The 288,358-nt window shown below is 39.2% G+C and overlaps 5 protein-coding genes and 2 long non-coding RNA genes across 12 annotated transcripts; 3 read left to right on the top strand and 4 right to left on the bottom strand.

Moving 5' to 3' along the window:
* Nucleotides 1-28,612: 28,612 nt before the first annotated feature.
* Nucleotides 28,613-83,656, top strand: znf236 (zinc finger protein 236). The gene is made up of 32 exons (XM_088013568.1): nucleotides 28,613-29,003; nucleotides 31,471-31,577; nucleotides 32,554-32,718; nucleotides 32,811-32,989; nucleotides 35,161-35,291; nucleotides 37,561-37,733; nucleotides 42,397-42,519; nucleotides 44,224-44,397; nucleotides 44,918-45,095; nucleotides 45,731-46,003; nucleotides 47,031-47,234; nucleotides 47,340-47,472; nucleotides 49,637-49,897; nucleotides 50,003-50,235; nucleotides 50,888-50,989; nucleotides 55,048-55,190; nucleotides 55,454-55,557; nucleotides 56,333-56,484; nucleotides 56,663-56,839; nucleotides 59,158-59,467; nucleotides 60,886-60,989; nucleotides 61,657-62,094; nucleotides 63,278-63,414; nucleotides 67,237-67,465; nucleotides 67,556-67,747; nucleotides 68,772-68,930; nucleotides 70,721-70,878; nucleotides 72,287-72,415; nucleotides 72,656-72,850; nucleotides 74,339-74,468; nucleotides 77,023-77,196; nucleotides 82,755-83,656. Exons 1-32 carry the CDS (start codon nucleotides 28,889-28,891, stop codon nucleotides 82,883-82,885), a joined length of 5,613 nt encoding a protein of 1,870 aa, XP_087869694.1. The 5' UTR covers nucleotides 28,613-28,888; the 3' UTR covers nucleotides 82,886-83,656.
* A 2,887-nt stretch (nucleotides 83,657-86,543) lies between these two features.
* On the bottom strand, nucleotides 86,544-87,832 carry LOC148155102 (uncharacterized). 2 transcript variants are annotated; one of them, XR_015765679.1, is made up of 3 exons: nucleotides 87,666-87,832; nucleotides 87,172-87,346; nucleotides 86,544-86,648 (listed from the first exon to the last, which is right to left on the bottom strand). It is a non-coding gene; the product is annotated as an uncharacterized LOC148155102 (long non-coding RNA). The 2 variants fall into 2 exon arrangements; XR_015765678.1 differs by lacking the exon at nucleotides 87,666-87,832 and having other exon boundaries at nucleotides 87,172-87,456.
* A 9,723-nt stretch (nucleotides 87,833-97,555) lies between these two features.
* On the bottom strand, nucleotides 97,556-117,135 carry LOC106911074 (myelin basic protein-like). Of its 4 annotated transcripts, XM_014977806.2 has the most exons (7): nucleotides 117,001-117,135; nucleotides 107,526-107,630; nucleotides 107,328-107,354; nucleotides 106,016-106,045; nucleotides 103,593-103,664; nucleotides 103,373-103,391; nucleotides 97,556-98,919 (listed from the first exon to the last, which is right to left on the bottom strand). In XM_014977806.2, the coding sequence occupies exons 1-6, from the start codon at nucleotides 117,118-117,120 to the stop codon at nucleotides 103,389-103,391; spliced, it is 357 nt and encodes a 118-aa protein (XP_014833292.1). In that variant the 5' UTR covers nucleotides 117,121-117,135; the 3' UTR covers nucleotides 97,556-98,919; nucleotides 103,373-103,388. The 4 variants fall into 4 exon arrangements, with proteins under 4 accessions (XP_014833292.1, XP_014833291.1, XP_014833293.1 ...); XM_014977805.2 differs by lacking the exon at nucleotides 103,373-103,391; XM_014977807.2 differs by lacking the exons at nucleotides 103,373-103,391; nucleotides 106,016-106,045.
* LOC106908229 (myelin basic protein-like) lies at nucleotides 114,206-187,706 on the bottom strand. Of its 2 annotated transcripts, none has more exons than XM_088013781.1 (4): nucleotides 187,419-187,706; nucleotides 157,512-157,570; nucleotides 141,348-141,432; nucleotides 114,206-117,602 (listed from the first exon to the last, which is right to left on the bottom strand). In XM_088013781.1, the coding sequence occupies exons 2-4, from the start codon at nucleotides 157,554-157,556 to the stop codon at nucleotides 117,304-117,306; spliced, it is 429 nt and encodes a 142-aa protein (XP_087869907.1). In that variant the 5' UTR covers nucleotides 157,557-157,570; nucleotides 187,419-187,706; the 3' UTR covers nucleotides 114,206-117,303. The 2 variants fall into 2 exon arrangements, with proteins under 2 accessions (XP_087869907.1, XP_087869908.1); XM_088013782.1 differs by lacking the exon at nucleotides 187,419-187,706 and adding an exon at nucleotides 184,746-187,386.
* A 25,825-nt stretch (nucleotides 187,707-213,531) lies between these two features.
* galr1a (galanin receptor 1a) lies at nucleotides 213,532-229,101 on the top strand. Its single transcript, XM_015005794.2, has 3 exons — nucleotides 213,532-214,541; nucleotides 214,658-214,723; nucleotides 225,512-229,101. The coding sequence occupies exons 1-3, from the start codon at nucleotides 213,873-213,875 to the stop codon at nucleotides 225,830-225,832; spliced, it is 1,056 nt and encodes a 351-aa protein (XP_014861280.1). The 5' UTR covers nucleotides 213,532-213,872; the 3' UTR covers nucleotides 225,833-229,101.
* Nucleotides 229,102-242,536: 13,435 nt separating this feature from the next.
* Nucleotides 242,537-256,412, bottom strand: LOC106929114 (DEP domain-containing protein 1B). Its single transcript, XM_015005793.2, has 11 exons — nucleotides 256,275-256,412; nucleotides 254,078-254,343; nucleotides 253,670-253,814; nucleotides 253,236-253,363; nucleotides 252,980-253,110; nucleotides 252,837-252,884; nucleotides 252,515-252,655; nucleotides 252,264-252,430; nucleotides 250,885-251,061; nucleotides 247,232-247,414; nucleotides 242,537-244,925 (listed from the first exon to the last, which is right to left on the bottom strand). The coding sequence occupies exons 1-11, from the start codon at nucleotides 256,320-256,322 to the stop codon at nucleotides 244,761-244,763; spliced, it is 1,599 nt and encodes a 532-aa protein (XP_014861279.2). The 5' UTR covers nucleotides 256,323-256,412; the 3' UTR covers nucleotides 242,537-244,760.
* Nucleotides 256,413-266,401: 9,989 nt separating this feature from the next.
* LOC148155103 (uncharacterized) lies at nucleotides 266,402-274,082 on the top strand. The gene is made up of 2 exons (XR_015765610.1): nucleotides 266,402-266,604; nucleotides 273,291-274,082. It is a non-coding gene; the product is annotated as an uncharacterized LOC148155103 (long non-coding RNA).
* The last annotated feature ends 14,276 nt before the right edge of the window (nucleotides 274,083-288,358 follow it).

Consider the following 288,358-nt stretch of genomic DNA (forward strand, 5'->3'; position numbering starts at 1 on the left):
AAATATGGAGATGGTATTTTCAGGTTGTTGAGTGTTAGTATTTTCCGCCACTCACAGTGTGTTTGCACGGTGTTACAAGGAAATCTGTTGAAGTTTGTGGCTGTATTGTGTCAAAAAGTTGAAACGGTTCGAATACGTATCGGTGGGCTGTTGACCGTAGCATACATGACAAAATGCTAACTACACTCAGGTTCCAGTAAAAGAAGCATCAAAATGACCATGCCATTCACAGTGTTAGCACCCGGCTAATGTCTGTGTTACCCTAGAGATATTTTCACTGTTTTGTGAGCCACTTTCTTTTCCGAAGTTGATCCCTCACAGTCTTAAGATGGCACTCCTGCTCCGCGCTAGGATAAGCCGTTATCACCAACCTTCTCCACTGACTGACACCTTCAGCCCCCTTGTGCTCAATTAGCTAGCAGCGCATTAGCGACTGCATCCTAATTGTCAGCTGGCAAAAGGAGCACTAGGGGGAACCCTCAAGGAGATACCTCTGGGAGGTTGGGTGGGGGCAGCGGTGGTGTTGTTGATGGTGTTTGTGGTGAGGTTTGGAGTGTGTGTGTGTGTGTGTGTGCAAGTGAGAGAGAAAGAGAGGGGGGGTTCCTTTGTTGCCTCACCAGCCTATGAGCGCACATCTCCAAGCGGGATTGCCATACAACGTGAAATATTCATGGGGACGTATCACATTCCCTAGTTTGCATTAGACAAATACAGTAACAATAACAGGTTTCTTATTTTGGACTCTGAAGGCACGCCTTGCTCAGTCCTACAGACGATCACGGTTCACATCAAACGTTCTCCAATGACGTGCGTGAATTTAGAGCAGAGTCAGAAAATCATGCCACACTCCTTTAGCTTTTCACAACACGTCTTTTCTCCCCCTTCCGTCCCCCCCAGCAGGACGGAAAATGTTTCCTGAAAGGCCACGCTTTGAATTTAGGAAGACTCTGTTCTCTTACTTCTTCATTACTGTACTGTAGGAGGAAGTGCTGCTCCTCTCTCTCTCTCTCTCCCTCTCTCTCTCTCTCTTTTCTATCTTGTTGACTTGATCTCAAACAGCTTTTTGGATCTCATCTATTTCCTGGTTGCTCTCCTCCCCTCCCTTCCTCTCCCTCTTAGAACATTTCACATCTTTCTCATTTCAAACCTCACCCCCACTCCCTCCTCCCATCCGTCTCTCTTTCTCCCTTTTCTCTTATAGTCGACCACCTTTCCCTTCCCAACTTATCAAATTCCATAGGGTGGGGAGGGGAAGTGAGGGTGGATCCACCCACGGGTGATCATTCATTGCTATTTTAGCAGAGTTGTTCTCTGCTGGGGCCACAACATCCACCTGCGTAAAAAAAGAAAAAAAAAAGTAGGAAAAAAATACTCTTGATAAGACACTGATCTGTTTATATCGCTGGATAAATATCAGGGTTTACAAAATGGTAATTCATCGCAGCACACAAACACTGTCAAGCCGTACTTACAATGGCTAATCTGCCAGCAGCAGTGGCAGGGAGGATAAAGATAAAGGCTGACTACTGTTGTTGTTAGTCCTGGGTGTGTGAGCGTGTGTGTGGTGTGTGTGTGTGTGTGTGTGTGTGTGTGTGTGTGTGTGTGTGTGTCAGGCAGGGAGTGGCTACTGAAAAGGCCTCTTATTATTGTTATTATGAACACTGTTCTTAATATTAAGGGAAGGTGACTGATTGAGAAGTCCCAGGTTGTGTTCTGTTGCAAACAAAGTTACATGCTGGAATAAGAGCAATAATAGCATCATAATCCTATCTGGAATGAGAAACTGTGGATGGGGTTCTACTGTGATTGAGGCCATTTCCTGTGTGTGAGTATATGTGTGTGTGTGTGTGTGTGTGTGTGCGTGTGTGTGTATCAGTGTGACAGTGCATTTTAAGAAGCGGCGACTGCAGGAGGCTGCCTGATGGATACAGGATCATACTGCAGAGCTGACATTGTCTTCACTCTCCTCCTCCTCTTCCTCCTTCTTCTCCCTCTCCCCTCCCCTTCTGTCTGCCTACCTCTCAGCAGAATTATCACTCTAAAAACACACACACACACACGCACACGCACATATACACACATCAGTCCTGAATGCAAGCAAGCAGCTGCGAGATGCAAGAGCAAGTGCAGCCGTGGAAATAAACACGGCACAGCTGATTACAAGGGAGCTGGTGACCTGAAGTGCAGACTTTACATGCACTCTAAAGGTAGCTACATGTCCCCTTCAGCAAAACCGCTGCCCACCCCTCCCCGTGTGCGCAACACACACACACACACACACACACACACACACACACACACACACGTGCACACACACACACACACACACTCCCCTGGCTTCATTCAAAGGCAGCCAAGCATGTTGAGAGATGAGGTGCCCCCCCACCCCTCCTCCTACCCCCACCCACAAGAGAGCAAACAATACGGCTAAAGCAGCCATCAGGGTATACACAGAGTGGGTTTCATCATTAAGTCTTATGTCACCCTGCGAGTGCATTGCAGAGCCCACAGGAGGATCCCAGGTCTGACTTTTACACAACAAGGCAAAAGCAGGAAGTCAGACCGGGGTGTTGAGGGGTGAGGAGCTGGGGGGAGGAAAGGAGGGGGGAGTCACTGAAGCTACTGCCATCAACATGTGCGAGGGAGTTTGTTTCACGGACGACAGCGACGCCGTCACGTACAGACCCGACACGGACGAAAGGGAAGACTCCGCTCCTGTCGCGCGCACGGAGAGGGAAGAGGGGTGGAGGGGGGCACTTTAATCCGAACACAGAGACGGGTCTGTCTGTCGACGCCAAGTTCAAAAGAAACAGGGAGGAAAGGGAGCGTGTTGGTAGTGTCTGCGTGTGATGAGGGGAGAGGTGAATAAAGCTTGTATGCATTGGTAGAGCGCCTAAAAATTGTGTGTCCAGTAAGAGGAGCACTACTCCCAAAATGTTTTTTAGTCAAGTGAAAGTAAAAAGTAAATTACTCTAGAGTGAGGAAGGGTTTGGTGAAAAGGCTGCTCAAGTGCTGAGTCAGTCGTTTTAATATTTCAAAATTACACCGTTGGATGGAGCAAAAACAGAGTTATGTGAAAATTTTTGGTGTTTTATTATTTAACACCAATTTCATGTAAACAGCATAGTTACAAAATAACAAAATTAGGCAAGAGAATTTTTTTTTTCCAAATAAATTTATTTCAGTATAAAACTGGAAGTAACAATATGCGTTCTTTCAATATAAACGCTGTGAATTTTTAGCAAAAACTGCAGGTGTGTGTCTGTGTCCGGGTAAAACGAGCTTTTTCTTTCTTCAGTGAAGCGACTCACAGTGGACAACGAATCCAGAAATTTTACTCAAGTAAGAGTACCGACACTTTGTAAAAAAAAATCTACTCAAGTAAAAAGTACACATGCAAGATAATTACTCCAGTAAGAGTTAAAAAGTATTTGATTAAAAGGCTACTCACTGAGGAACTGATCAAATCATCAGTCATTTAATATTTAAAAAAATATATCACCAGATGGACCAAAATATAAGGACATTTTGGTATTTTAAAGACCAAAATCGAAATAATTCATGTTAACTAACATAGCTACAAAACTACAAAATCAGGAAAACTGAAGAATGTCTCCTGATGAATTTGTTTAAAAATAAAACTTGTAAAATTTTGGCAAAAACTGCAGGTGTGTGTGTCTGTGTCTGGTGAATTTTTGTTAAAACAAGTTTGTTCTTCATTCAGTGAAGTTACTCACAGTGGGAAGAGCATCCAGAAAGTTTACTCAAGTAAGGGTAACGATAGAAGTAAATGGACAGTGCAGTAAAAATATTCCTAAGAATGAATATATTTGATCCAAAATGTTACTTAAGTAAATCAGTTGCTATTCAACTCTAGAGGTCACCTAGCTTGAGCACTTAGGTGAAGAAAAACTGGAGACATTTTCTCTTAGAAGTAAAAAAATATTATCAATGCAGAACTCACACCTCTCATACTTTTTCACAATTGATCACAGTAAAACCATCCATCCATCCATCCATCCATCCATCCATCCATCCATCCATCCATCCATCCATCCATCCATCCATCCATCCATCCATCCATCCATCCATCCATCCATCCATCCATCCATCCATCCATCCATCCATCCATCCATCCATCCATCCATCCATCCATCCATCCATCCATCCATACCGCTTGTCCTTGCAGGGTCACAGGCTGGTGCCAGCCTCCTGCGGTCTCTGGGCAAGAGGCGAGGTACACCCTGGACAGGTTGGCCGCACATCACAGGACAACACCGAGACACACACAGGACAAACAACTGTGCACACACACCTCAAGCACCAAGGAAGGTTTTTAAAGTGACCAACTGACTTGCCAGACAGGTTTTTGGACTGTGGGAGGAATACACGCTCACACAGGGAGAACTCCCAAACTCCATGCAGCAAGGCAGCAGTGCAGCCACCACATTACACCCACAGACATGAATATATGTTCTTCTGAATTTATGTGCATAATAATGAAGTAGAAGTAAAAGGACATATGGTTTTAAATTTCTTTTTTTAATTATTATTTTCTCAAGCTAAACCATTCCATTGTAGCTCTGGTTGCATATTTAGGGTCATTGTCCTCTGGGTAGATTATCCTCCACCCGGTCTCAAAGTCTCAAAGTCTACTTTCTGGCCTCTGAAAAAAGTTTTCTTCCAGGATTGTCCTGCGTTTAATGGTTTCTTCTCTTTTCCTGTCAAAAACATAATAAGTATTCCCACTGAAGTCAGAATCCCAATAGCTGAGTAACTCTGAGCTCATCGAAAGTCCCCCCTCACCCCAGCCCTAACCCCAGCCTCTAACATCAGTATCCAATGCGGTTGCAAGAACATAGAGTTAAAGTTGCTGTTAAAGCTCATAATGATTAACACACTTCTCAGTGTTAAACCGGTGGCATACGCAGCACTGTAAAATATGTTTTAAACTTTCTGCCACACAAAGGGTTTTGCATGTAAGCCAAAAAGTTAAGTTTTGGTTTCATTTGGCCAGACCACATGTTTCCACATGTTTCCTGTCTGCTCTGCATGACTTTCTTTCTATAGTTACTTTGGTCTAATTACTCTTCCATGAATGCCAGACGTAATCTTTTAGTAATAGCTGTCCTGCCCTGTGGAGCTCCTCCAGAAGTACCTTTTTTTTATATAGTTGTAATAGTTGTTGGTTACAATCTAAACATACCCACAACCCCAGAGATGGGTAGAAAACCCAATATTGTATTCACGTAAGAGTTACACGACTTTACCTCAAGTAAAAGTAAAAAGTGGCTGCGTGAGAAATGACTCAAAAGTGCTAAAACGTCTACTGAAGTACAGAGTAACTGATCATGACCCCCAATTTAATATTTTATTTAATCAGACAGATTAAAAAAAAATCAAATCAAATCGATACTTACAGTAGGTAATGTGTGTATTTATGTTATAACAAGGTAAGTGTTTTAGTGTTAATGTTCACTGTTTTATATTCAGTTGCCGTCCAAATGTCACATCAGGATCATCAGCAGGTAGGGAAAAAATCAGTAAAACAACAAAGTTTGTGCACAAGTAAGAAGTCTCACTTCAACATAGGCTGTATTTACAGCTGTTTCTGCACCTCATATTTTTTGTTAAAAACATGTTTGTTCTTCATTCAGCGGAGTTACTCATTTTGGGTGGAGTATCCAGAAATGTTACTCATGTAAGAGTGAAAAAGTGAGGCGCAGTGAAACCACTTCTAAAAGTTTTTTTTTTTCTAAATAGTTACTCTAGTAAATGTAACTGAGTAAATGTATGTAGTTAGGATACCTCTGAATTTATTTTGATTTAATTTAGGGTTATCATGTAGGATTTGTGAGGGGAGTAAAAGCAAAAGCACACCACAACATTCTGAACTTCTATTTGTATAACAAAACAAACAAAAAAAAAAAAACAGAATCTATTCTGATGCGATAACAATAAAATAACAATAAAATACATTCAATTTTGTGGCTGTAACGAGACAGATTCTGAAAAAGAAGGTATGGTAGCAATGCTTTTTATAAGACACTGTATTTTTCTGGAAATCAGTTAAGGTCTTGAATCCCTTTATTTTGGCGGGGAGCTGAAGACGGTCAGGTGCCTCCCTGTTTATCTGCATGGTTATGTTGTAATTAACACATCGGCCCCAGACGTGCTGACTGTTTGACATTGTGTCTGACATTGAATCTAGTGGTAGACAACCGCTCTGAGGCATGTGATGGGTATGCCGGCGAGAGGCTGGAGTCTAGACTCCGGGCGACACACCATATGATATTGATTATCTTTTGTTTGCCTATCTCTGTAGCTCCTTGCCCTGAAGGACTTAACTCACGTTATTGTCCGACATGAGGCTCTGTTATTTCAATTCGGCGAGGCTTCAAGTGTGTCCATATGAAATCCCAAAAAGCAAAAAGAGAAAACCACCCATATTCCTCCTGTTTTGTTTTTTTTTGTAAAGATTTACAAAATGAACTTTTTTAAAGCAACTATTGCCTGCACTGTTTCCGCATCCATAATTATGTATATAAAACACAAAACCATGTCGAGTGAAGTTTTTCTCTCATCGTCAAATATGCCAGTGCTTTCACATACAGCTCTAGGCGGATTATTTTTAGTTTTACAGGCATTGATATGTGGTTCCCTGTCTGCAAGGCCCAAATATTTTTATCAGACACCCTTCATCATGTGTCACACAGCATGTGTGAATGTGGCTGGCGTTTTTTTTTGTTGTTTTTTTATGAGTCTGTTATGATTAATGTGAGACGGAAGCGTCGCTAAAAGCCGTTGTTTTTAGGTGACCCATTTTCTGTGAAATGCACTTCGCCGGGGACTGATAACTAGACAACATCTATTAGGAAGACGTTTCAAGAATGTTTCCACAACTCTACACCAAGTAGTAACAACTGTAGGGCTGTAGTAAAGTCGGCAACAGGGATTGTTTCTTCTACATAAATAACTTCAAAAGGAAGGGATGTAAAGTGTTGGTGAGCCACCATCTGTACTTGAATTTTCAAGTATTTTTAACAAATTCTCAAATTGATTTCGATCTGGAGCTTTGACTGGGCCATTTTTAGATTTGCATGGGCTTTGATCTGTACCGTTTCATTTTGGTTCTGGCCCTGTTGTCCTGGAGGAAGTTGAACTTCCACCCCAGTCTCAAGTCTTTTGCAGCCTAAAGCAGATTTTCTCCCAGGATGACCCTGTATTTAGTTCCCTTCATAATCCCGTCAACTTTGTCCCTGCTGAGCAAAACATCCCCATAAAATACATAAAATACCACCTAAATGTAGCACTGCATGAATTAAATGTTGGCTAGTTTTAAACCAAACATACGAAGCCAGGATTAGTAGCACAAAGAACTTCAAATAAAAGGAAAATCATTCCTTTTATTCCCAAAATGAATGATTTTCTCTGAGTTGAAAAAAAAAAGAAAAATATGAAGTTCAAGATATGGAGCAAAAATAGTCTGTTGTTAAGTGAATGGTCTGTATAACACTAGTATAAAGCTAACTAGCAGCGGCTTCAGTTCAATGGCGCGTTAATAGCTCTAATAGCACTCAACAGAGATGTAGCAATGCGGCTTCATAGAAAACTGAAGCGGATAAAACAGTTCATAACAAACGACAGTGGCACCTCAAAAAGAGGACAAACATAAGAACATGACGTCACTTCAGCTTCGCACACAAAAAATAATACAGTCCAGACATTAATTACCGAAAATCTGGATTCTTCACTTGTGTGGCCTTTAAGTCGGTCTCAGGTCAAAAAAATATCTCTTCTCTTCCGTTTTACCAGTAAACCATTTTGCCAGAGTACGTAAACAGGAGGCTTTTTCAACTTCCTGTAATTTTAGACCTCTCTGTTACAACAGCACCACCGGTTGACAAAAACAAGAATTACAACCGGCACGTAAAATAAAAGCAAAAATATATTTTTACAGGTACCCATTTTTCACCTGGTTACACATTCTCTGATGTTCATTTTAGCTCTGGACGATACATTGCAGTTGTGTCTTGTACTAATTTGGATTCAGTTCAATTCAATTTATTTATATAGCACCGTATAACAACAAATGTCTAAAAACTCTTTTCAAAAAAATAAAAAAAGTTAAAAAACCAATTCAGTCAGACACACTGAATGGATCCAAGTTACAAAAAAGTACATTTTGCTTAATTATTCAAGTTTGAAAAGACTGCATTGAGTCGATTGACTCTAATTACTAATGAGGTGAATTCTGAAGGCAACTATTTGCACCGCCTTTTATTTAGGAGTGCCAGGGTACATGGGGTGAATAAATAAACAAGCAAACCACATTTTAATTTTTTTTATTATTAAACAATTTTGGGAACCATTTTCTTTCCACTTCAAAATAACTGAATATGCTTAAAAGAAATTGTTGAAGCTTGTGGTCGTAGCAAAGAGAATGACATCTTTCGCAAGACCCTGTATGTAGGTGAAATATGGCAAGACAGCCCCACGAGGTTAAGCTCTTAAGTTTAGAACTATTTAAATCCATCGTTATTTTTATAGACAGCACAGTTATTGAAAATCAAAAGTTACGCGTCCACAAGCTCCCACTCTTTTTTTTTCTAATACATCCAGCAACTAATTTGTGTGAAAACAAATTGGACTGGAGCTAATTAATAAGAGCTTTCTCCAACTCCCCATTTACCTAAAGACTAATCTCCGCTTCAGTGTTTTATTATTACTCCCAAACAACACCAGGAACACTCCAGCCAAGCTACTGTTAACTTAGAGATTGGGCTGACAAATGCAAAACATCTTGAAGCACAAAAGAGAGCTCAACAAACCCCTCAAATTTATGGATTTTTTTTTTCTGGACTTATCGGTTTGTGATTCATGATCAAGAGCTGGTGATGGACAATCTGCCCCAGAAATGCAGCTAAAACGAGCTTCACCCAAACTTAATCCCACAACAGGATTAGAAAACGAGAGAGCGAGTGAGTTACTGACGTACTTGTTTTGTGGTTGAAGTGGTGTGTTGGGACACGAAATCCCAAACAGGCCACACAACAATCAGCTGGATGAGGAGCAGCTGATTGTTGTGTGGTTAGCTAACATGGTTAGCATCCAGAAATTGGAAGAGAACTGGAGGATAAATACTTTACAAACTTAGAAAAAAAACAAAAAACAAAAAGAACAATCTGATTTAGGTATTTTGTCAACCTTCAAACAGAAGCCTCTGCTGCCCTGGGTTGATGTAACACAGAGTTAGGTAATGGATTTGATCCAGTTAGGTTAGCTTTATTGATATTTGAGAAATCCTACAGCACTTTGAGGGATTTTGGGTTGTTTTCTGAGATTGTGACTGTGCTGTCTAATGACTGGCCAAACAGGACTGGGACCGAAGAAAACTGAGGTCATCAGCAGGGCATCCTGCTTACAGGAGCTCCTTTGTTTGTTCATCTGTTTGTGCTGTCCAAACCTTTCTAGTTTTCCTTCTTCCAGGGTTTTGCAGCAACTTTTGGAAACTTTTTGTATCAAAGATTACCTTTTCTGCAGACTCTTTCAAAATCTGAAGGACTGTAGCTGAAGTTCTATCTAAATTTTATTTTTTTAAATCTACTCACACCCACTCATCAAAACCCTCTCCTCATATATGCTCATGCACTCACCAGAGTTCCCGCCTCCAGACATTTCCATCATTGCTCTTGTTAAAACGTTAAAATATATATTTTTTGCCTATTCATATTCTGCACAGCATTTGTATTAGTTCACTGTACAATTACTTGTACATGCAATTGTGCCACACTGTTTCTCACATTTCAGCGTCAACTTTTAATGTATTTTATTGGGATTTTCTATGAGACGAACTAAAGTCCAGACTCTGCACCAGGTCCAGACCAACTGACAAGTTAATCTGACATCAAGTCAAGGTTGGGAAAATGTGTTAGCATTAATCTGATCTAACAAATCAGGGATTTTAAAACCATCTAAGTAGTATCAGTACAACTTGGGATCTATCTTGATTACTGCTAATCTTTGTCTCACCTATTTAGCTAAAAGTTAGCTCTCCTTACAACGACTAGGAAGGGATTTCACTGTAGAGGGCTCGTTGCAACAGAGTGAAGAGCCTAATGTCTGAAATTGGAAAAATACTTTTTATGAAAGTTTTGCCTACATACAGGTAGTTCAAACCAGAAAGTGCTGATGCTATGAGCCGAATCACCAACAAGTCATCTCAAAACAGAAAAGACAGGATCTATCGTTTGCCTGCCACTTCTGATTACTCATTCCTCAGCAAAGATTCTTAACAAATTGAGATTTGTGGGTTAACTGAAGACTTGTTGTACCTTTCTGAGTCAGATAGGTCTTTAAACATAAAGGTCAGAGGTACAGATTTTTCATATGTAGTTTTTTTGGAGGGTTGAAACTTGGAAGAGTGTTCAAAACATTTGTGGAAATAAAACCATTAAATAAATATCTTGCCTTACCCCGCAAAAACATCCTTAGCATCATTTTTAATTAGAAGATTCTCAAACTGTTGTAATCCCATAGATACCCATCAAATGCAGCGTTATTTTTAACTTTTATCCAAGCTAACTAAGATAAATATGGGATAGCATTAATGCTAATGGTCTGTGTCGTCAAGTATATCATATTCCAATTGGTCCCAACAGGAAAAATTTTGTTGGATGCCTGAAATTGTGAGGATGAACTTATGGCTTGGCAGGTGATTGGGCCATTTGCACTTTAGGCTGATAAATTTTTTTCCACCGTTAACAAACCAGTCCTTCAATGTCTCATCCGTACATCAGTGTGGCTGCCCATGTCCACTGCTAAGCTGGAATATTAAGGGATAAAGTGTGGCGCAGAAAAGTGACACACATATCTGCTGAGACTTTGAAAGAAGAAAGAGTCGACGACATCAAAAGTGGTAACATTTGCAAAACGGCGAAAGAGGCAGTGGCAGTGTGACTGAGCATTTTAGTCAGCATTAATATTAAGCCACATTTCTAACTTTGCTGTCATTGTTGGTGAAGATGTGCAAAATTTAAGCTACAACATTAAATGTAGCGCGGTAGGAAAGTCATTGTTAAAAGCAAGCTGAGAAGACACAGGCCAAACACAAAGTTGTATGCTTCAACCCTGTAAAAACCAGCTAAATTTATATTGTTAGTATTTCTTAAAAACAATTTTACGCCATTTAATTTAATACTTAGTAAATGTAAGTCAATATCTCTCTCAGTGAAGATTGTAATTGTAGTCGTGCTAAGCTTGCAGCTGAAATGGTTCCCTCAGCAGTATTAGATACACCAAACAAGGTCAAAATTCCTGTTTTACTGCATGTCACATACAGTCATAATCAATAACTTTGAATATTTTTGACAAGTTCATGTATTTCGGTAGCTTAATTCACTAGGTCAAACACATTACATAGATTGATTGGGTTTACCTTTATTTCTGTAAACTATGATTATTTAGATAATTAGAACATTACATAAGACCGATATTAGAACAATGCCTAACGCAAGCATAATAAAAAAATATGTGCTCAATAGCTGCTGAGTGGTCTTTATTTAATCTGACAAATGAGGCTTATTGTAACCCATATTCTAATTTATTGAATATCTTTGTCTCCTAACTAAAGACACTTAAAAAAAAAAGCCATTTTTAGAAAAGTCAAAACATAAAAGCCACACAGGCTTCTGTTCAAATTAAGTTCAAGTTGAGAATCTGCAAAATGAACCTAATTTACTTTCTGTTTTCAGTTCAGTAACGTTAAGTTTGTCTGTTTTTATTCACCTGCTTTTAAATAGCTCCTATTTTACCCCAGGATGTATTTTTCTTAGCATATTTTGACTGACAAATTTTCCTCTATCCAAAATAAATGTGCTTTTAAGTAATAACTTCATCCACGCTGCGCATATTTTGTACTTTTGTGTCATTGCACAAGTCAATTTGCCTGCTTTGTTCTCATCATCCATGTTTGCGTGGAACACAAAGCTACTGCGCATTAATCCGCATTCACCAAACTTTACAAAGGCTTATTTTGACACAAATGCTTTTGTGTCGCCCTACACTTATCATGATCTTGCTAATTATATCCAGTGTGTGTGTGTGTGTGTGTGTGTGTGTGTAGATGTGTGTCTGTTTGACTTTCCTACGTATGTCGCAGACAGCTGTTGTTTGTGCTGCCTCCAAGCGCTTTAGCTGACTTTGTAATTAGTCCTTTCTAGTTTTACTTTACTGAAGCGAAGAGTGGAGAAGGAGCTCCTACACAGAGAAAAAATAATAATAAAAAAAAAAAGAAAAACAACACAACCATCGGCAGCATCCAGCTTCACATCACCCCTCGCCCCTCTCACCCATTCTTCTCTGCAAGAAACAGACCCCGGGGTCAGCTCTCGCGGCCGGCGACAGTAGCTCACGTCCAACACATCCGACGCTCCCTCACGTCAGCCGCGAGAGGATTAAACGTGGAGCGCATTTGAGACGGATCTCATCAAAACGTCGTCTTTCTACATGGCACACAGCCTGTTTTTGGTGAGAAACCTGTTGCCAGCTGCGGGGAACTTGTCAACAACTTCACTAAAGCCACAGTGACATAAAAAAAATGCCGTGTTTCTTGCATTAGCTCAAAGATTTGCACGAGGAGAGTGGAAGTTGAGAAAATAGGACGGACCATGTAGGAAAGTGAGAGAGGAAATAATGGCAAAGCATACTCTTTTTTTTTTTAAACACAGAGGGGGGATGGGTAGTTTTTACATTGTCCCTCCTCCCTCTTCCTCTATCTTTTTTTTCTTTCTTCCCTCTCATCTTTGTTCAAGGGCTGCCTGGCTCGAACAAGCCGCCCCTGAACGCTGAACTATAAGAAATGAGTCAGAGTGGTGAGAAAAAAAATAAAGTCAGCACACCAGAGATACAGTATTATTGCATGGTTGTGGTATGACTGTCAATGTGTGTGTGTCTGGGTTTGTACATGGGAAAGAGTGGGTGTGGTTTCAGGGGAATTAAGGTAACGTGAATGTAATAAATAATAATTAAAAAACAGCTAGTTTCCTTTAAATTTCACAGATCCGTCACATTCATACCTACAGTATTTAAATCAATATCAAAAGAATCAATGAAAAGTACGATTTCAAAACTAGTGTTCCAGTGTTTCTGTTTTTATTTTATTACATCTTTTCTTTAGAAGTCTTTAGATTGTAAATCTTTAGCAAAAATTGTGTACAAGGATTAGCCTGAACTGTACGACTTTCTTTCTTTTCTTAAGTTGCCTTTCTTTTTTTAAGTTGCTTTTAAATTTTTTGTGGATTCTTGAATTTTTTGTTTTTCTCACAGCTGTTTTCCATCTATCTAATCATTTTCTTATTGTTTTTGGTGTATTTCAGCGACTAACATGTCGTTACAACATTTTTTACTCTTTTTTTTCTAGAAATCATCTCTCACTCATACAAAACATTTTTGGAACAATAAATACAAAAAGTTTGTTTTCAAAACAACAAGGACAGTCTTACAAGCTTAAATTGTGTTTCCATTGCTGTGGTCGATTTGCCTCTGAAGTTAGAGCTAGTAATAAGGTTACTCGTTGGTTGAGGACGTTATAGTTGCAAGTCTGTAAACAGTCGGATTTGTCATTTGCCTTGGTGCTAACTATAATTAGCAGCACATATTACATACACAAAACAAAATGTAGCATATTTTCTACATGTTATGCATGTCAACACAAGAAGAACACATTCACAAATATAATGCTTATATTTGAAATGAAACTCACGGCTGCTCGGTAAGCTCGGACTTTCCCGCTCAGATTTCAAGGGATGTTGTTTTTGTTTTCTGACTGGTGAACTTGGAAAATGCGACTTCTGGGTGAAAAGAACATGCACACACCCATCATGTGGTCATTTGCATGTATAGAAGAAATTTGTGGGGGAAGGGCACCAAAACTGGCTCATGCCCGGGGGCCCAGATCCTCATAAATCCAGCCCTGACATCTATGTATGAAAATCAACTTATGGCAAGCTAATTACGCTACAGATAAATGTAATGATCAACATCGCTACTTTAACGGCACCAGAAATAATTGTTGCTCGTCTGTTTTAAATAAAAGCTCTTGCTTTCCTCTGTTGTTCTACAATCGTTATTATTATTTTTTTCACCAACGCCACACTCCCCAACCTGATCCGGTGAATAATAAGGGAAACTCTCAAGAAAACATTTGTCATCTCCCTCATCATCTCCCTTTTCCTCTCCTCCTTCATCACCGCCACAGCTCTGCTGTGTGTCTCTCGGTCTAATGACCGCTGATGACACGCAAACACAATTTCCAACTCCATCTATATGCTGTGAGTAGGCAGGCTGACACACAAAGCTCCTCTCTGAAAGAAAAAAAACTCTCCCTCACAAAGCCCTCATGCCTCTCATTTGTAAATCACTTAAAAGCATGACAAATGTGCATTGGAAGTTTCAGAGCGTCCCTGCCGAAAGCATTCGTGGGTCTCATTCACACCCACGGCTCTGACACACAACAGCATTGTGCTGTCCAGACATATAGCTCAGAGCCATTGTGGCCTAAAACTGTTAGGGGCTTGGAAATGCGGCGGAATTATTTACTGTAGTAAAACAAAAACAAAAATGTGTGCATGAACCTTATCTTTGTTTGCGGAGAGTAATGAAATATGCGTAGGGAAAATAATGGAGGCAGGTCAGCGCCGTTTGCCTGATTGCATTTGCTGTGGCTAGTTCCTGAACAGAAAGCAGTTTTTGTAGTTGCGAAATGATTGGTGTGCGGAGAGAACGAAAAACGCCGGAATCCAAAAAAAAAACCCCCACAAAAAAACAAAGGAGTCTTGTCCCACAACGCTAATCCCACAGGAACATTTCAAGCATAGACTGAGAATTACTGTGTGTTTCAATCATGTGATGGGCCATCAAGCACGGGGTTTACAGCTTTTTGTGTGTGTGTGTGTGTGTGTGTGTGTGTGTGTGTGTGTGTGTGTGTGTGGCTGTTTCTGAACGCGATCCAAGCTGATGTTCTGCAAGTGGTTCCGATTGTCACAACGGTCATTTTCACAACTTAAGCTCTGTCTAAATTGTAATGCGTGTACGGCAGGACAACAGATCGGCTCTTTCACACAAGTGGTGAGGAAGGAGGAACATAACCTGGATCAGAAGACTGGAAATGGGTCAGTGAGAGGACAGTTGCAAAATAGAAATCAAACTACGTTTAAACAGATCACTGGATTACTTACAGTATCTCTGCAAAGTAAACAAATAAATCCAATATAAAAGTCATATTCTAAAACAAGGAATTGTGTGTACAGAATAGATTTACACGTATTATTATTTTTATTAATACTTTATGTACAAAAAAATACCCCCATCTAAAAGATCATGAAAAAGATACTTTCGATGATAAATGTTTGCAAGAGTCGGGTAATTTTTCTGTTTTTGATAGCTGACTTATTTCCAAATTTAAAAAAAAAAAATGTATACAATATAAAGTCAGACTAAGGTGAGAACATGGACAAAATGAAAATTTACCGTTGTTGGACTGTTTTCCTTGAAAAGATGCACCACAATAAATTTACCTCTATGATTATATGTATATTGGCTACTGTCCAATGACACGAAAAGTCGTCCAAATTGCAGTAATCAACTAATTATTAATAAAAAAAATGTTATAAGTGAAAGGATCAAAGGCGCATGTAAGTACTGTGCTAACTGTAAACATGTTGACTGGGTGTGTTGCTCATAGTGTCCAACCCTGTCACAAACCACAAGCAGCTAATCCTACTGGTTTTCTAACCTGTGGGGAGAACATGATTAATCCTTTGTTCTGCTTGTTTTTGACACGGCACCTTCACCACATCTTGGTGTTTCCTGGAAAGACAGAGGTTTCTTACCAGGCAAGTTTCTGAAAGCAGCCTAGTCATAACTACAGTGACATCCAGTGTTTTTTTTTGCACTCTACATTTTAAATCTAAGTGTTGACGCCACTCTCTCAGTTCTTCTGACCATCTTAAGTCACACTATAAAAGATCAGTATAAATGCAGGAATCAGGAACCTACCGGGCAACATTGCAGAATAAGCATTCCAAATCTGTGTCAACATGTTGACTGTTGGCCTCCAGCCATCGTAACTTAAACTGTACGTCTACTGGTTGGATGACGTGTAATTTCCATGGTATTTCCAATCTGTTCATAATTTTCTACATTTCATTTACAACCATAATTCTCAATGTGCTGCAGAGGGATTTCAAGCGATGGACAAACACAAACTGGAGTATAATTGTAAAAGAGGATACATGAGTTTTAGCATTTTTACCTAAACTCAATACAACTCAATACTTTTTTTTTAATTTTTACCTAAACTCAATACAATAGATCATGCAGTGTTGTTCAACTGGTCATTCGAACATGGAAAGAAAATTACAAACTTACTAATACATGACCGTTCCCTTAAACTGATCAGGTGAAAGGAGGACATCGTTGACAGAAACCCCAAGTACCATAATACTTTGAAGAAAAAACATTTCGCCACAAGAGGGAGGAAGGAAATATCAGCTTTGTACATCTGAAAGAAAAAAAAAAACACCTTTTAAAAGCAAAATCATCAAAGATCAGTCAGAAAGGGCAACGAGTGTCTCTATGTTTTCATTTTTAAGTCTCACCAAAATAGTCAATTGGATTTAGGTCTGGACTTTGGGCCATTTGGTGGTACTGATGGAAGGTGAGCCTCCTCCCAAGTCTCAAGTCTTCTACAGCTTCTGCCTTTTTTTTCCAAGATTGTCCTTTCATTAGCTTCATCCATCTTCACATCAACTCTGACTAACTTCCTGTCCCTGCTGAATAAACGCATCATGATGCCAAGTACATGGGGATGTTGCGTTCAGATTTAAGGTGAAGTGTTCTTAAGTCTGAGTTTGAAACTAAGTCTAAGATTGGCTGGCCTTGACATAAAATGTCACCGTTTGGCTTGTTAAAGCCACAAGCTATAACACTGTACACCAGTTTTAAAAGTTATCCCAGAACCAACACCATTGTTGCGTTTCTACAAGTATAGTGCTAAGAAAACAAAAGTGGTTCTGTCATGTGCATACTTACATTACACACACAAGCCCTGTTTCTTTGTAACCAACAGAGGGGCAACAATCCTTGACAAATTTAATCAATTCGCAACATATGATTAGAGCATATCTTGCGGTTTGAGAACAATGCCAGCTGTCAACAGTCCTTGGCTATCTGACCGTCGGCCCACAGACCAGACAGCTATTGTGATACTAGCTAGTGGCAAATCTTGTCACAGACGTAAAGACACGTCTGTCATAAACTACAAATGAGTGGGTACATCCTTTAACTTTCAAGTGGATCTCAAGCAAATTCTGAAATAACAAGAGGCCTCGTCTTACCCAACAAATGTGCTGCTGCTTAGCAATTGTTGCCACCCTAATATAGAAACCCTGACAAAAGTTTAACACCCTCTCCACAGAGGATTCATGTTGTAGTGCCGCTGTTTGCAACTCCCCCAGCACATCTATTGCTTATGAGGTGTGCGCCTTATTCTCATTTGCCACTGGAGTGTGAAGTCGCTTTCACATCACCTTTTTAGTGTTATCTCAGCCTTCATGTTACATTTTTCTTTTCTTTTTTTTTTTTTTACACAGGATATCAATAGTTTTTGTGTTTGCGCTGTGTGACAATGTCAATGAGAGCAGAATGAAAACAGACACGAGTAAGACGATTGAGCTGCACGACTGCTCGAAGAGGAAGGAGAGCTCTTTTCACGTCGCACCTGACAATTTCAATGGATCCCCCCCCCAACCCCCCCACCTCATATCTTCATGATTCACTCGCAAATATCCCTCGATGAAAAATTAATGAGGTATACTTTGTCAAGGAATAAATAATTTAACCGTGCACGGGGTTTCAACACCTCCATTAAGCGTCTGGTCACTCCCTGGAGCGCTGTGGAAGACTGTTATCAATTCCACTTCCCCGCGGCACACGTCGCAGGAGCATTTCGCGAGCACATCAAAGTTCGCAGCTCCCTTTCTCTCGGCTCTTATTGTCGAAACGCAACACGCGCAAATGCACACGAGCGCACCTCTGCTCCGCAGCTCTCCGCCGCACTTGTGTCTTTGTGCGAGACCCCTGCCTCGTCCCCATTGTCATGTTAATTATCTGTTTGCTCTGTTTTGCAGGAGCTCGCCATCCATCAAAGCGTCTCCCTGCTTTTCATCTCGCACAGAGCATCTCTACCTGTAATTAGGTTTTGGCGTGTGAGGGAGAAGATGGATTTTGTTAGCGCCACGCGGAGGGAAGGGGAAGACATTAGGTAGCCTCCGAGGCTGTTCTGGGACCAGCCTTTAATGGCGTCTAATTGATGCGGGCTGTCACGGGGCCCTGGGTTTGGTGCTGTGGGAAGCCGAACATCCTTATGTTCTTTCCACGGAGCGCTCTGACTTTTGCAGAGTCATAACGTCGGTTGTGTTCATACAGGTGGCCACGTGTGTCCGCATAGGCAAATGTAACTGAAATGCTTTTACTGCACAGGAACTGGGGGATGGGATTCTGTTTTTTTTTTTTTTTTGTCTACATGAACTCTGAAGACAGGAAATCACAGTGCTTGTCAGAATTATTCAACATCCCGATGTCAAGAACTTGACACAGATCATGCCTTTCCTGCGTCGTGTAATGAGCCTCATTGAAGTTATTGACACTAATAGCTCTATTAGTAGTTTAAGACAACTCAAGTCACATGGGACGAAACTCCTTGCTGTTTAAATCTGCCTGATCACGTCTGCACAGAGTGAGGTAAAACCCTTGGATCTTGGATCTTAGAAGAATCACAATTAGCCAATGAAGTGTGTCCTGATGCACTCGCTAAGAAGGAAGAGCTACAGGGGAGAATCTAAAAGTATTTTTGGCTTTTAAAAGGGTGGTTGAGTAAGAGCTCAGAGGTGATAGTTGATGAAAAAATTACAAAAACTTTTAAGAGGTAAAGTTATAATATACAATACAATACACTTGGTAAAACTCTTTTGCTCCCAACTGTTTAATATGGGATTTAATCCGGAGTGACAATAGATGTGTTTCCAGTGTTTCCACTGATCATTCCAGATTGTAATTACAAAAATGGAAACATGGTAAATTTGAAAAAAAAATGCTTTTTTAAAATAAGTTTTTGCGTTAAGATGAGGTGGTTTTTTTGGCTGTCTCGTGATAAGTGTATTTCGCCAAAACTACGATGGGAACACTTTTTTTTTTTTTTTTTGCATCACATGAGTCATGTGATCAACAGCCAGATGTTACTACTGGCGGGAAAAGACGAAGAAGATGACAGGAAGAGGTAAGAGGATGTTTTTTAATGACTCATCATGTGAACAAGCTTATTCACATTGCGTGACTTATGTAATAAAAGCTACGCAATTACTAAATAGTCTTTTTTTAATATTTGCGGAATGCCTACATAGTTTTGAGCTCATTTGTAGCGGAAATGTAGCTAATAACGGTTTAGCTACGTTTCCGCTACAAATTAAAAGAAGTGCAGTGAATGCTGTGCGCTTAAAGCGAAGGTAAAAAAAAAAAATAATAATAATTCAAAGGGATTACCTTCTAAATCCACTCAGGACATCTGGCGCCCAAATATAATCAACGCTTTCGAATACCACCGTCTGGGAAACCTTTCAACAAACCACCAGTGATATGACTGCTGCTTTGTAGGAACTATTGCTGATATTTTGAAAGAGTCTCTCTTCAATAATTAGTGCTATTCATATGGGAGAATAGGGATGAGTCAAAGGAGATTAATAGAGCAACAATTTTTAAGTGCCCTGACAAATTATGTCTTTACAAGTATAAATTCAAAATATTATGACAATAAAGTCATAATATGATGACTTTATTCTCTTAATACTACGACTTTATTCTTGTACGAGTTTATTCTTGTATCATCATGACTTTATTCTCGTAATTTTATCTAATACTTTGTCGTACAAGCAAATATTAAGTAAACCAAGAATATTTTTAAAAATTACTCCCACTAGTTATCATATGCTGTGTGAAAATCTGTAACGCACAGCTGGAGTCCGAGACATCTCCATCAGCTGAAGGGGAAAATAAAACGCAAAGCAAGCTGGAGGGTAATACAACTGACAACCGAAGCGCCACGTTTACGCCATTAACACTCCTCTGTCTCTCTCTGCTGTTGTGCGGGAGTGCAGTATAATTACAGGCAACACAAATGACAATTTTTTAATGTATGATATGTCAATGCGTCAAAACGGGTTTCATGCTTTTCAGATGTTCCTGAATGCTCAAATCCTTTGCATGCTTAACCGGAATATAATAAGTTCAAGTAAAGCCACAGTATAAAAGTTTATTATGTGAACTGAAGCACCACATATGGTGTGTCTTATGAGAATATAGGCTAGTCATAATGTATTCTGTTGTAATTATTTATTATGTGATGGATAATTGAAAATGACTTGCAGGCTAAGCCTCCCACCCCTACCTCCCACTAAATGCAAATATATTTTATCTTCATGTTTGCTGTGTTTATAATACCTTCTGGTATCCAGGGAGTATTTCTTTGGTTGCGTCGTGTGTGTGTGTGTGTGTGTGTGTGTGTGTGTGTGTGTGTGTGTGTGTGTGTGTGTGTGTGTATCATTGTATTGTTGTAACTCTCCAACTATTCTTCAGCCGTTTCTTTCATTTCACGGCAGTCTTTCAAATGATTTTTAGATTTCTTCCTGACCAGACTCATCGCAGTGCAGGTCATGTAAGAAAGAGGCACAATTAAAAGACGATGGGGACGTCCGAGCCGCACCGCTGACCTTCAGCTTGAAATGTAAAGTGTCTGATGCCTCTGGTCTGTTTGGAGGGGGCTTTTCTCTCTTCCAAAGATGGACAGCCATGCATTATTGATTACAAAACACTCCTGCAATGCTATTTCATCTTTCAAACCTCACATAAGAACTGAGCTTTATTTTAAAGTAGTTTAGTTTTTTTTTGTGTGTGCTCTTGCGTGCATCCTTTTTAGTGTTATTACTGTTTTTTTTTTGTTTGTTTGTTTGTTATACTGAAGCCCCCCACCCCCTCCTCCTCTGGAGCCATCACTCTTTCACCATCTTTACTGCATCATGTGGGATGCAGATAAGCAGGTGCATCTACTTTCTCCAGTTCTCCTCTGAAGCTGATATAATACACCCCCAAGCTTGCACAAGGCAATAGTTGCAGGTACGCAAACAGAAGTCACTCTACTTACGGCGCACAATTATTAGGTGAATTGTATGAGGATTTATTAACGGGTATAGAGGTCTCAGTTGGTCCAAAATATTACTAAAACTCTTCCCCAAAAATGTGTAAAAAGGTAAAAGTGATTTGGCTTCCCAATTGTCTCTGTGCACAATAATTGGGTTTCAGCCTTCTGCACCTTGAGCATGTCTCCGAGTGCTGAACTGCTTGTACTTCTGGGCACTCCAGGCATGTTACAGTTCTACATTATTGCAGCACTGAAGCAGAAATGGTACCTGGTAGCTTTTTTCAAAGACGCCTCTTGCAGACTATTTGCAAAAAAACGTATATTGCTCGTGTGATCATGAGCCAATATCTTTGCATCAGCCTCCCAGTTCTTGATTCATTCAGCGCAGCCCCGACGGGTGATTTTCAGTTTTTTTGTTTTCTCTTTGATGCAGATCATAATGATCACCATAGTCATCACAGTCACCGTGAAAAATAAAACGCATACAAACATTAAAATCCAAAACATAGGCTTGCGATGTAAACAACGAAACAAAAAACGTACCTCGCTGCTTCCACCGGGGGACGCTAAGCATTTGTTTGTTTCTTTATGCGCCAAACATTTGAATCTCGCTGACTGTTGTTTTCCAGACATTCAAAGTGCAACTGATAGCTGGTGCTGATCTTCTTAAGCCACACTCTATGTTGTTACACAAATACACAACATCTGATACCCTTCAATCCCATAAGCCTTCAGCCTGGAGTTGGAAAATTTGCAGAAAGATGTTACGCTCACATACTTAATAACAGTGCACACAGTGTAGTAATCACACTAATCGCAACCTCTTCTGCACTCATTGAAAAATATGCATAAGGATCCACACCGCTTGAACTTTTCCACATTTTGTCAATCGACAGGAATGAAGCTCTGTATCACGTTGGGAAGTTATGTGACAGACCAGTGGAAAATAGAGACTATCAGTCAAGTGGATAAGAAATCGTGGGTTTTTAAATTTTTTTTTAACAATTTTTTACAAAGACACCACCACAACCTTTGGTAAAGATCTGAAAATTGCTCTCCATCCAATTAAGTAGTCAAACTGGATGAGAGACTTTATGTTGTGGATGCGTAAAAATCCCAATGAAATGCAGCAAAGTTCTTGGTTTTCTGACATAATGTGAAAAAGACTTAATGGCATGTCTACTTCTGCAAGTGTCTTTTTGTGGCTCAGAGGCCACTAAATAAGTAGGGAGACACACCATGAATAAGAGTTCTTGAATTTAAATCAACTGAACACAAACTAAGGTAAAAATCAAAGTTTCTCACAGGGGCTGTGAAAATCAGTGGTGTGTGGTGTCGATGGGTGGAGGATCCATGTGGTAAATGTTATAATCTGCAGTCAAGATAATCTACAAGCTAAGCATGGAGGATAGCAGAAACAGGTTAGTTGTATTTTTTTAGGGTTTGGAAGTCTTTAGGTCTCCCATATCAGTAATCAAGCCACAAGGCACTTGGCGTTGTATACGTCGGCATACCACTGAAATGTTTATTTGCCAAACATCAGATAAAAGGCACATCTTTTTCCAAATGCCTCATCCATATGTAAATTCTTGCACATTTATCACTGTATTCAACATAAATTCTCCACCAATGAGGCTCAGAATCGTGTCATCTTGGTAGCATACACTGAGTGATGAGCCTTGCCTTCTCGGTCCCCTGTGAGCAGGGCCACTAGGGAGAATCGTCATGGTGACCACGGCTGTCAGATGGCGTTACCATGATGCCGAAGAATGATCAGCTTCATGGATCCCGACAGCGCTCCCTGACAGCACGGGGTGGGGGGACACCGGGCCACACCTGGGAGGAGAAATGCTGGCAGAATGTGAAATGTTATTGAACAAGGTCGCTCCGAGGGTCACGTCAAGGCCTGTCCGCTCCCGTCTCATCCATCACCGAGGACCACTCAGCCACATTCTGGAATAAATATTTACATACGATGCATGCAGAGAAGAACTGCGTTTATGTTTTCTCTCTGTCTGACATTAAATTACGCTAAACCCTTTTCCTGTTTTAGGTCAGATAGGATTTCCTAAGTTATTTGAATTTGCTAAGTTTTAGAATAATGACACATTTTTTCCCACAATTGAAGAAGTTTTCTAGAATTTTGGTGGAATTCCCTTTTACACTGTATGATTTAAGTCAAATGTGTTGGGTCTTGTACCGCATGGTTTTCGCTACAGTTCGTTGGAATTTTGGTCCATTCAGAAGTACATAACTGACGTACATGACTTCTGAATTCAGAAGTACCTACATGGACTGAGTCAAGTTCATGTAGGTCGCCTTGCTCACCTACAACTTTTCAGCTCTACTCACAAACTCTCTATTGAACAGAGATCAAGCCTTTGAGGTGGCTACTCCGAAACACTGATTTTTTTGTCTGTAAGCCAAGCGTAGAGTGACTCCTTCACTCTACGTTTAAGCTCAATATTAATTTGGAAGATCCATTTGTGCCAAAGCAATATTTCCACATGATGTTCTTGATCCAACCTTCACAGATGGGATGTTGTGATCAGACTTTGAAACTCCCCCCATTTTTCCTCCATGATGGTCATTGTGGTCGTTCACTTCACTTTCAGTTTCATCAGACCATTGGACATGTCTCCCAAAATTACCACCGTCTGTCCACTTGCAAACTGTATTCTGGCTTTTTATGTTACTTTTGAAGTGATGGGATTTTCCCATAGACTTACCTTGTATTACAGGTTAATTCAGGGTAACTAGTTTCACTAGTTGCGCTTTCATTGACCATTTAATTGTGCAGTTTGACATGTTGAAAGTAAATTTGATTAATGGAAGCATGCCAATTTCGGAAAAAAAACTTGTTTTTCCCAAAACAGGTTTTGCCGTTAGGGGTGAGGTGGTTGACTAGCCATATGGAAATTGATTTATTTCATAAAACTGCAATAGAAACACTTTTTTTTAAAACATCACTCAAGTCACATGAGCTACAACCGAATGTTACTGCTAGTGCAAACCATGAAGTAGACCACAGGAAGTAGTTTGAGGATCATGTTACGCCATGTTCGTGTGAAAACGCATCGGAAGCCACCATCTTTAGATGGTAGTCTGGTTTTATTCTGGGATTGAGACGCACATTTTGAACCAAAGATTGTTATCATGTTTATGCTTGCATTCCCATTTGAATAAGTGAAGGTAGTCTGTTTAGTTATCAGGAAGACCCAAGAATGAGCCAGACTCTGTTCCTCAGTTGCTTTTCTGATGTCTTGCCTGATTTCTTCTGATTGTTCCTTGATCTCAAACAAGCCAGCACTGGGTTTGAGGTGCTGCCTCTAGATTCACCCACAGATCCTCTATTTACCTTGTAAATGTAAAACAGCAAACTCAAACAAAACAATTTAATGTTCACATAGACTCAATAAGAGCTGCAATAAAAATTTATTTTTTAAAAATAAATTTCCATCTTTTCAGTCAAACAAAAGCAGACCCCAAACATAGATACATTGTCAAAAAAACCAACAAAACAAAACAGTGACACTACTCCCCCCCAAAAAAGAAATTATCCATCTTATTATTTAATAAATTACATGAATCAACCCCATTTTTAATTCGTTTTGACCTGGATGTTGTTTACAATCACCAAACCAAATGAGGGAGTCTCTGTCATGAGTTTCATTCATTCTTTTTGTCTGAGGCTTGTGGGGACTTTTCCAATTCCTCAGAATAAGTCTTCTAACCATGATACATCCAACCACTACAAACCTTTGCCAATAACAATAACAGAAAAACTTTCTAAAATTTCATTAACAAATGTTGTAATTTAACCAGAAGCTTACAAAGCTATAATATCACCATCTGGTCTTTCTCAAATGGTTTAAAGGCAAAGTTTATGTAATCTTCAAAGACTGAAGAAGCTAATAAAGGATTTCCTCTCTCAATATCACAGCATTTGGAAAAAAGAACTACTTTTGATACAGACCAAACGAACAGTTTAGTCTGATGTAATGTGACATATAAAAAGATTATGCATCCTTTTTTAATTGCAACTTATGAAAATATCAGGTTTCAATCATAGAATACTTGGTCTGGATTTTAGAAAATGATTACATTAGTGTCGACAAATCTGAAAAAAAAAAGAGTAAGGTGATCTTTCAGACAGGTAATGTTTCCTTGAACAGTCTAATGTCACCGAGGTACGAAATCAGATGATAAATCTTTAATTGTGTTGGCCTTTTTCACAGGACACCTCATCTGCAAAGTGTTGCAAGCAAGCACCCCATTTCTAAGTCTGACTCATGTCTAGCACCGGCCTTGTGGAAAAGACCCGACCGGTATCACTGATGTCAGGGCCAGCTGGTGACGCTCGTTAACATGAATGACAAGACGAGCAGAGGGACGGGGAGCAACATCTCGCTCGCTTGCTTTTTCCTCTCTCTCTGCGTGTTTTTCCCAACGTGAGACATCAACACATCTCCAGTTCCTGCCGGCCCCACTCCCAGAGCTCATGACAATTGCAATGATTGATCTCCCTCCTCTTGACTGCGGTGCAGAGGGAAGAAAAGAACACCACAGTGCCAAAAGAAAAGGGAAAGGGAGCAAAGAGGGGTGTGAGAAGTCCCCACAAGGTCAGAGGGATGTCCATTCCTTTTGTTTTGGTACGGGCAGATCGGTGGGCGCGCACAGGCGTGGAGGGGCGCGTTTGAATAACCTGTGGCCCAGCCAGAGGAACAGATGTGCTCCCAAAATGAGCGTGCTCTCCGGCTGGTTTACCTATTCACGAAGAGTGAAGCAGCTGACTTTACCTGTTTGGAAAATGAAGAAAAACACAGGCGAGAGTCACCTGTTGGGTCTTATCTCAGAGGAAAATGTTGCTGAGACAATCAGGCTCTAACAATGTGATTTATGTCCCGCAACATCCACATCCACACAACAGATGGGCATCTATTTATGGCCATGATAGCAGGCTCAAGTTACATTATTGTGTGGCTAAGCATTTTTTTTTTTATCTGCTCTTGCAATATAGGCTCATCTCTGATTGGCTGCTTCTTAAGCATATTGCTAAAATCCAAGAAGGGATTAAGCAAGCCTCACTTCAAAAACCAGATTTGTAGAACCTCTGAAGCTTTGAAATCTATTATTTCTCCGTCAACATCAAGAGAGTTAAGACCGAGGTGGGGATTCCACTTCCAGCAGAACAACCAACCCAACTATACAGACTGAGCTACGGTGGACCTTATATGTTTGATTGACTAGCAGAGTCAAAGCCTAGAACTAAATTCAAATGAGAATGAGTGACAAGGTTTGAAAATCAATATTTAGAGATGTAGTCAGTCTGCTCGAGCTGTTTTACAAAGGAAAAAACCATAGTGAGATAGGCTGGCAAGTGGTGCAGTTGTTGGTATGTTTTGCTGCTGTTTGCATAATCAACTTGTGCATTTGCAGGTTGCTGTCAGCTATTCTGGCTTCTTTCCACAGTCCAAAACCTTTATGGTAGACTGGCCTCTGGTGAATTATCCAGATTGTACCTTACCACTTTCAAAGTGACCACTGGAGATAGCCAGCAGCTCCGTTGGTGATCATGAGCAGATAAGCAGGCATAGACGATGGATAAGTGAATGGATAATAGCCACAACAAAGCCAATTCTAAAAACCATTGACCCTTTTCAGATTTGGATTTGTAATATAGATTTAAAACTTTGTATTTTCCCTCCACTTCAAAGGTATGCACAAAAATATGTTGAGGATCGTGATTATGTTGTGGCAAAATGTTGAAGAAAAAAACCCTCAAAGGTGTGAATACTTTTGAGAAGCACTGTAAGCAACTGTGTGATGTATTTTCCTGCATGCCTTTTCGTTTGCTCTCAGGTGTCTGAATGTGGAGTTCAGTTTGCACTGTAGCCTTGGAACAACAATATGTGTGGCACACACCCTTGGGATTTTCTATGTGGAGTTTGCATGGATTGTTCTGCCCATGAATGCTTTACAAGCACACAACACAACACTAGAGGAACCTTGTTAACCACTGGCAAAATCACCAGCAGCACACCCTTGTTCATGTTCCCTGCTGCCTGACATAAACCAGCCACAGCACCTCAGAGAACAGGATTCGTGAGCAGCAGGAAAATCCTATATCACAAGCAAAGTCGTCTCAGTGGCGTTTGCAGGATTGTTGTCAAGTAAATGACCTAACTCGTTTAAAACTCACTGCCTCCCTCTGCTGGCGATAAAAGATAGTGAAGTCAATTATGGATGTCTTAAAGTCAATTGGAGTTTGTCTAAAATTAGATAATACATAATTGCTATAATTTATTTTAAATTGGACAGAAATACACAAATAATACACTGAATCTATTATTATTAAAATATGTCTCTGAAACAATTTATTTGATGACAGGTTAAAATTTCCATCAGACCTACTCTTCAAAGTCATTTAGCAACACTACACATGCTCTACTCCTTATTACTTTTATTATATTTCAGAATTTAACATCTGATTATATTGTACTGACACAATATAATCAGATGTGTCAGTACACATCTGATTATATGTGTACATAAATTTTACAAGTTACATTTTACAATAAAATATAAAAAAAATATTTATTTATTTACATAGTATTAATTTATGAGCTACAAATGGGTTTGCATTTTAATTAATGGAATTAAATGTGACGTTATTTATCTGAAGCAGTTATTGGCATGGAAATAACCACTCATTTATTTATTTTTCAATAAATCTATTAAAAATATTTTTAGTAAACTTATTTATTAAAAATCGGTTGGAAATGGGATCCAACCGACCCCACACATGTAAAACTTGTATCATTTGCCACAGTCCTCTACGTCCTTGCACGCACAAGGTTTAACTATGACATATATAAATATTATTTTTAGAATTTATTTATTTTTTACGTTGTGGCACTTTTTCCTCACCCTATGTTCTACAGTACACAGAGATGAACAATCGTACACATAATTTGATGAAAACAGAATTGAATAAAAATATTTTTTTAAATATACATATTTTATGTTGATCTTTTTTCAGATAATGTATTTATTTTGCAATTTAATTGTATTACAACAAAAATATCTATAATGTATTATGTATCACTGTGGCACCCTCCTCATAGTATTTGTGAGTTGAAACACATCAGAAAATGTTAGTCTCATGCCGATAAAAACCCAGTTAAAGAACTCATGTCTCTCCCAATCAAATAAAATTTTTTTTTAGTTTTAAACATACAATTAAGACGATATTGTGCCTCAGCAAAAAGATGTAGAACATAAAAAAAATGCTTTCGTGAAATAAAGTTTTGAATAACATTTGTATTTACATAAAGTTCGTGTTAATTTTTTTTTCAGAATTTTCTTTTCAGTAGCCTATAAATATCTAAGACTTTAAGATAGCTTTCGTTTTTTTGACTGATCTTTGAAGTGATCCCATCCCACTATGAGACCATATTTGAAATTTGAACGTCATTCCCAAATATTTCAACAAGCACACTTATTTATAGTATAACTATATGCTCATCTCTACAAAGTTTAGCGTATTTCTGAAGCTGCATGTACATTGAGACAAACGGTAGATGTCTCTCTACTCCGTGTATTTGAGAGCCTTCATTGAGTCGCTACTGTCTACAGATGACCGAATCGCCATTTTGGAAGCGAATCGTTCACAGCACAACCGTCTTGAGCACAGGAACTATGCCGCGGGGCCGGCCTCGCAAACTGAACCTAGATAGAAAGGACGAAACAGGTAACAAGTACCAAAATGCAAGAAATAAATAGCACTTATTATGGGCTATCCAAAAAGCCGGGTATTATTTTGCCAAGTATCTCCGTAGCCTATTTATTAACACTTGAATGTAGTGTATATAGTCCCCGGATATAGTATTGCGTGTGGGCTTTGCTTTGTGCGGCGAAGGAGTGATTGAGGCGGAATGATATTAATAACGTTTCGGTGGCTCTTCTTATTGGCTTCCAGTGTAAATTGGTGTCCGCGAAGAGAGGAGCAAGCTGTGGTACCGCGTATTGTTAGTTAGAGTTAGCCTTTTTAAAGGTAATATTTGTTTATACGGAGTTCGTTGTTAGCTTAATGTTGCTAACTAGCTCGCTTTGCCACCATTAGCATTACAGTTAGCACGCTAAACTGTTTGCCCTGGTTAGTTTGTTGCTGTAGAGCGCCGTGGTGAAGCTTTCCAGGCTCTCATGGATTCAGCTCCTTACAAAAAAGTTGTATCAGCCTCAGTTGTCACAACGTGACAACATAAATGTAGAATTGCATTAGTTTAGTCGTCATTTAAGTGTTATATCTGACGACATGCATTGTTATGATACGTTCGGCTTTTCAATGTAAATGACATATTGGAGAGGTGATGCAAAATTTAAAGATATAGTCGAATATACATCCCACATTAGTGAATACATTAAGATGGAGTCGCTTTGCTCGACCAGCCTACTGTTAAAAAAGTGTCGGAAAGCAGCTAAAGTGGGCGTGTTGCACCCGGTTATGAACTGATACCAAGTTGAATGAGTTCCACACAAACAGATGATTTGAATAAAGTGATACGCAAAATTTGGAGTGCTATTCGTGCAGTTTTTGTGAGCAAGAACAACTATAGTAATAAACTTCATTCACACTTAAACTAAAAAATATTCATCCTATACATTTAAAGCAATCTTTTAATTTTGCCAACATGCTCTGAAAGAAAATATAAACCTTGTTGAGTAGCCTGGCTTGGGTCAGGAACTGAAGATTAGTGATAGCACTGAGTAGTTTTAGATAAGACATCTAAAAGGGTCTGTCACAACAAGCAAATGCTGCAACACCAATAAAGGCTTTTCTTTTGTTTATTTAGAGGGGTGTTTGAGATGCTGTGTTTGTTAAAATGTATTTTAACATGTTTTGTCATTTCCAACCATTTTTGGCTGAATCAAAATCGTATAAATGTAAATTTGCTTAACATTTTTGAGCCCAACTCCATATAGCATGTTAAAAATGTTAGAAAGTGCAATTTGTGGTTTAAAAGCAACTCAGTTAAAATGCAAAAATAGGATACATTTTAATACATGAATGAAATAAGATTTTTTTAAAAAACCCTTGAAATTCTAAAAGAAACATTTGGAGGCACAAAAAAAGCCTTCTTTCAACTTTATATGTTTCTGATTGTTTTTAAAGTTGAAAAAGGATATGCCAATCTGATTGTTTCAGACTGTTACAGATCATTTTTGGCCTAATTGAACGAGATTGCTTACGGTTAGTTTTTAGCTATTATTTGTGTTGTAGTTGTCGGAAAAGCTTTGGCCCTAGGACTTGACGCACATGAATGTGTGGTGTTGGCAAATCTAAGCTTTGACCAATGCCAGAACAGGCTTTCAAAGAATTGCAGAATCAATTTTGATATTCAGTGGTGGTCAATAAATCTACACAAAAATGGGTGCCACGTTTTCTATCTTTTTTAGTTTAAGTAAGAGGTCTAGCTGATGCATTTTGTATCATTTTAGAGGTGTGTTGTGAGGAGGAATACATAAATCTAGAGGAGAAAAAAACATAGCTTTCTCTCATTCTCTTTTAGCTAAAATTTACCAGACATTGCTGTGTGAAATGCAAGATAAACTGAATTGACAGACTTTCTTAAAGGTTAGATGATTTTATAAATTGTTAGAGGTTTCCATCGAAAAAACCTGAGATGTCCAAGGATGGGCTCCTGAGGCACCCCTTACACATCACCTTTATTGAGGATGACTAAAAGTTTTCTGTGGCCACACTAAAAGGTCTGTCCTGAAAATCAGAGTAAAATCAGATGAAAAATGTTCTGGGAATGCCAGCCCAGTTATTGAGATAAATTTGATCAAATCCAGTGATACACGCTTGATACTTTTCCCGCAGCAGACACTTGCTGTTTCTGTCCCTGTGCTGAGGTTTTCTCTAAAACCAGACTGGTATATTCCCAAGTCATTTCTAGTAAAGAATGTAGTTAATTGCTCAATAAAGATCTTCTCTTCATTCTTGAGAAGTAAAGGAAGTCTCGAGATGGGCACAAACTTTTCGAAGTAACTAGGGTCAGATCAAAACGTTGTATTTCTCTTTGGTAAAGTACGCATCTAGTTAATTATTTAACAAGTAATCACACTGTCTTTGCCGCATAGATTCATGCAAGATGCAAGAACTTTATGTGTTCTTCAAAAAGCCTCTTGACCCGCTGTTTCTGTTTCTCTTACAGGTTTCAGTGATGGGTCGCGGGAAAAGAAGTGCACCATCTGCTCCCAGACCTTCACCAAAGAGAGCAAGCTACAGAAACATCTCCGTGAACATGAGCTTAACGATAAGGTAATCTCATGAAGTGTGAGCTTTCAGTTACGGGTCGCTGCATAGGACCGGCCTTACCGTGGGAAAACCACATGTCTTCTTTACGTTTGCTCTAAATGTGCTGTATGATTATTTTGGTAAATATTCACCATAAATTCTTACTGGAAAATTGATTGATTTCAATTTGGATTTTTACACCTTGACTTTTGTAGTTAGCATTTGATCATACATTCGCTTGCTGAAGTACTTGTATCCAGTTGCGCCCCCAGGGGGGTTATGATGGGGCCACTCTTGAGTAATGTAGGCCACCCCAGAGAATCATGTTGTGCTTGTAGAACAACAGACAGAGTCATCTTCTTCATTTTAAATGTAAAATCTAATAAACAATCCTATAAAATTAAAAATAAATTTGTAGATGAATTCACACACACACACAGATTCTAATATAAATTTTTTTAGTTGTGCCCCCACATCCCTTACATGAACAGCAACAGCCCTCATTCTTTTCCTGAATGCTTGACATCAGGTCCTGCTCTCAGTGGCTCAGGAAAACCGCTTGATTGTCTGATTATTATTCATGTAAAAAGAAAGTAATAAAATCCACTCTCCCGCTTTGCTGCATGTGTGCTTAACTGCCTTTTCAAATGGAAGGACTCCATTTCATTTGAATTCTCTCCAGGCTGAAGAGCGGCAGCCTCGCCGTCTGTCCCCCTGACTGAGACGCAGGAGTCAGTTTAACTGACTGGATTTAGAAATGAAGTCAGCCGACCCCACAGACAGAAAGGAAAATTAGTTTTGGTGCCACTTTCACCTCATTGAAAATGCTGCCGCTCAGTATTACTGTACTTTTTTTATTGTTTTAGACACATTCACTCTATCAACTCTGTCTCTTCCACCTGTTAAGGCAACATGAACTGATTCAGGAAGGAAAACGGTCGAGTCTGCTATCGGTTTGCGTTATTGCTATCACATTACAACCTCTCCCTCCTCTCCGCAGCCCAACCGCTGCGACCAGTGCCCGCAGACGTTCAACGTGGAGTTCAACCTCACGTTGCACAAGTCCACACACAACACGGCCGACTTCACCTGCCCTGTCTGCAACAAGAAGTTCTCCCGCGTCGCAGGCCTCAAATCCCATGTCATGCTGCACAAGAAAGAGGAGGTGAGCTCACCTCCTCCGGTTTGCGTTCAACGGCAAACTTTACTGGCTATTGTTTCTGAGTCTTGCACCGCACTCTGCTCTGCTCTTTGCAGAACCTCATCTGCTCGGAGTGCGGCGACGAGTTCGTCCTCCAGAGCCAGCTCTCGCTGCACATGGAGGAGCACCGGAAGGAGCTTTCGGGCATTAAGGTGTACACCTGCAAAACCTGCAGCAAGGAGTTCAAGACGTTTGTGCAGCTGAGGGAGCACACAAAGAGTCACGTCAAGATGAGGTAAGCCGGGTTCAAAACTAAAGCGAGTTTAAAACTACAGATGCACCCGTTTGCTTTTTTCACTTCCGATACCGATACAGATACCTGAGGTTTACCGGTACGATCCGACACAGAAAAACAGCTGAATTGACTTAAAATGTTTATTCTTTTTTTAAACACAGACTAAATGTAGTGAAATACAAATGTATTTGATGTCTCTGGACCAGTACAGTACACTAGTACACTTAAATACAGCAATGGCTTCACAAGCTTGGTCAAACATGTAAAAACTGCACAACTTTAATTTGTTCAGTCAGTGCAATTAGGAGTATAAAAGCCAATGTAAAATAAAAAATAAAGAAAAATAAACGGAAAAAGAAAATAGGTTGACTACCTTGGTCAAAGATAAACTGTAGCAAACGTTCAAATGGTTCAGAAAGTGCAATAAGGAATTCAAAATATAACGTAAAATACATAAAAAAAAGCGTGACGGCGCTCAGAGCTAAAAGCATAGAATTAGACTCAATAGATCTTCCCCTTTGAATCAGACACATTTTCACTGATACATGATCTAGAATTTGTTTCAGCTTCGGGACCGATACAGATATCAATATCTGATTGGTGCATCTCTATTTAAAACTCCATTACTTTCAATCTGTCAAGTTTAATAACACTTGCCAATGTCTCTCTCCTGAGTTCAGGTGCATTCGTTAATTTTAGATATTTCCGAAAACATAACTTATTTCAGTAACTCAACTCACCAAGTGAGATACATTATATAAATTAATTGGTTTTATTTCTTTAATTGCCTTTATTTCTGTTCATCGCTCAGCGATGGTTCTCTGCCTATAGCTAATCAAAACATGACATTCAAGACTAGAATATCACATCAGACCAATGAAACATTTTGTAAGTGGGCCCTATGAAAAGTGTTTTATGCGGTTTCAAAGGTTCTCTTCCGAAGGTACTTCTAATCTCACAAATGAGACTCACTGTCATTCAAGTTATTGAATATGGCGGCACATTAATGTGTGATTTACTTCGCTCTTTTTAATGTTGGAATAAGCTGTAAACATCCTGAGAGCTGGAGGGCATCTGAGCCCATAGATACTTGTAATTCACCTTGAGCTTTTGACATATTACAGTCACAAAAGTTTGTATATCTTATACAAAAATATAAAAAGATGATGGGTAAATTATCTTCCTTGTGACATAGATGTTTGTAGAAAAATATTTCCAAAAGCCTATAAACATTTTCCTGGTGCTTTGAGTGTTTACCTGTTATAGAAATTCAATGGTTTTTGGAGTTTTTTCCATGGAAAAAAAATTGAAAACCTTCCAAAACTTCCATTTAATTCTAAAAAACAGGATAATAATCACGTTTTTCAGTTGTACAGTCAGTTGTATGCGGTTTTTAAAAGCATGTTTCTTCTTTCTTCAACTTTACAAATATGTGCTAGTGTGTTGGTGAATGATGTTTTGTTAAAACATCATTCACCAATCATGGTTTTAGGGGTGTGAATACTTTTGCAAGTCACTGTTTGTCGTCCAGCGAGAACAACATGTTTGCAGAGTAACCGCACTAAAATTAGTTCTGGCAGTAGTTCTGCTTGTTAGCTGTTAGAAATGAGACAGTAAAGCAGAGAATTGGATGGCGCTGAACTCTAGACTTTGCTGAGCATTTGTGTGGCAAGGGAAATACAATTCGTTGTGACTTGTACAGCTATTGTTGGACTGGCTATTACGTTAGTTCGGCCTTCTTATCGCCCCTGTGAATGCAAACAGAAGAAAAGTCCCCACAGGTATGTGTTCTTTTGGAAAGCAATTCTGGGTTGATATTCTCAGATTCCCCTCAACAACTGGGTCTAAAAAAGTGCCTGATATGGTGCTAATGAATTTAAACCGGCTACCGAGGTACCTCACAAAAAAACAAACTGTATTTTAACCATTTTTTTTTAGCTTGTGTTAGCATCTAGCATGTCAAGTCATGTAAATAATTAAATCCAAGCAAAAGACACTGCTTACCCAATTTTTTTAAAATATTAGAGCAAATCATGATTTGCTTTAAATGAACTTAAAATACTAATGACTGATTCAAAGTTAATGTTTTCTTTGTCAGTGACGCGTAAGGTTTTTCAAACTGAATGCCACCGAAAACCACCTACAAATCTTTGTACGCTTTTCCTTCAAAGGGCGCTGTCCTCTAGCTCCAGAAACTACAAGAAAAACATCGATCGCAGCGGGTTCACAAACAGCTGCCATCACTGCGGAAAGGCCTTCAAAAAGCCCAGCCAGCTTGTCAGGCACATACGAATACACACGGGTGAGTGAGAAAGCACAGAAACGCAGAAACCTCTGCGCTCACACATCTCTGATCATTCATTTTCAGGAAAAAAAAAAAAAAAGCTGCAGAAAAATAGGAGTATATTCATTCACCCACACATGGTGTTTCTCTGAAATGATGAGTTTTCAAGTGTGTTTTCTGTATTGAAAGAAGGATTTATTTCACTTTATTACAGTTGAATAAAATGTACTTTATTGATCCCCAAAGGGGAAATTGCTTTTTTTTTTGACAAGCTTTTCTGTTAAAGTATTAAATATTAGCAAATACAATATATAAAATGTATAAAAAGAAATATATACATAAGTGTGATGTTATAAGTCATTTAAGTATGACCTAAATATAAAATCAATAAAATAACAAGTATGCACATGGAAATATGTTAATGTATAAATAAATCTATAAATGAGCCCAGAGTAATCTTGGACTTCAGGACACTCTGGGCGTTGTATAATCAACAACAAATTAAGCAGTTTAACTCAATGTTCTGAGCAGTGGAAACTCTTAGAGTGCCTTGGGAGTGTGCATCAGCGAGACAGCTCCTGTGTGCCTCCTTGTTCACCGTGGTAACCGAGAACAATTGCTGGAGGCGGATTTGGAACAACATCTCAGGGATGAAGGGAGAAAACCGTGTGGGGATCTCCACAGACGGCTGCTTTAAAACGCTGTTGTATAAACTCCATCTTGACATCCAAGGACTAGTCTGAATGTAACCGGATATCTGGGCAAACATTTTTTTTACATGTTTTGACTTTTCATACACATTAAAAGCTCTGTTTATTATTACTAAAGACAATTATTTATGAAAACTCTGGTCAAATTGAAGATTTGAGAAAGCCCCACATTTGTTAGTGTATCAACATTAGAAAACAGATTTTCCCATGCATTACAATCTGTCTACATGTGTGTTTTAACACAATTCCCAAACGACATTGTCTTATAATTGAGCAACTTTATATTCTATTACGTTATTTAAAAGTAATTAAACCGACTGACAAAATGAACCTGCTGACGCCATGTTAAATTCCCAACAGGAAGTCTTGATTGTTTTGATGGATTCTGATTGGCTGACATTGGTTTTATCTTTGCACTACACTGCCCCCTATGGGTTTGGCATGTTTTAAACAACATTAGTGGTGTATTTGTACGAGTTCATGTGGATGAAGACTTTATAGTGTGTACTATATTTTTTTTACACAATGTGGCAGATATAATGGTTTTCAGAAAGACCTGGCTGCGTGCGTAACAAGGCCTGAGTCTGAAGTGAACGGATTACAAAACCATTCCATATGTTTTTACACCTCAAGGTCAACAAAGTGCTGCCAGAATCCCTTGTGCAGTTTGCTCAGTTTATCTGCTCATGGAGAAACACTCCCAAGCCCTGCTTGTAAATCTCCATCCCTTAACCACAAGTAGCTGCAGCAATGCATTATGGAGTATGTGGTTTTAATGATAAGAGCTGAATTACCTGATGGCAGGGCATTTATTATAGGTGGTTAAATCAGAGTTATACACTATTGTGTGTTGGTTCAGAGCAAGTTGAAAGGGTGTGTTAATACACTTTAACCAGCTGCATGTTTTAGAGCGTGGTCCAATCAACCAGGTTGTATTTTAGCTTCTGATTTCTTGCTTTAATTGAAAACTCCCCCAACATAAGCTCAACCTTCTGCCGTGTGGGGTGCAAGACGCTGACACAAATAGGAGATGTGGCAGTTTGTCTTCTTGATTGGAGTCTTTTATGTCCCCATTAATGCAAATCTGGGCAATATCCGACGGAGTAGTCCTGCTCCGGCATCAATGATATTACTCCCCGACAAAACATCTCAGAGTTGGCCAACTTTTCTTATCCACGGGTGAAAGATGGCGCATGTCTTTTCGCTCATCTGCGATGCAAAAAAGCAGGGCGGGCAGAATTTTTATGTGCTGCTTCAGTTGCTCTAAGGGTCCTTCATCTGTCTGAGTTGAGGATGATCCTGCCAGCAGCAGCTTTCATCCACATGTTGATCGCACATCATCCAGGTGTTAATGGGTTCGGCTCCATAAGCGGCGGCGGCTGAAGCTCGGAATCCATATCGGCCTGTCAGTCGATGAGGTCGGGAGCTGCTTTTGGGATTTCTGCAGAGGCTCGAGCTCTGATTTTTCTCCCATAAAGAGATGCTAGTTATGCCATCGTTGTTCCTTTTGGCATCAGAGATGATAATACTGGATGGAAATTATTTACTGTCTGAACAGATTGTCTTCTGATTTTCAGGTGAAAGACCCTACAAGTGCACCCATTGCAACAAGGCTTTCAACCAGAAGGTGGTGCTGCAGACCCACATGGTGAAACACACAGGAGAGAAACCTCACATGTGCATGTTCTGCCCAGCATCCTTCTCCCAGAAGGGCAACCTGCACTCTCACGTTCAGAGGGTTCATTCTGAGGTAACGCCACAGGACGAAACTGAACCTATTCACTTCATCCTTTTTTTCATCTGTTTTTGTCATGTAAAAAAAATATTTTAAATACTGGAAAAAGCTACCAATTTGAATCGTCAGGTTGAAGGACACCATCAAGCTGTGTACCAATGTTTTTGTGGTTTTATTTAGTGCAACGACGATATAAAAGATGCACCCTGGCTGAGTATCTGAAAATAATTTTTGTTATGACTTTTTAGGAAGATCTTCTAACACACAAAGTAGAGTGCCTGCCTTCAGGTCTGCAGCATTTTACTTTCGAGTGACTGCAGTGCAACACATTCTCTTTATTGTTAAGTTCAAAGAGTAAAAAGGAAGTTGTGCTTCTTTCTTCTGCATTTTTATTCTTTAATCCAAGCATGATAAAACGCAAGCTAGATTTGCCTGAACTTTGAAGATCTGTCAGCTTTTCCTTGGAAAGCGAAGCGGGGGTTAAGAGATCAAAAGAGGCGCTGATGTCAAAGTATATCCTAGACGCCCCTGAAGAGCAAAATCAGCCTGTGAGGATGTTTTCCCCACTTTGTCTGAGTGAAGATTCTCAGCGTTGTTAGTGGTCGATGCCACAATCTGCCTACGTTCAGTTTCATGTCAGTGTCAGTGTGAAGCACCACGATGGTCTCCATCTGTCGACCAGAAATAACATATTTTAGCTAAAAGGTAACACCGAGCTTCAGTCTTGTGCGATAGCTGATGTGGAAATTTGAAGTGCTTGTTGCAATTTCCTGCAAATGGATGATTTAGCTTGAATTGAACCGGTTCTATTTCCATGCTATGCTTTTTGCTCTTTAAACTTCTGCTTCATACATTTGAGGAAAAGCGAGAAATTTGAGAAGACAAATTTAAGGGCGCACAGCTTCACACCAACTTTCAAATTTCACTTTGTGTTTAGGCTTGTAGCTCAGACTAGTTATATCCACGAGTATGTCTGATGTTAAGAAATATGTTACAAAACATAAAAAAAAGAATCACAAGACATTTAAAAACAGCTTAATAACGTAACATAGAAAAAAATCAAACTCTGACATCAGCACATAAAACAATGGCCAGACTTGATCTGGTAGGTTTTACTTCTGCACAAGCTTATCTGTCATGCAGAGACCTGCTGCTTGTGCTACTACTACAGCGAGATCACATCCATCCATCCACCCATCCATCCATCCATCCATCCACCCATCCATCCAATCTACCTATCTATATAATGGACCAGTACCCTTCCCAGAGATTTTTTTTAAATTATTTTTTACCAACATTATGGACACCCAACAGACAGCATAAAGGCTCACTATTCTACATATTCAGTTTTGGTTTTACTTATGAGTTATACTTAGAAGAAGAAAAAAAAGACAATATCTGAGTGTTCCTCAGCAAGGTCAAAAACTGCATTCCTCTCTAAAAATACATCAGAACAAATTCAGGACTTATTTTCACCATTACTGCCATGAATGTATTTTTCCCATAGTAGCAGATAACAACAGGCCAAGGTGAGTGAATTATTTCAAGAAGGCAAAACAGCAGGGCCATTTAAATAACACATGCAATTTCCACAAGAGTGCTTCACCTCTCTTGTTTCAGAGAGAGTTTGCCGTTTATGATTTGCTGGCCTAATTGATAAATTGGATGCAGGTGTTTTTCTTGCCTTTGTAGCCATATTGAGAGCCCTGGAAACGGGTTCCTGTTTGCATTTGATTAAGTGCTGGTGGTTCTTCCAGGAATGTGGAGGCAGTAATATTTTCACACATGAAACAAGAGCTCAGAAGCTTTTCTGAGCTGCTCAGAACTGCAGGGGCTCCATCGATAAAGGAATAAGAAATCCATTATGCAGATAATGTGTTTCCTGTTTACTCTTCACCTGAGTCATCCTACCCTCAGAGAGGGATGTGATAGTGCTGTACTTTAACCAGAAATTACATCTGTTACATCTCTATTTAAGGGATTTCTTTACTGGTTTGACATGATGGTGAAATAAATTAGATCAGGTTTTTCTAAAAGATTTTAGGGCTGAGTTATTTAATTAATTTAGTAATTGATTTTTAGCTGCAGTTGCAACCTCTGGTACAAATGAGCATGGTACACTGAAGGGAAAGCCATACTGTTGCATTTTAGGCAATGAAATATTTATTGTCCTATTTCAAAAAGGAATTGAAGTATTTATTTGCATTTTCTTATGCATTTCCGTTTACGATTGCCAGGAAAAGCGATACAATAGTTGATTGCCAGCCCTACAAAATTTGGTTAACCACATTTAAAGAGGATCATATTTTCCATCCAGCCCAGTTGGTTCTTATAGCTTCTTCCTTTTAATAAGGGGAAATTATCACTGTTTTTTTGTATTTACTCCCTTATGAGTAAATACATATTTTTTTATTTTTTACAAAAAAGTAAAAATAAATCATAAATGTAGTGGGACACATTCATGGTGCTGTTGGCAGGGCTAATATTAATGAGCTTAAAACTATACAGCGGCTTGATGAAGTGAAGTCTTTTATGGCAAGCTCATCACCCCTCTAGTAATGAAGCAATATATCTGCCTCTGTAATGGCCATTCAGTATGTTTCTTATTGAACTATTACAGGGTGAAACCATGAATTTATTTAGCACAATTTTATCTCTTGCTTCTCAGAACAAAGCATTTCTTATGGAACATTTAGTTCATACTTAATCTATTGTTTTTTCAGCATCTGAATTCATTGGATTGCTGAAAATAGAAAAAAAACAAAAAAACATTTAAGCCATTGATAGCTGGTTATGTGATATGTTGCCTTCTGTCTTGTTTTTTTTTTTTTTTTAACCCTCTTTCTGACGTCACGGCAACCACCATATGTGACAAATGCTCTTCCTACACCCAGCCATGCTCGTTAAAAGTATTTGTTTTACATTTTTGCACAGTCTTAACCTAAAGCCGCAAACCTACAATCAAGTCGGTGATAACACCTTACCGAGTGCCTTTGCCCACTCATAGCTTCACACTCCAAACACTCTCCAACGTTTTCCTTTTGGTTTCCAGAGTGCAGCCACTTTACTTCAGAAAACTTTCCCGGCTTCTGAGAGAAGTCTGTCCGCTCTCACAGATGTTTTCCGTTGCGATCATCACAAAAAAGCAATCAACCCCTTTTCCAGAGTGGTGTGCTCCACAGTGTTTCCTTCAAAGCCCATCACTTACTCATCATTTCAGGTGTTGACGTCAAGTTTTGAAAAGTGCTTCCATTCAAAAGTAATTTTCTCTCTTATTTCAGCAGCGCACCTTACTTGCTGAGTTTGGATTTTACAGCTGGAAGGCAGAGCCTTAGAAACAGCTAAAGACACCAATAAAAAACCCAGTTTTTTGTTATTATTTTTTGTTTCTTTTTGCCTGAAGCAAATTTTTTAAAATTCAGTTTTGTTTCCCTCCTAGTGTAGATTTAGCGATCGACTGAGCTGTACTGTACACTGCTAACAATGCACATGAAAGAATTCTTGGCAAACTAAGAAAACTGAAGCAGATATGTTTGTCCTTGGAGAAATGTAGTCTTCCTTCTCTGTAAACATTAAACCTGACGCATCACAGTTGCTGTAGCTCGGGTACTTCCCTAGAGTATTTCCCTAGAGATGCCATAATGAATGGATTCTCACAGCAGCCTTCACTTTTGATGAACAGTTGACCAGAAGCCCTCCTCTAACTTATTAAAAAAAAAAAAGGAAACCCCTGGGTGAATGCACTGGTTGTGCTGCAAAAGCAAAATAAAAAAAGGAATTTAAGATTTATTGTCCTGGCAGAATTACCCATTAGTCAAACGTTGGCTATTGCCAGGGACTCGAAGATAAAATGCCACATAAAAAAAAAAAAAAAAAGAAACACCACAAACTTTGACCTGCTGATACAAATTTTGGACACTCATAATTTGTCTATAAGACTGATAATCTAAGAAGATATGGGAACAGCATTCTGATTGAGCAGCACCTTTGAAACCAACTTTTTCTGCTGGAATGCAAGCAAGGCAATGTTGTATTGCTGACTAGCATAGTTAGCACAGCTAGCACCAGAAGTAGAGCAGTCTCTGTGTATGTAAAATCAGAGATGAGAATGTTGATGTTTGCTGTACCTCTGTGTTGCTTATCCAGTTGAACAACTTTTGTGTATTCAATTTAGCTTTCCTAATATGTTTTAAGTCTTGCTCTCTCTCACTCTCTTGCAACCTGATTAAACCACAGACATATTTCATATTTGCATTCTCTTTGCTTTATCTGAATAAACCTTTTGCAGTAACAACTTCCATATTCTGTCGTTAGCACATGTTAGGAGTTATATATGGGGCATGCAATTGAATTTTCCTTTTTTTAAACAGAATGTGCAATTCTGGTGAAGTGCTGATTTCTGTGTTCGCCTGTGGCGCATAATATTAGTCTTCCTTCAGGATTAGAGTGTGAAAGCGGCAACATAAAACTAGCTCAGCTTCAAGATTTCAAATAATTTCCAGTTCACATTCCATCAATAGACCTAATTCCGTGTCTTCTTAGACTTCAGGTCTCCATTTAGAGCTCCTATAATCATACATTTCCCTTTGAAGTGCGTCGCAATAAGTCACAGAAAGGAATATTTAAAAGCCATTTGCAAGCAGTAACAGCGCGCATGTGCATTCCTTTTATCCCACAGACCAAAGGGGTACCTCTATTCCCGTGCATGGACTGCAGCTGTGTATTCAAGAAACTGGGGAGCCTGAATGCCCACATCAGCAAGATGCACATCTCTGTGATTGAGGTGCCGTCCAGCACTTCGGTAAGAGAGCCGTATGAAGAAAGCGCAAGCAAAAGCCTTGTCACACATGCTCAGTGTCTATCAGATAATAAGCACCGGCTGGAGGTCAAAATGTAGAGATACTTGCATTAGTCCAACACATAAGTCTATGTCTTCTCAGAGGGAGCGAGAGGTGGGTTTATTGTAGACTTAGCTATATGGGTCAGTTCCACTATATTTTTAGGAGTAAATGTACATCTTAGGTGAAGAATGGTCAGAATATTCAGAGCAGCTTTCCTAGACACAACCTTTTAGGACAAAAATAGGCGTCATATCAGGGTGCATTCATAGTAGCCCTTTTAACAGAGCTCTAGTTTGTTTGCCTATAAAGTTCAGTTCATTTGGGGAGGTGTGAATGCGCAGTCGAACTCTGATGCGGACCATACTGGTGTACCTAGAAACCTAGGCCTCTGGTTGAAGTGAACTGTGGTGTGGTTCAAATGTTTATGTTAATGCCAAGCGAACTGGAGACCGCTCCAAACGCAGGAAGTGGACAATAGTGCAGGGCATTCTGGGAAAATACAACCAAAACAAAAGCTCAAGACTAGTGCTAGCGGGAGAAATAACTCGTGATCTTTGAGCAAAGTTAAAAGAGAAATCCTGCAACAGCTCAAATGTGACTCCACTCCATTTTTGTTGGCATTTTATGAACAAGCAAGAAGTTGCACTCAGTGTCTTCTTCTGAGGTTTTGTGTTGTTTCCTTCAGTAGTTCTTGGTGCAGCGCCACCACAGGCGAGGAGATGAACAGGATTTTCATTTAGTTTGGTTCGTTTTACACAGCGCAGTATGAAAGCGAACCACACCAGCTGAAAATGGAACAAATGTTGCAGTTTTGGTCCTCAGTCAAACCGAGTCTACCGGACTATCAGGTGTGAAAGCACCCTTAGACTTAGACGTACTTTATTGTCATTGTTCAAGGACACAACAGTGAAAAACCAAATGTCATTGCTTGACTACTGGAGTACACAAAAAAACCCTCTGAAAACGCTAAACATAAATGTGAATATTTAGTGCTGTAGTGTCTGTTGCTCTGTAGAACGTAACTCTGTAATGTCATTGATTGTGTAAAAACTTTCACAATCTGATCTGAGCCCTCTAATGAAATGTGATGCTAGATTTGTCTTCAGTAGATACGTCTGTCCCATTCATTTTATTCAATTCACCACATTTTGGCTACTTATTGACAAATGCATTCATTTTAAAATGCTCGGATGGGTGATAGGAGTAAAAGAAAAAACATCCAGATTCGGACATCTGGATGGGTTAAAAAAAAAAAAAAAATCTAAATTGTGTCTCTGTAAAAACCGGCCTACTTAATTTGTGTGCTTATATTAATATTCTATTTGAATATGGTGAATCATTTCACACTGATTATTCAAACTGTTTTTATTTGCAGCTAAATGATGTCAGTTTAGCTGCCACAAATTAAATTTGTTTATTTAGATTTAACTACAGCCTGGTGTTTATTTTGTCACCTGTGTTTGCGCACCAGTGATTCAGACATTGGCATTCTGCTCAGTCATTCCCCGATCCTTGGCTCATTTTATGCTCCGGGGGTTCCCTAATAAAACTTAGTCAGCCATCAAACTCTGGCCTCTCTCGGTTCTTTCGTCATGTTGCTCATTCCTTTTTTTTTTCTCTCTCTCTTTTCACTCTTGTTCCCCCTCTACTTTATCTGACTGCAGGAGACCGAGACAACAGGTCAGACCGTGGGGGGGTCGGAGGGTGGCGAGGGGGTGACAGATGTCATCCAGCAGCTCTTGGAGCTGTCGGAGCAGGTCAGTGGGGAGACGGCTCAACCTCAGCCTCCGGAGCCAACTATTGCCATGGAAACTGCAATCAACCAGGACATCCTGCAGGTGAGTGAATGGCAGCCATACATTCAGGATAACAGTTAAGAAATGGAAGGGCCTGGTGTAAAACATATCATATATTTTATTATATGCTTTATCATAATGAAGCACACTGAATTATGATATAATTCAATGTGCTTTTCTGCAGTGATTGGACGTCAGGGTCTCTCTCACTGTAGGGGAAACTTCAATCAGGCAGTGGAGATGGGAAGCACATAATGAATTTCCTGCAGAAAGCTTCATCCGTGGCCGCGGCCGTAGAGTTAATAGAACCCATGCATGACAGTGTAAATGGATGCAATTATCGCTGAGCTTTGGATTGGGATCAGGGCTTCATTTTCATGCCTGGATATGTTCCACTTTTGCAAACCATGTCCAAAAACGAATGAAGAGATGATAAGAATTCTCCAATATCATTTTGTAGATAATAGCTTTTCCTCTTTGTTTCCTCAGTTTTTTTTTCTACTTTTTCCTTATGACTGCTTTTTGATCCGGGTTTGGCGGGATGGCTGTTCTGTGTTTGCAGCAAGCTTTGGAGAACAGTGGTCTGAGTGTCGTCCAGCCGCAGAGTGACGCCCCATCCGGAGAGTCTCAGAATCCGAGCACAGAGGGCACCGCTTCAGAGAGCAAGAAAGTGGAGTTCCCAGACAAATCACTAAGGGAGAAGAGGAGGAGCATTTTTAAGAAGCCTATACAAATGCCAGGTAGGCTGGAGGTGAAGATGTGGGGTGAGATGAGATTTATTAAATTGTGAGAGCTACTGTCAGAGGTCTTCAAAGCTTTCATAGCCAAGAATTCATCTCATGTCTGACATGAAACAGCTGGAAATACATGTGTAGTATGGTATTTAGGGTATTTAGTTGTTTTTGTTCTTCCAGGATGTCCTTGGATTTAGCTCCATTAATCTTAACGGGATAAATGACTTGTGGTCTTTTATTAAAGACAAAAAAGAAACCGTACAACCACTAAGGTGTCACACCATTTCATTTTTGCTTACATTTTGTGAAGAAGGACGTTGTGCTCAGTGTCTCCTTCAGATGTTTCCTTCAGTGGGTCTAGGTACAGCGCCATCACTGGTGAGGAGGTAAACAGGTTTTTCAAAGGGTTTGGCTCATTTCACACAGTGTGAAATTAACCGCTGCACCTGAAAATGTAACAAATGTTGAAAGTTTGGCCCCCAATTGAACTGAAACTACAAGCCTATCAGGTGAGAATGCACCCTTAAGATAGTAGACCAGTAAAACAGTGAAAGGTGTGGTTGTAACATGACAAGACGTGGAGCAGTTTGTTTAGCATGAATATCTTTGAAGAGCTGATTCAGTTGTTTGCTCTGCTACAGGCTCGATCAGGGAAGAGGACGGTGTGCGCTGGCACGGCTGCCCTTACTGCGCCAAAGAGTTCAAGAAGCCCAGCGACCTCGTCCGCCACATTCGCATCCACACCCACGAGAAACCCTTCAAGTGCAAACAGTGTTTCAGAGCTTTCGCAGTGAAGAGTACCCTCACAGCTCACATGAAGACACACACAGGCATCAAGGCCTTCGAGTGTCAGTGCTGTCTGAAGCGCTTCTCCACTTCAGGCAGCATGAAAGTGCACATGCGGCTGCACACAGGTGAAGTTGGCGGCCCGCCCCATGGAGTGGTTGCACTGAAAGCCAATGCTAAGGCTTTTATTTAACTGAATACCGTCTAAAGGCCACGTTGTAGATCATATTCAGTTCAAGCATCTGTGGAAACCTCTAGTATGAGTTGATAGAGCCAGGCTTTCAATGTCTGCCTTTGTGTTTGTTCTGTGGTTATTTATGTGCTTCCTTTCAAGTGTTTAATATTTTCTGGTGATGTAAACTATTTCCATTCGTCTCAGCAGACATTTATCAGATTTATTAATTTTTTCAGGGAGTCCGCGCATCATTAAAAAGTCTAAAATTCATGTATCTAAAATTCAGGAATTAAAATGTTTGAAAATCATAAAAAAAAAAAAAAAAAAAAAAAAAAAAGGTAAGTTGGCCTTAAAATATGTTAATCACAGGTTTTATATTTTATGGTGGCAGGACTATTTATATCCTTCATAGTCCTTCATATCCTTGTGGGACTGTTCTGTCATTCAAACGTTTGAGTTCTTCATTGCATTCTGTGACTCAAGGCAATTGACGTTACTGGCAGCTAGCTGCTAATAAACACATGCTAGCTAGCAAATGTGTAATAGTGGCTCTATTAGTAGGAACTTTTGGTTCTGGTTCCTGCAGTGAAAATGGAGGGAGGAGAAAAACTATCTAGCTAGCTAATAAAAAAACTAGTTATAACAAAGTAAGCTAGCTAGTTAGCAACTAGCTTGTTTGCATCTATTATGGTTTAAGTGTAAATCTCATGCAGTTTGACCAGACAACGTTCATCTTCACCATTAAATCACGTGTGTTGCCAACCCATACGATACTATGTTTCTATCATACATTTCTGATGTAATGCAGAACTTAATTTTCATCATAATAGTCTTAAAAAAGGTTTTAGAAAGCTTTAATTTGGACTGGGTGGACCCTGCAGAGACCCTGTGCTTATTATTGTTTTTGTTTCAGGTTAATAACTAGAGTTTGTCTGTGGGTTTTTACGTGACGTGGCTACTTTTGCGCTCCGTGTCCTCAGGCGTACGTCCTTTCCCCTGCCCTCACTGTGACAAGATCTTTCGCACGTCCGGTCACAGGAAGACGCACATTGCGTCACACTTCAAAAGCCTGCAGCAAAAGAAGAACAGATTTCAACGGAAAGCCAACAAAGCCAAAGCTTCCAAGAACATCTTACCTCTGCCCGACATCCCCTTGCAGGAACCCATCCTCATCACGGATTACGGTGCGAACACTTTGTGAATTTTGCTGGTCATAAATGTGTGCATGCTCACCATTGCGCCTTCACGTGGAAGACTTGAAGGTTTTGTGTTTTTGTTTGTTTGACCAGGCCTCGTCCCCTCCCAGAATCCCCGCCTTGCTTTTCAGCAGTTCCTGGAAGTTGTGGGCAACGACAGGCCGTACAAGTGCCAGTACTGCAGCAAGGCTTACAAGAAGTCAAGCCATCTAAAACAACATGTCAGGTATTGTTTTCCTCTTTGAGATTCTCTCAACATTGGCAGGATGATGCCATGAATTCCTGAACAAAACTGGAGGGGGAACCAGCGAGATAGAGCAGAGTGAAATGCGATGGTGGTGGAGGTGATAAATTTGGGTTGAACGGTATGACAGCACCGAGGGAAATGAGAATAAATTGATGTGGAAGGTGGAAACAGAATTGTCTGCTGGTAGGTGGTGGAGGAGCAGATAGGATTTACTTAACGTTTGGTAAAGAAAGTCTCCCCTCTGCTTTTCCCCAAAGAAAAAAAAACCCAAACGTCTTTGAAGTAAACTGGTGATTCTCTTCAATTTTTGTTTTTCTCTTTGTGTGTTCCAACTTCTTGAAATTAGTTTTAACTTAAAGCCTAAACACAGCGCCTTCCAAAAGTATGGATGCCCCGTTGAATTTTCTTTTTGTGTAACTGAGAACTGAAATACAAGCTATGCTTGGTTTTATTTTATTTTTTTTATAAATAAAAATCTTAAAGGGGGCTATTTTGTAAAATCAGCTTTTTTAATAGTTTTATATTATGTTATATTGTTATTCCTTCATCAAAAACATACCTGGAGTGTTGCTTTGATTATTTCATGCATGTTCACATACACAGCTCCTCCAGACTAGCAGCAGCAACAATTAGCAAACACCTGGTGGAACTGAGTCTACTGAGCTTGTCATAGAAACTATTTCTCAGTCCGTCGCTCCTAAGAACGGTTGTGAATGGCATCAGTGGACAAACGTTGCTGTGATGACGTTCTGAAGGCAGTGTCATAGAGAAAGTTTATGATTCTATGTGAAAAATGAAAAAGATATGACAGAAAGACATATCTATATGAAAAAGACCCAGACAAAGGTTTGTTTGGGTTGATTTTTATTTCCTTAGTAAATTAAAGCGTCTTTTAAAAACTCCTTTTTCTATTTACTCAGCGTACATTTCTCTTATATTAACACTTTTTAGAAGATCTGAACCATATAACCGAGACAAAAAAGTAAATTTTTAATTTTTTTTCACAGCTCTGTATTTCTTTGCAAGCTGTGAAAGATGCTAGAAGGATAATGACAAACATTTTTTCCTCTCGTTTCATAAAAAATGTCTCCCCCTGACACAGCAGTTTTTTTTTTTATGTTGTTCCCGTGGCAACATTATCTTGACAACACATCCGCTTTGATTTTAAGCAGAGCTTTTCATTATTCTACAGCTGTCAGTGTTGTGCTGATCTGCTCCCATTTGGGGTTTCCGAGTTTGTATGTGATCATTTTCATCTGATACGAGTCAGATCCTTCTGGAGGAGCTTAGACGTATCCGCAAGAATAAATCCCTGTTTGCCTGGATGCTTGATGGAAGACTTAAAAAAAAAAAAAAAGAAAAAAAAAGAAAAGATTTCTTACATCAGTCGTATCTGTTTCAACTAGAAAAGTGGCTACACAGAAACAAAATAAGAAGAAAAACTGTAGGCTCTTATCAGCTAGAGCCACCCATGTCAAACAATGTTGCTCTGAGCCGAATGGAACTTTGATTAATAATAGTAGATAAAGGCAGATGCTGTTAGTATTTTAAAATGACATATCTCACTCAGTATTATTTGTCCTCTATACCAAATCTAAGTAATTAAGATCAGACATTTTGCCAACAAAGTTCCAGGATGATAACTACATTAAAGTTAATAAATCTCAATGCGATGAATAATTCACAAACTCAATGGCAACTTTATCTTTAATGCACATTTTTAAAAAAATTAAGTTGTCCAGAAGTGTTTCACAAGGCCGACACAAAACTAATGAGCAAGATACCACAGCGAAACATTTTTCAAAAATCTACTCTGTAATGTAGAATGCCTAAAAGCAGGAGTGAATGAACACAAAGTAAAAGTTCTGTTAGGAGAAATGGATTCATGGGGTCTCTACACCAAGAGGCAATTCATTTCGGATCACAGATTAACTGGAAAAATTAATGGAATTTGATTAATGTCAGCCAAGTAGTACATGGTCTTGGGGGAGGCACTGGAGAGCAGTTTGCGCACAACTGATCCGGTTGTTTTCCAACATTTCATCCATTCACAACCTCTGTCTGGCCGAGTCCCACCACCGCGCACCGTGTAATTGGTGTGTGAAACTATAGTTGCGTTGACGTTTTGCTCTGTCTGTCCCAGATCTCACACAGGAGAAAGGCCGTACAAGTGCATCCAGTGCAGTCGAGGTTTCGCCTCCTCCGGAGTCCTCAAAGCTCACATCCGAACGCATTCGGGCCTAAAGGCGTACAAGTGTCTGGTGTGTGACACAACGTTCACCACCAGCGGGAGCCTGCGGCGCCACATGACCACTCACAGCGAACTCCGACCTTACATGTGCCCCTACTGCCAGAAGACGTTCAAGTCGTCACCCAACTGTAGGAAGCACATGAAGACGCACAGGTTTGTGGGTCCTCGCGGGTTTTTTGTTTGTTTGTGTGCAGTGATGTGACCTTTTTGAGGATTAGTGTTGTGCTCTGACTTTCTGCTGTCATGCTGGGAAATCAGGTATGAACTGGCCCAGCAGCTGCAACCACAGTCAGGAGAGGATCCGCTGGGAACAGGCGCCGTTACCCATGACATGCCGGTGGAAATGGAGGCGGAGTCTCTCCAGCAGGCTGCCACTACTGCAGCAGAGCAGCAAGGCATGCTGGGACTGGGCCAGGGAGAAGTTGTGAATGGAGGCCAGCAAGTGACACTCGATGCCCCTTTGGCTGACCAGCCACTAGTTCAAGGCGAAGGTAGCAGCATACGTAAAATGTGTTTTTGGAGAGAGAACAAAGAGATATGAAATAGATAACTACATTTAGACTTGTTCTCTCTTTACTAACAATATCAGTCTATTTAAACTTTCCTCTGTGCAATTGATAGAGATTAGAAAAAATATGTCTCTGAAGTGTTTTAGCATTTCACATGCTTAAGAAGAGTGACTGTTAAAACATGAACTGGTCTCTGACAATAACTTGTAGGGTCATCACTGTCACCCTGAATCAAACGAATCAACTTAACTCATTGGCTATTATTAGACAAGTTTTTCTTTTTCTCATCTCTTTCTGCTTCACTTCCTGCCTGGCTACTAATGAATAAATTGCATTAGTGCAACAAAAATCTTTATTTTTCTTTCTTTTATTTTTTTTTAAAAAACTGGCCGTATACTGAATATGAAAATATATGCAACAATTTACACATTTTCATTTATAAAAAATGTAGAAAATCATGTATTATTTCCAACAGGACTGAGACCCCTCCATGAAGTTTTTCATGGAGTTTAACAATAGAATTCAGTCATATCAACTGCTGTGTCAGCAAATGTTTATAGTCCAATATTTAAAGTGTAAATGTGCCCTGAAATCATTTCCTAACCAAATGTTTTGTGGATCTTTGCTCTTGCAGACTCGTATGTGACCACTCAACATGCTTTGCCGCAGAATATCGGTCAGTTTGAGACACAGACTCTACCTCAGCCTGCCTTTGACCAGCAAAGTCTAACACAAGGTAAAAAAAAAAACAGTCATTCAAGTTGACTCCGCTTTCATCCCGAAGGTTTTAAAATTTTTTAAAATTATTTATTTTACATATTGCGTGCTATAAACTTGAACACCATCAAACATGTGTCTCCACCGACGCACCTCAGTAGATTGAAATACCGTCAAAAAGTCAATTTATTACAATAATTCAGTTCAAAAAGTGAAATTCCTTTACAGATTAATTGCGGTGTGTTATTCTTCAAGCCTTCATTCTGTTATTTTTCATATTTACGACTTACAGTTAATAAAAGTCCAAACATAAGACTAATAAAACAGATTTTTAATACAGAAATGGTTATGTTGATCAACTACCAGCTTGACATTTGTCCAAGAAATGGTTAATGAAACCTTGAACAAGCCAGGTAAGTCTCAAAAGGACATCGCTCAAGAATCGTATCTGTTTAGAGCGCTGACTATAAGCTTATTATTGGAAAGTTAAGTAAAAAATGGGTAGACGTCATACGGTAATGTCAGCATAACAAGCTAATCGTGGTATGAACCGTGGCTACAGTGAGCTTATGTGATTCCTCTCTCCTGACAACCTTTACAGTTACAGATTTTACTTTTTTTTATTTTCAAACATGACTTGGCATCTGCCTACACTGCTGAGTAAATAACTATAATCACTAAACCACACACCTGATTTAATTAGAGTGGAACTGATTTCCTGGCCAGAAAAATTACCTAACATAACATTGATGTTGAAATATTGTTTTTGTAGCGTCACGATTTTTAGGAGAGATGTAGACATAACAATTTCTATAATAAATCTAAATTTTCCACTTTCAACTGGGAAAAGAGAGAAGTAGGAGAGTCTTTCTTCTCCTGCATAACTCAAAGATATATGATTTTCTTCCCACCACATTGTTGCCACCCTCCCTGCCAGCACTTCTTACTCCTGCCCGGTCTGAAAACACAGCTTGTTCTGATGCTACAAACAATTTAACATTCGCTCATCAAACATTTAGCAGATAGGTCCGTCTTTTTCCGTTCTCTCAGGATGTAGTGTGACCTTCACATCTAAGCAGAGCAGATGGGAGATCTAATTGGCTCAAGGAGAAAGACACGCGGACCGGTTTGCCATCAGATTTTGAAGGGCACGCGTCTCGTGTATCTGGATAAGTGGGGCTCGTGAACATCAAACCTTTAGCCTGTGGTGCCACACCGTCAGAGCTGGAGTGCTGTCATGTGCTGTGATTGAAGTGTTGCTATTGATGACATGCAGCCCTCTGGGTCCCTCGTGGAAACCCAGCATTATTTAGTCACTTACTGCAGAATCTCATTTGGTAAGCTGGTTTATATCCCCTGGTTTTATTGGTGCTGGGAGATGATGCAGCATTTGAAATTCACATGTGGCTTCAAAATGAGCAGCTCTTCAAAATGTAACAACCCCCAAAGAGACATGAAAGACCTTTTTTTTTTTTTTTTTTTAAAGCAAACACCTGATTCCTAGAAATAGAAATCTTTCAGTTATAGTAATAAGTAACAAAAATCATTTATTGTCATTTTATATCAAAAATTCATAATAAAACAACATTTTGTATCAGTATTGATAATGTAGCGTCTATGATGTCCACCGTCAAGTAAAAAATAAAATGTAGGATAAGGGGCATTGTTTACGGAGCTCCCACCATTTTTGGAAAACTTGGAACAATAAGATTAAGAAAATGAAATTACTGTATCCTTGGAGGTAAATATGAATTGAACGTGGATAAAAGATGAGAGATAACATCAAATTATTACTTTTTTTTTTTTTTTTTTACTTATTTTTCATTTTTCATTCCTACCTGTTTTTAGGTACAACAATTTACATTGCAATCATAAATAGAAACACTGCCACTAAAATAATCAGTGCAATAATCCAGACCCTAAACTACATGAAAATTAGGACCGATATCACTATCCAAAGTTAATATTGCTGTGGCCAATAGCCGATATTTACAACACTATTTATGTCATATATATATATATATATATATATATATATATATATATATATATATATATATATATATATATATATATATATATATATACAGGTGCTGGTCATAAAATTAGAATATTGTGATAAAGTTCATTATTTTCCATAATGTCATGATAAAAATTAAATTGTCATATATTTTAGATTCATTGCACACCAACTGAAATATTTCAGGTCTTTTATTGTTTTAATTTTGATGATTTTGGCAAACAGCTCATGAAAACCCAAAATCCCTGTCTCAAAAAATTAGAATATTATGAAAAGGTTCTCTGAACGAGCAATAAAAATAATCATCTGAATCAACAAAGTAACTCTAAACACCTGAAAAAGATTCCTGAGGCCTTTAAAAACTCCCAGCCTGGTTCATTACTCAAAACCACAATCATGGGTCAGATTGCTGACCTGACTGCTGTCCAGAAGGCCATCACTGACATCCTCAAGCAAGAGGGTGAGAAACGGAAAGAAATTTCTGAACGAATCGGCTGTTTGCAGAGTGTTATATCAAGGCACCTCAGTGGGAAGTCAGTAGGAAGGAAAAAGTGTGGCAGAAAACGCTACACAACGAGAAGAGGTGACCGGACCCTGAGGAAGATTGTGGAGAAGGGCCGATTCCAGACCTTGGGGGAAGCAGTGGACTGAGTCTGGAGTAGAAACATCCAGAGCCACTGTGCACAGGCGTGTGCAGGAAATGGGCTACAGGTGCCGCATTCCCCAGGTCAAAGGTCAAGCCACTTTTGAACCAGAAACAGCGGCAGAAGCGCCTGACCTGGGCTACAGAGAAGCAGCACTTTGGACCACTGTTGTTCAGTGGTCCAAAGTACTTTTTTCGGATGAAAGCAAACTTTGCATGTCATTCGGAAATCAAAGTGCCAGACTCTGGAGGAAGACTGGGGAGAAGGAAATGCCAAAATGCCAGAAGTCCAGTGTCAAGTACCCACAGTCAGTGATGGTCTGGGTGCCATGTCAGCTGCTGGTGTTGGTCCACTGGGTTTTATCAAGGGCAGGATCAATGCAGCAGCTATCAGAAGATTTTGGAGCACTTCATGCTTCCATCTGCTGAAAAGTTTTATGGAGATGAAAATTTAATTTGGTCTGGAATCGGCCCTTCTCCACAATCTTCCTCAGGGTCCGGTCACCTCTTCTCGTTGTGTAGCGTTTTCTGCCACACTTTTTCCTTCCTACTGACTTCCCACTGAGGTGCCTTGATATAACACTCTGCAAACAGCCAATTCGTTCAGAAATTTCTTTCCGTTTCTCACCCTCTTGCTTGAGGATGTCAGTGATGGCCTTCTGGACAGCAGTCAGGTCAGCAATCTGACCCATGATTGCGGTTTTGAGTAATGAACCAGGCTGGGAGTTTTTAAAGGTCTCAGGAATCTTTTTCAGGTGTTTAGAGTTACTTTGTTGATTCAGATGATTATTTTTATTGCTCGTTCAGAGAACCTTTTCATAATATTCTAATTTTTTGAGACAGGGATTTTGGGTTTTCATGAGCTGTTTGCCAAAATCATCAAAATTAAAACAATAAAAGACCTGAAATATTTCAGTTGGTGTGCAATGAATCTAAAATATATGACAATTTAATTTTTATCATGACATTATGGAAAATAATGAACTTTATCACAATATTCTAATTTTATGACCAGCACCTGTATATGTCCCTACAGTGAAAACATAACTATGCTGTTCCCATTGCCTCAGTTAAATTCAACACAATCCTCCACTATCACTGTCATATGCCCTAATACAAATAAACACAAATAGCAAGAAGATGGAAACACAGTGCATCGTTTTCTATTCAGTATTTTGTTCTATGGAAAGTAACTAAGTTATTTGTGAAAAACTCGCCTGTGTGTTAAGCAGCATTACTTAGGCCTGACATTTGCAAAGTAGCCAATCCAGTAGGAGCAATATTTAATTTCTTCGGTGAAGGCTGGCTGTATCATCAACAGCCGACATAAGGAAGACCGTAGATATTAGCTTCTGTGGTTGTGCTAAGAACACAATTATCCAGGAAATAAACAATCTCTACTTCCCACACCCAGGGTTCACCATACCGGAGCCGAGCTACAACCAGCCCCAGTTCTCCGCTGTCCAGCAGCTGCAGGATTCCAGCACACTGGAGTCCCAGGCTCTGTCTTCCAGCTATCATCCTCCAAACCTGCTCCATGTCCCCAGCTCAGAGGTTGTGAGTACTCAAATTTGTAAAAAACAAAACAAAAAAAACAATCATCTTTTGTGTTTTCAAAAGGTGATATACCCTTTACATTGTTTTGCTTCAGAAACAGTTGAGTAAAGCTAATTTTTTAATCTTAAGTCTCCCAGGAGACTTAAGAATCGATTAAACTGTTTCAAAAAGCATGCAGTGGAATTTTCCCGCAGCAGTGAAATATAATCTGGTATATTTTATAATTGGGTTGTTGATGTGTTGGTTTTTCTTTGCTAATGCAGACAAACGGACTTCTTCAGGAGAGCAGCCAGGCTGATCTCCAGCTGCCTACAGAAGCAGCAGACTACCAGGAAGACGGTGAAGACAACACCAAGAGAGCCTACAGGTTCGTTTCAAGGATCACGAGGAAATCCAAAAAGTTGATGATTCCAAATATCTGGGTGTTGTGTTAAATTTCCAACTCAAATTTGAAGCTTTGGGGAAATTTCTGAAACTGTAAAATCAACATTTAACTGTTTGTGTCTAATAAGATCATGTTTCTCTGCATATAGTAAATTATGTTTGCATGGTGTAATTTTGTCATAACTTGATGATCCCATAAAATTAGGCCTGACCATTCCATAGGCTTGAAAAGATACTTGAATAGGAATCAAAGCTGTGGAACCGGGCATGACATTGACTCGGTTTGCTTATTTTTCCTGACTGTAAAAAAAAAAAAAAAATCTCTCGATTTTACAATGTAGATTTAAATTTAGGAAAGTCTTATTACTGTTTAAATTTCTTTTTCACAGTGAATAAAATGAATAAAACATGAGAGAGACAGAAATCAGCGGATCTGATGTGTGAATAGCCTTGAATAGAAGAAACCTTCGAAAACAAAGAGCTATTGCCTCTGCAGTTTTCATTCTCACTTGTTCAATAGTTGCTCATTGTTCCAATAACTGGCTCCCTTCTTGCAAACATTTATTTCGGCTACAAAACAAACAAGAAACAAAGGCTTTGTTTTACCAGCCGGCTCCTCTGGAGACGGGAGATAATTCCTCCTGGCTGAATCCATCTTAAAATTACATCCCCGAACACTCTGTTCTCAACCATTTTGCATTAAGACGACCTGAAATGATAAATAAATCTTCCTAAACCTGACCCTCGCCTGTCTTCAGATGCAGCTGGTGCTCCAAAGCTTTCAAAAAGTCGAGCCATCTGAAGCAACACATCCGATCCCACACAGGGGAGAAACCGTACGCATGTCACCTCTGCGGACGAGGTTTTGTTTCGGCTGGAGTGCTGAAGTCCCATCTCAACACACACACAGGTGAGCTTTCTTTTCAGAGGTGGGAAAACGTTCTGAATCGTTTCTGTATCGAACAGAGAGTTCTAAAATCCCTCAATGTTGTCCGGAACCGCATCAGAGGAAATCTGCTTTCTAATTTAGGTTTCAAATACTTAGAAAACTTCAGACACTCAGCTTTGCTCTCACCTCTGCCTTACAGGGATGAAGCCGTATAAGTGTGACGTTTGTGAAGCTTCTTTCACTACTAATGGAAGTCTGAGTCGGCACGCGTTTATCCACAGCAAGTCATTCAAATGCTCCATGTGTAACGAGTGCTTCCGCACCAGTCTGTTTTGTAAAAAGCATATGAAGAAGGAGCACGGTGTGGAGGAAAAAGGTAAGGACGTCGACACCATATCTGGATTTCTCAGCACTTTATATGATTTTTGTCGTTACAATTTCTCACATGATGCTCCTTCTCAGTGATTTAGATTCATTTTCATGGGTTTTTTCACTTTTTTACATTTCGTTGTGTTACAGAGAAGAATATTATTATAGGATTTTATGTACTAGTGGAACATATGGACATAAGGCTAAAAATGTTATATCATTTATTAAATATAGATAACAGAGGGCTGGGACTTTAATGCATTCACGCAAATTCATTCCATAGATTTTTAATTGTTTAAAACTTTGCCGGAATTAATACGTTTGCGGCCGGAACCTTTGTATTTGCACGTTTCTGATACGCCTGTAAATTTTACTCACAAGTGACAACCGAGAACAACAGCGATGGACACCAAAGCCGCTTCTCTTGGCACACTAGATGGAAAAAAAAAACGATCTAATGGCACAATAGTCTTCTAAAGTCTACTGCGTGAAAGTTCTGCTAAAAGGAGTTAAATTGTCACCAAAGCTAATGAAGCCTAAAATAGCATCTCAGCACTAAACATGTTGCACAGACAATCCGAACGCTAATGTCATCGTCGACAGTCAACACTTCTAAAGAAATACTTTTTCAAAGGGGTCACATGAATGATCAGGGGTTCCTGAAAAACCTGGATGCTGAATGAACCTGATGATTGAATAACCTGATCAAAACCAATGAATACCTTGGTTGCGGTTGGCATATGTTCAGTATGTTCGGCTAGGATATTCCTTTAGAAGTGGTGTAAGGTAAATCATCAGTAAACAGAGTTGTTCAGCAAATGTCAGGATAAATTATTGGAGTACTTTAGAAAAATAAACATCACCATGAGACCAATCAGCATGTAAGGCAGGTCAGCAATACATACAGCTCTGCTCCTGAGTTGACAGCCAGAGTCAGTTTTCTATGTTTTATAAAATCCAAAGACGTGTCAACAAGATTACAACAGTTGGTCTAGTAGCCCATTATCAATCTCAGTTGCTTTGGTGCATTTCTCGAATCAACCTCGACATTTGCAAAGCATCCCTCGAAACAATTCATGCAGACAGCAGAGCAGCATGGATTACCTGCAAAAGCTGGTCTCTTTCTCAAAATCCTTACTTCTTCTCTCAAAAGTAAATATTTGTCCACGAACATCTCAGTGCATCAGAATGATAAGCCTTTGTTTCACTGAATACAGATCAGGCAATGAAAATAATAAGTCATGCTGTCAATATAGCAGGGTAGTCTGAAGGGATGTTCCGATATGATCTAAGGGTAAAGTTTTAATGACAAGTACTGTAAATTGTGTTTGTGGGAGATTAATGGCAAGAGACTGGACAAAATTCACATTTTACTGTAATTTGTTCACATACCTCGTCAATGTGACACAGAAAGGAAAAGACAGCACTAAGAAAAACATAAGACAATCTCCTTATGGACAACTGTTCATGCAGTGCTGTAAGAATTACAGTGCAGTTTTCCTTTACTTCCCATTTTCATGCAGAGGGGAAAACAAGATCTTCAATAAAGTAAAGGTTGGGGAGCAGGATGAGAGGAACTCCATGAGAATCTTTTTGTGGGTCACAAACTTATGCTTAAATGTTGTGGAGGTCCAGACCATTCAATGAAGACCCGTAACGCCACAAGCAGTTGAAAATGTTGGACATTCAAAAGCAAAAGTAAATGCTTTTGAACATCAGAAACAAGAAACTGCGTTCTCAATGTGCGCAAGGGGACACAATCATTTGAAGACTGAACAAGTGGTTTTGAGAATTACAAATCTGTTCTAAGAAATACTGAGAAAATCCGTAAGACTGCGTGGACTTTTCTGAGAAATGCACTGAGGGAATTATGCTCTCTGCGTGGCTCAGTGTGTGAGTCCACATCAGGTGTTTAAGCTTCAGCTGTGCGAGGTGTCAGACAAATGACCAAGACTGTCCTCCAGTGTAGGCAGCTGCACTGTGAGATAACACCCAACCTGACCACGTCACTCTGTCTTGACCCGTAGAAAAAAGTACCGGTGTGTCTGAAACTGTGGGATTGATAAACTTGATACTTGGAGTCATATTTGCAGCTACTTTTAACCCTTTTCATGCGGTTCTCAGCGGAGTCTGTTTGCCAGTCAACTTATTTAAGTTCAGCTCACGTGATTAAAGAGCTTCACATTGATGCTGCGCTCCATCCGTCTCTCATTTATTCTTTTTTTTGTGTTGTTCTGCACTGAAAAGAAACAAAGGTAAAATCTTGAAGTAAAGGGTAGGCATGTTCAAACTTCAGGTTGCGCTGACAGTTCGCTTGTCTGCCAGTTGTAGATCTCGAGCCTCAAGACGGGGATGACGACGACGATGACGATGACGATGACGACGGAGATCAAAAAACATCCAAAAGGAGGAGTTTGGAGATCATCACTTTCACCGAGGAGCAGGCAGCCGAGCTGGCCAAGGATCCCGGAGAGGAGGCCTCCGTGTCAGAGCGGATCCTCGCCCAGTCGGCGGCCGAGAGGGATCGCATCAGCGAGATCAAGGACAAAGCGGTGGAGCTGGAAACTGAACCCAAGTTTGCCAACTGCTGCAGTTACTGCCCCAAGAGCTTCAAGAAGCCCAGCGACCTCGTCAGGTAAAGGTCACACCTCTGTTTCTGGTCATTTTCCTGTCAAGTCAGAAGGACGGAAGCTTTTCTGGTCTTTCCAATGCTGCAGTGTAAAACTTATAAACCCTCAATCAAATTTAAGATATAAATAGCTTGAGAATTCCAGCAACCGCATCGATTGGGAGAAAGATGGATCCATCTCAGAGATGGACAGGTTTTGGTGTGAAATGTGAGTCTTGACCCCAAAACAGAAAGCAAAAGACCTTATCAAGATGCTCGCTGAAATTGCTAGCATCATTAGCCCCGTGGAAGCAAGCAGTGTTACTGATGCTAGCTAAAAGACTCCAATAGAAAGAAACTCTCTCTGCAAAAGCACAACATAGTTTGCACATGTACTCAGGAATAAATGCCACATCTTTTGGAGGCATTTCAGGCTGAATAAGTACAACTAAAATGAAAATGTTTGGTCATAACAAGCAGTTATGTTCAAAGGAAAAACATTAAACCCAACTGTCAGGTAAAGGATTGGCAGCTTCGTGATGCGTCGGTGTTTTGCTTCAGGAGGGACGGGTGCGCTTCAGGAAATAACGTCGTATGGAAATATTGAAGCATCAGTCTGGAATTTAAGCTGGAACATCAGCTTGAGTTTTCCAAATGAGCAACAATCAGCTCCATACATCCAAATTAGTTACATACAGGTTTAGGGAGAAGGTCAAAGTCCATCACAAAGTCTTGACCTCAATCTGGAATAAGCTGTGGACATGGCCAAAAAGAGGTTACAAGGTCTACCAAGTCCTTTTAAGAGAAATCACCTCTTTGAAATAAACCTCCTTTAAAGCTGATCAGCAGCTGTTTTGTTAAACTAGCATTTATTTATATGAATAAACAAACTAAATGGAATAAATTGTACCTCTACAACAAACTGTTGTTATCAGAGTTATTGTTACTGTTATTGTTTTGCAAAGATACCATCTAACGGTTATCTTTTACTTACTGTCACACCAGGGGATTTTTTGTTCTGTTTATTTTTTTCAAAGATTTTTTAGCTCTCTTTGATCAGTCGAGCTACTCTACCAATTATAGTTTTATAAGATGTCTCTCAGCAATTTTAGAAGTGGGTAAATAATCTTTAGTGCCACATTTTCTCTTTATCGCAAAATGTTTTGGTGCTAAAATGAAAAACTTTAAACTCCTGTTTCATGTTTTTGGACAAATCCCAAATTCCTCTGTCAAGCCTTCAGGCCGTTTTCCTTTTGAAAATGCTACAGTGAGCCGTATTTCTCCCTATATTTTAATATGACCCAGAGACTTAGCAGTAACTTTTTTCTTGTTTTTCATACCTGCTCTTTTTTTTTATATCTCTTTTTCTGTTTTCACAAATGTGAAACGTATCTGTCAGTGAGTTATTCTGCATGTGACTTTTCACAATCTGCTTTCCTATTTAGACACATCAGGATCCACACAGGTGAAAGACCTTACAAGTGTGACGAATGTGGGAAGAGTTTTACGGTGAAATCAACCCTCGACTGCCATGTGAAAACACACACAGGTAAAACACCAGTGTGGTGTACGAAGCAGGGGAACAATGCATTAAAAACAATGAGACATAATTATCCAGCATCGTTACATTGAAGCTGATTCTAGCCAGTCCTGAATTATCTTTAAAAACCGCAAATAGTAACAGAATGTTTTTTACTATGCCACACATAAATTTAAAAAAAATGCAAGTGTGTTATTTAAATAACCAACAATTTCTTGGTGCATCTCTAAAAGGCTTTTTACAGCTACAGAATAGCTTCACCAGTGACATTGTGAAAAATATATATTTTATTTTAAAAGAGTTGTTTTCAATGAAAGAAACGGCCCTGACTATCACAATGTGTTTTACTCACACTGTAATGTTAATCAATAGCTGAAGTTTGGCATTAATAGAAGGTGTATAACTTCATCCTTTGGGCAGTACTTGGTGTTTGGATTGAATTGGATTGGATTTAAAATTGAAATCAAAAGCAGAAATCCATCAAAGTGCTGAAGCTCTTGTCATCAGCAGACTCCCAAAACAAAGGTTGTTCTTGTAATTTTCAAGTTGTAAAATATTTTCAACTTTTACAGAAGGTGAGCTGCACAAAGGAGAAATGAAGTCTTTTCACAGACGTTTGATTTCAAAGAAGCAAACTCGATTTTGAGCAGCGATTTGATTTGCCTTATTTTTGCAGGTCAGAAACTGTTCAGCTGTCACATGTGCAACACCTCCTTCTCCACAAAGGGCAGCCTGAAGGTGCACATGCGCCTCCACACGGGCTCCAAGCCCTTCAAGTGTCCCTTCTGTGAACTGCGCTTCAGGACCTCGGGCCACCGCAAAACCCACATCCAGTGCCACTTCCGGCCCAACAGCGACAGCCGCAAATCCAAGCGCTCCTCCGCCGGCCACTCCAGACACAGCCAGGACTCAGGGACCGGGCAGACCGGGGCCTCCGGTCAGAGCCAGCAACCGGCGGCTTCAGAGCCGCTCCAGCCTGTGGGTCTGCTGCAGGCGCCCAGCTCTGACCCCAGCATCTACCTTCCGACCAGTCAGGTTTTGAGCGGGCAGTTCGACCAGAACCTGCTGCAGCCGGGCCTCGTAAGCCAGGCCATCCTGCCAGCCTCTATGTCAGGTGGGTGTTGTTGATGACAACTGAACAATGAAAGGCATTTTGTTGAAGGAAAATGGTTTGCAGAGCAGATATAAAGCACTTAATGTGGAATTTGTTACAAAGAATTGATTTTATCCACTTAAGCGTAGCATCTCAGCTCAGGGCGACATGTTGCATTATCCTGAAGAGTCACTTTTACATCACTACTCTGTGATATGCGGCTCATAATTAATGCTCTAAAGGCAGCGTGTGAACACACAAATCTTACCAAGTATTTCTGGTCTGATTTATAGTACACTTGAAAAACGAAAAAACTAATTTGCAAGTAACTTTTCAGCAAAATATAGAGGTTTGTTTTTAAGTCAATTATTCCTTAATATTGATTTACAAAAAAGATTTATTCCACATATAACACATCTTTGCCATATTATAAATGGACAAAATCTTTCAGTGGAACTAGTCCTTTTAATATTGATGTTGAGGAATTATTAACTTAAAACAGAGCTTCTATATCTTGATAAAAACTTGGAAGTTAGTTTTGTCTTAAATTAGCGCCATACTTAAAAAATAATAGTTCCACTAGCAGATTTTATTTCACTTATAACAAAACAATTCTGCCAGTGCAACAATGTTTGTTTTAGTCAATATTAAGGAATTATCGACTCAAACAAACTCCTAAATATTGACAAAAAGTTACTTGTAAGTCATGTTTGTCATTTTTGTCTTATTTGAATTGTAATAAGTTATTTGCACTAGAAACTGGACCAAAACTACTTGGTAAGGTTTTGTGTTTTTGCAGTGTAGGTGAAATCCTGAAAAAGACCATCACCATCATCATCTCTGTGTTGGTGGGACGTTTTATGGCAGCATCTGTGCTGTTACTCAGACCATATGATTCATGTCACGGCTTAACAAGTCAAACCCAGGAGGACGAAGCTGTTTTACCACCAAGCGCCACTTTCTTTGCCTTATCTCTTCAATTCACAGCACAGCTTTTGAATCTTTCCAGCCTAAATCTAATCAGAGAGCCTTCAAAGATCCCTTGTTATGTCTGTCCTCAGCTTAGATGCATTTCTGATCAAGCGAAAGCTCTTTGGATTGAAAGGAAAGCTTGAAGTCTGACATAACAGGCTTTCACAGTCTCAAGGAGGAACACTGTAAACCATTACAGCCTTGTAAAGTTGTGCCTGCGTACGTGTTTCAGCTGCGGGAGACCTCACCGTTTCCCTCCCGGACGGCCTGACCACGCTGGACGGCATCCACCTCCAGCTGACCCCGGCCAGCCTGGTGTGCCCCAACGTGCAGATTTCTGGCATCGACACGAGCAACATCACACTCCAGGTGACTCATCTCCCCGTGAAACCGCATGTGCTGTCCCACAGACCTACAGCGGGCAAACAAATGTTGCTCAGCAGCAATTTATTTTGTAGCTTCTGTGTAGAAAATAGGTTTTGTTTTGAAAAGTCTGGCTCTTCTACTGTGATTTTCATTATTTATGTTGGGTTTTTTTTTTGTGACAAGCGCATCATAAGAGTTTTGTTCAGTCAGTTTAGGAAAGTGATTAAAGTTTCTTTTTATTTACAGAATAAATACAGAATACACATCAGGAATGGGATCCATTCAGATTTATACACTGCAGGAAATTAGTATTTTTTACATTGATTCGCCTCAATGATAGTTGGGGAAATAAAAACCTCATGTACTAAATAGAAAGGATTTTTGAGACTGTGGATCATGGGGTTAGAGGTCACGACCGTCCTAAAATCCAATGACAGCATTTGTAGCAAAAAATACTTCTAACATCAACGTGTGAAAAGCTCAGCTGTTTCTGCTTAACTTGACATCAGTACAGCTTTGGGCTAATCTGCTGATTCTGTTTTGGATAAACCGATTAATATTTGCATGGCAAAAAGGTGCTTAATAGGAGATTTTTATGTATTTATTTGCAGAATTTGAACAGGTTGGAGCTAGACCTGCCACTTGAGTTCTGAGTAGAACATATTTATAGACACAGGTTTTTTTATTTTTTTATTTTAAATGCAAAATGTATATATTTTTTGTACAGTTATGACTTAATTAATGGTTTATTGATTTTTTGGGGGGGCTTCCTTTGAGTCTGTACACTCCAATTGATTGCTACACCAGTTGATGATTATTTCAACAATCTCGATTAATCTGATTCATCGTTTCAGCTCGAAAAATATATTTAAAAAAATGTCCTGTTTTGTGTGTGGTAGTTTAATGTATTGCATAAAACTTTCATTTTCTTTTACATTTAGTTAGCAAATTACATAATTTTTTATATATATATTATTTAATGTACCAGTTCTACATAATGTGTAGAAGAATGTAAAGCATCCCTCTTTACATTCTCACATTATCATCTGTAGAGCCTTTGAGGACACCGTCACTCAGAACGAGTTCAGGTTCGGCATCTCGCCGTCTGACTCTGATTATGTGTCATATCGGGGGGATTAGATCCCACCTTCAGCGATTCTGTGGATGTCGTAAAAGCAGCGAAACTGAGAAAATCAAGGATGGTGTTCACATTGCTGCCCCCCACGCAGGCGGCAAATGAGATTTTGTGCGAGAGACGTTGGTGCCAAATGTTTTACTCTTGAGGTTACGAGACATTTAGACACGAGCAAAGTTTTCATAATATGCCTCTAAATGCCACAATATGCCTACATGTGGGGGACATAAGACGATAAGGCAGACAAATAAAAGAGAGCAGACAGGAGGGACGTGTTTGTGAATGAATACGAGACTCGAGCAAACACGTCGGAAAAGTAAACTTTTTAGCTGCGTTCACCGGTTTAAAAGTGGAAACTTTGTCTCAAGACGGAAATAGGGACTCACCGATTCACTTTATTCACTTCTGATACCAATACAGATATCTGAGGTTTCGGCTGATACCGATCCGATACCGAAAAACAGAACCGGATTCACCTAAAAGGTTTCCTTTTTTTAAACACATAAAGTTTCAAATGTATTTGCTAAAGCCGCACCAGTAGAGCTGCACACTTAAATGCACCAACAGCTTCACAAGTTTTGGTCAAACATGTAAAAACAGATTTAAACTGTCCAGTCAGTGCAACAAGGAGGATAACAGCCAATGCAGAATAAATAAAGAATCTGAAACGGACAAAAACAGCAGGTTGACTACCTTGTTCAAATATGTAAAGAAAACCTTGAACAAACGATTCAGAAAGGAATTCTGGATATAATGTAAAATAAGTAATAGAGCATGACATCGCTCAGAGCACAAAGCATAGAATTAGACTGAATAGATTTTCCTTTATAGATCGGGCACGTTGTCACCAAAACCTGAGCTATCATTTTTTTTCTTTTTCAATATCAGGACAGATACAGATATTAATATATCGGGTCGATGGATCTCTACCTGGAAACAGACTCAAGATTGAAATCAAGAAAACTTTATTCACTTTGTTTTATGTTGTAATTCCAGCGAACGATCGTCTAATGCTTTGGTTTTTGAGACTGGTTTGTTTTGAGGCGGTGGTCATTCACCACCGTCTCATGCGACGGCGCCTTTCTGTTTCTCTAAAATAAAGCCTGTTCAGAAAGCAGGTAAAATACTGATTTCTGCAAACAGTTTAAAACATCTAAACCTACTACTGGATGTTTTCACAAGTAGGAAAGAAGATTTGCTTCACAGTGAAGATGTGAACCAGAAGCTTTACCCAAACAGATACTTAAAGTGTAAATACTTAATAAAAACAACTTCATACATACTCATGTTTTTTTTTTTTTAAGTTGTTGGCTTAGTCGTCTCAAATCACTTAAAACTTTCTTGGAGTTGTGACCTTTCAGGATGCTCTCTCACGTTATCGCTCGCTATTTCCTGTTATCGTAACCGACGTTGCGTAGCTTTTTATAGCTGCTTACAAATAATAGAAATTCTACATTGCAATATGTTTGCTTCTTTCTAAAGGGTGTTTTTTTAAAAAAAAACATATTATTCTCAATCCTCTCAAAAATCATTTAGCCTATTAAGAGTCCTAACGTAGCTTGGTGCGTCACAACCCCTTCCTGTACTTTATCTCCATTCAAAGGAGACAAAAAGCGCTGCGGTTTGTGGCCGCGTCATTGACGTAATTTTTGTTGATTCTTCACTTAGAATTCAAATGCTAAAAAAGACCATTAGGGATGACTCATTTCGAGCTCGAAATACACATTTTTAAAGCCGTGCACAAGAGGAGCAAGGTTATGCGTCTGACTGTCTCCGGCTGTTGTTAAAATCTAAAAAAAAAAAAAAAAAAGGGAGAAAACCTGAAAAAAGAAACATGTGTTCACGCTTTATTTACACACCCTGCAGCTGCATCGAACACTGCAGGTTACTGTTAATAGAACGTTCTATTTCCGATGTGTGATTTGTTTCTGGATATAAAACCCCCCAACTCTTAAGCTACATGTCACTTGTAGCTGTTATTCTTTGAAGACTCGCAGCTGTGAGTCTTCAAAGAATATATTCAGTGGCTTTGAAGGACAAAGCGCTTGGCTTTGATGGAAAAAGGCCTTGAGATTTAATTTTTTAGCTGTCTCAGATATTTGCTGATTTAATAAAACTGTCCCTGAATTGCAGCTTCTACAGAACAGGGGATGAAGACAAAGACTGTGTGTGATGACATGTTGCTATGGCACAACAGCGGGTCCGAGCATCAACTATCTGGATGGTTAAAGTTCATGCATATTTTCTGCTGTATGGACCAAATCTGGATTAAAATGTAGCAATTGTATAATAATATCTTAATTTTGTCACAGTTCAGAAGGTGATCAGAGTCAAAAAATGAGGCAGCAAAACGCCTATTACAAACTTCAATGTATTTTTACTCACATTTTTTGTAATGAGCGGGAAAGTTAATATAGATAAATTCTGATTAACTCTATCAATGACTGTTAAAACTTGTATATGTTGTTTTCCAGATGCTTAAAGGTGCTAAAGAATAACCCCAGAAACAAAAACATAACATTACTTAATTTTTTACAGAAATTAATCTTTTAGTGCTGAGAGCAACAGAAACAGGAACATTTCAAATCAAACTTTATGGGAAATTGCGAAATCGAAGTAGAATTTGAAAGGATGCGAAGGCTGCAGCAGCTGTTGCCCCCGGTAACGTGAGGTGCTGGTTTCCCACGCAGATCGACCCCGCCCTCCTCCAGCAGACCTTACAGCAGGGCCTGCTCTCTCAACCCCTGAGCGTCGACACCAGCCTGGTCTCTCACTCCGCCAACCAGCTCATGTCGACCTCCGACCCCTCGGTGTCTGCCAACGTCGTCATCCACCCTCTGACCAGCCTGTCCATGCAGCCGCCCACCATCTCCTCCCCCCAGGTCTCTATGGCCGGACTGCCTGAGCAGGACGTCACGGGTAAAAACTAGTAAAAAAAAAACAACTAAAAAAATCTAATGGTATGTCGTTTTCTTTCTTGAGCTGAGTGACAATCTGTGCTTCGCGTAGGCCCCCAGGACCTGAACCACGTCATGAGCAACGCTGGGCTCGTGGCGGGAAGCAACAGCAGCCAGGAGATCACTCTGACCATCAACAACTCCAGCCTCACGCAGGCTCTCGCTCAGGTCCAGGCTCAGGCCTCGGCGGCCGGTTCCAGTGCCGCGCCGGGAAACCCTCAGGAGATCACGCTCACCATATCAGGTATGAGCCGTCAGCTGTGGGGTCGCTGGAGTTCTCACAAGCTGGTTCTGCTCCAGACAAAAATAATAAGCAAGCCTTGACTAAAAGAAAAAAAAAATCCCATAAGGAGTTTTTTTTTTCTTCATTTCCTTTCTCAGCCAAAACACACTGGTGGGAAATGAGAGGACAAACCTCAGTCTTGTCTTTTCAATGGTCTTTGCTTCCCAGAATTGAATAAAAAGCAGCAGAAATGGAGTTTTGAGCTGTTTTTTTTCGCTCCTTCTCTAGTCATCTTTGATGTCCTTCACTGGCTTTCTCTTACCTGGAGGTATAAATCTTCTGTCAATGAAGTGAAAACATCTGTCTCCTGTCTCTACTCTCTCTTTGTGAAGATAGAATCTCCTTGAATGAGATGAATCATATCCTGTGGGCACTATTGAGCGTCTCTTATTCAGCCGTCTGATTTATTTTTGAGTGATTCTAATCTTTCAAACTAAGAATGTTTCATCTTCATCCTTTTTGCCGAGTGTTTCCTTTAATTTTCTCTAAAGAAGAGTTTAGAGAAAATTCTGTTTTCTGATTAGTCTGAACTATTGCTAAGAATAATGACTAAATACAAAACATCTTCCATTTTCTCTTTTTTTTGCACAGTGCATGTTTTTCCTGTGTTTTTGAAAATCATTTGAAATAGGCTTGTTTAAGACGTCACTCATATAAAAAGAAGTGCAGTTTGTATCACTAAACTCCACACAGAAACTGGATTTAATCACATTTTCAAATGAACTGATATTTGAAGATACTTTTTTGGAACAATCAACGGAGCAAATGGTAAAATCAGCGTTTCCGATCCGGTCCAGCAGGATGAAGCTGAAGGCCGCAGGGCAAGAAACAAAGTGTTGCCCCACCGTCTGGAATAAATATATTTACATGAAATGCTTTTAAATTGGACCTGGGCTTGCATGCAGAACAAACACCAAAACTGTCTTTATTCCGAATTATAAAGCAGTAATTTGTAATGGCTGTATTTTCCCAAATGCCTTGGCAGGTCAAGATCTGCTCCCCCAGCATGGCAGCTCCAACGGCGCAGAGCTAAACGGCACCATCAGGCTGGCCTCGCCACTCAGCAGCCAACCCACCAGCGCAACGATGACCATCACCAACGACCACCTTCTACCTCAGAGCCCAGCCAACACCGGGATGGCAGGTAAGATCTTTTTAATAATAATAATAATAAAAACTTTAGAGTACATTTCAAACTTTGTGCGAGGATATTCTTTGAGCAGTGCCACCTTATGAGAGATTCGATTCCCTCCAGATACGTTTTGAACAATCAGCATATACAATTCAGAGGAAAATATGAGTTACAGCAGCACTTGGTTAAAGTGTTTTTGAATTTGAATTAAACTGAATAAACTCAACGTTCAGGTATTGGAATGTGTGCAACTGAGTTCTATATTTGCATGTATAAATGTGATATTTTTCTGTAAAGGGCCTCAACACAACTTTTTATTTATTTTTTTATTATTTCAAGCTGAATTGACGGCTTTAATTAAATTTGAAAAGAAAATATAAAGTGGTGGCACTTGAAGTTCTACAGACATGAGTGTGAAGGGAGGAAGTAAAGGTTTTACGGGCTTTGCTGTACGGGAAATTGATTGAGATTGCCGCCTTACATTTGCCTGATTTGCTTGTCACCTAAAGATGTAATCAAATTTCTATGCTAATATCTCCCTTTTATCAATTACCTTCCTCTCTCAGCTCAAGTGGGGGAAAAAAAAAAATCTTCCCACAGACACTCAGAGTATCTCGTCTTTTGTTGATTAGACGGAAGCCGTGTTATCGCTCTGTATGCAAATACGGTTCTGGCAGCTCTGTGACCGGGGAGCGGTTCTGTGCCAGGCTTATTTATTCAGTTCAAATCACAGTGGAAAAATGACAGGGGCTCCTCTGACCAGAGCAATTTAGCACCTTTTGGTTAGAGACAAAAGCAGCAGAAGAGCCTGAATTATTGACAGGCTGGGGACATAAGAGCAAAATGGGCAGACATTTTCTGTCATTACAAAAAAAAAATAAAAAAAAAATAACAACAACAAAAAAAAAAACATGTTACCGCACAACATGTCAATCGCTCGGCCCACATTGTTGATCACATTTTGGAAATTTTGCAGTTTAACATGGAGGATTATGTTTGAAACCCTTCTGGTTGCATAAGCTGTTATCTATAATGGCCAAGTCAAGCAAAAGGAAGATTGGATGCTGTAAATTCAGAGCCTTATGAAGTCATTCACCCCCTTTGAACGGCACTTTGAATTGCCTTGCTGCTGAAAATGTCCTATATAAATAAAATTACCTTACCTTACCTTTGACGGTGTTCACATTGTAACCACACACATTCACTGTATCCCATTTGAATTTATGCGACAGAACAACATGAATTAGTACAAACCTGTAATGTAGAAGGAAAAGGTTAATAAATGCAGCGTAGCCCCTTTACTTTTGCCAGCTAGAAATGGTAAGAGTGGACGATGTGGCTAGCTGCCAACATAAAATGCTAGCTAGCAGTTCACGTCCATAAGGGTATGTTCAAACGACTTTCGTCTTTGACATTAGCTCACTTCTGTTACCATTCCATACGAAGCTGCTTTCATTCAACACCAGAAAGCTTTGACACTATGTTGAGACAGTAGAGAACCACACTGAGTGTGCTGCCAAGAGCTACAAACAGACCCCAGAAATGTCACATAGTTCAGGTCCCGCGCCGTAAAAAGATTTAAAAAAATAATCCTTACAGCTGCATTCAGTCTGACGGAGCTTAAGGTGTTTTACAAGAACTGTCAAAAAAAAATAGTCAGTCTCTAAATTTACAGAATTGGTCATCGTGCCTGAAACCACTTTGCAGTTGTTATTACAGTTCAACATTTGTCATCTGAACTCTGTTTTTACATGCGATGGTAATTGAGTTGCTCATTTTCCCCTCTGTGCCGTTCCTTCCAGTAACCAGTTTGGCTCCCAGCACCACTCTGTCCCACACTGCTGCGTCCAAGAGCTTAGTGATGTCACCAGGGGGTGTGGCCAGCGACGGCAGCGTCACCCTGACCCTCACGGACGCTCAGGGCATGCTGGACGGTGTCACTCTAAACCTCAGTGCACAGGTAAAGAGACCATGAACCGTACCTGTGTGTATTTATAGAGATGCTCTCTTCCAGGGTTTCTGGGTTCTGATTCAATCCAAATATCTGAATTTAAACATCTTCAGATGTCGGTATTTTCCGATCTAAAAGGATTTTTCTTGAAAGTTTAGTGTTGGTTTTGTTCTCGGTTTTATGACGTAATCAGAATAAGACAAACACTTTGTTATTCTGCTGTAATTTGTGTCTACATCTTCTCCTGCATCTCCATTTACAAATTGATAACATGATTTGCATCAGAATGATTAATTGGTGCATACACTTACATGCTTGCTTGCATTAGAGCTGCTGAATCTGAACTTGACCTCATGAATATAACGCCCGGTTCTCTGATTAGCCTGAGCGAGTGTCTCACTATGCATGATCTTCTCAGAAGCTTAGATGTGATTAACTCAGAAAGGACATGGATTTCTTCAACTCCCTTAGCTGATGGCAGAACGAGCAGCCAGGTTGTTTTGAAGGATCTAATCTAAGGTCAGCTTCCTTCAAAGGTTCAAAAGGAGAACAAGGTAGAACTTCTCAAACAGTAGCAAGGTCCCACACACAGCCTGTTTCCTGAATTTCATTTTGAACCAGTGTCGCGTGTTTCCTCCAGAAGAATCTCAAACGCCAAAACTGTTTTCCTTCGGGATGAAACCAAAGACAAAGAAACAGGAAGCAAGGCAGTGAATATGGGCCGCAGAGGCCTTCAAGGCTAGTAGCTTCTTCTTCCATGTTGTGTAACGCCCCTGTTGATGATGCTTGCTTGCTGCCTTGAACGGATGGAAACGGATGTCGGCTCTCACCAAAACACTGATATTCGGCGGGACAAGAACCAAACCTGTTCTGAAATGAGCGTTCTTTCTGGATAACCCTGTCACCTCCATGCAAGATGGTGTGAGAGTCTGCGCACCAGCTTTCAAACTCCTTCCTCTTTTTGCCCAGACAGGAGAGGATGTTGCTGTGATTTCTTCTGATAAAATGGCATCTGCCTTGAGCCATGAGACTCTGTCCTTAACAATCCAGCAGATAACTTTTCAGTCTCTCTTGCCTTTGGTAGCTTCTTCCTGTCAAACTGAGACTTTATAACCTCCAGCCGGTGAAGGAAATGCTCAACCTTGTTAGGGGCTTTTATTAGTGCTTATCGCTGTTAGTGGAGCTGCCAGTGCCAGTCGTCAGTAGGTAGGGTCTGCCTCGTTGGCCGAAGTATGATACCCGATCCAGAAATTACATCACTATCAGGTCCGATTGTGATTTTGGATTGAATTGATCCTGTATCTAATTGTTAGTGATTTTAAAATCTAAGCAAGATTCAACCATTTCTGTGAAGACATGTTTTTTTTTTTTTTTTTTTAAATTAGATGCTTTACAAGACTATCTTTTCCACATTTAGGGTCAGACGTTTCCTGCGGTGCTAAATGAGACTGGTATACCGGGGCAATCTGCCAGTTCAAGCCAGCAGGTCTTACTGGTCAGCCACCATTCCCAATCCACGAATGGAGCATCTGACAATGGATATTTTGTAAGTATTGTTGTCCTGCGCACAATATGAGGGAATACCTAAATGCATTCAGTTTCATTAATTGGATAACACTTGATTGAATTTAAGGAATTTAGCTCCAAACTGTAGAAAATCACAACATGAGTGTCATCAACATCAACAAAACCTTCGGCGACGATCAGATGAGAGCGGATCGTTTTGGAGAATTTCCCAAAGCAGGGATGAAATGTAAACTCTTAACAAACTCTGTTATGAATGCAGAATCCTGCTGACGGGGGGAAAGGTGGGAAAGACTCCCAGTTGGACATGGAAAGCAGGAACCAGTGTTATTACTGCAACCAGCTGTGCGAGAACGCCAACGCGCTGCGGCGGCACTGCAAACAGGCTCACGGCAAGGACCGCTGCCACGTCTGCGGCGTCTGCAAAAAGGCTTTCAAGCGAGCTACGCACCTCAAGGTCAGAACTGTGACGCACAACCGGCTGTTTACAGTCAAGTGCGTCTTTCATTGAACGGCGACGATAACGCCAAGACGCGGAAGGGAGTGTCGAAGAATTGTTCCGGCTCTGAAGATGATGAAACGTTGAGCGCCAGTGGCATTTTATTTCCTCTGCGGTGTGAAGCGCTGAAGGACATGTGAGGGTGGAAGGAGGAGGACGCAGCTTAAAGTTCAAGCCCTTTCCCTCCCACGTGTCACTTCTGCTACGCAAAGGCCACAGAGCAACAGGTTTTTTTTTGTTGTTGTTGTTTTTGTTTTTGTACATGCGCCCCAACAATTGGAGCTGCACTGATTTCTCACTATAACTAATGAAGCTGGGATTAGGTGAATGTCAGTCAGTGACTAAGCCCTTTTCCTCCTCTGCTCCCCTGGTTCCTCATTAGCCTCCATCTAAAACTTGGGTGTATACTTTAGATGGTGGGAAGGATAAAACGACGCTGCTGTTGTTTGTCATGTTGCGATACCAGGGGAAATTTATTCCTGTTTGATTTAGGGAAAATTGAAAACATGAACGGGATGTTTATTTTATTTTATTTTATTGTTTTTTTTACCTTGGTCGTTTTCTGTGCTGCAGGCGGCGGAAGATGGATTTTGGGAATATCAGGGGCCTGAAAAATGAGTAGCGCGTATTAAACCATTTCTCTGTGATAGATCATATCAGGCACTCAAATATCCCAAAGGCACAGATTCCAAGATATTGAATTTCTTTGGATGTAGAGTGAGGTTTTTGGAAATGGCTTCATTTTTCGAAGATCTTTTCTGCAAGATTGATGACGCTTCTGTCCCAGTGTGACAATTTTTTACAGTCCTCATATAGCAGCAGTAACAGCTAGCTCAATTTCACATTATGTTAGCTCAACTTCATGATATTTTGCTGCAGGGAGTCGTTCCATTCTTCCTAATTTTAAATTCTGGATGCGGTCTCTGATAAATCTTTCTCTTTTTGGGGCGAGGAATGAATAAAGTTCAGTCCCAAAAAACTATTTTTCTTCATTTTGTTCCAAGCGCCACTTTTTATCTCTATTTCTAGCTTAAAGACATAAACCAGTCACAATAAGCAATTACAATTTCAGTGTACAATTTCTATTCTGATGATTAATAGTTTTAATCAGAATCCATTTTATTTATGGTTTGGGTTCCAAATGGTTTTTATTTACATTTTATTTTTCATTTTATTTATTTTTGGAAATTTAAAGTATCTCCCAGTTCCAGGGTTATGTGTTGTTCACAAAATTAGAGTTCATTCATTATAATGTTTGAGTTCTTGCATTATAATGCCTCTATCAATATACTACTTGAAAATGATCTTAAAACAATTAAACGCAATAATTACTGGGACAGTTTAGATTTGCTATCATGACGCGCCTATAGAGACGCTTTAATTTTGACAGTTTAAACACAGTTTGTTGCAGGTACATGTATTATATATTCATAATTTGGTCTGCAGGAGCATGAGCGGGTGCACCAGCCGGGCCCTTCACCCAGCTCCCAGAAGCCCAGGGTCTTCAACTGTACGTCTTGTGCGAAGGCGTTTGCAAAGCGCAGCCAGCTGGAGAGACACAACCGAACACACACAGGTGGGAGGAAGCTGGAGGTTATTTTCATTATGTAGGTCTATAAAATTCACTGTAATGCCAAATGTATTTAAGCAGGGACCAGTGTACGAATTAAGTAAGGAGTGTAAAAAATCTGGACTGGTCTTCAGAGTTCAGCCTGATGGAACACCTTATGAGGTGTTTGTGGTCCAACATCAGTGTCTGACCTTATAAATGCACTTCTAGAAAAATGCTCATAAAGCTCCTGTATCTTTCCAGAAGGCTTCAGGCTTTTATGAGTACAGCATCATATTCACCTACATTTATTAAGAATGTGTGTGATAAAAAAGACATTCATTGTTGTTGTGGAGGAGGGGGAGTCAAAAGAAATCCAGTCCAGAAAACTATTCAGGCTTAAAAGATTGAAGTTTATAAACTTGAGCTTTTCTGCCAAACAGAACGGCCAATTAAAGTTTGGTTCAACTTCACAAAATGAGGGAAAAATTACTTATTTGAAATAATTAAAATCAATTGTTTAGTGTGAGAGATGTAACCAAGGAAACAATCCAGCTATGGTTTCATTTTTAGTCGCTGTGCTTGCAGTGTATTTATTGTGGCTCTAAATAAATATTTCAAACTTTCAATGCTGCCTTGTTGTTTAGGCAGGAAGTTAATTAGAGTGTGATTTATTTCAAATTAAAGATTAAGTGTCTGTAATAACAATTTGCTGCAGCAGCAGCTTTTGAAGTGACATTACTGTCCTGCTTATCAAAAGCTAAACAATTTATTAGCTAAATAGCCTATTTAATGAGCATTTCCACCTTTTCAATGGGGCTTATTGAATTCGAGGTAAGGACACAGTAAATGCTTTAATGAATCCAGGATTTAATGACAGGCATTTTAAAGTGATTACTTTTTTTTTTTCCGTTAAAATTTTAATGAAGCTCTAATTCCCGTGTTTTCCATAGCAAAAATCTTAATTACGTTTTGGTCTCTAACAAAATCCCAAACACCCCGGTTCAGTCTGCGCGTATTCTCACCAGGCAGATCCTGAGGCGCCGTTTTGTTCAGTTTCAATCATGCTCAACATAAATCATTTCTAGCCACTCCGAACCTGATGGAAGAGACTGAGAGGGAAACATGTAATTACAAATCAGAAGCAGACCTTCACATTGTTGTCTGAGGGTGCTTGAAAAGAGAGAGCGACTCAGGTGATCCTGGCTAATCATCTCATTTATTCTGTAGTTAATTTGTATTAAAAAAATTGCACTGAGCCATTTTGACACATGTAATAGAATACAAAAGTGCTTTAATTTGTGGGTGGATGATGACTGGGAGTTCAGACACTTATTAGCAGTGAAGTAAATATATTTAATAGTAACTGATAATAATGTTGCCATCATCTTTTTCTTTTGTACATGATTGAAAACTTGCCAGCTGCCTTTTAAATTAATATCACAGGTGAATTATTCAAGCTCATGTAAAATAAGACAGTTTGTGTCGTTACTTTCTAAGGCAGAGCAGCTAACTGGTTGAATTAGGAGCTGCTGGATAAACTGGAAAAGTGCAGTGTTGGTCAGCGCTAACTAAAAACTTCGCGCTAATCCTAAAGCACTAATTGTAAAGATTGTATCCGCTAACACTAAAGCGCTACACCAACAAGGTTTCTGGCGCAAACTAACGCTAAAGAGCTAACTTGAATTCAAATTATAGCCGCACTTGAGCACCAAATTAATTTTGACATAATTTACATGTCCCAGAATGGCCTTACATATTGTATTTACTAAGTTTGATAAATGTTTTCAAAGTTAGCAAAAGCGCTAAGCAAATTAGCTATTAGCGGATTAGCAGAGCTAATGTTTTGAGGGGAAGCTAGATTAGCCATAACGCGCTCACCACTGAAAAAGTGAAATAAAATTTCACATATTTCCAAACTCTGTCAGTAATCGTTGACACTTAAGTTGTGACTGTGTGTAAATAATCTTGCCTTTCAATTTCAGTTTGCTAAACTAAAACCCCTTTTTTTTCCCCCAATTACAAAAATGTATGCCAGACTGAAACATCATATTTTCATAAAAATACATAGAAGGAATTGGCTGGTGATGGGGGAAAAAAACAAACAACCAAACAAAACATGTTGAAACATTGCACATCAACACTATTTTGATGTTTATGGATCTTAAATGTGGAGCGGCGTGGCAGTCTTTATAAGAGAGACATCTGTGGGGAAGGAACTGCTGTCTCATTAAGCCTTAATGCTGGTGGCAAACATCTCAGTGACTTATTGTTGACTTAATTATCCACTGAGGTGGAGATCAGATTTACAAGTAAAGCACTTCTCAACAGCCTGTCACTTTTCAAAGTTCAGAAACAAGTTTTGCAATTAGAACATTATGAAAAGTTGGAATGAAAAGCGCTGACTGGCATCTCAAACCGTACAGTGAAATCGTTTCTTACACTGTGTCACATATTCAATATTTTCACGGCCGGCGACTTAAACGCAGCGTCTTAATTGGACCGACTTGCAAGTCCCCGTTAAAAACATGTTTGACGATGACGATGCGTATTGATCTGGTGTCTGCGTGTCCGTTTGCAGGCGAGCGGCCCTTTAAGTGCAGCCAGTGCGACAAGGCCTTTAACCAGAAGAGCGCTCTGCAGGTCCACATGGTCAAACACACGGGAAAGAAGCCCTTTAAGTGCGAGGTGTGCAGCATCAGCTTCACGCAGAAGAGCAACATGAAACACCACATGAAGAGATCCCACGGATACGGTGAGCAGCCCAACGAGCGACAGTGATGGAAAACGCAAATACTGTCCTTTTGTTTCCTCTTTGTCTGCCTGGTGTTTTTCTGTATCTGTTTGTTTGTCCTGTGGCCAAACAGTTCTCTAATATTCATCCCTGTTTACGCTGGAAACCAGATGGGTCCTTTGAGCCCTTTTAGATGACAGAGTGGGGGGAAAAAAAGCGAACCCTGCGAACCACCGCCTCCTCTTAGAAGTGATTTCAATGGCACTATCAAGAGGCTTCTATAAATCACAGAGCCGGGATGTTCTGCTGACAGACAGGTTCACCCACTGCTCCTCTTCTGCCAAGACATGATTTTTTTTTTTTTTTTAACCTTCTCCTGACAGCGTAACAATTAAGATTAAGGCTGCAGGTGACCTTTTGTTAACCCACATACGCATGATTATTGATCTCATTTGAGCATTCGGCCTGGGCGTCTAGCAGGCGCTTATTGAAGATGACTGGTGGCGCAGAGTGGAGCGGACAGATATACGTTCTGTTTCTAAAGTACCTTGACAAAGTGCTTTGCTCAGGGGCGCCGGGCGGAGTACGGTGTGGACGATTCAAAATGTCAAGCTAGAGCTGCAGTTGTTTGAAGTGACAGATAATAAGGGGCCAGACTCCTCAAGGACTAGAAGATGCTGTTTTCAATTTTCCCAGGTTTTTTCCATGGGTGTGGATGTCGCTCACACAGAGGACTTGCAGGGGGGTAAATAACGTTACCTTGAGGAAAGCTCTAGTCCCACTAACTCATTAAACCTTTAATGCATGAATTACTGTCTTCCTCCGTGTTTTTAATCGTTTTTTTAGGCCTGGAGGGAAAGTAGGAGCGTTTCACAGGGTCATGCAGGACGGCACGCATTTACCACTCGAAATGTTGGTGATAAACAATTTAGTAATATCAAAGTTGGGTAAAAACCATATAAAAATGTGTAATGACACCACATGTTTGAGCATTTTCTGAAAATGTTGTTTTAAAGAGTTAGAGACAAGACGTTTCATAAAAACATGCCGCATTTCGTTGGAGGAAATAGTTGTTTAACTTCAAAGCAAATGTAGTACGGTGTATCCAGAAGGTTTGTTAAATAATCAGCCATTAAGAAAATGAGTCGTATATCGACCCATCAAAATTAAACTGTCAGACTCAAAGCAGGCAGAGATCAGAAGTAAAGCAGCCAAAAGCATTAAGAAAATAAAAGTCCATTATTGGGCTGTTTTGGTTGATTAATAATTCATGGAGACCTAAATCTGTTAGTTGCTGTTTGGCTACAGAAATTTAGCATGATCCGTACAGCATGCTAGCTCTCCGTGAGCCCGTCTGCTACGCAGCAGCCGACATTTTTTCCAACAGACCCCATAAAACTTTTCATCCTCCTTCTGAAGCAGTGCTGTCATCCAAAATGAAACTTTCGCGAAAACCTTTTTGAGGCTGACAGTGAGCTAACGGCTCATATTTGTCACTTCATGTAAAAGGTCACGTTGCTGTCGTCCCACTAAGTCCTTAACCCACCTGGATTGGCAGATCAGATGTCATTCCTCTATTAAATTGCTGCCTCTGAACACAAAATAACTCTTGTCAGGCTGAACACTCAGGAGTTTTCCATATGGATGGAGGAGGATGCGACACCAGGCACGTAGCGAGTTAGATACATAGGAATAAATGCAGAGACGGTGACTTTAGATTTTTGTGATAATTTGCACATATTGTTTATGTTGCGCACCCTTAGTTAGGGGAAACATTTGTAACCAGACATTTGCGTGCACCTCATAAAAAATACATAACTCAAACCTTTACCGTTTAGTCAGTTTGAATCGATGAAATATTTTCAATTTGCTAAATTTCAGAATGAGAGAAATATTTGACTCTGAGAATTTTCATTACTTTCTTAAAATTCAGGAGTTTGTTCTGTTTTGGTGCGACCTGTACATTATCAAGCGATAATGTCCTGAAGTTACGGCAATAATTGTCAAACCTTTTGCTTTTTTCCCCCTTTTCATTTCACTTTGTGTTTAAAATTTTCCACACATTCTCCACTGATCCATTTCAAAGCGCTTAAAGTACCTTGAGTTGTGTCATTCTTACTGAGATTTGCACCGTTTCTCACTTGAAGCTTCTCACACCTTAACTCTGCTAGACTTCGACAGATCTTTCTTAGATCTTTCTGGCTGGCTTCTCTCTGCATCGACTTCCATCACTTTTACTTTAGCAAGTTGTTATTTCATTGGAAAGGAGATTGTTCACAAAAAAAAAACCAAAATATTGTTTCTTTGAGATTATTCACCAAATTAATTGAAAATTTACTCAAGATATGATACAAATGTTAAAAAAAAACAAAACAAAGGTGACTGCAATAATGCAAAGCACATCATCTAAAGAGCAGCTTAGCATTTTAGCAGATGCTACTGTCCTGTTAGCCTAAATGCAACAGTTGAGAAAGTTCATGGAAGAGATGTTGCTGTTCCTGCAACAACACTGAAACAGATCCTGGACAGAAAATGGAGACAAAAGCCACAGCGCAACAACAATAAGCCAGATTGTCTTGATTGGCCCTAATCGGTGATATCCAGTTTATACTGGAGTCTGCTACTGCAAACAAACAGCACCTTCAGAAGCTCACAGGAAGACTGAAGTCATTCTTGGCATGCTTAAAATGACTTCAGCCCTTCTCAATGGGAAAATCTACTTTGGCATCACAGCAATAAGAAGCTGCTTGCATGTTTCCTCTCGTATTTTGGATTATCTGTCTTTGAGCCACCACTCCACTCTTCAGATTCTCTATCAGATTCGGCTCAGAGACGCTGGCTGGGCCTTCAGAATGTCAAAATAACTTCCAGTTGGAAGAGCCGTGTTCCCTACGTGGGGTTGTGGGTAATTTAGGGCTTAACAAAAGCAGCTCGTTGATTACAATCTTTTGTTTTCATGTCGTCCTTTAATCACGGTCCATCTTGTTCATTCACTTTGTTGGAAGAGTTGCAGACGGAGGAGCTCTGTCGCTGCTGATGTTTCATGCCACACCACCTTGATTCCCATTGATCTTTTTCTTTGGCTCTTTTTGATTCCTGTTTGGATTTAAGGCGTCTGATGAAGCAACACAGCCCCCTAACGCACCTTACTCTTCTCCCAGTTTCCCAGAGGGAGTGGTGGCTTTATTCTTTCAAAGGCCTTTTCTTTTTTCCTTATTTTTTTTTTTTTTTTGCTGTGAAGAGAAGCCGATGTGACCTCACTTGGAACTTTAATTTTGTTTCTTCTCTGCAAAGCGTGGCGTATGGCTCACACATTGCGACTCGTCAGAATACACACGGGAGACTCTGCCACTACCTCAGCCCGTCTCCGTCTCTGTCGGTTTCTCCTGATAGTACTTCCACGAAGCATTTTCACTCTTGTCGAAACTTTTTTCTTTCGACTACCCTTAGTGTTTGCTTTGTTTTCCTTGGACAGCTTCCCGGGTCGCCTGGACACTTAAGGAAACTAGAACAATTGGCATTTCCTGTGAAAATGCCAATTGCGAATGCTGTGAGCTGAATTTGAAAACTGCAGAAGCATTTTGAAGCATATAGTTGCCTTTTCTGTTTGGAGGATCTCAATGCCCCAATATAGTCCATCAACGACAAACACGACAAGTTACAAATGAAAGTTATTTTGAACTTTGACTTCTGTCAAACTACTTTCCCCCCCGATAAGTTTATGGATTTGTAGGTTAAAGTAAAATCTTAGGATTTAAACAAATTAAAAAAAAAAAAAAGCTAAAGCACAAAGGCAGTTAAATCCAAAACATCTTTAGCTGAGTTTTTTTGTTGTTGTTGTTTTTAAGAAAACTACTTATTTTAACTTCACTTTCACAGGAGGAACAATAAAGACATTGTTTCTCCACGTGTTTCGTTGGGATTAAAGCAAAATGCTTTGGCTCTAGCTGAGCTTTGGATGGATGCATTTAGAGCGAAGTTCCTGCTGAATAATTTTCTTGTTAAAAAAAAGAAAACAAAAACAAAACATGAGTTCGCTGTAGTTGTTTTCTGAGGCTTGGAGCGTCCAGCACCCCACTGCTTTCAGTAACGGCTCTCCGGGAGTCGCTGCAGAAATACAGTTCAGAACTTTCCATGCTGGGCTCTCTGAGGCCGTTCTCTGTAGAAACTGGAGTGTCTTGTGTTTTGGTTAGAAAACTGAAGGGTCTTACTAAAAGACAATCAATGTGACTGTTTTATTTCATACAGAATCCGCTTTATGCACTGTAAAAGTACCGGTGTTAATTTAACTCCAACAGCTAGTGTATGTTCACACTGGTCATTTTAAAGCTTTGCGGTGTGAAAACAACACTTTGTATTTAACACTACACCTAAGATTATATCACCGGCATTTTTACTGTGCACAAAAACTTAATTTGACTATGGTTTCATGCATCTACAGAACTGGGTAGAACACAGTAAAGCAAATGTAAAATATTTGATTCAGCTCACACACGCGTTTCAAGGCTGTGTGCAGCAGGAACAGGAAGGTGCATAAGCACTTCATGTACACTGATCGAAATCATAGAGGCATAAGTGTTTGTCGTCTGCAAAGGGAATTAACGTGCAAGTGCTTCAAATTCCCAACCCTCGCTGTATCTCACTGCATGTTGAAGGAGATGATTTTGTTTGCGCTCAGGTTAAACTAACCGAGCGCGAGAGCCGATTGTGCATAGGGTGTCCAAACCGTTTCAACGGTTTGAGCGAATCGACAAAAAGGTTGTTGTTTGGACAAAGATAAGTACGTCAGAAACATAGTTTTCAATCTGTGCTGTAGTTACAATGTAGTTTAGTTTCCTTTTGTATTAAACCAGGAAAAGAAAATCGACCAAAACGAATAGATTTTTATTTTTTAAATTGGACATTCATTGACGTGGTTGAACAAAGCAGACAAGAAAACCTTGGAAAGGCTTTGAAAAACCACAGGACTCTTTCGCAATCGTGTATCTGTCTTTTCCTCATAACTCGTGTTTTTCTGATTGTTTCTGTTACTCTCTCTCTCTTGCTCCAGAAACATTGCCAAATTGTGAGTTTTGACAGAGATGACAAAAGCGACTCCCGCTGTGAGGCTCAATCCAGAGTGTGGCCCCCGCATTATCACAGAGCGCCGACTGAACCTCTCAACCCCGAGCCAAACTGTCGGTTTATCCTAAATTGATTTTAAGTCGAACGGTTCCCGCCATTTTTACAACTTCCAAATGAGACCGTTTCGCATCCCTCAGCTGGTTGGAATGGTTTGCTCTGCATACATTATGTTTTCATAGGGAGAATAAGCTTAGAAAAAAGGAGGAAGAATGCGAAATATTAAAACAAATGTTTCAGGAAGGAGAGGAAGATTGCTTTTTGACAGATTGTCTCATTTGCATGACGCCTCGAGCAAATGGCTTTCAGACTGAGAGCTGCCGGCGCTCCTCTGCCGATGAGTGTTAACCGGCTTCTCTTCCGCTTTACAGAGCTCTTTTTTTCCCCTAGGGAACTATTTACTGGAACTGTCATGCAAATGTACGCTGATTTTTTTTTTCTTCTTCTTCTTCTTCCAGCCGCTACAGGTCAACTACAAGACGTGTCCCTTGGCCAGGACGAGCCGGCGCCTCAGGTGGAGGTATCACCCGAGCTGGACCTGGAAGTGGTTCCGGAACCCACCGGAGACTGGCACAACGTGTTCCCCTGACTGCACTCGCAGAGTTTCGCAGCAAAAGTTTGCCGAATGTCTAAATGGGGAGAGAAAAAAAAAGAAAGCTTTCTGACTTTTTAAATAAGTTAGAAGGGAGGCTTCGTCCGCCGCCTTGCTGCTTTGTCACAATTAGCGGTGAAGTGAAGGGAGCGCGCGCCTCTCCCGCGCCGCAGGAAAGGCTTAGTGACTTTTATCTGTTTGGCTGCTCTCTGATTATCATCGGCCTCCGGAGAGGCGTGGCTCAATCAGCCAGAGCTTCCCAGAGAGAGCTGGGCGCTCAGCAGCCCCACAGAGAAACGGAGTCTGTTACATACCGATGTAACAGAGAGACAGGAGGCAAACCACATTCGCCGTCACGGCCGACCGGTTACCACCGGTTTATGAAATATTTGTCACTTTTGTTGACATGTTTATACTGTAAAGACCACGCCTGGAAGTGATGTCATTTTCAGCTCGCTCGACGAAGGAGGTCGATCTCTCGGCGATGTCATGATTGAGTTTGCGGCTGCGTCGTTTGGACCGACATCGGCAGCTCGTTTACTGTAGTTACAGCAGCGTTGTAAATACTGCAGCTAGAAGGCGTATATTTTCTGAAAAACACTGGGAAAAAACAGATTGTTTGCATAAATGTAATTTTAGCACATTGTTATCAAGTAAAGCCAAGATGGTACTTCTTTGTTTTTGCTTTTTTGTTTGTTTCTTTTTTTTGTAGTTTTATTTTCTATTGGTGACTTTAAAAAAAACTAATTAAAGAACATTTTCTATAAATTTAACTTGTTGTTTTTGCAGTAAAGGAAAGAAAAATATGGCAAGATTTCAGACAAGAACACAAGCCAGCTCCATAATGATTGTGCTGAGTCATTACAAACCGAAGTGAAACTCAGCCATTAGTTCAACCCAGCTCTGTATAAATGCAGCTGTTCAATAAAGGTTTTAGAGCTGTGGCAAAGAACATTAGAGAACAAGCAGCAGCACGAAGACTGAGCGTAGCAGATAAGACAGGGAGAAAGTTTAAAGCAGGGTTGGGTCATAAAACAATAAAATTCATGTATCTAACATTGAGGCCTTAAAATGTTTTAATTTTAAGCAAGTTGCCCTTAAACAGTTTAGTCACAAGTCTCAAATTTCTATTTAATCTCATATATTCCATGTATTTTTTTTTTGTATGTCCCATGACAATAATCACAGGGACTTCACTATTTAGGGTAATGAAGTTATCTTTGAAGCTGCCAGTAAATCCCTGCTAACACACCTTTGTTAGCTAGCCAGCTAGCTTTTTTGGATGAAGTTTGTACACTTTTGTGGCGATGTAGGTCTTTTATACCATTCATGATGGTCTTAGAAAGGTCTTAAATTTGAACATGCAGAAACTCTGTACCGGGACACGGGCGACCATCGTAACCTGCCGGCCGGGTAAGAAGAATCAAAGAATCAAAGCTGCTGCTCCAACTTTTTTAATAGGGTCAGATTTGTGATCCTTCTGGGTGAGTGGCATGAAGAAAACATTGCTGAAAAAAATCCTTAAGAAGTGTTGTTTTGTAGTTCTACACAAGCCATTTTGGGAACAGAGTAAAGAAGAAGGTGATCTGGACAGACGCCAAGCATAACATTTTGACCTACATTCGAAACCAGCGTTACTTATTGCCCTGAACAATAAGTCTGCCCTAACCACACTTAGCTCAAGAACCCCACCACCACCTCAAAGGCCTACAACAACATGCTAACTATCAGCTGCCTGATGCTAAAGTTAAAGTCTTAGCTCCCTTTGCTCATCTCCTGTTTAAAATAAAAACTACTTGGGATATTTATACCAAGACCAGGTAATTCTACACCAAAATATAAATTATTTAGAACATACATTTGAAAATTCTGATTTACTTTCTGAAAACAAAGATTGTCGATGTTTTCTGGGGGCTCTTTCCATCCATCCATCCATCCATCCATCCATCCATCCATCCATCCATCCATCCATCCATCCATCCATCCATCCATCCATCCATCCATTTTCTTACACCCTTGTCCCTTAGTGGGGTCTGGAGGGTTGCTGGTGCCTATCTCCAGCTAACGTTACGGACGAGACTCTGGTGGCGCTTAACCACCTTATTTTGTGAAAATAAAACACAAAATTCATCAATTATTTCTAATAATTTTGTAAACAAAACAAAAAAACATAAAGTGAGCAGATTTTGTACTTGATTTCTGATTACAAGGAGAACTTTAGGTAACGCTTTATTTGAAGGGGGTTGAATAAGACTGTCATGACACTGTCATAAACATGACATAACACCTGTCATGAACATCAATAAGTCTTCATGAATAGTTATGACTGTTGTCATAAAGCGTCATTCAGTAAATAATGACACTTTTAATACAAAGTTGACATTATTCGAAATGTCTTCGTTATGACAGCTTGACATTATTCTAGACAAAAATGTCTTTGTAATGACAACTTGTCATTAACCTCGCCAAAAATGTCTTCGTTATGACAATTTGTCATTAACCAAGAAATCATGATCTAACATAAATTTGTCATAATAGTAGTCATAATGATTTAATTATTACACTAGCAATAGCTTTAACAAAACAATGATTAATATTTCCACTCACTGAAATAAAGCAAAACAAGTAGGACAAGCAATAAAGATTTCACTAAGCTTTATTACACGGTCAAATGATTTAATAACAGACTCATTAACAATTTCTTTTGCATCAACTAAAGTGGAACAAGTAGCACCAGTTACGAATATGTCATTAAGTGTTATTACAGTGCCATTAATATTAACTATTACCTCAAGTAAAGTGAAACAAGTAACAACAGTTATGAAGACGTCATTAAGTGTCATTAAATATCATTAATATTAACTATTACCTCAAGTAAAGTGAAACAAGTAACAACAGTTATGACAAAGTCATTAAGTGTCATTAAGTGTCATTACAGTGTCCTTAATATTAACTATTACCTCAAGTAAAGTGAAACAAGTAACAACAGTTATGACAAAGTCATTAAGTGTTATTACAGTGTCCTTAATATTAACTATTACCTCAAGTAAAGTGAAACAAGTAACAACAGTTATGAAGACGTCATTAAGTGTCATTAAATATCATTAATATTAACTATTACCTCAAGTAAAGTGAAACAAGTAACAACAGTTATGACAAAGTCATTAAGTGTCATTACAGTGTCCTTAATATTAACTTTTACCTCAACTAAATTGAAACTAGTAGCAACAATTACAAAGATGTAATTTAGTATTACAGTGTCAAATGCAATGCTAACAGAGTTATTGATATTAAGTCTTACCTCAAATGAAGTGAAACACACTGGACTACTTATAACTACCATCATAGCTGTAGAACAAACCCTTTGTACATTGGAATAAAACAAAAGATAACTTGTTCTAAGACCAGGGTTTAACGTCTGGTCAGTATATTGTTACTCTAAAATGCTGATTGAAAATCTAAAACAGAATTACTTATTCTTTAACTTAAGAAAATAGGTTCTTTCAACGGTAACATTTTTTGCTTTGATTATGTCAGCCATCTCCTTCGTAATAGTCTTCCTGTAATGCTCTGAAAACAGGAGATCTTCTTCTTGTCTTCATTTCCTGGAAGCAGGTCTTTGAAGGTGTCCAGAAATGCTCAGAAATTACAGCTGTTCTTGCAATAGTTAATCATGGCGAAAGCCTTTTCATGAATTCAAACTTGGTGAATCTCTTCTGGACATTCTCATAGTCGGTGATGACTCAATTCATTGTGGTCACTTACAAAAAGAACAAAAACAAAAAACAATGTCATCATATTCCAGCATTTATTTAAATACCATTTCAAAAATGTCCCTTGCTGCACACTGTCAGAATGGTAGACTGACAGACAAATGCCTAGTTAACATGACTGGTTGTTATAAAGTGCAATACAATTATTTCTTAATACAAGTGGAATAATAACTGGAGCTGAACAAAATTATTCTGATCAAATATTTGTCTGGCAGAAGTTCAGACAGACTGCCACTGTTATTCAAATGCATCATTTAACATATAGTTTTAGGCACATGAATGCATCTTTTTACTTAATGAGCATTCTAAATTATTTCTAACCAGATACTCTAACTTAGGGTTTTTTGCAAGAAGCTTATTAATAAAGAAATAGATTTAACATCAGTTTTAGTTGTCTAAAACGTAACTTAACTCAGCTGGTGAATGTTGATTCCTGCTCCCCATTCCCCTCTTACCTGGCTGTCCCACCCCACTTCACATGGGGAAAATATTAACACAAAAATGACTTACCTAATTTTCTTGGGGAATATTTCATCTGCTTCTTTCTCTTTGGTCAAATAGGAACTTCTTTCTCTGGTGGCTGGTCCTTATTATCATCCTCCACACTCGTAGCATGTCTTCATTAGCCAACTTTGTCCTCCCCACCATGTGTCCTTAGGCTAGCCTGGGTCTTCATGTGGCTAAACTTGCCAAAGCAAAGAACACAAGCACTATGTCACATCAGCCAAGTCACTAAATAATGCACATGAAGGATAATTTTGACTAATATATTAGCTTTTAATTTGTTAGATTAAACTTGGAGGGGGGAAAACAATTTGCCTGTCTTTAAAATATATTTAATATTAAGGGCTAACGTTACAGTAATTGTGTTTAATAACTTTAGCTAACATTAACTTACAGCAAGGTAGGATTGGCTTGAATTGCTTATAGCTAACATTACAGAGAAAGAGAACATAGTCAATGTTATTTTCTCAAAGAAAATGTAAAGTTAATAAGACACATACCTCATATGTATTAGGTATCAAACTTCGGCTTCTTTTTAAACAAGAGGTCTGGCCGTTATAACCATAGACATAATATAAGGATAGACGCCTCACGGACCGCTCTCGCCTATTGTCGCTGACGAGATTTAGGGCGGCCATCTTGGAGCGGTACGCCACTCCACTCAGCGTTATGTGTTTAGCAGGCACAATGACGTATCATCGGATTTAATCGATCATAACACGCTTTTTTGTTACTGGAAACCATATTCAAACATCTATCAAAGCAACATTTATAAACAAATTGTATTTTTTAAGTATACTGCTCAAAAATATTAAAGGGAACATTTCACTTTAATTTTGTTAAATTTATTAACCAATAAATAAAAATTTATTGGTTAATAAATTTGATTTCCATTGATGATTTTTGTGTGATTTTGTTGTCAGCACATTCAACTTTGTACAGAACAAAGTATTCAATGAGAATATTTCATTCATTCAGATCTAGGATGTGTTATTTGAGTGTTCCCTTTATTTTTTTGAGCAGTGTATGTTTTTAATACATAGTTCAGCATATTTAAATATACTTAGTGGCTATAACAATAGAATAGGAATGGAATATTCTGATATCGATGTATGAAGAGCATATTACAAAGCACACAGCCGTTCATAATTTATTTAATAAATTATTTAGTAATATCAATACATATTTATATAACTATACAAACACAAATAAATAAATGATTAATACTGAATAATATATATTGGATACATGTTTATATGTACACATATATATATATATATATATATATGTTTTTCACCCAACGAGTTCTAGCTTCAGAGTGATTCAGCAGCTGATGAAGCTGAAGTTGGTTTCCATTTCTATCTTCCAATAAGCTAAAGGGCGATTCCACTTAATTTTTCACTACCTTCCGTATCTTTCATCGACTCTAGTTTAAAAACTACTACACCTAGAGACTTGAAACTTGGACTGGATTATTCTCCGCTTCAAGCTGAATGAATACCATGTTTGGGATTTGTGAAACTTCAATAAAGTTTGATTATCACCATTTTTTGCATCTCTTTCATACTAGAACTGCCCTAATTAAAAAAACACCTAGACACTTGAAACTTGTACTAAATTATTCTGCTCTAACAGCAGAATATTTACAACCATGATTGTGATTTGTGAAACCTTTTTCTGATTTGTGAAAACTTAATAAAGTTCGATTATTACCTTTTTTGTTGAACTCTTTCATACTAGAACTTCTCTACTTAAAAAACTACAACATCTAGACACTTCAAACTTGGGCTAGATTACTCTCTTCAAGAAGAATCTCTATAACCATGTTTGGGATTTGTGAAACATTTTTCTGATGTGTGAAAACTCAAAAAATGTCAATTTTCACAATTTTTTTGCATCTGGATCACCATAGATCTGCTCTAATTAAAAAACGACAACTCCTAGACACTTCAAACCTGCACTGGATTTTTCTGCTCTAATAGCAGAATAATTGAAACCATGTTTGTGATTTGTGAAGCTTTTTTCTGATTTCTGAAACTTCAAAAAAGGGCGACATCACCCCTTTTACTTATCTTTTATCACACGAGAACGGCTCTAATTCCAACGCTACAACACCTAGACACTTCAAACCTGAATCAGATTATTATCAATTAATAGCAGAATATTTAAAACCATGTTTGGGATTCGTGAAACCTTTTTCTGATTTGTGAAACTTCAATAAAAGTTGATTTCAGACGTTTTCTGAATCTTGGTCACATGAGAGCTTCTCCTGCTCTAAAACTACAACACCTAGAGTCTTCAAACCTGAACTATATTATTCTGCCCCAATAGTAGAATATTTTAATCCAGGTTTGGGATTTGTGAAACCTTTGTGATTTGTGAAACTTCACTAAAAATCAGATTACTATTCATACATGTTCCATGCGGTTTTTTTCAAATTCAATTATAATTCAAAACCACTTTAATGAACCACTTTAACCACTTTAACCAATGGGAAATTAAATGTTGTTGTAACTCATTAATTCTTCAACGAGTTATTGTCGATCATGCTGGCTGTTGGAAGGAAAGAACCTTTGCAGGGGTCTGTTAAGTGAAGTGAAGTTTCACAAATCAGAAAAGAGCTTCAGAAATCCCAAACATGGTTATAAATATTCTGCTATTAGAGGAGAATAATCTGGTACAGGTTTGAAGTGTCTAGGAGTTGTATTTTTTAAATCAGAGCAGTTCTAGTTTGAAAGAGATGCCAAAAAATGGTGAAAATCGAACTTTATTGAGTTTTCACAAATCAGAAAAAGGTTTCACAAATCCCAAACACGGTTTTAAATATTCTGCTATTAGAGCAGAATAATCTAGTCCAGGTTTGAAGTGTCTAGGTATAATAGATTTTAAACTACAGTCGATTATTGATGCGGAAGGTAGTGAAAAATTAAGTGGAATTGCCCTTTAGCTATTGGAAGCTAGAAATGGAAACCAACTTCAGCGAGCGACATAAACATCATACGCTGTGACGTCAGCTCCAAAGCTCTATTGAGATCCTAGCAGTGTCTGAACTGGTAACTTATTTACATATTGTAAATAAATCATATGTGGGTATTTATTGACCACAGCTTTATTTTTATAATACTATCATGAAAGATAAGAGTACCGTCTTTGTGCTGACAAGAAAACAACCTGCTGAATACTATTAATCAATCACTAATCATTTTTGTCTAGATTAATGTCAAGTTGTCAAAACAAAGACATTTTCAATAATGTCAACTTTGTATTAAAAGTGTCATGATTTACCGAATGACGCTTTATGACAACATTCATAAATATTCATGAAGACTTATTCATGTTCATGACAGGTGTTTATGATGGTGTCATGTCAGTCTTATTCACCCGCCTTGAAATAAAGTGTTATCGGCTGGGTTTATGTAGCATTTGATTTTTAACAAAATATTTATACCTGTATTTCATAAAAATAATCGTTGACTTTCGGCATTTATTTTGAATTATGTTGGTCCTGTTTACAACTATGATTTTCATGTTCAAAAGCAATTTTTTATGTTCCATCTTATAGTATAATAACTGGACAAAATTGTTTATTTGACTTCAAAGATTAGAGTCAAGACTGCTTTACATTTAATTTATATGTTGAAAATTTGTATAGTAAAATGCAATAAATTAGTTGTGATGTACAGAAGATAAACATTAGCAAACTCAAGAATATGTTGAGTTCTTAATATATAATAGTAAAGGTTAGTTATAAAAACTAGATGACATGTCAATTTATGGTCTTAAATTGCAAAATAAAGTCTGCAAATTGATTGTAGAATGGTTTCATTTTTACATCACTTTGCATGAGCTACTTTCAAACTAAGTGTTTTATGTTCTACAACTACATTTCCTGTGGACTTAGAATTAAATTTTGTTTGAAAATATGAATATATTAAATACATTAACTTCAATATATTTTACACTATAATTAACATATGGTATAGAATACAGACTTCAATGGTTTCGAGGATAAAAGTATTTGGAAAAGTCCAAGGTTTTTTAAAAAAAGTTTGTGAATAAATCACAAAAGACAGAGTAAATAGAGAGAGAATTTCAGTTTTGGGTTAACAAAATATTGGTAAATTTGACATAAAAACTGTTAAATTATGGAAAACATTTTGATGGAAATTCTGAAAAAAAAGTATATAAAAATACAGTAAATGTCCTGGTAATTCTCTGCCAGGATATTTTCAATGTTTTTTACAGAATTTCCGTCAGAAGTTTCCTGTAATTTAACAGTATTTTATTTCAATTTTTTCCATTAAAAAAACAAGGAAATGTCCTGGTAATTTTCTGCCAATACATTTTCTTGTTTTTTACGGAATTTCAACTGAATTATTCCATAATTTAACAGTTTTTTCCCCCTTAATTTAAAATATACAAACTTTTAAATTATGGCCCACCACCACCACCACCACTTCAGGCGACATTTCCCATATTCTCAAACTCAAAGCTTGATATGTATGGGGCAACGTGACAGTTCATCTGACTGACTACATAAACTAAAAGCTGGATCATAGACATGTTTAATAAGCATATTTGTGAACCTGCCTCTTTTTATTAAATTGAAATTAATTTTAGATTTTTGTATAAATTTTTTCAGGTTAACTTAGAAAGCGAGTTGTTATTATTACAGGTTAGTTTTCTAAACTACAAAAAAGTAGCTGTTAGGGTAGCTCAAAAATGAAAAATTGGACTGATATTGATATCCGATAGTAACACTGCTGTTATACCAGTACTTTATTTTGTCAATTTTTTTTATATGATTAACCGATTAAGTGTAAGAATAATCGATAGATTATGCTATTACTAAAATATTTGTTTACAATAGCCCTAATTATATAAATAAAATAGCATTTATAGGGGGATCGGGATCGCCCCCACCCTCTTCGACCCCTCACATCTACCTCTACATTGAGGGGGGGCTAGTGTACCATGAGAGGTACACTAGCCCCCCCTCAATGTCTCTCCTTCGCCCCCCTGCTTCTACAGCCAGACCTCCTTCCCATTCTTGCAATACGCCCCCCCCACCACTCAACGGTACGCTAGATCGCCCCCCACCTCTTTGCCCCCCCCTCTACATTGAGGGGGGGCTAGTGTACCTCTCATGGTACACTGGCCCCCCCTCAATGTCTCTCCTTTGCCCCCCTCCTTCTACAGCTGACCTCCTCCCCCTTCTTGCAATACGCCGTCCGTCCGCCCCCCGCCACCACTCAACGGTACGCTAGATCGCCCCCACCCTCTTCGCACCCCCCCTCTACAATGAGGGGGGGCTAGTGTACTAGCCCCCCCTCATTGTAGAGGGGGGGTGCGAAGAGGGTCTCTCCTTCGTTCCCTCCTTCTTCACTTCCTCCACCTCTCTAAGGATACGTCAGTCCCGCACCTTCTCTCCTTCTTCGAACCTCTTCTAGCCTTCCAGTCCGCCACCGTTCCCTCGGCCTCCCATTCTGACTCTTTGGTACATCCTACCCACCTTGCTCTAACAATGGATGACTAAAGGTTTCCGGTATTCTCAGATTGAAAACTTGTACGCACTCTAAAGGCCATAATCATCCGCTCTGGTACGTTGCGAAGTTCTGCTGAGGAAACGCATCCAGTTTTGACACTTCTGACACGGTGTCACTCTGTTGATGATAAAAATCCTGAAAACACCATTAGACATGAGGACTCAGAGGTCTGTCGTGAGTCAGAGACAGGTCCTGACTCAGAGATCTGTCCAGACTCGAGGCAGGTCCTGACTCTCAGACAGGTCCTGACTATGAGACAGGTCCTAACTCTGAGACAGGTCCTGACTGAGACTGGTCCTGACTTGGAGACAGGTCCTGACTCGGAGACAGGTCCTGACTCGGACACATGTCCTGACTCGAGGCAGGTCCTGACTCTGAGACAGGTCCTGACTTTGAGACAGGTCCTGACTCAGACATCTGTCCTGACTCTCAGACAGGTCCTGACTCTGAGACAGGTCGTAACTCTGAGACAGGTCCTGACTCGGAGACTGGTCCTGACTCGGAGGCGGGTCCTGACTCGGAGACTGGTCCTGACTCGGAGACTAGTCCTGACTCTGAGACAGGTCCTGACTCGGACGCGGGTCCTGAGGCAGGTCCTGTCTCGGAGACGGGTCCTGACTCGGTGACGGGTCCTGATTCGGAGGCGGGTCCTGACTCGGAGGCGGGTCCTGACTCGGAGACTGGTCCTGACTCGGAGACTGGTCCTGACTCTGAGACAGGTCCTGACTCGGATGCGGGTCCTGAGGCGGGTCCTGTCTCGGAGACGGGTCCTGACTCGGACACGGGTCCTGAGGCGGGTCCTGACTCGGAGATGGGTCCTGACTCTGAGGCGGGTCCTGACTCGGAGGCGGGACCTGACTCGGACGTGGGTCCTGACTCGGAGGCGGGTCCTGACTCGGACACGGGTCCTGAGGCGGGTCCTGACTCAGAGATGGGTCCTGACTCTGAGGCGGGTCCTGACTCGGAGGCGGGACCTGACTCGGATGCGGGTCCTGAGGCGGGTCCTGACTCGGAGACAGGTCCTGACTCGATGACAGGTCCTGACTCTGAGGCAGGTCCATCTACAGATGGTCCTGACTCGGAGACAGGTCCTGACTCGATGACAGGTCCTGACTCTGAGGCAGGACCATCTACAGATGGTCCTGACTCGGAGGCGGGTCCTGACTCGGAGACGGGTCCTGACTCGGTGACAGGTCCTGACTCGGTAACAAGTCCTGTCTCAGAGGTCTGTCCTAACTCTGAAGCAGGTCCTGACTCTGAGACGGGTCCCGACTCTGAGACGGGACCTGACTCTGGGACTGGACCTGACTCGGAGATGGGTCCTGTCTCAGAGGTCTGTCCTAACTCTGAAGCAGGTCCTGACTCTGAAACGGGATCTGACTCTGAGACAGGTCCTGACTCTGAGGTAGGTCCTGACTCTGAGACAGGTCCTGACTCTGAGGTAGGTCCTGACTCTGAGGTAGGTCCTGACTCTGAGGCAGGTCCTGACTCTGAGGTAGGTCCTGATTCTGAGGCAGGTCCTGTCTCCGAGGTGTGTCCTGACTCGGAGACCGGCCCCGACTCCTCCGAGTCAGTACCGATCTCTGAGTTGACCAAATTTACAGGCCCGGCTAAGCGTGGACCAAACTCAACGTTTGGTCCACTCTTGGTGGGTTCTTGCCTCTCTTCTTCGTCAGAATCGTCTCCACCACACGCAGCCTTTTTGATGAGCCCCCATGCCTTCTGAAGAAAGGTGTCTCGGAGATTGATTATCCGCGGTCGTGCCAGGGTTCTTTTGAAGCACTCCACAACCTTGTGAATCACAATTGGGTTGTCGCTTTTGATCATTTTGAAGAGCAGTTCTCTAACTACATCTTCATTGCCACAGAGAAGCTGTAAAATGTCTCTGCAGACTTTTTTTTTGCATTTTCTCAAAAAACACAAAATCAATGTCTTTGAGTTCTTTCCATATTTCTGGAGCAAGCTTTCTCTGGACCGGTTCAGTGTCCTTCTGTTTGTAAGCCCCATAGCTAGATCTATTACTGGACTTGTAAATCAATCTCCATAGGATCTTTTGCACCATAACTCTCCTTTCGTCTTCTGTTCCTCGCCTGAAGCCCATCCTGTTTGCGTCCCTCAAAAATTGTTCAGGGTCCATGGTTGCCTGAGTATAATCTTCACTCAGGCAGTTTTCATCTGCGTACAAGTCCTCGGTAGGAAAAAACGTCTTTCGGAGCTTTCTTTTTGTGGACGTTAACATCTTCTTTGGACGAACGGGATTCTCCAGGTGCTTTTTGAATTTTTCCACGATGACTTCGTGTCCTTCTGGATAATCCAGCAGTGCGATTAAATGCAGTCCACTGGCAAAGTGGAATGCATCTCTCGCAACACTTTGGAAAATCCTTTCAGCGAGTTCTTCTGACACCTCAGAGAGTACGTCCACATTTATGTCTCCAGTTTTTCTCAATAGCAAAATCAAAATTTTGCTGTGTTGTTCTTCAAATGTGGGTCGGACAAGATGCAGAGTTGGTTCATCTGCAGCCTTCTCAATTACCTCCCACAGAAGTTCGCCGAGAAACTTTCTCTTCTTATAATCTGGGCTTCTTTGGCCAGGATGGACTTTGTTGGACAATGTCTTTTTGACTTTTGTCCAAAAAGAGACCTTAGGCCTCACATCCATTTGCCTCTGTTGGCTTTCGTCAGTCATTTTTATTGTGGCGAGCTAAAACGTTCAAATGAATCTTGTGTCGACTGATTTGTGGTAACTGATCAGAGAATTAACTGATCAGTTGGTTATGTCATGGACTCTATGACATCATAAAGTCATCCTCAGAAGGGCCTCATGACACAGACATCATTTGAAGTCATGCTGATGACATCATTGTCAGAAGCATGGCAACTGTTGCTAAGGGTAAAAATAGCACGCAGTGAGCATGCGCTATGGAAAAAAAAAAATCTGTGGGCACTAAATGCATTATTCCCGCAAGTCTGAACTGGCAGTGATTTGCGCAGCTTAACAGGAGGGGTCAGGGAACCATTGGACCCTCCACTTTACCGCCCTACCCATTTTTATTTGTTATTTGGGTTCCATCTCCTAACAGGCATAGAGCAAAGTGTCAATGGAACCACAACATGACCTGGTGGGCCGGTCTATCAGTCTTGTGATGCCCACTGGTGTGTGCCCACAAAAGTGAAAAAAGAGCATGCTTTTCTTTAAATGTTTATGGGGTTATGATAAGAAGATATTTTATTTGTTAACCGGGGTTAAACACAATGGGTGCAGTAACGGTGTTTCTGTACTGCAGAACTGCAGTACAGAAACACCGTTGCAGTACAGTTATCGATCCTTACAGGGTTGCACTTCTTTACCTGCAGGGAGTGTTGGAAACCTGGTCCCTTAAGGTCAAGTCTTAGAGTCAAGTTACGTTCCTCAGTCTACAGATGTGACCCAGTGTCCGTTGAACTTGCAAGGTTTTGTATTCCGATGAAAACATTCAGGATTTTGCACACCTCTTTTGGAGAATTCAACCAATCTTTGAGCTGTAACACCGTCCTGACATTTCTCACTGGAAAAGACGACTAATTACATTTGTGGTGACATGACTTCCCTCTTTTATTCAAGGTCAAAGGTGCAGTTCGGAGCTCCTCTTTCTTCATCCTTTCTCATGGGTCATGATTACTTCTACGTATCCGGAGAGAGAAATTCACTTGCTAACTATGCACCACGAAGAGTGCTGGTCTTGGAAGATGGCATGCTATTTGCTTTGTGGGCACAGTCGACCAACCAAATCTCCATTTGGCTTTTGTGAAACAGCTGTCTGTTTCAGCTTTCTTCATAAAGCTCCAATCGACACAGTGCTCAATTGAAATTGTCAGTTATAGATATTTTCCATCTGGAGGAGAGATGGATCTTCGCAGCTCCAGAGGTACCATGGATCTCCTCACTGCGTCTCTGATTAATGCTCTCCCTACCCGTCCCTGTCGGCGGACTGAAATGTGAGGGTTGGTTTGAGATGCAACACCATTTCCACTTTCACATCGTGGACTGACGAGAGCTCTTTGAGAGTTTTAAAGTTTTAAAGCTTGCTTCTCCACAGCTTCTTCTCTGGCTCTGTCTGCAGCTCGTCTAGATACTATTTGGTTCTATTTTACCAGAAAGTTGACATCGTCTGAAGGGAACTGGTTCATATGTGGCTATCCAGGGAAGAAGAAGCGTGAAAGCAAATGCACTCCACACTTTTCCACACTAAATCTTTATTAATTTTTATTCATTTTAATTCTGTATCACTTCAGTACTACATAAAATCCCATCAAAACACATTTGTGGTTTTAAGCTACTTCAATGTAGTTGAATATTGAGGCTTTTATTTATGAAACCAAGATAAAAACTCCTTTTTTGGAACTCTGTGTAATACTTAAGATAATTTAGTCTGAATCGTCTCGAGCGTAGAAAACTAAACTCTCGTCGAGACGTATCCTGTGATTAATTTGAACTGGAGTGGTTAATGTTTTTGACAGTAGATCTGAAATGAAAGGGATTTCAGTTTCGGCTGCCACTTCCACTGGGAGCCTTTGTACAAGACGACATGAAAATGCATATCCTCTGATTACTCTTTAGCCAGAATAGCGAGCGCTCCTCTCCATCTGCTACAGCTGAGGAAGCTTGGCATGAATAATTACCTCATGAGTGACGCACTCTGGTTCCACGAAAGGAAATGTGTCGTGCCTTTGACCCGACCCAAAAATGTCACTTCCTGTCGCTTGCTATTTCCGCTTTTCGTCTTTATTTCAAAGCTCTGGCATTTTCTGCCAGTCATGTTGGGAGAGAAAAAAAAAAAAAAGAAAAACTCTGAAAACAAAGATGGTAGGGTTGGTTTATGTGTGTTTTTTTATTTTTTTTTATGTTCAGTTAACAGGCCAGTCATGTTTTTATTACACGTACAGTAATAAGGAGAGTTGTTTACATTCATTCCTGGGATCCATTCAGCAACAGAAAAGAAAAAAAAACACAGATGGAGCTTTTTTTTAATAATTGGTCTTTGTTTTTTTAACACAAAACTTAACACATTCGTAAGGAAAACACTTTATATTGTGTTAATCACAGAGCACCTTTGTGAAAACTGTGTGTTGCTTTCTTTATTTATTCATTCACCAAAAAGGAAACACAGCTAATTGTTTTTTGTTTCTTTGTTTTTGTTCTTTTTTTTGGCATTCAGGAGGAAAAGTACATTTCGGGAACTGAATTTAGCTCTAAGTGTGCGATAGAAACAGCAGACGACACGGAAGCATTAAGTACGTCTCCGACATTAGCGTTCAAACTATCGAGTGACGCGGTTACGGACGTGGGAGGAAAAAGTCAGTAGTTCGTGAAAACTAAAGAGGAAATTATACGTCTGAGTTTCTTTAATTCTGCGCAAAACTACCAGCTAGCTTAAAGTTACAAACACTACATTCACAACAGGACGCTTCACACGAGGGGGTGAGGGAAGGAAACGCGTGAAAAGACAACTCTAGTAAAATAATAACAATAAACTATTAAACTGTTCACAACGCGATGCTTAGAGGAAATGTTCGAGGTGATGACGCGGACAGAGAGACGAGACAGAAAACGACTCTTTTTTTTTAGGAAGAAAAAAAAAAGATTATTTTTATTATTATTTCTAACCCAAAAGCGACCTGGTTCTAATCAACCAATCAACAAGCGGCATTAACGGCGAAGTCAGCGGTACTTGCACCGGCCTGGACCCTCAGCTGATCCCAGGACCGCTTCCGGGTCTTAGCCACCTTTCTGTTAGACACCCGACAAAGACAAGACTGGGAAATAAAATAAAATAAAATAAAATAAAACTTAACCCGTACACACAGGAAGAAATAAGATCATTCAGGCTGGCACACGTTGAGCGGCTTCAGGATCTCAGATATTTCACACTGGTTCACACTTTGCACGACGCTTGGCGGTAGGGAGGAAGAGGAGGGCGAAGAAAAGATTGTGTTGCTGTCTTATCAGCCGAATGAGCGTTTGTTTTTGGGGAAAAGAGGGGTAATAGCAAACATTAGGGTGTTAAAAAATAAAGGCAGCTCAGTTTGAGGGGATGACGAGACTTCCTCCTTTTTTCATTTTTTTGGTTTGCACCCTCCATGATGTGCTCTCAAACATCGACCCCCTTGGTGTTGGAAGGGTTGTTTTGGGGGGACTTCAGCGTTTGGCTGGGGAGGCACTCCTGCTACCCTGTGAACCAAACAACACAGAGATCAGCACACATGAGCAAGAGATGATCTCTAATCTGATGTTAGTGGTCTGCTCCATTTTCTCCAGCTCTGTGGTCAGTTTCCAGAAAGGTCTGCCATGGCATGCGAAAGGAAATGCAGGTGATTATTGCGAGCAAATGATTCCTGCTGATGGGGAATGTTGTTTAGAGTCATCCCCCCCAACAAAAGAAGAAGAAGAAGAAGAAGAAGAAAAAATGCTGAGTCTATAATTGCTTCCCGAAGAACACGTTTCTCTCTGGTTCATTAGTTCACTCATCAAGCCTGAGAGCTGAGCTCAAATGTCATTGAGTTGCTCTCTCATCTTTTCGGCTGTTATCTGCTCCCCTTGTAAATGAGATTATGGGATCACTGCGCAGTCGGAGCAGAAACCAGATATTTACATACGCTGCATGTTAAACCGTAGCTTTACTGTCTGATGTTAAATCGAGCAGATTTGTTGTTCCAAGACAAGACTTATGATTTTTTTTTTCCTTCTGAGTTGAGTCAAATGTTTTTTTATTTCCTCCTTCCAGCTTCTTGCATTAGTTTGCTGTAAGTTTTTATTTATTTTTTTGCTTTTCTGCACTTACACATCAGCTTTGTTGTCCTTTAGCCACTTCGTAACAAATATGGTGGCATGCTTTGTGTCGTTGCACATCTGGAAGCCTCAGTTGTGCCCAACCCAAAACTTTTCTGCATAATATTGCTTCCTTGTGATGCAGTCTATTTTGGGAAGTGCACCAGTCCCTCGCTCTACTCGTTTCAGGCCCTTTTCTTTCCTCTAAACCACTTTTTAATTCTTTATTTTTCTGGGAATAATTTTAATGATCTTAATTCTCCAGAAGTTGATTTCTTCTGATTGAATGTCAGACAGTGTATGTAAATGAAAGTGTTTCCAGCTGAAAACAGGAACAGTTAGCTAGACGTTTTGCAGTTTTCAGAAACTTTCAACCACGTAGACTACGTTTTGAAAGAGAAAAATATCAGTATATCGTGCAACTGCGAAAGATAAAAATGAGTAATATCTAAACCACGGACTGAAGTTTGTTTGATTGATTTTTAAGATCTCACAGAGAGAGTGATACATATCAGAGATTTACTTCTCAAAGCCTCAAGATAAAGTTTCTCTTTTTACGTTAGATGTAGCCCAGAGTCACGGCAACACTGCATGCTCAGTAAATAAAAAAAAAATCATTTAAAGGATTCAAGGATAACTGTTCCATTACTCAGCCAAAAAGTTTTAAAGAGAGGGCTTTAAATTCCCCCGAGGGAATAAAACGCTGGAGCTGAGGAGGATCTTGCATCGTGTTTCACAATTAAGCTGCTGCATCAGGATATCTGCTGCATATGCCCAAGATTAATGACACTGAAACCTAATACAAGCTGCTTACCATTCAAGGAAAAACAATGCAGCAACTATTACCCGAGCTGATGCAGAAACCACTGCCAGTTACATTTCAATATTTGATCGCGTACTCCATCTGTGTGTGGACTGCAAACAAAAGCCCCCGTCAAACGGGGACCGGTCCAAAATGAGAGCGTCTGCATTATTTGGGGCCACAAATCAAACCCCTTTTGTCAGGCCAGATGTCCGAGGAGAGACGATATTATCTGTCGTAATTATATTCCAAAAACAAAGAGAAAGAATGAATTTATTAATTGGATTAGCGGAGTTGTTTAGACTGTGAAAAAGACTTCTGGAGCCGTTTGCCTGCGGATGAGACATTTTGGTTTAGCAACATTATATGGAATTAGAAAAAAAAAACAAGCTCTAATTCAGCTTTTGGTGCATCATTATGTAGGAAAGATTTAAAGGTGTGCGCTCCTAAATGAATAGATTAGAGCGCTGTACTGAAAATACAAAGCTAAAAGATAAACAAAGTTATCACTTATTACTTTTAATTTAAAAAAAAACTGAATTAAAACAAAGACACTGTTCTATTGAAGCTGTTTTAAAATTACTAAGAAGTTTTTCCTAATTATGAGGAAGACCCAGGAAATCTTCTTAAGACTGAAAAATGATGTCTAACTAGGCAACATTCATGCAAAGATTATTAATTCAAAGGAGAAATCTAACAGAAAGAGCGATAGCGTTTGTGTGAAGTGGATCAACGTATTTGGTTTTATATCGTTTTCAGTCAATAAAAACTTCTCAGCTTCCCTGTTGGTGTCCTTCAGAGTTTCATTTTTCTCATTTTGTGTTTCTTATTCCCTCAAGGCTTTTTTGTTTCCCACGCTCTCACAAAGACGCAAAAGCAACAGCAAGATGCAAGACAGAAAGGTTACACAAATGACACAAATCTTTACTGATTTCTTAAGAACTCGATCCACTTAATGGGACGCTCGCTAACTTCTCGCATTAGACCAAAGGGTGAAGGCGCAGCTTTCATTTTAGTCATTTCATCTGGACTCCATTATCTGTCCTGAAGTGGGGTAAAAAAAAAGGAAAGGATTGAAAAGCTACAGAACTTTGGAGTTAAACCTGCCGCCGAAAAGCTTCAATGAATAGTAATTGAGTGTGAAGCAACAGTCAGGGCTGGAGTGGACTGCATCCTGATTTGTGTTTTGGATTATGTGGCAGAAAAGGAATAAATGACTCAAACGCCTCGGAGTCCACATCAATTAGCCGAACTGGAGAGATTTAGAAGACAAAAAATAAAAAATAAAAAAGTCACCCCACTCATCCTTCATCTTCCAGATTTATTTCATACGTTTCGGCTCAGATGCTCAGAGTTTAGCCCCTGATATAAAGATGGAGCCCTTGGGAAATTTGGATTTCTCCCTCCACCCACGACTTGCTAAACCGACGGAGTCGGCGCGGCTTTAAAACCGCAGCTTATAAGGAGATTCTCTGGAGTGCAGAGAAACAGGCGCTCATGAACTCGACAGGATGACGCAAATGGTAATGATATGAAAAATAGTTTGAATGTTGGAAGACATCGGAGCTGAAGCGTACGCTTTCCCGGTTTGCATTGGTACGTCATTCCAGACTTTAAATCATCCACCTGTGCAAAGTGTCTTTTGGACCTGTCTGCTTTTTTACTCTTGTGAAATGTAAAACATAAAGGCACGATTTAAGAAAGAAAAGCCTCTCTTTATTTGACAAATAAATATATTTCATCGTTTGGCACACTGTAATTATTGGCTGACTTGTCCAGGATCAACCCAAACCTTTATGTGAAGCTAACCGTTGCCAGTTAGCTTTACACTCTTGTGTTGATATAGAGCAATTAACAGCAAACGGCTTTTAAGCTTTTAGATGCTTTGTGTTAACAATGGAAATCACTGAGCATCAGATCAAAGTGGTTTTCAGTGGACAAAAGCAAAGTTTGTATTTATTTTGTTTTGTGTGATTAATTAGCCATGTTGATACTTATTAACAGGTTTCTCTATATTTGCCATTGCCTTGACAACCGACTGGATTGGAGTCCATGGACCGAATTGACCAAAATTTTTACGCAGTGCCTGCATGAAATAAATTTGTCTCACAAATTTAGAATAATTAGGATCAAACTATGGCTCACAAATGAAAATCTTTTCACAAAAATGGTAGATAAATGCAAAACATGTATCTTTTAACTAAGCTTTCTGCTTTCTATCCATTGACTTGTACAGTAAAGCAGAAACCTGCTTTTAATTACATTATTAAAACCTATCTCAATACAGCAAGTGCTTTCAGAAGAATAGTGACCTAAATTTCCTTTGTATTGCTGAGAATAGACCAATTATTTTAGTTTTCCTTTTCCAATGGAGCTCAAATTATGAAATTATTAGTAGTAGTATGAAAGTGGTTGCCTTTCTTTCAATAGCGAAAGAAAGGCAACCACTTGAAATGCTAGCCACACTAGCCATGCTAACTTTTATTTTCACCGAAACTACTCTTTCACACACATTGTTTGAAATTGTTTCTGGTGCTTATAAAAACACTCAGCTGAAGACTTGGGGAAACAAAAACTGGACACAAATGTCTGAAAGGTTCATTTTCAAAACTTTCCCCTTTGTGTTTTGCAAACCGAAAGCCAAAACTTAAACGTAAGAAAAGTGAAACAATGAAATACGTCAAGCATCCTAGCAGCTATTGTAAAAAACAATGAGTACCCGTGCATATCAATACTAGATCATGCACACACATCAACAATGCACAAGCTGCCCCCCCCCCTCCTTCACAGTGAAGCAGCAGTGTGTTAGCTGCAGCCAGCCTATATCCTCCTCACCAGAACTGGAAACCCACGTCGTTCGGCGTGATTATATCAACGACGCCATAAAGCTTAGAAGATGCCCAGCGATCAATTGCGTGTCTAAAAGCCTCTCATTATTATGCTTCTGGTTGCTGTAGCGATGACATTATGATGTTTTCCAAGCGAATCAATGCTGAACAAATGCGCAGTGAGTTAAGCGCGAGGAACCCCCTCCATCACACGGTATTTACTCACTTTGCTGCTGATATCATCACTGAGGCAGAAAACGAAAATGGAAAGACAGAGGCAGGAGCGTCATTAGGGGAGAAATATATACTCTTGATGCTTTTATAACCAGGAAAAGAAAAGCAGTGAAAGGAAATCATAACTTGGATTTATTAAGCAGTAAAAAAAAAAAAAAAAAAAGACAGAAGCCAGGAGAAAGAAACAAAAAGATTTCTCTTCTTCTTCTTACCATTTTGAAGATCCTAGTCAGGGTGCCTTTGCCGTCCCCAGCGCTGGCCTTCTTGCTTGACTTCTGTTGGCCCTGGAAAAGAAGAGGAATTCAAGTGTGTTAAATAATAATAATATAAAGAAAAAAATAGTATTTCACACATTGTTAAAGGACTGAGATGTGGCTGACCTTTTTCTTTCTTCCTTTTTTTAAAGAGAGCAGCGGATTGATTCATAATTCAACCCAGAGTTTCAGCATTAAGCAGCGAGAAGGCAGAAACGACTGATCCTTCACTAGAATGTTCTGAAGAGTGACGGATTCGCGTGTTCTCCAGCCACTCTGGTTATTGATTAGGGTGAAATCCAACTGTGCCCCGACTTTACAGAATGATTGCATCGCACCCCCCTTTTAACATTTCTGGTGTTTGAATTATTCATGAGTCTGAAGACTGCGAAGGAGCAACAAAAGTATAAAAGACTCATGGAGACATAATTAGCTGAGAACTTTTGTGTCCCATGAAAGATGATAATGGCTATCAGAACCTATTCTCACCAAATTCAACTTTCTGTAATTCCATTATTTGTATTTATTTACTTTTTAGGTGTTCTAATTTATGCAAGGCCATCTGTGATTCCATCAAGGAATCACTTTTTATTGTCAACGAGAGCATGAGTGCATCTCGAGAAATCTGATTATCGTCAAAAACCAAATTTATTTCAGTAATTCAAATCAAAAAGTCAAACTTGTGGAATAATTGTACATGGAGTGATTTAGTCAAAAGGTTTATGGCTTACATGTAATGAAAACCTCAGAATTTGGTCTCTTGGAAAATGTGAATATCACATAAGATCAATATATACTTATATATATTAATCCAGAAATGTTGTTAATAAACCAAACAACTGCTAACTTGAGTTTTCCAGCAAATAGCCAGTGACATCGGACACAGGGAGGGTAAGCCACAAAGAAGCAGATGGAGCTGTTTCCAACTACAATAATGGAAAGTTTAGTGGAAGGACAAAGAGGAGGCATGTTTTCTTTGAACATATCAGATCTTGTTCTTGCGATACAGCCATTCTTTTGAGAAATAAGGATATTTATAAGAGTTTTTGGTAACACTTTATTTGAATGGGGGTGAATAAGACTGTCATGACACTGTCATAAACATGACATAACATCTGTCATGAACATGAATAAGTCTTCATGAATATTTATGACTATTTATGAATATTTATTTTTTATGATTATTCAAAATGTCTTTGTTATGACAACTTGACATTAACCAGGAAATCATTACTGTTTAAACTTTACCTTTAATAACATAAAGTTACCTAATTTTTAAAGTGCAATCAGTAATACTTTTATAACAAATTTATATCAGTAATGATTTCTTGGTTAATGTCAAGTTGTCATAACAAAGACATTTTGAAATAATGTCAACTTTGTATTAAAAGTGTCATAATTTACCGAATGACGCTTTATGACAACAGTCATAAATATTCATGAAAGCTTATTCATGTTCATGACAGGTGTTATGTCATGTTTATGACAGTGTCATGACAGTCTTATTCAATCCCCTTCAAATAAAGTGTTACCGAGTTTTTTAACTGATTTACTGATTTTTTAATCTGCAGATGAATATAAAAAAAACATTTTTTTAGCCCTGTTTAGGAGTTTGTTTTGGCAGATAACAACTAAGCGACTGTGAATAAAATAGGTGATGGATAACACAGGGTTAAACTAATTTAAATGTGAGCAATAAAGAAACATTTTCCTTTAAAGATGCCAAACATAACCTTCCAGTAGGCAAAAAATAATTATTGCTGGTGATTTCTGAGTAATTCTGTGCCAGACAAGCAAAAAATGTTCAATGAGGCAGTGCAAGCAAAATTTAACTGTACATAAAAAATTTAAATCCGTTAATAGATTTATGTATTAATATTATTATTATTATTATTAGGATGTAAAATAACCAGGTAACAAGTGCCAATAAATTTTGGACAGCCCCTTAGCAACGTCTCCATTCTTCGTTTAATCCACATCTATCAGTCCGGGGCCACATTCACAATCACAACGGTGTTAAAAGACGTGATGCTGTAGGTGGAGGCCACAGAGGAACCTTTAGAAGGACATAAGTACCATGAAGAAGCGAGTAATGCTGGTATTATCGTCAGAGTCGTAATGTGGAAACGTGAGACTGCACCAGTCACAGGGTGACAGTGATATAGTTTCACCAAAGTCTGGGATTAAGATTTTTATCTGTGATGTATGGGAAGATTAGGAAGACTTAGTGGGGAATGGAAGGCAAACGTAAGAACAGACACTGGCGTCGCGCTCGAAGGTTAATTAAGGAGATGAAGTGATTTGATGTTGAAGGAATGACTCTTTTATTTAAAGACAAAAAAAATTCTGTCTGATCTTTCGGCCATTTTCAAACCACCTACCAGGCCTATCTTGGCAGCTAGTCCCCTCCACTGGGAGTGCGGAGAAAGAAGAGACAGAAGGGAGGAAGGGAAAATACAGAAACAGTGTGTTTTAGTGCAAAGGCGGGATGGGGAGGGGAGGGGTTGAGTGGTAGAGGAAGGCAGAGTTCAGGTGGGACATGGAGGAGCAGGAAAAAAAAAACAATGCAGGTGTTCACATCGAAACGTGGTGCATCAGATCACATTGGGAGGGTTTGTATGGATGGTAATAATGATAAAACTTTCTTGCAAGGTCTTTTAAACTGATTTTGATCACAAATATGTGATGGATGCTCTCGAAAACTGACGTAGACCCTAAATGTTTTGTCTCTGTTTGTTCTTTCCTGATTAAAAAAAAGTCAGTTCTCAAGATCAAGACTTTAGATCGAACCATTAAAAAAACCAAAAAAAACATGGTAAAATCTTCCCTCCACTTTTTTCACATTACAATCAAAAACCTCAAATGCATTTTTGTAAAATGCCAACATAAAGCCTTCTTTTGTTCCTACAAATGTCAGTCAAATCCAGAACAACCAACTGGAAATAAATCCAGTCGCACTGTGAAAGTTTTAGAAGTTTATTCCAAAAAATAGCAATATGAAGACATCTGGGAGGTTTCAAATGGTGGCAATTACAGTTTGAGAGCAAGAGAAAGTCAGCAAGCTATTATAGGTTTGATGTTTAATCAAACATCCTAATAAAGAAAAGGTATGGCACGACTGGAAAACCACCCAAACATGGCCATCCACCAAAATGTAACTGGGCATTTTACAACCCAGAATCAGACAAGAGGCCTGTGGATACTCTGGAGGAGCTGCAGAGACCCATGGCTCAATAGGGAGAGCCAGAAGAAAACCTGTTAGTCTGTGAAACAGACTCGCCTCCCGTGAGGGTAATAACCCTAACCTATCTTAGAATTATGTCCCATTATGGCCTCAGTCAATGTGCAGACGTAAATCTGTGGCCAGGTTTGATATTTTCTGTTCCCAAATGGTCCCTGTCCAATCTGACAGCAGGCGAGTTTTACTGCTCGTCATAAGTTGGGTCTAGGAGGTCTTGAATACAAATGGACTCCGTGGTTATCTGATTTTTATTTGTGGAAGAGATGTGAAAGCCTCGTCGTTTGTCTTGAACCGGTCCGTCAAAAATACCTTGAGCTGTGTGGTCGTAATGTGGGAACATCATTACTTTTGCAAAGCACTGTGTACCTTACCTTTCAGGAAAATACCAGACATTTTCTTATTTTATTTCTATGTGAATGCTCGTAGTGTAATAAAAAGTAAAGCAGACTCACCCTAGATTTAGGAGGGGCGGGGGACACCTGAGGAATAGTTAAGAGCAGACAATAAAGAAAAGAAGGTTTGAGTTGGTGGGAGGCAAAGAAGACAAACGAAGACAAACAGCAGAGGCAAAGCGTGGTCGGGTCACTGTGCTGGGGCTCTCTGAACCTGGGAGTCTCTGAGGGTTGCTAGAGGTTGAGCTCAGTACTCACGATCGTGCGGAAGAAGTGGACCACGGCGTTCTCAGCTCCGCGTTTGCGTGGCGAGGTGGCAGACGCTTTCTGAGGGGCAGGAGAGAGAGCACCTCGGAAAGAACCCTGCGGAGACAAGCAGAGGAGCGGCCTTGAACTCGCCTGGGGTGACATGTTGGCTGAGTAAAGGCACAGGCACCGATTCCGGAGCGCCCAGGTGTGCCAGGCAACCCTCACTCATCATTTGTTTGCCAATGACCACGGCAACGACTCAAAGCACACGACAGCAGAAACATAATTTGGCACACATGGATACAGATGCAATAGGCAGATCTCTCACCTGAAAACTTGAGAATACATGAAATACAACATGAGAATGTTGCTTGTGTTGCATTTCTAGCTTGTCCTGTAGCTGAATACAAATTGCACGACAGACGTGTGTAAAGGGTTACGTACCCTGAATTGGTTTGAAAGAAAATCGTAAAGATTAATAAACTGCTCGATATTAAGTGAGGAAGGTACAGAACGGTGGACTTAACTATCATCCGTTCCCTTTCTGATTGCACTGGGTCAACAGGTGGTCCAACAGGTGCAAAGGTCACTTAAAAATGAAGAACTTCCACAATGAAGTATTCAGGTTTTTGTGTTTTCTTCTGCTAAATGTGGAACTATTTGGTTTTTACTTCTTTAGACGGCTTTGAGACTTCATATCAGTCTACTTAGAATGGTTCTGAATGTCTTCTCTGTTTAAACTCAATTGAATTTACATCAAGACACACGGGATCAAGCAATGCAATCATACAGATGGACTGAGTATATTTACAATTTGATGCTTATTATAACACAAGGCAGTCAGATTCAGGTTGTAATGATCAAGATCTTCATTTGTCTACTTTCACTAAGTTCGCAAACTGATATCAATTTTAAGGACTGCAAGAAACTCTGAATCTGGACATCAAAACTCAAACAAAAAAATGTTTTGAAGCTTTACTTTTCTCTTTGAAATTACACTTTTACACCCTTGCTTCCTCAATGCTCTAAAAATATAAACATTTATGACACAATATATTTTTCCTCCTCAAGAATGTAAATATAAACTTCAGCCTTCACCTTGTGTAACATTTCTGTGTGTGTGTAAGGAAATGTCAAGAATCTGCTGCAATACTCATTCTGACAATTCTATATTTATTTTATGGAACTGCCAGAGCTGAAAAATAAATTTAGGAGTGTGGGAATGACAATCTTTCTCCTTACAGCAAAATATGAAAATATGTTTCTCTGACAGATTATGAATTCCTAAAAAGGCATAAAGGATCTTGGTCTGACTCAGTCTTCTCTCTGTCTTTCTTCTGGACGGGACACAAACGTCCCCGTGAGGCGTTGGCGTTTTACTGTTACGACCTTTCCTGTTTAAACAACATCATTTTATTTGGGTTTTGGTGAGATGTAAATCTTGTTATAGCGAGAAAGTTTCTCATGATCAAGAAATACTGCTGCTGAATTTATGTCCAAGCTCTCCATACAGTCTAAGTGATAGGGGAACAAAAAGTGGAAAACAAAAGATACTGAAGGAAAGCGAATGAGGGAGCGAATTTAACATCAGGAAGTGAAAATAAATGAAAGTTGAAATCAAATTGCAATAGTTGGCTATTAAGAAAATTGAATTTCATTGGGTAAACGCCCAACGGATGCAGATCGCTCTATCTGGTCTAAAGAGAAAGGTGGAAAATATTATGAAAAACAACAAACTCCCCACAAAATACATGATCTGACCAATTTTTATGTAAAAAGGATCAACATAGTCAAAGGTTTGAGTCAAGTGAGTAAGTGGGGGTTGACCTCTAACCTGTTCTTTAGCATTGTGTATTGAACAGGCATATGAATACCCATAATTACACATTTCTAATCATTCTTGAGTCGCTAAATAATAAATTTCATTAAATTGAGATAAGGAGTAGGATTAAATAAGTGTTCACTTCTTCCTACTTGTTTTCAAACAGAAAAGTAGAGGTAAGCCAATTATTTTTGTATGCACATTTTCTCTTGTCCTAATGATCATTTGTTTTCTTGTTTTTCAAAAAACTGTTTGAAATAAGTAGAAATGAAATAAACCTACAGGTTACTAGATGAGACAAACAGAAAGCTGCTCTTTGACTGTGGAAATTTACTCTGACGTGTTCTGTTAAGAAAATAAATTTAGAATATGCTAGTTATAAAACCTAACATGTCTTGATCGAAATAGCCTAATTATAGTTTTAAAATTAGTAACTTATTCTGGCCTATTGACCTTTATGTTACCTGTAGTTACAGCAGATAGTTTGCTAAGATCTTTTGATCTGCCCTTTGTCTGTTCGTGTCCGTTGTCTCGGTCACGACAGAGGGACGTAAAACAAAATTACTTTTAATACCTTGATAATGCTGAAAGCTGGTGGCCACGGTGGCTCTGAATAGAATTTATTTCCATTCATTCATTGAAATCAGTAAGATTAATGACAGAGGAGTTCCACCCAGCTTACTGTCCAATATTTGGCCAGAACAGAAATGAATCAAATTAGTACCAGTGAACATGTTGAGAAGCCGCTCTCTTCCTGCTGATGGGTTGAACTTAACAAAGAGACCAATTATCATCAAGCGCCGACCCAAGAGCTTCACACAAGTCGAAAGAAGAATTAAGCTTTCTGGTTGTCTGACTTTTATGTTTGGGTAAAAAAACAATGATGCATGGATGAGGGGGAAAAAAACTTTTTAACTCATGCAAACTTTACAGAAACATCAGATGTAACACACCGAAACCTTTCACCTCTTGTTACCTCGTGTATTTCTGTTTCCGACCGTCCTAATGGAGCAGGAAGGAACACGCGTGTGGATTTTCCCATAAATTCGTCCCAATGAGGTTTCAGCCGGACGGACCTTTCTTTTCACGGACAAAAGCGAGTCTGCTCTATCTCCGGGTATTTTTGGACACCAGGGGAGGGTGAGGCCGGATTTAGTTTTTTGTGCGAGCTGTAGGTGAGTGCACAGCAAAATCAATGGAGTGTCCTCTGAAGTCCCGGATACCGGGAGCTTATTTGTAGCGAGTGTGTTTGTATGTGTGTGTTGAGGGTGGGTTATGATTCCCATCCATTACCTCACTGCTGGCTGACATCAAAGATGTTTAAGGTAGTAGAAAAAAAGTGAGGAACTTTAACCGCCATCACTGCTATACACATTATGACACGCGCACTCTGAAACCCGGTCTGCCTTTTATGGCTGTTTTGAATTTGGATCTAAGAGGATAGGAAATATAAAAGAGAAAGATGGAGAGGGGGGGAAAAACACCGTCATTCCTTGTTATTAGAACCATTTCAAATATTTCTTTGCCTTTGACGTTAGCGAGCGAATTCCGGCTCTGTTCCGCAGAGACCCCTTGATGATGCCATTTTTCCGTAAGTGCTCTTCTGCGTGTGTCTGCGTGAGTCTTCGCCTGGCTAGGTCCGCACAAGCAGAAAATGATGTGGAATGGGAGACGTGAGGAGGAAGATCTCTGAGGAAACAGTGCCCGTCGCGCTTGGTTTTTAAGAAAGCGGAGAGAAGAAAGAAACAAGACATCAAATAGTCCCGGAGGAGGGACACCCCCCCCCCCCCCGCCGCCTCGTTTGAAAATCAGTCGTGTACCTTTGAAGTGAATAGCCGCGTGCTGCCTGCGAAGCAAAAACAACAGTTTGTTTTGGCCTCGAGCGCGTTCAGAAATTTAGATGGAAGCAAACAGAGAGTGACAGCAAGATGCGCCGTGGTATTTACAATGGTACAATATTTGGTGAAGGTTTAATAAGTCACATAAAAGCGGAACTTCAAATCAAACAGGAAATGGCCGTCCGCCCAAACTGAAAGGCCGGACAAGTTGTCCGTATTGTATTTTTCGGATGATCTAAGGTTCTATTGTGCCTCAGCAGAATTTACTTGAGGACCCAGTCTGTCATTATAAGACTTTTATGTTTTCTTTACAAAAAGATCAAACAAAAATGTTATTTCCTGGGTTACCTACTTAGAATCTGCTAAGTGTTTCCATACAATGCTAACTTCGCATTGTACATGCAGCAAAAATTTGCAGATTGACATTAAAATGACTAGTAATGTAACTGTGTGAACTTCTTCTTAGTGTATATGTACATATTTTTTCAACTAGTTTTTATAAATATCAGGCAGTACCAATAGTGCATATGCTCTTTTTAAATTTTTGCTTGGGAATACGTTTTCCTGCTTTTTTTCCCTTCAGATACTAAGCGAAGGGAAATGAGTTTCGACCCTCATTTAGTTCTAACCTTCCTGTGTTTATACACCCACAACTTTATTTTTATTAAACTTATCTATGCAGAATTTTGTGGATATTGGTACGTTTATTAAAGGGATATGTTTGTTTTTGTTTTTTTTATTGTGATTTGCATTGCATACTGTTAGCATTTAGCAACTTTTGTTGTTATGGTCTTTTTAGTAATCTAAAATGCTAAAATTCTCTTTTGGCCTCCTTTTACATCATTCATTTTCTTTGCAGCAACTATTTAATTTAACTTAATTTTTTTTTAGAAAAAGTTTGACCACACCCATCCCAATTAGTTGTCAGATCCAATTGTTTCACTCACATCTTGTTAGCCACGTCTGCACAGTGAGTTTGGAAGGACATGAATCAGAATCCAGAATGGGGCATCCTGGCTATTTAATGATCTCCAAGCATCCGCAGTGAAGCTACAGGTCACTACCTGACTACGAGTCTGCTTTTTTATGGATGATTTTTTTAAATATTAAATCCAAAGAATAGATGATGACATTTTGCTTCATACCAGTTCTCTCTGCTAGCTTCACTTCCTGAATACCTGCCAGGTTGGGATGTAATATTTAGCTAACGTTCCAAAACTTTGTGTGTAACCCTGAAATGCCAAATAGAAGACTTCATTGTTTTCAGACTTCAATTATTCACTCCCATCCTAACTTTCCCTTGTGGCTGTTTACTCTGGAGGAATAATACAACCGGGACGACTTGTCTACTCCGACTCCTAATTGTGGGGCATTTAACATTTATCACAAGCTGCCTTCTGAAAGAGGAAAGAAGAATAAATTCTACTTGAGCTAGACTTTTTGTGCAATCCACCCACCCACCCACCCACACACACACACACACACACACACACACACACACACAGAAATCTGCTGCAAAAACAACAATAAAGAAGTCATCCACAAATTTTGCAGATACATCTGTGTTTTAAAGGTTCAGTAATAAAGTTAAAATAGAACTGGACCTATAAACTTTTACATGCAAAGTAAACATAATTTTAAACCCTGATGACAGAACTTTTAATAGTTGCATTAATAACATCAATGAAGTTCAAAGTTATTGTACCAAAAAGAATGTGAGAATTTTGCTGCGTACCATCAGTCAGCTTAATCATTTTAATAAAATCTGCAGAAAAGGCAAACTAAAATAAAATGAAAAATAAAACTTAAAAAAAATGTTTTTCAGACATTGGGGAGAAAATGTTTTCATGCTGTTCATTGAATTTGCTTTAGTTTGCTTGTCTGATTAGTTAGACAAGTAAAAAGTCTCTCATTGTTTCAAAAAAATAAAGTTTCGAAACTGCAAAATATTTGCATTATAGCATTTCCGTGGCTTAAATGTGTTAATATAACAATACGATAAAGATAAGGCAGTCGTATTTTACCTCATAGACATCATACTGGGAGAATCTCATGCCAGCCCACGCACATCATGCGTTCAATAATGGAGGACTCTCTTTTTGATTCATGCTACGTTAAATCACAGTCCCTCTCTCTCTCTCTCTCTCTCTCTCTCAAAAAAAAAAAAAAGATTTACATTTTATTATATGGCATATAACTGAAACTCAGACAAAAAAAACACACTGCAGCCATAACAACACTTTTGTTGGAAACTTGGACACTTCTGCTCTTTTCAAGTGTGACTGATAAAGCCGAGCAGGGATGGCAATTATTCAGCAGTATGAGTCTTTTTTTTTTTTTTTTTTTTGCAGTTTGCATTTAATTTGCATTAAAATAGATTTGAAATTCTTGCCTTTTTTTGTCATTATGCAACAATAATTTCTTCTACCATGATTGAGAGAATATGGATGTTTCTTGGTTCATTCCATATGTACGAAATACTGAAGTGACCAAATGACTTTTCATATGGGCAGACTTGCAGACTGCACCCATCTTAAAACCGATTGAACGTTGATTTGAAGTCTGTAAAAACTAATTTCTGGTCCCCGACGGAATTTTTTTTGCCCTCTTTTGGCACACGAGCTCCGACTGCTTTCTCTCGTTTCCTGGCAATTTCATCTTTAGGCTCACACAAACAAGCCGAGGCAATCGCCCATTACAGAGCTCTATCAGAGTGAAGATAAACAGTATCTCGGCTTTCCATTACGCCCACTTTGATAACTCCTTTTATTTTGTGTGTGTGTGCTGTGAGGGACAGAATATATTTACACTCATAAAATCTCAACTACAGGGATAGCAAAAGGCAAAAATTTGTCTCCAAACCAAAAGAAAAACAACAGCAGCAAATGGAAATTAGAGTTGTTTTTTTTTCTGACAAGTTGTTAGGGGGGCTGTTAATGATTCTTATCGTTCCTTTGCGATAAGAGAAAACAAAACACATCCAGGCGAATGACAAAGAAAGCAAAAATAAAACAAAGAGAGGCGCCAGGGGTTGTTAAAGAATTTTAATTAAGCAATTTTATCCAAACAGGAAAAACAACAAAAAAAAAAAACAAGATTATATCAGGAACAGATCATCGATCGCCACAGATACACACAGTTACATGACCCCAGAGCAGAGTTAGAAAGCGTTACAAAACAAAACAAAAAAAAAAAAGCAGCTCACAGATTGGGTCGAAGACATTTTAACCTGAGGTGAACAAAGTGATGATGAGGGGTCGGTGGGGGGTCGTCCCCTCCCTCACCCAAGACACTGGGGTTAGATTACAGCATCACAGAACTGCGGGAGAGCCAAAAACAGCCTGACGGATGCAGGAATCAATCCTGGATTTCACTCTGTACCGTTCAACAAACTATGAATTGGGTTATTCAAAAGAAAAAAAAAATCCAGTTATTTCTCAGTCTTTCCTTTCTGCTTCAGTAGCTTTAAAGTCCCGAACCCGTCGGCGTTTAGCGTCAGATGTCCCTGGAGATGCTTTACGTCCTGAAACTGGCTGTCTTCACTCATCTCGAGTGAAATATCTCTTAATAAAATAACTAAAAGTGGTGAAAAACACACACAAAAAAAATAGGAGAAGAAACCCCATGTATCCACGTGCAGAGGAATTAAATATCACTAAAAATCAACATGCAGATTTGTCATTTTGGTGACAAACACTGGTGCAACTTTCCTCACTAATACTGCAGCCTATAATGTCAAAGTGTGTGGTTAAGGATGTGTTTGTGGTTCCACAAGAGAAAGTGCCTGTCTTCTTGATTAAAACTTGTTGGAGAAGTAAATGTTTGCAGCAGGAAGACAGCGTGGCTATTTATTCCGTTTGCTAGAGGCAGCAGAAGTGGGCGAATCTGTCAGTGACTGAAGATTTAAGAACTTGAAGGCAAAACCTTGGTGAACGCAGCGCCGCCGATATGGATCAGTTTATTTGAAAAACTTTTATCGTTACAAACAGCAGCACGGCAAAAAGTAAGAACGTTTCCACAGCGGTACTGATGAGCTTTTTTCCCCTGAACGTCTCGAACCACAGCTGTCTCTTAAAATCTAAAAAAGAGCTATTTCCTGATTCTTACACAGCGAGGCGGTTCACAGCTAGCATAAGGCGTAGGAGGAATGCATATTTTCAAGCTGGTTTATCTGCAGCGCTCTGATTTGCCAGGTGAGGAAGCAGTTAGGCATGGGCCGGTCAAGCTGCCACTCCGCCGGTTGGAATAAAACAATAAATAAATTAAAAAAAAACGAATGAAGGCTACTTTTATGGTCACAATTACAGAAATGAAGAGAAATTCAGTTGTTTTGGGAGCAAAAAATCAAGGTCTGTGGGCGGAAAACGAAGGAGCCCCACCCATTTCTCCTGTAGGAGTAATGGGTTTAACTGTTTGGAGATTCACTTGGTTCATGACTTAAAAAAAAATCTCAAAATGACAAGCTACGAGGGACTGATCTAAAGCAGGTGACAGCAAATATTCACTTCTTATACTCTTATTTCACTCTTTAAAAAAACAAAATGTATATTATTTTTCGGCGTAACCGTGAAAACTTCTACAAGTGACATTTTAGAGGGTTTCGGCGCTCTATTTTTGTTCAAATCCATGAATTAAACTCAAAATGTAAACATTTTCATTATTCTTACTGTAATAATGACAAAAATATATTTTAAAGTAGATATTTTTATTTGACTTAATGCTGTCCTGCAGTGAGAACCTCAAACCCGGCCCATGCCTAGAAGACGGTGCGTGATCAGAGAGAATATTTCTGCTAGCAGGATGTAACCTCCAGAGGGCACTGCTGAGCGCCCGGCCCACAGAGGGGGGCGGAGCCAGCAGGGCTGAGCAGACCTTTCGTAATGCCAAGCAGTCCATCATGTCTGGAAGCAGAACTGGCAGGGCGCTCCGTGTCAGGAGCCCACAAAGCATTTTTCTGTTTTAGCTCAACTTTTTGTTTTGATAAACTGTCTAAAAAAAAAAGAAAAAAAGATTTGCATTTTTATTTTACTAGTCATTTAAGAAATAATCACAGACTCAAACACCCCGCGATTAGCTTGTTTGGGAAAAATAAGTTGATCTTTTTTCCCCTCTTACTTTAAAGAATAATCTTTCAATATAATTTCACACACAAAAAAAGAAAAACACAGAGGGGTGATAAAAACTAACCGGCATAAATCACAATATAAATATATTTTTTGTTCATCATTTTTCAAGCATAATGTAAGGACTAACTGAGAAAAAGACATAAACAGCAGCAGCAGCAGAGGACCTCCCCAAAGCAAAGTGATGAAATAATCCGACGGTAATCCGCTCGCGTCGCGTCTCAGCGACAAACATCCACTCCCAAGATTTAGGATTAACAAGCGAGGTACCTGAAGCAAAACCCAGCTGTGTGACAAATACTCTAATTTCACCTTAAAACCTCACAATTTCACAACAAGAAAATTGCTACAAGTGTCAGTACCATTTATGTAAAAGAAAAACTTTAAATGACACAAATCATATGGACTACATGGAATGTTAAAAGAAGGCAAAGCCCCTCTGGTAAAGTCACTGCCCAGTGTCTGGTCAGCACACAACCGCAGGATAACCCCACGCTTTGCTTCACTGACAGTAAAACCAACACAACAAAAGCATGTCGCGAGAAATTCTTACAGAAAGTGTCACACAGTCCAAAGTAAAATAATTAAAAAGAGAATAAAAGAAAAACGTGGTTCTGGAAGTAAAATCAGCAAAAATAACCAACATACACAGGAGGGGGTCCCCCCCCCGGGAGGTTGGGACCCCTGCCTCCTTTCCTCACCTTGCCCTTCCTTTTCTTGTCCCCTCCAAAGAACTTTCCTATCTGATCCAGGAGCCCGGGGTTCTTCTTTCTCCGGCCCAGCCCGAAGGCGGCCTGCGCGGAGCTGCTTGCAGATGCCATGGTTGTAGAAGCGCTTGACGGTTTATTCGTATTAGTCGAATCTATTTTTTGTTTTCGTCACTCTCTATAATAAGAGAGCAAAGCTCAAAAGAGTGTGGGGGAAGAAAAAAAAAAGAACCGAGAAAAAAGAAAGTAGAAGGAATGAGCAACCAAAATTAAAAAAAAAAAAAAAAAAAAGTCAGCCTATTCTAAGTCCTGCTCGGGGCTCTCCGACCCGCACTCCGACGCCGCTCCGCTGTGCTCCTGGATGGTCTGCAGCTCGTCCGACTCCGAGGGTCGCTCTTTGAAGGTGTTGTCCTCGCGGCCCGGGGCATCTCGGGAGAAGAGGCGGACCAGGTGGGGGCGTGGCGTGGCGGCGTCAGGGTCAGCTGTGCTGGCCGGGCTCCAGGGCTGGCGGGGGCCCTCAGCGCCCGTGGAGTCAGTCACCGCCGGCTTCTCCGAGATGCAGCCATTGTTCTGCTTCGCATCTGCCTCGACCAGGCCTGCGCAGAAACAACAAGGGTCATCTATGGGCTCGGGCCCGCATGGCACACAACAAAACCCGGAGCGGCACAAAGGGACCCTTATTTTATTTGATTTTTTTAACATTGCCGGGCCCTTCCTGCTGCAGTGGAGACCAGAAGAGCTGATATTTGATTTTTTTTTTTTTTATCAGGAAAGACGCTCATCTTCTCAGCTGGTCAGACATGTTGCTACAATATGTTGCCTAGGCAACATATTGACAACCAGGGTTACATCTACTTAAGTAATTTTTTTTGGAAGAAATTATACATTTAGGAGTACCTTTTACTTTTATTAGAGTAATATTAATATGAAGTATTCCTACTTTCACTTGTGTAAAATTTCTGGATTCTCTGCCCACAAATTTGTTTTAACCAAAAATTCACTCGACACACGCCTGCAGTGTTGTTCAAGTTTCAAAACTGTTATGTTGAAAGAAATTAATTTAGAATGAAAAAAAAATTGTATTGTCTGATTTTGTTATTTTGTATTTATGTGATTTATATGAATTATTTTCAATTTGGTCCTTAAAAAGCAGAATTTCCAAATATTTTGTTCTGTCTGATGACGTAACTTTAAAATATTAAACGGTTGATGTTTTGATCATTTACTCAGGACTTGAACAACCTTTTTACCAAATACATTTTCTTACTCCTACTTGAGTAATTTCCTGGACGGCTACTTTGTACTTGTAAAAGTATATTGAAGTAGTGATGCACTTACATGAGAAAATCTTTTGGGGTTTCTGCCCACCACTAACACATCTGCTCAAATTAAAACCACAAACTTGAATATAGGTTTGTAATAGAAATACAAAAGATTATAGAGCAGAAGTAAAAAGATATGTAGTTTTGACAGTTTTTTTCTCTAAAAAAAAGCTCAAAAGTGTGGCATCCATTTGCTTTCACCCCTCTGTACTCTGATATCCCTAAAAACAGATGGACCTAAACTAAACTGAGGTCATTTAGTTGTCACTAGAGCTGTCCTCCAAAGATGGTCATGATGAAATATAAATTAACATAACTCATTAAAACAGTATTTGCCATGCTCATCTTTCTGATTGGCTGATTGTCAAATCCATCAAGCTGCTTTCCTCCAAAGCTAGCATAGCAAGTGCTAAACAAACACGTTTCTGTCAAGAAAAGACCGAAGGATTCATCCAGCAGCCCTGCAAAAAAAAAAAAAACCCTAAGAACTCATGGCAAACTAAAATCAGAAGGAATGAAGCAGCATTTTTGCTATCCGAATGTTATAAATATTGAATAGTGGATGAAAGTGAGAAAGAAAAACACTGTTTGGGAGGAAAAGTTTGTTAGTGTTTCAGGTCAAAGTGTATTCATAAGTTATTCATTCAGCCCACTCAATGTCGATACCTAAGGGGACTCTGGATCCAATATGACTGAACCCGAGCTACTTTGCAAAGAAGAATGTCGAAACTTTCAGCCTGTAGAGTCACGACCTGATAGAGACACATGGCTAAAGACTGGGACCTGAAATTGCAGCAAAATGTGGTTCTGCAAATTCTGACTCATTGGGCTGAATACAAATGAATGCCACACAGTTCCGGATATTTATTTGTAAATTTTATTAAATAGTAAATTATTTCCCTCCAACTTAACCCCCCCCAGCATATCTAGTGGTTTCCGTAGCACTTTAAAAAAGGAAGCAGTCATTCCTGAAATGTCCACTTTTGACAGCCATCGGTCAATCTAGGGCAGCTCCCACAGCAGAGGACATCCAGTGCATGCCCATCCCTCCCCTCCAGCTCTGAGACAATGCACACACTGTACTGACAAGATATGGTGTAGCGCTACACGGGAAAATCTGCATGCTAATAGCGGCTGGGACACTGGTCTTTTGTCAGGGCTGCATAGTTATTGCAGAGAAACAAAGGCCCCAGTGTCACTAAAATAACTCCTATAAGTATGGATTTTCAGCCCGATGCACGGTGACACTTATCTGATTTGGGAGCAGAGAGCTCAGAGGCTGCTGCCCGCGAGCAGAGGAAGGATTTAGTTCTACAGTGCATGGGATGTTACAATAGGATATTAGCTCATTTACATGGAATAACGTCTAAAATCGTGTGTCAAGTGAAATGTAATCCCTGAGTCACATCTGAAGGCTGATCCAGATTATTAAGAAGGAGACTGGAATTTGGTGTTAGAGGAGATAAACCCTGAGGAGACGCCATTTTTCACCTCCATGCCTCATTTACAATGACAGTTTATAGAAGAAGTTCAAGGTGCTCTTTTAATATGTCTGCTAGGAAAAAAAATAGGGAAGGATAAGCCAGTGGGGCTTTTTATCTGAATAATGTTGCTTTTTAGCAGGTCACAAGGTCACAATGTTTCTTGTTAAAGTCAAGCGTGTCTCACAAAGTGGTATCTACTTGATGCTAGCATGCAACCTCTTATTTTGAAGTAAGAAAGGAGGTAGTTTTTGTGTTGGCTGAATGGAAAGAGTTGGAAAAGTGTTGAAGATGCTTCTACCACTTATTAAACTCAGAGATAATTTTGGATGCTCGGTAAAAAGAGAGAAACGCTAAAAACAATGGCTAACCGTTAGCTGCTAACAATACTAAAGTTGGCTAGCTTGCTCATCTGTGCTCAGGGGCTTTCACACTATTTTTAATGAGACTGGGCTGCATTTAATAATCTCTAGATGAAAAAGTAAAACCTTTAGAAAGGGTGAATTTTCGCATTATGCTGCCGCCCTTAAAATAAAAATATGGCTAGTTAAATTTAAACTGGAATATTTTTTTGTTTGTGAAACTTATTTGCTTGCTTTCCCACAAGAGTTTCTAAAATCTCAGTTTGTTTCTGTACCTAAACTCCTGTATCGTTTCATCTGATGAGCCGAATGCAAACACCAAAAATACCTTTCTTTATGTGCATTAATTAGAAGAGTATAAACAATCTTAGCTCCACCACAGAGGCAAACATTAAAAGTTTTCCTTATCGCTGCTTTTGGGGGTACAGCTAATCAGCACCAAACAAAATGAATGGTGCTCCTGTTTGGCCAATACCAGTCAGCTGAATTTTCTTCAGATCATTATAGATATGCGCAACAAAAAAAAAAGTTTGTGAATAATTTGGATAAAAATATGCGAATCCTCGTGTGAAAACGTCACGTCGTCTTTTCATCAACATTCTTCTCATCGCTTTGGTCAAACTGCATTTTGTCTGACCAGAAAATTAGATTTCTAAGCACCTGGCTTGTCCGTGTGAGGAGTCGAGCTTAATGATACTACTTTACACCTCCAAAGAAAATTATAATCGATACTATCGAGGAACTCGGGATAATTCTTCCCTTAAATGTTCTCCTCTAAGGAGTTGATGCTCCCAATGCCTGAGTCACTAGTGACTAATCACTCAAAAAAACACACACACACGCACGCACACAAAGAAAAAAAAAACAAACAAAAAAAAGCTCAACAAGGTGGTGATGTGTTTTCCAATATCTCTCTCAGGAGTTTGTTAGCAGCCAACATTACCTGCCAATCACTTTAGGGAAATCTGGGCTGGTGATTTCAAAGAGGCTCATTAAACAGAACTGATTGTTAGCAGTGTTGAATGCATCAGTGACATTTACTCTGGGACGACCGCGGAATCAGCCAAACAGACCGCATCGATTGTTTGACGTGCTTTTAAATAGAGCTTTCTGAAAACTTTAAAGAGTTCTTTGATGATCCTTTTTCTGCTCATCGGGGACGAAGCGGAGGAACGTCGGAGAAACATCACAGCTCGTATCGGTGTCTGTCTGAAACACATAATGATTTTGTTCTGGATCTTTCTGAACAAAACCCTCATGAGCTCCAGAGGAAAAAGTAAAAAGTAAAAAAAAAACAAACACTAACCCACAAAATTATTCACCTGAAATTATCGGCGTAGATGAACATAGAGGTTCTGTTCCCAAGCTGTTCTCACAGCGACTCTTATTCTAACCTGACTAGAGGAATAAATAAGAGAGCTCTTGTTTTTCTAGCCTTCAGTGGCCTGCCCATGAGGCCTCTTAAATTTCCATCATCCATCATGTTGTTGCTCTCTTTCGTCAGCCCGCTGGTGCTGCCATCCACCTCTGGAATACCAATAAAACACAAGCCGAAGACGGAGAAACGTCCCGCCGAGGAATCAGTCTGTAATGGTTCGGCCTGGCGCTGAACAGGTGAGAACAGGTTGCGTTTAGCCACACAAAAGGTCACGTTCATAACCTTTACAGACTGGTTACGAACCAGTCTGGTTACGATGCGTGCAATTGATTAAAGGTGCGCTCGCATCCGAACAAGTTACCTTTACACGTGTCGGGGAGTGACATAAAGGTTGATCCCTGCCTCGGTAATGGCTGAGCGAATTAGATTGCCATTTTAGGTAACAAAATATTTCTTTACGAAACCACAAGATTACCGTCTGCCGAGCACTGATGGAGGACAGCAGATTAAAAAGTGAAAAATAGCCGTTATTAAGGCACTTGGATTGATTGTTTTGCCGAGTGTCTCCCAAGGCTCCTGGCATTATTTTCCACATTCTGTCATGTGAATCCTTCAACAGCTTGAGTACATTATTCTCAGTGCTTACCCGGAGGATTTAGCCTGGCGAGTGGGGTGGACAAAGACAAACGCTTAAACGAGTCATTTTTCCCCCCGTTGCTTTCAATTTAATAACAGCAATCACTCTGTGGAGCAATTGGTTGCCACAGTCAATGTAGCAACCATTAATGCAAACAAAACATGTTTAATAGCTGGTGAAGAACTACTTGTACATGTCTACATTATTCAACAGAACACTCCTAAGGAAAAAAATAATTTGAAAATGTTCTGTACCATGTATGCATTTCCTTACCAAGGTCAGTCCTATAAGGGTAGTAATTTCCCCCTGACAGACAAGATAGGAGAAAATCTTTTATTCAGCGATGACTGGAGTTCTGCGGGGCATCAGGTGAAGGGCTGGAGGCACTCGGGCTATTTTGCATACTAATTCCTTTAACACACTAACCGACACGATGCCGCTACAGTCAATTCCCTGTGAAAACCTAATTCTGTTTTAATGGGCACTTTCTTCTTTGATTTCCAATTTTGACTTCCAATGATTCACTTCCTGCTAAAGAGCCTCCGGGCGGTTGAAGAAAAATCCGCACCGGGCTATGAGCCGCAAGGTTCAAAGCTTAGGAAAAAAGTAGCGGCTTATAGTCCGGAAAATACGGTATATGCAAAAAAATCTAAATGCTCTCTGGTATTGTTCAGGGGGCCGGACCAAATGTGGAGGCGGGCCGGATGCGGCCCGCGGGCCGTAGTTTGGGGACCACTGTTCTAGAGTGTCCTCCTTACTTACACAATGTCGACATAAAGCATTAATCATATTAACTTATTTATACCTCAATTATGCATTAAGTATAAAGACAATGCTCATAGTGTGATAATGCTAAATTGCTTTAGATGGTTGGCTTCAAGGGAGTAGCGATGTCATAGATGTATAAAACCTCCTAACTGTGAATTTATCCATGTGTAAAAGACAAACTCCTCTATGACAACTTGTCCACAGAAATGAAATTAATGTATGTCATCATATAGCTCTTTATTCCACTCAATGATCGTTGAAGGACAAGATGTCCAAGGAAGCAAAATCTTATAGGAGTTTCTACAATATGCTCCATTGATCACATTTAAGTCATTTGGCAGCGTTGACCTACAGATGTGGACTTTCTTTCTCCCACCATACAAACTTTTAATACAGCAATTAGAATGACAAAGACTGACGGCGAAGAGAAAACCGCATGCTGCACGTCCCTTCAGGATGAGCAGGGTCATTGGTTAGAGTTGATCTGAAGTTTAAGGTTCAACTTCCTGCAGAAAGAACTACAATAAAATGGTTTATGTATTAAAATTGCCCAGTCTAAATTCAAAAGAAAATCTGAAAATAAATGTCAACACAGACAGGAACTGATTCAGTTCACAGTCTTTTTGTAGGATTAAGGCGATTTATGGTGTTTTTATCCATGTGCTGTTTTTTTTTTTAAAGGAAAGACGTGGCAATGGAAGAAGAAGTCGGCCTGCTGAGAAAGCGATGAAGTGAAAACATATGGCATGTCTGACCCGCTAATGGCAGCATTTAAAAGGATTAACAAATCTCAAAAGTCACTTCTGATGAGGGAGTTAAGAAGGTCAGATATTCCCCATCTCAACATCCAGCATTCTCTTGGTCAACAAAACGTAGGGGGAAATAATCACATTGTAAAACAGGCTACTGATTCAGAGAGGCTGAACACACGACCCGTTTTCCATATTTATATAACTGAATTTGAGGATACGTCACATAAAATCTCAAGACAAGTCAGTAAAGGTTAGCTTAAGGTGGCGACTTCAGACAGACAACTTCCAAACTAATAGACTGTTCATGATAGGAATCTCACTTGAAATGTTGAGTTATTAGTTGCTTTAGTTCGTATTAGTTTGAGTTGTGTTTGTACTAAATATGACTGAAGGGAATGGTTTTGAATTGTAGGTCAGTGGACATCCAAAGACTACAGTAGTTTATCCTCTGTTCAAATTGGTTTTTGTTTCTGCAAATCTGTATACCTTCAATAATGACAACCAATGATTTGGTTGGTGTCAATTCCACATATTTTGTCTCTCAAGCGGCACCCCGTGAAAGTTCACTCTTTTGGTCATTATAGCAAGACTCCGACTGTAGATGAGTGACAATTTGGACAATTTGCGTCCTGCAGTTAAACGTCGCAGAACCTTCGAGGGAACCGTCCTCGTGTTCTGTTTTTAACGCCAGTTTCTACTCATGAAAGAAGGAAACAGAAACAGTAAACAAAACTAAGGACCAATTATTCGGCACATCTCCGCGTAGCGCAGCTGAGGCGAGCAGGAATCCCCGTGAGAGTTTGCCTGCTGCACTTGGTAGGTTTCTGTGTAAAGTATCTGATTTATTCATGGAGCTTCTCAAGGACTTTTTCCTCACTGGATGAGCAGGGGATTTGGTCCACAGACGAGGCAGGAAGGTCTGAAATTTATGACGAAACCCTGGAAAAAAATACGAAAAAGCTTTTTCACATTGTGTAATGTGACAGCCACAAATTTGAATGTACTGGTATTACAGGAGTAGGAGAAGTGCACAGTGCACTTCACTCCGAGGAAGCCATCCCCACGGCGACGCATAGATGTGGCTGAACTTGAAGACTTGACAGCCAGACTTTCTCCTTCAAGTGTTTTTTTGCAAGAGAAAAAAAAAATTCCTTTAATGATGAAAAGTTTAAAAAGTCTTGAAACTAACCAGTGCCCGATTATCCTGGCTTGGCTGCTGTTCGTTCTACTGCAGATGCAACAGGTTGCACATCTTACCTAAAACGTTTCACTTTTCACTTGTGCTCATTTTGTGATATTTTAGCCTCCTTCACGTTGCCAGACAGGTTATATCAAAAGCCGCAGTATGTAACTTTTATTAAAAAAACTATTTTTTTACACATTTCTTAAAATTATCATGTTGTGACATTTTAATATAAGACAAATAACCGATGGAAAAAAAAAATCAAGCTCCTCTGCCTTCTTCGAGTGCTGACTGCAGAAATACATTGCTCTGTCAGAAACAACCAATCAGAGCAAGGGGGAGGGTCTTAGTGCTGTCAGTCACCTCGTGCTCACACCTTACCTCTTCCTCCACTACATAGCCTGCCACGAATGCTAAGGCTAGTTAACATAGCCACAAATGACGGCAGGTAAACAGTTTTCCTGTGACCAAAAGTTGTTTTTCTGCCATTAGCAAATTTAGTAGCGTGTACCCGAGGATGACTGACAGCACTAAGACCCTCCTACTGGTAGTAGCGTTAGAAGGTGGAGGAGAGAGATTTTTTATTAAACAGTCACAACATGGTGACAGTTTTAATAAATATTAGAAAAAAAACATTTTTGTAAAAGTTACATTCTGCAGCTTTAAAGAAATTGCTTGATTTTAGTAATTAACCTTGTGTGGCTTGTTAAACTGATCAAAAACACATTTAATTCCTGATTTACAATTGAAAAGAATTATATTTTCACCGTCTGCCATTCAGAGGAGGTTCTTCAAATAAAATAATTGATTTTATTTCAATCCTATAGAAAGCATTGCGAAATATTTCAGGAGAAACACTCCAGCTGACCGTCCTCTTGACGAACCCATCATTATTTCCAACGTTCGCTGACAAGAACTGCCGCATGCGAGCACAAGCAGCCCGTTTGATCTGATCAGAGTAAAGACAAAGGAGAAAAATCCGCATGCAGAAGGAAGGTGGTATGCAGAAAGTGGGCCTCAAGCTGCTCATTTTCCCTCCTCTCCCTGGATGTGGAGCCAAGCATCTGGAACAACAACAAGGACTGTGAGGAGACAGAGGCGCGGGAAGCAGTCCTCTGAAAAAACCCTCCATAGCTATGTGGCCCGATACCAAGCCTCCCACCTGAGGGCAAGCATCCCCCTGCCGCTGCATTCATGGCCAATCTGAAGCAACCCACAAGCTCCGGGGTGGTAAAATAGACGCTCTCTGTCTCTGACACCCCGACTGGCATTCAGGATGTTTGTCCCCCAGAGATTTTACAAGAAGAGATAAGGACGACAGCAGAAGCTGTGTGCAGCCGCCAGAGAATGATCATGACCTGTGAACTTTACTTCATGAGGCGAGACTGAACGCTGAGAAGTTATAAAGCAGCTCTCCTTCAGGCCACGTGTTTTTAGAGTGTGTTGCAGGCAGCTGTATCATTAAAGTGAAGGTAGCTCCCCGGAACACAATGAAATCCCAAGCCAGGCATTATGCAGAGCCGATGAAATGGATGTGTTGTCCCTACAGACGGCAGTGAATTCTTTACTGTTTACACCTTTCTACCCACAAACTTTTGGTTTCTGCATCAAGATTTTGTTTTTTTTTACTCCCCACTTTGTGGGAATTATAATCAAGATTGTAAAAGTCGGCTTACTTGTGTCTAACTTATGATTCGATAACCGAGTTTCCATTTTTTATGTCAGAGTGCTGCATCACTCTGACGGACTTTTTATTATTTTTGACTTTTCAGAGAGAGATTTGTTTCTTTTTTGTCCCATTTTGCCTCAGGAATATATCCATATTAGTGTTTCTTATTAGCTGCATGCACAATTAATAAGCAACATGTTGAGGATTTATTCCATCATTACTCATATTGAGCAACTACAGTATTCTCAGTTAACCCCAAATGTTAATGAACCGCCAACTTAAAGATTTAAAATAGTAGAAGTGGCGTCAATATCTTTGTTATCGGGAAGTTATTAGTAAGCAGAAACTATATGGAAGTAAATGAGTAAATAAATAAATAAAAAAACTTAAAAACCTACAAAACATGTAAATAGCAATCACAACTTTCTTTCTGTGTAGAAGAAAGTTATTTAATAAATTTTTTTTATACTTTGTCTTTCATTTTATTACTGCCTGAGTCTCTGGAGAATGATGTTTTGTCCTCAACTCTTTCATTGTGAATGGCGTCCAACTGAGGTTAACTATTTGTAGAAAGACATGATTCTGCTTCCAGATTCCTGAATCACTCTGATAAATTATTTTTTAACCGTTCTTCTCTTTTCAGAGAGTTTAATTTCTTTTTCTTCCAATTTTGCCACAGGAATAAAAACCTGTGTGCCTAATGTTGATCTTGTCAGGCCACATCTACCCTAGATCCAAAATCCAAAATGCCTGTCCTTATGAGGATAGGGTCAATATGCTTACCTGCCACACAACTGTGAGAATAATTTTCAAAAGACTCAGACAAACAAATCTGAGATGGGCAGACATCAAGGAAAAAGAGCGAAAAAGCTTTCCTGCAGTAATTGCTGTGATGCGACCAGCAATGCTTCTGTCCGATTGAGCAATTATCTAATCAGACAATCACACCGACGCCGCGCACCAAATAACCCACATTCAGACAAAACAATCAATGTAAGCGTCAGCATAACAATTCACAGCTTCTAACCTACAGAATGTTTTTCAATCTATAAAAGGTTCTCTACCGAGGGCGAAGAACGCACAGAGTTTGTAATTGCAGAGCGATTTTAGAGTAGCTCTGAGGTAAAGGGCTTTGACCCGTCAGAGCTGGAGATCAGGAATCAGCAGAAAAACTTACTGCAAGTTAATGCATCTGCACAGAGAGTCCTGCAATCTGCTTAAAAACTCTGACCTCTGTTAAGGAACTAGATACACAATATAACAATTTCTATTATGTCTATTTAACTTGGTGTTTTATACAATTTTTTATTTTTTTATTTTTTTTTATGTGTTTGGCCAAAACGACAAATCAGAAGGTCAGACTGAAAAAGCAACCAAAGAAAGAAGAATTTTGAAAGTGGGCAGAGAGAGTCTGATCGGTGGATCTCCAGGTTTTTGAGTTCAGATTGAACAATTTCATGTGTTTTGAAAAACATTAAAGGGGGAGATGTTTCTCACTCTGTTGCATCACCGTATTTTTCAAAGTAACATGTAGCCCAATGCGGTCGGTTGAAACTGGAGGCAGATCCATGTAGAGCCTGTTGGTTTTCTACTGGTCCTCCTCTATCAATAAAGCTTCGCTCGCACAGGAGTCAAATGCCAACCAAAGTCACTTTTCCTTGCCCAGATGTGACTTTTATCTGATTCTTTCACCACAGTCTGAACGGCCCAATTCCGATCTTTTCATCCCCAAAAAAGAAAAAAACATCCGATCTGTGCCTCTTCCGTAACGTCACCTTCCTTAAATTTTTTAAGGCCAAAAGTGATTTTATTTTATTTTTTTTACCGAAATTATCTTTTAGCGAAAAAGAAGCGGTGAGTTAGCTATAAAAAAAATTACTCCAGGACATTATTTTAGGAATGTGATTATATGTGAAACTAATTCAAATGCATATCTGATTGATTTCAAAGCGTCTGAAGTTATGTTGCATTTTATCCAGTTTTTAATGTCATTGTTGGAAGACATGCGTCATACTTGGCACGCGGGAGGCTTTGGGGACATAAAACGTTCACAGAAGTCTCAATGCGGTTGTGGTTAATTAGCAGTATGAAAGACGGGACCAAAAACCAAAATGAAAATAATGGAACTGAGCATCAAAACCTGTTGTTTCAGCTCTAGTTCCCATCTAGTTTTGAACTAGATCAAAATAAAACTTTCATGTCAGAATGGAAATCAAAAGACATATATTTATGTCTATAGCAAACTGAATGTTTAGTCAGAAAATTTTCCATGACTGGACATGATGGTGAAGCATGAAAAGTTGACTGGCAGTTGGCACGGCAACAGGACAGCAGGACGTTGCCAGTCCATGTCAGGGGTGTAATGCTCAACGATTTTTTTTTTTTTCCCACCCCGGGAGACGTGAGCGGTCTAAACACATTCCAACACACATTTCAACATGACTAATGTCCCGGAGCGCAGCGGCTGTTGGACGGTTGGTTGCGTCAAAGGCTTCAACCGAGAGATGAAACTCTGACGTTTCCTGACTGAGACGCGGCACAAAAAACGGGTCATTCTGATACTCGCTCCCTTACTGCGTCTGCTAAATCGAGAAATGACAGGATGTTAGGGAAGCAAGAAACTGCGACACTGTCGTAGTGCGGTACCGCAATTTCCTGTGATTTTCATGATCACCGTTCTCCTTGATGGACGACGTCTAGGTCAGTAAAATAGTGAATCATGTCTGGGCTAGCAAGACGGTGACAGTCCAATCAACTGGAAAATTAATTCCCGGAAAACAGAGCTTGAGTCCCTCACAGCTGAAATATAATGCGTCTATGAACAATCGCTACCAGGAAGTTGTTCATCATTGTGCGATTGGATATTTTGTGCTTGTGTTGCGCCAAAATAAATGAAACCATATCTTTTAATTGGCTGAAGTGACCCCGGATGGTGAAAGTCAAGGTTGTTGTCGTGTCGAGTCTGACCTGTAATTGGTGAAGCACATAATTTGACTATTCATTTATATAGAATATGATTGAAAGAAAAACCCCTGGGGGAGCTCTCGGTGTAACAGTAGCAGCCCAGTATGTTGCCTTTTTCCCTCTGTTTTGCTAAAATCACCACCAGCACTTTCCAACTCAGCAGCACAATCTACTTATGTACATTTATGCTTTTGATTGGCATAAATATACATAAATATGAGAAGTTTTCTTTCCCTATCTTCTTTAAATGTAGGCAAACCTCCATCTGCGCACAGCGAAACACCTTTTGTCTGAGAGAGCTGCTTTCAGAGCCAGAATGATTCCAGAATGATTGACTCAGGTTGGCAAGCATTTATCTGCTTTGTATTGAAAAATACAGCAATCATCCAGTGGTGTAATTAACATATAATACAATGTTACTCAGTCAGATATTTCTATTAAAAGCTGACGTAAAGGGTTTCAGAATGAGCTCCGGGGTTCGGCCCGGGTGTCTTCTTTGGGAACCGGTCTGCCGTGACCAGCAGCACGAAAAGTAAGAGCCGAATGAACCGCAGCTCCTCCGTTGGCTCACGTTGAATAAAATACACAGACTGCTCCTTTAAACGGACGGAGATTTAACTAGAAAAAAGGAGAAAAAAAAGTCCAGCTGTGAGTGATTAGATTCATTTGATCCCTTGATGCTGCGATTAACGAAGGGAGAACAAACGAAGCGGAAAACTCAACTTGTCAAATTATTTAAAGGCCTAATAATGAAAGCATGATCTGGATGTGTGTTTTAGACAAACAGAAAACCTCCAGGGCTCCATGAAATAAGCTACATTTCACAGGTAAGATGTCTTACCAAATAAAATCCATCCATCTGTTACCATCTGTTACCAGGAGTGTGTAAAAGTTAGTGGAGAGAAGCAAGACTGCAGTTTGCATTGCTTTTTTATTTTTATTTTTATTAAATCATAAGCTGGGAACATCTGTGGTTGTGCACGTACAGAGATCTACTAAAGCTGCGCACGTGGATTTTATGTGACAAATCAAACTCAAAGAACAAACTATGCAAGAGTTTTGAAAAAGAAATACAAGTAAAAACATAACAAATGTGGGATTTAGCAGAATAACCTCTTTTTTTTGCTAGAATTACTGCTTCACATCTCATTGTTACAAGCTTTGCACATTTGGAGACTGAAATATTTGGATTTTTTCAATGAGCAAAATAAACTCTACCTTAGAGTCAGACTGAGTGGAGACTGTGAACATTTTGTTTCCAAAGTATTTAGTTGAGTTTTTTGCCCGTATGTACGAGAGAGAAAACAAATTAGAGCGTGTTGATTTTGCACAAATTCTTCCATTTCAAGATGCTCTGTTTTCCGATCAGAAGAGAAGCTCTCCAGGACATCTTGCCCAACATATGGGCTGTATCAGCTCTGCACAGGCTCTCTTGGCTACTCACTGTCCCCTCCCCTCGGACTCTTGCTGCAACAGACCCAGCTGCTAACTCACACACCACGATTGTCCTCCCAGATGGTCAAGACCGGATGACGTGCTCTCCTGAGCTCAGGGCCACACACTGAAGCACCCCTCTCTCTTCCACAGGGCCGCACAAACACTAAGAAAACCCCGATACGTACGGAGGCCCGGCGATACGGCTCTGTCGCGCTTCTCAGTTTGTTCATTTGTCTCTGAGAAAAAAAACTAAAGTCTGGGAGAAAAATCGAAAGACAAGCATTGATCACAGACGGAGGGAAAGCAAGATGAGAGAGGGGACAGACAAAAAAAAAACAGCCAGAGGATCTGAACAATGGTGTCAAAGCAAAGAACACTGCTCCAGTGATGGATGCTTCCCTTCAACAATCAGAGCTTTTGAATTGGGGGGCGGCGGAGGGGGAGACGCTTGTTGTTGGCAGTGCCAGGGGCCGGTACCGGCTCGAGTCAGTCTCCGCCACGGAGACAAATAACTGAGCCACTGCACTTCTGTATGAATGATTAAACTCATACAGTCCCTCCCCCTGACCCCTCAATCCTGGGCTCTGCGCACAGTTCCTGGGGTTCAATCCCATTCACAAAAATACATTTGGATAAAAATAAAGTTGCCCGCGATTGGAATTGGCCTGGTCAATCCGAGAACCGATCGGGTCAGTCGGAAAGTAGAGAAATCCAATCTATTTTCTGACTGCTAACACGTTGCTTTGCTCTTTGGTGGAAAAGTTGTCACAGAAAGACTATCGGGATGCAGCTAACGATTATTTTAGTTATCAATTAATCTATTGATTGTTATGACAATTAATCAGATAAAAAAAGCATAGTCAAATCCTTCTGATTTTTCATTTAAGCCTTTTTTATACAATATTAGAAATACATGTCGACTTTTTTTGGATTAACTAATTAATAATTAGATAGCAGGGGGTACCTAAAAATATGTTTGTTCTATTTTTTGTCTTACAGCATTTGAAGTGGGTGAAGCTAAAATTATCCCACTTGAGGAGGTTTGGGTAGAACATATCTACAAACATTTTTTTTATATCTTAAATGCAAAATGTACACATTGTTTTTGCACAGTTTTGGCTTAATTACGGCTCTGAGTTTATTGTACTTTCAGCAAACAACCTTTTTTAAGTCTGTATTCTCCAATCCGATTCATCACGATTGATCGTTTCAGGTTGCTGAAAGATCTCTAATGCAAACATCTCTAATGCTAACATTCCTAATGCTAACATCTGTAATGCTATCATCTCTAATGCAAACATCTCTAATGCTAACATTCCTAATGCTAACATCTGTAATGCTATCATCTCTAATGCAAACATCTCTAATGCTAAGATCTCTAATGGTAACATCTGTAATGCTATCATCTCAAATGCTAACATCTGTAATGCTATCATCTCAAATGCTAACATCTCTAATGCAAACATCTCTAATGCTAACATTCCTAATGCTATCATCTCTAATGCTATCATCTCTAATGCTAACATCTCTAATGCTATCATCTCTAATGCAAACATCTGTAATGCTAACATCTGTAATGCTAACATCTGTAATGCTAACATCTCTAATGTTATCATCTCTAATATTAACATCTGTAATGCTAACATCTGTAATGCTAACATCTCTAATGTTATCATCTCTAATGCTAACATCTCTAATCTGTACTCATTTTGTCCTCATTTCTGAAATGTAAGCGATATCCTGCAGATGTGTGTATCACTGTGTAATGTCATTAGTACCAATACTACTACATATATGTCCAAAAATTGAGAACATTTTACTATATTAAGAAATTTCTAGAAATTACAGAGAGAGCTCTCTAGCTAAAGAAAAAATATGTTCCACTGTATTTTCCAATATATTACACTCTACTGCGAATTCCTGCATGATGCAGAATGCAGAGTGCAAGAACAAAGTGACACCTAATCAGAAAAAAAGAAAAGTAAGATATTTGACTTTTTTTATATGAAGTTACTGTATTGTTTTGCTGATGAGGCCAAAACTAACCAAGCAAAAGAAAAAACAACAACACCTCCTTTTTAAGACTATTTTTAATCACATTGTTAAATAAATAAGTAAAAAAAGGAGAACAAAGAGAGTCAGAATGATGGCTGAAGAAAACAACAGCAGCTTCAAGTCGGTGAAAGAAAAGCCGTCTCACAGAATTCAGCTCCAACTCCATATGCTCCAAGGGATCACTGGGGGGAAATTACATTTCCAAAGAATAGGTTCTCAATCTGCACTCATTATGGCTTGATCTCTTTCACAGACTCCTCTACAGTGTAACTAACAAGCAAACATGGAAGTGGGTGAGCACAGGAGGAGCCCCCGCCCCGCTCCCCATCGGCCCGTGGAGAGAAGCCCTCCGACTGAACCGACCAGGCCGGGAGCGGATCGATGGGATCTGCAGCAGCTTGTTCAATCCCTAATATTTCAAGAGTAGCCAGTAGCGCCCAAATGCAATTATGGGGGGAACGCATTGAGCTTAAAATAAGTGATTACGGGCCAATTTCCACTCGTTTCACTGATAGGAGGTGAAGTTGGTCTGGAGTGAGCTCAGCTGAGGCTTGGGAGATGGGTGAGGCGGGAGGGGGGATGATCTTATTAAGTTATGTTTGTGGCCACATCAGCAACTGGCTGGCCGTCATCGGCTGCTCTGATGTCACTGAATCTAAGCTTGGAAAAAAAAAAAAGGAAGAGAATTACCTTCGTCATTTGTGCCTGACTAAAAGTATGCCAGTGGTAAAAAAAGAAAGACATAACTTGATATCGACTAATGTATATATTCTGGATATGGGAGGATATGTTTACAAGAACATTTCTACATTTCATTATGCAAAATATAACCAATGTTGAATCTATGGTGTATAGCTTTAATCAGAGTTTAAATAACTGTATGTGTTTTCCAGCCACATACTGGCACCTTATAGCACAATCAAATATCTATGTTACCTTCAGTTGTTATAAAAATTCTGTATATGTCAAATATGACTTAAAAGAAATTTGACTTTGTAATTCAATATCTTGAAATTGGGCCTCTGTGTTTTTAAAAACTCATTCTGAAACTCTGCCTTTGGGAAGTCAGGACAACATCGCGCCACTATTAACCCTTTAACAATGTTTCTACCAGTGTTGCATTGTGAAGTAGATCGTGTAATGAGCTCAGGTGATGCGCAGTTCCACTAGGTGTTTGCTAATTGATGCTGGCTAGTCTGAAGGGGCTGAGCAGCGGTTCTCCACTTCAGACTTAGCAGCTTTGTGCTTGACCAAAACGAATCAATAAAAATAAGCTGCATGTTTCTATACATCTCAATATATTTAACTATGCAACAAATGCTTTAGGGAGTCTAAGGCAGGATTAAGACAGTGAAGTCTTAATGTAGTAAAGATCAGTTTTCATAGCAGCTTATCTTAGGTTTAACTAAACTCCTTCTCACTTTTTAAATCAAAATTTTTTTTTTTTTTTACAAGCATTATAAACATCCAATTTACTGTAAATATAACCAGTGAAGACAGCAGAAGGAAACTTCAAAAACCAAGAACAATATGGTTTGAGGCTGGATAAAAAGGTAATTTAGGCGATCTTATCTTGCATCACAGCTAAACGTAGATCTAAAATCATTCCCTGACACAGGCTCACAAACTAAGGCAGAGAGTAAAAGATGTGCATCTGTTCTGTGCCTCCTCATCGACTTACAGTACAATAAATCCATCTCTACAGTGTCAAGTCATCTTTACTTCATAAAAAAAAGCAATTTGATGCTTTTAGCTTTTCGCAGTCTAAGATCCATATCAGCACAGAAGATTCATCTTGAAACATCGGCGCTGTGTTGCAGCATCATTTCCTTCTGATTTCAAAAACATCACAAAGATGTGCATTTGAATATCCAATCTTTAGTTTAGCATGGCTCAAAGAAAAACACAGACTCAGTCTTCCACTCAATACATTGTTGTTTAACAGTTTGCTTGAGAGAGCAACTTTAAATGGATGGCAGGTAAGATGAAGCCGATCCAGTAAAGGGTCTAAAACATGTACAATTTGAGAAAAACGCTGTGGTTTGAAGCAAGAAAACTGGTTTTAGAAACAGTGTTCAGGCCTCGGAGATGAGAACTGTGAAACTTCTTTGTGAACATGTTTATATCCGTGTGTTTCATTTAGGATTGGAGCTGTTGTCGATTTTTTTTCTCCCCCTTTTGTATGCAGGGGTATTAAAATTAGACTGAAGATAAAAATGAAATTAACTGCAAAGTAACTACTCTTAAAGATAAAGGCTTCAGGAAAAAAAAAACAATCATGTTACACATAATACTCAACAGCTGAAAGCTCCTTACTGAATACAAATCTTGTAAGTGGCAGAGAAAATTTGATTTTTAAAAGGTTTGGACTTCTCAAAATCCTAACAAGCGTTCAGGATTTATAGCAGCCCTTCCAATCTTAAACACAATTTTTATGTCATAAACACAATTGTGAATGGACTTTATTGGATTGGACAGACAAATACAATGTAGAAGGAAAACAATGCACAGTTTTCAACATTTTCTTAATAAATAAATATCTAACAGAGTTTTATCCACCAATTAAAATGTAGCATGAATCACTGCAGACCAATCAAGCTAAGGGCTTGACAAGGCAGGAAAGGAGAGTGCCATTAAAAGGAGCCAAGCAGACATACGCAGGTGAAAAGTCTGGGACAAGAAACCATTTGGTAGTGCGCCAACGGGGCTAAAACGGCAGAAGAAAAAGTCTTTGTAGAACAAATGACAACCTAAAGTCATGTTTGAAAAACGCAAACCGAATGTTGGAAGCCCTCAACAAACAAACAGCATGTAAAACAGAAAACTAATACTGCACATCATTCTGCAACATCTGGCCGTTACAGTGAAACACCATGCTGTGGGAACGCGTTTCTTCAGCAGGGGCAAGGAAGTTTTGAAGAGTTGATGAAGCTGTAGACGGAGACATTATGGAAGAAAATGTGCCAGATGTGGGAAGGCTTTCACATTATAATTACGCGATAGTTTTGCTGCACAAGCATGTACAATCCTAGTGAAATGCATCGACCGCTGACGTTGTGATGAACACTATGAGAAGTTTCAAGGGGTATGAAACCAGGTAAAAAAATAAAAAAATAAAAAAACCCGGTATACTTAGTAGCTGGGAGCGGCAAGTTGAAAAGGACCAACTAAAAATAGCCATTGACCTTTGAAGATTAAAAATATAGACTCTACAACAACTTATATCCATCTGTCTTTCATATTTAGGTCAAAGTCAGTATCACATGCCTGTCTAAGGTTCTTCAGTGTTCTCAAACACATTCTGCTTTGCAGTAGGGGCCCATGCTCAGTTTAAAGTCAATAAAATGTATCAAAAAGTACTTAACTCCACTCGTCAATTCTGAGGATGAAAAAATACACAAAAAAGTGTGCCGATGCGATATTAAAAAATCTGGTGATGGCCATATCAGGTAGAACACATGCCTGTTTTATTTCCTTTTTATTCTAACCTGTGCTTCCTGTTAGATGCATTTTTAGTATTTTTGGTAATGTCATTAGTGTCCGGTCAGAGCATCTGGTGTGTTGAGACTCTGTCCAACTAGCTAAATACTGCAAAAGCATGAAAAGTACAACTCCATCATACTTAAAATAAACTGTTATTGTACTCCAAACAGTCTTTTGCAATATAGATATTACAGTTACACACACTGATACTGCATTCGATATATATTGTGCATCTCTATAAAAAAACAACATAGAAATATCTCAGTAGTGTTATGTTGGAAAAGAAACACTACACAAGGTTAGCAGTATTGGTGGAATTGTGAAAATCTTAAAATAAGTTATTTTCTTGCTTACACTCTATATCAGTGTGTATGACTCTATCATGGACACGAACAGGCTGCATATGTCCATGCCTGCCAACATTTCACACCATCCTCCAGAGAGATATGCCCAGGAAATGTGATCTAAACGTAAAATGATCTTTGTGGCAATGCGACTCTTGGCGAGACAACCGAACCAAAATCTGCTCCACTGTTTTCTGTCCATCCGAGGTTTGCTTCTCCATCTGTGATCGGTCTCTTCCCACTGCAGCCAGCAATGATGGCAGAGCAGACCGAGCCAGGACCAGAAAAGGCAGAGGTCTGGGTTTGTGGCGGTGGGCCCGTTGCGGCCCGTGCAAGGTAATGGATTCATAATAGGCTTTTAACAGTCGCCCAGCAGAAGGAGGCGTTTGCCCTTCGCTGAACGAGCACAGCAAACAGGACGTGCGCCGTGGAGACATCCAGAAATGCTGGATATGCTTAGATGAGTTATGTTTCCTTCTGATGACAAGCAAAGACGCTCCAATAAAGGCAGCTATCCCAGTAGTTATAAAGAACTGGAAATGGACTGGTGGTAATAGCGCCCTGTGAATCGAGTCGACATAATGAAACAAAACTATTAACGGATCCTAATAAATGATATGTAAGAACAAACAAAAGAATCGCAATGAGGCTAACGTTGTGACTTCGGTTTCACTTTGCTCTCAGCATTGACTGGTGCAGGTTTTGTTAAAAGAACTGTCAAACATTTAGCATAAACTCTGATTAAGGTCAGTCAAGAGTGCATCCAACCAGTCAATTACTTATACATGACACCAATTCTGTAATACTAAGGAAAAAAGTTGGTTTTTGAATGGATGGAACAAAAAATGACTGGAAGATTACAGCTAGTAAACCTAACTGAGCTAATCATGCTAATCAGTGAGAAAACATGGCATTCAAATTCATATTGTCATTTTATGTGCATAAACCCTGCTTACCAGAGTGATCTCTCACACAGTGTGACATCACCTCTGCTCCTGATATATTGATTACCCCTCAGAGAGGTAAGAAATCTACCAGAGACATTTGATTTATGCATCTTTTGAAAACGGCCCTCAATAAACATGGAGCCTATTTTGAACATCTGCCAGTAACAAGCTGCTTTTCAACTCCAGCTCAGGAAAATCAGTTTAAAAAACAAACAGGTTTGTCCCTAAGGAGCAGGTAAAGCTTGGTAAAAGTCACTTTTTAAAAGCCGAATGTTGAGGAGCTTCGACTGGGTCACATTTGTTTGCCAACTTTAAAGATACCACCTACTAAAACGCCATGCTATTTCGTTCAGGTTTTTATCCTGAGCTGCTAGAAGCACAGCTGTGAAAATCCCCCCCAACAAAAAACAAAGACTAAGCAAGAAACCTGGATAAAATAAATCAGAACGTTTTGATTACGTTCACGCCGATGTATCCGGGAGCCACGTTATTTCATGCCTTCACCAGGACGATGCTTTTTTTTACGCCTAACGCCTCCGTTTTGAACGATCACCCGCGTCTGTTTGAGTCTGTTCCTCGCTGATCAAACCCCACCGTTCACCAAGGAGGGGTCCATGGGGACAGAGCGGATCAATCAGACACAATCTCTGCATTGTAGAACCTCTCTGCTAATAATGACTGAGCGCAACAAGACAGCGTGGTGACGACTCATTACTTTGCACAGAGCCATGTTCGCTTATTTCGACGCCGCTGTGATTTAGCGCGCAAAGCTCACAACACATAAACACAATCCAATTAGCCAGATTAATTGCCGCTGCATATTGGTTATTAATCTAAAAGGGCTCCATTGGGAACACAATTAATGACTTTAACAGTGTAAATAATCTGTTATTGTATTTGCTGCGTAACAGCTTAACCCGTAGAGGATTTAGGCCCCTAAATCCTATTAGGTAACTCATACCGAAAATAAAATAAAAAAAATTACGTGGCACTTTCTTATCTCTCTTCTAATGATAACATCAGTGCCTCTGAGGCTTCCTGTTAGAGCTTGTTAACTCTGATGATGAAGTCTGAGTCTAGTCTCTGTTTTCAAACACCACCAAGGGTGAAGGAAATTACTTTTTTCCCTCCTTTTATTTTTTTATTTTTAGTTCACATGCACGAGCCGGAAGCCGACCAGAATTTATGAAATCGCAACGCTACGTTGTGATTGTATTATCTAAGCAAGTTCACCTGAAAGAAAGAAAACCTTCAAGACATGAATTACCTGCAAAGGTCAAGAGCCTGGGAATTAGAGGATCATTCTCACATCCACCGTCTGCCTCAGATGAATATTGTCATGACTTTCCGCTGTGATAAAAAGTCAAGTATTCATCAAACACACTTGATTAACCGTTAACCTGTTAGCAGGGGGTTTTAGGCTAGTCGCTGTGCTGATTACGCAACTCCAAGAAGGAGAGACATCAGCAACGGAGGTGTGTGAGAAACACTTAAAACTAAAGCACAGCTGACTCATCGTGAACTTCCTGGTGACTCCACTGACCTCGCTTGAGGCAAATGGTAATGACAGCAAATCACGAGAGGTACGGTTATGTTCCAACGCAACAGAATTAGAGACTTTACACTAATTTCTCTCTCGACTGTTGAGATTTAGCTTAAAAAAAAGTGCAGATAAAAATATTTCAACAAATTTGTGCAAGTAATTTTTACCCAATTTTAGACATTTATGCAAAACATAAAACTATTTTGCTTCTAAAATGAATTAACTAGGTGTCAAACTGCAGATGTCTTCTTTCTGCCTCATCAAACTCTGCCCTCATCTGCTGAGCTGGAGTATTACAAAGGCCCTTTTTAACCTCTGTCCACAACCATGCATCATCTTTCTGTGGCTCGAGCAGGAAACCTGTTAAAACTGGCTAAAGTCTGCTCACCAGACACCCAGATGATTTTTGTTTTCTCATCTCAGGCTTGAAAAACTGATTGAGCTTCATTCCCCACTGAAATAAAGTAGCTCTTCACTCCATGTGGACTAATGTCACAGTGTCTGATTAGCAGTCTCTGAGTCAGTGTGGGGAAACAGAAACCAGGTACCGCTAAAAGATGCTGTGTCAGGGTGAATTTGCAGCTGGATTTTCAGCTTTCTCTCTATCTTAGCAACAGGCTTCAGTCCTTCATCATTTCTAGAAATGCAGCGTAATCAGCTGCCAAACAATTTTTTTAAAGCCTGATTGGCCCTGACAGTTTGCCCCATTCAAATAGGGCTGCATATCAGGAAATGATGTAATTCTAATTACATTACTGACAACTCTGATAATGATTGGAGCATCATTCCAGTTTCTGTCATCTCTCTAAGACATTAAACAACATCCCAGTAACTCATCTTTGGCTTCACCACCAAAGCCAGTACAAAAAAGGTGAAAAAAGAAATTGCTTGCATTAAGGTCAGTCAAGAGTACATCCAACCAATCAACTATTTATACATGACACTTGACATATGGTGATGTGATGTGTTTCAGAATAAATTCATAGGAAGCCAAAATAAGTACAACACTGTCAAAAAGAAAACTATTTTCTAAATAAACTCTACTAAACACATGATGGTTAATAAAAAGTGAGAGAGAGTGAAAGAGAGAGAAGAGAGTGAAAGAGAGTGACACTTCAGCAGCTGGATGATAAATGCTAATAGCAACAGTTCACTTAAATGTGATAGAAAGATTTTATATGAATGTAAACTTGAAGAAAAGTACATAAATCCTTGTAAGCTAACAAGTGTCCAAGCTAGCAAGCTAGTCAGACGTACAGTGGTGCTTTTCGCTAATGGTTAGCCATTTAAGATCATTGGAGACTGTTGTATAGTTTGGCGCTGTTCCATCTACCAGTACGAGGAGTTACATGCTTTTCCCAACATGCTCACGGGGTTATGACATCACTCTACAACAGGTAAGGGAACTTTTACTGAAAAAAAAAAATATTTCACAGAAACTAACAAGTACTAACAAGCTCTTTAAAGGGAAGGCTTGAATGTATGACAGCACCGTTTATTTCTGGGTGGGTTTCCCTCTTTTGTCTGATACGGAACATGATTGATAGGGAAATGTTGCCAACCTTTGGGGAAAAGTTAAGAACCGTTATTCTCAAGGATTTAGACGGGGAGTCCATGACTCGAGTAACACTAGCCATGGTAACTGTGCTGATTGCTTGTATAACATGCCAGTTTAAAATGTCAACTTGTTTTAAATAGAAATCCCTTATCTACAACAACTGCTCTTTCACACATGCAAATGAACCTTCCTGTGCTCCTTGTGCAACTAATTGCTGACTGCTGATGGCAGGAAGCCTGGAAGACCAGATTTTGAGTAACGTTTCCTCATCTTACATTGTGACTGTTTGATCGAAATCGCAATGAGCCAAATTGATAAAAGCATGTCAAAGCTATCCTTCTAAAAGTACATTTAAAATCAACCACAAAACTCCTATTCATGCCATTGATGCAGATTATTTTTTTATTTTTTTATCTGCATGTAAATTCCTATCGATGGCGTGTTTTTAATACCCTTACCAAAAACTTCATCCGGTGATTCGGGCTCGGCTGCTTCCTTTGGTGTTTCTGCTGCTGCTGTCGCTTTGGGTTCAGGTGATGAAGCCTTTAATAGGAGCACAAAAACAGATTGGAGAGGTGAGCTGAGATGCCATGGCAACAGAGCAAAGACAGAGAGCAACAGACAGGGAGAGAGGAGAGGAGAAATCACAGAGATACATACAGTACAGCTCCACCGATCTGGGCTTTTAAACCTCATTAGCTCGCAATTATGCCAGCATCCGTTCATTTAACACTCAGGAGGCTGCGCGTTACTCCTAATCAACCTTGAGATCAGCTGATTTTGATTGCAGCAACAGTTTTATTTCATTTTCGTTTGGGATGGTTGGAGATTTCTGCTGCCTGGCCTTTTGCTTATGAATGCCGTTTCACTTTTGTACAGTTTCAAAGCTTTAAAAGCAACAATATGGCTTTGATATGATACCTGCATAAACAATATATACCATAAACATAGTATATATACTATACCATAAACATAGTGAAGCAATTACAGGCTAACTTCCTGTACAATGCTAACACACTTTTTAGATTTAGGACTGAAATAGCACAAAGCTGATATTTATACCTGGTGTAAACTCATCACCAAGTAAAAGGAAAAAAAAAAAAAGCAAAGTCGGTATTTTTCCATAGTTGTGTTCTGTTTTATGAAGATCAACACGTATAAACGTCCTACTTAATGCTTTGATCAGTTTAAAAAAAAAGAAGAAAAAAGAAACGTAAAATAAAATGTAAAAATAAATAGAAATGGCTTTTGTTGTATTCCTAGGAAGCATGAGGGATAATTACTTTTTCGTAACCACATTTTTTCGTACCACTATATTTTTTAGAACCACCTAATAATTTAATAAATACCTATGAATTAAAGGGTGGATTTTTATACATTTCTGATTGCCAGATGCTAATGCAGCGATACTTATTATATTGTATTGAAATCATAAAGCAAACCTTTATGAAATACAGCTGCCCTGTGTAGGTCAAGTTAATAGGTTTCTATGAACATGTCTTGCTAATCAGAAGTATCGAAAGGATGTGAGGACTTTAATCACATTTTGTAGCGTACATCAAACATCAGTAAAGATTATTTAATTATTAATTGCTTATAATCAGATTGTTGGAACTGCAGACTATGTCCAGTACATGACTGGTGATTGGTAGAAAGAGGCAGAGGAGATTTAAGCTTTCCAGACAACAGTAGAAAACCTGATTTTTTCTTTCTTTCTAACATCTCATTAAAGCCACTTTAACCCAGAGCAACTGAATGACAGGAAAGTTAGCAGTTTAAAACCTCGATATAAGTATGTAGGTGTTATTGGCAACACTGGGAAGAACAGTACAATGTAAAAAAAAAAGAACAATCAAAATCCTGCTGTAAGATCTGAGGACTGGCAGACATTACTAATGGCATGTTTTCATTGTTAAAACAGCATAAATAATTTGCATAAAGATTCCCCCACACCCCATCACAACAACAAACACTATAACTCCCCTAAACCCCCTGGAAAGGCAGATCCTGTGACTAAGCAGTATTAAGAGTGATAATCTAGTTTCAGATCGTGACTGGTAGTTGAACAGTAAAATCCCACAAATCTCTTAATCCTTGCATAAAATTGAATTTGTTTGCTCCGGATCACAACATCATCTGTTGGAAATTATAACCGAAGATAACGCTGACGCACTCCGTCGCTTCGGCCGTCACAACTGACTCCTGCAGGGAATGAAGTGGTGGTGTGGGGGGAAGTAACTAGTGTCAAACGGAACAAAAATAAAATCTAAAAAAAAAAAAAAGGAAAAGAAACTAAGCTTCACACACATTGTGTCACTTTTCCCTCTGCGAGGTGGCAGTTTTGACTGCGTTGTGACAGCAAGCAGGAAGCACAGGAAGCATGTCAGGAAAAGCCTGACATGTCCGTCTTGACTGGGGTTTGAATTGGCTTTAAATAACCATAATCATAACTTAACCAGCAGTGCCAGGTGTGTCATTATACCCACCTGAGCTGGAGCTAAGAGAATGAGTGAAAACAAAAGTAATTAGCCACTGGAACAAAACCACTCCATGTCCTGAAAAGACAACCAGCTTGTTTATCCTTCAAGCAAAGAAAGCTTTTTTGTTCTCCTTTCAGTCATTCTAATCTCTTAAGTTTTGTAAATGGTTTTTTTTAATTTTTTATTTTTTTGAACCCCCTCGCGCCCTGCGGAGACACGGATGACAAAAGAGGACCGACGTCATCGTTTGCAGATCCGGTTTCAACTCCTGAGTGGGCTCAGCCAAAAAGTGAGAGTCGACGCGAACAAAAGCTGCCGGCACGTGGCTCCGTTCAGCGCCGAACAGGTGCGGCGAAGCGCGGCGGTGACGCAGCCTCATCGTCTGAGGGGAGACGGAGGTCTGATGAGCGAGTGCTTACTAATGCAGATCACATAAAGGTCGATTAAGTGCCTTGCCTTTTAAATTCTCCCTTCCGATTTCCATCTAAGCTGAGCGCGAACATTTAAAATAATTCAGATTTAATTAGTGGCCCCTACTAATAAATATCAAAGGAATTCCACTTGAAAGACATCTTTAAGAGAGAACCACGGAATCTGAGATATAGCGCGCCTTGACTCATGCTAATCTTTTTTTTTCTTACATATATATATATATAAAGATGAGTTTCTTCTCTGCCTGACTTAGCGGATGCCAAAGGGAGCCTGATTAAGTTTCTCCTGCCGACAGTGAACAATTTAGGCGAGACAGACTGTTGCTACTTTTTCACTTTAATTCAGTCAACACAAACACACGCGAGACTTGCCCAGAGGCATTTATCTGTATTAGACTCAGACAAAGAGATAAACAACAGAAATCCCGCCCCAACCCCACCAAAAACCAAGACACTTATCTCTGACACATGAGAGTATTTATTTTTTATCTCCTCTTCAAAAGTGGAGCAATATGTCTTCCCTTCTGTTCACAGCCGACAATTAAAGCATGAAGGCAAAGAGACAGATTTTTTGGAAGGCATATAAACATAAATATGACTCTCATGTGTCACGTGGTTTAATGATTCAATAGCATATGTGAGATCATATGAAATCAGTTAAAATTGATTAAAGTGTCACGTAATTGGCCATTCAGCAGCTAAATATCTATTTATTTCTCAGATCACACGTCATCAACATGCCTAACCGATAATGTCACATTGGCAAAAAACACTCTTCAGTGTGGAAGTCGTCACTATGGGAAGACTCCATTAGCCATTTTCAGTATTGGTGAGGAAGATATTGTATTTTTCCTTGGAGTCATATCAGCGGTTCCTGCAGGCTGCTACGTTTGCATAGAGAGGGAGAGTTTGACTTTTCACCAAACCTGGAGAAGCAACATTCAGTTTTTATTTTCCTCTTGTCTGGAACAAACTTCCAGAAAACACCAAAACAGGAAACAGGTGGTTTTTATGAAGGCTAAAAATCCACCTGTTTAGGGTTGTCTTTGATTAGTAATAACTGGAACACCGATCAATATATTTGATGTATATTTCATGGTGGTTATTTTTAATGGTGGCATTTGGCAAAATGTAACGTCTACTGCTGTTTGGTTACTGTATTATGTTTTTATGGTGTGAATATTTACAGGTATTTTTCTTGGACTGACATAGTGGAAAGAAAACGCAACCTGAGGGCGCCTCAAGGCGCAATTCTACTCGAAACTCTACTAACAAAGCAAACACTGCAGAAGAACAATTCATCCTTCGTTTTCCTTGGCACTGATTGGCTGTGCCCCACGACTGAAGATTAGGAACACTGTAGCTGTTAGCTTCTTGCTGTGTTGTGGGTACTAATGCATATTAACACATATTGAGGGTTTTAGCCATTAAAACAGGCATTTACAATTTTTTTTTAGAAAGTATTCATGAATCACGGCTCTTTGGGGTTAGTCGTGTTTGATTACCGCCAAGGCAACTGGTGGTCAACTGCAACTCTGTCCAACTCACTCCCTTTGGCATTTCAATGTATTACCACATTTTCAGTAATATACACAGAGATAAATGTATAAACTTTGGAACTATTTTAAGAACATTTCAATGTTTTATGACAGCTAAATTTATGCATGAAGGACTAATTAAAAGTTTGTCATTTACGGTTCTTACATAGAAGCGTTTCCCAAACGTAGTAATCAGAAATTGGCAACACAAATCTCCAACCGGTCTCTGCTTCATATTATGTTCATCCCAGGTGTGTGTGTACAGCATGCTCATGCTTCAGTTAATTCAATCTCTATTTCCATACCAATAAAATGAATGCAAAGAAAATCCAAATTCAGACTTATCTGAATCAAATCTTCAATGTAAATTCAAACTGTATAGTATAGCTACCAAGGTAAAGACGACAAACAAATTTATTTATTTTTGACCAATTTTACATGTAATTATTAATGAGCATCGAGTTATACCAGATGGGCATCACTGTGAAACAGCATTTCCACCACATTCCTCCGATGCATTTTATGTGTTTCTTTTTCCCATCATGAAAGCGTTCAGTATTCATCCTTTGTTGGATTTGGCTCATGCATGCCCACGCACAAAAGGGGGCAGCTTTCTTATCTGTCTTGGCAGCCCTGCGCTTCTTGAAATTAGCAGAGCAGACATCGGCAAGAGCCGAGCCACGGATGGCTGGACGCTTCCGGCTAATGACAACATTAGCTGGCAAAGAGAGCGATAGGTCATGATCCGCACTTAAGCTGCTCACGGCACGCAGGAAAACAAACCAAAGTCGGACCGTAGCGTGAGCGAAAGACGGTGCTGTTGCGCTTAGAGTTTTAGGCTGGTGTAGTCCTGTTCAGTAGAACACAGTGATGGAGGACAAAAAGACACAAAAAAAGAGAGAAAACTTAACGCTTCCCCTTCACTGACCACTTTATTAAAACAAGACAAAACCAGAATTAGGAGTCAATGCCAGATATCGTGGAGCATTATTTGTCTGAGTGGCCGGTCTGATTAGATGACATTTAATAACTGTTGAGATTTCTCCTGTTTAGCCGCCTCTCCTCCCTCTGCAACCTTTATCTGAGCGATTCGTCACTTGCTAATGTGAAACACGACACCACATGGGGGCTGCTTCCCAACAGCTATTAGAACTTCCTCAGGACTGGGCAACTTTCAGGCCCACCGCAGTGGTAAGCATTACCGCACCAAGCTGAGAGAGAATAATGGCGCTGGCTTTTACAGGACACCTGGCAGAGCAAAAAGATTGAGAGGACAGTGACTTGCAAAGTTATTCTGGCCCCTTCAATTGTATCTACATTACAAGCATACACGTCGTTGAACAAAACGGGAACTTTATGCGATGGATTCGACATCAGGTGGCCTTTCTTAACTGCAGCTCTGGCTCGTATCCTAAGGGTGGTCATTCTGCTCAAAGATGGATCTCTGTCTCAATCTCAAGCCTTCGGCAGCCTCTAATAAGTTTTCTTGCAGCTCCATCCATCATCACAAACCTTGTTTCCCTGTTTCTGCAAAAAAAAAGAAACAAAAAAAAAAAGAAAGAATCCCACCAGCATGATTATCCAGTACCATGGGTCATGTTGGTGAGGGTTTGTTGTGATGTGCTCCATTAGTTTTCTACCCATAGATAGCATTTTGCATGTAGACCAAAAGGTTCAGTATTGGGTCCAACCAGGGCAGCGGTTCCACTGAGTACGATGTGGTTCTTATATGGATTATTCCATAAAGACCAGATTTATAGAGTGCCAAAAAGTAAAAAAAAAAAAAATGCAAGCGATGCAACTTCTGAATAGTTTAGTGACCTTGTCGATTATGATTGCCATACACTTTTCTTGCTCCTTTCTTAATTTGACATCAATACAATGTTCCAACCACTCTGTGTGATTTGTCATTAAAAATTATCATCAAGTGAAGGCACCACAAAGTCTGACCAGATAATATATTACTGGGATCGGGATTTGCATGCGTCGTACTCAATATTCTACCAAATCCTGTTTCCGGGGCGACCTTGGTGATAGAGAAATTCGTTACGATGACATTGTGATGGCGGCTGGGAATACATATGCATGCCACACTTATTTGTAAAAACCATGATTAATTTCCTTTTATGTTGATTTTTCACATAGGTTTTGAGGCTGGAAACATTTTTCAACAAACACTTTAGATGTTTAAATAATAGATGTAGTCATTGTCATTTAGCTTGATGAGTGTGGCTCACCGGACTTTACCAGAAGTTTCATTAAAGCTCGAGTATGTAACTTTAAAAAAAAAAAAATTGTTAAAACTGTGACCATGTTGTGACAGTATGATGTGACACAGATAATCAGTGAAAAAGATCGATTTCCACCATCTCCTAGTGCTACTGCTGCCATCTGCAGAAACGCACCGCTCCCTGCCAAAAACAACCAATCAGATCCAGGAGGAGGGCCTTAGCGCTGTCAACCAATGACGAGTATGCATTGCTCAATGAGCTAAAGGCAGAGAAACAACATTGTGTTTCAGGAGAATCGTCATCAGCTCAACTGGCGGGAATAAACGCACAAGCTTGATTGACACCACTAAGACCCTCCTCCTAGCTCTAATTGGTTGTTTCTGACAAAGCTGAACATTTCCGTAGTTAGCACGGGGCAAAGGTAGAGGAACTAAGTTTTTTCAGATATTTTGCCTGATACAGTACTGTCATACTGACAGTTTTAATAAATACTAAAAATATTTTTCTATAAAAGTTACAAACCCCAGCTTTAAGAAACAAGAAGGGGGTGCTTTTGTCTATGACAAACTGAAAAAAAAAACTTTAATGCATCAATATAATGTGATATGTCTGAGATTACATTTCCTAAAAAATTGCAGCACAAACAAAGAGCGAACATTTGCTGCACTTCAGCTGGAGTGCCATGTCTGTTCCATTTCTCCCACTGGAAACACGCAGAGGGGGAATGCCTTGCTCGGGCGCCTGATGGCTGTCGGCGACACTCAGCCGTGATGGCTGCCACCTGGGCTCCACTCAGCCCTCAGATCCCCATTGAACGCCAGAGCACGAGAAGGGGGTTCAGTGTTCCTGAGTACTCCGGAGATAGAGATGAAGGAGGGGGACGGGGTGATTGAAACACCCTTTTATGGCCTGTCCGATCTCACACTTTCAAAGGGTTCCAAGTTCATATTGCTGCCTTGTGTTTTTAGTGAGAGTTTCAGAGCTTCATCCTGTCCTCTCTTTGAAAGATGTAGGATGTGGAGAGCAAGGCTTTTTTTGCAGGTGAGGTCACTTTTATCACTGTGAAGTAAAAAGGGTGATGAACCAGAACCTTGGAAAATAAGCAGGGTTAATACTTCTAAGAAAGTATTTCATTCACCTGCAGATATCAAGGCCAGTCACGATAACAGATTTTGCTGGATGATAAATTGTCCCAGTAATTTTATTGCGATAATTACTGCAATCTTAATACTGTCGTTTTGAGATGGTTTTCAGGTAATATAATATAACATAATAACGCAAATTTGAGCTCTCAAAGACCAATAAACTTAGCACTAAACTGGAAGATATTTCAATAGGGCTGCACCGATTTCCTTCGTTTTGGGAGATCAGTGACCAACCGATAATTACATGTGAAGTTGATCTTATCCCCCAATCTCATCTGCCTCAGCAAACCTCTAAAAATCAACCACTTTCCTCTTTTCCTTTCCCATGACAGAGGTTTGATTGACAGACCGGCCCAGCAGGTCATGTCTGCATGTCTACATCTAGCAATCTTCACCCCACTGTTGCCAACTCGGCGATTTTCTTGTTATATTTATCGACATTTAAGTCAAAAATGAAAAATTCAAAATCAGAATCGGCAGGTCAGGCTTTTTAAAGATCGCTAATCGGTGATCGGCCTAAAAACTGCGATCGGTGCACCCCTAAATTTTAAATATTTAAAATAAAACACGCCAAACAAAAACAATAAATAAAATGAAATAAAATAAATCAACTAAAACCATAATTAAAATGGATTATTGTGTCTCTGAACAAAAAATATGAATGGAAATTGAACTCATTTGAACTAAAAATGCGATCAATTGAATCATCGCTTATTGCAGCAGGCTCAGATACGGTATTCAGAAACACTTAGAGATGTACCATTTAGTAACAAACTTTCTTAAAAGAAAAAAAAAACACTAAAAGTAACATTTACGGTCTATTTCTAGACGTCCAATCGTCTCAGCGGCGGCGGCGGCGGCAGAGCTCATCAGTAATGCCGCGGTCGCAGAAGCGTTGCTGTGACTCAGATGAGGATGCCTCTCCTGACAGGCCTCACACCGAGGCACAGCGGACACAGAAAGTGACCAGCTGAGCGAGTCATTATGTCCACGCTGCTCTAATTGCTGCGGGCTGATGGCTGGTGAAGGCTGGAGGCCCGCTGAACGAGCTCTGAGCTCGCTCCTTCTGGGGCTTCCATTCAACTGTTTCAGTGGTAAAACTGGATCAGGACAAAGCAGCTGCTGGGTGAAGAAATGTCATCTGAAGATTTACTTTTAAGATAATTATCGGCGGGGAACCAATTCAGAGTGGATAACAAGCAGCTTGCCTCTTACAGTTTTTGTCCTTTTTGTCCAGCTGCATGCAGAGGCTTGAACTTTGTGATTGTTGTATGGAGACCGAAGAGTGACAAATAACTTCCTAAACAAGTATTTGAATGTCATTCATTTATTAAAAGTGGAAATATAGAAATAACTTAATAAATGTAGAATTATTTGTGTGTGCCTCAATTGATTTCATTTTAAAAGCTAGATCTAGTTATTTTACAGTTTAATATTTTATCATTTATTTTATGCTCCTGTGCAGAAAAACATTATGAATTAATTTAAAATTTAAACTTCAGCTGTCAAACTCAGTGGGCGGGATCAGGACAGCTCCTACAGAGACCCTGACGTCTGATTGGCTGCTTCAAACAGCAAGTCAAGACAACGTCTTCCACGTTTGCTGCGACTCCGAGTTCAATATCTTCCCTAAGGAGAACATAAATAGCTTCCATAGTATAACTAAATTGTTGCTATTTATTTGCCACAAACTCTGGGTGAGCAACCTTAGCCTCTGTATCTTTAGCGTGGTCTGAAATGTCTCCGATAAGTTCACAAGAGCGCATGAGCCGGTGTTAGCTAGCGGGCAGGGCTAACACTGATCCTGTCTGAAGTCTGTGACTGCTTCCTCCACACAGGATGAGGTAAGACAAAGCTAGAGATACAGAGGCTGGAGTTGCTCATCCAAAGACTGTAGCAAATGAATTACAACAACTGAAAATATTGACCCAGAGTGAGAGCGAACTTGGAAGAAGTTGTTTTGACTTGCTGTTTGAACCATGTCAAAGGGTTTCTATTGACACTTTCCAACTATGTCACGCGAGGCACCTTGACGGACGTCAGAAGACGAGAAGGATGAGTGTATCTGGTTTGTATCTTTTGTCTGTTTGTGCAGCTGATCACTCATCACCCTACGCCCACTTTTACAGTGAAACCAGCTAAATAAAATCAATTTTAGGCTACCAACTGTCTGTTCTTTGAAAAACTTTACAGGAGTTAACGCGTGCATCGGCTGCTCTGATGTCCATCATGGTGGACTGAGCCTCTTTTTGAAGTTCTGAGTTGACAGTTTAATTTAATTCATGATGAGCTTCAGTACAGAGACAAGAAATAATTTATTAAATCACGAAATAATTATATCTAGCTTTTCATATGAAGTCAAAGCATTTCATCGAGTTGCATACAATAGATTTTATACTTAATAAGACATTCCTGTATTTATTTCCACTTTTAAATAAATTGTTGACACATTTAAATCATAATTTCACACGTTACTCATTTGTTGGAACTTGGCACTCCACACCCTCCGTACATCAGCACCCTGAGCTGACCCCGTGTTTGATCCAGCGCCGCACACCGCCACTAAGTAATAACAACGTCCAGGCCTTTTACACCACGTCAAGATGTTGATTGCTGATCTTTGAAATAAGCAAGAAATCAATTCAACTCTCAGCAGCCGAGCAGAAAATGTATGCAATGGGCAGAACGCAGTGGCCTTCAGAGCCTTATCAACGGGACAGCAGCTGCCACACACACACAAGCTGCAAACCCCCCCCAAAAAAACAACAAAAGATACCATTGACACCCTGAATTTATGTCACATCAGCCATCATCCAGTCTACTGTTCTGCCATCTGTTTACTTTATCAGCCAACAAATGATCATGAAAGAACCTATGTTCATTTGGGTTAAAACGCTGCGGACAGCTTGATTCTGTCTGAACATGGCATGAGAGTAACACTTTATGTAATTACTTGGTAATAAGATGCAAAAGAGAAGCAGAAGCCAATTAAAAAAAACGTAGGATTCTAAAGGAATGTCACAATGTTGTCTGAAATCTTCCCTGCTTTCAGGATTCCTGTTAGTCTTTATCCGTAGCAGAGACTATTCTTACAAGGACACATGTAGCATTAAACTTTTCTTATTCATAAAATCTCCACTCAGTTCCACACTGGGAACTCTTTTGCTAAAAGTTAAATTTTTGACAGAAAATCTTCACTTTCTTTGTTCACTTTTGAATGCTTAAGAAATGTAACATTTTCCTTGTTTCTCTGGTTTGAAATGTAATGCAGAAGCATCGAACCGTGACTTGACCGCGGTCTTATTAGTCCGAGTTTGACTTTTTATTTTGCTCTCCAACAACAAAATCACATGTAACCAATAACCCATGTGACTGACAGACTGGCTAGGATCATCCTGAGCCATCGCTGTAGTTATGCAGCTTTAAAGGTTAGGCTGCTTGTACATGAACTGACTGACATGAACGCCGTAGTATGATGGCATTAGCATGCTAACATTTGAATAATGTCCTCCAATTGCACTTGTTCTAGTATTAAAAAAATGACTGACAAAATATATATAAATGATAAAGATGCACTTGTCTGTTATGGGACAAAATTTAGACAACGCAATTTAGTACTATTTGATTCCAGAGCATAAATTTGATTACTTTTTGGTTCCATTTTTGCAGAATTTGGACAAAATAAAAGGACTTAATTTTTCATCTTAATTACGCTGTGGCACTTAATACAAATACAAGTGTCGATAACACAATTTCCAAATTTCTCACACAGGCTTTAAAGCGTCTACAGTGGGAGCAGTAAAAATTAAGATAAAGGCTAAAAAAAAATGAACTTCTCCATTAAATTGTTCAAATATTCAATAGGCTACTTCAGCTCACCAGTGGAATTTGCATATACTAATCGTATATACTACTATTCATTGATGCACTAATGGATGAAACTGCAAGTTTTTCTAGTTCAAAACATTATCATTTAGAATGCATTATTAAGTTATCCATCCAATTCAAACTTTATCACAGATGCAATATCCTGGTTCATAGTAGAAATAAAAAATAGAAACAATAAGAAAGAAGATAGAATTTTTTTTAATACATATTCTATGATTATAGAACAATTCACTGAAGTACAAAATTATTCAGCAACTCCTCACGTCTCCGTTTCACAGCCTGTCTGGATGGTTTATGTTGCCTTTCATGCAATTTCATGCAAAAGAAAATGAAGACAAAGTATATTCCCTCTAACATCTTACAAGTTTTAGAAATAAATAAGCCACTGGTTTTGTTTGCTGGGATTAAATATGTTTTCGTGAGAGTTCAGATGCTCTGGGATGCCACAAAGAATGTTCTAAAGTCAACCTTCAGCCTCTTCATAACCATTTTATCAATAATTCACAGAAACATAAAATGTTTCTGGGGGGTGGAGGGGGGGGCATTCAAGTCGAGGCCCATTGTCAGGATCTTGTTATACAAAATGTGATTCGTAGCTGCCAGATATCACCGCCGTTAACATTTCAGATGGATGAAAGGAAGCGTTTGACAGCCGAGGCGCGGCGCAAGAGGCCGGGACGGAGAGCGCCTTTTCTGAAAAGAGAGCGAGATCATGACTCTGACAACAACATCTGAAACACGACCTGTTTTACTCTGTCATGCTCTGTTCCCGTTTGCGTGTCACTATGACAACGGACTCTTTGCGAAGACGACTTACGGGGTCTGCGAAACAATCGGGAGATACACAAATAAAAACGCAAAACAACGTAGCAAAAAATAAAAATAAAAAAAACACAGAAAAAAGAATGTTCCTACAGTGCAGCATGCTGACCTAACGGCTCTCCTTCCAGCTCCACACTTGACAAATTAATCCACTTCTCTCTGATCTGCTCCTCTCCCTCTGGAGTGTGTTTGGCAGGCGAAGGAAACAAATCATATAAGCTGAGCCATCAGGCTCCCCGCTGGTCTGGGCTCCCCTCTTCCCCACATGATCAATGCGCCAGCCGGACAGCGAGTCGTAAACCAAACCGCCCAGCCAGTTATGCAGCTTACTCCACGATTACAAGAGCGACTGCAGCTGCTTTACCAACTATATATCTATGTATATATTTTTTTTCTCTTCTTGTTTTGCAGCCCTTGCTGGCTCAGATGGCTAAGCAAGGCCTTCCAACCTATTAAAGTAGATTGGAGTCTCAGCCGTAACAACAGAAAGTAATTACATCTAATGTAATTTTGAAAAGGTGTTACAAAGAGAACTTCAACAAAGTGGTTGGGAAAAAAAAAAGAAATAGAAGTATTTGTTTTACATAATTGCAGAGCTGACATTTTCAGTCGAGTGCAACCTCTAAGGGCCGACAACTTTGCTACTTCCAGGGTTCCCACACAGTCTTAGAAGTTTGGAGTTTGTTATGTTGAAGTATTTTTTCATAAGAAAAAAGATTTGGATTTCACTCAGACATTTTTTTTTTTTTTTTTTTTTGTGGCCAACGTTGGTTTCTTGTGTGTGTTTTGAATGCAGAAGTACAGGCACGTTCGTTTCAAGTTCGAGTAAAGGTGAAAATCAGGTCTGGATCAGGGTTTTGGGCTGAACCTGCCGTTGTTTGACTGAGTCTGGGATAGATCTTACGCAAACCCTTGACAATCAACTATTTTTTGAATTTTTACAAAACACAGCAAAGATAACTGTACATGAACGAATCTGAAAAAAAAAAATCAAGTGTTTACATTTAACAACTTAAAATACATATTTAAAATCTTACGGTTCTGTTAAAGTACCTCACCACACTTGAATCAGAAGCTTTTATGTCGTTTCGCAATATGAAAATCAACAAAGACGAGAGAAAAATGCAGTCAGGCTGGTGCTGACTTTAACGGACATGTTGAAAAACACTTCACCACGAGCACAACAGCTTTTACACACACCGCATGTAGACCGCTGCTGCAGAAAATTACTAAAATATTGCAGCAATGACGCAGTAACAACATTACATAATGACATACCTCTAGATAATGCAGTGCAATCAACAAGGATTGTGTTTCTGTCATGTCAACATGCTGGAGACTTGAAAGTGAAACTGACAGCATGATCTACTTTCTGATGAACTCGGCTAACAGCTGTGTGACCACAGAGAGGGATTAAGCACATTAAAATTTCCTTCTAAGATGGATAAACCTCATACACGAGATAATAATCAAGATGGCAAAAATGAATGCAGCAGACACCAAATTTCATATGTGGGGGGATTTTAAAAGTGGCTCATATGCTTCAAACACATGACAGGATGTGATGCTAAACTCCTTCATTTCTTTATCATCTGTTAATAATCCAGCATACATCCAGAAATAATTCATAGTGTTTCATCTTTTCCACATTTTATCTTCCGAAATGGATTAAATTATTTCCCCCACTTCACAACCTTTTCCTTAAATGTTTGATATTTTAAGAACAAATGAGAGATAAAATTTTTTAAAACAGTTCTTTGGTCGTCTCCTTCTCCAATAGCTCAGTTTATTCAGCCTGCCAGCGCAGACCTTCAAAGCAGCAGAACTGCTTTTGTACGCTTCCACAGATTAATGCTTTAAGACAGACCTGTCTGGAAAGTCTGCAAACAATTCCTTTCACTTCATACTTCCTTCATACTTTGTTCATATGCTCTGTCAATTATGGGAGCTCATGTAGACAAATGTTTCCCTTTCTAAAATCTGTCCAATTAACCAAATTTAATTGGACTCAGATGGAGTCCAATTAACATCAGTGGAGAGAGGACGCACCTGATCTTAATTTTGAGCTTTAAAGTCTGGGAATACTTCTGTTAACGGTATTTCTTACAATTTTTTTAAATTAATGTTAACTCTACAAATCCCTGTTGTCACGATGGGGTGACATGTGTTGAGTCTTCTTCAGGGGTTTTCATGTCGTTTCCTTTGGTGGCTCTTGGTGCAGCGCCACCACAGGCAACAAGGGAAACAGGTTTTTTTTTATTTAGGGTTTGGTTCTTTTGGCACAGTGCAGTGTCATATTGAACAAATGTCGCCATTTTTGCCCCCAATCAAACCAGACTGTCAGGTCTGAACCCCCTACCCCCAACAGTCATTTCCTTTGGTTTCAACGTTTTTTTCAACTTGCTGACCGCTTATGAAGCTCATTGCCATGTTAGACGTTAGTCCAGTTTATCATTTCTCAAAAACACCACATTAGCCGAGATAAATACATGTTAACAGATAACAGAGTAGCAGAGTTTTGTCCCAGCTGTAGAGAGCGCGGTGTCAGTCCTGGTCAGAGCATCGTTTATTCACTCTGTCCAATTAAAAGACGTTCTGCAGCGGGCTGGTGCTGGAGAGAGAATTTCCCTGGTTTATTACCGGGGGGCACACACACCACGGCTCAGCATGGAGACACACTGCACTTCAGGCGTCGCCATGACGACTGGCTTCAATTAAGAGTGCATTGACTGCTTAAACTTCATTAAGTCCAATGTTTTCCCAGAAAAGTTTGCAGCAGCTCAGTTGAAGTGGCAGAACTTGAAAAAAGCTGATTCGTCAGAGCGTGTCAGCGAGTCGGTTTCTCACCTTAAAAGCCCCCTGCATATCTGTGCAGGAAGGGAAATATTCACACCCTCCGAGTTCAACGTCGCATATGCAAACTTCTTTTGAAACTTATGGAAAAGCTCCTGGCATTTCACAGTGAAAAACTCCTACTTTGTGGTTATCGGTCGTACACATTAATTGAAACGTGGCAAAATGTGGAATACCTCGAGGGGGGGATGAAATTTCTAGACGTTCAGCTAAAACCTGGTCAGTGTTTACTCCAGTACCACGCTGTATGGACTTTTTAAACCTAAAGTCGTTCAAATTCGTGATGCAGTTTCCCCATTACCCCCCTTGTGTCCTCCCCACATTAATACCCAGAAAAATGAAGAATGAGTGAACGTATTATTCATGGATTACTGCCTATTAAGGCAGTTGTGAGAGGAGGGGAAAATGCTGCCTGTGGTTGTGCGATTACCACAAAACCAAGAATTTGTGTTTAGATCCCTGCGGGGGAGAGTTTGTACTGAGGAAACATATGGCTCAGAAAGGACCCGCACGCCCATTAAAGCACGGCAAACACTCTGTGCATCGGGCTCTGCGCACAAACACAACCCACGTGAAACGCTGCTGCCTTTTCCTATGTGGATTCCTGTCACATAGTCTGAAAAGGGTGAACTGTCCCACTGAAAGCCTGGTAACAGTAATAAATCAGCAGGGAGCGAAGGAGACTGACAGCAAGGCTGCAACTTGGTTCAAAGTCCTGCAGATAAAAGCCAGCGCTCACACTGATAAAGCCTTCACGCACATACAAACACACAAACACACACACGTTCTCACACATTACTATCATCGCAATCACGCTCACACAACAGGAGGACGCAGGAAGCAGTTCACTATTCCTTCTCATAGGTAGCTGCGTTTCCTTTAACCAAACTCAACGTACGAAAATAAGTTCACTAACTGGAGACACAGCAATTTCAGAAAAAGTTTTTCGTTTTCTGATAAAAAAATATTTTGTGGGGTTTTTTTTTTGGCCGCAACAAAATACATGTATTTCACAAAACTTCAACGGAAACACTTTTTTCTCATCACACAACCGGCCATGTGATCAACAGCCGGTTGTTACTACAGGCAAAAACTAAGAAGGAGGCAAGAAGTTGAAGAAGTATTGCAAAATTATGTTTTGTTCGACATTAGCTGAACATAGACAAAGACTTGTGCACTTTTCTAATGCAAATGCATCTACAGAAAGTGGATGCAGAGGGTTTTATCTTCGTACCTTGCTGTCTGCGGGCGTCTCCCTCTTTACTAGATGCTGTCCCATGCTGCTGACAGAGGCTGGGGGGGAAACAGAGGAAACACCACATTACAAAGACATCACATGTTTTCTTATCAAATACAAGGAGGCCATCTCCAAAGCCAAAGTAATTTTGTATTCCTGCAGGAACCCAGCCACATTAGGGTGACTAAATTTTCTAAATATGCTCATTATAGATAAGAAGAGTGACCTTTGCTCTTTTATAAATCAGTAATAAGCAATGTAATCTACTTTCATGAAGTTTATTCAGCACATTTTGTCCTGAAGTGTATCGCCCAGCATTTCTCACTCGGCCAAAGCAGAGGTTAGTGATCTTCCCCTCATTTCTAAACCCAACCCTCTGTTTCAGGCTGAAAAACACTCCGTCTCATTACTGGATGGTTGAGGAAAACGTTTGATTTATGAATCGGTTTAAATTACCAGACTGCGAATCATGTCCAGCACAGGAAGCGAGATTAAGATTGATTTTAATCATTTTGTTTTAATGAATCACCTGAAATTTGCTTTAATGAGCTCATTTGATAAAAGACGGTTTATCTGGTTGTCAGAGGAAGACATTTATTGGAAAATTAGTCGGGCGCTTTGCATGATTTTATCATAAATATTCAGTTTTGATAGCGATGATCCTTCGATCGTGCAACATAGCAGTACATCGCACTAGACGCAGACGAGGTCAGCCTTGGTTTGGACGTTTTCTCTCACTGGCAAGAAGGCGGTGTAACGGTTTCTTAAAATCTCTTGTTTGTCAGAGACTGCTCAGAGTAATTGGCTGATCGGAAACTAAAAACAGAGGAGGAAGAAAAAAAAACATATTTCAGAGTCAGCACTAACAGATAGTGATTGTGTAAATATATTGATCTTCATGATGGAAGCTCACACAGGGACAGGGGTCGCTAATTAACTATGGCTAGAAACTTGAACTTGTATGCATAGCATCTACCTCTTTTCAAGAGGCAATGCTGAAAGTATTTGTCCAAGTTGAACAAAAAAAAAATACACATATGAAGGGGCTGCACAGTGGCGCAGTTGGTAGAGCTGTTGCCTTGCAGTAAGAAGGTTCTGGGTTCAATTCAGCCTGGGGTCCTTCTGCATGGAGTTTGCATGTTCTCCAGGTGTTATGTTTTCCCTGGGTACTCCAGTTTCCTCCCACAATCCAAAAACGTGACTGTCAGGTTAATTGTCCTCTCCAAATTGTCCCTAGGTGTGTGTGCATGGTTGTTTGTCTCTGTGTTGCCCTGCGACAGACTGGTGACCTGTCCAGGGTGACCCCGCCTCTCGCCCAGAACGTTAGCTGGAGATAGGCACCAGCAACCCTCCCGACCCCACTAAGGGACAAGGGTGTAAAGAAAATGGATGGATGGAGATATATATATATATATATATTTTTTTTTTTTTTTACTTTGTCAACCTCATCCTAAACAGTTGTACATGTGAGTGGACCACTGGCATTGTCATGACTTAGGGACCAGAGCCATACGTGAATAATTAAAAATTACTGAAAACTTAAAAACCCTGCTTATAACTGCCTTATTTAAATGTCTCAGACATCAAATATACCTTAATATGCACTAATACACACAGCAGCTAACATCCTCAGTCTGCCTATTTTGGGAGTACAGCCAGTAAACACAAAGGAAAATGAATGGCGCCCCTTGATTGGCTACTTTGCATATGCCAGACAATAGTGTGTTACTATAGGATTTCTAAAATCCCATAGTAACAACTTCATTAACCTTCAGTAACAACTTCTTTGGTGTAGAGGTTGTTACTGAAGGAAGAAAACACAAATTTAGCTAGCATTTGGATCACATTAGATGTGTTTAAAAACAATGGCAAGTACAAAAGGTAAAAAGATACTTAAAAGTATGATATCTTTTAATGGAAACATGTTTAAAACCATTTGTTGACTTCAACACACATTAGACCAGTTGAGCTTTGCTGTGCTGAAACAGCTTACTGGACATTAATGACAGATAATTTAATTAGTCTTCTGAGTAGCAATAGGCTGAAACAAATTAGCTGTCACTACGTCTTTAAATATCTGAGTGTCAACCAGATCCTACAAAAATCAGCATGTGGAAAACAACTGAGGAGTATTTATTTACTTTATTTTTTACACTGCCAATATCTGCTGTCCTTTAGACAGAAAGCGGAATCAATCAGAGTTGACAAGTCAAACTCTTTAGAAACAGGACAGTGGATATTGGCCACGAAATATCTAATTGGGCTATCTGACACTAACCTGAACACTGACTTTTTACTAATTTTTACGTTTACTCCTTTTTTTTAAATTTTGGATAAAAAAAAATAAAAATAAACAAAAATCTGCACTCAGGCTGTAAATCAATAATCCTTTTTGTCTAGATCACATCCTCCAACTCTGTAGTCGTCATTTGAACTGAAACAGGAAACTGGTGTTCGCTGAGCTCCGCTGCCCGTTTGTTCATTACAGTATTTCATGGCACGTTTTGCCTGGCGGTGCTTCCTTTTCTTCTTCAGGGCACAGGCAGCTCTTGATTAGCAACCACTTCATTAGAGTCATCCTCCAAATCCGATTTGGTCCCCCAGCAACTTATTAGGTTTCTGTGAGGTGGCACAGATTTAACACTTCCAATCATTATGTGCTGATCTGCCGTTTGACTGCAGGTGTACTTGTCGTGGCACGGTGACAAAAAAAAGAGAAAAAAAGGGAGAGTACGGATTCCTCCGACATACAGAACAGAGCTTAATTATCAGCACCAATCGAGTGCCTTGATAATGAAAATCCATCCTAATGAAAAAGGGGAGAGTGTCAGTGGTTCTGACATAAATAGATACAGTAATGACAGAGTTCAGCCAACATTTAGTACAGGAAGTCCATCTAATTAACTTCCCATATGTTGAAAAAAAAAAAAAAAAAACATCCAAAACTTCGTCCAGATATGGATAGTTAATACTGACGATATTTAAAAGTTTAAGTTATATAAATTTACAATGTAGACAAAGAGTGAAGAAATCTTCAATTTTTCTGTGAATAATAAAAAAACGAAAGAAATGTCTGTTGAAGGATCAATTATACCTGCCAAAGTTCAACACGGCCGTTTTTGCATTTTGAAGGAGGCTTGTCCGGTAGTGAGCTCCAGGCCGCTGAAGTGGGAGTGAAAACCCATGATGGGATTGAGAGCGCTGTCTGACTCCTCCATTAAATAATAGAAAACACAGCGAGGCAGCTGATCTGGTGATTACTTTCAAATAATCGCACCATGTACTTTATTTAAATTTTTTTTTTAAGCTTTCAGGGGATTTCTGAAGACTCTCTTAAAAAAGGCCTTTCATCATCTTTGACACTCTTCTATTTTTTTACCATAACCTTTCTCCCTTTCCTGTGTGACTGCATCTGCAGGCGAATATTTTAACTCACACGTCGACTTAAAAAAATGTTTGCTGAAGCACATCTCCATTGATAATTCACACATGTGAAATGGGCTTCTGACATTTGACAGGAATCACGCAGGAGAATCCAATGAAACTGAAACGTCAAGATTTGAAGAGTGCAATAAAAACATTCAGACTTTCCGCCGACGTCAGCTCAAGGAGGAAGAAGATGGGCTCATTACGTATGCAGACACACAATTATTCACCTGGCTGCTTGACGCAACCATCAACTGAGTGAAGACAATATTGAAGTACGTTGCTAAGTCTACCAAACCTCCTACACTGTAGGCAGAGATTGTGAGGTAATAAGCTCACAAAGTTCAGGATCATAAATATCACTCGGGTAACAACAGAAAAACAGGGAAATATTTCATCTGAATGAGAATACTTTGAGTAATTAGGGTTTCCAAGTAACTGAAAACATTTTTTTTTCTCAAAGAAGTAAACGCTAAATGACTAAAATCTCTCCAACAATAACAACAAAAAACTATTATACGTACAGTTTGTGTTTTGAAACTCAGTTTTTGGTTTGGATTTAACATGTTGGCAGCAAAACATGATGTAAACTGGGATTATCAAACTTGCTTGAATTTTGTTTTCTTATTAATTCAATCGGCAGGAAACAAGGCATATTTTTTTAATTCAGAAAAAAACCAAGAAAAAAAAAAGGAGATTTGGTTGGATTTTTTCACTAATTGGATCCTACGGGTGGCCATTTGGACGATAGCTGATTTTTCTGCGGTAGCAGTGATTTTAAAGTTCAGCTTCATGTTGTTTCAAGTGAGTAATTTAAGTACATACTGACTTAAACACCTTGAGTCAATATTTCTTTCTTAACCGTATCTGCATGAAAAATCTTAATGTTCCCAGTTTACTGAGAATCGCAGCATGGTTCAATGACCTTTACGAGAGTTGCATAATCTTAGAAAAACACAAAACTGCACGTCTTCGCACTGTATCTGTGATTCTGAATGCAACTGGCTCATATTTTTCTCACTCCTTTGTTTTCCCTCATCACAAAACCCAACAATTCTCCTTAACCCTAAGGTTAAGGGTCATGAATATCTGTACCAGGTCCGGACATAGAAAACTAGTCCCTTGAAAATTAATTCAATTAGCCAAATATATTTTGAAAATCAGAGTATAAATGCATGCAAGTATTACTCGTTTTTAATCGGGCTACACGATACGCTAAAACTATGGTCGTAGTTGATATTCTGTGATATTATGAATATTGTTCAGATCTAATTTTTACTGATCAAATGCCCTGCAGGTTCGCCAGTCTTAAACTTCAGTGCAGAAAACCGAGGAAGCAGATGGGAAAGAGTCAAAAACCATGTCAATTTACATGATAAAGTCAGAAATGAACAGGCAGCGTAAGGTGCGACACAACAGCGAAGTGGCTACCAGAGGGAAGATATTCCATCACTTTCAGTGATTAAAGCTTCTGAAGAGCCACTGTGGTTTCCGGGACAAAAATTGATACATCGCCAAAAAGAATCCCAGCAAAGCAATGATGAGGAGATTAATATATCTAATTAGATTAAAGTTTTCAGCCGCCCATTATATTTACTTGTTATTCAGAGCTTTAGTTGGCTTTCAACTAAAGGATGCTGAAAAGCAAAGGCGGTTTGCTCAAATAGTTTCTTTTGCTTGCCAAGGTCCACGCCTGGTAAAAAATGATCCAAGGCCTAAAAGCTATTATAAGAGCTCATTAAAATCTTAACACTTCCTTTCACGCCTTTAAAAAAAAAAAAAAAAAAGATAATTTTGTTTCACTATTCCCCTCAGTTATCGTTTTCATACAGCCATAATAATGGACATTTATGAGGAAAGGAGTAGTGGTACGGAGCAAATGTAAGAAGTCTTCGACAATGTCTTTCAGTTTATGGCAGCTTTTTTCCCCCTATTTTACAGTAATTACCCTGATCATGAAGTAAAATTACTAATGCCGAACTGCCAAAGAAAGGTTAAGCCTGACATTTGTTAAGGCAAACTGGTGAGAGAATCCTACTAGAGAGGCACTGCTGTGGTCATTATGACGCAGGTCAAAGTTTATGTGCTCTAACTCAGCCGTTACCCTCACCGGTGTGAGGGCCTGAGATCCTCAAGAGAAAACTGCCTAAAAATCATAAACAGCAATGAGAACGCATCAATATGTTTGCTTTTGATGCTGACTATGATGCCGTTGCCCCATTTTTTTAACGTACTCTGTGAAAAATGCTAGCAGACTCAACCAAGAGTTTGGCTCATGTGGATCTTTGATTTTTATTTTGCAGGTCAGAAGCTGAAAATTTTAGAAACCATCTCTGAGAGTGGTTTCCTGTGACAGGAGACTAACGTCTGGCTGCAGTTTTTAGCGGTTCTGTACTTTGGCTTGAGTAACACTGTCATCGAGCAGCTCTATATTTTTAATTTGACTTAGTCGTTGTGCAGATAAGTTGAAGTTGGTATGTTTGCTCTTACATGAGAAAAGTGGCCGTTTTGTCGACTCTTCGGCTGCTGGTCAGCTCAGCAGTGACACCCTGTGGTCAGGAGAGTCACTGCACTCAGTTCTATAAAAGCTCTAACCTGGTTGCTAAATTCGCCGAAGCAAAACTACGTCTAATGCTAACTTTTTTTTTGTCTGCCTTCAATTACAGAACTTATGCAAAAATCATGTGAACAAAGTTTCTGCAAATGAAAATATGCTTTTTTTTTTAACAACAATTTTAGCACAGCAGAGACTACAGTGAAACACAAATAATAATCATCTGGATATCTGGAGATTATGTTATGGACAGAGATTATGTAAATAAAACACCTGTTTTCCTTTGTTACAAACACATATGTGTTTGGTATATTTAATTGTGAATCTTGCAGCCTGCTGCATCCCCTCCTCAGATCTGATGAGTTTATTATCTTAACACAGGCTGATTGATAACAGAGGGATGAGAACAACTGAGGAGTCAAGACTCTGTTGTCGCCTGGTGCACCTTTTTTTATTTAAATCTGAAAAAGTAAGTAGGTAGGTGGCAGTTGTAATCCTTTGTTCGACTTGCCTGTAAAGTCTGAGCTCAGATCTGGGAATTGCATAACATCTGAATTAAGCTAGTTCTTTTCCTACCTAGGAACCACAGGGATTTGTTGGCTAATTGTTAGGATGTGAGCTACAGCACAGAACAAGCAGAGAAAAATGCATTTCTCTCTGTGTCATGCATTAAACAATAAAAAGACATTCACAAAAAGAGACTGCAGTGCATGTGTCACTGGTCCAGTCAGAAATAAAACCCAACGTGATATTTTTCATTCACCTTAACCATGACTTAGGGGAACGGTTGTTCAAGCTGATCTAAAATAAGAACCTGCAACCGTCTGTCTGCATAAAGTGTAAATTCAATTTGATTGCCATTAGAGCACGTGTCAAACTCAAGGCCCAGGGGCCAAATCTGGCCCACCATAACTTGTTATGTGGCCCTCCAGACTCCAGATTACATCAATAACTCCCTCCAGTTTTTCACAAATCCTCAAAATTCACATAAAATCGGTAGATCTCCACATTTCTTCTTATTTTACTGAATTTTTTTCTCAAACAAAAACAAACAAACAAACAAACAATGGGTTTAATTGATTGCTGCCTCAGCCTGATACCTGATATCAAGTTATAGTACATGATCGATACGGCGAGTAATAATAAGTCACATTTAACATCATATATTAGCGCAAATATTGTAAAAAGTACCTAAAGTATTTCTAAATTAGTATCACAAAGTATGTAATTTTGGATACAAAAGAAAAAAAAACATAAAACAATCATAAAATCCCAAAGGAACAGCTACTGATTCATATTTTATCAATTCATTCTGGTACAACCGGCCCTTTAAGAACATTCAGATTTTTGATATGGCCCAAAAATAAAACTGAGTTTGACAGCCCTAGCTTAGAGCAAAAGAACTGATGGACAGTAAAACCCATGACAACTGCAGCTCTGCAGCTAACTAGCAGGATTTCCATTTCTTCAGTCTTCATGTAGTCTTAGTCACTTGACATTTTTTAAAGGTCGAGGTTACAAAAATATAAGGTATTTGCCTTTTTTCCCCACTTTTAAAAATGTCAGTGAGGCTTTTATCATACAAGTTTGCGTATGAGTTGGGAATTTGTTCTTAGAATTGATGGTTGACTCATTTCCACTTCTCCTCTTTCTGCTTTATCCATCTTGTAAACTTAATTTCCCATCAGTAAAATGTTTCATGGCTAACCAACCCTGCAGGAGCGTAAATCCAGTGGGCAGGAAGGCAAGCTGCAAGCAGCACTGCACTGCGACAAGGTCGTGCTCCTCAGCCGCAGAGACACTTTTCTTTGCTCTCACTCATGTCGGTCAGCAGCACCACAGAGAGAAGCGAGGATCATCTTTCCTGACTCAACCAAGTCAGCCGGTTAAAGTGTTGCTGTCGTGGTAGAGATGAAACAAGTTCGCACAAAGATTCCTTGAAGATTTTGGTCCATATTGATTTGAAAGCTGATGAGTTTCTCCTGCTGAACAATATCCCAAAGATCCGCTATTGTCTGAGTTTGGTACGTTGTGGTCATAAAGGCGTAACTGTGGTCAGCAGTGGTACTTATGAGGGCCGTTGTGTTTGAATGGTGTGCAGTTCAAGCTAAGGAGAACAAAGTTTGCTAGAAAATTATTCTCCACCCTCTTACGCCACCACCAGAAGCCAGAGCTGTTCCATACAGGGAACAATGGAGCGTTGCTTTCATGTTGCTTACACCAAATTCTCACTTTGCAATCTTTAGATTTATTTTTTTCCAATGAGAGGCAGCTATTTGGATAACAATGACTTGTTGAGGTCAGGCTGGTTTGAATTGATAGAAAAACAACAGTATCTGAAATAACCGCTTGTTACGTTTAAGATATCCAGGAAAATATCTCAGAAACCTTGAAGTAAATGAGTAAAAAAGTAAAGGCCAATGAGCCAAGGCTGCAGCTCATAAAGGCTAACCAAAATTAGCCAACAGCAGATTGGAAAGTTGAAACAAAAGTTGCTGGGTCTGATGAGTCTCAATTACAGCTGCAACATTGAGATTGCAAAGTGAGAACATGAAAGCAACGCTCCATTGTTCCCTGTATGGAACAGCTCTGGCTTCTGGTGGTGGTGTAAGAGGGTGGAGGTCTACAGGGTAAATGCATAGAGTCATTGAAGAGATTGAACTTCGGGATCATTGTACCCCATCAAGCAGCCTGTGAGAGGCTGTTTGGATGCTACAGACAGCTGGGCTTTCACTTCAGTTTCACCTTTTCCTTCCGATGAGCTCTGGTTATTTCAGTCGAGTAGCTCTGGCATAGAGGAGGATACAAATCAATTCCAATGTGCATTGGAGAAGGAGCACAATGGATAGACCGAATGTATTGTCACTCTTAAGCACGGCCAACGTAGAGCTGCGTCTTGTTTTCCATCCACTTTTCTTTCCCAATCATCATGGCAGTTGATGGAGAAACCCCAACGCTCTCAACCAGAAAACCTTAGTGATGGTTTGTGAACTGGCTAAGCTCTTAGACTGTGTCTAGGTAACTCTGGCTGTGAACAGGTTGAAAACAATGTGAATGTTCAACTGAAAGGCTCAGAGCAAAAACTTTTGTTCAGAGCCCAGACATACACCTCGCCTAGATGCTTAAAAAATACTGGCCAGTGTTCATTAAGAGACACCAGAAGACTACGAGTCATGGTCCAATTTCTATCCTACAATCGAATGAAGCTTAGGAACTGCTGACTCCTGACTGGCAAGCGGGTTTGCCGATGAAAAACTGGAAAAATTGTCATCTTGATGAAAGAGACGTTATAAAAACGTAACTGGTTTGACTAAATACAACCAGAATAATCAGCATGGAAACCTTGCTTTTGGTTGTATGTGTTTCAATACTGTATTGGTTATAAAACAAAGAAAAAGGAGTGTAAACAGTGGCATTTCTCCACTATTAATATGTCTTACAGAACACAGAGGTACGCATCACTTAATGTTCCATCAAAGCAAATAAAATTAAAAAAATGTTCTCAGTCACTTTCACAGGCCTTTCTTAATGCAGCCATAAAACCATAAGCGTAAAAGTGATCAGTGTGACGAATGCTGTTTTGACAGATTAATGAGGCTATTTAATGTGATACGTCTCACTTCTGAAAAGGGCAGACGAAATGATGAACACAACCTCACCGTAAATACGACAGACGCTCTGATGTAACCGGTAAGGCTGGAGGGCATTGGCCAAGACGCCGACCACCTCATGGTGTTAACTGCTCAAATCACAGCCTGATCCAACCAAAGGAGGACGGTTCTAGATAAAGCTTTGTTAGCTCCAAATGTTTGCAATGGTAGACTAGAAACAAGTTTTCCTGAATTGTGAGCATCTAAATAACGTCTAATGTTTGTTTTAAACAATGAATGGAAAGGAGCTGTATAAATTCAGTCCATTTACCATTTAATGTGCCGTAATTGACAACTTGTCAACTTGCCAAACATCCGCTTTTTTTAGTTGACGTAACGCTATTTTCCTTAAAGGTCGTCCGGGTTTCATCGTATTTATTTAACTGCACTCAGGTGGTAATCATCTTGGATCTGGCAACCAATCATCTTTGCTTCATACCTCACTTGTGTTGCTACATGATTTGAAAACTGTTATCTTATAAGTGCTCCATTTATCTATTTTTTTCCACATATAAAAGAGCTTTTCTTCTCACTTGCATTTTTACCCGTCTTTGGTATGTTTGACTCCTGCTTAACTTCAAATTAACATTTCAGCATTTTGTTCGAATACTTTCAAGAGATAAAATGCATTTCCTGACGAGAAGCGGTTATGTGCACGTACAAATTAAAAAATTCTTTCACATTCTTCACATTTGTTTGCCAAGTTAGAGGCCACAAAAACAATCTATTAACCTGAACTGTCAGGGTGTAGAGAGACAAAGGGAAAAGCCAAGGCTCATGAACATTCCTGCATCAAAGAACGCTCACATCGAATGTGAACTTTAACCCTGACAACTGTCATTCTGCGGATCACTTCAAATGGCCGTGCAGGACCATAAATTTAGTCAAAGTAAAGTTCGTTTGACACAGGTGCCGGCCCGGTATCTCTAAACACAAAGTGATCATGAGGTTTCTGAGTTTTTGTTGTTCGGCTGTTTATCTAATCACATGACAGCAAGACGTGATAATAACTCCTTAATGTGATAGATCGGAGAGCTTTACTATGGTAGACAATATTAATTTAGATATTCACAAAGGATTTCAATTTTAAAATGTTTGATTCAATAAAGTTACAAGCTTCATAAGAAAGGAAGATGAATGAATGTGTTTGTAATGGTACAGGAAGTGTGACTAAAGTGATGTGTTTTCTAGAGTTTTAGATCTGGCAACACAAGCTAACCTTCTTTAGCCTTTACTGTGCATCTGAACCGACCTGAATCTGTTCCCTGATCTCAGATCTGATTGGCTGACCAACTTCCAGCTGTCCAATCAAATGCAGAGGTAAAATATTCTGTGTTTGTGCACCCAGGGGTCCATCAAGCTGCGGCAGAAGAGCTCTGCCAGCTTTCCTCCTTAGAGCGCCCCCTAGTCTGTTCAAACAGACATGATGCTGAGACAGTCTTCTACACATGGACTCTGAGACAGTTCAAACATGAATGACACAGACCTGCAGAAAGGTGTCATGTAATTTCTATGGTGCTGGTGAATTTGAGGGGTCGAAAAGTAGTTTTTTTTTTTTTTTCCCCAATTCCATTTTCTTACATTTCCCTTCCAAGACCAAGGTTAGAAATTAGGATTTAGAATTAGGACATGAAAACTTTATATTTAAGGCCAATTAAATTATATGATAACCTTCTAGGAATTCTTAGATTTAATTCAGTTTTTAAATTACTACAATTTTAAGTGTTTTTTTTTTTACAAGTTATTCTTTCTTTTACTAATAAATACAAGGTTTTAATTTTTGCTCTTTTTTCTGCCTGTTATTTTTTTTTCTGTTTTACTTTGTCTCTTTGTTTAAGTTCATCAGTATCAACTAAATATTTGCCAGTTATCTGGTTATTACTGTTTGCATTTGAATTAAAGTTTCAAATTGTGTGTTGTGTTTCTGGAATTAATTCTGTTTCTGGATAATATACAATATGGAGTCCCAAAAGAGACAAAAATAAATAAATACATCATGAGTTTAATGTACCACAAAACAAATAAATTATTAAATGTTTAAATAGTTTACGCAATAGACAATTCGTCTTGCTAAATGTCATCAAATTATTAAAAAACAAACTTATAACACCAGATCCAGATAAGTGTATTTAATCATTTCATGCTTCCTGTTCCGGCATCAAGGAATACTAAAGAGTAGCACATGTTGTTTTTGTGTACTTTGACATATTTATCCACATGTTGGCCTTTTGTAATTCAGCCTTCGTAGTCCTCTGGCAAAATATGAGGCGATTTTATAAAACAGTAATCACATACTGAATTTTACAAGCTGTTTTGATTGAAAGGAGTCCGTTAAAAAACGCCGCTGCGCAGACAGAAATTAGTCTAAAAAAGCCCAAGTGATTTGACACAATGAGCCAATCATAATTTGTGGCGGCGGCTGCGAGTTCAGCTCGACAAAACATGGGGGGGGCCCTCGTTCGGGCTCCGCGTGGCGGCGGAACTCTGTTTGGCTGAATGCGAGTTCTTTACAGGCCGTTTCCCTCCTGTTACACAATCGAAGCCGTCGAGATCCTGCAAAGACTCGCAAGAAGCGGCTGTTGCATAATACGATGTGAGAAAAAGGAGAGGCAGACACACACACACACACACACACAGACAGATAGAGAGGAGAGAGGCGGGGAGTAACGCTGAACTACAATTACATCCCTGCTGCAGTACTTTACAGACTAAAACACATGGAATAATATACGGCCTTTAAATTTCAGACAACATAACCTTTCATTTAAAAAGAGACAGAATGCAACAGGACAGAATGAAACGGTGCAACAAAATGTCAATTTTAATTACCGCTTTGCTGGTTGAAGGTATATAAGCTCCTGTTGCTTGCCAGCTGCATCTAAAAACACTTATCTCTGGTTATATTAAATAATCGAGATAGAAAAAGCTTTTATGATATGGCGGCTATATATGCAGGCCAGCACCTGGAAGAATCCATTACCTCTCGAAGCAGAGACAGCAGCACATATGAGCAATTATATCTCTCTGAGCCATCCATTACTCAAGGCTATTTCAAATCATTACACTTATAAGCCCATAATGCTGTTTCTTTTTTTTTATTTATTTTTTTTACCTGGCGGTGATGTGGAAAACAAATGGGACTCATTAGATTGAAAAAACCCAGTATGTTGACATAAAAAAAAAATCCACCATATGGTTTCTCTTCACGACTCCTAAGGGTGTGACTCCAACCTTCTGTTCTTTCTGAGTATTGCAGGTATTATCTATGAAGATGACAGATCATCACAGACAGATTTCCCTTTCTGAGGTAATGTCCAATCCAGTTTTGAGAAAAAAAAAAAAAACATAAATGTGTCGGTGAGGTTGTCAGCCAGACCGATCACTCTGCAGATGGGAGAAGCCGACCCACAATGAAAATCTTCTCGGGGCCACCAGCCGAAAATTTGGTTCGGCCTTCGTCTTTATTAACTGATAAAAAAGACAATCTTCCAATTTTGGAGGCGATACCTGAAGCTCGGATTTTCATCTCGCTGACTAACATATTTCAAGGCGAGGAGCAATATGATCTTCTTCTTGCACATAAACATTTTCCCACCTAAGCAGTGAATTTGTTTACGTGTATCATAACATTGCCTAGATTTTCTAGTCTATGTGTTGGAGAAACAGTGGAAATAACAAAAAGTTATGTTCTATATTCTTAAAAGTAACTAAAATTAAAAACTTATTTATAGAAGAGTTGGGGGAGGAAAAAAATCTATGTTTTAACGTAGTTGACAATCATTTATTGCCATAGGTTGGTGTACTGAATAAATAAGACAACTTTCAAACAGAACCATTGTTAACTCTATTACTCATTTTCATTAGCTCGTTCTGTGGTGTACCTCAGGGATCACTCCTTAGTCCTCTGGTATTCTCCTTTTAAATGCTTCCTTATTCAAAAAGATTTTCTACACTGTCCCTGAAGATGACTGAAATGTGATACTGTAATCTGGAATTGGCTTTTAAGGAAAAAACCAAATCACGCATGGTAAACAATATTAGCACACTATGTCTCGACTACTGCATTTCTGCATTAATGCATGTGGAAATGCAACCTTTGCATACCTTCCTACTTTTACTTCCAGTTGGATTCTGTAGCAACATTTACTAGGTCACAATATGTGACAAAGATTAGATCTTTAAACTCAGAGTATCACTGTTTTCTAACTGATTACATCTCTGTACATTAGAACCACACTTTGGACTTTGGTATATGTGACCGCCTTTGGAAGTGTCATCATTTCAATGTTGTGGTCAAAGACAGAATTTACTCGTCCTCTCTTTAAAAGTTATATCCTTTAAAAGAAACAGTATATTACAAAAAATAGGAATACCATTATTAATATTTCTTAAAATTGGATGAATACAAAAAAAATAACAATAGGCCTTCGCAGCGCTTTGCTGCTCGGGCCTAATAAATAAGAATGACCAAGAAACCTAAACCTGAAATTGACTATATGAGCAAAGCACAGTTATTCATATGCGAGGGGATTTCACAACACTAGTACAGCTCCGTTTAACCCCTGAAAGACTTCTTCAATTACGGGTTCTGTTTAGAGTGCAGTGACTAATAAAAAAAAGTGGATGTGAGGAGTCAAGTAAACAGTGTGGCTCAGTTTACTTCTCTTTTTACTGCAGCATCTCGATGCATCTAGATTTTATTGGCTAATTCCTTCCACAAAGGTAAACAATGAATTCAAAATCCGACAGTGAAGCAGATAACATGAGAGTATTTTCTTTATAAGGATTTTACACATGCAGATCCCGATTTCTCTCAGGTGGCTGTATAATACTTAGCTTAGCCGTATTGCAATGCAACTGTTCTTTGAGCTGCCTTTAATTTTCCCTATTCTTGACTTGTCAATCTTTGGAAATGGAAATTTGAGAGACTAGACAGAGCATTAAGTGAGGATGGAACATAATTGTCAGAGCTAATTGAATAGTTGCATAACACTACCTAGCATAACTAGGATTATGAACGTAACAATAACAGCCTTGATATTTTTCCCGTATACACAGATTGTCTCTTAATGTTTGAGTTAAAGCTGTTAAGGGTAGGACTGTCATGGAAAAGAGAGTCAAATCACAAACATTGTATTTTTCAATGGTTCGATGCTCCATTGTTGCTCTAGAACAGATAAGTAATGCAGGACATTTGAAAAGTAGCAATTTTAAACTCCCATGATCCATTGCCACAAAGGGATGGGTGTTTGATTTTTGACATCGAGGCCATTTAGGGAGACAAATGTTATAAAGTGATTTTCCAAACTTTATGACATTTCTGGGTAGGATAGCTGTGATGTCAGCATCCCATCATTTTATTTCTACGTCTACAGATCAACTCGCTATCCACCAATGAAGTTGAAAAACTATTTGCCTGACCCACTGTTATTGTGAATAACCAAGGTCAAGTTGGAATGCAAGGTCAAGCACCCTGCATGCTGACGTGAGTGACTCTTAATAAGCACAGACAGTAACACAGTGGTGCTCTGTAGATAATAAATCTCATGCGAAAGCAGCAGTGACCATGATTAAGAATTTTTCAACATATCCAAAAGTCTGACAGCCTGACTTAGCTGGTAACAACTACAGCACCAAATGAGGAGAAAGGATGTGCCGGTCTACGGCTTTCAATGCCACCGAGTTAAAAACATAAGATATGTAACCTACGTAAGAATCCAAACTTGACAATGGCTGCCTTATTTACAAGCATCAACTTAACAAACCCTTTTATTGAACAGAAGAAAATGGGCTGTTTAATCAGATCTTAAACAATGCAGTGGCAAAAACAAAATGAAAAACTGAATACAAAGGTATAGCTACTACAATTGTTCAATCATGCTGGTGAAACTTTGATAACAGAAACAGGCGCAATCATTACATTTCGTGTAAAAACACAAAAACCTCAACAATTTTTTTAAACGGGGAAACAGCTACTTAGGAGATTAGATACGTAACAGGTTGTTTTCAGCAAGCGCCCTCATCTCTGAGAATAAGTTAAGATCAGCAGGCCATTTGAAAACAAATATGGCCGACCATTCATTTCTATTGTTCACTTTTTAAAATAACGTTTATATACATATATAGATCTGGTTCTCTCTTTGTCAGTTGCTGTTTGAGCTCCTTGTATCACATCCTCTCTTTGCATCTTCTGCATATCTGTGTGAGAACACACACAGTAAATCTCTGCTGTGCAGCACAGTTTGCACAGTTCTCCCAGAATTTTACATCGAGCTTCTGTAACCGTGGCAAATATGTTCGATTTGATAAAGCCCCTCCGCAGCATATCGCTGCAAAACACGCAGACGTGCCCAGTTATCTGACTGGAACACGTGACGCCCCCCCTGCCATTGTGTGGCTCCTTTGTTTTGCTCGAGGTTTGCTCTTGTGCCCTTCAAACAACAGCTTATTTTAACCCTCCGACTGCCTGCAGTTACAGCACCATGTTAAGAGCTACTGTGGAAGTCGGTTACGTAATGAAAGCGGGGCATGTTTGCATGCACGTCTGGGGGAAGACGGGAGCCGGGGAGGAACGAGGAGAGGAGAAACAACCACGTATTTACACCCAGCAATCTGCAAGTGAAAGTATGTTGTTGGTCTGAGGAGATATGAGGCCAAATGTCAGCAGGTGTTACAATGGAAAGCAATACAGCATAAACAAACTGGGACGTCAAACCTTAAGGACAGTATTTATTTTTTTTCGCTTTTTTATTCTTTCAGTTCTATTTTCTATATATTTTTTATAACTTGCTTTAAATGTTTCAAGGTGCAGTTTTTAAACTCTTCATGCTTCAACATTTTGTGTTGTTTTCCACAGAGGCCATCAGCACTTCATGCATGCTAGTCATGCACATGGACATGCATACATGTTTTGGTCTTTTTGCAATCCATTTGTATGTTCTGGCCATTTTAAAATACATATGATATTTGTGAATGTAGTTCATAGCACAAAATTGAATTCACAGTGAATTTTCTCTTATCCTAATATTTGGATAAATGTCCAAATTTCCATGTTTGACACTTTTCTGCTACAAATTTCACTTATTCATGAAGGTGTTGATGTTTTGGGAGAGCTTCTTTATCAACGGGTATCCTCCCAGGCCGCTCTGATGTCAGATTAACTTCACTGTGTTTCGACATCTTCCAGTTTCTGATAAACTTGAGCCTCAGTGATTGTTGCATTGTTCCTAAACAGTGTAATCAAATACAGTTCGAGTCCGACGGTCACATGAGGTGTTCCAATTAGACGAAGGCCTTAAACAACCATCAGACTAGTTTTGGAGTACTTCTTTGATGGCCTCCATCAAGCCTCAATCGCATAGAAATGAATGGAAAACAGGATTATTTTGTAGGATTCTGTGCACAGAAAGCAACAAATTTAAATTAGTTCTATCGTCTCTGATAAGAGTTGCAGACAAATATCCAGCCGAAATCGAACCTAAATGTTGCTTGTGACTAAGTTTACAGCTTGCTAAGTAAACTTATATAATACATATTTGAGCTTGTATGTTATTAAAATCAAAAATCGCAACAGAATTCAAATTTGTGCATAAGCCTGTCGCAATAAACAATTTATCAATTCACGACATTTAACTGAAGTCCTCAAAGGGGTGCGGGTTTTAATGTTTTTATCTTTTTTAATCTGTTTCAAAATGTCTTCCTCTTTCTCACTGTTTCGGTGATTTTAATGTTTTTATCTTATGTTTTTTAAATCTCTTTCTCTGTCTCACATGCTGTTTTTATTTTAATTATGTAAAGCACTTTGAAATGCCTTGCTGCTGAAATGTGCTATACAAATAAAATTTGATTGATTGATTGATTGATTGATCAATTAATTGCGTAACAAACTAAAACGAGTTTGATCATTTCTTCTCTGATGATTAATATTTTTTGAATGGCAGTTTTATTTGCACCATAATCCGTTTTATTTATTGATTTTGGTTCTTTCTATACTTTGGATAGTCAAAATGTCTTCCAGGTCCAGTGTTAAGTGTTCTGCACTAAATTAAAGATAGTTTAGTCTTTGAAAGGGCGAACTTGCCTTATCGGGCGATTATCAATATATTACTTGAAAATTGTATTGAAACGATAATACTATACTGTATTGCAGTAACTACAATGACAATTTATCGCCCAGCAAAATGAGTTTTTGTGACCAGCCTGCTTGTGCGAATCATTTTTGTTTTGAAGTTGCACGATAAGCGAACACTGGATGTTGCTAAGGGAAACTTTGGGTTTCTGTACAGCAGCTTTAACAAACAAACTGGTCTGGGTTTCACAACACTTGTATTATTTTTCAGGTTCTATCAATGGATGTAATCCAGAGCATAAAGATACAGATTCCAAGAAAAGCCCAGAGCTCATTTCACAGGTGGCTGAACAACGACACCAATGTGACGGGTCCAGCACAGAGAACAGTGAGCATTAATCAGCAGGAGCTTATCTACCTAACGAAAGAAGTCCTCCTTGCATTTTAACAATGTTTCCTCTGTGAGTTATTGATCCGTAAAGTTTGACCCCCGAGGAGAAGATGTGGAGCTCTTAATGATTTTCAGAGAAGGATGTCTCTCTCGTGCCAACTCGTATTTGTGTGTGCAAGAATAAGCTAAAAGTTTAAGACATTTTACAAGCTACATCTTCGTTAAGGAACCTCCATTGAGATAATAATTTCAGCCTTTCTGTTTACATATCACCAATTATCAGAACAATTGGAGCTGATTCAGCTGATGCTGCAGGTTAGGAAGATAACTGGATGAACAGCATGGTTTAACTGCTTTTAGAAAAACATTTAATATTTAGCGATAACATTTCATTATAATAGGTATAATAAGGCCATCAATAATAGGGAACTAAAGTGTGGTCAGATAGTAGTTATCAAAGATTTATTGATTACCATAAAAGTCCTCTAAATTAGAATAGATCTTAATTTAGCATCAGAGGTTAACCACAATAAAATTGTCATAAAAGACATCTGATATTTGGCCAATTGTTATTCCAATAGGAGCTCTCGTTTTTTTTTTCTTTCTTTTTTTTCTTCCTTTTTGAGAGTCAGAATTGATTCCGGTTATTTAAAACCAGACACATATATACACTGAACTGACCTCAGAATATCTATCTATCTATCTATCTATCTATCTATCTATCTATCTATCTATCTATCTATTTTTATTTATTTATTTTTTATCAAGGTTTATATTTGCGTTCTAGACTTTGCTGTTGTGAAGGGTGGAGATTTTTTTATGGGGTTTTTTCGGCAGCAGGAGAGGGAGCTGCTCAGCGTCAAGGGATGTAATCTACCTAAGCAGCCAAGATGGAAACACACACACACACACACACACACACACACACACACACACACACACACACACACACACACACACACACACACACACACAGTCAAAATGAGCCTTAAGAGAAAAAGACATCTTTACATTGAGTATTCCTAATAATCTCTGCTTTATGACAAGTTAGTAATAAATATTGCGCTGTTACTGCCGCCTACACCATTAGTTTTTTTTTATTTATATTTTTTTTATTTTTGATGCATAAGCAAAAAGCACCAGCTGCGTTTTGCATCAGTTTTCGAGGAAACATGCTTATTTTGCAAAAAAAAAAAAAAGCCTTTTAACTATTTTGCTTCAACAGAGTAACAGTGGTGAAACTAGAGCTGCTTAATGAGGCATAGCAAGCCTGCAGTTTGGTTCATGACATATATGCAGCTCACAGCTTGTTAGCCATAGTTTCAAAACAGAATTATTCTAACAAGAGTGATGGGTGGCACCTACTTAAATTCAGTGCCATGAACTTATGTTGTTTTTTTTTTTTGAAAGCAGATGAATTTGCCTTTCTTGTAGACGAGGGATTGATGTAGAAATGGCTGCGCTACGTACAGCCAGAGAAACTGCCTGTCACTCCAGGACTTTTTGCACTTCTCAACAAAGAAAAAACAAAACAAAACAACTATAGGAAAATAATATGTTAGCAATTATAAAATTGAAACTCTTGAGACCAGAAAATTCCTCTCCTTTACAACAGCTCAATAGAGAAGCTGCAAACGTCATCAAATGTCAGGCTCTGAACTTCGGGATATGTTATACGAGCAAGCATTTTAAGTAGCTTCGGGTCGATTTCTGGTTTCTTGGCACCCCGACATTTTACAACGTTGGTTTCAAAACAATATCTGTCGTAACGTTCTTTACAGCGAGAGCTCGGAAAGTTCCAGAAGAGCCAGAGATTTTTCCAGATGTGCGGAAAAGAATAACGCTGCTCTTCCCTTCCCCTATTTGTTCCTGCCCACAGCTGGTCAGCTGGCTGAAAGAAGGCCACCACACTGTTCCTTTGCTTACAATAAAGGCAAATCTGGAATGACAGAAAATTGTCCTAGTGGTGAAAAACATGTTAAGTCTTCAGACAGAAACTCAATGAATACAACCCATCACTGTCAGGGCAAATCAACCAATCACAGACCAGTTTCAAGCAGATAGATGCGCTAATTATGTTAGATAAAACCAGTTTATGTTGCACTATGAGGATCAGAGCAGCAAGAAAGGATAATATTCCGAGAAATAGGTACTTTTAGATAGCTGTGATTATAGTCTGTATTTTTGTCTCCAGGCTATTATTCAAAATAATACAACATCCAAGTATCCATTGTCTATAACCATCTGTGTTTTTAAATGAAAACAATTATATCAAATTATATTTCTTTTTTATTCTGTAATTTATTAATATTTTTAACCTTTATTTTACCAGGATAAAAACCCACTGAGATTAAAAACCTCTTTTTCAGAGGAGTCCCTGCCAAGAGGCAGCAACAACGATGGCACACCAAATAATTAATAAATAAGAAATCAAAAAATACCCTGCACTGCGATGGACCGGTGACCTGTCCAGGGCGTAGACAGCTGGAGGTAGGCACCAGCACCCCACATGACTCCAATGGGTAAAGAAAATGGATGGATGGATGGATGGAATATACCCTGAAATTGTTATTTTTACATAAGATGACAATCTCTCACCACTTCATGCCTACTTTCCTCTGGCTTTTATAAATAGGTAGGATTTCTTGCTAGGAACTAAAAAAAAAAAAAAACAGTTCTAGAAAAGCAAGTCAAACAAAAGTAATTGTAGCCACTATATTCGGTTAAAATAGCTTAAAATAGCTTTACTTTACTAAAGCAACCAACAAGCCGACTGTAGCAGAGCCACTGTGGCTGCAGTTTAATTACAGACACATATTCTCTGGCAGGCTGCAATCCAAAGTGTTTAAATAGTCTTAAGTGTGGTGGCGTTTCTCTATTGTCTTCTTGAAGCCACAAACACACATGATGCACAATTTATGTGTTATGTCAGTCACTGCCCAGCATTCCTTCTGAAACGCACGAGCCACAAAACAACCGGATTTATCGTACAATACAATAAGTTTAATCACGACAGGAACAACCACAGTGGGGTTATATTCACACTTCTTGAAAGCTTTTCCCATGTCATTATCTTCATGAGTTTAATACTTATGATATTTAACATGTAAAGTCATTTACGGACTAATTTGCTTCGAATTATTCATGTGGATTAAATGGGGCAGAATCAACTTCAGCATTAACATTAATTATATCACCAATCTCACTAGTGCAATACTTAAATCTAAATGTTTTTGGTGCAACCGCAAAAATGTTCAACTGCATCACTTGAACGAAGTTACAGCTCAAGCACGTGCTAGCAATCCTACTTTTTTTTTTTTTTTTTAGACTTTCTTTAGCATATTGTGTGGAAAAACTCAGACAATCATGACCCTGTGAGGAATACGGCAGAAAATGTGACAGTTTTTGGAATCACATCTGCAGGTTTAGCAGCCAGACCAAACGCCATGTGATAAGACGTCTAAAATCAGCTGCTGCCTCTACGCTCGTCGTGCCAGAATCACTTAATCATCATGGCCGTCGTCACTACTCCTCACGGGTAGCGGCGGTAGTCTGGTTGGAGTGAGTAAGCGAGGACAGCTGTACGTGGGACCGGGCTGGGGGATGAGTTTCCGTTTCTGTCAGTTTTGTACACTCAGGCGTGACTGACTGCAGCAGCTTCTGTGTGCAGATAAACAATGTTTGGCCCGCGGGCCAAAGCAGTCTGTCTGGAACATTAAAGTGTCTTTGCTCTCTAACCGTAAGGAGATGAGGTTCGCTCTCGTCCAAATCGGTGACGTCGAGCAGACCGCGGTGCTTCCTGGCTCTCGTTCTCGCTCACAGCTGGACGTCTGCAGGAGGAATGTAACGCTGCCGCTGTTTACTCTGCACACATTTTTTGCTCTGGGATATTTTTCTGAGCCCCACAAAGGCTCGAGAGGAAATAAAAACCTCGAAGGTTCGATGATGTGTATAGATATTGCTCTGTTATTTCAAACCGATGTTTGCTGTGATGTGTTACTCGCCGGCTCGCCTTTCAAAGTCTTACTGAGACAGCCTGGGTGCCTCCTGAGGGCATGGACGCAATTCTCTGCGGTGGAGATTTACAGCCACATCATTCTAGGCTTGCGCTCTGAAAATTCAAACTGTGGCCTCTTTATTTAGATCTGGAAGAAAAATAAAGAAAATATAATACTCCTGTAGGATTTCTGTTACCCTTACTCCATGCCAAAGAGAGCTGTTAACTCCCACAGTAAACAGTCCTTTGTTTCTGCCTCCCACTCCACAATTACTGCTAAAGCTTTTACACCTTTTCAGAACACCATGACTGTGAAACATCTCCTAATTACAGCTCTACAACACACTCGCTAGTTTGGCACGTCACACATGAATGTAAAATGCCTACATGCTAAAATTCAATCAGTTTTGGACCAGTCAAAACAGACGGGGCGTTCTGAGAGTAGTAGATTTTAAAAGACAAGAAAGAAGAGGCCCAGTTCAAACCCGGCATCACTTGACTAGGTGTGTAACAGCACACAAACATCAAAACTCGGTTAGTACGTATCCTTTAAAGTCATGGATCGTTCATATTCTATTTGCTTCAGTGACGAGAAACAAATATTGTAGAGGGGTGAAAAACAAGTCAATAGTATATTAAAAGAATAAGTAAGAAAATAGGCACCCCAACATAATTTTTACTTTTGTATCTTTAATTTCTTATTGGAATAAGTTCTTTAGTGTCGTTTTAGTTAGTCCTATGCAATTCCACACACAACCGCTAGGGGCGCTGTCCCGTTGGTGGCATAGAGAAGATTGAGCACACAAGAAGAATAAATCGTCCTGTTGAATGTCAAGAAAGCTCAACGTGTGTCTCGTCTTTCTCATACCACAGGTCAGTAGTTTTCTTGGAAGAGTTGAAAAGGTTATTAAATCGAATCTCAACTAATGAGTCGCGTAGTTCCTTTTGTGATTGTTGTACGAAAACGGGACTTGTTATGAAGGCTAAAGCTAGCGGGCCTCTACACGTGTGTGAGCTAGCTGAAGAACTGCAGAGTTCATTTGAACTTGTGTTTTGCACTTTTTGAGAGAGTTCTCACTCAAAATACATTATTTTGGTTTCTTTATTGTATTTTATGTGATTCTTTTTCAATCAATCAATCAAATTTTATTTATTTTTTATGGGTTTGTTGCAAAAACCAGATAAACTAGGTATTTAGAACGTATGTGAAGCTGAGTACCGAGACACAATATGAAAGGAGCATTGCGGGGACAAGGTATTGAATTTAAAGCACTAACCACAAAATTAATATAGTTTGGATAAGTAACATCTATTTGTGAATTAATTGTGTAATTTGATAGAATTCATAATGCATGTTAAAAGAATGATTGTTTGGTTTAAAAGTATATTACAGTCATTTCTGATGTAACGAAGCTAATGGTTCTCTACCTGAAGTATGTTGTATGAAGTGTGTTTATAACACAAGAAGAATAAATCTTCCAGTTGAATTTGAAGGAAGCTCAACGTGTGTGTCTCATCTTTCTCATACCACAGCACCACACTTTGAAGGAACATCATTCTGTACATTACCCTCAGCCATCCAAGGTTTCAGGGTAACACACACACACACATAAATAATTTTTTATATTTTATTCACAAATTAATGTTTGTACTTATGCCTAAGAAGAATTTAGAGACCAATTAACTAAACAGTGGTGATTTCAGACTGTGGCAGGAAGCCGGACCAGCCGGAGAGAAACCTGCAAACAGAAAACTACCTTTTGATAAATATAAAATCTAATTACAAAATGTATTTTTGACATTTGCTTAAAGTAGAAGCCGAAACTACTTTAAGCAAAAGAAGGGAGAAGACATGGGGCATAGGTCAGCTATCTTTTTGGACTATGGGAGGAAGTCAGAGAACCCGCTGAAGCACTCGGAGAACATGCAAACCCATGAAGACAGACGAACCCAGGCAGGGATTCAAACCCAGGGAACGGTTCTCTTCACAAAAATAAATGTTTTAATCACACTAACAGAATTTAGAGACCAATTGACTAAACAGTGGTGATTTCAGACTGTGGCAGGAAGCTGGAGCGCCCGGAGAGAAACCTGCAAACAGGAAACCTGTCAAATCTTTTTACCCTTCTCTCCCATAAATTTAAGTCAGACACATGTTTGGTCCCAGTCAGATTTCTCCAGCCTCAAAACGGTTACTAATTAGGTCTTCTAGGATTTTTTTCTTCTTCTGAATTTATTATATTTAGCTCCTCTCCAAAGGCACCTTTAACATCTTTCAGAGGAGGGGTTGGAGAAACTGAAACATCAGGTGTCCGATCATTCCATCATTTCTTCACTTCTTCACTTGTATATGCAGATCAATCCATTTTGGGACATGTCTTTACTGCTGTCGCTGTCTGCAATGAAGACATGTTCATTGTCAGCCTTAGTGGTTTGTTCTCCTTTTATTAAATAACAGTAGAAATTGGTAAGCTTTGAATCCCCACAGATGACGGAGGACAGGTGGTACCTCTCCGTTCCACCTTCACATTCTGCAGGCACGCCCACGGTCTGATTGAAAACTACTTGGTGTTTCCTGGTCAACCTATGCAGAAAAACACCAGCAAGTTGTTATCGGTCAGGCAATATTTTTTCTGCAAGGCTGACCCACAGCCTGAAGAGCGATGTTTGCACCCCAAATCCAACCACATGTTAAAAAGGGAAACTATGTTGGTTGGAAACGTTGCCGGTGGAAGGGCAACCAGGGGGCTGTTGTTCAGGAGCTCAAGGAAAGTAGTTCCACAGTTTGAGCAAGAGTTTTTGGTGTATAGCTCTCTCTGCGTCACCACTAAAAGAATCCAACCAGACCAGCACAGACTCCATCAAATATTTGATGTCATAGCCCTTTCCCACGTCTTCTCCCTCAGCTCCTTCAGAACTGGGGATAGGTCTTTCTGACAAAAAGTTTGCCGGGCTGACGGAGAGCTGAGAGGATGAGACTCCCACAGCATTGGATGGACGATGCCTCCAGAAAAACCCTTTCCTGAGCGAGACACCGTCTGGTGACGCTCAGGTTTAGGACACTCTGGAATGTAGCATTCACCCAGCTGTTGTGGAGTTCATTGGAGAACTTAAGGAAGTTCAGTTCTCCTCCGCTTGTCCTTGTTCTGCAGCTGCTGTCCTCCCTACATCTGGGATATCCAACTTTATCTACTGAATTAATGTCAGGGGAACAGAAAACCGCGAATCCAACGGTAATCTTAGCATTTAGAGATGTTCTTTGGGACAAATTAACTTCCATTTCCATCTGAAATACGTTCCCCATCCAGGGAACTTGGGATTTGAAAGACGCTAGTAAAAGTGCTCTTCAGAGAAATTTTGTCTATAGTAAAGGAAAGAGATGGAACCAACGAAACCAAAGCTTGTGCTGTCACTTCAGCCACAGCTTTGGCTGCGAGGTCAGCCACAGACAAATCTTCCCCAGCCGGGTTAGATTTTTCTGCGATTGTACTCTCAAACTCACGGTGTACCGTAGTCTTCGAACAAACTTCCCCAGCCAGGTCAGTTTGTTCAAAGACAATACGATTCTTACTATCTTGTACACTCTCAGTCGGTTGTTGAGAGCAAACCTCCCCAGCCGACTCAGTTTGTCCAGAGACAGTACCGTTGTCCTCTGTACTGTCTCGTACAGACGACGAGATAGAGTCTGAGGCATAGACATCACAGACATCCGTCGTCTTTTCAGAACAAACCTCCCCAGCCGGGTCGGTTTGTTCTTTGGTATTGGATGGAAGACCTTTCCAAAACAAATCGTCCTTGTCATCCTGATGGTTACCTTCGTTAAAATCCTTTCCTGGAAAGTACCAATTGTACGCTTTCTTCAACCCCGTGGTTACAGCATAACCAATGCCCCAACCAAGTGGGATAAACAAGGGAACGAGCACCTTCGAAAAACTAAACATCATTGCTCCACCCAAATCTGAATCTCCAAGAACTGTCTGGATCCTGACTGATGCTTTGAGATTCGAACTCACTGGACTTCTGGTGCGCAATGTCTTGCTTCTGATTGTTGCTATGGATTATTCATGTATTAGTCATTACACAGTGCTAGGAACAGTCTGTGACTTATTAAATTTATTTTTTAAATTTTCACAGACAATTTAATGCTGTGACTATTTTGTCAAACATAACAAACAAAAATCACCGGAGATTCCAAATACAGATAATTTGTCTTAATCAAGAGTCACTTTTTAAAACGGTCTCCAAAGCAGATTCAATCAGCTCTCAACAAAAAGAGAAATACCCAACACAGAAAAGAACCATACCGATACCCAGTGGTGAATAAAACGCCGACTGCTGAAAGAATGTCTTTTCTACTTTTTTTTCCAATAAGTAAAACTATTTCATCAGCTGCAAAACATCTTTTGAAGTAATCCAGATAACTGTTTAAGCAGTTCAAAGCACCTGCCAGCAGTGGTTAATTTATTTTTTTTACTCTTCGTAGGCAAAATTCTGAAAATCCCACTGTGTGAGGGGATGTTAAAATCCAGTTCAAATTGGGCTTTGACTGGGCCACTGTAACACATATATCTAATCTAAACAATTTTCCTGTAGGGTCTTTGTCCCCCTGAGAGTTGAACCTCTAACCTAATCTAAAGTGCTTTGCCCCCTCTTGACAGGTTTCGCTCTCTGATGAAGAAGAGCACCCATACATGATACTGCCACCACCATGTTTCACCTTGGGAGTCGTGTTACTTTTACAGAGAATATCTCTGTAGGTGTCAGAGTAAAAAGGAACTTCCTTTCACTTCACATTTATAACCATATTGAAATTTGAATTTACAAACTTCAAACTGTCAAACAAGATCATTTTTACCACCAAATATATATAAAAAATAAAAATAATCATGAATCAGTAGAGACATTTTAACTCTACAACGCCAATACTTCACAACACGACACAACCAGCGATGGCAAAAAATGCTCCACAGAGCACCACACCTTGGGCAAATCCAAACAAAGCCTCTGTGGCGATACACAGGTGGAGTTCCTGCAGCGCGTAATGCAACTCAACCTGTCTGCCAAGAACAAGAACAGACGCAGACAAGGCGGGAAGTGAGCAAGAAGAGGAAGAGTACGAGCGTGAGAGCACGGAAGTGAACTAACCTCAGTTTGTCACCTGTAAACGGCAGATGTACCATGTGGATGTGGTGCACTCGGCGGGCAGGAGGAAAACAAACATCTCTCAGCACAGAAAGCTGAGAACGGGGAGGCGAAAGGTTTCAACACGACCGCGCAGCAGAGGAATGCCGAGCAAGGCATGTGATTGTGTAAGCACACACCTCTTGACATTCTTCCCGCTGGCTGAGGCAAATCCTGTGAAATTTAATGGAGAGCGTTCCTTCCCCGCTCCGCTCAGGTAGCTGTGGGCAAACTATGATGTTCTCCCCCCCTCCCAACTATATGGAAGTAAGTCATGGCAAATGTTGAACGCTTTCAATCATTAAGCTCCCCGATGTGCCACTAAGACGAACAAGATATCTCTATCTGCAAAGAAATGGAAAGTGCTGTAAGTTTTCAGCTTGGCCCTAAATCTGTGTAGCTCGACCAAGAAGTCACTCGTGTGTGAGTGCGTTATTTAAAGCACATGAAAAGCAACCGCAATAAGCAAATAGGAAACAGCTATTGCCACCGCTGTTGTTTACCGTATTAAAATTTCAAACGTGATTTTCAGGCTTCGCTGCAAGAGACTCGGCTGATTTGTCCGCTATCAGTGTCATCGCCAGACTGAATTTTAGGTGAATCAAAAGAGCCGGTGTAGGTTCTACTGGTGAGTGTTTGTCTTTTGTGTATTGTTGCGTAACAGTGTTATTCAAAGGTTAGTTTCTCAAAGGTTTTATGTTGAACGGACAAGCCTCCTGATTGACAGCAAGCCAGTTTGTCCACCGCTTGCCGCAAACCTGCACCACTACGCAACAACAATAACAACAATAACAGGTTAGCAACTTTCTAGAAAAACACAAAAAGTAAAAGTAACAATTTACAAATCGAACAGATCGGATCAGAGTGTCAATTTTTCCCTTCATCGACTCAGACTGGAGAGCAGCTGATAAAAACACTGAAAAATCAGATTTTTTTTTTTTTGTAATTTATTATAATCTTTAAAATTATCAACTACTTTAAATTCCCGTCTATAAACACAACAATCAACAGAATCTTAGAATTTTAGATATATAGATAGATCATCAGTTTATAATCTCATGCTTGATAAATACCCCGCAAGAATCCATTCATAATACTTATAAAATACAGAATACATAGTCATGTTAATATTTCCTGAATCGACTAATATCCCACTGATTCAAGCTGTACATGTCTGTGCATACTCAAATGTACACACAGAAATGGGTTGTAATTCTTGAAGAAATACTATGAATTTCAATGCTTTAAGGGTCTAATGCATGGCAGATTTAAGAAAACAGTATTTATTAAGAACAAAAGCTAAAGTACTCTTATTAATGAGGCAGAAAGAAACTGGCAACAGACTGGAATCAGACATTTTTTGCTCGAGCGCCTCCAATCTGGCAGTCAGCAGGTCAAACTGCGAAAACATGGGGTTTTTTTCTCGTCTTACCAGCACATGTAAAATCAGACTATTTGCTGTCTAAAACCATCAAACATCTCCTTTGATGCATGTGTTTTGAGTTTATTAAAATCAATCAGACATAGGTTAGAGGCATCCATTAGAAACACGTCACACTTCTATGTATGAAATATGGATTATGTTAAAATTAGAATGGCAAGACCAAAGAAATACAGAAATTGGTATCAGCTGGGATCAGCCTGATCAGAACATCGCTAGTTCAAATGACAGATCAATGAGTATTGCATATCATTCTGATTATAAGTAGTAACACACTCAGAATAACCCATTACAAACTGCTTTTGAGAATAAAGCTGACAATGTGTGCATATTGTTTCGGGATAGCAAATAGCACATGACCAAAATGTGGGCACCATTGGTTAGAAGCAAAACCAGAAACAACCACCTGAAACACCACCACCAGAGTCAGTTTTAAATTTTTCAAATTTAGAGGTAGTGAAACTTCACAATATTATGTCATGTCTCATGTTGGAGGATTAATACCCTGCATGACTGGACTCATAATAATAAAAACATCGGCACAAATAATGCTCAAAGAAACGTCATTATATTTAATACTGCTTGTATTGTTACAGCTGATTGTTGGCCCACTTATTCCAGCTTTGCACACATTTCCGGTAGCAGCGAGTCAGAATTCTATAACAAAACAAGAAAAATCCCCGAATGAAGTCGTACTTCGACGGTTTAAGGTAAGCCGAATTGAAGAAATATAAAATATGTCCTCAACAGTTTCTTAGTCTTTCTAAATACTTTGAAGCTCAACGGCAGAGCTTAAACAATCGCTAAATTGTGCGATTTGTTAAGGAGGTTCGGAGCGGAAGTTAAAGCTGGGAGGACCACAGTGGCACATGACAGACCAAGCGTTGTGACAGTTCTGTGAGATGCTTAAAGACACTTTACACTGAGCTTGTTACGATTTAAAAAATAAATACATTAGCACATAAAAAAATTAAAAATCCCATTTCGCCTCAGAGTTTTAAACGTCTTTTACGCTATACGTAAACAAGTCGACGTGGATAACATGTTTACTATGGTTACACCACGTAACCTCCGGTCGTAAAGATGTAGATCTACAACCAAACAGCACTAACATCACCGTGGCATGCTTGCATGTGTTTGTCTACAACAACTGCTTTCTCACAACAGTGAATGTTATCAGTTTGTGTGCAACATACCCTTCTCCGGTTAGTCTGTGTCAAATACATCCACAGTTGAGTCTTGCACTGGATGTAGACCAAACTGTAAGTCTTCTTTCAGCAGAGGTTCACAGTGGAGTTATTATTATTGTTTATATATATATATATATATATATATATATTCCCTTTCACAGCATTGTTCAGAAGAGCGCCTTCCTCCCCCTCCTATCTGATTTAAAAGCGGTTACAGCTCTCACCCTCCTCCCCAAAAGTGTCTCCGTTAGTTAAAAAACAGAAAGAAAAACAGCGTATCCGTGCTTCCTGATTGAGGTGAAGCGGTGATGATGATGTTTTGCAAGGGGTGGGGCGGAATGCAGCGTCGAGTCCGCCAAGAAATGAAGCCTTCAGAGGCGCGTTGGTGCACGTCTGTGCATGACTATTATGACTACAGTCAGGGTTGCGTGTGCTGCTGATATACATTTTCTTTTTTGCAACATATTTTCTGTGTAATGTGTAGCAATGTTTTAACAGGATCTTACACACAAACAGCGCAATCAGCAGCACAGCTTGTACAGTCGCTCTATACCAAGAAGTGTAAGAAGTTGCGCAATACTTCCAAAATCACAAAGACCTTGCCCGTGGGCGCCGTCAGGTTAGATGGGAGGGGGCGGGGGCAAAGGGTTCTCAAACATGCGGACATGCATTCTTTTGTATCATTCTACATACTGGCTTACAGTTAATGATTAAAATAAATGAAACTGTTAGGCTCTGTTTGAGGGCAGGAGTCATTTTGCATGTGATTCACTTCACTTTAATAGAAAGAACTGCAGATTTTATCATGATGAAACATGCATTTTATTGGTGTATCATGTAATAGTCTAACAATCGTCATACAACTGGGAGAGCGTGGTCTTCTCTTTTATCGTCTCTTTTTTAGCGAATAAAATCTGATAAGTGTGGCGTGCATTTGTATTCAGCCCCATTGGTAAAAGGGGCAGTATTATGTAAAATTGACTGTTTTGAGCTCTAACATCATGCTATTCCTTCCTCAAAAACATACCTGGATAGTTGCCTTAATTTTTTTCATGCATGGTTGAGAAATCCTTTATTCTCCATGGTAACCATTATCCTGGGTGGACCTAGCTCCACCTTCGAGGCGCAGCTCCTCCTCTTAATTGCAGTTTCCAAGCTTCTGAGCTTCCGCTTCACAGAGCAGCCCTCCCACTCAGCTCCTTCAGACTAGCCAGCAGCAATTAGCAAACACCTGGTGGAACTGCTCATATAGTGGTAAATGTTGAAAGGCTTCATTTCAACATTTACCAGAGTTCCTAGTGCAACTCTGGTAAAAACGTTGCTGAAGAGTTAACAGTGGAGCGATGTTGTGATGACCACCTGAAGGCAGAGTTTCAGAAAGAGCAGAAGTTTTTAAAGAGACAGTCCCAATTTCAAGGCTTTAAATTACAAAGTTAAATTTTTTAAGCCATATTTAAAACAATTGAAACATAGTTACTTTATTGTGGGAAATACATATTACTGTCCCTCTAAGCATTATGTACTGCGATCTTTTGGAAGATATGTCTACCAACTTTGCACGTCAAGAAGCAAAAATCTTTTTGCCAATCCTTTTTTGTAAAACAGGTCAAGCTCAACCAGAGCGTCTGTGGACAGAAATATCAAACCATGCCTCAAATTACCAATTGGATTTGGGTCTGGACTTTAAATGGGTCATGCTAGCACATGGATACTTGATCTCAACCTCCCCATAGCAGCTGTGTGTGTTCAGTGAGGTTTGTTGCTGAAAGGGGAACATCCACCCTGGTTTTAAGCTTCCCACAGATTTCCTTACAGAATTTTCATTTTGTTTAACTCCCTTCATCTCTTCTGTGTAAAACTACTAAACATCAACAGAGTGTCTTCCTTCAGAGGCTTCTTCATAATTGCTTAAAAACTGACCACTACAGGAAATCCCTTCTGTCCACAGTCATCAGTATCAACAAGACTTTGAAGAAACTTGATAAATATGGTGTAACATTTAATTTCCCTTTGGGGCCAATATTTTTTTATATATTTTTTTAATTTGAACTAACTTGAATTGTGTTGTCTTTCCAATATTCCTGCATCTGCTGAAGAAACACATCCCCATAGCATTATGCTACCACCACTATGTGTTACCATGGAGATGTTGTGTTTAGGGAGATGATCAGTGTTAGTTTTACCCAAAAAGAGCAGCTATCTACTCCTTTTCACCATGTCTTTTACCCAGTTTGTGGAACTGTAAATAGGAATAGTAATATAAACCCCCATGTTTAAAGGCTACTGGTGAAGAGCACAAATAAAACCTGAATCGTTTTCAGGTTCTCCCACTTAAGTCTTACTGAGTTTTACTGAGTAATTCTCTCCTTGTTCAGCCTCGGAAGATGGAGAAGTGGCAGACGTCCGCAGCTCAGGCGGTAGAATCTGTTGACGAGACATATCTTTGCCCCCCACCTCACAAACACGGCTTATTTTGGAAGTGTAGCAAAAAAAAAAAAAAAAAAAAAAAAGGTACTACTGAAAGAAAGATGCGAGACTGTGTGTGCAGTTTTTTTTTTTTTTTTTTTTTTTTTTTTTTTACAAATAGTGCAGGGATCACATTTGATGCATTTTTATAACCTTCAAAACAATCTATGTGGCAGAAAACCATCGCTGCACCATCACCCTGAACACACCATCCCACGGTGCTGGCAGCCTCGCGCCTCGGACACGTTTCTCTTCAGCACGGACGAAAGACACTGGTCGGAAGTAAGAGGGGAATGGATGGAGGTGAAACAGGACAATCCTGGAAGAACGTTTATTAGTGGCGGTGAAACATGAGACTGGACGGAGGCTCACCTTCCGTAAACGTTGAGCACACAGGGAGTTTAGAGAAGTAGGTTTTAACGCAGGTTTTAAATGTCCACAACACTTAGTCAGAATTGCCTTGCCGTTGTTTTTAGGGGGGGGTTTAACAGCAGAATAGCAAAACTACAACATAAACCCAAGACCTTCCACAGATAACAAGCATGGCTAACGAGCAAGAGAATGGATGTTAATTAATATGAAATTATGACCCTATGACCCTTCTGACCTTCACTTCTAAAAATATTGTGGCGCCAGCCGTTTCCACAGAAACCTTTTGTAATATGTGGCAGCAGGAAAGAGACAGCTGTGGATAATTTGTGTTAATGACAGATGATTAACAATTAGATGCTCCACTTTCTGGTTCACGGTGGCTCAGCGAGCTGATATTGATGTTATGAGGGAGATCTCCAAAATGTACATAGGGGAAAAAAATACCTACAACATTTTTTGCATAAGCTAAATTATGCTATTAAATTAATTTGATGATTAATTAATGATGGCGACTCACAACTGAAGAAAATCCAAATTTTCACCAATGAGAAAATTAAGAACCTATTTTAAAAACAGAAATGCTGGATTTAAAACAATGCGAGTTGGAAAGATGCATTTTAGTTAAATGTGTCAGTTTAGGCAACAATCTTGCCTAAGATGTTTAGGGGGGGGGTTTAACAGCAGAATAGCAAAATGCAGAAAGAAACTATCTAAGTCTCTTTCTGCATTTGGAAAAATTTGAGTCGTTATGTTATTGTATTGAAACGATGTGGCATTGAATGACCCCATGCTTTGTTGTGTACTTTTTCATTTATATATTTTTGTATGTGTTTTTTTTTTTTTTGCGTAATTGAAGCCTTTAACAGCCGTCTAAGTTGAATAGCAAATGTTCTCTTCATGCGAACGGGAGCAGATACAAGTTTGTACGTCTTTCTGCTCCTTTTCATTCACGATTTCTTTCAGTTGTTACATGAATTATTCAGGTTTGTTATTGAGTGAATGAAATATAAAACATGAAATGAAAAACCGTACGCTACAAAAGCTCAATGCTAAAGAGCCGAGTGTTTACAGCGCGCCGTGTCTGATCACAATAACGGGAATTTGAGTGGAAGAAAAAAAACGGTGATGGCATAAAAACAAACAAACAAACAAACAAACAAACAAACAAACAAACAAACAAACAAACAAACAAACAAACAAACAAACAAACAAACAAACAAAATCTAGAAACTTTACCACCACAGCAGACCCAATTAAAAAAGCAACTCTTCAAATCCGGACCAGGTTTTAACTGCTTTTACTGGACAGTACATGGACATACATTTTACTGTATTTATCTACATTTAAATCCATTTCTGGCCTTAGGTTATTTTCAAATTTGAAGAGAAACTGAATGTAGGCCATAATCACTAATCTGATCAGAAATACATGCTTGAACATGTCACTCTTTATGTCCATTAATATAATTTACTAGGTTTACTTTACGAAATAAATTCATTTGTTGACGGTATTCTAATTTATTGAGATGGAACTGTAAGGGTTATGATTTTTCCAGGTGCATCTCGGCATATTTCAGATATTCATCTTTTAAACACTCAAGATGAGGCAGCCTCATCCTGAACCGCCCTGTGTGTGTGTGTGTGTGTGTGTGTGTGTGTGTGTGTGTGTGTGTGTGTGATGACACACTGTTCAGAGGTGACAGATTGGCCATCGTTGCTCTTTCAGCTGCGGCCTCGGCTGGGCGGACGGGACATCCCGGGGCAGCGATGGTAATCTGAAGCTGTCCTAAGTCACCGTCTATCTTGTGAATCTTCTCTTTGGAAACTTTTCCTTGAACTTCGCCGGCGAGAGCTGCTCCATCTTCAAGGCCAAAGCAAACAACCTTGGGCTCGGCAGATAAGCAACTATTCCAAGAATTCAGAAATAAAACTGTTTTCTTTGCACTTTTCCCCACTTCTTTCAAATTGTTAGAGTAAGACCTGGAAGGTGTGTTTCGGAAAACAACAGTTTTACTTGTTATGCTAAATTCTATGAAAAAAAAAAACCTCAGTAACATTAAAGTTTGAACAAGTCTTTTGTTGTTGAAATAGACAATTAAGCACAACAAATCCAGAGTTTATTTGTTTATAACCATTATTAGTGATTGTCAAGCTCATATGCAGTATTCCTAATAGATACGGTTTAATGTAACATTTTATTTCATTTTGAATGATTTATATTGGTTACTGGTTGCATCAAACGAGATTAGGAGCTCATCAAGTAGTTCATTTATTTCAGTAATTCAGTAATAATCATGACACATCTTATTTAGAAGCGCCTTACGGAGCGCTCAGTGACTGTGAACAAATCAATAACAGCAAAATCAAGAGGCAGTCAATCATTTAAGTCAAACAGGAAACCTCTAAGATACATTACAAACATAATTGTGTTTCTTTTAGCTGTTAAATCAAATATTTGAGGTTTGTAAATAACTTAGATTAGGCAGTTATACTCAAGATGGTAAAAATAATAATAATGAGAAGAAACAGCAGCTATTTGTCATTTAGTTCCAAATTCACAAATGTTAAACTCGTCTCTCTGTGTGTCACTCTTTACAGTCACTGCATCTTATTGGAAACTGAATTTTCAAATCCTCCACATGTAGAGTGTTTTCTTAGCCCCTCATCCCTCGGCCTAAACCGAAATGTAACAAATAAAACAGAAAAAACAAACTTTCTGGGTTAAATGAGGACCGACCGCATTGACTCCAGGTAGTGATGTGTTCCAAGCTTTTATTTTAGCTAATTGGGATGAAAACACCTCCAATAACAGGTCTTCAAATCACTGCATCACATTACACCAGTAACACAACTTTTTGTCAGCTTAAAAATGCCTTTTTAAAAATGACATTGAAGCAACTTTTAAAAATACTTTTTTTTTTTCTCTCAAGCCCGTGTTTCTGTGTTATTATTTATCAGTCTGGTGTTACAGTCTGACCTTCAAGATAAATGAAATGCATTTATGTCGGCTGTGGATAGAAAACATCTTTCTGTGTAATTAATCTATGCAGTGCGTTTCACTTTGTGAATTACTCTAATAAGATAAAGTCCGCATTAACATTCTGATTTACTGAAATGCACTTGAACTGATCACAACAACGTTTCTGGACAAGTAGTTCTGTGTCAGGTAAAGTTTCCTGAAGTCCTGTTCTCTCCAGGACGATTTGAATTACAACTCGGGGTAATTCTGGTTTCATTTTCTCTGTTGATTAATGAACCGAGTCCTCCGGGAGCAGACGGCGCTGCCAGAGGGAAAGCACTTAATACACAGACACTTGAATTAAAAGGTTAATTTTCCGTCTTCTTCCTCGGCCCCTGGAAGTCGTCTTCAGGTGGAACGCGTTGCGTCGTCTCTCTTTCCGTTTGTGTTTGTCCTTAATAAATCCCAGTAAAACAACACTGCTGCTCTCTAGACTCCGATGCGTCTGGTTTCCATCAACTTTCAAAAGTCACGGTTGACAACTTGAATTCAGACGTTTGTTTTCATGTGAGATGGGCTCAGTGGATCGGATCAGCGTTTTAAAGTGATTCACCTGACGTGTCTGTGATGATGTTCGCACTCAGCATTTCTTCATCACCCACTTCACAACAGACAGTCCTACTTTTGTACGCATCTTGTGTCAGTGTTCACTCTTTTCTGTCTTCCTATCGTCATTTTTTTGGGTCTCTGTTAATTATTAGGAATCGTTAGCTATTAATAAAAGACTTTATTAACTTGATTTTACAGAATAGCTGCATACAAAATCTAATTTTGAAAGCAAATTCTGTAAAAAAGAGCACAAAGCAAAGATATGTTGCTGTAGTGCAGGTTCAGGTTCACATTGGTACAGTAAAACTCACAGCCTTTTTCTTTAGAGCAGTAAAAAAAAACAGTTTGTACTCGAGAATGTTGTATAAGCGCAAGATATTCCACAGTTGACAAAACTAAGTATTTGCAAAAGTGAACAAATGAATCCTGTTGCAAATTAGTTTTCTTTTTCACGTAGAAATTCTTTAAACTGTAAATGTGGTGCCTGTAATTGTTTTCAACTCAATTCCATCAGCCGTGACGGATGCCGTCAGCCGTGTTTCCTCTGACGGCTGACGGATGCTGAGCAGCCAGCGCCGTGACTGAATCGTGAATATATCTCATGAATATTTCCCTCCAACCATGTAAATGTCCATCATTGCCATGATTTTTAACAACTTATCACGTGATGAAGCTTATTCACATGTGATTTTAATTTAATTTCTTATTTAATGGAAACACCTCAATTGCAAATTTGTGTTTTCTTTTTTGTTTTTTTGGTAGAATATCGCCAAAGAATAGCGCACATATGCAGTGGAAACACAGTTATCATTTCTAGAAATGTAGCTTCTCTTCACGGGGTTCTTGTTAAATCCAGAATAGACTTTAAAATACTTTTTCTTACACTTAAACCCTTTGATGATAAAGTGTGTGTGCAGGTCTGTCGTTCCTAGAGCCTCGTAGATCACAGATCTTTCAGTTATAACTTTTATTTTATGTCAGAATTATTTTCAAGGCTTTTCTTCGTAATTTGACTTATGCTGAGCCATCTCAATCGCTATACGGCTGCTGGGCCACGTTTCCTCGCTTGGATACTTTCCCCCCTTTCTTCTCTCAATTTATGCATCTCCTGCAGTTACTGCTGCCATTAAATCTTAGTCAGATTTTGCAGGAGGTTCTCTGCGAAGGAGTTATAAAGGAATTCAGTGGCAACAAAGTACGCTGAGATTAGTGGTTGTGTAACATGAAATACGAAAGAAGTAAACGTTTCTGTAGCACGGATACTTTTGCAGGGCACTGTGAAATGGTTTTAGAGTCTGAGTGGGTCACAGGGTGTGGTGGAATTTCTCATCCGGCGCCAACATGGCCGCAACAAGGAGATGGAGCCCTTCCTGACCCGGCGCCACAGTGCAATCCTCACATCTCCGGCCCACTTTGTGAACGGATCCAATAACAGTTTACCTTCTGAACCTGATAAATTAGTGTCTACTATCAAAAACCGGCATGGTTTAAAGAATGTTTAGGGGTGTTCTGCGCTCTTTACCCAGCTGTATCAACTCCAGATGTTTCCCTTCCTCAAAGCACTCGTATGAAAAGCAAAACACGTTTCAACACTGAATCTGGGTGTTTCAGTGAAAGGCCTCGGACTTTCACAACTTAGAGGTCGAACGTCTTCTACCTTTACGTATTCTGCGCTCTCTGCCTTATCTTTTCGTCCTTAGGCATGATTCCAGCCCTCTCCATCCAAATCCCAGTTCATGTTCATCTCCCATCCTCCTCTGCCTGCCTCCTCTCTCCCCAACCTGACCAGTTTTATACAAACAAACCAGCATGAATGCATCACAATATCCATCCAGCACCGCAGTAGACTAAAAAGGAGAGCCAAAAAAGAAGAAGAAAAAAAAAAAGAAAAATGCCCCCAAAGATTCAAAAACACAATTTTCCTATCTTCACACTTGAAGTTATATTGTTAGAAATGGCTCCCAGAGGCACACTCTCACATCTATCCTTTCTTATACTCATGCAGAACCCCCACACTGTCCCCAGTAATATCATCAGACGAATCACCTTGAAGTGTGGTACAGGCTTTTTAGGGGCTTAAAGCTCCTCCTGATTATGCAGACTGCTTGCAAAAAGCAAACAAAAAAAAGAGTAAGATTTATGGTGCGAATGTTGGTGGCTGCACAATACTCCTTTTGTTATGCAAATCGACATCTACATTTTATGCAAAAATATCACAAAAGTTTCTAGTGACCTCACGCCACGCGGTCCGTATCATTTAGATGTAATTTTTTTCCTGGTTTAAGACTAAAGTGCTCGTAATCATCGGCCACGGCACTTTACGCTTTTGTAAACCGGGTGGAGGCCCAACTGCTGGAGAACGAGTCAAGAACCTCAAATTAGATCCTCGTGCGGCTCGAATAAGTCTTCTTGTTTTTGATATGACAAAGAGGGAAAATCTGATTAAAGCTTTAAGATTTTGATCTGAAGTTCCCTCCCTTTTTTTTAAGGCATGCCTCTTTTTTTTTTTAAACTCAGATTGATAAACCCAATATTTCCTGACTCTAGCAATAATCATTACACGGTTTTTTTTTGTTGCAAATTCCAATTATCTTGAGAGCAATTAACTATTTAATAATTTTTAAAAAAGCACTTTTAAAATAAAAGATTTAAGACAACTAAGATACCATCAATTTCATCCTGCAGATAAAAAGCAAAATTACATTTTCTCTCAGTTATACATTTTTGCGTACCTGTGCTCCTTAAAGTGATTTTTAAATTATGTACGTTTTATAATTTTGTATATAGTTGTTGTTTTTCTTTAATGTAACAAATAATTGTTTTAATTGTACTTTCTCAAATATCAACCAACACTTGGCTAAGCAGACACAGTTACCTAAAAACAAGACAAAACAATTCTTCATTTAGTACCGTCTTTCCACCTCCCTGCACACGAGATTTCCATGGTAACCAGCTGATGCCAAAAAGCAATCACATCCAGTTGGATACTTAAAAAAACAAATGCATTTAGTCTGTTTCTTTTTTTGTATGTGTGTGCGTTTAAGATTATCCAGCACATGTTTATCCCATGAGATTACTTTACATTGCAGTGTTCAAAATATGAATGCACTTTTTTAAAGGATCTAAAACCATCCGAACTAACCTGATCTGTCAAACGGTCGATAAAATTTCAGCTGAATTACTCAGAATCATCTCATCCGGCCAGTTCAAACAGCGCTCATGCCAAGTTGGACGAGCTTGTGGCGGTGCTGCTGACACAGCATCTCAATAACGAGATTTAACAAAGGCGTTATCGGATTGTGCGTAAATCTCATGGCAGCGGTGCATTTGTGTGACATTTCCTGATTGTAATTCGTGTAGTGCAAATCTTTTTCTGACACGCGAAAGGACGGTGGCAGCTGTGGCCCAGCTGGACATCCTGGCAGATGATGCTGAAATACCTTTGAACTAGTGCAACAATCTGACATAGAAATAAACATTAATATGACGTGGGTCAATATACATAAACTGGATGAGTGTAATTGCAGTCCCATTAAATTAGCATGTATATTAATGATAATGTGTTGCTGCAGTCAGAAGAGAAGTAAGTGTATTGGAAGTTATACACTTACAACATGCCGAAAGAAACAAATAAATATTACATGCCAGCACATTAAAAGAAGGTTTTTGCTTTCATTTTAATGAAACTTTCACCATTTTTAAAAGGCATATTAATCCATTCTCATGTTTTCATCCTGTCCGGGGATTGGATCAAAAACACAGAAGCAACAATGGAAGGCTTAATAAAAGATTGATGACAGGGAAGCATCATAGAGAAACACACAATGCTGCAGCAGGGGGAGCAGCAGGGCATGTGGAATGGGTGTAATGAAGGGGATGAGGAAAGCAGGACGCAAAAACTGCAAAGGAGAGAGAGACGTAAATCTAAGGGAACGAGTCGAAAGCACAAACGACGGGAATGCATTCACTAAGCCGAGTACGAAACCGAAATGAAAAGATATAAACCAAGAAATGATTAAAAAAAGAGGAACAGAAACGTAAATGAAAAGCAAAACTTTAACACCAAAATCTAGGGGAATGCACAACAACAACAACAACAACAACAACAATAAACTTAGAACCGAACTTAAGGAGGACTAAATACTGTAAATAATTAAATGGTCGACACCGGAAGCAGAGATGCAGCACCCATTGGTCATGACACAGCAAGTCTGTCTATGACTGTAGCTCCAGCCACAGGAAGAAACAAACAGCTCATTAAAATCATTTCATTTAAACAGTGATGTCAGGAGGACTGTAGGAAGTCGTGCATTAAACTGATAAGTGTCTCTCTTCCTCTGTCAGTAACATTGTGTTACTATGATGCATGTTGTGAAGATTTTCCTTGTAATTCCAGAAAAAAGTGAAGCTCATTTGAGAAACTTTATCATTTAAGATAAAATTAGTTACTGCACCATTACTTGAATAGATTATTTTAATGCATTTAGAGGAGAGACCTTATAAATGAATCTAATGTTTGTAAAAATGTTTTTTATCCACAGGGAAAAAAAAACAAAAACCGGACCCCCACCTATTCATACTTTGGTATGATCACAGATAGATTTTTCTGTGGAACTTTATGCAACATTATTTGTGGAATAATTTGCCAACTCGCTTATCTATTATACACAAGATAAATCCACAGGTACAATGGTACTTGACACACTATTGGCTGGCGTTTGCCATACAGCCAATCCTGGAGTGGCATTCGTTTTCCTTGGCTCTGATTGGCTGTATCTCCAAAACAGGAGATAACAGTAAAGTTGATTTCCACTGTGTGTACTAATGCATGTTAAAGTATATTCTGAGTTTTAATTATAATCTTTTTCTCTGACCTCCTCAGATATTGTGGATCCATTGTACTTTGAAACTTCTTCACGTTTCGTCACACTGCAACACCAATCAATATTTTGCATAGCCATCTTTTCCCGCAGCACCTTTGGAGTGTTTCACCAGCAGCTTTGCATCAACAAACTGAAAGTTTTGACAGATTTTTTTTTTTTTTTTTTTTTTTTTTAGCAAAATAGCTCGAGGACGCAATCCAGATTGCATTCATGGCATTTTCTTAACGGTGATTTTCATGTTTTTATTTTCCCCTTAGATTGTAAATTGTCAATTTCAGAACCACTCCGCTGCAGCGCCGCTTGCCTCACTGTCTTGCTGGAAGGTGAACTTCTGCCTCCGTCTCAAATCTGTTGCAGCCTCTAACAGGTTTTCTTGCTCTGTTTTTAGCTGCATCTTTCCAACGACTCTGACCAGATTTGCTGTCCCTGGTGGAACAGAAAGCTGCCCCATCACGTGACGCTAACCCTAGCATGTTTTGAGCAGGGATTGTGTGATTGAGGTGAAATGTAATGCCACGAGGCTGCTTCTCTGATTAATGTTTTGCACTTTGTCAGTTTAGATTAGAGCTCCTTCCTTTATCAGATAATTGGCTGAGCAGAGCTCCATGAGATATTCAGAGCTCAAAATATTGCTCTGCACCCAGAAACTCCTCTAGACTTCTCGCCAGCCCGTTTTCGATGTTCCTCGGTCGTCATGATGCTGTTTGTTCACTAATGTTCCCTGATAAACCTCTGAGGCCTTCAACGGACACCTGGATTTGGAATTATAAGTTGATTTAGATATGCACAGGAGGACTTACAAATGCGTTTGTTTTAGAAAAAACAGAGTAATGTGGGCTAGATACAAAAACACGCTATGCAGTAAAACAACTTAGGTTGCCATCTCTACGTTTTTGTCACTTGACAAATGTGTGGATGCCTCTGTTGATGACAAATCAATAAGCATAAGCAAGGTAGAACAAATAGAAGTTGTTGTTTTTTTTATTGTAGACAAATGAAAATCTGTTGTTTTTTTAACGAGGCACTTTGGACATTATGCTAAACGAAGACGGTTCGTGATTCCATGATTTCTGATTTTATTCTGGAACTCCTCTCTGGAGAAAAATCCTTTGGGGATTTCTAAATACCAAGTTCAAAAGTTTTTCCACTGGCTCCCTGTGGCTCAGAGAGCAGACTTTGAAATTGCTTTTGTTGGTTTACAAATCACTGAAAGGTTTAGCATCAAAAAACAATACAGACCTGCTGTATTCTTATCAACGTTTCAGACATATCATCACTCAGGTCTCCTCCTGGTTCTGGTTCTGGTTCTGCCTCCCCAGATCCAGAACCAAACATGGAGAAGCAGCATTCATCAGAAATCTGGAGCAAACTTCCAGAAAACTGCAAAACAGCCAAAACACTGATAAGTCAAGGCTGTTTAGAGCTGCCTTTGATTCATCATAACTGGAACATTGATCAATATATTTGACATATATTTGCTTGATGATTTTGACAAAATGTAATGCTTATTGCTTTTTTGATAATTGGCTACTGGATGATGTTTTGATGATGTGAGCCACTTTGAACTGCCTTGTTGTTGCAATGTGCCATCCAAATAAACCCGACTAAATCAATTTATTATTATGTGCATGACAATGACTTAATAGCTCAAAATGACATTTTTTTTGAAACTCAGCAGCTGCCCAACTCCCACATTAAGATCTTGTGTTCTGGATCTGTGTACGAGCTGCAGACGACAGCCTGATATCGCTCAACGTTTGCTTGTTACCATGGAACCGCTTCCCCGGCTAACTTGTTGAGATTTAGCACATTTGCGTTTACCCATTCCACCTAATGAGTTTGGCAACGTAGCATGCCGAAACACGGCCCCCGGGTTTAAAAGCGGTACGCAGGACGACGGGGGCCCGATTAACTACACAACATTAAAAAGTACAAGTACTAAACAGGGAACTTTACGGCGATTGCTCAGCAGTATTTCCTGGGAGGAGGAAGAGGAGGGTGGAGGGAGTTCGGTCCACTCTGCCTCAGAGCTCCACGGTCATTTCTGTGATGTACAGGTTGTTTTTTTTGATAGGAATGAGAGTGTGTGTATGTGTGTGTGTGGGGGGGGGGAGGTATGCTGGCAGCGCCTGCAGTTTGTTTACTGCTGGGTTCAGGCTATGGCACAGAAAATGACTCAACAATGTCAGCTTTAGAATAATAGCCCATTAGTTTAGACCCCAGGGCTGATTTCAACAGAGATACCGTAACACGTTGTCATGGAGAAGGCCAGGCCTCAGTTAAGGTAATGGGGGACTAAGCTTGCATGGGTTATTCAAAGACAATGGTTGCTGTCTACATTGTTGGAGAAGTGGATTTTTTTTTTTTTTTTTTTTGGGTTGTTGTTGCTAGAAGTAAGGTTCATGTTTCCCTTCATCCGAACTAGAAATAAAACCTCTGATCCTCCGTTGTTGACTCAGAACACATATCCCATCGTCTATTGTCACCAGGTTCAGATGAGGACAGACGGGGACAATTAGGACGTCTGCATGCGGACCGTCACAGAATCATGTTTTACGTATCGCCGCATGTTTTCATTGATTACTTACCAGAAATAAATCTGGGTCTTTTCCTCACGTCTGTATTTCCCTGAAAGGTAATTATCCTAATTGAAACTATTCATGCCTACATAGCAGATGGACTGCCTTGTTTCTTATTAACATATGTACGCACTCGATCACATTAATTTGTCCTCCATTAGCGCGACTCCGAGGTTTGGCCACGTCTGGCTTCAGGAAATCAAAAACATATTAACCTAGTAAAGAATATATATTTCTGAACTCTTAAGAAAAGCAGATAGAGTCATTCAGCAGCAATTTCCTTTTAAACCACTGTTAAGAGAAAAAAAGATGTGCATCCAAACATATTTTTTAATCTCACACTCGACATACTTATGTGTAAAACACATTAGGACATGGAGTTTGTGTTTTATAATGATCATTTTAAATGTTTTGGTTTGCCCAACGAACACAATCACATCTTATCTTGTTCATATTTCCAAATGAAGAGTAAAAGTCTTAAACGACAAAAACAAAAAGAAAAAAAACATATCGAGATGTATTGTCTCTGTAAACAGATATCCCAAGATTTTTATACTTGATTGTTCATTAAAATATGAAATATTTTATATTCCAGGTATGTTTTCTTGTAGGTTTTTCTTCCACCTCAGTAATTTCAGAGGATTTAAGGGGGGAAATTCTGTCAATAAAATTCAACAAAAACTGAAATAAAAATGTAAACTCCTGAAAACCCAGAAAGCAACATATCAGTGATAACAACACGTCACGTTTATAACTCATTCATTGAGTTATACAAGTACTTTTAAGCCAGTTAAATTGTCATGGTTATAACTTAACAAATAATTCACCGCTTGGCTGCAACGTTCCCATCTGTCCTAATTCGCAGCTGTACGAACGCTGCCTCTGCCAGGAAGAGAAATCTCAGCTGGAAAGAAACATTTCATGGTCAGAATTCTTCAACACAGCTCTTTAAGCATCGAGCTGATGAGCTCAAAGAAAGCCAATGAATAATTTGGATTACCTGACGTTACCTTTTCAGGTTTAATCAGGTAAAAGCTGGGAAAAAAAATTGCGATAACATCTGACATCGGCAGCAAAGCCACGAGGCACAAACGCAAAATACAAATCAATTACACATTGGCACAAGCTCTGACTAAAAAAGCTGAATGATTTGACATGGACAAGTCACAGCTTGGCTGTGCAGCATCTGTGAATAATGAGAAAAAATAACCAAACACCATATCCGAGGCGTTTTCTGGCTCTACTTAGCCATGTGTCACATTTTTGCTCAAAGCCCGAAAGCACAATGCAGAAGAGACGATCCCAGTGGATTCTCAGACTAACTGTCATCAGTCATTTTGCTGCGCAAACTTTGTAGAGACCAGAGTAGCAGCGGATCTAGAGTGTCCCAGCATCCCCCTGCACTGGGAGAGTCGCCGCACACACGACTAAACCCATGTGAGGTTCACCAAAAAGCTAGCATGAACGAGTTTGGATTGAGAGAGAAGAGTCTGGAGAAAACCCAAAACACACAAACATAACACACACACCTGCACAGCAAATACTCAAACTTAGGATGTTTTCTTTTCGACTACAGGAAAACTAACCAATCATCCCACCATGTAGCCTGGGAGATGCATGCTGGTATTTCTATTGTATCACAATCTTAAAACAGACACAACTCTATGTTAAATCAAAAGTAATCAAACAGGGAGAAAATGTAGAACAGAGTCTGACAGCTTTTATTTAAAAGCAATAAATATACAAACTGGTGCAAAAAATACCATGTCATGGATTACTACAGTGAGTAGAATACTTTAAATTACATTTATTTCTTGATATTTTATTCTGATTCAAAAACCAAGGCTAAAAAATAGGATAAATACTGGGTAGTCTTAGTAGTTAATATTAAAACTGGCGCCGCCCTCTGGCTGAGAGTGTTATTGTCCCAATTGGAAGACGGAGTCAGTGATTTAAAGATTTTGGGGCTGCAAGATGACAGAGGCGATTATCTGTGGTTTTTCATGAGTGGATACATTTTAAAGGACCATGTTTTATTTGTGTGAACAGGGGAAAAGTCTAATGTTCTGAATTTACTTCATTCTTAAGTTTAGGTATCCTTTGTGTTCACCTCTATTCTGTTTCTTGACAGCTTTCCTGTAGCAATCCTAGGAAATCCTAGGATGAAAAATTTAGCAAAAGACATAGCTTTTTAAAAACTTGCTATGTTTTCACTTTGGAATCTGGTGGTAAAAATTTAAAGGGGCGTCTGGAGTTACAGCCAAAATAATGTGATACAGTCTGACATAGTCTAACCTCTGTACTGTTGAACTGGGCCATGTTCTCTTTAGGCCGTTTGGCAACTATAATGGTTAAAAGTCAAGTAGACACCTGACAGTTTCCAGAAAAGTTTACAAAAAAATATGAAGGAACTCCTTAGCTTCGCACACTCTCAGCTCTCCAGTGTTATGAAATATTGGTACCTTCAGGTTTCCTCTTGTGTATCTTAACTGCACTCCTCTCAGGTGTTTCCAGTTTCATACCGTATATTAACATTCAAATTCAATTCAAAAACACTTTATTGATCCCAAAGGGAAATTAAATGTTGCTGTAACTCATTAATTCAGATTCTTCAAAGACTCATTGTAGATGGTGACGGCTGATGTCTGTATTACAGTGAATCTGAAGAAGTCTGACTGAAGAAACTCTGTTTTCCCAAGACGGTCTCATGAAGAGGATGGTCAGGGTTGTCCAAATTTTTTTGATTTTTAAAAAAAATCATTTTACATGTTGGACGTATTAAGATTGTCCATACTGTCTGTCGTGTATGTAGGAAAAAAACAACACTTTCTGTTTTGTTGTTTTTCTTCACGTTTTGATAAATCTTGCCCATTGCCTCTGACTAACTCTTCCCAGTTTCTCTGTCAGGTCATACATTCTTCCTCGCCTGATGTACGCTGGCGTTGGTTTGTGTGAATATTGATCTCTCCGCCTATTCACATGATATTTCGCTTCTTTTTCTTCCTCCTCCAGGTTTATTTATCTACAAACCTTTCTTCTTCTGCCATTTGTTGTGCATTTAGGTCTTTTTCTGTGAACTGGCAGTGAAGGATCCCACTTTCAGTTCAAAGAATTATCTCTGCTTGACAAAAAAAGAAAGAAAGAAAGAGAAAACTCACAAGTTCTTACTTTGTAGACTTTAGATCGCAAAAAAAAAAAAAGCCAGTGAATCCAGCAGATACCAGCCCAACACACACCTGCAAAGACCGAGTCACATTGGCCTTGACTTCTGGTGTAATCATCCATTGCCTGCTACGCTTTGAAAGCATCCGAAAAGTTTTCCTGACCCTCTCAGGTCAAACGTTTACTAAGGCGACTTGTAACAGTCTTGCCATTTCAACCGGGGGCTTTCTGACAAAGATCGACTCAGATCTGAACGTTCTATTATCCTTGAAGAAAACATCCATCGCAGCGTTGAAGACCAGAAAGAACGACGACATCTTTTCACGGCCTGCCCAGTATCCAGTGTGAGCAACGGCAATGTGTAGATTTCTATGGAATTGACCACACGGGAATGTTCTCATTGGGATTTCGCTTCACAATTGCACGACCAACAAAGGTTCACTTGGATTTCCTTGCTAAATCAAGTTGACTTGTGCAATTTTCTCGTTGCTTCCTCTGACGATGCACAAAGCAGGAATTAGCATCAGAGTTCAAGCAAACAGAATATTCAATTATAATTGTTGCTATGAATAATGTTTTCTGAACGCAGATGTATTAAATATGATGTGGAAAACCTTGAATATCAAACTGAGCATTCCCTGAATACTGCATTAAAGATGATTAGCATGTTGCAGAAAAAGGCTTGTGGGTGGAAGTAGATCGTATGGTTCCTGTTATGAACTTTATAGTGTCGGTTTCTTATCTTCAAGACAAAAATATAACAGACTTCCAGATCAGAAAATGTGTTTTTAATGAATTTCCCATGGCATCTGTGATGCCGCTGATGTTCGTGTTTGCGAGTTGATGGAAAATGCAAATAAAAAGCTGATGGCTTTTATAAAGCTGGTGGGGAGGTTAGGCATTTTCAATTTAGATTTCATAGCAAAGGTTTCATCAAGGACGGCTTCAAAGGGGACTGAATACGGGGGAGGGTGGAAATCAGGTTCGAATTCTGACAGAGAAACTTATTGAAAACGGAATTTAGATGCAGGAAGACAAACGCATGACAGGCAGAGTTACGGATGGAAGCTTCGTATGATTAACAAAGACAAAGATCTGGGACTGAACAAGAGAGAGATGCAGAAATATGTGTTCAGAGGAAGCAAGTAGAAAATGACAGACAAACAAATGTGATAAAGAAAAATTAGACTGAGTGGAAAGATTAATAGAACAGTAAACCAGGTGTTAATGTTTGGTCCTCACAACTAAATAAAAACCGAAGAAAACTTTGTCGTCCATCTCAATATGAAGTGAAATGTGAGCATCTGTGTCTGACTTGAGATGTAATTAATTAAAACTGGGTAACACTATTTGAAGGGGTGGGCATAAGACTGACATGACACTAAGGAGTCTTCATGAATGTTTATGACTGTTGTCATGATGTGTCTTTTGGTAAATGATGACACTTTTAATGCAAAGTTTTATGGACTTTTAAAGCAACTTTGCATTAAAAGTGTCCTTATTTACCAAATGACACGTCATGACAAAAGTCATAACCGTTCATGAAGACTCCGTCATTATTATGACAGTGTCATGTCAGTCTTCTGCACACCACTTCAAATAAATTGTTACCAAAAACGGGGACATTTAGCCTAACTTTAGCTCTTATTTCTTTCCCATGGACCAGTGAAGACAGGCCACACACCCCACATCCCGCACCTGCAACTGTGTAATGATTAACCTGTTGATAATGAATGGATGAACTGCTGTAGCTTTGCTTGTTATGCCTTCAAGCTATGACGGCATAACCAGAATCCGGAACGGATGGATTTACCATGAGACTGATAAAAATGTGAAATTCTGGTATTCTGTAGATGACTCACACATCCAGTGTATGTTAGAACAATGCTTCCAGTGACAACATACAGTCCTTGCTGTATAGTTACTTGATCTCCAAAAGGTTCAGCAGACGGAAAAGGAAATTAGAACAAAGCTTGTGTTCAAACAGGAAGTATCACTTTGATTTGTTCTTTTAACAGTAAAGCATGTAGAGAATCCTGAAACGTCACTCAAGTAAGAGTAGTGATGAGGGGTGAACGTAGTTTTAAATTCTTGGGGGTACTATGACAAAAAAATAAATAAATATATATATGTATATATATATATATATATGTATATATATATGTATATATATATATATATATATATATATATATATATATATAGATAGATAGATAGATAGATAGATAGATATAGATATATATCTATATAATCTATATATATATATATATATATATATATATATATATATATATATATATATATATATATATATATATATATATATATATAATATGTGCTTTGGAGTTTCTGTGCTGATTAATTTTTTGTGAAGCGATAAAAGCTGTAGCCACTCCTCTCTCTTGCAGGTACTGCGTAACCCCGCTAAATCGTTTAGGGGTACGCAGTACCCTGCTGTACACCCTTAGTTTCACCCCTGGTAGTGATACGTCATAGTATTAGTTGTGTTTTTGACCTAATCAATCATCAAATTAAATTTTACTGAAAATGTTGAATGATCTTCAGTTTTGAATGCGTATACATTTTACAGCTCACAAAATATCAATATTACACCTAAGTGGATTATTTCCATCTGTTTGCATTAGTTGGCATGTTTGACCTTTGAACAAAACAAATAAACTGAGGATATATACGGCCTGGTATCATCAGACAGATAAGCTGCTGAGATGCGCGCTCAGCCAGTTGTGTTTGTTCGGTTTGCTGGGAGGCAGGCGGAGCAGAGACGGGCCGAGGCAGACCGGCAGGAGCAGAAAGAAATGAATTGTTCTGCCCTGACCCGTCCTCACTCTTTCCTCTCACCTCCGGTTGTTGAGCCGCAACCGCTCCTGTTCTCAACGTGGGCCGAGTCCCACGGGAAGCGGACAGAAACACGGCGTGTCAGAACAGGAGCACAGAGGCAGATTGTTGCTAGATAAGAGAGCATCATCATACCACTTTGGCATTGGGGGGAATTGTAGTCCACAACAAAAATGTTTTAAACCTTTCAATGGTAAAAAAAAAAAAAAAAAGAAAAAAAAATGTGTTTCAAATCTTCTTTTGCTGACAAAATATGCTAGAAGTTACCAGGGAAACTAATAAAAAAAGCTGTGTCTGACACTCAAAGTATAGCAATTTGTTGTGTAAGTACCCTTTATCGGTAATTACAGAAGAGATTTTCTTCAGTGTAAACCTTTGATTTGGGACTTTTTGAGGTAAAAATATGTACTTGAAAAACCTAAAAACAATAAATAAATAAAAAAAAGGTTAGATTCCAATCTATATATTCCTCTTGAAAACAACTTTATATTGAGTACAGAAAAACGTTTGTGTGAAAGCCCAGCATTCGAAGACAGAACATGAAAGAGGACGTAGAATCACATAAAAGAGTCGCTTCCATGAGAAGCTCTATGAGATTTCCCATCTCCATAAAGTAACATGATTTGTAGCGTTATCATTCTGCTGCACAGTATTTAATGGCTGGTTTTACTCCTAAAACAGCCAGAACTACATCAAAAAGCCACTAAATGAAACCATGTTAGACTAAAATGTGACTAAACTGTTTAGTGTGGAAAACCGTATTGCAAGTGAATGAAATTATTAGAAACAAAGATTTGGCAACTACAACTTCTTAGTTGCCAAATCAACTCAGAAGTAGATTTACCAAGGTTCAGATTTAAGATCATTTCTTCTTCTGAAATTACAAAAACCTTTTTTTATTAGCATAAAGTCAGTCTACGACTGTGATGAGGTACTAGTCACATGCAAATATGTTTATAATTTCTTTATGTAACATACCAGCTTCACACCCCTGATAAAGATACACAGAAATATTAATTCTCTTTTCTATAGTTTATGTGCATCGGGATGCAAGTTATAAACATCGATGTCAATTCCCCCCCCCCCCCCCATTCTAACTAATTGCTTGACCATTTGGATGAAACATTAATGCTCTATTAGTGCCCCTAAGTAGTCAATTACTTGTTAAGTGAAAAACTCAGAAAATAGGTCATGCAGTCCTGCTGTTTGAGCCACTCTGAGCACTTGTCATTTCAAAACGCTGTGGTATCAATCAATCAATCAATCAATCAATCAATCAATCAATCAATCAATCATTCAAATCAAGTTTATTTTTATAGCACATTTCAGCAACACAGCAAGTTGGTGCTGTATAAAAATATGCAAAAAATATATATATATGTCATAGATCAACATTGAATGGCGCCATTTTAGTTATTTGGGAACGTGAGCCGTGTTGCAAAGAGACAGAGCTACAAATGATAGTTTAGAAAAGACCCCCACAGGTACACACCGACACATGAAGGGGATGTTTTTAAAGACTTATCGCTTGAACAAACGTGATTTTTAATTACGTTTCTTATTTAATAGAAACAACGCAATTGCGAAATTGTGTTTGTTTTTTTTTAATTAGCTGAGTATTGACAAAGTTTTGTGCACATTTGTAATGAAAACGCTTCTAGTGACTTTAATTTTTCACAACTGAAGTCTGAACAGCAGGAAAATTTTGCAATATTCAGACCACAACAATTATTCCACGTTCAAAGTTGTTTAAATCCCCTCTCTTGATGTTTAGTTTGAACTTCAGAAGGCTGTTTTTACGTTTCGATGACATGGGATTGAATGCTTTTCTGCATGTATTTTTTTTTTTTTTAAATCTATTGAATTAGAGTAACTACAGAATTTACTCAGACTCTAAACTTTGTTTGACATTGAAATATGTGAGAAAAATCAGCAAAGGTGTGACAGGCTACATTCAATTTAAACCAAATCCAAATACTTTATTTGATATCAAATTCAAATTAAATGTTGCTGTAACTCAGTTCAAAATTCTTCAAGTACATTTTGCATTGTAGAAGGTTAAAAGGTCCTTTTTCCTTATGTCCCTACTAGTAGCTATTAGTAATAAAACTGATTTCATTCATGTATCCAATTTAGTAAAGTGCTCATATAAAAAATATGTTGCTTAAGGATAAAATGGGAAAGAGCGTCTGGTACTTCTCACTTTATCACTGGCTCTGCTCTCTAATAAATAATCAATAGAACAGACAAATAAATAAATAAAAACTAAATCAATAAACTTCTTTCTGCTTGCTCCCGTCAAGCCGCTGGGCAAAGCATGTTGTTGCTGTGACAGTCGGCCCGTTACTGGAGATAAATGTTTTTTCTCTGGTTTGTTTTCAGTGAGCTGCGGTATGATACGGTCAGCGAAACTGTTTTCCCATCACAGCGGACGATAAGTCAACAGTTCACATTTGAAGTTTTTATTAAGAACTCGGCTTGAACTTGAACTTTACCCTCCGAGTCTGCTGGGGAATCCACGCTTCTTGGCGAGCGCCGCAGGTCAGAATCAGTCGGCAATTTTTCCTCCCATTGGTCTGGAACTGCTTAACAAGGTTTTTCAGGAATATCTACTAGATTTTATCCTTTTATGTACAATATGTAAAAAAATAAATAAAAAAGTGGTCAGTCAGTATCAACTGATATATCTAGAAGTGTTACCACCAGTGGCATTTGCTTCAAAATGTTTCTACTGGTGCAAAGCAGAGAGGATTTCACCGCGTTTGTTGTGAAACCGATTATCTGATCGGCCACCAGGATAGAAAAAAAAAAAAAAAAAAAAAAAATACATATATATATATATATATATATATATATATGCTCTTATGAAGCAAATGTGCATCTTCTCATCTTACGAGCCAAACCCCCTGGAAACCGACTGACCCGCTGGCTGATGGATGAAAACACTCGAGTACTAAACCAAAAACACTTCAGTCATGGGTGAAAATTGAAGCAAATCAACTCATTTGCTTCAGCTTGAACAAAAAGTGTCCTCCTAAAACCAGCTGATTACATTCCAGCTGCCACTTTATTGAGCTTTGTTACACAGATGCTGCGTTGAGTTCACGAGCGCTCGCCACGTCATTGGCCAAATACACGCTATGCTAAACACGTACTTCTTCACCACTATCAGCTGTCTTTACTGTGCTGCGTTCAAATCAAACAGAAATTATATATTTTTTAAAATAATATTTTTTTATCACCAAATCTCACCAAAGTCTCATTCAGCACTTTCTAAAGAACATTTTTCACCACTTAAGAATAAGTTTCACTTTTTCTTTACATTGATTTTGGCAAAGCATTTCCTCCCCATCTGTCAAAGATCTGGAAAAGTCATCTGAAGGAAACCTCCCAACTTCAAAATTGGAATTATTTTGGGAGAGGGGAAAAAAATAGTCTAAGGAAGCCAACAAATGTTGGAGTACAGCCATGTGGATGAATCTGTGCTGCTGTTATTCCAACATTCATTTCATCCATGGATGAAGCAGAAATGCGTCCATCCATCTGTACATCCATCCAGCTGTCAAACAGAAGGGCAGTGCAGCCTGTCGGGGCGGCGTTTCAAACACTGCTGCGCTATGGAAAGGTGCATTAAACGACTGGATTCAATGGCAGAAAACAGAGGAAACAAGAACAGCAGCAGCTGTAAAAAGAAGACTGAATCCCCTTAGTTGCAACTCAGCAGAACCGCCTTTTGCCACAACTTCCGTCGCACGTCTGTCGGGTTCTGTTGAGAAGAAATAATTCTGTGTTTTCCTTCTATCTCTGCTAGCTAGTTGATAAGCTAAAGTGAAAAGAAATGACATGTTAGGAAACGCCCACAAAGCTAAGATTACAGGATACTAGGAGCTCGGTAACGCCCTCTTTGGGAACAAACAACAAACAAAGGAGACCACAACCTTTTCTGGGGGCCATTTTGACTGTTGGCTCTTAAAGGTAGCAGGTCATAATGGACCGGCTGTATTTTGGTATTAATAAATGGAATTTATGAATCAAACTCACTGACTCTTCTTTAGTCTTATACATCAAGAACTCAGCATGGAGAACGGATAATTCTCCACAGTTCCCGAAATAAAATGCAAAGCACCCACGTGTTTTTATACATCATGTCATCACAGCACATCAGTAATATTCAGAGATGTTTACTCCTGGTCTTTTCTGTTTAGACCTGCATACTAATCAGTATGTGTTTAATGTTTAGGGTTAGCATAAATTTGTGGTTGTAAAAATGACAAAATGTGGCAAAAAAAATGCTAGCAAAGAACGCTTTAGCTAGCTACTGGGGCTGCGAACAAGCTGAAGACATTTATTTTTATATTATAAAAGCTTGAGATTAAAGTTTAAACATATGTATGTAAAAATCTCACCTATTATGCTAAAAATGTTTTGTATGCGAGTTATTTCTTATGTTAAAGTCTTCCAGTTAAAAACAAAAACTGTTTAATGGTTGAATGTTTCTTTTCTGAAGGATTTAGCTGAAATCATCTCCATCTATTTTTGACTGTCCTTCATATGCGATCAATAAATCTGTACAGGTAAAATATTTCCCAATGAGAATATGGAAAAAAAATTACTTTTTTTTTTTGTTTGTTTTTTTTTCGAGCCAAAACAACATCCAGTGAACTTTTTACTCAAAGTCTCTGGCACGCCCATTTATCACACGTGGCTAAATAAAACAACGGTTTCTAAAAGTAAGCTCCTGCTTTTGTTACTGGGAATAAACTAAACTAAAATCGTTTTCTGGACCAGAAGAATAGAAATAATTTTACACAAAAATGTTTGAAAAGATTACAACTTTCTTCTATGAAGGCAAATATCAGACTTTCTCAAACCCACAGCAAACCTCGTCTGCTTCGTTTCATTGAAACGTTGCACGCTTAATTTATCGCCGGCAGGGTGAGAAAGGGGGAATTCATGGCAAAATTACCTTGCATTTTTAATTGGATAGAAACAAATTTGGCCCCAGAACACTTTGAATACATTTTTTTTGTTTTTTTTGGCCGCAGAGCAAAAACGTTTTGGACACAAGGCCCAGATAAATCAGAGTAAAGCCTCTAGGTTTGCTCTGGCAGAATCAAACACCTTGTTCTTTATTGGTTTCCTTATTGAAATGTTTGTATTTAACTCGGAAGAAAGAAACACAGCGGCCATCTCCTGTCGTCAGAACGTGGAAACTGTCCTTCAGATTACATTAAAGCACAGTCGTTTGCACAAACCGTCCTGCTCCGTTAACCTTTCCAGATTTCAAAGACAGTCTTTTGATGGGACTGGATGCGAAAAAGCAACACAAAGTGGAGCGCAACTGTGAGACAGAAGTGTTTTTTTTTTATTTCTTTACAAACAAAAACAATAGTACTAATACCTAAATATGATACCCCTAAATAAAGTCCCTTGACAAGTCACTCTCAGTAGTCCACCTGTGTGTAACTTAATCCAGCTTCTTCTGCAAACAGCCTAAGAGTCGTCTAACAAATCATAACCACACATGAAGAACAACAGACACTGCAGGCAGGAAAGAGGATGAAGGTCATTGTTGAAAGAAAACCATTTATGAGCTCTCTGGCTCTCATGCTGAACTCTTTTTATTGTGAAAAAGAAGCACTGTAGTTTTTTTTAAATTTTTTTTAAATACCATAGGAAAAAAAATAAAAACTCACCATGCTCCTTTGTTGAGGAACATGGTGGTGCCAGCATCATGCTGTGAGGAGGATCTAGGGCAGATAGAACAAGAACACAACTTTAATGTATTGTGGTGCTAAACCAGTGATTTATAAACTAACACAAGATGAAGCCTAAAACTGTGGAAACACGTATTATTATTATTATTATTATTGTGAAGACAGGCTCACTGATTCCTTTATGGCAAAAAAAACAACAAAAAAAACTTTCAAATAAAACAGAGGTAAAACGCTCTTCTGTAACGCTCCAACGTCATGCGCAGCTCTTGGCACCCAGTCTGCCTCACAAACAGGCTTTGACCTCCAACATCCACATTAAACATGGCTGGATTCATAAATGGGCAGAATGAGACTCATAGCAATGATTGTTTCTCCTCCTCCTCTTCAGCTTCCTCGCAGCAGTTCATGGTTGGTGGCATGGCTGCTGACGCCGACGGTCCAGCCCACCCCAAGTCCCCCCCCTCCCCCCCTCCACACTCTTATTTAAAGTGCGAGACCGGGTCCAGATGCTGAGAACCGGGAGACAGACTGGAAGCAGCGCAGCCAGAGCGCGCAGACGCGTCTGGTGCGCAACAGGGGGAGACGCAGACCGACCGACGCCTCCAAGGTGCGGCGGATGGTTTGATGCTGCACGGAAGACTTTCCAGCTCTTGGAATATATCGCTTTTGTTGTTGTTGTTGTTGTTTGTGTGTGTGAGACACAGAGAGTTATATAAAGTGATGCGCAAAAAGTGAAGCGCGGGATTTCATTTAAAGCGGAGAATCCTGACAGGGGGGAACCTAACAGGAGCGCGCATGGAGACGCGTCCGGAGTCGGTGGCGTGAACTGGAATAAAATAATAATAACAAGAATCTATCATGAACTTGTCAGAGTCCGTGTGGCTCGCGGGAGAGCCGTGGAACCTCACCGTGCTGGAGGAGGACGGGGAGAAGAAAAACCTGTTCGGCATCGACACGAGCAACTACATCGCGCTGCTGTTTTTCCTGCTCATCTTCACGCTGGGCGTCCTGGGCAACTCCATGGTGATCACCGTGCTCGCCCGGAGCAAGCCGGGCAAGCCGCGCAGCACCACCAACATCTTCATCCTCAACCTGAGCATCGCCGACCTCTTCTACCTGCTCTTCTGCATCCCCTTCCAGTCCACCATCTACGTGATGAACACCTGGGTGTTCGGCGCCTTCATCTGCAAGTTCATCCACTACTTCTTCACCGTCTCCATGTTGGTGAGCATCTTCACGCTCTCCGCCATGTCCGTGGACCGCTACGTCGCCATCGTGCACTCCAGAAAGTCGTCGTCGATACGCGTGGCGAGGCACGCGCTGGTCGGCGTGGTGGCGATCTGGCTGCTCTCGCTGGCCATGGCGGCGCCACGCATGCACTACTACAACCTGTTCCACGGCGGAAGGAACGAGACTTACTGCTGGGACGTGTGGCCGAATCAGAACCACAAGAAGGTCTACGAGGTGTGCACGTTTGTCTTTGGCTACGTTTTGCCCCTGCTGCTGATTTCCTTCTGTTACGCAAAGGTAAAGAGGGGTGTCCCGGGGGCGAGAGGGGGTGAGGGGTCAGTACGCACAAATTATTGATTAACCATAAGCTCTATCTGGTGTCTGTTTTTTTTGTTGCTCTGTTTCGTTTACAGGTGATAAATCACTTGCACAAAAAACTAAGAAATATGTCCAAAAAGTCGGAGGCTTCAAAGAAAAAGGTAGGTGTTGACCCAGTTTATCGACTTGTTACATTTTGTGATTTATTAGCAAAACGTTTCATTTGGTTATAAACGCCGTATGGCTGTCTGCCCAGGGTGGTGATACAGCCTATGGGGGGTAGGGGGTAGGCATCATGAACACTAGAAAAAATAAAATAAAATAGAGTTGTTTGTTTGGATACATTCTTATTGATTTTTGTACATTTACTTAATTGTCTCCTTAGTGTTGCTCTTTCTTTTAAGCAACACTAAAGAAAAAAAAAACAATAATAATAAAATGGCAGTATAGCCAGGCTGACAGCAAATTATCTTTATTTCAAAATCTACTTTGCAAATACTTACGTTTCAACAGTGAATGGAAATCTATTAAGCTTTGCCAAAGATTTATGAAGCTTTTCAAAAATACGCATAGAGAGCATTTTTATTACTGAGGTTGAGACATACAAACAGAGGGGTTTATAACCTGGCCTACATTATTCTATGCTTGGAATAAATAAAAAAATGAAAAACAGTTTTACTTTGTTAATTATATCACCTTACCAGGACAGAGAGATGTGTTTCATTTCTTCACCTCTCACCTGACTGCTGCTGGCCAGACGGCCCCCTCACACAGCCCTGTACGGATCCACAGACCTTGACCTTGGACGACTTCCTAAATCTCAAAATGTGCTTTAAAGACTCTGTGTTGATTGCAGAACAATTCATTTCCAGTTTGACCAGTCTAAATATAAAATATCAATGGGGAATTCTTTACCTGTGTGACTGGAGTGCATCGAACTCGTATCCAAAACATTAATATGTAGTTGTAAAGAACATAAACCATAATCAGACCCAGACAAATGGTCCAACTACAATACTTGCTGGATTTCTTTGCCATCATTGGGCGGGTATAATTATCAGAATGAGCAATGATGGATGAATGTGATTTTATGCCAGAGCATCAGTCACTGTATCCAGAGACTCTCCCATGTATCCAGATCAGTTTATCCACTGCAGATTGTTCTTCTTATTGCTTGAATAAAAGTAGAGATCAGAGTTAAATGCCTTTTGGAAACTCCTCATCACAATAACACCAGACTGTCCAGCATACACCCAGAGAGCTGCAGGTATTTCTCTACCAGGTTCTGCATTCATTAGAAATTTTGGACAGGGCCGAGATGGCTTTCTTCCCTGGGTGGCACAGGCGGTGAACAATTAGGACTGCTGATCGAACAAAAAGAACTCTATGCAACCTACTTCTGGCAAGCATTGTTCATATGGGAATTATTCATTTATTTCCAAACTATGAGTGAAATATAGAGCAGGGGTGTTCAAACTGTGGCCCGGGAATCCATTTGCGGTCGTTGGAGCAATTTTGGGCGACCCTCAATCACAATTCAAGAGTGGTCTACGTTTGGTTTGCCAGCTCAGGCAGTTGGTGCAGAGAAGCGTTTATAAAAAGATAAATAAATAATGGACTGACCAAGGCCTTTCAAAAATGATACAGACAAATTACAAACTCCTCAAAATGGTAAACGTAAGGTGCAACATGCAGTATTCATCTTTAGCCAAGACTTTGCTTTTCATTGAATATTATAGTGAATACAAACAGCAGCTTTTACTCAGGCTTGGGCTCGCCCATTTATTAATTTGCCAAAATAAAGCAAGAGCGACTCGGTGTTGCTGAAGCGACTTACAAAAAAAAAAAATCAAGAAAAAGATCATCAACCCCCCAAAAAATGTTGGAAGTCATTTACTGTTTACCTGGAAGACTTTTTTTTTTTTTTTAAGTTTCAAATATATAACGATGTACAAGAAAGACTTTACTTTGCTTCATTCAAATAATAATTTAATTGCATTTAATTTCCTGCTGATCAGGTAAATGTAAAAACAATAAAATACTTTTTGCGATCTTAATAAAAAAAATATAGTGAATACAAATCTTGTGGTTCCCTTTTTTATTTTTTATTTTTGGCCCCAATGAGAAATTGTTACTGTAAGTCTTTAACCCTTGTGTTTACAAATGGGGTCCAACCGACCCCACACCCGTATCACTTGTATCATTTGCCTCAGTCCTTGCACACACAAGGGTTAATTGTCCTCAAGATGGACCGAAATTCATCCATTTCGGTTTGTACCAAACGTCTCGTGGCAGACGGCTCCATTTGGAGCCCAAAAGAAAACAGATAAGAAACAAACAAGACCACAAAGGTACAAAAGAGGAAACATGACCAAATGGCTTTATCTGCTTGCCGAGTCGACAGGAATGGACCGCCTGTGGTGTGTTGAGAGCAAGCGTTTCGAGAAAATACCCCGTGCAACCCACAGGTGGTTGATGAAGCCGTGGTTTGATTGGTGCTTGGATGATTTGGTGCTAAAGTAAAGGACCGCAGCTCCGGGTTTTTGCTAGAAATCTGAACTTTGTTCTAAATTAAAAATCGTACACTGCTCAAACACAAAATTTTACTAAGTATTTTTGGTCTAGTTTCTAGAGCAAATATTGTAGTACACTTGAAATAAGACAAAACTAACTTGCAAGTAAATTTTCAACAAGATATAGAAGCTTGTTTTAACCGACCCAACACCCGGTTAAAACAAGTTCAAACAAAATAATAAAGGAATTATTTTAAGTCAATAATTCCTTGTTATTGATGAAAAACTTCTTGTTCCATTGGCAGATTATTTCACTTATAACAAGACATTTTTTTCCATAAGTGAAATAATCTGCCAATGGAAAAAATACTTTTTAAAATCAATATTAAGGAATTTTTGACTTAAAACAAGCTTCTATATCTTGCTGAAAAGTTACTTGTAAGTTAATTTGGTTGTATTTCAAGCGTACTATCGTACTTGCACCAGAAACTAGACCAGAAATACTTGGTATGACTTTGTGTTTGAAGCAGTGTCCATATTTACTTCTTCTACTGGCTGCTTTGTTACTTCTAGACATTCAGCCCTGCAGGAGAAAGAACTTTCTTTTGTTGTTTTTTTCCCCAGATCTCCAAAAGAGAACTTTCATTGCCGTTGCGCTTCCTGTTCGCTGTCACACAGCCTCATTACACTTGGAGGAGGTCATTACTGAAGCCAGTTATCTGCCGTCGCCTGCTCGATTGCTGATCTATTCCTCAGCGTGTCCGTCGTTCCTCACAGCCGATCGGGCTAACAGGACTCACCTTCTGCTATACTGCCAGACGTGGCTTGAGAGGGGAATGTAAATGTGCTTTGATGTGACTGCGTAGGTCTCGGCAAACACGCTTTGCTGCGTGAGGCTTGAAATAACCGGGAGGTGAGGCAGGAATGTCAGATATCCTTGTGATTTACTACGCTCATTTGGTGCAGAGTTGACAGAACAGAGCACAGAGGGCTCGGCGATAAAGAGTGCATTAATCTTAGACTGTGATATATACATTTCCGAGATAAGAAGTGCTGCCAGAGCGATGCAGATGTTAGAGAATACGCTGTCAAACTTTGCTGTGTCTCCTTTTGAACCTGTATTTCTATGCATTTGTGGCTCCCGAGCCAAATAGCTTCTCTGTTTTTTGTCCTGTGTGTTTCGTTACAGAAGATTAAATCCACAGTAAGGCATTGCAGACTCTGGAGAATCAATGAAAAACGAATCACGAACATGCAGGAAGCAAACTAATCAGCTACAGTCTTTTACCCATTTGTCTCATTTAAATTGTGTCTGGACGTGGCCTTTTTCTTTGGGGGGGGTGCATGGTGGGGGGGTTGTTCTTTAAAAACCTATGTGTGGATAAAAGTGCTGTAGCCACCACACAGCATCAAGCTAGCTGGTGAAAACTCCTCAGGGGCAGCTTTTATGTAAAAAGTGTCAAAGAGGTGTTAAACAGCAAACAGATTTCACAGGAAACACAAACTGGCATATTAGTGAAGTCAAAGGTCCGGTGGTGACTCAAAGCCAGAACTCGCTCCAATAACCGTCACTCACTTTGTTCTGCAGTCTCCAAACATCAGCAGCCACTGGGTGAAAAAGTAAAACAGGCCTGTGAATAATCTGCTTCATGGTTCAACTCCTGAGTAAATGTGGTTTGATCCTTTTAGTGAGTTGTAGAAATTCAAAACGGTGGGTTTGTCTGGTGTTTTACAGCAGAAGTTAAACAGGATTAGTGATGATAAAGAAATCGCTTTATGTAAAAGTTTTCAACACAGTTTGTATCTTCTTCTAGTCTCCTAGTTAGTTTGTGTTTCAAAAACAAAAAAAAAAGTGTTTTAAGTAGCATTCGAGCCATTCCCGTTTAGTCCGCTTTAATCAAACTCTAGTTTGTTTGACTAAGATGTCTGGTTCATTTGGATGCAAATGCATTTTCGGACCAAAAATAGCAAACTCTAGTCAACCTAGAAACCTATGGTTCAGTTCGGTTTAAGTGAACTCTGGTGTAGTTTGAATGCATATATGAATGAAAAACAGACTGGAGGCTCCAAAAAGCAGGAAATGGACAATAGCCCGGGGCATTCTGGGTAAATACAACCAAAACAAATGCGTGAATCTTGCGCTGGTGGGAGAAATAGCTTGTGGTCTTTTGGCAAAAACAAAAGAGAAATCCTAAAATCTCACCCCCCACTCCATTTTAGTTCACATGTGGTGAAGAAGTTGTGGTCAGGGTTTTCTTCATTTTGTCTGTCGTTTCATTCAGTGGTTCTTGGTGCAGCGCCACCAGGTGAGGAGGAAACATGTTTGTTTCATTTGAGCGCAATGAAAGTTGAACTGCACAAGCTAAAAATCAAATCTACTGAACTATCAAGTGTGAAAACACCTGTACAGAATATGTAAGTGTAGAACATTGTAGACTCGGTTTAACTTGTCTGTATTGCAGTTTTCATGTTTAGTTCTACGGTGATCCTTTTGCCAAAAAGCTTTGAATAAAAATAGTATCAGAGTTTCATAAGTCTCAAATTGTGTTTTTCAAGAATATATGATTAGTGTAGTAGATGGCAAGTGAACTTAATTTATATACCAAGTTTCTAGTCATACTGACCACTCAAAGTGCTTCACATTACAGCCACATTTAATCATAAAAACAACATTTATACACCAAAACCCAGGTTGCACATCAGCATGTGACAGGATTTGCCGGAACTAAAGAGGAAAGACTAAACGGTGTCAGAGGCTGCAGTTTCTTTTTGGCAGAATCCTCTGCCTTTCAGTGCCGCCAACCTTGGTTTGACTTTTGTCGTGCTTAATGGCAGTGTCATCTTCAGAAGCAAATCTGATTTCGGAAACCTCCCGCTCGCTGCTCTTTGAGATGTTTTCCAAAATTGTGACCTGTCCCTACAGGGGTGAACTTTTCTTAGCTGATCCACCTCCATCAGAGATGTTGTTACTTTCAACTACTGTCTGAAAGTCCAACTTTTACATATCAAAAAGCAAAGGAATAATAAAAAAAATAATAATAATAATAGCTGCTTGTGCCACACAGGAAAAAAAAAATTTTCAACTGGCACTTTTTGTGGATGGAAAAAGTCTCGTCAGCAGCACTGTTAGCTCAGGGAAATCCAACGTGATTGACAGCTGGAACGACCGAGGCCGTTCCCAGCGCTGTTTGCAAATCCACACATCAAACACAGACAGAAACGGTCTGGCTGAGAGAAACTAAAACACTTCCGACAATTCCGACATAATTACCTCGCTGAGCTACAACGTTTTATTGGCGTCCCAGTGTTGTACCAGTGGGTTCAACAAACAGCCAAGTTCAGCCCTGAGTGCTTGTTTCTCAGCTACCCAGGCCTCCAGATGGAGCACACAGATGGGTACGGATAATTAGGAAAATTAATATTTGGCCAAGTTAGCCTAAAATTGTCTAGTAGCGTCTATGAAGTGAGACGGGGGGACAGCTGATGCTCTGCCGCTCTTCTGAGCCGAGTGTTGGTGCCCCTTACGAATGAGTCATGTTGCATCAAGAGTTACTTCCCAGTGAAACTTCAAGCAGCTTGACTCAGGTTGACTCACATAAAGCTTAAAGTTAAGTTTAAGTGGTTATGTTGCTGAACATATCGGAAAATGAATCATTTTAATGTGATTTTCCTTCTGTAAAGTAACCACTGTGTTCAGTTTTTTTACTTAACGCAACAACTCAAACAGGTAAATATCTTCATTTTCTTCGCAGCTTCATTCACTTTTTCAACACTTTCCTGCATTAGCTGGCTGCTTTTGGCAGCAGGTAATAGACATTTAGATGATGGTGTTATCATTCTAATTAATGGTGGAAAACATTAATGTGTGATAGATTAATCAAACTATCCATGTATAAAGTAGGCAGTGTGACCTGATCCTTTTATGTAAACGTATCAATCTATTCCCATTTCAGCCATAAACTTTAATATCGTGCATTTAGATTTTTTTTTTTTTTTTTTTCGGATTCAGAACGTCACAAAGGAACCCATATCTATGAAGTGGAAGGAAAATTATACTTTTTAAAAAAAATAAAACCATGTGCATTACAGTTCAAATCAGAAGTTAAAATGAGACACAACTTTTCTTCATTATCTGAAGTTAAAAACGACCAAACATCTCTTGTTTTAGGTCAGCAGGAATGAGCTCAATTCTAAATGCTCCAGTGATGAGAAAGAGAATCAGACTCCAGTGTTTAGATATGAAGGCAGCGTGTGAGGTTCCTTCATTCTCTTACATCAGACTCTCCTTTATTATATATGACCTGCTGCAAATCCTGGACTAAAGCTTCAACTCTGACTTTTCTCAGGTTGAGATCGTACGCACTAAAGTTTTGAAATTCTCCATCTGATGTGCACCATATGCTTGGACTATGTTAAACAGACGTAAAAGAAGAAAAAAACAGATGTTTTAAACATTGGTGTATGATTTTAAACACCAAACTTGTCGTTTGATTTTGGAAAGATATGCATTTGTTACGAGAATTCATTCATTGTCTTCTCTATCGTCTATGCATCACTTCCATCTTCTTTTTTAAGTACTAGTTAAGCCATCCGGAAACTGATTAAATGTTAAATAAATCCATCTTTTTATAACTAAGAACGACAAAGGAGATCAAGCCTCATCTTGTTCTTTTGTTTCTTTCAAACAAACACATTTTCTTTTTGTAGCCTCGAGCTTTTCTGACACTTCCACAAGAGAGTGCATCTGACTTTGAGGGAAGCTTGGAGGGAAAAGAGAAGGAATTAACTAAAAGTGACTGTGATGACATGTGGGTTTCATATGCAGAGGGGCAGAGGATCTGCCAAAGCAGAACAAAAATCATAAATACAAGGAAGAAACCAACAGGGAACACTGGGAAAAAATGGGAAAAATAACTGGATTTAACAGGAGAAACCAGCAAAGAAGGAGGGGAGCAGAAGTGTTTAAGTACTTGGACTGATTGGCTAACTGATTGCAGGTGTGTGGCGAGAAAAAGAAAGTGGCACAGGGGACTAGAAGATAAATCTAACAACAAAGAATAACTACACCTAAGAAACAATCAAACTAGAGTAACAAGGAATAGACAATAACAAACCAGAATCACTGAGAAAGATTGAACTGAAATAAACAGAAACACGACTGATCTAATCAAAGAAAGAGACTTAGGAACACAGAATAATAAACAAACCCCAAAACGACCCGGGACATGACGGTGACTCATTTTCTCGGGAACCTTTAGCCTGAGTGAAAAGTGATAAAACAGGCCTCAGATTGGAGCAAAATCAGACTCTGGTGTCAGCTCTCTCTGTGATGCAAATTTAGACCATTGCAGGTACAGACATTCCTGTCTGTGATTCTGCCAACAGAAAACACACAGCCGTTGGTCAAGCTTCCTGTCGAAGCTTTACGGACGAGACAGTGAGCAGAACAAAAGAGTCAGGGCGAACGAAAACGACACAACCAAATTTGGAAACGCGTGGCTCCGGCTTATCTTTTAATTCTGCGCAGACTCTCGTCTTGGTACCGGCTCCATGTCTCAGCGTCTATCAGCCCATCGTTCTCTCTCTGGCTCTCCTTATTGTTTGATTCAGCACTGAGCACACAAAGGAGGACGCACCCGGCGGGAATTTAGAAAAGCCTGTCACATCATATTAAGCCGCCCATTAGGAAATAGATTGTAAAATAGTATAAATCCTACGGTTTACCTTTCTGGAAAGAGAAAGGTCCAAAATAAAGTAAGAAGAAATGACTGGAGGGAGAGAGGGACAGAGACATGCACTGAAATCAAAGCAAGGCCAATCTGATTTATTTCCAAAGCTTACTGAGTATCTCAAATGTGTTTGAGTGAAAAGTTTGCATGTTTTTAGAGTTGTTGCGTCAAGTTTGCAGAATCAAAGATTTCCGCTATCTGCCCACGATTGAGGGTCTTTCAGCAGTATGAGCCAGAAGAGTGAAATCTGTGCATGTCTCTATGAGCCTCCATAAACTACAAAACACTCTGAGATTCTATTAAAAAAAAGACTGAAATTCGTGACACTTTTGAGTTTCCTTGTCTAAATGCAAAAGAAAAGAAAACTCTCAGTGCTTAAACTGAGACAAATGTGAAAAACGCAAACACTCACGGTAGCTTCAACCACCTCGAGTTGCAGAACGCAACTGAGATGTCTACGTGCGACTCAAACTTTTGCCTGATAGAAAAGTCCCATGAGAGAAATAAAAAAAATAAATAAAAACTACATCTGGGAGATTAAATAGTCATGCCACAACTAAATTTAAGACTTGTGATTAATGTTTTGAAGGCCAATTTGCTTTTGTTTGTCATGAATGGGAGACATTTTAGGCCTTTGTTTTAGATACATGAATTTCAGGCATTTTAAGGATGTGGCTCTTTTAAGTATTCTAGAAGATGCTAGTATTTTTATACATAATGTTCTTTTGAGTGTACAGAAGAACAGTCCAAAAAAGGGAGAGAATTCATCTGCGTGAACAGAATTGCCTTTTTGATGTCAGAGGTCCAAAGAGAAAGAACATAAATTCATAGTATGATGAGAGTAAAGTCACAAACCTTTCGAGAATAAAGTAGTACGAGAAAAAAGTCGAACTAATACGAGAATAAAGTCATATTTTGAGAAAATTCATAATGCCATGGCTTTATTCTTGTAATATTATGACTATGTGGTAACAAGTACATATGTTTCCCTGCTTTGGGTAAATAGGTGAACAATAGACTTGGTGTTATGTCTAATGCTCTGCTCCCCTCTGCCTTTGAGAAGATTGCACATCTGGATCTGTGGAGTAAATAATTAATATGAAAGTGTATAACGAGGTTCTGTTTACTTGAGAGCTACGGGACGTGTAGAAATGGTGTGGTCAGAAGCTGTCCTCTGAGAGGTCTGCTTCCTCTTCAGCTCTGAAATCCATCTTTCATTGTTTGGCTCACTGTTGTGATTTGATTCTCAGCCGCTCGCGGTCTTACAGGCTCGTTACAAAGCAGGAGCACCGCAACCGCTGACTGCTGGCATGTAGGCCAGGAGAGCTGTTTATTCCCAAAGGCTGCAGACCCAAACAGAGCTAACAAGAGAAAGAAAAACATGATTTAGAGTCTTATTGTAGCAAGATTTGGAGGGAATGCCGCATCGCTGGCTCTGTGCACATCGTGAGAAAATACTTAAGAAGAATCAGCAGACACCTCTTGACTTCGATGCACCTATGGATTTATTGTACTGTCTACCTGCACCTTCCCCTCAAAAGATAATGACTATGTTGAATATATTTAGGGATCAAAAATCTCACCACTGACACGAAATAATTCATTTTTTCATTAAAACTCAACCCCAATCAGAGAGCTATCTTTCTGAATATTTTAAAGAAATAAATGAGATATGTTTCTTTACGTATATGTATTTTTAAATTACATGTATATCTTTAAATATGTAGTTCAAAGATATAATAATTTCAAGGATCATAACATTAGCATTTTAGTTGAAATTGAATTCATGTGAACTGTAAAACGACAGCAATCACACAGTCTTTCTTGTCCTTGAAGAAAGTTACGGAACAAAACATTTAAATCAAGTAAAATGTCTGAGTAATTGCTATAAGCTGATGAAATTCTAGTTAGTTTTTTAAAAATATATTTAACAATTTCTCTTTTTAAAATGAGCTATCCTTTTTGGAGCTATCCAGTTTGGAGCTATCTTACACGAAAACTATGAGGGGAAAGTAGGCTCACTTAGACTGCAGAGTGTAATTGGTATCATTTTTTTTTTTTTTTTACATATTTGTTGAGACTGTCAAAATCAGAGCCAGGAGGAGGTTCTTAGCGCTGTCAATCATGCGTGTGGATGCTCTGCGCATCCCCTGCTAGCTCTTTGCTACGCTAGAGCTTCTTCCAGTAGTTTGCCAGGAGCGCTCAGGCTAGTTAGCATGGCCACCGATGACGGCAGATAAACAGCTTTCCTGCCCTGGTAAGTTGGTTCTCTGCCATTAGCAAATTTAGCAACATGTAGACGAGCCTGGTTGACATCACTATGACCTTTCTCCTGGCTCTGATTGGTTGTTTTTGAACTGGAGGTCCTTTTTAAGTCATTTTGTAAATGTACAGGTCCAGAGGTGGTTAGAAAAAAAAAAAACATAATTAACCACATTAGAATTACACCCATTGTCAGGCACATCATCTGTGTGTAGGGCTACAACACTGTAGAGTGAAATATGTTGAATGTATGCGTCAAGCCAGGTTCCTGATGTCTTATGGAAAATATACTATTAGTGATTACAAAGTAACACAAGATAACAGTTACAAACTTGTGAAAGAAGCAGATTTATACCAAAAAAGCTGAAAAAAAAAGGAAATTCCTCCTTTCTCCCCTCTAAGAGCCCTAACAAATAACTTTTCTTCGTCCCGTGTGTTCTGCCAGACCGCTCAGACCGTGCTGGTGGTGGTGGTGGTGTTCTGCCTGTCCTGGCTCCCTCATCACGTCGTTCAGCTCTGGGTGGAGTTCGGGAACTTTCCGCTGACCGAGGCCTCCTTTGTGTTTCGGGTGGCCGCGCACTGCCTGGCGTACAGCAACTCGTCGGTGAACCCCGTCATCTACGCCTTCTTGTCGGAGAACTTCAGGAAGGCGTACAAGCAAGTCTTTAAGTGCCAGATCGGCAACGTCGACTGCCCGCTCAACGACATCAAGGAGATGCGGAGCAAGGCGGATACTCCACCCTCGACCAACTGCACCAACGTTTGACTGGCTGTGCAAAATGATCACTTACTGAGCTGAGACACTGAAACTCACTGTGAGTCATGTTGACTAAGTGATCAGATGGAAGTTGGTGTGCATTTTAATCAGGGTGAGTATTTGCCTACTTTCATGCGTTGTGAGTGTGTGGCGTATCTACACCGAAGTGGATCGAAGTCTGCTCACGAGAAAAGTCTGCAGTGTCAAGGCAGACAGTTAAATGTCACATCATGATGTATTTATATGGGTATACAATTCAAATATTAATTTAAAACACTCATTTAACCTTCTGACTTTCAGTTTTGCTTTGTACCAAGTTGAGGCATCACCACCTGTCGCTGTGGAACAAGTTTTAAATGTGTTTTGAAGTGTCTGAAGAACAAATGCATTTTTTTTTTAAACTGCTTCATGCAATTTAAATACCTATCTATCCCAGCGTGTTCTAATTTTTGATTGCAATTGTTTTCAGTGTAAAATTTTTAGTACAATAGAGAAGCTGTTCTGGAAAGCTAGCTCGCACATCTTAGACATCAGAATAACTCTGTTCCCTTAGAAAAAGAAGAACCGCAGCATTCGGGAACCTAAAAAACTTCATCTGTCACAAAGATATTGCCATGTGTGTTGTTTCCTTCAGGCTGTAAATTAAGTTTAGCTTGCTAATGGAATCACTTCAGAGTGGGCATCGTTGGGGGGTGAATAATAAAGGCTGGGTCAATGACTTTCGCTTTTGATTGATATCAAGCTAATCTATATTGTTTTTGTTTCACAAGTCTGGCTTCTTCTCTGTTAAATTGAATAGAAATCCTTAAATTCAGTTTCTGAACAACAAAATAGAAATAATAGAGAAATAACGTCAAGCTTTCAGATTAGCTTTTTTTTTTAAAGATTTTGTTATTTGGTGGAACCGCTGTCATTAAATAATTCAAGCTGTCGCTAAACGGATGGATCGGAGTTCTGATCCCAGAACTTGTACCTTGAAGCTTTTTTGGTAGTTTCTTTGTTTCAGCTTCACAAAAGGAAGATTATCATCCTAAACTATTTTTAGTGCCTGTCTGTTCCATGCCTGAGATACATTTTTTGGATACATTTTCTTAGTAACCACAAAGCTAACAGAGTAGCTAGCTCATCAGCTTTAAGCTCTATTCACAATTTATAAACTCAGTTTTAAATACAGTTTGACTGAATACCAGATTCAACTTAGTTTAATCAAGTAATTTAAGTTTACATTTTTTTTAATATAACAGGTCTCTCTCTATGTATGTTCTTTTTCCACTAAAGATGCCAAACGACCTCGTGGTATAACCTTTGGACACATCAACATGCCATGTGTGAATATACACACATGTGCTGTGCACTAGGCAAGCACTAGTTATCCTTTGCAAAGTATTTTTAAGAGTTCTGCTACCAAAACCTCAAAAAATGACCTTAGACGCTAAAGTCACTTTAACAGGACACCAGAAAAAGTTCTGTGTGAGAGTAGTTACCTTTGACTTCATGACGACAGCGCCCCCTACCTGTCAGTCACTGCTACTTGTTTTTCTTGCTCACAAGAAAGGATCACGAGGAGTTTAGAAAGTCGTGCTGTCGACGCTAAAGGCTAAAGAAAAGCTAAAGCTAAAGGTTCTCAATCCTATTCTTCAGGTCCCACTATTGTCCACATTTTTGACGTGTCTCCAGAACAACTGATTCAAATTGTTGTATTTACCTTTTCAGTAATACTATCAAGTAAAATTTAATAGACAAGGACTTGTGTAGTGCTTTGTCTGGCCCAGACATCTTCGCGCTACATTCAGTCATTCACACATGTAAGCTACATTGTAACCACTAGCAAGGAAGGGGACTTACCCGAAGTCATAGCAACTGAGACAGACGGACTGGGGGTCTGAACCTCCAGATGTGTAAAGCAGGAGGCAGCAAGCTAGCTAACATAGCTCGGCTAATTCGCTGACTACAGTGAGCTACAGCTAGCCTCCCAGTTGTACTCAGTAACGAGCAGAACAACAAGTCGCCCTTAACTTGTGGCCAAGAAGCAATAATATTCTGCACAGTTGGCACGTTTACTGAAAAACCTCAACTAGATTTAGCGGGCATTCCAGTCCATATTTTGTACTTCACTCGTCCACTGATGTGTACCTCTGTTAAAAAGTACACATACTAAATGACACAAGCTTTAAATCTCACTCCTGCGACTGAATTCTAATTTAGTTCTTGAACTTTCGAAATAATAAAAAAAATAAAATAAAAAAAAAAACACAAAAAGGAAGCCTGAGAAATCAGTGAGCCATTTCAAAAATATTTGGTCAGCGTTTTAGGAAAGTGTCTGAATCATCTAGAAGAAATTAGTACTGTAACTAAACGCCTGAAATCTAGGAGGAGGGAAAAATAATGTCAAATCATACCCATTCTGTGCACACAAGCTATTTCTAAGCTAACCTATTTGACAGTGGATTTATAATCACTGAATCCTCCCTTTACTTATCAGCAGCCAAAGTTAAGACCATCTTAATGCAGGTAATACTGGTGTGAATCGAACTGTCCGAAGGCAGTGTGCTGTTACAGAGGCTGCCAGCAGCCTACAGGCTATCCCGGCTGGGAAAGCTGTTGCCAGGAAAATTGAAGTGCACCGTCTTATCTGATGTACCGCTGTGTTGACACAGAGGGATCAACATGGACGTTTTTGTTTTATGAGTTGTTAAAAGGCACATAAGAGCAGTGCTTGTAACCGTAGTAAGTGTTTGTACATCTATTGTGAGAAAATCTGCCTGTATATATTTGAAGCACTAAAGTCGATATTCACATATCTGCGAATGCTTTTCCTTGTACATATAGCTTGCTGCTATTTTGTCACTTTTGAAGCTGTGTTGCCTGAAATTCCTCCTCTGGATCTAAAATCTAAAAACAAAAAACAAAAAAACACGGACCTGCTTTTGCTCAAAATGCCAAAAAAAGGGATTTTTTTTTTAAAGAATTCAATCCAAGACCACATGAATTATGCCAAAGTTTTACAGTGTACGTTCAGTGAGCGGCGCTGTTCTTTGATTTCTTGCGAGGTTCACTTTCTTCCTTTTCTTTATTTTTTACAATCAGGCTTTCTGTCGTGTGGTTTTTAGCTGTGCTGCTCTTATGTAAAAAGATAAACAAATATATATTTTCTTGTCTTTTTTATCCTTTTTTCCTCTCTCTCTCTCTGCTTGACTGCGATTTAATGTTTTGGCTCAGCTTATGTTGTATATGTAGTGTTATTTGTATTATGAAATAATAAACAGTATTTGTTTCAACAGATTTGTCCATCTCTTAAAAAAAAACAAAAAAACATGGCATTTTCTAAATTCCTGTCTGTTTTGACAACTCTATTTCTCACGTCTCGCTACGGTTTCTGCTTCTATAAAAAGGGTTTTTTCCACAACCTCATTCTTACCACAAATCAGCCGTGACTCACGTCACAGCCAAGAGAAAGAAAGGATCTGTTTAGGTTCCCACCGGGCCTCCGAGTTTCTTTTTATTATTATTTTGTGAAAAGTTGAGTGGCGTGAAAACATTTATTTCCATCAGATAAAATAAACACAGGGGTTCTAAATAGAGTCCAACTTAAATATTAAAATTGTGTAGATGCACATTTATCGTCTTTATCTTCATTTTTTGCTCATGTTCCACATCAGACTAATGTAAAAACAACAAATTTTAGCAATGTTGGTCTGGACTTCTGTATGGCTAAACAAAACCAAATTATTGCAATTATTGCATAAACATCTGTTTTAGAAAAGAAGATATTTAGTGAGGATTTTGTGCTGTAAGACAGTTACGGGGAAACAATGTTAGGATTACGAGAGCGGTTGGAAATATTTGACATTTTTTCCATGAGGTCGGCTGCTGATGTTGGACACGATGGTCAACATCGCGAGGTGTTGCTCTTTTTGGGTTGTGGTCGGTGCCCGTCTCCAAACGACGTCACCATTCTCCGCTCCGGAAAACCGCTAAGAAGTCGAGAACATCCAGAAAATTTTCCTGCCTCCCCAAGAACGGACTTACCGGTTTAGGCTCGTTTTTACACACACAATATCTGATGATGGTAAATTTCTCTGAATACCTGAGAGCTCAGGTGTCTGCTGTGGGGTAAGTATTTACCTGAACCTGGTTGTGAGACAGTCAATCAAGGCAATACGGTAAAGAAGCAACAGATTATTCCTAATATTATTGATGCACCTTCAGATTTAGGTTTCAAACTAAACTGTTTACTTCTAATAACATGGTAAATTATGTCCTAATAGAAACAAACTCCTGGGTTAAATGAAAATTATTTTATATTTAAATCTGGCAGTGGTATGAATCATTTTGGGCCGAAATATAAGCATCCCATCTGACAAGGTCAGAAATAAGAAGATTGCTCCATTAAAGTAGGTTCTACAACCTAGTAAACCATTTTATTTTCCCTCATCATTTCTGCATTTCATTTTTTTTAACACTTGTGTTTGAATGTCCTGCTTTGTTAGTCTTTAAAGGTCATATTTTTTGTCATCTACACTGCACATGAGTTAAAAGGAAAAGGCAGAATGATGAGGTTCGCATCTCGGCTCGGTACTCAGCCCAGTCATGTTTTCAGACGAAAACATCCCATTGCCACTCTGTGTTGTTGTTTACAGCAAAGGTTATATGATCCCCTGTCAACTGAAGGTGTTTAGTGTCAAACGGAGAAGAATCATCACATTCTTTTGGGCCGTGGTGCCAAGCATCACAAGTTGAGGAGTGGTGAGAGGGGGTAGCTGGCACCGCATGTCCTCAAGACAAAAATGATGAACTGCTCCACCAGGTCGTCTGCCAATAAACCTGAGGACCTGAGATTTACTAGCAGTCAGGGGATTTTTTTTTTTGACCGATGATTGGAGTTTCGACAGACTTATCACTGTCCATTATCTTAAGTGTGACCACTTGCCTTCTGGCAGAAGATGTACGCTTCTAAAAAAAAAGAAAGCAAATTAAACAGCAATAAATCTTATGCCTCCCCTCTAAATCTCTCTCCAGGATGTACTCACTCTCACTGTACGCAGGACAGCGACTCCCTCCGCATCCTTGACTGGGACCAGGGTTTCTGTTGTGTCTGACATTTTGATGATCTTCCTGAAGGAAGTCGACATGACAGAGATTGAGCTCAAAAATAAAATTCCTTTAGAGAATAATGTAGATGTTATCTCATGGTACTACATTAAAAGGTATTGTGTGGTGTGTTGTACAGTGTCAACGTTGCGTTTACGGCGGTCAATAGATAAAACCTGGAGTTTATGGCGTTGTTTTCGAACTTTCTCCAGTTCTGACAGAGCACGTCGAAGGAAATAATACTTTAATACTTTAGAGATTTTGCTTGCTGTGTGTGGAGCAATCACACTCCCAATTCACCAAGCCAATAAAGGAGATGACGAATAGGATCACGACCAAAGGAAGAAAAGTCGCTTGTTCTAAAGAAACGCAGAGAGAGAAGGTGCGCTGTTTTCTCCAGTGTTGATAGTTTATCTTTCAGGATACTGAGACTGCATTGATATTCTGACGAGAAATAATTTTATCTGTTTTCTTAGGTTCTTTCATCTTCTTCTTCTTCTCATTCTCCGAGTCCCTCACTCCTAAGAGGCTGTAGGGAAAACTGCATTATCTCTGAATGGAATGATATCGCTCGGCTGAGTCAAAATAGTATGAAAAGACATAAAAGCTTGTCCACGAGGACCGAGCTGCATGCGTACGCATCGAGGAGACGAGTATTCATGCGACTTGATTAGCATGCTGCAGCTTTCGTCGCAGTAATTAAACCTCTCAGTTTGAAGTTTGTGATGATTAAATTAATGTTTGTTTGAGGTCCAATCCAATGAACCTCAACATCATTGCCATTGTTGACGCTTTGAATGTTGTTTTGTAACCTAAACCTGTACCCAAAACTTCTCCACAGCTTTCTCCCCGGCCCTGTCTGGCTGTGTTCCTGGTTCTCAACGATGCTGTTTGTTCACTAAACAAACCTCTGATGACATCACAGAGCTGCTCTGTTTATTCTGAGATAAAATCACACATATTTGGAGCCTACTTACTGATCAAGTAACCTTTGAAGGCATGTGGCTACAAAAAGGCTAACCCTAACCCACTTTACTGTCAGGGTAAAAAATAATAATAAAAAGGAGATGAAAACAAACACAAAAACACACGTATGTAGAACAAACTGAAAAATATGTATGGTTTTGGGTGGTGGAACGGTTGTTTAATGTGTTACCTTGTAGCAAGACATGTATGTATTGTAGAGGTAGAGGCGATGCAGCACATTTTGGTATTGATTCGATACCACCTACACACAGGGCCTGTACTGATACCTGTATCAGTATTGATATCGCCCATACCGATAAATCGAACTTGTGACATTTAGATGTTTTTGTGGTTTGTCTTTTGAATTACTTTGGGCATTTTTGCAACTGCAAAACACTTTATAAACATGTGAACATGATTTGTGTACATTTCCCTGAATAAATAAAGTCCATACATACATATATATGGTAGGACTGATGCCTTGCAGCAAGAAGGTTCTGGGTTCAATTCCCAGCCCGGGGTCTTTCTGCATGGAGTTTGCCTGGTTGGTTCACTCTGGGTACTCCGGCTTCTTCCCACAGTCCAAAAACATGACTGTCAGGCTAATTGCTTTCTTTAAATTCTCCCTAGATGTGAGTGTGTGTGTGCATGGTTGTTTGTGCTGTTTGTCTCTGTGTTGCCCTGCGACAGACTGATGACCTGTCCAGGGTAAACCCCGCCTCTCGCCCATAACGTTAGCTGGAGATAGGCACCAGCTGACCTAATTAGGGACAAGGGTGTATAGAAAATGGATGGAATCAGTTTTGAGGTAGAGTTGAGAAGCCACAGTACAAAAACTAGGACTGCAAATAGTCATGAACAGGTCTCAAGCCCAACCCAGCAACTAATACTGATCGATACTTTAGCTCGATCTGCCCATCTCCACTGGATGGATGGATGATTTTCCTTCTACTATTTTGTCTTTGTGTATCACATAAGTCCTCAGCAGTATCTGCTGAAGTTTGCCATTGTTGTGCGACAGATTGCGAGTGCTACGAATTATTATTTTTTTAAGAATCAATTTGCATGCTGTCTGGAAAATGCTAAACGAAAGCGTATCAAAGACTTCCTGACATCTCACCAAGACGGTTGTATCAGACGGTCAGGCTGGGGAAAGAAATAAGTCTTTATTGGAAAATTCGACCATACTAAGTAGCAAACATTCAATTTGAGGCCTGTCGTCTTGCTGACAGGCTTTATAAATATCTCTTCCACTTGAAAGTTCGCTGTGGGTCGCTTGGTATGCGAGTGTAGATCGCTCCCACAGAAGCACTTTCTTTCTGCCAGTACTGCCACTTGTTCGTTACAGCTGTGTACCTCAGTGGAGGAAAACTGATAGAGAGCTGAGCCCAGATTTGGTGCTTGAGCTCAAGGTCGGATGTCATTATTACACGGGCTTAAGCGAAGCAGACCTCATCCAGAGCGAAATAGATGAGAAAACATAAAGCCTGCAATTTGAAAAAGCTTCTAGGCAGATTCGACAACTCTGGCGCATGTCTAAGAAGGAAAAAAAAAACATAGTGCAAAGATAATATAAAGGATTCATAAGTATCCTTTCATCAAAACTCATAAACTGCTTTTACCAGAAAGAAACACTCGCTAAGTAATACAGAAAGTGCACGTCCGTTGTATAATACCCCAATTTCTTTCTTCCAGAGGAAAAAATTATTTCTAATTTTGCGATGACACCTCGAGCTCAACACAAAGGCTTCATCCACTCCATCCCACAAGAGGAAGAGAGTGAAAAAAGAGAAAGAAACACTCTGTGCAAGTGGCAGAAAAAACCCCCACAGTCCTCTTTCACTCACTCACCCAAAAACAAAGATGTTGCTCACCCTGCAGAGGTACAGACAGTGCAGGCCCATTTCTCCTGAATTGGCTGTTATCTAATTGACGTTGATGGAGAGTGAGGTTGGTTCAGGATGAGCCAGGTGCAGATGTGATATGAAAACCAGGGACCACATTGAAAAGTTTGTCCATTACGGGGGGAAAGGGAGTGCAATGGTACGTCTAATCTCTAATGTACAATCTATGTATGTGCTGTCACTGATGTTTCCTGTCGGCCCTTTTACATTTCAAATGAACCACTTCTGGACCATTGATTGAACAGGTGTTTTCACATCTGATAGTCTGGTAGACTCGGTTTGATTGGGCACCAAAACTGCAACATTTGTTACATTTTCAGCTGGTGCCTTTCGCTTTCACACTGCACTGTGACAAACAATCCAAACTAGTTGAGAAACCTGAACCTCCCCTTGCCTGCAGTGGCACCAAAAACTCCTGAAGGGAAAACGACACAAAAACCTCCAAAAACTTTCTTCTTCACAAAATGTAAGCAAACGTGGAGTCACGTCATTTTTGGAAGTTGTGTGACTCCATTTGATACGACTCACATGGAGACCATTGTGGTCTTTTACCTTTGTGGAAACCATTTCTCCCCCTAGCATTAGACTCTTCCGTTTGTTTTGGCTCTATTGACCTATAATGCCCTGGTACTCTGTAGACTATTTTCTACTTTGGGAGCAGTCTCCCATCCGTGCCAGAGTTCTCTTTAATCAAACCGAGACCTAGGTTTTTTTTTCTTTTTTTCTTTTCTTTTTGGCGGACAAGAGTTCGCTTTTTTAGTTTGCACAAGAGTTCAATTGTGCATTCACACCTCCCCAAACAAGCCGGACTTTCCAGACAAATGGGCTAGAGTTCAATTAAAGCGGAGTAAATGTGGCTGGTGTGAATACATCCTAAATGTCTGAGAGGATTATTGGAGTAGATCAGAGGTTCCCAAACTGTGGGGCGGGGGGCTGAAGAGTACAACGAGGAGTCTCTAAGAGTCTCTCCACCCACTCCCCACACCCCATCGGAAACACATCGTATAACAGGAACAGGGAGTCTCTCTAATACCCACCGTGCACCTCCCCCCCCCTCCCTCCTTGTGGCCCCACAAGAAAAAGGTCTTGGGTTGGTCGATCTCGCCCTCATTCCTTCTCTGCGACGTTTGTGACCCAGTTTGATTGGTCCAAGAAGCTACGAGATGCAGCCTCCTCATTCTTCAGCGACTGCCTTTGTGAACCACCTGATCAGACATCTTCCAAAGGATGCAATAAACAAATGGTTAGATGGTAAAATGTTGTATAGTAAATGGGTTTTGTTAATGGTTGTAGCTTGTAATTAAATGGATTGCAGGATTTATGGTAGCCTTAATGTTAGACATTATTCACCTAACCCAGGGTGCCGAGTCAAACGGATAACCCAGCCCTCTTCAACAAAACGCATCCAGAATCAGTTAAACCAGAGCAGCAGTTTTTAGAGTGCAGCTGTGTCTTTATTTATGTTGTTTATCTCTGTGATAATCCGGAGATTTGTCCAGGATGTACCCTGCCCCCTCTTGCCTCTTGAACAAAGGCACAAGCTCCATGCCGTGACCCTGGACACCGTTAAGCGCGTGTAGAAATGCAAATGAACCATTTTCATTAGTATTTGCCGAATTGGGATGTTTTGACAAATGTTCAAGATTATTAAACATAATATTCCACAATTCAAAAAAATAACCTTTAGGCTATAGAGGTCCAGGTCTGCCGCAGGAAACGAAGTTCAGGAGGAAAATATGAGGGGCCGTTTAGGACAAAATTTACGTTTTGTCTCTCACACACTACCAAAAACTCTCACATACTCAAAAAAAATAGCCACGCACACTCAAAAAAATTATGTTTTGTCTCTCACACACTACCAAAAACTCTCGCATACACAAAAAAATAGCCACGCACACTCAAAAAAATTACGTTTTGTCTCTCACACACTACCAAAAACTCTCGCATACTCAAAAAAATAGCCACGCACACTCAAAAAATACTCAAATTGCGTATACACACACTACTAAAATGTCACACACACACAAACGTTAACTTTCTCGCTCACATACACTACTATCAGCTCGCACATTCACAAACGTTAACTTTCTCGCTCACATACACTGCTAACAGCTTGCGCACATACACTACTACCAGCTCACACACATACACACAAACGTTAACTTTCTCGCTCACATACACTGCTAACAGCTCGCACACACACACAGACGTTTATCTCTCACATACACAAGACTAAAGTTGAACACACACACAGTACTAAGACTCGTTTTATGTATGTGTGAGAGCGAGACTTTTTTTGAATGTGTGAGAGCGAGACTCTTTTTGAATGTGTGAGAGCGAGACTCTTTTTGAATGTGTGAGAGTTGTCACGGAAGAGGCGGGACATAATTTTTGGATCAAACTGCGCATGCGTAGATCCTAAACTATAATTTTCCATTTTTGACTCATTGTATGTTGTATTACTTAGTATATTTGTGCTTTTAAAAATATATAAATATATTGAAACTATCTTTCAATAGCTACCTTATATTAAACTATGTTAAGGACAAATGTCAAACATAGTGCAAATATTTTGAAAACAAAGTAAAAAATCTTGCAGGTATATTAACCCTTTTACGCCGGAGTTTCAAGCGTTTGACGTTCCTTATTTTAACTGTAAGTAGTTCTTTAAATGTCCTGTGAGATGATGTACTTACCCATGTATCGATAACAACTGGAACTTTCAATATCCAGCAAGTTATTTTCGCAATATGCCGTCTATAAAACGAGTGCCCCCCGGATTAATTACCTCTCTGCAGCTGCAGCTGTGAAGTTGCCGTATTAACCCGATACTTGCTGGAAAGGGCAACGCCTCCCCCTTTCAGAAACCGTTGGAATTTTTCAGATAGCGCTACGTGTGGCGGAATTACGGTACTGCAAATTTGGATGTGTCGCCGCCGACACATCCCGCCTAGTCCTCCTTTATCAGAAATGAAAAATTATAAATGCACACTACGTGTTGGGAACCTGTGTTTGTTGACTGACTTTTATTTGTCAGGCTTACGAGACAAAAGCTGAAAAAAGATCGAGAAAGTTAACGTTAGTGTGTATGTGCGCGAGCTGGTAGTAGTGTATGTGAGCGAGCTGTTAGCAGTGTATGTGAGCGAGAAAGTTAACGTTTGTGTGTATGTGCGCGAGCTGGTAGTAGTGTATGTGAGCGAGCTGGTAGTAGTGTATGTGCGCGAGCTGTTAGCAGTGTATGTGAGCGAGAAAGTTAATGTTTGTGTGTATGTGCGCGAGCTGGTAGTAGTGTATGTGAGCGAGCTGGTAGTAGCGTATGTGAGCGAGCTGGTAGTAGCGTATGTGCGCGAGCTGGTAGTAGCGTATGTGCGCGAGCTGTTAGCAGTGAGCGAGAATGTTAACGTTTGTGTGTGTGTGACATTTTAGTAGTGTGTGTATACGCAATTTGAGTATTTTTTGAGTGTGCGTGGCTATTTTTTGAGTATGCGAGAGTTTTTGGTAGTGTGTGAGAGGCAAAACGTAATTTTTTTGAGTGTGCGTGGCTATTTTTTTGAGTATGCGAGAGTTTTTGGTAGTGTGTGAGAGACAGAACGTAATTTTTTTGAGTGTGCGTACAGAACGTAATTTTTTTGAGTGTGCGTGGCTATTTTTTTTGAGTATGCGAGTTTTTGGTAGTGTGTGAGAGACAAAACGTAAATTTAGTCCTAAACGGCCCCTCATAGGAAAACTCTGCCTAACACAAACAACTTTGGTAAGGATGTGGAGCTCTAAAGATCAACTTGAATCATCAGGGGATATTCATGCACAGAATTAAATAATTTCCTTTAGTTTATATATTCAGCTTACTCTTTTTATGTTGTCAGTTTAACCTTGGACGTGTTTTTTAAAGTTACTATATTCTGTTTTTATTTTTTTACATGGGAGTTGTTTTTTCTTCTCTGTATTCCTATTGAGTAGATATTGTAAATCGGGTTCCCCGTTGCACCATTCTGATTAGTACACTCATGATTAGCTGCATCATTCCAAATCACGTAAACTCCATGTTTCTGCTCTCGTAATGACGAGGGGCACGGGAGGAGTTGAGACCGAGAGAGCACGCGGCACTTGAATGCTTTTGCACAGCAGACTTTTAAAGTTTTTTATTTGTAAAATGGTCCTGAATCATGTATGATTTTCTCTCTGCTTCCCTAATGTACGCCACTGTTTGTTGGTTTGTCACATTAAATTCCAGTGAAATGTTTGTGGTTGTCATGTGACAAAATATTCAAGGCGTGTGAATACTTTTGCAAGCCACTGTATTTCTTGGCTTGTTTTTGTTAGACTTCATCAGACGAGTCTTAACATCAGACAAAGATAACCTTTTTTTTTTTTAATTATGATTTTAATTGTTGATTTTACAAAAAGCTATCTATACTGACTTGGTCTTATGTGAAAAAATATATAATCGGTTGTCCCACCCTTGGCAGCAACAGCTGCTATAATAATTGGCAATCAGGCTTTTATATTTGCATTGGCTCATATTCTTCTTTGGAGGATTGTTTTAATTCCACCAATTTGGAGGGTTCACAAACATTAACAGCCGGTTTACAGTCGTGTTCCAGCATCTCAATCAATTCTGTCCAGACTCTGTCTGGGCCATTATAAAACCTTCATTTATTATAGCCGGCCGTTAAAGCAGCAAGGTGGACTTGCTCCTGTGCTGGATGTCTCTCCTGTATAATCCAAGTGCCCTTTAGCTGAAGGTCACACAGTGATGGCCGGACATCCTTCTTTAGGTTTTTCCCAAAGGAAAACAGAATTCATGGATCCATCAGTTAGCAAAATCGCCCAGGTTCCCGAAGCAGCGAAGCCGGCACAGATCACATTACAATCGCAACGTGAGTTTTCTTAAAGGCCGCATTAGTTTGATGTAGAGCGTAAGAGGACGCACGCCATCCAAAAAGTTTTGCAGGCATTCAAAATTCCTTCAATAAAGTGCATCGACAATCTGTTCTGGCAGCCCAAATTTGCACCAGTCTTAAATTGCGGTTGAATTGCAGATCTCACAAATTCAACCCAAAGTCCTCTCTTTTGGACAGCACTGCTCTAAATCAACTAGGTCCACATTGGATTCAGGGCTGGATTAACCAAATTACCCAAATTAGATTGTTATTAATCTTATTAATCCAAAATAATAAGATTAATAAAGTTAAAGTTATTCAGGGCAGTTATTCAGGGCACCTGAATAACTTTCCTAAAAATATTTCTCATATTCTTTCAGCTGAGCATCATGTAGGGAAATTATTTTTTTAGAAAACAAAAAACACTCAAAGCACAGTAACATGAATAATCAACATTGAAAGTGGTGGCATTGTGTTTTTCATGCTTTCATAGCACAATTAAGTAACTATGCGGCCTTTAGTTGTTGTAAAAATGCTGCATCAAATGTAACTTCGACATCGTATTTTGATGCCCTGAAATTGGCCCCTGTCTCTTTAAGAAGCTCCTGCTCTCACCGACATTTTGTCTTCTGCACGTCATCACAACAGTGCTCCTTTATTTTAACATTGGCAACCATTCATAGGAGCATTAGATGGAGAGGAAGTTCATATAAGTCTTGCAGTTCCACCAGGTGTCTGCCAATTGCTGCTGCCGCTAGTCTGGAGGAGCTGAGTGGAAAGAGACGCTTTGCAACATCAGGCATTTAGGCTTCACCAAATGGCCTCCACAGGCAATTCAAGGATTCCTCAAACATGCATGAAAGAATCAAAGCAACACTCCAGGTTTGTTTTGGATGAGGGAATAACTTCATAACATGGCATAAAGCTCAAAAAATCTATGTAGCGCTCCCACCAACACTTTTATTTAATAGTAAGAGACATTGTGACATGCAGCTATTGCAGCTAGCAGCAGTAGTAAATCCATAAATCCTAATCCATCACATTAGTCTCAGCCATTAAAAATATTTCCACACTTGACAATGGGACAACTTATACTTACTTTTTCTTTGTTTTTTTTTCCTCCACTTCCCCGTGTTGTGTGGCTTCAAGGTCGACATGATCTAGCGAGACGCGGGCTAGGCACAACCCTCGCAGAGTGAAAACCCAATTACCGTCGCAACACATCTGTTCCCAGAAAGGCATTAGGGTAACAGCGTGGTCTTTCCCAACTGGAGAGCATGGTTTCAGTCACAGAGACACACGCTACCTAAAAATGTGTCCTGGGTACACCTAGCCTTGATAGCTTCATAACACATCCGAGTGCAGAGCAGAAAGAAACCATTTAAATGTATTTTTCTCTCCTCACACAATCAAAGATTAATTTCCTGTTGCGAATCAAGAGGCAACTGTGTGCTAAAAGAGGGGAAATAAAAATGTGCATTGTGCATTGTTGGACACACTGGGATAATTTTTTTTTCTTTTTTAAATGATAATTATCAAGTAATTGTTATAATTATAATTATCAAGTAATTGATAATTATAATTATAAATAACAAAAACAAATAAACAAACAAAAAAACAAATCCAAGAAAAGAGAATTAACTTAAAAAGGACTTGTGAAACGAGTGGCGTCCAAAACGCCTCATTTGTTCTCAGCATCCGAGGCTGTTTTCAAGTACGTTCGGGCCAGTTTGCCAGAAGATTGCCTCTCGGTGCCGTTTAAGGGACAAACGTGCTGAGTGGATCTGAACACAATTCTGGGCCGGATCTGAGGCCGGTGTTGATATCTGGAGGCAAATGGCCTGCTTTGTATTCGGGTCAGGCGTTGCAGTCATGGCTACAACGACTAAAGAGGTCCCTGATGATGGAGTTAATTCCCACTCCTTCATTCCACTGCTGAGAAATCAGCTAATTCCCCATCGCCACGAACGGTCACTTACGTTACTATCTCTGCACAAGTAGGGCCGAATATTAATCCACAGATAAAGCCTGAGGAGTAATGAAGACAACAGACCAGGTAGCAATATTCATTAGTCATTGCATCTCTTTATAAGACGATGACTTCCAGAGAGTCGTTAGTCTCCAATATTACGTCTATAACTGCAACCAGCCATGATCATTCACCTAAAAGCAGAGGTAATTCAAGGTCCCTTTGTTCGGTTTGCAAAACATGTGCCGAAGCAGAGTCACGTGTGGAGCAACAAGATCTGAAACTCTAGTCTTATACGTTATTTGTCAAAAAAAGAAAATTGTCGAGTTTGACCATTAATCTAAGGGTCTCCCCAGGATGACCTTTGTTTCTTCCAGATTATCAGACAGGTCAATGTAAAAGTTGTGGACACAAACATGATGGTGGCGTAAGAAGCAGAGACAACAATGGAGACAACCAGAGGGGTTCATCAGTGAGCGAGCTCTCCTTCAGAGGATCTGACTGCTTTCTAATTAAAACTGAAGCACATTTCTCACCAATCACTTTCAAATGAGTTCATGGTAATGCATGTAAATTAGGGAGGATGGTTATTTTTTTCATATAGACAGACAGGAGGGACGTCAACAATATCAAGACCTGAATCTAATTAGTAGTCGGTCGCCATTAACTCTGTTTCTAAGTATTTAGTTTGAATCAGACAGATATTATTTCCACTATTTGATGTTAAACAAAAACGAAAAATCTGACTGTGAACCATTAAGCTGTTGATTCACTGGCCTAACACGCTACAAGGAAGATAAAATATTTCCAGATATTTGATCTAAACACGAGAATAGTCACAAAAAATAAGTTGTACTGTTTCTCCTAGCCAACTAGGAATGAAAAATCAATCCTCTGACAGTCTAAAGGGATAAAGTTCGAAACTTATTCCATAGGTGTGGGGCTGTTAGGAGGCGGTGTAAGTTTCTCACATCCCTGGTAGTGGTTTGCACTGTCAAAACATATTTATTCCAATGTATTTATTCGTTTCTGAAAACTTTATGTAAAGAAAAACTGAGATTTGGAACTTTAGGTTTCACATTTGTTATCATTAGATGTTTATTTGTACAGATTTTATATCATTAACAACAAAAAAAGAATTTGTACATAATTGTCTATTTTTTGTGTGAATACACTGTTTTAAACCATTGCCTCTTGCAGTCTTAAGAGATGGAGTCCCCTGTTCACTTTTACAAGGTTTTTCTTTTGTGTGTGGTTTCGGGAACTGATGGTCTGACAGAACAAACCCCCTATCTTCTCAAAATGCTTTTGAACTTGTATTTTGGTGACGACTTTGTACTCTTATCCAAGTAGTATTATTTTGAATTAAACATGCTCTTACATTTGTAGAGTTCCTCGCTACTCTGCCCACCTCTGGTAGCATGAGATTACATACTGCCGAATCATTTGCAATATTTATATATCCATGAATTCTGTAGCGATGGAGCAGAAAGAGGGGTGTCATGAACCGTGCCCTAAAGTCACAGCGATAGTATCAGAGTTTTCCCGTTATGTTCAAAACGAATTTTGCAGCAGCCTGGGTTCACTGGAGAGCCAATTCAAGTAGAATATCTTAATTTATCCATTGAAACAAAAAACTAATTCACAACACTGTTTTTTCTGATAATCCCTGCATGATTGATTGTAGGTAAAAGAGAAAATAAATGAAAGCTTACATTGATGTACTTCTATTTTTATCAGCTGTATCACCATACCATTAAGAATCCATCATCACTCAATTGTAACAAATTTATCCTGCGCATCAACACATTAACTCAGCTCATCAGAACAGAAGCCGTTCAAGTGATATCCTGGGGTATAGTTTGTGTTGTAAACAATAATATTCAAAATAAACACAGCAGTGTAATATAAAACAGTGACAACTTTTTATTAGGAATATTAGAAATTAAATTGACTTTCCTCCAGTGTTTTCTTTTATCACACTAAGCAGCAATTCAAGTGTAACAGCTATTCCAGCATTAAAGATCATGAAAATCCAACATTTCAAGTCTCAAATTATGTGAAGGGAAAATTCACTGACATAGCAGGGCAAAGCAGATATTAGATTAAATTGGTAGCTACGTTTAGGATCATGAGGAAAAAAAAAGTAAATGAAATAAGTACAATTTAAGGAAGCAAAACATATATACAAAACAAAAAGCATCACGTAAAATCCTGAGATGAGGTCTCTACAATGCAGTTATACAAAAAAACAAACAAAATAAAAAAACATTAGAAAAAAATTAATAATGATGATATGAAAGTAATACATCTGGACAGTCTAAGTCTGTCTATAATTATAGTGGTTCTCAAAGTACCAGTCAACTTTTAATCCACTCATGGTTCTGTTCTGAGACAGCAATTCTACAGAACCATTTGATATGTTCATTTATAGTAGGTACATTATTAAAAATTTGTACACAATTAAGCTGCCTAAATTCAGCATCATCATCATCATTACAGCAAAACATGACATGGACATTTCTGCCCCTAACATAATCCACTTAGTTACAAATGCATAAAAAATATCTGATATGTAACAGAAAATCATCTCACATAATCAATACTGAATGAAGTGGTATAATCTACACACAAAACTTGTCAATACTTTTAAAACTTTTGTCTCAGTAAGTTTTTTTTTTAATCTAGAACATAAAAAAGTACATAAATTCAAAATAGTTATTTATTTTAAGATGACTAATAACTCCAGTGTTATTACATCAATTATATCATTATTTCTAGTTTTGGAGAGAAGAACAAAACACTTTTCTCAAAGGGCAAGTATCATTATTCCATTGTTCTTTTTTAATGTCTTTTTATGATATGATTTGTTTATCAAATGAACAAATCATATCAACCTTACCACGTGTAGCAATAGCATGAAGTCTCCTTTAAGAGCTAAACATTTTATGTAAAAGAAACTAATATCAGACAGGCTTAATGAGTTTAAGTCATGTGATTGATGATGACCTTGAAATAACGTTTCGACATCAGCATCACTTCAGTTACATGCTAACAAATGCAGCAGGAACTGATTATGTGGAGAAAAGGGGCACTTTCCGCTGCTTCCATTCACTTCCACTGCACAATTCACTAATGCAAGAGCCTGTCCAAGTAAAGCTGGTGGCATCTAAATAAATGAAGCAAAAACTTACTGCATATCGCATTACGCATCTGCCACCACAGAAGGCGGCCTCACCCACTGTATGTATTCTGAATAATTCGTAAATATTTTTTAATTTTGAAAAAAAAAAAGAAAACAGCCAGGTTAGATAGGATGGGAATGAAAATTGTTTCAAATGTTCTATTTGTTTACACTGTGTTTCCTCTCGTCAGTCAGATAAGTTAAACAGAATCTGTAGATCGTTTGAAAAGAAAAAATTGGTTTCTGAATTTAATATTGTTTCTGAATCGAATCAGGATCCTAAAATTCAGGATTGCTAGACAATGGAAGATTTGCATTTCTACTTTTAAATGCTTGGATAGGTTGCTTGTCTACTAGGTCTCCAAGCCATGGCTTTAATGTAACACATTTGACTTTGTTCTCTTAACTTGAAAAATAGTTATATCATTCCTTACTTTATGAATTTATATCAAAGCTTAAGAGTTTGCCATCAATACTTTTATCTGAGAAGTCCTTTGTTATATGCATCAATGCCCGAGTTTAACATTTTGAACACAACGTTGCCCCATACATATTTTGTCTCGAGTTGGATGATGAAAATTTTAACAGCCATTCAGAGCTTTAACCTAAACATAGAAGTTGTACAAAATATGACACGTGCCCTTAGAAAAAGATCTGTTCACCCTCTCACATGATAAGAGCAAGTGTTCATCTGCCAAAACAGATTATGTGGAAAGGCAAAAATCCCTTGTGATTATGAAAATGGACTAAATTTGCCTTTATGCCTAACAATACCATAGAAACTGATATGATTGTTAAAATAAAACTACAGCTGTTAATAAAATGTAGCAAAACTGTGGCCAGTCCACCCACAGTTATAGCTACAATTGTAGTGCCTTGTGATTAAATGAGGTTGAGATGAGTTTTGGAGGTTGGAGCACAAATGAGCATCAGTAGTGGCAGCTCATGCCCTGAAACTCCAGCTTCTCTGAAAAGGCTGGAATGGTTTCTTGAGGTTGAAAAGCACGAGGTGAGGTTTGAGCCGTGGGGCTTTCTCAGGAATGACAGCAGCTTTACTTTCCTCAGTGGGAAATCGTTTTTGATACACCTCTGGGTAAGACTTCTGGAACTGAAAGGGGAAGAAATGTAATTTGTTATCAAGTAGAATGTCAAAGAACCCTTGTAAATCACACCTTTAGAGTCTCGGCAGAATTTTGGTTGTTAGTCGTAGTTGTTAATGACTTAACACGTCAGATTGAAACAGAAATTCAAAGACAGGGCTTTCCTTTTCAGAGAATACATTTTCCTGGAAAAGAACAGAAACACTTCCCATCGGAAACTAACTCTGGCTTAGAGACCAATAAAGTATATGTGGTGTCTTATCAAGGTTCAGGACAAATTTGACTCGCATTTGGAAGAATGCATCCACAGAGGCCAGTGTGACCCGCCTTGGAAAGTTGATCTAAATGTTTTCTTAATCTGTCTCGATGTAGTCACCCCTGCAGCCACCACTATCCATTTATTACCCTTATCGCCCAGGACAAATGTTAGCACCAGGCGTGAACAGAGCCAACTGCTGTTTGCCAACAGGTTCCATTACTCTAAATTTTCTGGAACTGAAAAATCCAGTCATCACCTGAAGGAAATGTGTTGATCTGGTTGGATGTGTGAGGGGAAATGCCCTCCCCCTCCTGAACTCGGTAAGAAAAGACTTACATGATAGAGGGAGAGAGAGACACACAGCAGATGAAGATAGACGTATGTGAGAGATACATAAACACAGTTCATGAAAGACAGAGAACATTTTTCCCCCTTAGGAATATTCTGTCAAATATGTAAACGTATTCAAGACATTTTCAAGTATTTCTTCACCAGCTGTTGCATTTGTTTGTATTAATGGTCATTACATAGATTACACCAATCAACTGCTCTACAGACTGATTGCTGTTATTAAAAGAAAGTAGGGGGGAGTAATGAAAGAAAAAATAATTACGTCTCTCCAACGCCCATGGCCAATGCCCTAGAGGAAACACGGCTATGAAAATGCATACAGATGATTTATTATACTCCCATATGGTGTTATGATGGTTAAGGTCATCCAACAACAATCCAAATAATGTGCACACTTTCTTATTGCAGTTTCTCTTATTGCACCACAGTTTCTCATTATTATCGCTGGATAGTGTCTAGCTCTCAAGGCTGGATCTCTAAAGTGTCTTTGGTATAGCATAAAGTTAACTAGAAAATTCCTGCAGAAATTTTAAGGGGCCTGCCAAAGTGTGCCCATCACTTTAAACAAAGCGTTTCAAATTTGCCGTGAGAAACAGATATATGCAGGTCTGAGATACTTAACCCACAACTAGCACAGAGTAACTGTAATTATCATCAGGTATATTATGGTGATATAAGTCACCATTGAAAAGCAAGGTATAAACCCCAAGTCAGTGAAATTTAATCCGAGACCGACGACTATAAGCTTCGCACATGTGGTTCTCACTCATAGTTCCAAAATAAAAAAAACAGTTGGTAATTGTTAATTTCTAAAAAAAAGATACATTTTCATACTAAGGATTTTAATTTACACTCAAAAATTCAGAGAAGTAATAATTTTATGTAAGCAAAACATGAATAGTCACAGGAAATATGTATTCTTCCCACAATGCATTGTGAGATCTGATTCAGCGCTGTGGGAATACTCACTGCCTCTGTCTAGGACCCATTGCTATGGTAATTAATGATCTGCACCTGGGCTGGCTCTCTCAGTCAGACAAGATGCTGGTTTCTATACTTGTGAGACACCCAGCGTCGGTCTCCAGGACCCTGACAAAAAACCATAAGCCCTAGGAAAATTTTGAAAACATTTTACAGGAGCAGGCATGTGTATCTATGTCATGACGGACTTTGAGATCAATAGGCCGCTATTTGTGCCTGTGAGGGGAGTTAAACAGAGTTTTGGAGTCAGACCTCCACTGTGCTGTGTGTGTGTTTCAGAGAGAAATCTTAGTGATGCTGTGAGTTCCTCAGACTCAAGTTTTTTCGTTTTTCTCAATTTATGTCGTCATTTTTACACAGAATCCCAGTAAAAATAATAGCTCCAATGCCGGGATCGAGCCGCACGTTTTGATACCACTTTTGTGGGTGGGCACGCAGCGGTACGAGCCGCATTAACGGTAATGGAAGAAGATGTTATAATAAACAGACATTCTATTGGGTGTAGAACAATAGGTGCCTGCCATGCAATGCATGGAGGCAGTGACTGACCTGCAGGTCAGTCACTGCTCTCCCTATGCATTGCTATGGCATGCCCCAATTAGGGTCGGATTTTCTGCAGAAGAAAGACAATGCAGTGGTTTCCATGAAATGCACATGGAGGAGTTATGGATCCTTCCAGCTTATTGTTTGTGATAATTGTTTTTTTCCTATGTATGTTCGTACCTGTTTGAGTCTTTTCCTCTTGTCTTTTGCAGGGAGCTCTTGGTCTGCGATCAGACCTTCCAGCAGCTGCTGCAGGGGGATCTGTGTTCCTATAACTTTCTGCTCCTCACAGTCTACTCTCTTGATCTGTTTGCAGAAAGCCGGCGATGCACTGAAATCTGTATCCGAGCCTGCATATTTGATCTGACGGAAGAAGGAAAAGAAAATGTCCCATGAAATTCTCTGGTAGTTTTGAATTGGAAGGTCAGAAGTATAGCCGAGGGTGTGGTTATGCTCGACAGGACAGCCGAAATATAACGAGGCTCTACATCTCATCTATTGGTTAAGTTTTTGGGGTTTTTTAAAAAGTGCACATTCATATTTAATATAGCATGTCACCAAGACAGAGGATTTAATTCTCAAGACGCATTCAATTCAGTAATATTTTATGAATCCTATGATGGATGCAACTCATGTAATTTTTCTGAGTTGCTGTTGGCAGAAAGAACTGCTGTAGCAGTCTTTGTTACAGTGATTCTAGAGACTCCTCTGACTGCAGACAGTCTCAGGAAGAGGATGCTCAGGGTTGCTGGTTATCTCACGTTTAAAAACAACTGTAATGTAAAACAGAAAACACAGTGTTCTAGTGAGAGAGTCAGTATGATACCAAGTGAAATTCTGAAAAAGTATACCACTACTGGTAATGTTTTTTTTTTTTGCTTAAAATTTAATTTATACCCGATGATAACTAATGTCTAGTTCATATGACAGTATGTTAGAAATGTTGGCTGATTTTAAATACCTGACAGACCCCACACACGACTACCAAATATCGTTGATAAAACAGGGTTGGCCCAGTAGTGTGTGTTGTCCAGACACACAGCAAAGACAACACAACTCACCATTCACAAACAGATTTCACACATGAGCATTCAGATGTCAAACTGGAAATCTGGCAAACCCTCAAGATCAAACGTAAGTTCAGAGCAAACAAATATGGCCGACGAGGAAGAAGCAGTGATGATAATTTGCAGACTACCTTCAACAGAGAAAATTAACAAAACGCAAAGACGTCTCCGACATTCAAATCCAAGATTTGAGATCGAGATGTTCTGAGATCCTTCCAAGCAAATCAGATCACTCCAGCCACACGCCGCAGGAATACCTCATAAAATTTGATTTATCACAATAATCAGCATTAGATTAGAAAAATGCTATTAATAACCATCCATCAACAGTATTAACACTGCAGCAAAAACATAGCCATGAGTTCATTTTTGTTCTGAGTCAATATACTGACCCTATTATGAGTCTGTAATAAACCTGAAGACGGGCCATCCTCTGAAGACCTCTGCACTGCGTAGCAGCTACTGGACCATAAATAATTACTGATGCTCCCGTGTGCAATTAGGTTTAAAATGTTCTTGAGCTCCCTGACAAACAGCAGGATGGTGTTCAGAGGCTCCCTGTCTCGTTTAATTAGCTCTACAAGCTGCCTTCAGGGCCTCAACGTTTGGTTTTACCTACTGAATCAAGCGAAGAGTTATCTACACTTGTGTAAATAACTACCAGCAAAAAAAAAAGAATCTCATACACAACACTCCATCCAGAGTGCGGTTTCAAAGCCCGCATGGTTGACTTTTACCATTAACAGATAATAGTCTACCATGACTGAATACAAATTGTCAGTGCTCTGCCTTCTTGATCCCCTGTGCTCTTGGAATAATATTAATGTGCAGAGGAATTGAACAAAACTCTACCACACTTTCTGACAATGAAGCTGTTAGGGAGCATACATTAAAGTATGGTGTTCTGTGTTTACATATTGCACAAAGCAAAAACCCTTCAAGCATCATGCAGTTTTTCATACCACATATATTTAAGAGTTGCTTCATAATTACAACAACTTCCTCATAGATGCAACTTTACCACTACCTGCTCCAACCCTGATTCTCATTGCTAAACATTTCGGAAAAATGAACATACAGCACAGATGTGTCTAAACGGATTAGAAACATAAAAAAATAAAAAATAACAGATGGCCTTGGATTATTTGGAGTACATTTTGAGGAAAACAGTAGGGCCTCTTTTTCTGTAATAATATGTGACATCACGGTTGAATGTTTTATTAGATTGCATCAGCGGAACTACTATGAATTTAATCAATTTTATACCACTTTACACCAGTAGGACACAATCTCAGATTCTTGCTGGATAATGCTGCCAGGTTGTGCTGCTGTAATGAGGCGGTCATGTTATTTGACATATCAATTATCTGTGTGATTTGGTGTTGATGAGACACATTATGACACAGAATCATGTGTTGTTAGTAAAACAAGGTAATTCTGTGGTGGACTTCATTTTTCCTTTTAATTTCTGCTTGACTTTGTCAGAGCCAAGACATCGTTTTCCTTCTTAGCTCTGATTCGTAACTCAATAACTGAATGAATCTAATCTAAACACAACATGTTGTGGACTAAGTTTGTGTATTCTGGTATGTAAATTGTAATAGAATTACCGTATTTTCTGCACTATAAGACGCACCTAAAAACCTTCAATTTCCTCAAAAGCCGACAGTGCGCCTTATAATCCGGTGCGCCTTATATATGGACCAATATTGAGCCACAACAGGTCCAGCAACGGACCTTACCACAGGGGCCGCGTTTCATTGGCTAATGCCCATTTTAGGTCACAGTGCAGCTACCACGTGCGTGACCGTCTCACAAACACAAGCTACAGTAGTAAACATATGCTAATGTACATTGTGGACCATCAAAACCATGAATGCCGACTTACCCAGCCTTGCAAGAACAATAGGCATCAGTGATCTTGTCCACAGCTATATTTATGCTGAGGGTGTGAGGATCTGCTGTTTTCCTCATCTATCGGTAGCTTTTAGCTGTGACGCGCACAATGTTGGAGGCATCCAGTGGCTCAAACACCTTGATGTCGTCCAAAAAAGATGACATGAACTTGTTGGTTCCCCTGTCCATTGTCGTGGCTGATATGTTGTGAAAATCCGGCAGAAATGCTACGCTAATTAACTCAGATCGAAATGAAAGACGTCATGTTTACACAGACATGCAGTAGGCTGCTTACGTAGTTGGTCCACTACGGTAAGCAGCCGCCAACTTCTTTTTCCCCGTAGAAGAAGTAGTGCGCGGTGCATGCTGGGATAGTTGTCAGAACACTGGTTTGTTAATAAAGTTTGATAATACATTTAAAGGGGGGGAGGGGCAGGGGAAGAGAGACAGAGACTGCAGCGGCAGCGTGTCGGTTGGTCTGCGTTACCCAGAAAGCAGTTGGGCATAATATCGCAACACCAACACCGTGAGTGAAACAACGACTGGGCCAGCCTACTATATAAAGTACTCGGGGACCATTTCTTTATTAATGTGGATGTGTAATAATAGAGTATGAAGCGTCTATTCTATGCGCCTTATAATGCGGTGCGCCTAATGTATGAAAAAAGTCCTAAAATAGGCCATTCATTGAAGGTGCGCCTTATAATCCGGTGCGCCTTATAGTGCGGAAAATACGGTAATTGGAAATAAAACCTAAGTCAGGTCAGTCACAGATATTTCATGGAAGAAAAACAAAAAGCAGAACCTAGTGAGTTGAAGTTGGCTCATAACTTCTGTTTCGTGTTTGCGTTCTGTTTAAACATGACTGACCTGAGCTCTTTTCAAGTGTGACAGATGCTCCTCAACCTGGCAACGCAGCTTGGCATTCACTTGGGAGATCGCGCGGTGGTGCTCCATCATGAAGGTCACCAGTTTGGTAGCGAGCAACTCGTCCAAGTCCATGTCATCGGGGGAGCCCAGGACGCAGTGAGAGAACATCTGCACCATCTGCACACGGATCACAGAGGAACAGGAAATGGGCACCGACTTCATTATCAACACAATTACCGTAGCATAAGGACCAACGAAATAAATGACCAATCCTGTGCAGCTAATACTAAAGATATTTTGTATGTGTGCAGTGTTTCAGGTGATGCTTACAGTCTATCCCCAAGATGAACAAGTTAGTTTCCAAATTAACAGCAAGATTGGATTTTTAATACAGGGTGTAACTGTATAAGTCCTGATATTATATCAGCAGGATAGAATACTGCCTGGAGCATGTTGATGGCTGAAATAGGTAAGTGTTTTCTCTGCAACTTGCTAAGCAAAACTTGACCTGATATTAGTGGGGTTGTTGTGTATGTAATCGAGCCTGTATGTATAATTTTGACCTAGGTTTAGACAATATGTCAATAACAATTTATATCAAAATAGACATGTGATTAATATCAATAGATAAAACCTCTGATAGAAATTTCAATATTATGGAATATTCACTGGACTGCGATTCAGAAACATACAGCATTATGGGAATTGTAGACAAAGGAACGGCTTTAGTTGCTCAATCTCTCTGAGAAAGGTTGGTGGTGGCAACAACTAACTCGCTCTTTGGTTACCTAGCAACAACCTCTTGCGTAACTTGCGCAGCAGCAGTTCCAGGTTTTGCCGCTGCACCTCATAACTGCTTAAAAGTAAAAAAAAACAAAAAAAAAAACAGCATGGAGTGAAAACTGTGGATAAAACAAAATATGTAACGAAACCAGTTTGGCAGTATTTCAAATATTTTAAACAAAAAAAAAAAAATCCAAATCATATTATTAATAATTATCAATTGACTGATATGAAATGCATATATCGTGACAAGTTTTTCAGCCACGTCCAGCCTTGTTTTGACCCCATGACAATTAGAGACCACAAATTCAAACTTATGCTCCCAGTTGTTGTTGTTAACACTGACTGTAGATGTATGCTGCATTATCAATCAACAGTGAAAAAAGGAACAGATCAAACAAATGACTAAAATTATAACAACAACCTCGTCAGTTGCGACAGAAGGCAAACTCTACTTATTGCTGCAAGCTTTTCATAAATATCACCACACATGTTCTGCAATTGTCAGAGTGCTCTTATGTAGAACATGCCACGAGCTCAGTAAAACAGAAAGTCTGTACGGCTGAACATAGAGATTAAACTGAGGGAAGTCGTACCAGCGTGCGGGTAGCAATAGTGTCATTAAGAGGAGGCAGGCGGGGATTGTGGCAGACGCGAGCCATGAGGCGCAGTAAAAGCTGGAGCCGTCTGCGGTTTGGCGGTGGCAGCAGCAGGCAGCTGACTTGAAGGGCCTCGATGGCTTTATCCTGCTCCTGTAGCAGGCCTGCAAACACGGAGAGAGACGAGTTCTGCTCTCTGAGGGGGCGAAGACTGCATTAGGTATAGAAAGACAATGTGAATAACTCACTGAGGATGTTGACAAAGACCTCGTAAAGATGGAAGGTCAGCAAGGGCTCTTTTAGTTTCTGATAATAATCTGCTACGGTCCTCAGAACATCTCTCTCAAACCCTGGGTACAGCGGCTGTTTGGCGTCGTTGCCTTCAGGCCCTGGGCGGAAAAAGTCAAAGAAAGGTTAGCGACGCTTTATTTGAAAGGCTGAGCATAAGACTGACGTGACACTGTCATAAACCTGGCAATAACACCTGTCATGAATATGAAGGAGTACTTTTCGAATGTTGTCATGAATTGTTGCATTATAAGTATCACCTTTGCACCAAAAGATACTTACAGTTTGCAAGGCATTTCATTGCTGAGACCACCCAATATGGCATGTCCTCTGGAAATGCAAAAATATGGTTCTTTAATAACCATAACAATAAATAAAACAGTACATTTTTAATCAAATGAAAAAGGAATCGTCCAGCATCATACCAGCTTTGTTTTCCAGTACAACTATGCCTGTTTTATTAACATTGAAGATATTGACAACAATGTCTTTCCCATTCACATGTGCTGGGTTTAAAATTCCATCCAACGTCTTCAGGCCCAGAACTCTCTGCAAACTAAAGGAACAACACTCTAAAGTTAGCACGAAAAAACGAGACAAATAACTAAAAAAACAAACAAAAAAAAACAAAACAAAAAAAAAAAGCAGGAATGATGCAAGTCATGTGAAATGAAAACACACTGTGTGATAGTCATCGATTTCCAGATGTGGTCCACTTGTTTGGAAGTCACTTCCCTCCTACGTATGAGCTTGCATTCATGCACATCTCCAATGGCAACGCTGTGTCTTTTATTCCATAAGTCTGAAGTCTTGTTGAAATGGATCCGTAAAATAGGGAAAAGAAGATTAACGCCAAGCGAGACAGCAATCCAGTGAAACAATAAGATGACTAAATATTTACATGACAGAGAGAACAGTAATGAATGTATTCTTTGACGGCAATCCATTAAAATAAATGTGTCTCAATCCATATTTAGGGGTGACAAAATAACCGAAACGAGAATAATTATTTATAGGGTTTTTTTCTGTATGTACAGGAAATAAAAAGTCGATAAATCTCCATATATCTGGATGAAGCCACAGAAAGGAGCGAAATGTCCGTGGCCTTTTCTCACCAGTTCTGCAGATTTCTGAGGTGCAACATTTTCTTTCTGAGGCAGTTCCTCGTAGTCATCCCAGCGGATGAGCCTGGGCAGGTCACCATCATCTCTCCATGACGGTCTTGTTGGCAGAGACTTGAGCGGAGACATTGTGGGGAACCTGAAAGAGAAAGATGACAGCACCTAAGATGGGACGAAAGTAAAAAAACAAAAAAAACAACAACAACGCTGTGAAGTTTGATTTCGGAGACAAGACCTAGGGAAGAGCAAAACAATATTTGTATCTAACTAAAATAAGATTGACATCAAATCACAAATATATTATTGAGATGCACCTGCACATACAACATTATTGAGTAAGTACAAATCTTTTGTCTACCAAGTGAAATTACCTGCATTTTTAAAATCCCATGCCTTCGTTACCTGTACAGATGGCTGTTGTCTTCAAAGTCCTCTGTCCCGTGGCGTCCTTTGACGTCTTCAATCACGTGGGCTTTAAAGAACTTCCTGAGCAGCTGCAGAGTCTGGTAACGCGTTACCTCGGGCCCAAAGTTGTAGTTGCTTCGGAGCAGCTCATGAAGGTAATCCACCGCCTCCGAACCGGTGAAAGTGCAGTCGTAGCAGCGAAAGTTCGCCCAGTGCCTCCGTAACGGCATACCTCCACGAAAAAGCTTAATGGTTTCATTCCACTGCATTAGGGAAACACAGAAGGTGTTAAAAACAAAAAGAAAAGTTTAAAGAAAAGCTGCTAAGATGTTAGAGCATCTACTGAGTGTTTATTAGATGTCAGACATCAAATACTTTGCCACAAGAAATTCTTTCATAACAAGAAATGAGATGCGGTAGTTCCAGGAAGGCTTTGAACGTTCAATCAGCAAATATTAATCATTTTGCATTGGAAAAGTAGCTGACGGTTGCTATAGTTTCAATCATTATAGACGGCACCTCAGACATACATTACAAGATAGTCAGAAATATTCTGTCAACTTCAAATGAATACAGCCATTTTAAATCTCTCTAGCTATTCAAATAAGTCCTTTACAGGACATGAAGATCAGCTATATAATCACAACATTTGCATATTTGAGTGTTTTAGTCGGTCAGCTCCTGATAGAGTTAATTGAATGGGTGGGAGAAAAGAATAAAGTCAATCAGATTCAGAGCAGACAGACGAGGTTGCATAAGAGTCAATAAAGCTCAACAAGTGCTAAATGGTATATAATTATACAAACAAAAATAAATAAAAAAATTCTTAACACTGGCCTTGGGACGATTGGGGAAAATGACCAGAATCGCTGAAAAAATAGCAATAAAAATAAGTATCTGCTGTACAGAAGGGAAAACTCAATGAGAGCTCTCCTTTTTAAAAAGATAGAGAATCTCAGAACAGATTCTATAGCGATTGAAATAAATAGTCCCTTTGAAATAATAGCAAAAGAACACAATAATTTTTTCCAGATTCTGCTTCACTGTCTTTCTATGGTGTTTACTGGGGCCGCAGCGCCAACGCCAAGGACTTTTCAATAGACCTGCACAGCTAATATTATTACTTGAGTGTTTCCCTACTATAAGCGTCTCCTGCGTGGGAAGATTTTCCATTGCATGGGATGGGCAAATTGAATTACAATATATTTTTATCTTGGTGTGTTCCTCAGTCTTTAATATAGAACGACACAGTATAATTACAATTAAAATCAATCCTCATGCTCAGCTCTAGTCAGATGTTGATAAAACCAGCATGGGGCATAAATGGTTTTAATAAGGTTGTTTTCCAGGGTTGAGTGAGTAAGAACATACAATTTAAGATGTTTTTAAAACGTGAACCAGCTATTTACTCTGAATTTAAAGTGAATTCCTGTGATTTTTTTCTTTTATATTGTCAAATCTGTCTGAATAAAGCTAATTTAAAACCTCTAATTCACTGAGGTTATACAAGCAGCATAAATATGAATTCATGCTCTGTTGCATTAATATTTCCAGTGATACTTTTACTTTAATGTAGCAGAAATGTTACACTAGGAAAGGTTACACAAAGACATTTTGGTAAATTTTAAGATGCTGTATATTAATACTATGGCCATACAGCAAACCGTTCAATAAAACCATCTCAGAATGAAAGTAAGAATCTCTCTCTATATATTTTTTGTTTGAGATACACCACTCTGCATGCTTGCACATTGACCTACCATTTCTGAAAAAGTGGCCGTAAATCTATCCAGATCAAATTCTTGTATGTTGTATTATTTAGTCCATCTTGGGAAAAACCCAAACGACAAATGAATAATTGACACCCAAATTTATTGTGATATTAATAGCTTTATGTAACCTTTTAACCAAAAACACTGTGTTTGTTATCAGCAGTTACTCAAGTGCAAAGTTCCAAGTCACAGAATGAGTACATTGTGTCTCCTGGTTCTCTTTCAGAAGCGATATTGATTGTTTTAGTGTCAGTAAATTGAATTTTAATGTAATCTAGTCGTTTAGTTAGAAGTCAGGCTTGTAGAGTGGCCATATTATAAAGAGATGCTAATTAAACGAGCATTATACACCACTGACAATCACAAGGAAAACATACACTTTTCCACTTCACTCACGTTACCCAAACGAGCAAGAAACTCACCAGCTTCGTGGCCCGGTATGGCCCGGCTCCGATAACTTGGCCTTCCATGCCCTTATAGCCACACGAGCGAAAACATGAAGCTATAAAGTACTAAAAATGATCCCAAAACGGCGATAAAAAAAAAAGTGAGCCAGGGCAACCTAGACGGAGGCGTTGCTGCCAACTTTGAATCTGGTGCGTCACTCGGATTAGGCAACGTGACTGGACGGCGAACTAGTCACGTGACCTGCACACTAACGCTCGAAGGGGCGATGATTTATGAGACAGACTGCTGGATTAACACGAGAAATGATTTTTAAAAACAGGCTTCTCACTCAGTTTTAGGCTTTAACATGTAAAATTGTCTGAATTTAACGAAGTTCTGAACGTATGCGCGTTTGTGAGCGCAGCTGTGCACGTGGCATCCCTTTGAGTGGGTAGAACAGCAATACATAAATTTAAAAATCAATTTATTACAGATTACTGCAGATGATTTCTGATTGGTTAGAACTTGAAAACACTAAGATACACCCAGAACCATTGCTGTTAATGCCTCAGTTTCTGTCAATATTAAAAGTACTTATAAATATTTATAAATGCACTGTATAGCCATATGTTTATGAGTGAACTGACCACAGTCAAAGCACAAATTGTACCTAGACATTTTAAATTATCCTATAGTTATGCAATGATGGCAAGCTGCTGGTATAGCCTTTTCATTCAAATGAACTTTTCTGGCAAAGATTACATGCACAAACAAGGAATTTGACTTTGGTTTCAAGTGCTCACACTGTGCACACATTAAGCATAATCAAAGCAATGCTTCAAAATAACAATGACTGCAGGCGTCTTCAGGAGGGGAAAACTGTATGTGTCTGCAGAGGTGACCTTCAAATCAGAAGTGGACCCCTGTGGTAAATAATCTAAAGTGGTTCAAAGCTTCTCGAAGGATGTGCCATCCCTTGAAACTGTTTTAAATGAGAAACCCTTTGGACAGCTGGAGAGATGTGTTCCCTACAGGTTCTTTAATAGCATACTAACTACAGCATAAGTAGATTGTTTTGTTTACTCTGTGGAATAATAAACAATCTTTCACATCCAGGTTATATCATCAGCAATATGGTGAATGACTGAACTAGACCGCTACATCAACTCTGAAATGTTTGATCTCAGACGTTGTTTAACTCTGTCCTCAAACATGAGCTAAGACTTGTAGAGAAGTTATCAGTTTATCACAGTTATCAAACATTTCAACATGTCCAAAAAAATATTTGGCATCCTGGCTTATGTGGTGAACAAAATTGTGTCTGATACAGTGTTAGATGTGCCGTAAGGTGATGTCAGTTCCTATGATGTCATAAAGCAATTAAATCAAAAAGCTGATACATAATAGTTAGACAGGGGTGTGCATAAGGCTGACATTACACTGTCATAAACATGACATAACACCTCTTATAAAGATGAGGGATTCTTCGGATTCTTCATAAAGTTGTCATGAAGTGTCATTCGGTAAAAAATGAAACTTTTAATGCTAAGTTCCAAAAAGATTCACATTAAATGACTTTATCTGTTTGCTGCCAAATTATATCAATCAGTCCCTCCAGTTTCCTGAGAATTACCGTGGAAATTCATGCAAAATCAACAAATTGTGCCACTAACTGGGAGTTTATTGCAGATTTCTCCTCAAAAATTGTCAAAAACTTTCTTACTTGTACTAAACAGCTGCCTCCGCTTTAACCGATGTCAGATTATACTCCATGATCTATACAGCGAGTAATAAAAAAGTTGTACTAACCGTCGTAAATAAGCGCAAATATTTCCAAAATTAGTATGACAAACACTTTGCAAAAAAAATCACAAGAAGAAGCACAAAATCCTAGAGGGACTGAAAAGATGTTCAATAATATAATCTATTTTTAAGAATCCATTGTTATTTTATCAGTTTGTGAATAGCTTTTATCGATACATTCTGGCTCAACCGGCCCTTTAAGAGCATTCATGATCTTGATTTGGCCCAGAACGAAAATGAGTTTGACACCCCTGCTCTAGATCTTTGTAGCATTAGAAGGAAAACATCACAGCCTGCTTGTTGTCCTCATTAAATAGGATCAATCTTTTAGAGTGATCCAACATAACAGCCTGACTGCACTGGCAGCAGCATGTTGTACATTCTAACCGTGTCATCTGACAATTATACCTTCTAACATTACTATTGCTTGACATGGCAGCTCCCATGTTGCTCTGAATGGTCAAAGGATACAATTGGCAGAGGCATAGTTAAGACATTGATAGACTTACTAACAAGTCAGGATGCTGAGACAGCAATCTGTGGCATCGGCTGTGGCTGGCTGCCTCATATGTTTATGTAAAGGTCAGAAGAAGTAATTGGATTTCCTGAGCAAGTCCAATGACACATCCTAACAAAATGCTCGTATGTGAGGTTTTTCATCCCGGTGTATGAAGTTTATCAAACACAACCTCAACATTAGCACTAGCACGCCTGGGAAATCTGATACAGCTTCACTAAAAAAAACATGTTAAAAGCTTGAGATTACACACATATGGACTCTTTTTACTAGACAGATGGCTTCTAATGGATATTGACTGCCCTGGGTTTTATTTGAGGGCATCAGAGTGAAATGATTGCAACACAGGTCTGTACATTTGGGTTTTTGAGTTAGAGTTTCTCTACATTAAAGGAGCAACATTTTGTGTTTTCCATCCACATAGAATTATTTCGTCGCACAATCAGGTAACAATCCTACCCACTGTTACAAAGATGCTCTATATAACAAATATCACTTAAAAGATGTTTGACTTTGTAATTTAATTTCTCCAAATTGGACTTCTGTCTTTCTGAAACTCCTCCTTCAGGAAGTCATCAGAACATCACACTGTTTCTACCAGCCTTGAACTGAGAAGTAGCTTCTGCAATAAGCTCAGCAGATGCGTAGTTCAAGGCTTTTGCTAACTGCTGCTGACTAGTCTGAAGGAGCTGAGGGAGGGAGTCATGGGGCATACGGTCCCTTTAACTTTGTTATATGCTGGGAAACATTTTAGATCAGACTTTCCTCTTAATATAACCAGACAAACCAGTTCTTCTTTATTATTATTTTTCTGGTACTTCAGTTTTACAGTTCTCGCTGTAAAACTTAGGCTCATTAGAGGGTGGTAAAAAAAAAAATCCTCGCAGACATCAAATAATCTTCGGCCAGTTTTGAGAGGAAACCAATTTTCCTCTCTAAATTTAATTTAGTGGTTCTGAGTTGAGGCTTTGTCAGTGTTTTATCGGTGCTGCTTGGAGACAGGAGGCATTTTTTTTTCTTTTCTTTTCTTTAAAGACATCTCTTGTTGAGTTATATTTCCATTACTCTTACTAGTGTTCCAGAGTGACCCCATCGTTTTCATCCACGCGTAATTAAGATTAACACCTCATTAGCCCTCTAATATGTCAGAGATGATTTCATGGAACACGCTCATCTGTTTTCTCTCTGATAATTAGACGCAAAGACCAACACAGTATTTTAAATGTCAAGATGTAGCCAGCCGCAGGAAGTTCCGCTAATAAGCAAAGAGTAAGGAGGAGAAGAAGAGTCTGGTTATTTCAGAAGAAAGCAGTGATTGGGTTGGTCCCCCTATCCATGTAGTTGTGCTGACATTAAGCCTTAACGCTAGCTTATGTGATTGATAATTTCCATCATTTTCAATATGATAGTTGAGTGGATCAAGTCGAGATCAGGAAAATTAGAGATTTCGAATCACGCTGCGTGTGTTTTTTAATAGTTTGAAAATAAAATGCGCAACAGAATAAGGAGTAATGGCCTTAAAATGGCCTTTTTGATACGAAGGCAAATGAGAGTTAGCTACTAGTTTGGCTAGCTTTCCTTGTATTTTTAAGGTCATGATACTGTGAAATTCCAAAGGTTACAACAACAGTCATGATTTAATTATTATTATGAATAGTCTTATTCTACTTCATAATTATGCACTATTTTGTGTTAGCTTATAGCATAAAATGTCTGTAGACATCAAAACTGTGGTTGTAGTGTGACAAAATGTCAAAAGTTTCAGGAGAAATCATGAGATTTTCAAATTTGCAGCTGTGTTTTCGAATATTTTCCAGTATTTTCTTTGCAAATGCAAACTCATTGCTTCAGGACGCAGCTCGTAGTGTGATTTAATATTCAGTTTTACTCTCAGCAAATACTTTGGTCGCATTCTCAGGAAAGACAGTCACTCTGGGAAAGTGTCATTGTCCTTCCAGAATCTCTGTAGTTGCAGTGGGAGAGGGAACAAAAACTAAGGCCAAGCAAAATCAACTGTAGTATTTCATTGCTTGTTATTCTTGTAATGTGGTACTTTAAACAACCTCACAAAATATTTTTTTTCAGAGGTATTTTTTGCTATTTGTTTTTTGCACTGATTAAACTCATTGCTTAGTTTGTTTATGTTTTTATTTTTTGGCAGGAAATGTCAGTTATGCAGAGCTTCTTATTTTTACCAAATGTATCATTTACCATCGGGTATGGCACAGCAGACTCAGTAGAAGCTCAATAAAAAGACAAATCCAATCAGCCTTTTGAATCAACATCCACCTTGAATCTTTTCTTTTTTCTTTCTTTTTTTTTTTAAAAAATAAGACACAACAGAAGCAACAGAAATAAACAAGTGTGTCATTTAGGTAAAAAAAACAAAAAAAAAACATGGAAATTCTCAGATTATTTTCGTATTGCATGTGTCAGCAGAAAGCCCCATTAGGGCTGCGACATCCGACTTCTGAGTGTTTCTGTTACCATTTTAATAAGATTTATAAGTTGGGAGTTTGGAATCCGGGTCAATGCCTTGGCCTCTTATTTATATTTCTGTTCCCAAAGGTTCTCGCTATTGGATGGTCAGATTGTGCAACGTCCTGCTGGAGGAAGTTAGAATAGAAATATCTTTTCTTGTCCCCCAGTGGGGGTGGGGGTGTAAGTCATTTTACCATGTGAATACAGTGATGGTACATATCACAGTAACTTAGAATTCATGAGAGATTGTGACACATTGCTACAAGTGGTTAGACCTCTGGTAGCTTAAAAAGGTATTTAGTCCAGGAAGTGGATGCCTAAATCAGTGAGGCTGTACTCAAAGTTATAAGGACAAACTGTAAAAAGATTTTACCAAGTACATGATTACAAATGTTTATTGTTAAAGTTCTAAAAGCTATACAGTATAGCAAGACAAGGGAAGGTTTTAAAATTAATCAGGGATTGAGAAATATGAAACAATGTAAAACATGATCAAGTTTTATATATATATGGTGTGGGACTTCCAGATACAGACAGACAAGATGGTAATGGTGAACCAACCGGACATCGTGGTGGTGGATAAAGAACAGAGGAAAGCCGTTGTGGTGGATGTAGCAACACCAAGTGACCACAACATCAGGAAAAAGGAGCATGAGAAACTGGAGAAATACCAGGGCCTCAGAGAGGAACTGGAGAAGGCCTGGAAGGTGAAGACCACAGTGGTGCCTGTGGTCATCGGGGCCCTCGGGGCAGTCACCCCCAAACTGGAGCAGTGGCTCAAACAGATCCCAGGAACAACATCAGACATCTCAGTCCAGAAATGTGCAGTTCTAGGCACAGCCGAGATACTGCGGAGAACCCTCAAACTCCCAGGCCTCTGGTAGAGGACCCGAGCTCAGAGGATGAAAGAGACCACCCGCGAAGGAAGCACATTTATGAGTGACATTATATTCTTTTAGGTCAAACTTTAGCTTCTTCCTCCAGAAAGGAGTTGTGGCATTTACCCTCAAAGGTAAGCATGTGGTGACTGTTGTATTGTTATGTCTGTGTCCACGTGCGATTCAGGTCACCTGCAGTCACATATTTTTCAATTTCTACGTGAATCTAGTCTTAATAACGTGCAGCTTCCACCTCACTTTAAGCTTCACTGCAATTGCTAAATTCAAAAAACCCCTGTACACGTCGAAATCCCGCCAGTGATGAAGGCAGTCAGACACAAACAGGATGTCCTCACCTAATCCACACTTAGGTGTGTTGGGGTCTCCAAAGCAGGACAGCAGCTTCACCATCTGTGAAAACCTCTAGCTGCTTAGCTCAGAGTTAGCAACCCTCCCAGAGAGGAAAACCAAAGCAGTCAGTGTACATCCTCCTGTGTCAGATTGGGACTGCTAAACACTACCAGACCAGAGGTATTAAAATTTATAAGCCTCCTTCACACTCCAGTAAACTCTGTTTGTTGCCTGCTGACCTCAGGCAAATGATTTCAGAGCCTGATGACCAAAACTGAGAGAACCATGATGAGTTTCTTTGCAAAGAAAGAAAACCCCTCAGGTCCGTAATCAGGATATGCAACAAACCCCAATCACCATCCAAACATTTAACCACCATGGAATATGTGATTTTGTGTACTATTTTTTATTGTATCACATTATATTAAATATTACATATATAACCTTGTTTTCCCCCAATGCTTTATCTGAAATTGTACATTTCTCTCTTAGAATCATACATTTTCCACATAATTTTAGACATCTTACGCCGTTTGTCACAAAATTCATGTCAAAAATAACTTTAAAAAGTAACATATGTGTGCAGTCAGGTTCTCCTCTGCCCCTTTCTTCTCGTTTTAGGTTGGATTTTCACACTCACAGCTCATGTCCCCATGAGAATCTTTTTTAATTACCTGGCTCAGACAGTGTCTGCCATAACATGACAGTGTTGTCTGAGGAGTCTGATGAGTGTGCATTCTTCAGCTGCTTTCCGTGGGCCTTAGAATAGACGGATTGGCACTTGGAACCCTAAATTGGTTTTTCAGTCTGTGAATGAGCATGGTAGTTTAACAGCACACTTTTTTAAACTTCAGTTGTAACAACAATTCTTGGCCGTAAATGCAACTCTGCTGGAAAGTCTGTCCACTGCGTGTAAATGGCACCAGATTTGGACAAAAATGGATGTGTGAGTTGAGCGGTGAAGCTGCGTTTGTGGCTATGGCACTGTTTGTATAGAGCAGATATCTTTCTTGAGAAATATGCAGTGGGTCATTTGTGTCTGCACACTCGGGGTGAAGATAGATCGTGGGATGTCATATCGCAGGGAACAACCTGTGTGACTGATTCAGTCACAAGTCTTTCACCTCACATTGGGGGAAATTTACAACTGCTGCACTGTCTGGCCTGTTGCAATCTTAAAGAAATGAGTGATGACAGGGTTTTAATGCAAATAATCCGGAGGTTTGCCGTCTTTTACAGGGAGGACTGTAAAAGTTGCAGCATGCCAGCTCTCACGGAACGGAGCCTGAGATTTATACTTTTTAGGAAATACAGAATGAATAAATATGGGAGTCGCTGATATTGGAGTCGAGTTAAAAGTGCAATCGGACTCAGTGCAAGCAAGGATGAGACATGTTTTAAAGGAGAAGCCAAAAGAAAAGCAATTTGACACAGATTTTAAATAGCTAACCATTAAGACAATTCAACTTGGAAATGGAGAGAATCTCCAGAGAATGACAATGCCGCCATTATTTTAAAAAGAAATCTGAAAAACATGAGGCTTTATGGCTTTGTTGTGACAGTTTTCTTCTGCTGATTGCAGCTGGTCTAATTATCAAAGCTACTTTTATAGATTTTGGCATCACATCTCCGTTGGTAGCCTCTTGGCTGAGGCTTTCACAGTGATCTGCTGTAGGTGCTATGGGAAGCTTCTGTCATTTGTGGTTGATTACAGCCTGGAAGAGTGCTGAGCAGAGGTGGAAGTAACAGAGGCGACGCAATCAAGTGTCCTTCTAAAGTGCACACGCAATCTTCTGCTTCATGTGAGTGACTGACGGCATCAAATTTGGCTGGACTGAGGGAGAACGCCAAAACAAATGACCACTAATTCATTCAATAATTAAAACATCACTTTGCATGATGAGCTCAGCAGATGTGCAGTTCCACCAGGCGTTTGCTAATTGCTGCTGGCTAGCCTGAAGGAGCTGAGAGGAGGAGTCATGAAGGAAGCGAGGCGGAAGCTCCGAAGCTTGGAAACTGCAGCTTGGAGGAGGAGTTTCATCCTTGAAGGCGGCACTAGGTCCACCCAGGCGTTTTTCACAATTAGATGGTTGCCACGGGAGATTAAAGGATGCCTCAGACATGCGTAAAAGAACCCAGTCAACACTCCATTAATATTTTTGATGAGGGAATAACTTTGTAACATGATGTAAATCTCAAAAAGGTTTATTTTACATGATACTGCCCCTTTAAAAAGAACTAAGATCCTTTCCTTATCCATAAACTCATCATGCCTCTTTACATCTCTTAAAGATCATCTTAGTGATCTGCTATGCCTGTTAAAAGCTCAACATCTGAAAGATTTATTCATATTGTACTTTAAAATAATCTACTGCTGCAAGAAAATGCAGTCAACTAAGCATTGTGCCACATGTTCTCAAACGGATACTAACATGACTTACTAAAAAGAGGGTTTGCAGCTTTCATTTCTTCATGTTTATTAGCTAAAGGTGACCAGACCATAAAATCATGCCGAATTGAGGAAATACAATATATCAGGTGTGTCCACTGCTACAGCACTGCCTTATTGCAGCCTTGACACCCATAATGAGGCTGTGCTCATGTGTCATCTCCTGACACATTTATGCTCTATTAAAACCATTAAGTAGAATTAGGTCTTTTTTTTAATTGAAACCCTTTTCTTCTTTCTTGTGGATGCTTGTTGTCATGGAGACAAAGCAGGTTTGGCAGATCAACATCTGGTTCAGAGTCAAATTATATTTAATCAGGTCGTTCTGGCTCTCTGCCAGCCTCCAGTTCTTTTCCCTGCCTTTATGCTGCCTCTCTGTTCATCATCCTTAAGCTCCACCAAAGTAAGCTAATGAATAGAGCAATATTGACTCTTTTAGTCAGCAACCGATTTGGCATTGTTACAAAGCAGTATTTACATCGATTCCAACTGCATTTCTTGGCCTTTTGTTTATTTGAGCTCGTCACGAGCCCAAGCTTGAAGCACTTCCTTCTTACATTAAACAATGGAGGAAATAAGTATAGCTACACGATGTTTATTTAATTTAATTGTGAATCACTGACATGAAAGTTACTATAAAGTGTTTTTTTTCTCGAAACTACATCTGCCTGTGTGTCGCTTTACTGACAATGGGATTTATTTTGCAGTGTTTTGGGGACCTCTGCTGGTCAAACAAGTGAAGCAATCTGAAATCTTTACAGCGCGTTTCAGAAAGTCTGAACACAAAACATACAGTCAACCAGTCCTCCCCCCCCTCAAAAGAAAAGCTCAAGCTTAGTGTATTTGTCAGAATATTGCTGTGTCTTTAACTAGCTATGTCATTAATATTGATGGAGAGGCAGAAGCAGGCGGTGAGAAAAATGATTGTCTTCAGGACAAGCAGTTAGTGCTCAAGAGATGGAAGATGGAGCTTCATTCTGGGGCTCATTCTGCTAAAATGGTAGCTTTATTGTTGTCCAGCAGATGAAAAATGGACTGTGTATTGCCTAAGAATTTTTTTACTGGCTAAAGGTGGACAAAGATGTGGTTTTGTACTGTCGCTGCTGCCATGCTGAAATGAATAACTCCTTATCATTATTGACTTTATGACCAGACATGTCATAGCAGAACATTCTTGGCAGATGAATCGGTTTTGATTGGTCCAGATTTTTTTTTCTACTTTCAACTCTGGTGTTAGCTGAACATTTTGAAGTATAAGTGACTTCTGCAGGTGGTGAATTGGTGGTTCTTACAGCCCACAACCTATTTACGTTTTTTGGCAATGTTTTAAACATCTCACCAGACGGTATTTTGTTGGAACCCTATAATGTAATGCTTGTGATCTGAATGCTTTGGTTCTGAGGTGTGGAATCAGTAGAAAAAAAAGCTTGAATTGACATTATTTGTTTCATGGAAAATTAATAAAATAATTGCCAAAAAATACATAAAAACATGTTAAAAGCATGTGGATTTTTCTGTAAGAAGGGAGGAAATGTTATTCATGAGAAACTCTCGTAAAGTTTTGTCTGAGAAACAATGTGGCATAACTATCCTCTGTCTGGTGCTCAAATGTCCTACAGCAGCAAATGCATCGCCACAAAAAGGCGCGCATTGGCTTGATTAGGCTGATGAGGTTCACCTGTTGATGTGACGGAGAATTGAAGAGAGTACTGGGCGAGGACACTGTGTCGTTCTGGGAGGAAATCACTTGCAGCCAAAGAGAAGGTGTTTATCCTGAGGAAAACCTACCTTTTAAAAATGAAACTGAACTGAAAACCTGCCACTGAGCTGCCTGGCCAAGGAGGACAAGGAGATGAGAAGCAGCCAAGAAAAATATGGAGGTCCAGGTGAGCTAACCATTACATTGTTTTCTCATGCCAGTCCGTATGGTCATCAGTTCCTGACACATTCCCACACGAATTAAGCAACAGGTAGTTTAAGGTTAATGCATTATTGACTGGTGTTGAAATTGGCACGGCAAAACAAGTTTAGTTGTGTGATTTGATTTAAAAAAAAAAAAAGTGCCAGTGGTGCCCAAGGTTGATCCTCAAGGGCTGGCGTCATGCATGTTTTAGTTCTCACACTGAATAGTCACTTATGTTTCAGTGTGACTGAGTTATAGTAACAACCTTCTCAGCATGTCTGTTCTTCTTAGGCCTCAAATGAGCCACCATTGGATCCAGGTGTGTTAATCCAGGGTGAGAACTAAAACATGCAGGACGCCACCCGACTTTGGGCACCACTGGTTTATGCATTTTACGGAACCTTTAAATGTTGGAGAATTGACTGAAGGGTTTGGTCTGTAGAGATTTTTTTTCCCCTCTTCCACAACTTTTGAAATTGAAGTGCTATCCTCTCATCATCTATGTTGGATGTTTTCTAGACTTTTGACACCTCAGGAGAGATGGGATGCAGGGCGAGCTGAAAATCATGCTGTGGCATGAAATGTAGAAGCACCACAGGACCTTCTCTGGTGCCATTCTGTTACTGACCTTGCCTCAGAATCCACTTACTCACAAACCATCTGCACCATTTATTTTTTTGTTTTGTTTGCTCTGCAGATAAATAATTTTCACAACCTCCTTGGTGGTGATAAATATAATTTAAACATTGACTACTCGGTAGAGGAGAAGAAAGGAACCTAAAAGAAATATAATTTTTCACCAGACTTTTTTTTTTTTTTTTTTTTTATAAATCTGCTCTCCAGAGAAAATGGCTCATTTCTCCTTACTGCATCTTAAACACCGAAATTGTCACACTGAATGGTCACTTAAGTTTCAGTGTAACTGGGAAACTGACTGGAGCTGTGCCACTATGGGGCAACAATGGGGTCAAATCTAACTTTAGGGTTTATTTGTAAACTTAAATTACAAAGCAAATGTATTTTTCTCCACTATTAAAAGGCAAACCTTTTCAGTAGATTTTCTAACATTGAGAAGATTTAATTTGTGTTTTTTTTCTTTTTGTGCATAAGATGTGCCTTATTCAGTGCAACAAATGTAGGACATGGATAGAGGGATTCTTTATTTCTTAAGTGATGTTATATATTTAACTTTTTTCTTATTAGTTTTTTGTGTATTGTAGCTGAAACATGCAGATATATTATGTTGTAATGAGCATTTCTTTTGTCATATGGATTTCTAGTCTCATCCAAGTTCAATGAGCACAGTAATTTCTGCCTTGATTGTTAATATTATAGTGGAAATGTTTCCAATGTTGACAGTGCAATAAAAATGGCTTTTATAAAAGCCCAACAGCTGGTCTGGGGTGAATGTTGTGATTTGCGCCGTTAGTTTTAGTAAGCATGGTCAGCTGCAACTGTACTAACTTTCTGATTTCTCTTTAATTCTACTGAAACAGCAGAGGTGTACTTAGTTTTTGCTCATGCTGCTCTTCCAATTGCACTTAGTTTTTACTAAATGAATACTGGATTGCTAAGCTCTTCCTGATATGGTTTTGTACTTGCCAGTTAAATGCTGCTTAACTCTTACTACCTCATACCGTACTGAAATACACAGTTGAATTTGCAAATAAAATAAAATGCAAAAGTCAACCAAAAAAACCTTATGTGAAATGTTAATTCTATTCTTGCTAAATATGACATGTTGGTGTGGTTCAGTATACTAAAATCACTGCAGTTTAGAGGCGTTCAGTTATATTCAGCTTTACTGAGGTATACAGAAGCTGTTGGTCCCAGCTGTAGTTATTTGGGATTGATTTACCCCAGTTCTAAGGTTCGGGGGGGGGAAAAAAAAACTCATTCAGTTATGATTTTTACCATAGACAAAATTTGCTCGTAATTATAACCAATAAAGTAACACTGGATGAAAGTGGTAAAAATTTTGTTTAACTCTGTCCTCTAAAACTGCCTACAAATTGCCATGCAAAGTATGGTATTGTGTTGATGTACTGAAATCCTGATGTGTTAAAATTAGAGTTTAAGAAATCTGTTGGTGCAGCAACTTTATTTACCATAAACAGTAATTACTGTAATATGTACAAGTGTACACTTGATGGCAGCATTGTGACATTGGAAAAAAGTCGATGCCTCAACATTGACATCATGAAGTGCACAGGATGCTGAGAAACTGACAAATTTAGAGTACTTAAACTTCTTCAGCTATTCTTACTGTGAAACCTAACAGTTGCATAAAAATACAGCAAGCTTATGTTTGTAATGTAAAAATATGTAGTATTCTGCTTGCTCATTTTATCAATTTTAGTATTTTTATCAGTTTTTTTTCTCCGTGTTTACAGTGATTTCAAATAATTGGGTACCTGAACTGAAAACTTTAGCATATTAGCTTATTTCCTGAGCTATTAAAACAATCTAGTATACTTCTTCACCTCTACTTTCTCAGGGGAACCTAGATTGCTGAGCAACTGTGGGAGTTGCTAATTGGCAAGCAGGGTGTCAGTGAACTTTTAAGTAAAATGAAAAACTGACCTCCAGTCTTCAAACAACTATTTGGTACCAGTTAAGAGTGACTTTGTTTTCAACAAAACATAAGCTGCCAAAGTCTTGTAGTACTGCTGTTAGTGTTGTGATGGGTGGATAAAGGTATACTACAAATAAAGAACCACTGAAATGTATATATTTTTTTCTTTTTTGCTGTAGCTCTGCCAAGAACTGCCAGATCACTTGTAAGTCAAAATCTTGTCAACAGAAAGGAATGTCACTGGTTTTAATCCTGTAGATGTATATCCCTTTTATTTCTTTCATGGTGAGTTGTTTTTGAAGAGTGCTTTTTCTCAGACTGAAATGTATTGTGGAAAAATGAAATGAGAAGGGGTGTCATGTTTAAAATGATAAAAGCACCCATGTCCCGTCTCCATGGTGCTCAGTTATTCTCAGCCAGGAGTGAAGTTGCCTTGCGCCAGTGCTTTTCTAAATACACATTTCTGTTGTACACCAGCTTTGTCCTGACACATTTTGCTCAAGCTAAATTTGATGACTCCCTCTCCGCTGCCACTTTCCTCTTGGATGGACCCCTCGGGGTACAAGAGTGTCACGGACTGCTGCACCACCCCATCCCGATGTCCGTCGCCCCCAGCACAGTCGTATGCCTTCTCCCCATCCCACCCCAACCCCGCAGTGCCGCTTTGCAGAGGCAGATTATACTTGATGACTTCATCTTAATCACATTTTCATTTTCTTTTATCAGTGCAGCCGTCATGCTACACTGACTGCAAAATACTCCATAAGTGGGTTCACACAAGCCTCTTATGCATTCACATGTAGGGGAGAGGAATGCTCACAACCCAGAACTGCTTTTGATTAATTTGAAGGAAAAACTTTAAAGTCAAACTCTGCATGATTAAATTACTTTTAAATGGCTGTGACTTTTAATCTTTAACCACAGAGGATTTTCTACTTAATGTTGGAGCAAAACAAACAGAAAACGAATAAGTGTTAAATATTTGTGAAAACTATTTTTATTTTTTTTAGCCTTTGTTTCATATTATGTTGTGTGCTCTCACTTAGTCTAATTGGAGATAAGACATCTATTATTCATGTAGATTATGCTTTTAATTAACTGTTAAGATTTAATAGATCTTTATTGCCATGAGAGGTCTGCTTGAGGATCCAAACGCGGGCAGAACGATGACAAAATGAAACACTCGACGTTACAAATGTGCACAAAACTTTCAGTATTCTCATTGTCAAAAAAAGCACACTTTTGCATTGTGGTGCTTTCATTAAATGTAATTTCACATATTAAAATGATAAAACAAACATGAAGCATGATCTCCATGCTTTTGCTTAAAAATCTAACGATTGAATACTTATTGCTGCTAGAAGCTGTCTTGAGCTACCTGATCCGTTTCTCAGTCCTACTTCATGCATCATTGCACAATTAACTTTATTTCTATTGTGGAATATCTAAGATGTTCATAACATATCTACTTTGTAAATTTTAATACATAAAAAATGCCTGGAGAGGAGTTATCGGTAGCATCAGATGTTAGTTTGGTAACAAGTTATTTAATCTGAAAATTAAATTGGTACAAAAGTACAGTAGCAACTATTTTTTATTTTAAAGGCAGGGTTTCTTTTAGTTGGTACATAAAAAAAAAATCAGCATCTGAAACTGTTCAAGACCTTGTATGATTTCAAAATGTAAAGGAAACTGTAATTTTGTTACTTTACAGATTTCCCCTGAAATTATTCATACCCTTGACAGATTTAGGTTTAAAAGCAATTTTTGATTTTGAACACCAGAGTTTTTACAACTGGAAGTAATGCTAATGCTTTTGAGTCCAAAAGGGAAATGGTAGAGGGAGCCAAAGATTAGGGTAATGGCAAAGAGGTTTTCCAGGAGGCTCTTCGACAAAAATCACGTCAGTGGATGCGTGCAGAAAACCGGCCAGCAATTATAAAAAGGCCTCAGCTGCTTTAAGGCTAATAAAGATTTTACCATTGATTATTGAAAACTATTTAATTTTAGATGTGAGCATTTTTAAAATGTAAAAAAACTTTATTTTCAGAACTACTTTAATCTTTTGAAAGATGGCTGTCTCAGCTCATCAGAAATAAACCTTTCACTTGGAAGAAATGGATGTAAAAGCTAAATCTGAAACAGATTTGAATAATTTTCAGCTCAACTGTAGCTGTTAACTCACTTTTGTATTGTAAATGAGTTTGGGAATCTAAAGTCATTATCGGAAAAACTATGGATGTTAAGCGGTTGACGTGTCTGGAACATGCAGCAGCCCTGCACCACTTCACTCACTTCCAACAGTTTTGACCTTGCTCTAACTTCAGACACACTCCCAGAAACATGGGTTTTCTTGGCCATGGCAGGGCGCCAAAATAAATAACCTGCCCTCAGAGTGTCGGCAGAACCGCAAGAAATCCAAAACCAGGTCCCGGCCCCGGCGGCACTCACTCACAGGGCTATCAGCGAATGACTTGCTGAAATTTTAATTGTCCGAATGCATCATGTGGTTTGGAAACAAAATCAAATCAGGACGGATCATCCTTCCTCTTTGACGCCCATCCAAAAGGAGAGTAGCATTTTTGATTAGGGTTTCATTTATTTATTTTAGCCGGCTCTGATTTCAAGGTCGGGTTACACCAACTTGGGGGACAAACAGATGACATTGTATGGATAGGTAATTCAAGAGTCCGCATGCTTTGATCCTCACAGATAAGAGGGAGATAAGAGACAGGTGTCTTGTAGAATAGAGGACATCCATCCAGAAATTCAATCGCCGACGCTCGCTCAAAAAAAATGGTTCCCATGGAATGAAGAGATTGATATCCATTCCTTCCTCCAATTAAGAAGATCAGAATTCCATACATGCTGACGCGTCTTGAATGGCTGCCTTTTCAGCTGCTTTTCATTTCAACCTAAGCACTTCTTTTTGGAAAGCAAAGTTTCTCTAAAGTTTTATTTTACATAGCAGATACGAGTCTTCACAGCCACCGTCTACAGAAATGACTTCAGTTTGCAGTGAAGACATTGCATTCAAAAATACGGTTAATTTGTAAGGGAATATTACGAGCAATAAAAATTGAGGTTCTCAACAATTTATGAAAACTTTGAAATAAAGATATAATAAATTAGTCTGAAATTATTTTATATTTAACTTCATAAAAGCGCAATAGACCTCCAATGAGGCCCATTCTCCCTTTTTTTTCTACTTATTCCAAAAACAAAGAATTCATTTTTCACTTGCACCATGACATCCTCAAGTTATGACTACCTTCCTACACCGGTAAAACTTGATGAGGGATGAGAAGCAAGTGGATAAATGACAAACATCTCTAATATCTGAAGTAAAAACAAATGGAAAAGGAGCTAAACTGAATAAAAAGTCACTGAGAAGCAAATGATTACAAACTATTTATATCCCAAAAGAATTTAACTACACTGTTGTAATGAAGTTCATATTGTATAAAGAAACCCAGATATGATGATCCATTTATAAAGTTCATGTTCTTTAAACTGTGTGGTGGCCTTTGAGTGTGCCATCTTTGCTGGATATTTATTGTATAAGCCATTAATAATCATGCAGTAAATATTCATTACAAGCCAGCATATCGCATAAAGGCCATGTCTAGCAGATTAAAAATGCATAAGGAGTAATGGGACTTGAATACCTTAGTGGACGCCTTTAAATGTGTCGACACAGCAAGAAGCAACTGAAGATGTACAATATGACACTTTCAGCACCAATCATTGACAGTGAAAGGAAAATGGTAGGACACCCCAATTTAATATTTGCTGTTCATTAAGAAATGGTCACATTTTAATATCAAAGTTGATTCTTAACCTATTTTTTCCCACTAAATAGGATATAAAAAATGTTCTGAAGGAAAAAGCTACAGTACACCGCTCTTAGAAATCCTTTTCACCTTTATGAAAAGTGACGGGGACTTTTATAAATTTCTCTAGATTTATGGAAAGTCTGAGTCTGTTATCTCTGGCAAACTTCAGTCTGACCTGATTCATCTTTGTTACAGAGCAAATGTTTTCCTTGGAAATGTACCATTTAGTATCTTGCATTCTGTTTTTAACCTGTCCAGGGTGACCTCGCCCGAAACATCGATGGAGATGGGCACCAGCATCCCTCCTGACCCCACTAGGGACAAAGGTTTGCAGAAGATGGATGGATGGCGTTCTGTTTTTAGCGTAAACCTGTCGGATGCTTTGAATATCTCTCATTTTGTAGACTCTTCTGTACAAAGGAATGGTGACAGAACTCTTTAAATCTCATCAGTTTGTATATCGCATTTCAGGAACAAGGCAGTTCAAAGTTCACACAAAAAATACAACTTGTACTACAGCTCTGAGGGGAAAAAATTAACTGCAGCTAAACTATGAGCATATATCTGCCAGAATTAAAGCCTTACCCAGGGAAATAAGAACACCATTTCTAAGAAACGTGAAAACAAGCAGTTTTCACTTGCCTGAAAATATTTGACTTGGCTAAACTCCCAAAACTCTAAACATTTATCAGGTTCCTCAAGTAAAAGCAGTGCAATGCTATTTTAAAAAATATCTTTAAGCAAATTTGAATTACTGGAAGCTAACTGTGCGCAGGTAACAGTTGGTTGAGTTCAGTGGGGCTAAATTATGCTAACATCTAAATCACAGTAGTCTAAGCTCCAGAAATGTTTCAGACAAGGCTGAGTCATTAAGTATTACAGAATATGTACTGTGTGTCCAGTGCTCTGACTGTTGTGAAAATGATCGAGAAGATCTTGCAGCATATTGAAAACTAAAAGTTTTAAAATGTATTTTCTTCTGTTTGAATCGTTTAGTTGTTACTTGGATTTCTCAGAATTCTCAAAATTGCTAGAATATATTTCTGGGAAGCACAACCTTTCACAGGCTGACTTATTTTTTTCACAGATGATATCATAGTACTTCTGACATCAAATTTAATGAACAGAAATTGAACATCTTGGTGAACATGATCCTAAGGATTTTTTTTTATCTCCCCCCCATCTGCATATGAACTAAGTTAACAGATGATTTAGTGCATAGTTGTAAAAGCAAACTAACAGCACTTTGTAGCTTTTGGACCCTTCTTTCTGTGAGCAACAATATTTGATGCAATTGCACAGTTTAAACAAGAAGAATACCTGAGATGACCAGCAGGTGTCAGCTTTGCATAAGACAAGATGTGACTTCTTTTCTGAAACTTGGACCACCGAGTCTTCTTTCAGATTTCCTTGAACGTCGAGCCCCTTTTGGAAGCCTTTAATATTAAAAACATAAGGTTCATGTTATAATTTTCTTAAGGCTACAGGTTAGATTAGAATCACAGTGTTGTGATGTTTTATTAGCAGGTCTGAGTGATACTTGACCTGTCAGGCCCCTTCTGACAGATGGTGCTGCTGTTTCCAGTTTAGTTGTTCCAGTTTATAATAGTTGTTTACTTCTACCAAGATTATTGAACAATGGGAGATGACATTTATCCATGTTTTCCATGTGTCTTAGTTTTTCTAAAAAGACATTGTAGAGAGCTCAGAAGATAGGTTAGGCTCTATTTTATTTACAACTGAGCTGCTGTTGGAGTATCTTGCAAAATTACACTTTTTCTCACAATAACTATATGTAAACACTTTATTGGAATTTTAAATTAGACAAAGTAGGGCACAATTAAGCCTGTAAAAAATGTTCTTAGTATTTCCAGGTATTTGGTATTTAGTATTCTTCCATCAACTGCGACCAGTTTCCTTGCTGTTGCTGAAGAAAAGTACCGTCATCAGATCCACATTCACCCCCAACACGACTTTTTGCTAACTTTAGGTGGGACTTCTTATGGCAGTCTTTCAGTCTATCTCTGAAGAAGACAAGCACCATTTTATGACAAAATCCATTATTTCTCAGGTGTCATGTACACACGTTTCACAGTAATGATGGCTTTATTTAATATTCCAAAAGGTATGTGGCCACCTTGACTTGAGGTCTAACACAGAACACTGTATGTAATCTAGATAAAATCAATCTATCTTTGTCTGGCATCCATTATAATTATTTTTAAATTTACATCTCCCTATATTGAAACTATCAGAAATTTAAGTTGTCTTGAAATGCTGATAAAGCAGCTGGCATAAGTCTTTATGCTGTCTTTTATTTATTTCTTCTTTAGTTCTCAACAGCTGAATAATTTGTACTGACATCTTGCTAAAGGCAGCAGATTGGCTGATGAATAAGAAGGAAATATTGGACAATTTTAAAGTCTGTGCGTCTTTTCCAAATCTGTTGGTGGCAAAAACTGTGCTACTGAGAAACTCCAGATATATGGAGAAGTAGTAAAATACATGTAACTCATCACATTAAAATATTTCCAATGAAACATTTTCAGTTACACATGCCAAAATTTGCACATCTAAATATTATTTAAAATCAGTTAACATGTAGTTATATTCAATGAATTAGAACATTGTTGAAAAGTAACTCAATTTACAGAATGACATGCATCATTTAGACTAACTACAGAGTGATGTTTTCAAACCTGTATTTTTTATCATTTTCAACACCTTTTTATTAACTTTTTTTTTATGCCAAAATGCGAGTTTGAAAAGTATGCCCAATAGCTCTTTACAGTCTATTTTAAAAAACTATTCTTAATTTGACAAAGCGGCCTCATTGGAAAGTAAATCTTTGTTGAATATGGCTAGAACTTACTTTAATTCTATGAGGCTTTCAAGACATTTTGAATGACTTCCTGTTTCCATTGTGTGCACATGTGTGACAAAAAGGCACATTTCTTTTGGACACTCTTCAAAGTGAAAAGTCAAGAAAGTCAGATAGATGTGACTTCATAAGTTAGTAAATGGCAAAAACCATGTTGGTATAGATAAAATATATCTAGACGATCCTACTGAAAATGTTTTTATTGCACAGAATAAATGTTCAGACACGGAGGCTAAATTTGGTACATATTTGGTCTAAAGCAAGATGTTGATTAGAATTTATTTCAGAGATTTATTAGAAGTCCAAATATAAGTTTTTTTTTTTTTTCAGACTGACTACTGATCACATTCTAATTGCTCTATATTTCTTGTCTTGTCAATCTAAGTTCGTTCTGTTTATATGAACCAGTACAATAAAATAAACATGTTTCCATATTTATCACAATTCTGATTTTGGCTCCAAAGTTCACACAAATTGAGACTTTTTCTACACTTAATATTTATTCCATTGACCTTTTTTAATACCTTTGAGAATAAAAAACCCTCCTATCTTTTTTTTAATGGAGACCTTAGAACAAATGGGGGGGGGGGGGGGGGAATATGTGAGTTTCTAAAAAATTAGTGAATGAAATGGATTCATCCTCATATAGTTATGGTATGGGTTTAAAATACTAGATGAAGTTACCAACCTCATATAGTGTGCAGAAAGCACCAAATAATTCTGAGATCAAAGAGTATGACCAGTACATACATCACAGAGCTACCGAATCTCAAATTTAGCTCTATAGACGACTAACTGTTACCACAGTGGTTTATGGCCACTTGGTTTGTTTTTTCTAGCATGCATTTATATTTAAATGGGGTCCAGGTGTAGCGTGAAGTTTGAAATCATCATCATTGGGTGTTAGATGTTGGATCCTTTTGTGTGCAAGTTGAAGTCCCTCTGTGTTAAGTGCAGGTCTTCTCTGAGACTGCTCACTCCTCTCACAGCTCAACATTCTCCTAATTAGACTCACCTGGTTCCCATCTCATTGATAATATCTCCTTCATGTTCAAACTTTGTTTCCATTGTTCTATGCTTGTTTCTTCCATTATCTACCTCTTAGTTCAGTCCTGTTCACCACGTGCTCTCAATTTAAGTTTTTGCTCTTTACCATTGAAATCTTTTCATTTTACTCATATGCTGGCAGTAGTAACTCACTTGAACTTATATCCCCACTCGAAGCAGTAATGAACAAGTTTAGATGTCATAAACAAGATTGGATTAGTTTTTGGCACATGCTTTAATTTTAACTCGATATTAAAGCTTAACGATTTGAATTTATCCAAAAACTTAGACAAAAAAAAAAACAGTTTCAGTCGATTCCTTTTGTAAGTTGATTTGGAATGTGATGCCATCATCGTTTCCGTCAACATAATGTGTTTTTCATGTGTAAAAGAGCTAACATTGTGACAAAAGGCAGATCATTTGTGTATATCTGAATAGAAACAAGTTTAATTTCCCACAGTGGGGAAATTCAGGTCTGCCAGCAGCAACTTAAAGGTAAATGGAAGCATTCAGATTCAAATTAAGGTTAAAAAAGATATGAGACTACAGAGTAATGGCAAATGTACAACATATTAAAAATTACACTGTACAATTATTAAAAACGTCATATTAGCATATTGTTGATTCAAAAGCAGTTGGATCAGAACAGCAACCCGTAGCCATTCTCCATACTCTTTTTTTTTTTTTTTTTTTTTTACCAGAGTATGGAGTATTCAGTTAGGCAAAAGGTTTTGTTAATAAAAAATAAGTTTCCCAGGGTTCAGCAGAGATGCATCTGTGCTGCACACTATGAAGCAGCCATGGAGCCCTGGAGCAAAGGTTCTCACATATATATCACTTGACTGTGTGTCAGGAAGATTACTGGATAAAGATCACAATATGACACTTTTCCTTTTTTGTGCTGGCTCAGTGAACAGGAGGAAAGCTGCCGCAGCTCAGCGCAGCCCTGTCCAGGTTATTGATCACGGATCACACATCTCAGACCTCCCGAGCTTGCAGGGGAAAAATCTGTCCACTGTCTTTTACATCGAAGACACTGCGTCAATGCTCTCAGCCGTAATACAATTACCCTGTTCCGAAGATTAGCGTGAAATACCTCGGGTTTCAAACTATGGCGTACGTTCAATTCTCCACTTTAAAGGCATCTTTAAATCAGAATTAGTTTTTCAATACAATCAAGAATTGTCAATGATTTTCTTTTATTTCATACATTTAAATATTCATCTATAGAAACAACAGAGACACCAGTATCATTTACATTCTGCAAAAGGAGGTGGATGATGTTTTCCTTTATTAAATCACCCCACCCTCTTAATTTAACAAAGTTTATAAAGCCACATCAATATGACACAATCTGTCAATATACATAAATAAAAGTTCTACTTTAAGTTTGCCAGGAAATTACAACCCTCCTCTCTATTCCACAAATATTACAAAATATTTAGTGGCAACAGTTTGTTGCTTTTTATTAAACATAGTACTGCTCTGAGTTCAAGATTAAAAAATAATTGCTTTATGGGGGGGGCAGGCGAAATAAAATCTTTGTTTGTTCCATGATAAATACTGCAGCTGTCATGAACTTTTACAAATGTGTTCCCAGACTTTTATAAACTTAAATATGGAAACACAAATGAGCAGAACAAGACTTTTGATTTGAGTGAAACTAAAACAATTAATAGGATTAATCATGATTAATTGATTACTGTAGAATTGTCCACCAATTGTTGAATCATTAATTGGTGCATAGTAATTCTAAAATATGTTATTTACTTAAAAACAAAACACAATTAAGCCAAAACTGTGCAAATATATGTACATTTTGCATTTTGGAGGAAAAGCCTCCTTTGACTGTAAATGTTCTACCTAAAACTCAAGTTTGGTTTTAGCTGAACCTGGTTCAAGTATAGTAAAATTCTGCTATTTAGTACATTTTTCTATCAGTTAATTGATAAATTGGTCAAGTGATTAACCCTTCACTGTACTGAAGTAACTGAAGCAGAAGGGGCTTATTCAATTATTTATGTAGCTGTAGATCCATCCTTTTTTTTTCTTGTTTTTAAATCTGTTTGACTAATCTATTAAAATATCTAGCTGTGGCCCTAGCGCTTTTCTTAAGACTGAAATAGTTTGTTATAATTATGACTGATGGTTCTGCATTTTGAATCTGTTGGCTAAAATAATGCAGGCACCAAAAGTGACCATGTAATTGAAGGAGATTCAGCTTCCAGCAGGACAATAACTCAGAGGTACAATGGAATGGGTTAACTTAAAACATATTCACATGTTATAGTGGCCCAGTCAAATTCCAAGACTTTAGAATTACTGTCAAGCTGAAGTCCAAAATAAAAGAAAATGAATGGACAAGCCTGGGGGGAACAAAGAAGAGACTTGTGTTTCTAGGGGAACTCTAAATTCTGAGACACCACCTGAGGATGAGAGCAAGCTTTTAAATGGACCTATAACACTTATGTGACTCCAAGCCACAGCCATGAGCACTGAAGGCAAAGAACTTCCCTAATCAAAGTGCAAGACGCCACTGGTGAAGGAAACTTTGAAATTAACTTTGATTACTGGATTTTTTGCAGTTGGATTCTGGAAGCAGAAGTATTGCAAAATTAGCTATTTTTAAGTTTATCATGTTGAACTTAAATAAGAGCAACCCTGCATTAAATGTTACAGTTATAGTAAAACTTTTCGATTTAGAGATGTTATTTTTATTCAAATTCATTTATTTTTTAAAATTATTAATGAAAATGAATTTGAACTTTTTCATTAAGGAGACTTGTAAGTAAATGCATGCATTATTTGTTGTTTGAAGGTTATAAAACTAATTTGCCTTCAATGAAATCAAAATGAGGATGAAATACTGAGTTGTCCCATCTGTTAACAATCAAGCAAGTTTATCCGTATAACACATTTCAGCAACAAGGTTACGCCATACCTTTTGGGCAGAAGAAACTAACAAAAACCTGATAAATGTTCAGAGATGTGTTTTTTAATTCCCTTTGGGCTTGAGTTATTTTGTAATGCAACACAAGCAAGAATCACAGTCTTAAACCTTCAGCTAAAAAAACTACAGCTTTGATTACAGCAAAGCCTGTAGAAAGTAACTGTTGCAAGACACTCATAAAAAGATGCAACCAACAATGTACATCCAACCACTCCCAGAAAAAAATTACTCGACTGTAATGAGCGAAAAAAAAAGAAAGATGGAAACTCCATACAGAAGCCAAGATTCCAACCTGAAGCTTTTTAAGCTGCTGTTATATTGGGAGTATTTTTTGTGTTGTCACACTTTTAGCTTCCTGTCATAATTTTCATCCATTTTTTTCCCTTTTTATGCCATGAATGTAACCTTTTAACAGCGAAAAGGTCACACCACAAGTATCACCATCTAAAGATTTACGTGCTGGTTGTACTTCGTATTAGTACGAGTGCAAACTTTAACGAATCATATATTTGACAAATGCGTTTTTTTGTAACGTCAGTAAACGTATATTATCCACCCTACTGAGGGTTCGCCGTAATTCTTTCCTTGCAATCTTTTCCTTTTCCTTGCTAAGGGGAAACAGAAGCTCAGCGACCTTTAATCTTCCTTTTCCTTTTTGCACAATGGCTGAAAACAAATCAATAATGTGAGCAAAAGCATTTTTATATATATGCAGTTATTAGGTCATAAGCTACAGTATGTTGCACTTCATTTTAGCAACAGCTGAGGCTCCTGGTGAGGCCCTGCTCTCTCCCCCTCTGCTCCTGTCCCCGCGGGGACCTTATGAGAATCATAAATAATACGTGCTAATGAGATATGAATTGATTATGTGTGGTGGGGGGAGAAGATTGGGGGATGCTTGACGATCTCAATCCATCACGCTAAATGATGTTTAACAATAGATTACCAGCCAATAATTCCTCCAATATGAGATTAAATGAAAGAGCTGTGCAGTTTTCAGCAGGCTGCCGCCACCTCCTCCCTCCTTCGCCTCCCATTTTCCAACGGCTGGAAAATAAATCTGCTCAATTACTGTACCGCCAATCCGTTTTTCACCGCTAAGGACATTATTATTTCATTTAGAGCTTGTTCATGCATCATAGATTATTTCATTTTACTCAGTCAATACGGAGAAGTGCAGTATTTTATTTTATCCACTGGGGCTTATGGGGAAGTGGGGTTTTAATGGAGTACACTTGGCTCAGAGAGAGCTGCTCCACTGTAAGTGGAGAGAAATGTGGTTATCTCCTGGGGGGAGTGGGGGGGATGGAGTCAGATAAAATAAACCAAATGTTTATATTAATGCACTCATATTCATTTTTTTTCTGGCAGATGTATAAATTTGCTCTAAGCTTTCCTCAGGCTCCCGACAGACAACGAAGGAAAATGGTTCTCCTTCAAACCTGTGATCAATTGAAACAGCATTAGCTGTGCCTATAAGATGATTTGGAACATCACTTCAATCCCAAAGAACAATGAAAATTGGATAACACACATGCTCACTGGGCCCTAACTTGGCTGCAAATCATGTTAAGGTTTTCAGTGCAGCCAAAGTTGTGATTGGTTATTCCTCCGTTAACTGCATCAGGGCCGTACCTTTGAGGGTTTGCTTGTGATGATTTGTGTTAATGTGCGTATTTATCGCCCCTCTATGGCTCAAAGACACACAGACCTGGAAACAAACATCGTAGAGAAGCAGGAATACTTGGAATTTATTTCCTAATAACAGATTTGGATCGTTGGTCGATGATTTGAGCTCCAGCGTTTTTCAGTTCTCATCAGAGTTTTTTCTGTTCACCTACAAAGCGATAACGCTGAAAAATTAAAAAGGCAGGTTTTAGTAAGAATGGCGCTATGTCTTCATTAGGGAGAAATGCAAGAGATGAGAGCATGGTTCACTGGTCCTGTGACTTCTCCTTGGTGACCCGTCTCTCACTGCTCCTGTCCTATCATGTAATAGACAATCAAACTGCTGAGTAACTCTGAATTTGACGTTTTAGAAGTTCAACATTATATCTGATGTCCTAAATGGTTAAAATAAAGAGCCTAGCTTCAGCCAGTCAGCATTAGTTCAAATATCATCCTGCCCACTGCTCAGTCAGGATTCATTATTTTAGCAAAATACTTTAAATATAATTTCTTGTTTGTTTATAATTTGCTTATGATGTTGCTGCATCTGTTTTGCATAGATGTAAATGTTTGTACATATCACATTCCTATCTCAGTGTACGATTAACAAACAAAAGAGAAGATTTTAATGTCACCATCTTGTTTATGCAGTTAAGCCCACAGGTATTCATAACTCTGGCAGATTTAGGTGTAAGATTGTTTTCATTTAACCATGCCTTTTGTTAGCAATGGGTAAGATAATCACCTGTAAAAGGAGCATCAACTTTGGGGAGTAACTTTTTTTTCCCCCTGTTTTTTATACAAAAAAAAATTATATATATATAGTTCAGTATTAGTTCAAATATGGTGAACTGGACAGGTCGCCAGTCTGTCGCAGGCCTGATCACTAGTGAAAGTTTAATGCATCATACAAACCAGTGCCTCCGTTTTTTTTCCAAGTATTGCGATGCTTGAAGTTGAATGTGAAACTGGTAGCACGACCCATTTTCTGATTAACACAACTATCTGACTGCTTTGAGGCGCTCTTCTTTAAACAATTTATCCTTAAATATGGGGAAAAAGTGAAACCAGAAAACCATGACATTATTGTAAATAAGAACTTCTTCTTAATAGCTTATCTGATTAAATCTGATTAAATTTAGGCTGAATGAAAGGATGATCTTGTGTTCTGATGTAGCAGGACACTAATTTTTCCTGCTGTTGATGCAGCGATAAATCTACTTAAAGTAGGTAACACGACTTGTTAGTTTCTTTTTTCCCTTTTATGCTTAGACTCATGTTGAGCATGTTTCTCAATATGCCATAACTAGCAATAAAGTGAAACGAGGTAGCTGTTCTGACAGGTTGCTGTGGTTGGCAGATTCAACCAACACACAACTTCACTTATTCAATCTGTTGTAAAATTGTACACTGTTGGTAAAATAGTGACATGAACATTTTTAGTTGACTTTTAAAGAGCTTAACTCAGCTAAACAAGTGGTTATGACTAGCTGTTAGCCCAAATTATTTGAAGGACTTCATTTCCAAAAAGCTTATAGAAATAGAACACCATTGTACAGGTAAAGGAGCTATTTTAAGTTTTATTTTCAACCTATTGTCTCAAGCACTGTAGCAATCACAATTGTTGTCTGAGAGCCAAGAAGAAGCCCGACAGTTTTACTTCCACAAGTGGGGTATTACAACTTTTGAGGGCTACCTGGATATCGGCTGGCATCAGTGGTGAGTTCAGGGCCATCACTTGACTAGCTGATCATTTAAGAAGTATTACTTTACCCAGAAATTGATCAGTTTCTTATACTTGGCTTTGGAAAACCGAAACTATCAAGTATATAAAAAAACTAACTCTCTAATATTAAGTAGCATCTTTAGCTAGCATAGTCAGGTCATTGTGTAGAGATTTAAGTAGCACCCTTGTAAATGTCAAAGCAGCTGTGTTTAGGTGAAGTGTGTCCAACATCTATTAGAATTATGCAGAATTATTTTATACAGAACGCTTTTAATGTCAAAGTTTTGGCAGACAGGTTTAGCTGGACAGCACATTATGTATGCTACAGTGTCAGATGTGTAAGCAGGTGATGCTGGAGTGTTAATTTTGTCCTCGAGACAAAATCTACTATAAGGCTACTTTTAGATGCATCCTTTCTCCTATTACCACTCATCTTCATTCGTTTGATTCAGTGCAAATAGTTGTGTACGGTAGTAGTAGTTTTGTGAACAAATTTGCAAAAAATATTTGTAGATTTTCTCGTTTTCATGCTTTGCCCTCAAGACTTTAGTTTGCCTTTGCATTTTTGATTTTACATGACAATAATTATTGTGCTGCTTCAATTGCACTGATGGAGGGACTCCAACCAGACTTGTCATCTATTATGCAATTGACAGGTGCTGGTTGTGACTAGAGTGGGAAACAGTACACCCTGAGATGTGACCACATTTGTCTACACCATTACATTAAAACGGAACTCGAGACGAGCCAATTTATCTACTGTCCACGGTGCTTATAACTGTAGCCATGGTACAACAGGACTTATTTAAGGCATCACAATAGTTGTTAGGAATATAACCATGGCATCTGCAGGTTTTGGGTGAGTATTAATTGGTTGTGTTTACTGAGCGATATCCACCAAACTATATTTATATTTACCTTTAATGTCGTGCACCATAAGTTGAGGTAGTACTGGATGGAGATATCCAGGTCAGAGAGAGTGAACTAAACCAAGCAGGGGAGCTGCTTGGTTTAATATGTAATCTTTAGAAAGATTACATATTTTTAAAGACGAGCAGGTCTTGTTGTGACCTGCTGAAAATAATTTGCTTTAAAATTTCTCTTAAAAACTATTGATATAAGAAGATGGAAAAAAAATAGATAATCATTTATGAACCTCAAACTTTTCTTGACATGTTGTAGAAACAGAAACTAGAATTTCTTTTTTAAAAAGCTTCTTGCATCGTCACTTGATTTGACTTCAAACTGAACTGATGCTATTTGCTAGCTTCTTCCCTCAGTCACATAACTCACACCAAAGAGTGTTCAGTTGTGCGATTGTGAAATTTAACACAGTGAAAACCAATGAAAGTTGTCTGATTCCAGGCACCAGTTGTGCAAACCCAATGAGCTTTGGAGTTGGAGACTCGACCCTGGTCAAGCAGAACATATAGAAAGTGTCTAGAACTCCTATGTTACCGAAGTCTGTTCTCTAGCCGGTGCTGGTTGATTATCCAGATGGCAAAATAAAATTTTTTTTAGTTTTTTGAGCTGCACATTACATACAATGTTAGTCCTTCGGTACGGTGGGATAAGATGTGACAGTTTGTAGGTTGGGCATGTGGTGCAGGTTGTCAATTTGCCAACCCATTTGTAATGAAATCCATCATACATGGACATTATAGTTGTGAACGTTGGGATTACGAAGATTTCTGTACCTTGAATGTTTACATGAATAGTTTTTCTTCAGGAGAATCTGTGACCTTAGTTGAACTTATGCATCACTTACAATCAATACATTTTTAATGCAACATTCCACAAAACTCCACACATCTTGCAATGTTCATGGGTTTTGATCTTGTTGTGCATCCCGTTAACCAGCTTGTACTTTTTTTTTAACCTCAAAAACCAATCACAGATTCTCTTATTTCTGTTCTCTACATCTAACCCCATGCTTTTGTGCCATTTATTTTTCATGTTTTGACTTTATATCATTCCTTCTCATTCCCTTTTTATCCTGTCTTCACAGTATTCATTTGATTCTCTTCTCCCTCTGTCTCTTTGCTCCCTGCGTGGGCTCCTCAGGGTAAGGAGTTGAGTGGGCTTGTCTCAGGGCTGAAGTCAGGGCTGGATAGGGAAGAGGTGACTGTCACAGTGTCTGATTAATGACTCGTCGGTTGGGTGTCCAGCCACATTAGGGCTCCATGTATCTACCAGCGTCCACATGGGGCGAGGGGCTTTGTTCTGGGAGGAAATGGTGTCAGTGGCCCACAGTCGTTTGTGCTTATAAAAAGATAAAGATTTACTGTCATCAAAGGGCAGATTAAAGCCCACAATGGTGACATTGATTTTTTTCTTTTTTTTTTTTCTCAAACCAAAAAAAAAAAAAAAAATCACATTTTGGAGGGGGGAAACCCATTCCAGGTCCAGAGAGAGATATGATCAGCTTATTTGGAAAGGATAATATGGAATCGTCTCTCCGAATGAACTTTGAAAGAAGTAAATTGTAAATATTGATTTCTGAAATGAAGTGTCAATCTCGGTTGGGCCGAGCTTATTCCTATCATCTGGCTTAACCTCCAGCAAACGATGAATTCAAAACTGCTGACAAAGTGGAGTGTATAGGATTTCTGTTAGAGGCAGTCGGCACCGCTTTACCGCTTGGCCGGCCTGAGCCCCTACCGGTAATGGCTGTTCAATTTTATCAGATAACAGAGGAGATCTCATCAGAGGCGAAAAATGAAATGAACTGTGACTCTGAATCAGGATCCCTGCTCTTATCCCGGCAAAAATCATCGGCGCGGGGCCCAGGGCTTTCCATTATTTCAGGTCACTTCATTACGGCCCTGCACACAGGACCCAATTGCTACAAACAAAGCGGGCCCTTCCTGTCTCACCCAGGGGTCGAATGTGAGGGGCAGTTTGATAGGCTCTTGACGTGTCCAGGGTTATCCTATTACCACTTAAGAGGGTTTCTTGAAAGGCAGCAAATCTCACCCACTTGTTTGTTATCCTCACCCTTTTGTGTCATGAGAGGTTTTATTGCTCACCTTATTTCTTGTGATGGAAAATAATTCATCTTTTTCCAGTCGAGGCTCAAAATGGAGTTTTGTTCTTAAGATTGCCTCAAGTTTTATTCTTGCAGAAACTTTTTGTACGAAAGGTGTACTGATGGCATTAGTGTAACAAAATGGTTATCATGTAGCATAAAAGTGTTTTTTTTTCTTTTTTTTTTAGCTTTATTTCTATCCCTACTCTGAATGGAAAAAGGAGAAGATTTGGATAATTAAAATCTGACATTACTTTCAGATTTTATATCTGCTTATGTTTCTATTTTTCTTGCAACAATTAATTTTTGTTCCAGACCTTATTTGACGGGTGTTGATCATCAAGAGGTTTGGGGTCGATACACATGGGGATGAGGAAACGGGTATTTTACAATCATCAACGGGAAAAAATGACTTTGGCTAAGCAGGACGAGAAGGTGAACTAAAGGTAGAAAAGAAAATGGAGACTTGCAAGCACCACTGGACTACAGTATTGTTAATTTTAAGACAGTAAGATGCTTCTTGGTTGTTTTACTTGGCTGAAAACCGACCCAAGATTAACTAAATCCAGTGTTTATTAATAATTAAGTGAAGTAAACACTTCTCTGAACACTTTCTGTTTTAAACTGCAAAAACAATTGGAACTTAAACGGATCGTTTACAATTTTAGCTGATTTATACATCAAATGTTTAAGTTTTAAGATCATTTGTAAAATATTCTGAAAAACGTTTTCCTCTCCGATCCAACTACACACTTCGTCATAAAATCCCAAAAGAATGTTTCAAAGAGTCATTTTGTAAGGTAACAGTGTGGAAAACCTAAATGGCTTGACAACACAATGTGCTCAACACTGTCAATGGTCCACCAGTGTTGAAAAATTACAACTTCGCATCTGCATTGTTTCCATTAAGTAAAACTGCAATTACAATCACATGTGAATAAGCTAGTGCCATAACCTCACCCACTAAATGGGTGAGGTTAATCCTTAAGTTGGAAGCATCTGAGGCTGCAGGTCTGAGGGCAACTAGTGGAAGGGAATAGATGAACAGAAACGGATCAGAAAACTGAACTGACTCCAATTGTAAAACCACATTTGCCTGACAAATATAACAAGTAAAACTCCATTGCATACTTTTTTTTAATTGATCATTTTGCTGTAGATGTGTCTTATTTAGGATGTAAGAATAAAAATATAGACTTTAAGGACATTTTTCTAGTTGTTTAAGGACTCAGAATGAGTTCAAGAGCTCATTTGTTGAGCTCAAGTTTTTAAAATCAGCACAGCTCTTGTTCTGTCCATGCACTCCACCGTTATCCCAGCTAAAGAGGAATATCCAGAGAGATTCCTCCGTCTGAAAGACATATGCCACATGCAGGTCCCTGTAGAGATCGGCTTTCACCTTCTAAAATTGGCCCGCATTGCAAATCCTCAGGTCTGCTTTCTCTTCGGATGCTCCAGCGCGACCACGCTTGGGATGGCTACAACAAAAAGAAAATGGCCTTATTCCCCCGTCCTCCCTCTCCCCTGCCTGAGTAACACAAAGTTGACATTAATAGAAAATAAAAAAGGGGGGAGAAAGTCTTGAAACAAAGTTGAAGCCTTTGTTACGTTTCAGAGCACAGGGCAATTTAAAAGCTTGAGATGTGGAATTAGAGAGGATTTGATGCGTTTCAAATTGAACGGACGGGGACAGCGTCGGTGGCGTTTGCACCTTCAGGCATTATTTAAGTAATGTCTTGTGGCACATTTGAGGCATTGGAAGGAAGGCAAGGGCATAGAAATGAGGGATTTATGTAGACTCCGCTGCAGCTATATCTCCCTTCTTGAGGCTGAGTGCACGCTCTGTCGAGTAAAGAAAAAAAAAAAAGACATGCAAGTAGATTCAGATCGTACAGTTTTGTGTGTTTTAGCTATCTGGATATTCACTTTAAACAGCATCTAAATCATGCATTTCTCGGCGGACCTCATCCGCTCCTTATCGAAACCCGGGCAGCAGGAGATAACTTGATTTGCTTAAGGAACGGAG

The sequence above is a fragment of the Poecilia mexicana genome, unplaced genomic scaffold (assembly GCF_051168715.1).
Source record: "Poecilia mexicana isolate PSO_F unplaced genomic scaffold, ASM5116871v1 scaffold_16, whole genome shotgun sequence".
In the NCBI taxonomy this organism is placed as follows: Eukaryota; Metazoa; Chordata; class Actinopteri; order Cyprinodontiformes; family Poeciliidae; genus Poecilia; species Poecilia mexicana.

Coding starts and splice junctions, on each gene's coding strand:
- znf236 (XM_088013568.1), top strand. CDS start 28,889: ATGACCGAATCGCCATTTTGGAAGCGAATCGTTCACAGCACAACCGTC. Junction 29,004..31,470: donor AGATAGAAAGGACGAAACAG/GTAACAAGTACC, acceptor TTTCTCTTACAG/GTTTCAGTGATGGGTCGCGG. Junction 45,096..45,730: donor GAAGCCTATACAAATGCCAG/GTAGGCTGGAGG, acceptor GCTCTGCTACAG/GCTCGATCAGGGAAGAGGAC.
- LOC106911074 (XM_014977805.2), bottom strand. CDS start 117,120: ATGGCATCTGCAAGCAGCTCCGCGCAGGCCGCCTTCGGGCTGGGCCGG. Junction 107,355..107,525: donor TCCACTTCTTCCGCACGATC/GTGAGTACTGAG, acceptor ACTATTCCTCAG/GTGTCCCCCGCCCCTCCTAA. Junction 106,046..107,327: donor CCGCCCCTCCTAAATCTAGG/GTGAGTCTGCTT, acceptor CCGCACTCCCAG/TGGAGGGGACTAGCTGCCAA.
- LOC106908229 (XM_088013781.1), bottom strand. CDS start 157,556: ATGGGACAGCATCTAGTAAAGAGGGAGACGCCCGCAGACAGCAAG. Junction 141,433..157,511: donor AGACGCCCGCAGACAGCAAG/GTACGAAGATAA, acceptor CTCCTATTAAAG/GCTTCATCACCTGAACCCAA. Junction 117,603..141,347: donor ATCACCGGATGAAGTTTTTG/GTAAGGGTATTA, acceptor GTTTCTGCGCAG/GCCTGGTCGAGGCAGATGCG.
- galr1a (XM_015005794.2), top strand. CDS start 213,873: ATGAACTTGTCAGAGTCCGTGTGGCTCGCGGGAGAGCCGTGGAACCTC. Junction 214,542..214,657: donor TTTCCTTCTGTTACGCAAAG/GTAAAGAGGGGT, acceptor TTTCGTTTACAG/GTGATAAATCACTTGCACAA. Junction 214,724..225,511: donor CGGAGGCTTCAAAGAAAAAG/GTAGGTGTTGAC, acceptor GTGTTCTGCCAG/ACCGCTCAGACCGTGCTGGT.
- LOC106929114 (XM_015005793.2), bottom strand. CDS start 256,322: ATGGAAGGCCAAGTTATCGGAGCCGGGCCATACCGGGCCACGAAGCTG. Junction 253,815..254,077: donor GACAACAGCCATCTGTACAG/GTAACGAAGGCA, acceptor TTTCTCTTTCAG/GTTCCCCACAATGTCTCCGC. Junction 244,926..247,231: donor AGAGGAAAAGACTCAAACAG/GTACGAACATAC, acceptor TTCCCCTTTCAG/TTCCAGAAGTCTTACCCAGA.